Genomic DNA, 261009 nt, shown 5'->3' with positions numbered 1-261009 from the left:
CAGAAAATGCCTTCCGCAATGCATTTTTAATTTCACCATGGCCATTAATATATTTTCTAATCACTATAACTGTCCACATGGTGGAGCATGTTCTGAACTACAGTTGGGACATGCAAAATCCCAGCAGGCCCTAAGGTTTTGATTATCAGATTAACTTCTTACAGAAAAGCTCAGTTGTTCAGAAAGCATGGAAAGGAACTCGGTATGTTATTTCAAAAGCTTAGTTTGTCATGTTACTGCTAAATCCAGTCAGTATTTGAGAACTGAAGAGAACAGAATGCTCTAGGGGCCTAGATAAAGTCCTATGGAACTAATATAAAAATATGCACTTCACTTGAACTGAACAGGAGTGGGTTGTGACTATAGACAAAAACAACTTATCCAATGAAAAATTCAAACACAATCTCCTGTAGCATAGCTCTTTTCTTCAGGTTACAGTCTCAGGGGATGAAAATGTAGAAAGATCAGGCAAGAACTGGTTCAGGACAGGGCTTTTAAAAATCAGCCTTTAGTCTGATGGAAGGTCCACTACACTTCATATTTATACACTATATATCTTTATGTGCATGCTGCTAAGCACAGCTGGGAAGTGGTATGAGGGTGCAAGAGGCTGCCTTACAATTATACAGCATGGCATACGACACTTCAAAACTGGTCAATATTTTGGTAATAGAGAAGCTAATGACTGTGAAGGTCTGTCACTTGTTTTCTTGAGGCTTTGAAAGCAGTGTGCTAAATGTGGTGTGCCATTGATTGATCTCTGCATGAGCGGGCAACACTTCCGCAAGGGTGTTTTCTCCTCCAGCTCTCATCACTTGCACTCAATCAGACATAGTCCCAGAGCAGGGACTACATAAGAGCCAAGTGCCAACGTGCAGTGCCCCTTTCCTTTTACTCAACACTTGTGAGCTTTTTCTGTCTTGCTTGAGTTTGGTCTTGAATAAGAATTTTATTTCTGCAATATTCTGAGAGCTTGCTTGCATGATTAAAAATTATATGATTAAATAGTAATAAATTAGTAGAGAAAGCTAAAAGTGAGGTGGACAATCCTCCATCTTGGTATAATCAGTGCTAATATGTTGTTACGTTATTTCCTTCAGGGAGGATGTCAGTGCACAGCCTTTCAGTGCACATCTTTTTTTTTTTTTAAAAGGATGTGACAACAGTCCACAAGTTTTAGTTGGATGTGCTAGATTTTGATCATGTATAGATTAGAAAATTAGATCAGTGGAAACATACATTGCTAACCTTTAAAAAAGTGGCTAGACTGTTCTCAGATTCTTAAAGTAAGGGGTTAGAGGACTCTTATACATATGCAATGAATCACTATATTTTAAACCCAGTAACTCAGTGATGCTAAGGAATATCTGAAATTACTGAAGATTGTCTAAAGGGTTGTGAGTTTATATAGATCAAAGTTATTCCTGTTATTTGTACTTCTCCAGCAGCACTATGTGCAGAAGACATTACAGAGAAATGTAAGATTAGATCCCATTTCTCTGTTAGCTCAACAAGTTTATATACATAGATCTTTACTGGTTTTCACATCCATTATGCCATGATGTTTCCAATAGGTCTTGCATTCTCTGTGTGAGTCATGGAAGATCATTTTTCTCTGTCTGGGAATAAGAGCGCAGAGGAGTTCACAGCAGCCAACATACTCTTTCCTGGACTTGCTGACACAGGAAAGTCATCCATAACAACCAATGTATTCCAGTGACCAAATTGTTCAAGATCTCCAGATGAGAAAACTGAAAATATTGTTACCTTGACCCTAAACAGAGAGCACTTGTGTACTTAAGTACACTGTCATGAGAAAGGGCATGGTATTAAGTGGTGTTAGTGTACTCATTACATCTCTCCATGATTCTGGTTCTTATAAAATCCAGCAAATATATATTCTAGTGAAACCCACTATCCAAAGCAAGACCTCTAAACCAGACAACCCATTTATGCTGTGTATGTATGCTGCAAATGTGGAGGAAGCAATGATGCACTTTTTGGGATTTAGTATACCACAGCATATACACTCAAGAAAAAACACAATATCCAAAGCAGCACATGACAGGCATCTTTGCAGCCTGAAATCTGTTCACCCTTTTTAGAGCATTAAGACAATAAGAATCTCCAGACTGCTTTAAATGAGTGTTCTATCCTTATAGCATGGATCTGAAATATTGATGTGAGATGGTTCAAGTCCTGGCAAGGTGAAAGCAGGTTGACCGTGTGACAGTAGGCATTAACCAAGCGAGGTGGAAGACAGTGACAGTACCCTGCACTTCAGGTTGCCCCAGATGCCTCTCCAGGGAAAGAACACATCCTAGTGCACAGTATCTGACACAGAAAATACCAAGTAGTGCTTCCACCCTCTAGTAAGGTACAGAGTTGGAAAACAGCAGTAAAAAATAAGAACTCATCACTTATGGAATATACTTCTGTTTGACAGCAACTTTAGCCACATACAACACATGGAGAAGAGACATAGGACTATACATAAAGTATACTACCTTCTTTGACTGAATAAAATAACACTGATAATAATTTGCATAACATTTATACAGTAAAAATGTACTGCTGCAATCTAAAGCAGGTCCTGGTACATTGTTTAGACAACAAATTCTTTACTTGTCAAAACCTGATGCAAGATCTAACAGTTACTTGTAACATAGAATGCTTAATGCATCACTTCAGTAAGGAAAGCTTAAACAACTAGCCATTCTTACCAATCTACTTTAGAGCTTGTTGTTAAATGAAAATGACAAAGGCTGCCTCTAAGTATAAAACATTAATAAAAAATGAGAGATGCCCAAAAGCAATTATTATGTGTAAGTACAGAATGTCATCTCACATAATCTGACAATATTATCTGACATGAAGGAGGGTTGTGAGTCTTTCTTCTTCTATGATGCCTGGTCATAGTGCTGCAGTGGAGGCTTTGATGAGAGCCATTGTTCTTTCCTGGCTGATTTTAGATGCCCTTGTAAATTATTATAGTTTGCAGTTTGGAGCATGACCCTCACCAGTTTTTCCAAAGAAGTGAGGTGAGAGGAGTTGATAGATTACTGGCACAAAGGTCCTGATGTTGTCTTCAATCTATGTACAAAAAGATGTATGTACAAATCTCTCACCTTCACTTTTACCTGTCAATTTAGGCATTTGTGACCTTTGTTATGACTACATGTTATCTCTTGCACTGATCTTCACCTCACTCTTCTTTATGGATTAACATAAATCAGAAATGACATGAAAGATATACAAAAAGATATGATTCCTTCCATTGGACTTACAGAACTTTGGTTCTGTTGCATGCCTGACAATGTCATGGAATCTTGGACCCCAACATGATTTTTTTAATATAGGAGCATTCTAAAAGAATGCCACACTGCTGTAGTATTCAGAACTTAATATATGAAACATATAAAACTCTGTACAAGAGGCAAGGCAAATTTATTTATATAGCACATTATATACACAGTGGCAATTCAAAGTGTGTCACAAAAAAGCATTGTTACATAGAGAAATAAAGCTATTAATTTAAGTGAAAAATAATTGATTTAAACAGAATGCATTTCAAATAGATATCTAATTAAACTAGGAACTCAAAGAAATGTTAAATATTATGTTAAAGACTTCAAATTAAACATGTACAATGTTGAAATAAAAGATGAAAATGAAGACAGAAAAATTACCAATTAAAAGAAAAAAGTGGATTGTAGTGCAAAAAAAAAGTTGAAGTGCTAATCAAGCTAAGAGAACAGTGTTTAAAGTGACCTGAACGTCTGCTCAAAAAATAAAGTTTTTTTGAACATATTTAAATGCATGTAATGTTGGGACTCTTCTAATATTCTTTGACAACTGGTTCCATTTGAAAACATAATAACTAAATGTTTCCTCTCTATGCTTGTTTTATCTTGGGCAGGACTAACTGACTAGTTCTTACTGATCTTAGAGTTCTGCTCAGCTCATACTGTTGCAGCACAATCAGATAGATAAAGTCCACTTTGTAACATATTGGGAGCCAGTGTAAGAATTTAAGAATGGGATTAATAAATTACTTTCTTTTGCTACTAGTAAGATCTCTGGCAGCTGCAGTTTGGATCTCCCGAAGTTGTTTGATTATTTTTTTTTGGGGGGGGGAGTCCAGTTAGGATACCATTACATTAATCAATAAAAGCATGGATGAGTTTCTCTATATCTAGTTTAGACAGGAAACCTTTATTCTTGTTAATGTTCTTAAGTTGATAAAATGCTGAATTAGTATGTATAAGATATGACTACTAAAACTTAGATCAGAGTTGATATGCATGCCAAGGTTCCAAGCTTGCTCTGTAGATTTGAGGGCTATCTAGTCTGTTCCTAAATATAGTAATCTTTGTTTTATCTTTATTGAACTGCAGAACATTTTGGCCCATCTGGTTATTTATGTACTAAAGGTACTTACAAAGTGAGTCAAAGGGACCATAGTTGACTGGGGAGAGGGCCAAGTAAATCTGAGTGTCATCTGTGGTAGGATAGCCCAAAATCTTATAAGATATGGACAAGAGGAAGCATATATAAACTGAATAACAGCAACGCATGTATCAGAAAGAGCAATGGGGATACTATGGGTCAGCATCACTTTTTCTGATATGTTATTTTCTATTTGGACAAAGTTCTTGACCTGCAGGTATGAACTAAACCATTTCAGGACTGTTCCTAAGTGTCCAACCTATATCTCAAGTCTATCTATAAGAATTTTATGGTCAGTACTGAAATTGAGCAGTAGTGTGATTGATACCCTATTAGTCAAGTTGGTATTTAAACAAATGACATTCATTACCTTAATTAGACAAGTCTCAGTACTATGAGTAGAATCCTAATAGTATGGATGGCTAGACTGAAATTTGCCTAGACAACTATATATGGAAAGGCAGGAATTTGCTTGAAGATAATTTTCTCAATGTTTTTCCCAATGAATGGTAGATTAGAAATGGATCTGTAATTATTTAACAGAGTTGCTTCCAGATTTTTATTTTTTAGGAGACCTTTTTGGTTGGTTATGAAAAGCACCTGATGTGAGTGAGGTATTTACTATCTGAAGCATGACGGCTGCTGTGGAGTAAAACACATTCTTTAAAAATCTGGTTGGTAATTGATACTCACTGTATCAATTAAAATGTTATTGTTAATAGCACTACACTGGGTCATTTGAACCATGCTATCTAGGTGGTGATGGAGAGGACACAGGCTTATTAGTGGATATTAATGTACTAATGGCTTGTCCAATATAGATTGTAGTCTGAAAAAGGATGCCAACTCATTATATCACTTAGTTGTAACAAGTGCAAGTGAATTTGTTAGTTTTTTGCTTTGGCTATTGTTGATGCTGGAGAAAAAGGATTGTCTAGCTTTTCATTCTATCGTATTACATTGAATCAGAAGTTTGTTTTGCACAACCTGCATTCAGCCTTCCTACATTCCATTTTTAGGATTGTAACTGCATAATCTTTCTCCATTGTCCTTTCTGTTGGCATGACATGGTTTTAACTTTAATCAGTGCAATATAAACCATAATGTCACACTTCAGTCTGTACCCAGCAAACCTCTGACACCTGCACACACTGATCACTACTATGCATGCACCAATCACACTTTTCAGGTCCCAATCACCAGTTTATTAACAATCTTCACTATCAGCTATCCTTTTTTTTTATTCCTAATTTGCAGGGCTTTGGGCTAGCTGTCACTGGAGACTGTACCATACCATTCCAAGCACTTCTGGCTCTTTTCCGTAACTACATCCTGCTGCTTGTTTCTGAACTTGCCTGATTACCTGTTTGTGTGGTTGTCCTTTTCCCAGATTTATTTTGTTGCTTGCTTGGTGAGATGGTGTCTTTGTTTTCAAATAAACTTCTGCCTGAATAAACTCCATTGCCATGTTACAGAATTGCAAAATAACAGAATGGAGCGTAGAGAGTGAGACCTGCCTGCCTGAGGTACTTAGCCTGCAAAGCACTACCACTGGTTCCCAACAGCAAGAATTGGGGGAATAACTTGAAGAAATCCATCAGCCTGCCTGGATTGCTTGACCAACTATGTGGAGACTCTCTCGGTGGGTCCCAGTAGCCCTGTGTGTCCGGGTTCCACTCCTACTACCTATCTAAGATGGTGACTGTGAACGGTGTGAGGGCCTTGTGGTCCAACATGTTCATACAACCAGATTATCTGTTGGTTCCCTGTTCTGCCATGCACATTGTCTCAAGTCTGGTATTGCCCATCAGTCCACATCCATCGAGAGTCCAAATACAGACTCTGACATCCCCAACCCCACTTCCTGCCAGAACCTACCTGAGGTCTTCTCCTGCAGTAAGGATTCCCAGTTACCACCACACAGGACTCGTACTGTGCTATAAAGCTGGCAGAGAACACCTTTTTACCCCAGTCTATCCTCTCTCCCAAGAGGAGAATCAGGTCATGGAGCAGTACATTCAGGGTTAGGGTAGGGAAGCCTTAGTTCAGGGTTGCATTTGCCCCTCCACCTATTCTGCCACAGCCAGTGATGTCTTTGTTTAGAAGGAGGACTGTGGTCATGCATGGACTAGAGGGTCTTAAATGCTGTGCTGGTGAAGTACCCTCATCTCCTGCTCCTAGTGCCAGCTACTCTCGAACAGGCTTGAGGACACTGAGTACCTGGTGTTTCTGTATTGCCTAGCGATTGGCCCTTTCATGTTTCAGATGTTTTTTAACCAGGTCATTTGGGAGTTCCTGTGCAGATCTATCATTGTTTGCATCAATGACATCCTGATCTACGCACCCTTGCTGGAGTGACTTATTCATGATGTGCATCAGGTGCTCCACAGTCTCCTGTGCAAAAGCCTGTATCGCAAGCAGAAGAAGTGAGTTCCACCTGTGTCAGGACAATTTTCTGGGCCATGTCATCATGAGACCTCCATTAGCATGCAGTCCATCAAGGGTTGCTTTGCAATAACACAGTAGGCCTCACATCACAGGCACAGAGAACTTCAGTGCTTCCTGGGGTTCACATATATTTAAAAATGGTTCATTTACTATCTCAGCTATATGGCCAAGGCCAACAGGCCCACCTAGTGCAGTCATTGGTGACAAAGAACACATTTGCCACCCTTAAAAGGCTATTCACCTCTGCTCCTGTCCTTCCATCCTGATCTTTTCATGTCCTTTATAGTCGAGGTGGATGCCATGACATGGGAGTGGGTATGGTATTACTGCCGTGGTCTGGTGTGAGCCCCAAGATTAAGTCAATTGCTTACTATTCAAATAAGCATCCTGGCCAAGAGGACCCATTATGTCTGTGACAGAGCTTCTGGTCATAAAATTGGCATTTGAGGAGTGGAGGCATTGGCTAGAGGGCACCAAGCACTCCTTGCTCACATACAAGTCTGTATCCTTCGTCTCGCTTCCAAGTTTGCCTAGTTATCTTTTTGGTTGTTTGTATTTCACATGGGCTTTCTTTGTTTTGCTGCTCAGGTGGCAAGACAGTGTTTTTTGTTTTTTTAAATAAACTCTGTCTGTTGCTTCTCTGACACATCACTCCCTGACTCCAGTGCCATGTTACACAACATACACAATTTGAGTTGGACCTATCCAGCAGAGCATCAACAGACTTGAAAAGTAGTTGTGTTGTTTATAAACCTCTTAAAACTAATTAATCTTCTAGTGAGGCCCACATATCAAAGAACACAGTAATGATCTGAAAGCTACATCCTTAACTGAGGCCGATATGTTGAGACCATGTGAGAGTGTGTGAGAGATGAAAAGAGAATTTGGTGCAGATTTCCAAATTGTCCCTGAGATTTCATAATTGTCCCTGAGATTGACAGTGTGTATGCTAAAATCACCAGCAAACCAAAATGGTCAAAGTCAGTGGAAAATATAAAATATAATATATCTTATTGCTGTAATTCAGCAATAAAATCTGCATTATACTTTGAAGGCCTGTATACAGTCACTAGTAATATTCCTTGCACCACTTTCAGAACTCCACTGAGATACTCAACGGATGTAAAACCAACAAATGATAAATGCTTGCAATGGAAAGAACCACTAGAGCAACTCTACCTCCACTTTTATGGCTGGTATGGGAGACATTTATAAAGTTTATGTTTGGTGGAGCTGATTCAATTAATATTTATAACTATTAGCTAATACTTTTATCCAAAGCAACTTACAATTATGACTGAGTAAAACCTGAGGGTTTAGGACCTTATCTAGGGGCCCAACAGTGACAACTCGGCAGTAGGTGGGTTTGAACTTGTGGATTACTAGTCCACTTTCTTAACTACTGGGGTACCACTGCCCCAATTAACCACATAAAATCAAGCCAATGAGCTATAACAAAATTATTAATTATGAGAGCCTTTATTTTTGTCAGTGAGCTAATATTGAGAAGAGGTAACCCAAAAAGTCTCCAAAGTGACTCTCATTTTACATACTGCAGACTGGATACGTTTGAAGTATCTGACATGTACTCCTCATTCTTTCAGTTTCTGATAAGCCCTGGAATGGGAGAGATTACAGGCACACTGTGCCTGATCTTATTTGAAAATGTACTATTGACGTCATCACTGTAGCCGCAGGGACCTGAAGAATACCACACTACTTGAAATTGAGGCGTCTTCCTCCATTACAGGTGACAATGGTGGATGGAGCTCCTGCTGATAATGGTATAGAGAATGAAGCTTCCTTTCTGGTTATTGAGGTGCTTCTTTGAGATGCTACAGGTGGTGAAGGAGCTTGACGCTTCCTAGGGGAAGGTCTGGGGGATAGAAGAGGTGATGAAGCAGCCAGTGAGGGTGGAGGAGGAACTGGGCTGATTTAATGTTATACCTGAAGGCTAGCTGTCCTCCCAGCCAATACAAGCTTTTCAAGTGGAGATAAAGGACAGCGTAGAGCCCTCACAGGAATGTGGTGTCCCTGACAGCTGATAACTTGATCAGTATCATGGATTTCATTCAAGGTCTGCAGCTTCATCAGGATACCCACAGTAGGGGCTTTGGAGTGACCAGATCAGCTGAGGCAATGGAATCATTGGCTACATGTGCAATGTGTCTCCACCAATGGGGATGGAGAAGTAGCACACAAATAAAATTAAGTCAGAGTTTTGACACTCAGTCTCACCTAAAAAGAAAAAGATTTAATTCACTATTGATGAAAGCTTCTAAAGGCCATCCACTTTCAAGGAGCCACCAGGAGGGCTTACTAAACCAAGTAAAAAACATTTTTAGCCTCAGATCCTTTAATCCAAATCTTGAAAGGCTAGAATCATAAAATACATGGATTATGAGACTGTGGTGTCAGAGTGTGGTGTTATATGACCTCTTTGGCTTTTACAGCACATAATTTCATTCTAAAGGGCTCTCAGAGGAGCCTGATCCAAATGTGTCCCAACAGTGAAAATACTGTAAAATTTCAACTTCAAGAAGAAGGAGTGCTGAGGACACTTAAGGTTTTTTTTAGCGTTAATAATCCAATTTTGCCAGCTGTCCAGTTAAATGATCCCTGTGACATTATGAATTGTGTAGTATTTGTAAGTAACCTTTTTGATGCACCCAACAATCACCGTAAAACTGTCTTTAGGGTGACTTTGGGAGTGGGGAATATATTCCTCAAGAATATGTCACCAAAAAAATGTGCCTTTACAGTATAGAAAGAAGTTGCTGCCTTGAATATGTATATAGTGCAAATTAAGAATGTAATTTAGACACAATGATTCAGTGACCCATTACTTCTGAACTATAGCCTTAAGCCTGAAGTGTATGTAGTGGTTCATTTAAAAATAAAAATCAGGGGGATGGTCTGTTTCACCTGAGAGGGTTGGGGTGGGGGGATTAAATTGAGGTTCATTCCTCTTAATTATAGCTGGAGGGATATGGCACTATTAACAAATAACCATTTACACCATTGTCCAAACCAACATCTTTCTGCTTTTCATTCTGAATAACCATTTAACAAGCATTGCCACGTTTTTTTTTCAGTAGACAGTATGACTGGTGCTACTACACACAAGATCATTGCCAGGAGCATCTCATTAGTTCTAAGGTGTGAAGTGTATATGACTGCTTCTTTGTGGAGAAGCACAACTCTCCCTCATGCAGGTGAGCTTGGTGCAGCTGATTGTGAATGCATGGCGAGTCTTTTTAGTGAGTGTTCAGGGGCAACAGTGGGGGGCTGGGAAATGAGTTCTGATGGGGGGAAAAACAAGTCATCTCCTGGGCACCTCTACTCAGGTCATGCCCTGATCAACACCATTCCTCTGTATTCCCTCCAAACTTTTCACTGCCATCAGAATGCTGGTCTTGAAAAGAGAGTTTTACCATCCCGAGCATTACAGTTGTAATTATCACAATAATAATAAAAAAGAACAAGTAAGCTGATTGTTGCAACATAAAAACACACATATTCTATTACTATACTATTATTATATTTCTTTAAAAATTTTATGAGTAAATTAACACTGTTCTAGTTCAGTGTAACATGTTGCTCCAGTTCTGTCCCCTCATTTTTCTAATGTAGTGAATTCTTAGAAGGTCAGGATTCCAAATTGCAATATTGTTCTGCTTTAGAGATGTAGGCCACAGTAAACAAATGATATCCTTTTGGATAATGTGAATGGGCTGTAATTTGTAAAATGATATGACTTGCTGATATCATGTGTTGTTCATTGCATGTTTTGTGTGTACACACACACACACACACACACACACACACACACACACACACACACACACATTTGCACCATACATCCAAAAATATAATATTACCTGCCAGTGAAGTCTGGTTAATACATTGTGCATTTAGAGAACAGATTTCCCAGCAATTCTCTGTTCTTGTTTATTTTGTAGGCTAGTATTACATCTGCAAGTATAATTTCAGTACATTACAGGCCTCAGTTCCTTTAATCCCTTCAAAAACTGATTTAAGATCATGTCCTAGCTCTTAGGAAAGATCAGAATAATAGAATATCACAAACATTTTAGAAGCATATTAGCCTAAATTTGGGCTTAATTCGTTTTGCTCTGTGGAAATGCTACGTTAAGCCTTTTCCTAATATGATGTGGGACACTATGCTCCTTGAACTGTACAGGATTAAGGAAAACATGTCAATTACAGCATCTACAAAGTTATTTGTCATGCATTGTAGGTTTGCTGTGTAGATAAATCTCTGCTGTGGTACTAGTTTTCTTGATTTTCTGCTGCCTTGAGTTTATCTTAATTTTCATGATCCTTTATACATAAGTTTTGTATACATACTCAGATTGATGAATGAGGATACAAATGTAAGGTTAATTACAGTAGGGAAGAACAGAGGCAACAAACAATAGCTTCAACAAATCACTAAACATTGTAATTTAGTGTTGCATGTCCAAAACACACACACACACACACACAGTTGAATACTTGAACACAGAACCTATGTCACTGAAATGGAAAGATTCATATTTGGTCTATGAATATTTGGTCTTCTACATCTTCTACTTTCTGGAACTGAATGTCGGGGAAATATTCCCATGTCTGCACTGTACCTTGTGTTAAATGATTTCTCATTGTATATTGCACAAATGCTTTTGTGTATTTGTAATTGTCTGGTAACTAATAATCGGCTAACTAAAAATATTTTCACGTGTTGGATATTATGATTATTATCTTTCTTACCTCCCCTCTCTACATACTGTGCACTAAACCACTCATTTCCCCTCAAAGAGAATCATCTTTTTTTTGTGTTAGGTTAAGGGCCTGCAGTGGAAAAACGACAAGCTTCGCGCTGTCAGTTCCACTTCTAAAATGAACTTGTTTTGATGTCACTTTGTTGTGTCCTCTTTGCCTGAGCAGGGTTGGGGGAAATAGATCTGTCCATCATGGTTTCAAGCTGCACAGAGAGCTGCCAATCACATAGGAGAGAGAAATACATCCTCATTTCCCACAGCTCTGGCCAACAGATAAATGAAATATATTGTAGTATAATGAGCGATTGGGAAGAGTGTCTTCCCTGCATGAATGACAGAAGACCTAAAGAGCTGTGGCCACATTGAAGAGAGTGTGCTGGGGAACACGGCTATCATAGCCTTGGCACCACAGGTGCCTTGGGCGATAACTTGACACATACTTGAACTGCCTCATGAATCATCCAAACCATGAGCATTGCTGCATCATTTCAGGGACTGCTGTTGTGCTGTTTCTCCTTGACCTTATTGGGAAAGAAAATTATAGAAAGATGCAAGTAATTTCTCATAATCAAACCTATTACAGCCTGTCAACATGGGCAAGGTGTCTGAGGTGACACGCATGCTTATATAATGCCAATAGCTCAGTCATGGGGAGAATATTCAGCTTGCTGAACATAGGTGAGTGAGTTACAAGTAAAGTGCATGAGGAGCTTTGTATTGAAAAGAAACAATAACAAGAAACATTGAGTAGAATCAGCATTAGTTTTTTAGTAACATTTCACTCTATACAAAATGTCTGGTCCAGATTTAGCAGTTTAATTCTAATCCTTTTAAAAAGATGCCCAGACTCACAGAGTAATTCCAAATTGACATATTTCATACATCAGGGGAGTAACATCAGGTTTATACCAAGAACACTGAAATACCACACTCATGCTCCATAAGAGTATGTTCAAGCTTCTTACAGTTAATGAAACATCATGGTCATACTTCATAAAAGTATGTTCAAGCTAATGACAGGTACTGAAATACCACACTCGAACATAAGAGCATGACAGCTGCCACTTTTCCCTCTGACACTTATCACAACTGAACTGAAACATTTATACATAAAAAAAAAAAAATCAACCAAGCTTTAATCATAATTATACTTCATCTGAATTGGTCTAAAAAACTTCATTATTACTTTGCATCATATCAGCGTTGAGACTAATGATATGTGCCACTATAAAGGCAGAGGGCAGAAAGCAGTGTTGTAGCGTATAAAAGCTTGTGGAGAAGTGCAGCCTCTCGCTTACCCCTCTGGCTTGGTTGGATTGTGTCAGGGGGATGCATGTGGGCTTCTGTCAACAGCAACGTCCTGCTGTGAACTGGCATTAGCACTCCTTCACCCTCTCTACAGGTACCCAAAACTGATCAATGACTTTGTGCTATGAAACTGCTTTCTAAAGTAATTTTGGCTGCTAGGGATAATATTAAGATTTATCTACTTAGAGCTGACAAAGAACAAATGTTGGGGCTTAATGATGCTGACATGCTATATAAAACTGGGCTGGCTGAGGAGGCTGAAATCAAACCCAACAAATCTGTGGTACATGCAGTCATTCACTGGTATGTTGGTAACACATCTCTCTAATCACTGAAAACATACACAGCTATGTAAATTAGCTAGTTTTTCTTCAAACAGTTATTCACTTATTATTTGGTGTAATTGTATTGTATATGTCTGAAACATCTATGTTCTTGCAAAATGCAGCATGGTCAGATTTGTGTTCAAGTCAAAAATGAGAGGTAAAGGTTTCCCCAAACCCATTCTCAAAATTATCCAAAGCTTTCAGTAGTTAAAAAAAAAAATCAACCCTACGAGCTAGCAAGATTGTTTAGCCTGTGTTTTGGAAGCTCTGGAAGTAATTAAATAAACAGTCAGCCTTGAATAAATTTGTAGTTGTTCTTTCCTTATTCACATGAAAGGTTGATTTGTTTAAATATCAAAGGGTTAGGCAAAACCAGGAAGGTCAGAGAAGTATCAATCACCAAGGGACCAAAAGGTATTTCTGGAGCACTGCCTCCCCTGGTGCATGTGCTCTGAGATCAATGAGCTCAGGTGCTTCATCTCATGCATTCATTGGTTGACATTCATATTATTGCCAAGCTAACCCCAGAGGTCATGCATGAAAGATTTGGTTTGCCTCAGTGGATCTGTGAAGCATGTATCTACTTGTAGCATTTTCAGAGCCATTTTTGGATTTTACAGACTAGATCTGATGACTATATGAGCATCATTTAGAATACTTTAAGATGCTCTGTTTTAAACAGTGTATTTACCTACACGATGCATGTCAAAACTCAAAAGAGAATGTTCAATACACTCACTCTAAGGGTAGTGTGAAATTAGTTTGACATTTGTAAGAGGTGTGGAAAGGGTAGTGTCTGCTCAGATTTATTAGCCATTGTTTATTGTGCATAAATATGCTGCGAGAAGCAGACATAGTCTCTTTATTTCTCACTTCCATTCCACAACATTTCTTTATTCTTTAGGGTGGACTCATCTTTAATCAATCACACATCCCAGCTGTGGAGATAGGCTCGGACTAACAACGGGGCCCAAAGTGGTCCGAAAAGACAGAAGGGGTTTGGTCCTAAAATATTAGGGATATTACCACTTAGTATTCACTTAATACCTTTTAGATGAACATCTGCAGTTTAATTTAGTTTTTTTGTTCATCTTTTTATGATGCCTTTATTAATCTGTGATGGAACCTCTATCTGACCCCAGAACAGTCTAAGCAGGCTTGGATCCTCCTGGGATCAGTGTTTGGAATAGCAGGAAGCAGGAGAGGCTTTTTTCAGCTCTCTACTTTACTGAAAGCAACAGAGCAGCTGTGTAACAGCTCAGGAGACAACTGTTTCACTCAGCTGGCATCAGCTGGTCGATATGAAACACGTTGTGGTGGAGGAAAAGTTCAGCACAGATGCAGGCTGATCGAAATAAAATCCCCGTATCAAATACAACCTCAGAACAAGGTCGTATACCAAAAGAGAAATAGATAAAGCAGTAGCCTTAGGTGAGATGAGCTGAAGTAAAATCCAAAGATAGAAGCTTTTATCAGAGACTTACAAGCACATACTCCTGCCTTATGCTCAACCTTGTGCATTTCGGTGGCCTTCCTCTGCCAGCGATTATGTTGGGATCTTTTAATAAGGCAGGGCCATAAGTCTGTCTGCCATTGCCATAAAGAAGGGTTGTGCAGCAATACATGGGTGGCTCCTGTGATTGATATCCTCTTGCGAGATTAATCTAGACTGAGTAATGATCTTCTGTCTGCATAGATGCTTATTGGCCACGATTCAGGGGCCAGTTCCATCAGTCTGTCGACTGGAAGCCAGGCCTCCAGTCCAGAGTCTGATAAGTTATTCTTTAAAGACAGATACTTTCCATCTCCACAGCTTGAATTCTAGAGTTCTGAGCAAAAGTTGCACTGGGTTGAACAAATGATGTAATGCATCAGAGCCACAGTGCACGCAGTTTATTTATGGCCTTAAATACAAATATAGACCAGATACAAATACAGACCAGATTTGTTACAAGTATAGTTAATTGTCCAGATTTACAAATATTTCCATTGTAAATGTAATGTTTATTTCTTTGAAGCCTGTATATATACACTGTATATACAGCATATATAAAAAATAAAGTTGTACTTTCATATTTCCTTTACTGTCACAAGAGAGTACAGCAGTCTTTGATTCACATGAAAATTTTCTAATTCATACGAGAACTGCCTCAATAATCATAATCCTCAGATGTACATCATAAGGCCTAAGCATATATACAGTGAATGTCTATGAACCAGTATGGAGGGATTGTTGTGCCAATATACAGAAAGCTCCATTCATTCTGCCACTATGTTCTCATGTCCTCACCCAAATATTGACCACCAACATTCAGTTGACTGTGGCAGCATTTGAGGCTGCAGGGTGTGAGAGGGAACCAGAGAGTCACCAAGATGGGGCTAGAGGGGACTTTTGTAGGTATGTAGGTGCTGATGAAAGTGCAGTCATCTGTAGGCCTTGGAGCATTTCTGCCCATTACCTACCACAGAGTGTTGCCCTAAAAACCTTGCAACACCATAGTCTAATGCTATTAATGAGAGTCTTGCATGCAGTGAATACATCACATTAGGCCATAATGGAGCTTTTTACATTCAGAAGAGATTTAGGGGAGGAGGACACACCCTATCCGAATATTTGTCTTCAAATTGCAAAAGTGAGTTTTACTGGGGAAAGGAGCATGCTGTTTGTCCAAATGCACCAATGTCATGTAGTACTGATGAGAGACAGACTTTGCAGCAAGGAGATTAAACAGACCTAAACAAACCATGAATTTTAGCTGAGTGCATGGACTCAGTAAATTTAGTGCAAACTGAAGGCTACAATTTGGTATAAGCGCATTCCATGAGTCAAAAATACTACAAACAATGTAAACACAAGCATACTGACTACCTGCACCTAGAATTCTATGAATTAACTGAATAACAAAGAGAATATCCTGTCCTTTTCTTCAGTTGTACAGTGAAAAGGTGCAACGTTACAGCATTTTTGATCTAAAAAGATTGTAGGTTTAACCAGTAGGCCCTTAAAGTCAATTTATGATGTCATGACTCAAGTGTGCTTTAGGAAACATTCAGCACTGCTTAAAGGTACATTCTGGCAGGTCTAATTAATTTGTTGTTTTACACCACATCAGAGAACAGGCTGACAAATGACTTAATGAGCTTCACTGGCACCTCTTATTACTCGTGCAATTAGAAATGTAATTATGCAGAGCTCCTACTACACGGTAGGTGATGGAATAGAGGGGTTTGAACATCAGGTGTAGCTAGTGTGCAATGTCTTACACCTACACGTACATCACTGAAATATTTTGTAATTCACAACTGTCTATGCTGTGTGCTTCTCAAGTTCATTTGGGTGAATTTTACAATCCAATCCATACCAAGCCATCTGCAAGCTTTGAGGACTAACTACAGTGCTACAGTAAAAACATAATATGGTTTCCATACGCCTGAGTAATGAAATACTGTATAGGCATACAGTTTTGAGGATTAGTGCAATATGAAATGCTTCAGTATAGCATTTCACCAAAAAAGTGTAAATATGACTCGTGATGATAAAGGAGCCAACTGACTGCCAGCCCAGAAGGTGCAGCAGTGAGCATGGCAAATCCTCAGAAACACTCCCTTTACAGCCAAGAGAGGCTGTCCTGATTGCAGTTTAGCTGTCTGGCACTGTGCAAGCAATGCTAAACCAGTGTTGCATCACACATCCTGCAACAACAGCTCCTACACCTGCTGTTTCTGCATTGGAATCTTTTGCCATATCTTCTGAGAGAGATTCCCCATGCTTTTACTGACACTGAATGTTTCAATTTGGAGCCTTCACAGCTGTGGGTGCGAAGCAATTAAAGGGCCTTGTGTCTCACTGAAGAGTAGACGGGGATTTTACATGCTCTCGCGTGTTGGCCGTGATAAGCACCATCATTGAGGAACACCATAATCAGTCACTGCTGTGACTGCACCAGTGCATGGTGAAAGAAAACAGTTCTGAATAGCTACTGAAAGAAATCGCATACCAACGGGTTTTAGAATTTAGCCACACTGGTATTTACTGTAGAATGAAGGAGAATTGAACACAAGCATAAATATGAATTATTAACAGTTTTTGAGTTCTTCTAATTAATAAGTTGCACTCTTTGGCCTTCTCCAGCTTTTACCAAATATCGTTAGTTTACAGAAACAATGTGCAGTGCAACAGGGGTTAAGTCCCCTAAATTCATTTCTACAGTTTAATATAGATTTGATATTGAATCCGATATGGATCTAGTGGTTCAATTTCTCCATCTAGCATGTCCCTGAGAGTTTTCCAACCCATCCTCTATTATCTTACTGTGAGACTTGACTTCAGGGGGTTCTGTTTCTGTGTTGCTGGAGTGGCCTATATGTTCCCTGTGTCCTGTGCCAAGCATGACAGCTGAGGAGCAGGGGAAATGTCCCTTCTCCTGTCTCTGGGCACTCCACACTTTGCCAAAGCAGCAGGCTCCTCTCTGGCCTCTCAGGGTCTGCAGTCTTGGGGGCACACATGCCTCGCATTACTAGCGTCCTCTTCCTGTGAAACAATCCGTGTGTAGGGAAAGTACCAATGCAAGGGCAGGGCAACAAAAGTGAACATCATTTCACAGCCGTTCAGGATAAGACTTTTAATTGGACTTCGGCTCACATAAATAACAATAATTCTCATATATATGAGAATATTAATATTAGACAGTTTTATATAATATATATTTCCCCCTATGATTTACATTCTTTTCTTTCTAAAATTAATAGATTTATTGAAACAGAAGCATTATGATGAATGCACTAGTGTCTGATCATCTAATAAAGACGGGTTGTAATAATTTTTTTCTTTACTTGAGATGTAAAAAATATTCACTGAACAATGGAAATGTAAATAATTCATTAGTCTGTTATATTAAGCGTAGAGAAATGCACAAAAAATTGTAAACCTGATGTGCAGTATCACAGATCTATCAGTGACATCAATGCTGGACATTCTCCATGAACATGTCTTGTATAAAACAGCACAGAGCACTGGAGGAAGTGGTCCCAGCTGGGTCCGAATGGAATTCTAGGTCCCTGTGAAGCGCACTTGACCAAACGGATTGAACCTGTTAAACTCAGAGGTCAACAACTGTCACCCAGAGGTCAACAACCCTCACCAAGACTGAGTCATTTTGAAAAAGCATTGCTTTTAATTCTCTCACACCTAATGGCTCTGGAAATGTTACTCTGTTGTGTTTACTGAGAAAGTCAAATACGTTCACACAGATTTTTCGGCCATGTTAAAGATCGTAATGTTCAAAATGGACTGGTCTGTTGCTTTCCAAAGTGTATAATCCACCATTCCATCTTTATTTTTCAGCTGGCATTATTATAATATGATATGTAGGTCAGCTGAAAGCTGGCTGAGCCCTTCAAAAAAAAAAAAAAAAAAAATTATATTATATGAGAGAGAGAGGGAGAGAGGGAGAGAGAGAGAGAGAGAGAGAGAGAGAGAGAGAACGTGAGAGACTAGGTTTGGAATACAGAAGTGGGCTCTAGGCATTCTTGTGACAATGGAGACTAACAACTTTCCATTTCCACAGGTTTCTACATCAGCATCCTCTGTGTCTTTCTGATATGAGTGACACCTCACAGAAACTGCTCTTCACAAGAAAGCAGCCCCCTGACATAACCTTGCTGAACCTTGATGGACTGAAAAGGTCTTTGTCATAGTTGTGCTGGTCCAATCATTCGGAAGCATGGTTTGGGGTTTCAGTACAAAAGAAAAAGCTTAAAAGAGCAGGGAAATGGCGCATATTTGGCCAAGGGGACACAGGATCAGAAAGTGAAGGGGAGAGACGCCAGTGACGGGTCTGGAGCTGCAGCAGGACAGTGCCCTCAGCAGCACGGCTGCTCTCCGGCCTGGACAGTGTTCAGAAGGATGCACACTTCTGCTCCACGAAGGACGTCAAGTGTAATGAACTATTGCAAATATACGTCGTCTTGCTACACAACCCTTTGTTTGTCTTCTTCTCGCCACTTTAGTACAAGTGATTGTCTACATCACGCCTGCTGATTCCTCCCTGAACATACTGAGGAAGAACATACATGAGGCATGAACTCAAGACAGGAATGAAATAAATAAATCAGGGCAGTTGAGGTTTTAGAGAAAATAACACTGCCACATTCGTTTTGTATGATTTTCAGAAAGTGAATCACAAAATGTTAAAAACCATGATGTGAAAACATAGCATTCTATTGATCTGCTGAGTTACGAGTATCGCAATAATCTGAACCTCCTTTCATCTGGTTCAAATGAATCCAAAACTGAAAAAGTGCACAATGTGTTCTAAAATAGTCCTTTAAAGATTTCCGCTCACCTACAATGCCCTTATGAATCGGCATGAGTGTGAATGGCAAGAAAACATCCATAGATGGGGTCTGTTTTCCAGTAAAAATACTACATGGATCAGTATAGATACAAGTCAAAAATCACCAGTGAGACCATCATGCTTTTCACAAAAACAAAACCTGAAACCAATAGAGTGGGAACAAATCACAGAGGAAATACATACCATGCTATAAATGCCTAGACAAAATGCAAAAAAAATAAAATAAAGGATCACCTTGTTCTCCCTGAATAGGAAAAAGTAGCTTCATCAGATAGTAAATGTTAACCTCAGTAGAAACACCATATCCTTTTTTCTATAGAAGATAAATCCACTATATTCTATCCAAAGGATGTCCCGCCCTGTTCTGAATCAAGTCTTTTTATACCCAAGGGCACTATGTTTAATCTAGAAAGTGCTTTTATGGATACAATAAAAAAAAATCATCATAAATAATTTACATGTTTAAATCCCCTCTCAACTGCTGTCAACAGGGATCTCATAACCCATGACTACTAGTCACCAAGCTCAAATGTCTGCAACTACAATCTTAAAGCCAACTAAGCACATTCTTCAAGCCAAGCTCCACCTATCGCATCCTATCGAACAAAAATGAGAGCCAGCAGTAGGTCTGAATAGAGGGAGAGGAGGTGGAGGGAGGAAGAAAGAGACTGCCAGCCCCCAGCTGCAGAGTGTTCCAGGGGAGTGTTTGTCTATGTTGATGTGTAGGAGGGGTTTTGTGGGGGTGACATTTTAGTTGCAGCCCTTCAAAGTGGAGCCATATGGAGATTCCTGCTGCCGGCACCCGACTTCCTGCTGCTCGGGGCAGTCCACGAAGTCGGGCACGGGCAGGCCGGAGAGGATCATCACCGACTTGTTCCAGATCATGAAGGTGGGGGCCACGGGCAGCAGGAAGGAGACGTCAAACGTGTGCAGGTGCTGTGAGCTCATGGCATCGTAGAAAGACAGTGCGTTGTTGTCGTAGTCCAGCAGCACACCCAGACGACGCAGCTGCAGCGACGCCTCCACCAGCACCTCCTTGCCATTGTGCCGCGCCAGGAAGTTGCTGTTGCAACGCGAGAACACCCACGACGACGAGTTCTTGCCGTTCCACTCGTTCTTTGGGGCAGACTTGTAAGCAACACCCACTGCATACCTGTGGGAGGGAAACAGTGCTCTGTGCAACACAAAAATAACCAGAAGACTTCTGTACTTGTCTAATAGTTGGGTAGTTGAATTATACTGTAAAAGCTATTCACAAGAAAGTACATCTCTGTGGCTACTTGCAAATACAATAGCACACACAACCGATGTGTGGGTTGAGACTCAGCTGTGGCTGAAATGTGGGTGTGTTATTTACCTGTTACAACCTTTGTATCAGGCTGGGAAAAAGCAAGTGAAGCACTTCCATGCAAATACTAATTCACAACAATATGTAACTTACACAGCTGTTACTAAATGTAACCAAGGCCAGTGTATGTTTAAGGAAGGGGCTGCATGAGCCACGGTCCTGCGCCACTGCTGTCAGCAGTTGGCTCACTACTCACCACGTGGAGGCTCCCAGCAGCACCTCCCAATAATGGCAGCCGCTGTCGATGAAGACGTTGCCAGCGGCGCCATAGGAGCCTGTGCCGCTGAAGCGTTCCGGAGTGTGGCTCTTCTTCAGAGAGCTCTCATCCTTCTCCATGGTCAGGCAGTCATTGGACAGGCGCAGCTTCTTATGGGCCGTCTTCGGGTCTAGCTTGAAAGGCTGGCCTGGGGAGGAGAATTGCGAGGTGAACTCCCCTCTACAGCACCAATGTGAACACCCCCTACAGCATTAATGTGGGAACAGAGACGAAGACTGGGGCAGCAGTTCTCAAAGCTGGTTTTGACCTATGCATCCATGCACACACAGACCAGCTCTGTATGAGTTCAAAATAGCTGCAGCAGAGCAGAAAACAATGAAATATGCAGGATAAGATATACCAGGACCAGGACTAGGAACCACAGGCCTCAAACATACATGTTAAATTTAGAACATGGATTTTCTGTTATTCATGCAAATTTGAAGAATAACAAAACATCACATTCCACACAACTGGAAAAACATTATGACCTGGTTATAATACAGTCATGACCAAAGCACATTAACACAAACTTTGGCATTTACAAACTTTGCTGCTTCAGTTTTTATGGTGGTAATTTGCATTAACTCTAGATTTTGAAGCGTGATCAGATGAATTGCAATTAATTACAAAGTCATTCCTTGCCATGAAAATTAACTTGAATCACAAAAATTACTGCACTCCAGTCACTGCATTTCAGCCCTGCCACAAAATGGCCTGCTAACATCATTTCAGTGATATTCTTGTTAGCTCGTTTCCTCATTAGTTAATGAGGAAAAGACAGCTGATATTACTCTCTGTCATGCTGATTAGATGAGCAGATTGGTTGCTTTAAAAGGGTGGTGGTGCTTCAAGTTTTCTGTTAACCATAGTTACCTCCAAGGAAACACGGGCAGTCATCATTGCATTGCATAAAAAGGGGCTTCACAGCCAAGTTCATTGCTGCTTGTAAGATAGCACCTAAATCAACCATTTATCGAATCATGAAGAACTTCAAGGAGGTTCAAGTGCAGTGAAGAAGGCTTCAGGATGCCCAAGAAAGTCAAGAAAGGGACAAGACCATCTCCTAAAGAGGATGCAGCTATGGGATTGGGTCACCACCAGTGCAGAGCTTGCTCAGGAATGGCAGAAGGCAGGTGAGAGTGCATCTGGAGGATGTTTGGTGTCAAGAAGGTCAGAAAGAAGCCACTTCTCTCCGAAAAAAACATCATGGACAGACCAACATTCTGCAGGAAGTAAAGGGATTAGACTGCACAGGACTGGGGTAAAGTTATGTTCTCTGATGAAGCCCCCTTCAGACTGTTTGGGACATCTGGACAAATGATTGTCCGGAGAAGAAAAGGGGAGCGCTACCATGAGTACTGTATCATACCAACAGTGAGGCATCCTGAGACCATTCATGTGTGGGGTTGCTTCCCACCCAAGGGAGTGGGTTTGCTCAAAATCCTGCCTAAGAACACATGAATAAGGAGTGGTATCAAAACATCCTCTAAAAAGAAGGGTCAACACTGTACATATTAAGTCTTTGCTTAAACTGGATGTATTTGTCAATAAAAAATTTTTAAAAAATGCTTATGACTGTAGCTCACAATACCATATAAACATCTGCCAAAATGATCTAAAAAAACTGAGGCAGTAAACTTTGTGAAAACCAAAATTTGTGTCAGTCTCAAAACTTTTGGCCACAACTGTGGACATTCCTTCATATAATTTTTATATATGAATTTATTTACAGGTGTTAGAGAAACACCTAGTCTTGTGACTGTCCTTGTGCTGTAGTGGTGCATTCCCTGCAGTGAAGAGGAGAAACATTGAAGAGGAGAAACAGTGAGCAAGAGGACGAGGACGAGGATATTCTTCTCTCTTGAGAAGTGTGAGGGGAGCTTAAGGCTGACCAAAAGCCAATTCTCCCATTCCTAAAGTAATGCAAAACAATTCAGCAAAACAATCAGCTGCCCCCACCCATTCCCAAAATGCAGATTCCTGCAGCCACCCGGCTACGTGCTGCTCAGTCAATTCTATTAGCGTGTCCTCATCTTTGAACTGCTTATCATTGAGAATGCAGCTTTGAGGAGTGCCTCTGAGAGGCAGCAGGAGAAAACACATGTGCACACACACACACACAAACACACACACACGCAGACACATATGATGTGCCACTGTATGTGTGAACACAGCGAAACAAGAATTATGGTGCCCATTATGGTGAGTCAACACCTTTAAGACAAAAGGAAGGTGAGAATACGAGTGTGCAGAGCAGCGCGCCCAGCCGCAGTGCACCATGCTGGACAACAGCAGACAATGTGGGCGTGCTCCACTGTAAACCGAGAAAGGGCATAGCGTTGCTATGTCTGGGGGCATACAGCGAGGAAATGCTCATGGCGAAAACATAAGCATTGCTTAAGTCAAAGAAGATTTTCCTTCGCCATTCTGCTCCTACACAAGCAAGACTCCGTGACATTAGAGTATTTTCTATTTTTGCTCCATCTAATCTGACTTCAGTAATTCTGGTGGGCTCTATTCCTGTGGAGGGAGCACTGTGAGTAGGTGGTGGCAAGCATTCAGGAAGCATGCCTGCTTTGTAAGTGAAATCCTGCGGTCACAGCCAGCCATGTAATGGGGACAAGGTTAGTTTTAGCACCTTGGCATTAAGTATTCGACTCACCTATGCATGTTTTCTCTAATTAAGAAACATTAAGTGAATGCTTTAATTGGATTGCAGCTGCCATCAGATGCAAAACCAAACATCTGCTGACAAAACATGATAATTACATTAAGTGGAATGAGATATGATTTTATACATTAAAAGGAAAATACCAACATTTTTTGTGCAGAAAAAGAACTTAGGAAAACCTGTTTTCTCAAAACATGTAACAGAAAGCTACATGCTGTTGTTGATCTCCTCAGCCCTTAGCTTTGTTTTTCAATTCTCTTCTAATTAGACTTAAACATATCAAAATGATCTCTTTTGGCAATCAACTATATAATTCAGATGTGGTAGATCTGAAGTGAAAATCACACTTGCTGACTAACAAAACGGCTTCAAGGTTTTTTACAACTGCTGTAAAATACTGAAACCTTAGAAATGTCACTGACGTGCTAAACATTTTGCTATTTTCAGTATGATCTGTAAAGTTGACTAGTTTATGGGATTGTGAGAATAATGGTGAGTGGGGACAGGGTGAGTATGGGTGTGGGGATGGGGCAAAATGGTGAGTGGTGTGGGGGTGGGGGACACACAAAAAGAATGGGGTTTGGGGGGGCAAGGATGAGTGCAAGTGGGAAAAGGGGTGGGGCAGGGGGGCTGCAGCCTATTCCAGGGACATCCGTGGCATGCTGGATAAGTAAATATTTTTCATGGACCTTTTAACAACAAGTAAACATGGCTACCCTACGGGTGAAGTGCCAAGTGATATTTCTCATATCAGTTTTATATTCAATCAGCAGCCTTGGTGTTGCTGATTAAACAGTGCAAGGGCCAACCTATAAAACACACACACACACACACACACACACACACACACACTATAGATTTTGTAATGTGGTAGTGATAAAGCAGGTGTTGCTACTCTTTGTGATTGTGTTTGGGTTTTGACACCTCATCCTGCTGAGTGGTTGAACACTGGTTGTTAAAAAAAAAAAAAGAAAAAAAAGAAAAAAAAAAAAAAAAAAAAAAAAAAAAAAAGAAAAAAAAAGAAAAAAAAAAAAAAAAAAAAGAAAAAAAAAAAACCTAAATCAGGCTCTATTGAATATAATATCAAGTTAACACTAATTATTTACGTAATGTCCACAATTGAACCACAAATAAACTGAAATTATTCTTTTGCAGTGCACATAGTTGAACAGAAAAACATACCCTGTATATTTTCAGAATGGACCAAAACTGGGACTCATCTGTGGCTTGCACTCTCAAACATAGAAAACATTTTCACAGCATATCTAAAGGCAGCTAGCAGATTTCCTGCCTTTGAGAGTCCCCAGAGCAGACCGCTCTTCATGAAAGAGAGCAGAATGGAGAAGGTAAGCAGATTTCTCCAGTGAGTTTGCTGGAAATGTGATGTGTACTGAGGGTGTACTGGACCTGCACAATGCACCTGTCCTTCTGGTCCTGCCTGCCTTACAGTCCATGGTTTGGCCTCTCTGTGTGACCCCATTACCACATTCGAGCTGCTTGTACCAACCTTTGATTCCAGTAGCACATGCTTGCAAAAAGACTTTCGCCATTTTCCTTTCACAGGCTCGCTGCTCTTAAGGCATGGTGTCATGTTAGCCCTAGCTCTGTCTGTAACGTGTGTGTGGGGTGGGTTTATGGCACTGTAAAGAGAAATGGAGTCAGTGCTGACAGGGAAGCGTGCCACATTTGCACGTGCTACACATGCATGGCTTACTCGGTGGAGGGTGCCACTTCAAAGCCGTAGTTGCCAGCAGCTCTGCTTCTGGCTAATTACAGGTGGGAGATCGTAGCCGCAACACAAGAGAGTAACAGGAAGAGAGTGAGAGAGTGTGTGTGTGTGTGTGTGTGTGTGTGTGTGTGTGTGTGTGAGTGAGTGAGTGAGTGAGTGAGTGAGTGAGTGAGTGAGAAAATGAAAGAGGCTGACTGGGAATAAGAGTTTGAGTGCAAGCTCGTTTTCAGACTCCACTCACTCTCAATCTCTCAATCAAACAGGAAGAGCTTATATAAATGGCTTTAAATAGCAGCCATTGGGGCTGTGTGTGTGTGTGTGTGTGTGTGTGTGAAGCAAGCAACCAAACAAATGAGAAATTTGCACATATTCACATGACACAGGAGGCACAGCTGGGGATAGGCAGGCATGACCAGACAATCGGTCATGCCTGCACCTACTAGGGGGCAGCATTTCTGGCACACACCCATTCTCATGCACCTTCTGAGCTGATGTCTGCTCTGATACCTACAGCAGGACTTTGTTGCTGCACCAATTAATGTATGCCCTTGCCATAAATGCTGCCAGCCAGGAAAACCAGTTGCAATTCAACACATTTTACCCCCTATGCCAATCCAACCTGTGCACTGCATCCAAAATCCCTGGCCAAACGGTGCCATGCTGACTGTCTTTCACCAGGCAGAAAATGAATGGCATGTGTGTGCAGAGGCTCTGGAGCTGATGAGGACTCCAGCACCTGAGTCTTATCTAGATTGCAGGGCTTTACTGCTTGAACAACATTCCAGGTACAACATGGTACCACTGGCTTCATCACAACGCAGCGTGGGTGACGATGCTGCGGTTCATTACAGCTCTCGGAGGGTGCACCCAACTCCCCTACTGATGTAGCGTGCTATGGCAACAGTTCTCACTGAAGCAGAGAATCAGAGGTGCTGACTGAACATGACACTTTTAGGGACAAAAAGGAAGCAAGGTAAAGAAAAAGAAGGATGAACACTGAATATCCTGAGAAGGCATGACAGGAAAGGGAGAGAGAGAATGTATCAGAGAGGGCCAGGACAGAGAAAGAGAAGAGTACCAGTCAGTAGGGGAGAGGGAGAGAGGGAGAGAGAGAGAGAGAGAGCGAGAGAGAGAGAGCGAGAGAGAGAGAGAGAGCGAGAGAGAGAGAGAGAGAGAGAGCGAGAGAGAGAGAGAGAGAGAGGGAGGGAGGGAGGTTCATAGCCACCGAGTTTCTTGGGAGTGATAACTCAGGCAGAGAGAAATGGAGAGGAAGATGGGAGGATGAAGCCTTAACTGCTGCTTCCAGATAGCCTGGATTTCACCCCCCTGAGGGTGGCGTAAAGTCTGTGATACAGTAATCCATTTGACTGGTGTTAGCCAGTGCGCTGCACACAAGTGGTTATAACATGATTGAGATCTGGGCTAGAGAAGCTAATGTGAAGTGTGACAATGTAAGTACCAAGTGTGACCATGCACATGCACACACACACACACACACGCGCACATGCACGCACGCACACGAACTATTAATGATGCCATTATTATTATGCACAGCTGCCATTGATGGCACAGTGATAAAGCAGGCAAAGCAGGCAAGCAAGTGGCTAGTGCATAACAAATTGATTGCATTTCCAGGACTCTTGGGGAGGGTGGGGTGGGGGCTCAATTCCCTATATAGACACGAGATTCAACAAACATTTACTCAAAATGGAGTCAATAGTAAAAGTCACTAGCCTAAAGTTAAAGCTCATGCTAATCTGCATGGGAGGCCAGGTTTAAATTAAGAAACAAATCATCATGAGGACGAGGGGGTGAAAGACAGCCAAGATTTTAATGACAATGCAGCAAATTCTCCTATGGCCACATTGGGTCATTTCTTTCATTGGGTCATTTCTTTCTTTGAACATGGAGCAGTTGCGATAAGCGTCTTCTAATTTTGTTTGTGCATCGATATCCTCCACCAAATGCTGTCCATCTTTCCTTCCTGGCTGCACAAAATTATGACGAATGACAAGCTGCATCAATGCAAGTCATGCGAATTCTGATCTGTCTGTTCAAACTGAGGTGCACTGCTGCGTATGGGATTTCAGTACCACATAATGAAAGTGTCCAAACATGAATTGTGCTTCAATGAAAACAACAAAACACATATGAAGTAAAAAATATTTATGAAGAAAAAGACCTTATTTGAGACACTTTTCCCTGCTGTGTGAATGTAGCCTAAGGCTTGTGTGGGTTAACACTACTGTATTACCTCTTAGCTGCTCATTGGCTAAGATGTTTTGTTCATTGGCTAAGACAGTTTTGCGCCCTGTGGCTGAGGGGTGACTCACTGTTGGTCTTGAGGCGTGCCGGCTCACTATTGCGACTGCCTGCCTGGTTGATGGCCTTGACAAAGAAGATGTAGCGGGTGCCACTCTGTAGGCCGTGCACCGTGTAATGGTTCTGCTTGATGTTGGGCACGATCATCCAACTATCCACTGAGTTATAGAGACCTACAAAAGGGAGGAAGGGAGCGAGACAAAGAGCAAGAGGGAGAGTGATGCAGCATGGGTTACAACAGTAAAATGCAGCATCTCAAACAGCATCTGATCATTCATTCCTAACTCTGAACATTACACTTAGATTCAGTATTTGTAGGTTATGTTCTGGCACATTTAGCAGACATAAAAGATGGACAATCCTGATATTTTGTAGTAGGTAGACACCTTACAATTGTAATCATTTAGCTGGTACACACACACACACACACACACACACACACACACACACACACACACACACAGTATTGCACTTGTAGTGAGTGATATATGCAGCAAGAATTGTGTGTTTCACAGGAAAAAAACAAAAAGATGCCCATCTTTTCTGACAGGGTTATTGCTGTTTAACCTGTGACTGTTTATCACAGATGTATTGTGGATATATGGATCGGTCCCGGTGGGTTTCTGGGATGAGTGCCTCAGGCGAACAGAGCTTTACACACACACACGTACACACACACACGTACACACACTTACTGAGAGGAGTTCTACAATGCATCTCCAGAAAACACACAAAATACAAATACACACCATGGGTGTTCTGGCACTGCGATTCATGTATGTGCTACATAAAAACTTGCCTTCCATTGAATAATCACAATATAGTAGCCAAGGAGACTAGCACGCTCACTTTCAAAGCCATTGAAATTAAATGTGTCAAATTTCTAAACTTAGACCACACAGCTAAGTTTACACAGACACAGCTTGTCATCTGTACAGATACAACAAAGGGGCACCTTGACTCAACCATCATCTCAGCCATCTATCTGAGCAGACTCTTCTGTACAATTTTCCAAAAGAAACAATTGTCAACAATAGTTAACAAATGGTAAACAGTGATACCCGCTGTAAACTTAGCAAAAAAATAACTGAAGAGAATCAGGACAACAGGATAATCAGAGCCAAATGTTCTTTAAGTAAATATATGAACTGATAAACTAAATAAATTAATGAACTGATTAGAAAAATTCACAATTGTTGCTAAAAGTTTATCAACTCTTTTCTTAATGAACACGGAGACACAAACCCAAAAAATTAGAAAATAAAAAATATCCTTCATTGCAAATAACAAATGTATTTGATTACTGGTATTATTGAGTACTATATGTAGTTTTTAATTAATGATAAAATAATATGGATAAAGCATGAGGTTTATATTATTGATATTTCTGTGTGTTGTTTTGAAAAGAGACTTCAAAGAGAAACACGAGAGCGCATGTAGCACTGTAAGGAAAGCCGACAGCACAAACAGTCCTCCCAGAGTCTTTGAGTGTGTGTGTGTGTGTGTGTTTGTGTCTGGGGACAGATAAAAGGGTGAAGTAAAATGAGGCAACATATGAGAACTGCTCCCACCCCTGTCGGTGACTCCAACACTGCCTTTGATGCTGCAACTGTGTGCTTGTATGTGTGTTGTAGTGTGTGTGTGTGTGTGTTCTTGAGTGTGGATATACTTTCATTCGAATCCACATGCACCTAGGCCAGTGTCTATACATGGAAGGGTCATCATGATGTGCTTGCATGCAAATACTTGCATTGTGTTTTTCCACACGCATAAGTGAACAGAGTCAGACCCTGTATCACAAAAAAAGCTTACATCATAGGTGGTGGCAATAGCCCCAATGCCTCCATTCTCTTCCCATTCTCAGCTGCATTCCTCCAAAACCCAGCTTAGCAATATCACTAATACAAAGCAGCAAGTGTTGACAGACTGTGGACAGTGGTGTTGCAGGTATGCCAGGAGAAGGCTCCCTGCAGGCTGCGCTGACTTCGAACAGGTATGATTACTTCATGAGCACAGCAATACACTGACGGTCATCCAGAGACCCTCCTGGAGCACTTCTACAGGGTTTTTCCTTCATCAAAATGAGGCGGAGGTGGTAAAATCCTGATCATGTGTACACACTTGCGTGTGTATCATGCTTTCAAATGACACAAGCAAAAACACAAGCAGCATATGTTAGGAGTTGTAATAATTGTATAATTTTAGAAAATTACAAGTATCAAATTAAAGCTTGTTTAATTTAAAAAGGTAAGTGACCCACTCACTAAATACAAGATAAAAGCAATGTATTAATTTACAGAGTTAAACATCAAAGTTGTTTGAAATGAAATCAAAGATAACATAAGGAGCTGTTTTCATTTATTGTTCACAGATGCCCTCTTGCAATATAGTTGAACGTATAACGCATCTCGTCAGTAAAATGAATTCTTACTTTCCATAGGCATAAGCTTATTTTGAAAAGTAATGGTGATAAGAATGAGGACTGGGTGTTGAATTTAAGATGTCCCTCAAATTCACTCAAAAAAACCCCGCATGTGCTGCGTTTATTATCCTGGTGATGTGTGGTCAAATATAAGAATGAAACATTTCTGATTCTGTTATTAGGAAGATTATACATTTCATTTTATTGACAAACATCTGGTACACGTTTGACATATTACACAAATTAATATTTAATGAAGAAAAGACATGGAGGAAACACACTGATGAATAGCTAATTAATACACTACACTACCCAAAGCTGTTTGAGGCCACAAGAATGAGTGCAATGCTTTTTAGAAAAAAATATCCATCTTGTGCAACACTTGTTAGTGTTTTCCATGAAAAAACCAGTCAGTTTTATTGAAAGCTGGAGGCACGAAATTTATTCTAGTGTAACTGGGCTCTGACAGACCTGCTGCACACAGAGAGATGAATAATTAGCATATGAGAGGAAATGATTTGTGAAGCAGGCTTCTGCTCTACTTCAGACACACAGCCCTGATACATGAAATGTGTCATGTGCCAGAGATTTTTGATGGCATTTCCTTCTACAAGCCTAAATACTGCACATGACTGGATGAAGAGATTAACATTGTAGTTAAATCTTTGGTAATGGTCGTGAATGCTACTCTTCTCAAACATCACTGCACAGTGAACAATTCATTCTCCCCCCCACAAATGTGTCAGCATTAACAAATAACATCTTTGTCTCTGAAAGGACTCCAAGAAGTGTACAATCAGGACTACCAAAACAGAGACACTGTCAGTATTTCCATTAATATTCCTATTGCTATGTCTTACTCATATTTATTATTAGACTAACACATGTTGCAAGGAATGACATCATGGATGTGATGTGCAACACCAGAAATCAGCAGGAAAAAAGGCAGGGAAATGGCACAGTTTATTAAACTTGTTCCAAGCCAATTCCCAGTGCTGATGCAACTCCTACAGTGTTCAGATCTGCAGGGGTTAATTCATCACTGTATATATTCTCTCGTTTTACCAAAGATAGCAGTACAATTGACTCCACTAAAGCACAGTGAAGAGTGGATGACAAGCCACATTCTAAGAGGTCAAAACAAGAAGCATGATTAAACCTAAGGCACGAGTCAGTGCCGAGCTACATGCTGATCTCACTGATTGCTCTAGTGCCGGTGTGATTTAACTGTACACTCCCACCTAAGAATATCTCCCATTTCAGTTCCTTATTTTACCCTGATAACAGACAAGCACACCAGGACTGCTCTTTCTATGTGACCCCTCCACGCATCAAAGTGCTGGTGGAGTCACCCTGCTGTAGCTGGTGCATGCGCTTGACCACACCTCATCCAGCCCTTTACACTCTGCACAGCCTTTCTGGGTGATGCACAAAGGTTTCCCTGGGTTAGGACAGATAAGTCAGGCCTGAGTGGTCCTGTAGACTTAGGCAGTGCCTTTAGGCTGGCTGCATGGGTTAGTGTTCCAGTACGGATCACTAAACAGTGCCAGACATCGCCTTCCCTTCAACGGAGGATGAACCCAAATCAGCAGCAGTACCTGGGTCTTCCCACACCGGGGCCAACCAGACAGCTGGAACGGTGCAGGCCCTTAACAAGGAGCAGGAGGATGCCGTTCCCCACTTACAACTTATTTGTTCGAGGTCTGGCGGAGATGGCTACCTTCAGAGCTCTTTTTAATTAGCCTCCAAGGGGCGTCTTTGTGACTGTGCCAAATGTGTAATTGCATATACAGGAGGTGAACACAAGGACAAGGCACATCTATAGCTATTTTGCATGGCATAAGCTGGGAGTATGACACAGAAGTATTGGAAAGCTTTGTTTTAGTTATATAAATTTTTAAGAGGTGAAGACAAAGAAGGTAATGAGCACAATAGAGCTCTAGTGGTATCAAATTTTTTTTACCAATACAATGTATGTGATTACAACCAATCGGCAAGACAAGCCAGCCTGCGCTGCTCAGTATTTTCGAATTACTTGGTAACTATTCCTCGGAAGCCAATTCAGAATATAATGTACTTGAGAGCATCAAATTAAGTGATACTGCAAAAGCATTCAGCTTAAGAGAATACAATATCTACAAGCATTAAATGCGAAGTGTGAGCTATGAACATGGATATCAGTTTTAACTTGCTTGATGATAAAACAGTCATGGCCTATCTGCAGCAAGGGGCTTCTAACTGGAAGGTATCAGCATAGAAACCAAGCAAAAGCTAAAGAAATGTGAAGGGCTTCTATTTTGGAGTAGGGGAAATGATAACCAGCCCATGACTCAACTTGAGCACTCGCGTTCGCAGAGCAATAGAAAAAGTTATCAGTCTATGAGGAAAGCCTTGCTCTCCATTTCTCCGGCTTTTCGTACATATTCTCTGTGGATGCTGTAGTAGCAGTGGTGGTGCTCCCCGGTTCACAGGCTATCAAAGGCTGTAAGATATCCCGTTTCTGTACCACTGTAACAAGATGACTAAGGCTCATTCCAGCAGAGAGAGAAGGAGGGAGAGGGAAGGAGAGAGAGAGAGAGAGAGAGAGAGAGAGAAAAACAAAAAAGGGGACAGGGGCACAATGTCAGACATAAGACAGAGAGGGAGGCAGTGTGTGTGTTGAGAGAGAGAGAGAAAAAGAGATAAAGAGCCCATGGTGCTGTTCGAGTGCCACTCCAGCACTCTCTTCCTGGTCTAACTGCAGTTATCACTTTCTTTAGCTCACACAGAGCAGCTCCTTCTGCCAAGATCCCAAGCAGATAAAGTGTGAAAATGTCACTGCTTTCATCCCCTCCAGCAGGACCTTGTCTCTTTGCACATTAATGAAAGGTACAGCAGAAGGTCCAGCACGTAGGCGGTTATAAATCTTTTATTGGGAGTCAAGTGCATTTCAGAAGCCGGTAAGGTGAATGTGTCAGCTATTATCCCTCTGGTAAGCAGGCCTTACTTGAAGCTCTGTTACATAATGGCATGCAGACAGAGAAAGTGCTCCACTGGACTCCAACTTACACAAAGCATAATCTTATCCTATACTGCACATTGCTGCCAGTAGTGCCTCACATTTCTAATTTTAGACAGTGACCGCAATACCTGTTCTACTGGTACAGTGCAGATAAAGACAGAGTAGGCGGAGAAAGTACACACAGAAAAGGGTGCGAGGTGCTGTGCGCTAAATGCAGCACTCACTGATGAAGTTGGTCTGGCCCGTGTAGATGGTGTACTGGAGCTCATACGACGTGACACTGAACTCATCCTCAGAGGTCCAGTGTACAGTAATGGTGTCGTGGGAGGCCGTGCACAGCTCTTCTCGTATGGATGGTGGGTTAGGAGCTACAAAGCATCGAGATCAACAGTGAAAATAACCCAAGTAATCATCTCAGTTCAACTAAAGCCACAAGAGACTGAACTTGTGAAGGATTTGTTCAATGGTAGCCCCTCCCTCTTGAGTAACTTGAGTAACTCATGTGCTCATCACTTACCTGTTAGGTAATCTAACCCCTCCAGGATCTTCTTCTCTCGGGAGAAATCGAGGGCAAAATTGTCAAAGGCCTCGTTCAGATTGACATCTGGGATGAGAACTTGCGAGGAGGCGGTGGCCATGGCAACCCTGGCGAGAGAGGGAGAGAGGTATGCAGCGTGGCCGAGAAGTACACACTCACAGGCTCCTCCAGTGTGCTTTATTTAGCATGTGCTTTCATTATGATAGCCATGTTGGGGGACTGTCTGAGAGCACAATTAGAACAACTTACACTACTGACCATAAATTAGTCATGATCAGTGGTGTGTGTGTGTGTGTGTGTGTGTGTGAAGATATGGACAAGTTAAAAAAACAAAAACAAAACAAAAGCAGACAATAGAATCCATGTAGAGCATCATATTTCAAAGTATGAATGCTCTTCTTTCAACAGGGATGACTATGATCCTTATCGAGAACAGGTTACCACGTTCGGACATGCACGTGAGCACTGGATCCCCATGGGGTTTTGAGGGGAGTGGAGCATGACGTTAGATGGCCAATGGTGGCTTCACGCAGGGAAGTGCTGGATGGGCGGGTGGGGGTGGGTGGGGTGGGTAGAGAGTGGCTAATGTTTGAGCATGACCGTGCGTTGGCCTCACCTCTCAGCCACATTCCTGGCTGTCTGGAGGAAGCGAGCGTGGTCGTTCTCCTTCAGACTCTGCTCAGCCTGGGTGATGAGGGCGCTGGAACGCTCCAGGCACTGTCTACAGTTAGCAATCTGTTGAGCTAGCTTACGGAGCTTCATCACCTGCACAGACAAACACATATGTGTACATATACACACACACACACACACACACACACACACACACACACACACACACACACACACACACACACACACACACACACACACAATTCCACTTTCACGTGACAACCCCATGATATTTCTGTCAGGAGCTTAGTGGTAATGTTTGTTCTGACACGTACTATCATATGGTGTTTAAATATTACAGATGACATTTCTTCCAGTGTGTGCACTCTCAGTGCACCAAAATGTCTTGGTGCAGCCTTCAATTAAAAACACACAGACAACCACATATACTGAGCCAGCCACTATTAGCAGTCAAAGGCATTCCAAGCTTCAGAGTAATAATTGGTCATTGTTTTGGTTTTTACCTTACTGATGGTAATGTGTTTTAAAAAGCTCCATACAATGCCAAGTTAATGATGTTTAAAATATCACTTCTTCAAATACCCACAAAAATATTCTTCTCATTACATAAATGGCACCTTTTTATTTATAAATGGTATTATTTGAGATCCATCACACTCCTGTTGAGGCTCTGAGCAGGCAGATAACGTCCTCCTGTTGCATCTCTCCACCTAGACAAACTGCGTCATACATGGTTCTCTTGATGAAACATGAGCCTCATCCAAGTCTGTACAAATGAAGCCTCTTGCTCATTCCCCCTCTCCCTCTAACTGCATCTTTCATAAAAATACACTATGGGAAAAGTGATCAAACAACCCAAGTGCATTCACTGTAAACATACCTCAGATGTGCTTAAATAGGCACTTCTTTATCAAATTTATTTATCTTCTTGCAAAAGAATTGCTGTGTAGGTTGACCAACTTTCCTTTACCCCAGGCAACAAGAAAAATGACAATTAAAGGAGATATGGCATACTGCACAGTGACATTTCAACTGATTTGACTGGTCTAGTGATAAGTCAAGCCTAAAAAGTAGCTTTCCACTACACTGGGCAACAAAAGACTTTCAGTCTAGCACTGTCTCTTTAAGCTCTGTTTTGGCTGGATATGTTCCTGCCAGATAGCTGGGCAATTTGAGTGCCAGCAATAAAACAAACTGGCAAGCATAAAAAGCCATCTTCATTTTCACGGAAAGCTGTGAACTACTCTAAATTCCTGCAAGAGTGGGGTAAATCTTACAGATGTTCGCAGGCTGAGGCGTCTGCGCTACTCTAAGCCCTAGTAAAGCGGCAGTGCTGAGGCCCTCTCACACTACTGTATAACCGAGATGGTGATGAACAGGCTGGGAACATAATCTCCTCAAGCAGACTTTTCATCCTTGCCGAGATCCGGCGTGCGAATGAGTCTCACTAGACGCCTGCACCGGCCAGTGTTGGGGATTAACACATCTGATGGGGCTTTCTGTACGCATCATGTCTCCAGAAACAGTGGCCACTAGCTCAGCCTGCTCTGCCGCTCCCAACTCAGAAAAAGCGGCTGTGTGTGCTGTCAGACTGTGGAAGAGAGCTCGAGTCATGTGCACTTGCAAATGGATTTAGCGAAATTGTATGTCTGGCTTTGTCCAGCTTTCTTATCAGGACAGGAGTTTGCTTTGACTCCCATAAAAGCTTTGTTGTGAGGTATTGCCCTATGGTGTCAACTAGACACATCTTAAATGGGACTGCTGTTAACGAAGAGGGAACGAGAACTCTGGCTTTCTTGTTTCCATTTGTATTGATGGAGATTAACCTTGCTTTTGCCTCCATCTCTTCCCTAATACGCCCCCCCCCCCTTCAAACCATGCCCTTCCACACTCCACCTCTATGTCCCCAGCTTGAGATCTGCTCCAAAGGCAGTGTATGATTACATATTCCAAACCAACATAAAAGTTGCCCATCTATCCTGGCTGTCCCAAAGCAGGCACAAAGGTGCTTTCCGCTCCCTCTAGAGGTACGTGTCACCCAACACCCCACCCACACCCCCAGCCCCAGCCATGGCCCACCCGTTTATTTTGTCATGTGGCTCATTGGCTCATTGGTTTCTGGTGTCAGACTGTAATCAAGCGGCAGGCACAGCGGCATCACCTGCGCTGTCACACAGCTGGTGATGAAGGGTTTGAGAGCGTGCTTGGAACTGTTGGCTCCATGCAGGCCCCACGGTCTGACAGGCTGCAGGGGAATGCGTTCAGCTGGGGCTTTGAAGTCAAAGATGAAACTGAACTCTTCTGACAAGCCTACTGTGCTCACCCCCACCCCTCCCACCTAGTTTTGTAACCATCCTTTTTTTGCAGGTGCTCAACGAGCCATTTTCAGTTTGGGAATACAAAGTATACCAAAGAAAGAAAGAAAGACAGAAAAAGACAGATAGACAGATAGATATGGCAAGTCATTTCAGATGTACGGTGATGTGCTGGAAAGGCATTCAGATGAAGCACCCGTGACCCGTGGCCAGGTCAACCATTCAGCTTGTATCCCTGGACTGCAAACTCAGGGACATGGTGTAGGCTGTGCTACCTTGGACTCCTTGATCTTGACGGCAATGATCTGCTTCCGCTGGCGGATAATCTCCACCAGTTCATCACACTCCTCCACCAGCTTGGCCTCGTGCATGGCCGTATTTACCTGCAGGGAAGACCACAGATAAGCTGCTGCTGGAGAAGTTCAGGTCTACGCGCTTTGCAAACCCAAACTCAATTTGATTTCAAGGAGAGTTGAGGTTTTTTTTTTTTTTATCACAACCACCATTGGCACAAAGCATTTTCACAGATGTCCAAGTCCAAGATCCCAGTGAGTAAGACAAAGACAACAGTACCAAGGAAAAGCTCACCAAGAGCACAAGGAAGAAACCTTAAGAAGAACCAAGACTTTAATGGGAGCCTATCCTCCTCTGGACATCACAACATGAAAAAACCACCACGCAAAATACGCAATAAAGAACACAATACGTTATAAGAAGTAACCACCCAATTGTGTCCACAAATACAAGTAGGTCTGTGGATCATTGTTAAGACACTAATACTGTATAATTATTGTCTGGTCATCACTGTGGGATTCTCCATTTAAGTGACATCCCCTGTAATTACAGGATGCTGTGACTCTCTATCAAAGACTCAAGTCATACCCTCGACCCTTTTCCCCCCTCATCTTTAGCCAAAGCTCATTACTCATGTTAGATCCACTTGAGCTGTGTTAATCACACTCTAACAAACACAAATGCGTGCACACGCACGCACACACATGCGCACGCACGCACACACATGCGCACACACACACACACACACACACACACATTAATTCCATCTAGCTTCAATCCTATTAAGAAAAGGTGACAGTTGAAAAAGATAACAGTCCAAAGGCACAGGCTTGCCTGAGCACAGCAGCTTTGAGGATTTGTCCTGAGTGACAAACTTTTCTACCGAGTCAGGCCTTCAAATGATGACGCAGCGATAAGGATGAAATAAACGGTGATATTTTCAGATGTCTTCCCACCGCTCATGCATTTGCATTCTCTGACAAAGCCCTCTTTCTCCCTGGAACCGAAGAAATCAGTGGGTCCTCAGGATACATTTTAAGGACTCTGTGGAGGCTGTGGCACAGTCAGGGCCAGGCATGGGTGTGCCTCCCCTGTCATGCAGATTCATGCTGACACCTCTAATTTGTGGCACTGCCATCTCCACACTCCTGCTACCAGGCACCTGATTAATGTTTTGGAAGGGACACTTTTGGAGAGATTTATCTCATGGCTGGGTCAGCATGCGTCCCAGATTAACACAGTCTCCTGTCTGAAAAATTCCTACTGCTCTCTCTGAGTATTAACTAAGGAATACATCAATGTCTTCAGGGCTTTAGGGTAATAATGTTGCTGTTTTGAATTATATTCCAACATCACTGTTACTGACATTACCCTAAAACCAGAATGAGCACGAGCCCCTGCTTGCATGCGTTCAGATACTGGCCTGAGAGAAGGGAAGCCCTTGCAGCCTGAGCTGATTGCAGCGTGCTCAGTTAATGGCCTGGCTCATCAAAGCCCGACTCCTCAACTCAGCGAGACTCTGCACCACACTTAATCTGCTGAGCTGCAGGTGCGGGGAGCCGAAGCCTGACGCCACTGCAGCCTAACGCAGGGCATGTGGTGTGCAGATGCCAGAGAGTGAGAGAGTGTGCACGCGTGCGCGTGTGTGTGTGTGTGTGACAAAGACGGACATGGCCCATTTTTTACACTGCTTAAAACAGGGCTTTCGTGCATGCTGACAGTTTGGTTAAGGCCTCCTCTGAGCCCTATGGACATGCTTTTGCTGGGGGGGGGGGGGGGACGATATCTGATTCCAGAGACTCCAAACCTCATGCTTTAGCATCCGTTGAGCTTATTTTCTTTATTCTAGTAAAGAGAAGTCATCGCACTGAGAATGTCATGAGGAGCCCTGCTGACAGACCATAAAGTGTACTTTGGTGTCATGATGTGGTGACATGATGTCACATGACATCATAAACCTTTCAATAGTTTCTCTCATGATTTAGAGATGCACAGCTTAAATCTCTCATTATGACTCATTATCTCATTATTTTGTGGTTGGGGCAAACCTCTAATGAATCTAATTTAAAAGCCTCTTCCATGACACAAACTACCACACACACGAAGACAAATTGTAAAAACTCAACACAATTAACTGGAATTGGAAAAACTTGCAATCACTTTTATTGGTTTTAATAGAACTAGGGATGGAAGAAGACTACACAGTCATAAAGTCTTCATATCTTCATGCCTCTTCATATCTGTCAGAGTGCAATCTTGGCTAAAGCTGTGAAATTCATATATCTCTCATGCATCCCTGACGTGTAGATCCCTGCTTTGCTCTGATGTGCAAAAGTCAGTTTCTCCCAGATGGCTCTGGAGGACAAACAAACAACTATACTTAGTCCCCGAAAACCTCCAGCATATATTATCCATAACCTCTATTAGTTTGGACTATGCCTCATTCAATCTTCAATAATTAACTACACCCTTGAAATAAGTAGGACAAACGTGGATGTGCCTGCAAAAGAAAAACTATTTTTCTAGGGTTTTCTGGCAAGTTGTTCTCACTGACACCCTGAATAGAGTACCTGATTAAAATTTGGAAAACAATTCACAGATTTTAATTTAGGAGCAGTGGTAGCTCAGTGGTAAAGGTACTCAACTAGTAATCAGAAGGTTGCCAGTTCAAGCCCCACCACTGCCAAGTTACCATTGTTGAGTCCTGAGCAATGCCTTTAACCCTCAATTGGTCAAGTTGTATTCAGTCATAAGTCACTTTGGACAAAAGTGTCAGCAAAATGCCTTAGATTTGTTTCCTATAACTACACAAGTCACCCAGTAGACATTAAACAGTATTGTATTAATGTGGTCTTGAGAGTGGCTGCCCTCCGGCACGTCCCCACGCTGCTGCTTTCGAAACACTCCTCCTGGATCATTTTAAGATGCACTGGCCTCTATGATGTTTTATGTGCTCCAAATAACCTCACGGGTTGTCAGGCCTCTAAAGCCTTTTGAATGAAAGGCAGAGGGAGTAGCATGACATTAAGGAAATCTAATGCGCTAGACTACATTCATCTGTATTCACTATTAGTGGGTCCATGATGATATTAGAAAGAAAGCACACCAATAAAATGTTTTTTTTCAACTGCACTTGTCCATGCAAAAACCAATAGGTTGTTTATGTGATGTGGAATAAATAGGCAACAAAACTTAAATCACAAAGAACAATCATATTTCATTGTCAGATGGGAATTAGCTGATAAGTTTTCAATGCATCAAATGCAATGCATCAATGAAGCAAATACATACACTGCACACAAAACTCTATTTGTACAATGGGAGACAAAAAAAAGAGACAAAACAACCTATTTAATACCTGTGAGTAATAACACTCATGTGACTGGCTATGAAACAGAGGCAAACTTCTGCACAATATTTTTACCATTCAGACCTTTTTTTAATATGGCTTTCACACTGCACAACAATATAGGGTTTCATATGTTCATAGTCTTTTGCAAGGTTTGCAAGGTTTTTTACCCCTCCAGTATGTGTAACAATTTTTCAAAACATAGAATAAACAGGCACAAAAAACCCCAAAACATTCAAACATGTTGACAATACCCAAGCAAAATGTGACTGTCTTACGTAAGGGACACACTGTAATCACTGTTCAGACAGCTAAAGACCTCTGGTGCAGCACACACCATCTGTGATGACCACATTCCTAACGGAGGGTCAAAGATCATCAATAAAAAGGCACAGAAATAGGGCCCTACTGTGATGATAATCATCTGAAAACACCATCATCTCCAGCTATCCTCTCTGGCATGCTACATCCTGATCCTATTACTCCAGTACTTTTCAATATATTTAAGGAGAATGAGAGAATAATCACACTACAAAAGAAGTCAAGCTCAGAAAATTAGTTTAAAATAAGCACACAAAATGAGGCTTAAATACAACAGCATATTTAATCACAAATGGAAATGCTGAACTGTCATTAAAGACGATAGAACCCACAGAGAAAGGTGTCTGTGATGTACTCAGACCCAGATGATGAGTAATGCTGGACTCTGCATTTGGGTGAACTCACCTCTACCTGCTGGCAGATCTGGATGAGTTTGGCCATCTGGTTCTCCAGCTCGCTGTTTCTCTTCACCAGATTGGTCAGGTTATTCTCTAGGGTTTGCTGTTGGAAGAAGAAAGACATGGCACTGATATTGGCAAGAGAATGCAGCCATCTCCCCAAAACTGCTTGACATCATGTTCTATTATTGTAAAGGGATTTTGAAATGGGTTTGTTAAACTTGGCTGATACCATGATTTTTGTAGTCTTTCTAGATTGTAGGTGAGACTAGAAATTTTGTTTTGACTTGCATGGAATAAAATATTTTCATCTACAACAGAAAATTGTACTTTGCGCCTTATGTTGAAGAGAACAGAAACAATTCTGCAACAACCTGAATGGATATAAATCACCATGTCTGTAGTCAGCTGCTTTAAGTTACAGCTAAGACTAAAAATAACACCTTGCTGAGTTATGTGTTATTGTATACTTGGTGTGGAGCAATGTTACTGTGAATTCCTGAGAGAGATACAAACAGTATGAGTTCAAAACAAGCAAAAACCAGCAAATTAGTTCCACCTGACAAACAGTAATCACAAGTTATGGGAAGCAGACAAAGACATTCCCACAGAGGAGGACAGGTAGGCGGGCCGACTTCAGCAGACCAAGCCTGCACTTAGAAGAGCGTGCTATTAGAAATCCTCACTAAAATAAAAGGTTTGCCAGAAGCTGTCCATTTGGAAATTTCTGAGCCAACTGGCAGACTGTAAAGCATTTGCAGGAAAGGCCCACACTCCGTCATCAATGACTAATTTCTATTGAAGAGAAAGAGAACTCAGCATGGGCTTATGGAACCTCAGTGACAGTGGGATGTCCTTGCCCTGGAAAGTGAGAATTGCTAGAGTTGTGCATGCTTAACCCCCCCCCCCGCCCCCCAACAAACAAACAAACAAAACAAAAAACCCCAACCCACAAGGGATTTGTCAGTCCAAATAAGAGAATTGTCTCTGCTTGGCTACGTGCACATCTAACTGGAGTCATATATGAGATATGAGAGAGAGAGAGAGAGGACACACACACACACACACACACACACACACACACACACACACACACACACACACACACACACACACACACACACACACACACACACACACACACACACACACACACACACACACACACACACTTTCCAGAGGAGGCAGCCAGCAACTTGGCATGGGTGGACAACACCAAATGAGCCGGAGTGCGACATAGTGGCAGCTGGTGCAACACACAAGGCAATCAGGACAGCCACAACCACAGAGTTAGCACACAAAAAGCACCACTGTACTCCTGTCTCATAGCTGTCAGCTGGTCATGCACACGGGATGAAGTGGGCCCTGTCCGCCTGCCCTCCCCCTCTGCAGGGTCCCGCCCACGGCCCGGGCACAGAGAAGGGCAATGGCAGGCCATGACTCACCGCGGCGCTCGTCTTTGACGCCTCCATTACAGCTTCAGATACTCTGCCAGGGCTCACTTGAAAAGCCTATGGACATACACGCACTCATGCACACACACACACACACACACACACACACACACACACAGACACACACATACAGACACACACATACAGACACACTCTTACTAGGGTAGGAGCTGCTTGGGGCTGGTCCACCCTGCTCTGCTGCCTCTCTGGCGCTTGCTGACTCTGCCTCTCTGCCTCCCTCGCCGGCCCAGCTGCGCGAGGCACCTGGGCGATGACGGCGATGGCGGCTCTGTGGCAGGCTGCCCACACAGGGCACACACACTGATGGTGGAGTGGTTGTGTCAGGCTAGCGAGCAGACACATTCATTTGACTTGACGGCATGTTTAAATGTGAAATAGTTCGTCGAGGACAGATGGAGGTCATTAATTAAAGAGGGAATGAGAAGGGGATGATTTATACATCAAACCCAGGCAGCACCTCCCCGGGGGTGGCGGACACAGGCTGCCAGAAAGGCAGGAGCTAGAAAGACAGGAGTCCAGTTGTAGTGGCACCATGCAGATAGGGCAGAAGGGGAGAGCCAGAGAAAGACACAGAGTAAGACTGTGGAAGAAAGAGTGAGTGAGAAAGTGATAGAGGGACAAAGATAAAAGGGCATACGTAAAGTGAGAATAAAGGTAGAAAATGGGAGAGAGAGAGAAAGAGTTCTCTGGAGCGAAGGGGCACTGCAGTGCCTTTGGTGTGCTAGGTCTGCAGTAGTGCAGGCAGAGCCTGTCAGAAATGCGCTCATTAAAGTAGTTACCAGACTTCAAAGTCTTGGCCTGCGACATGCAAGAGCAGAAAAGCTCACTGAGGGATGTGGAGACAGACGGGAGAGCTAGGACACAAGAAAGGGTGGAAGGGAGGGTGAAGGTGAGGGAAGATGATGATGATGTTTTGGGACTTCAGCATGTAAGGAACCTACACAGTGGCAGAAGTGAGAGAGGCAGAAAGAGGGGAGGAAAGGGAGTGTGAGGTTGAACAAAGGACAGGAGAGAGAGAGAGAGACACACAGACAGACAGACTGACACACACACACACACACACACACACACACACACACACACACACACAAGAGTGTGAGTGAATCAGGCCTTGTGTCGAGAGGCTGCAGCAAGTGAGCCCTCTGTGCAGAATAACGTTGTTGTCACAGTCCATCACCCCTCCCATTACCCTGCATTATGTCATTCCGATGTGACATCATTGTACACGCTCCCAGTCTCCTAGTTGTCGTGCCTTGGAGAGAAGTTTTGGCTGATCTCCAGACACAGACCTGCAAGTTCTTACTTTGGCATAGGCCTCTCCAGGAGACCTCACACCTGCCTTAATCACAACAGCCCTGTGAACTCTGAGTGTTAACTGTCTATAAAACCCAAAACACCCATTAGCACGATTGTAGGGAAAGAGGCAGGACTGCCCTGGATACAACAAAGCTCAGCTCTGACGGAGTCCAGCTCAGCTCTGACGGTTTGCTGCAGTGACACTCGTGGTTCTGGGGTCGGTGGTTTGTCTTTGCAGGTAGGAGCTTTGGCCCTACTGGTTCTGGCATCAGAGCAGCAACACAAATCATGGAATAGAGCCGGGTCCTGGAGCGAGGGAGTGTGCACTTCAAAGCGGCTGTGTTTAATTATTTCTGGACCACCTCTCTTGATTTGTGAAGGACAGCGTGAGAAAGAGGAAGAAGCAGCAAACAGCAGCACTTTCCGTGCTGTGTTAATGAAAGACCTTTTAGGGCATTGATGTGTAAGGAACCGGAGTCTGCTGGGAAAGGCTTCTCAGAGAACCATTTTATACTACACTGTCTCTTGGACATGGACACACTAATGCACTAATTTAATCTTTACATTAATTTACACACTTATGCACTGGCTCTTATGAGAAGCTGCTACTGTTTCGTGCCAGGCTTAGCTCCTAATTAAATAGAAAGATTAATTTAGTCCTGCCTGCATAAGCCTTATTTAAGTTTGGTCCAGGTAGCTGCATTAAGTTCTTAACATGGTTGGCTTTTTCCTCTGCCCTCTATATCATATCAATTTGACATTCTGGTTTCAGATTCCAAGTACATCATGATAAATCATCTATACTCTGCTGTGCCTCTTCAGTTTTTATGGAAAGATATGACCGAGAGGGAAGGCATTTTTCATCTACGCTAATACTCTCTAGGTAAGCGGCATAAAAACAAACATGCAAAGAACCATCTCACCATCCAGCATGAACAACTTCATGGTTAAAGAGACAAGTGTGAAGTAACCGGAGACAAAGACAACAGACAAGTCTCTCTTCCTTTCCATCCCTGTCTCTCTCTCTCACACACACACACACACACACACACACACACCCCACCACACACACACACACACACACCCACACCCACACCCACACCCACACACGTTTAGAGAGTGCATGTTTCCGGAGAAGCAACTCAAGGGAGAAAAATTCGCTCATGCTAATTACAGCCATAAAAGACATTAAGTGAAGAAGGAACTGCCCAACAAATTTTCCTAAGAATACTGCTCCATTATATACATGACCTCAATTCTGAGACCACAGTCATTATCCATCACAAAATGTTCCCAACATCTGCTGTAGAGTTGCTGTGCATTTATGTGTCTCTGCCAATCCTTCCATTAACCTATGCTGGTGATGCTTTTAAATGGAGACATCTCCAAAGGCTTCAGGTGGGTTGGAATGCCTTCTAATGAGGCTGTTATCTCCTGACTCATTCTGACTTAGCCTGCAGGGCTGGCATTTGTTTGGGGGAGAGGGGTGTAAGTGCCCTGCACATGTAGGTTTGCTAATGGCCATCACAAAGCATGAGCAAACAGTTGCAAAACACATGAGACACAGAGAAAGACAAAGGTTTTTATATGAACCAAAAGGACAACACTAAAGATGCAGTGGTGCAGGAGACTAAAAAAAGCAAATAAATAAAATAAATAACAATGCCCTGTTTATTTATGACTATCTTTGTCATTGTTGCTATTTTTGTTTGATTATATTTTTGTACCATTGTGGCTTTTAAACTGGCAAGTTCACCTTGAAACAAGTCCAGTTGTCTCTTTTGCAAGCTGTGAAAAAGGAATCCAACCCTGCTTTGTCACAAGACGATGAAGCCAGGATCATTTAGTTAAATAGCACAGAAAATAATTTATTCTGAAAATGAATTGGTGGAAATGAGCATCAGCTCATGTCAGGAAGTTCAATGGCACCAGTTGGGACAAGCACGGAATATCTAGAGTGACTTACATTGCTTGTCTGGGAAATGGCTTTACATATTATTTTGTGTAACACAATTAGCCGCTGCAGAATTTTCCCAGATTTGAATGACAAGGTGATTAGCTGCTCCCTAGTGAGGCAGGGTCACCAGTAACTCTGACAACTTATTCTCCCAGATGCCGGTTTGTTCTCAGATGTGCAGATGTTTGAGAAACATTGAGATGAATGACAGCGGGCCTGAAGCACAAACACAGAGATTCGGCCTGGGACTCAGCCTGTGGGCAGAACACAGATGCTTAGCTTATGTCACCGCCCAGGAATGCTGGGCCTGCTCTTGCCAAAATCTCAATAAGGCAGTAGTGCGAACTGAAGGTGAGAGAATGGGTGGAAGGAGAGGGTGAGACCAATGATTTTGTTCACATAGCTCTGCTGACAGCACAAGTTACGGCGTCTGTGTGCAAAAAAGTGGGCGCCATTCAGGAGAAAATGTGATTATAACTGGACTTTTTACAATTTGTTGTTTTAGTAGACGAGGCACTCCACTGAGTGAGAGACTGCAGTAAACCACTTGATCGAGCATAGTATGAAAACAGAATGAATTGCTGAAGTGATGGAATTTAGATCTCACTGAAGTCAATAGAAAGGGAGTCTGCTGTTTTAGTTCTTTTTTCTCTTCATAAATCACAACACCCCTTGGGTCCTCCGAATTGGATTACATGTCAGATATTACCTACAGCAGTTATACAAGCCATATAAAACTTGGCCTTTTGTGATGGCCCTATCCCCACATGAAATCAGAGATTAATGTCTTTTCTGCAGAACCTTCATAAATGTACTTCCCCCCCATCTCTCCCCCACTACAGATGAGGAAGGCAGGTTTGACATTATTAAAAGTTCTAAAAAAAAAAAAAAGGTTAAACAGGTCAGGCCAGGCAGGTCATAGTGTCTCAGCTGACTGCACATCTGCTCATGACCTAATCGACATTTCAGATAAAACATACAAAATGCCTTTTTAGTAATACGACTAATCAAGCCTTCTGCACTGAAACAAGAATATTTTCTGCAGAGTTCTAAAGTGTGTGGCAGGCACGGCACATGTACTCTTATTAATGCTGCACAGGCCTCCCAAAATGTTTCCTTCATAAGGTTACATTATTAACCCTCAAATCCAGCAATCCAGCATAAGCCAGGCTTAATTAATGGAACACTCAGCGTGAGACCTTCAGCCAATTGAGGAGCTCATGCCTGCAGAGAGAGACATGGCATGACATGCTCAGATTCACCACTGGATGTCTCAGCGAGGATGACGGGTGAGTCAGCCCGTCATCACGAGTCCTCGAAGCCCTGTTCATCCCTCCACTGTCTGAAAAGGTTCAAAGTGAAGATGAGGCCCCTCCAAGTGATGGCAGCATTACAGCAGCCTGTGACTACTGGAGCTGCTTCAGGGAGTTGGTAAAAAATGCCAGCGGATACGTTGGCATTTCCTTAGACTATAATTCACCGCAACGCTTTAACCTTGCTCTCCTTCAGAACTGAAGCCAGGCTATGTGTTTTTCCAGGCAAGCAGCTTCTGGTCTCTGGCCTTTAAGATAAGACTCATAACTAGCGTGTAGCCTCTTCACCGCCGACCGCCTTCCCAAGATACGCAATGTCTCGCTGGCACGCTATGCATAAATATGTTTTGAAGGAGGGGATAAAATAGCATGCTGGCAGCAAGGCTCTCTTTCTCTGGGAGTTCATAGTAGAGATGTGGCCTAGTTCTTGAACCACAGGAGACAGAGGCAGCCATTTGAGACGCACAACAAGGCCACGTGGAATCTGGCAGCGGCGGGCAAAGGAGCACCCTCCGCCCCGCCCCCAAGTCATTTTTAGTTGGCTACACTAAAAAAAAAAAATTAATTAATAATAATAATAATAATAATAATTTATTCTTCCTTCCACCAAACATTTGGATAAGAAACTAATACAGAGATATTTATGAAGTTCTATCAGAACTGTGGGATTTTTTTGAAAGAGAAATGAACGGTGTGCTGTTTCAAAAGCCAATGGGCCCAACATGGGTAGACGAGCTTGGTTTCACCAAACGTATATTGGCGAGAGAGAGGAATTGTTCATGTGTTTCAACTTTTGCCAGTGAAGCTAAACGCAGTGACTTCTGCAATGCACAACACTGGAGATCTTTTTTTTTGTGCGAGCACATTGTGATGCAGGATGTGTAATTATGTTGACAGTGCAAACTATGTATTTTTTAAAACCTCCTGCGGATCCTAATCTCCCACAGTAATTAGTGTGTATGGCAGAGGGCATAATGTTAGTGGAGGAGATAAGAAGTGCGGGCCTCAGTAGGGCTGGGCGTTCCTACTCACTGTCTGCACTGTGGCAGCCTGGCAGCTCCCAAGAGTCACAGGCGCTCTGTCTGTCACCAGGCTGCAGCACGGATCAGAGGCTACGTGCCGACAATTTTAGCTGCACGTGCACACATGCGCTCATTTAAAAGTAGGCCCTTAAAGAAGTGTGTGTGTGTGTGTGTGTGTGTGTGTGTGTGTGTGGGAGGGGGGTTAATTCGGGTCAATTAATGTGTTGGGGAGGAGAAGGACCTTCACTATGACACCGTGCTCATTCATATATAATACATCTCTGCTCAGTGTGATTTCTGGGTGCTCTTCAGCATGGAATGAATTATGGTTGACTGTGTAGGTCTAATTTACACTGGGGACATTGGGGACACTGGGGACATGTCCCCACCACTTTTCCAAAGTGTACTCTGGAAATTTTATGTAACAGTTTGCTCCAGATACCAGTCTAAACAGGCTGTGAAAATAGCACTAGGATCATGTGGAATAGTGTATTTGGTCAGTCCATGCCTCTAAACTATGACATGGCTGTTATTGCACATTGCACTGTGAAAAAGCCTAGAGAAATAATGAAATAACATTTTTATTTTTTAATCAAAATAAATAGAAAACAATCATTACAGATATATTTTAAACCGTAATGCCGATACTTCTTGTATAGTTCAATGCAAAAAAATGTCATAAACCTCCTCTTTTTAGTCCCTGCTGATTTTTTTAGTGAATGTGTGTGCCCGAGGACTTGATTTCTTAAATGGAACACAAATTTGAGGGGCAACAGAATTGAATGCAACACCTGTTCCGCATTCTTGTCCCCAGAACTTTTCAAAGCAAAAATGCCATGGAAGACTATGCATTAAATCAGGACCTTACTTATAGAGAATGTGTATACAAGGTTTTATAGTTAAAGTCAGCCTTTTTTGGTACAAATTAGATTTCTCTTCTTTTTTTTTTTTTTACTTGAAAGACACAAGCCGGTAGAAAAGTAGAAAATGCTTTAGAATGCAAGGAATGTTTACATGAGTTCATGCACGTGGGCCAAAGTGTTGCCTGTCAATTCGCTCATGAAGGAAAGGCTTATCCCTGATGCTGACCTCCGAGGTGGTGTGATAAGATCCTGGCCCTCTGTCTTCTTCCACAGCTCACAGGCAGGGGCAGAGATAAGGCCTGCAGGGTAGAAAGAGCCAAGGGCTTTGGCTTGGGCTGTGAGCACCCCACAAGGAAGAGTGGGAGGAAAGCTGGGATTACTGAAAAAGCCAAGAGGAGTGGCCAGAGGTCTCGGGCATGCCGCAGACATGTGGCCTGACTCATGGTCCCTGCCTCATCCAACCTGGCCAAGAGGAGAGTGAACTTGGACATCTGGACAGTGAGGTCCTGGATAACCAGTGTGTATATTGAGCTAAAAGTTCTCCACAAGTTTGGGACTGCCCTCTAACATTACAGCATTAAGTGGAGAAACTCAAGTATGCACTTGATATGTGAGTGAAGTGTGCGTCACCCAGGGCAGTGAGTCTTTGCACCAAAGGGTCAAAATATCTTGCAGACACCCAGATATACAATGATTTTGAATATTTGTTTGTAACATGTAGCACCATTACAGAAAAACTACAGGACAACTTCAGGTGAAAATGAGTGAACTAAACCCACCCCAATAATGAGACAATCTTAGAAGAACTGTCCAGCTAGGGATAATTTCAAAACAGACCAAAATAACAGAAGCCAACACACCTTCAGAATTAGGTAATGCAAACAACTTACAACTTTCTGAATTTCAGCATACGGTATTAGAAAATGGCCAGTGAAGAGATGGCAGAACATGAGTGCATGTGTGAGACTTTCCAAGAAGAACTAATACACAAATCCCATTTCAAAGAAGAGCAAGATTGAGTGAAATAATCTCTTAAAACCAGAGTCACTACATCTTATAATCCCCTTCCCTGGGCATTGCTGATATGGCCCCTTTCACTTTGCTGTTGAAGGGTGATATTTGCATTGCCTTACACTTCACACTTTAACACAAAGCACAGGAGCATCATGACATGCTAAAAAATGATGGCTGAGAAAGTTCTAGAACTGGAAAACTGGAGTAGGTTGCTCGGTATAACAACTGCTACGCTGTAGGGCTGATAACTGAACCCAGCGCCCGTTAAAAGCCTGCTGACACCTCACTGCATAAAGTGGGAAAGAGTTGGCTTTAGCAACAAGCCTTTATATTTGTCCCCAATAGTCTGTTACAATATTCCAACTCACAACAAGCACCAGATGTTATTCATGTGTGGGATCATATGCATGGATTCTGCAACTTTTACACACACACACACACACACACACACACACACACTTTTTAATTTTTTTTTTAATTCAAGGATTTTTGTGTATCAACTATTCCCCCAAAGTGAATTGTCAGAAGACCAGTAGTATTTGCACAAATCAAAACTGCACAATTCCACCATGCCTCCAGCGATAAGACAGACAGAAAGGATGTTTGCACCCAAAAAAGCCAAGGCAATTGCCAGATAAGCTATTAAAACTGTCCTTAAATCAACATTTAGCTCTACTATCTAGAGACAGCCTCTATTTCACGATTATTGCCGCAGATAGGAGGACCACTATGAACCACTTCCCTTCATCTTTCGTTACTTGCAAAGTCGAACACAATACACGCTATTGGCACACTGCCACCACCCCCAGGCACCTTTTGCTGGAGGATGGGTTAATCACAACTTGACAGCAAAAAAGAAAATCTGTGCCTGGTTCTCTGTGAGAGAGAGAACCCAGGCCCTGTCACCACACAACCCTACTGGTGTGAGCTTGCAGGCGATACAGGACGATAACAGCGCTGTTTAGAAAGTGACCCGGTTGGCCCAGTGATCGCTGAGGCTTGGGTGGCGATGGGAAGGTCTGTGTCTGCTGAGCCAGGCACAAACTGCCGGTAGAAGATTGAGGACTTGCTTAAGGAGCTTAAACTAAGAGGGCCGGCTGCCAAACACGCCGGAACTTTAATCAGCGCAGACTGATGCAACTTGCAACTCTTCCAAAATAGAAATTAAGCCTTTAATCGCCCCTTTTATTCAGATGTCATATTTGGACACACAGGCGGGAAAAAATCTAGCACACACAATGAGCTTCATTCCCTGGCTTGCACTAGAGCACTGCTGTCATGCTTTAATCTGTGTGCTCCTCCGTGTAAGTGACATCAGGATGCGGGAGCAGGAGGATGGTGAAAGTCCACCATGGGCCAGCTAGTGGAAACTGTTTGTCCAGTGCCATTTTGTGCTGGGGAGGGTGATAGAAGGGCTTGGTAAGACTTAAAAAGGACAGTGGCTCATTTGACCATTTGTAAACCTGGCATGAACCCTCTGTGAACCAGGCGTAAATCTGGCGTGAACCTGGAGTGCCTGCCCACTAGTTCCTTGCCAGCTACTGTGATAAGCTGCCTACAGGCTGCATTGCATGCCTCATGGCAAAAGCAACAATTGGCACTCACTCTTGAGCTCGGCTTTCATACAATTCGGCTTTTTGCAGGGCAGAATGAGACACAGCATGGACCATGCACTATGTTGCTAGGCACATCCGTAGAGCATATGCACAATCAAGAACTTTGCACTTTGCTTACGACTGAAGACAATTAAAAGTCTGCAGCACAGAGCTCGGATGCATCCCATCTCTCTCCCCCCCAGTTGGGGAGCGAGAGTTCAAAGTCAGGCAAAGTTCAAAGTTGCAGCAGTGGAACATTCAGATTAGCTGCCGCGGTGAGGGAAACCAGCCTCAGCACCAGGTTTCCTGCACAAGAAGTCTATACATTAAAGTGCATTTCAAAATGAGCTGCCGATGTTAGTGCAGGACCCTCTTGCAACTGATAATGAACAGAGCAGTGTTGGAACAGAAACTCCTCTGACTGCTGCTAAAACAATGCTGCTCAACATGCACCTTCAACACACAAGATAATTAAGAAAAAAATGTTGTTTCACTTAAACAGTACTAGCTGCCTCCTTTCTGGCTACAAAGAACTGCTTGCAGAAATAAAATCATGGCCATGTGAGTCATGCCAGCTTCTCTTTCCTTGTTAGCTGGGGACAAAAGAGGCAGAACTTTCTCAGGTATCCACTTTCCTATGTGTAACAAACAATGCTGCTCACTTCACATGGCATGAGTATTCTTAGTGTGAGTGCCTTTACATCCTCAATGACCAGAGGGGGAAGACACCAGCAGCTGGTGTGAATAGCAGATCACAGGGAGATCACATGTGCAGGCAACAGCCAACAACATAACGATGATGCATGCCCAGAATGGCAAGATATTGATGAGACTGGATTATGATGGGACTTCAATAGCCTGCCTCTCCAAAAGATCTCAAATTAACCAATCCATCCCATGGGAACTGGCACAGTGCATTCCACCAGCACCTCAACCTGCTCGGTCCTCGTAATTCGAGTCATGCAGAGATCACTGCTGTAACAGGAAGGCCACTTTTTGCCAAGAGTCGATGCTGAATCTTATTTCAGTGCCTCCCAAACATAAGGCACCTTAAAATCAGCAGTTGGTTATATTTTATTTTGTACCTGTATTCATGTGTGTGCACATGACAGCTTCAATTCAGCATGGGTCGAGAAAGGGCCATGAAAGGGTCTCTGTGTTTAGGTCCCAATTCAGCAGCAGGGCTCTTTGTGGTGAGAGAGTGCTGAATAGAGCCAGGCTTTTAGGAAGTGCACACTCATCTACTCTGATAATGGCTGTAGCTCAGCAGAGCAGGTGGGCAGGGGCCTGAGCCCATACACACTGGGCTTCATTTTCAGCATTTGAAACACACGGCAAAGTAAGATGTCACTGCAGGGAGGACACTGCTCAGTGTGGGGCTGGTGGGATGAAATGCAGGAGATAAAACCAAAGGAAAACTACAGTGCATGGAATAAACATGTATTTTGAGGGCTTTTGATCCTTCAGACTGAAACAGGCTTGGGAAGGCTAACAAAAAAAGACAAAACAGCTAATATGAGACAGCGCTTGGTGTACATCCACTGCTGAACCACTTAAAAGGCAGCAGTTAAAAAAAGGAAAAACAAAAAAAACGTAACCAAAAAACTTAAATGTAAACTAAAATTATGGAGATTTGGTCTCTCTAACTGCTGGCGATTTTTAGTTTTGCTACTTTTTTGAAAAATTGAAAGACCAAATCACCAAAAGCATCAAAAAGCCTAACTACAGCCCACAGAACCACAGCGCACAAAGACTCTGCAAGAAATGTAGTGAAGGCATCTCGCTCACCTTGAGCTTGTCGAAGCGCTCGCTGAGCGAGGTCACCTGGTGCTCGCGGTGACGGCCCACCAGTTTGCAAAGGGCGCAGATGAGCTGGTCGTCTACGGCGCAGTACATGCTCACCTTCTCGCTGTCGTGCTCAAGACAGGCCAGGCCGTGGAGGTGTGCATCGGCCACGGGCTCCAGCAAACGGTGGCTGGTGAACGGCTTCTTGTTGGGATGTGTGGCGCGCAGGCACCGCTCGCAGTATGACACCTCGCATGTCACACACGTTTTGATGGCTTCGCGTGGGGGCTCCTGCTCGCAGAACTGGCAGGCTACGCGGTGCTCGGCCGACATGACGCTGCCCCCGCTGGTGCTGACTGTGCCAGCGGTGCCGTTGGCGGCCGGGCTGGCGCGCGAGCTCCCGCCGCCAAGCGTGGCGCTGTAAGGCCGGGCCGGGCGCCGGCTCTCGCTGGGCGAATTGGGCCCGCTGACGGAGGCCTTCTGGAAGCGGTCGATGATGTTCTGCAGCGTCACATTGCGCTTGAGGCCTTCTAGGCCACGCTGACTCAGTGTGATGACGTGGCGGCACGTGGGGCACTGGAAGGCGGAGACGGACTCGAGAGGTTTGGAACCAGAGCAGTGGGAGACCAGGATGCGGTGGGCGCAGTTGAAGCACAGGCTGTGGGCGCAAGGCAGCAGCAGCGGGTCCTCAAACAGCTCCAGGCAGATCGGGCACGTCAGCTCGGACTCCAGGGTTTCCATCTTCAGTTGGACCGATCTAAAGGTGACATCAAATCCCACAGAAGCTGGTCAGTCACCTGCATGGCAGATAGCCGGGGGTTAGTGGCAAGCAGTCACCCCCAGCTGCCCTAGTAGCCCTAGGGAGCAGCAAAGGTGAAATTCCACTACAAATTTCTTCAAAGCCCAGATCACATTTGCTAGCACAATGAAGCTTAATAGCCAACATAGAAATTTGGAGTGGAATATCACTTTGATATAAAGCAGGCAGGTTAATGATGGAGAACAGGTCAGTGTATGCCCATGAACAACAAGGTGTTTGGATTAGTGATATCGAAATGAAAGATATGCTTGCAGAATAAATGTACTGTGAAGATGTGAAGATGTACTGTAATATGCGGTCAGTTAGAAGAGAGATTAAATTACATTTGGTATTATTTAGTGAGAAAAGGTCAAGCAAGTGATGGCAGAATAAAGAGACATTTGCATTGAGCCCAAACTAAAAACAGCCTTTTCAGCCGATTTATTTTTAAACAGCTGCCTTTGTCTCTGCATTGTCTCTTCGATAGACCAAGTAAGTAGTAGATTGCTGAATTCTGTTTTTTTACTGATCTGAAATGACCTGAAATAACAAATGCAACAAAGAATGCATGATACATACATGATGTTATGAATCTGTGATATCACAGCAAAACCTATAAGTAGATGCTTCTAAATGACATGACTGAGATTAAGGCTGCATGCTCTGGCAAAAGCGATTGTGCAGCAAATTTGTCAAACAGACTGAAATCTGGTGATTCACTGGAATGCCGCATGTCCAAAATTAGATGCCATGCAGAAAAAATGCAAGTGCTCATGCATTGAACAGTACTATAATAAGCAAATGCTACATTTTAATACATGTAGTCCTATACATATGCCTATGCCTCATACCGACCTGCGCAGGTCTATATCAAAATACTGCAGTATGAATTAACATACATTTTGCAACTTTTACTTTCTCAGTAAAAAGGGTAAAAAAGGAGAGAAAAATCCGTACCCACCCACGTTTACCCACTCCTCACTCTGCACCATGTTTCTTAGGTTACTGTATGATTTTACTATACTTCACACATTGCATAGCAACACATTGGGTATTTGAAAGAAAAAGAAAACCCTTAAACCGGTCATAGTTTTACAAGAAGCGTCACACAGAAGCACAGTTAAGTGTTTTATTATGGACTGTGAAATCAATTATAATGGGTGAGAAGTGTAAAACACACTAACTACGGCACAGTAACACTATCTCCCACAGACAACACATACATGCAGACACCTCTTAATCAGTCTTCCACACAGGGAAACAAAGTTAACAAGGGAATTAATGCTGATAAACCCTGTTAATGTGATTTCATTAATATTTCTCACTCTTGCAGGGAAATCGCACCTCTCCCTCTGTCTCTGTTCAGCCATGTGGCTGCTTCTTCATTTGGCCCTCAGCACACCACCATTTTTAACATTTCGCTTCTTTAGTGTCATACATGGAATGGTACATGACACATGAAGAACCAAAAAACCAAATGCAATCACAACACACCATCTTTGCATGCCTTTTAAATCTAAATCATTTTACTTCTTAACCTCAGGTTTGCAATTTTAGACATGCTTTTCTGTTTCTAAACTTCCACTGCCCAAGACTGAAACCAGCCTCATCTGGTCAGTTACTGCTACTAGAGACTGAACCACTGTCGGAAAGCACACATGCTCAGGCTTCTCTGAGAACTCTTAACTCTCTGGGGCTTCCTAATCTGCTCTCACCACCATGTCGCCCTAGAATAAAGCAACAACAGGCCGCTAGGTAAATTCATTATTGGAAAAAAATAAATAGCAGATAGCATGGTGATAAGACGCAGTGCCCTTGGGTAACCTTTACCTGGCTCCTTGTTCTGTTAGCTCTCTGGCTACCTTTGGTCCTTGCAAAAGGAAGCTTGTCAGCTGCCTGGGATCTCTGGCTAGTCAAAACCCCATTATCACAATCAGTTAAGGCAGACAAATACAGCATGGAGGGGTGCATGACCTGCATGAGCAGACATTAAATGAAAAGTGAAGGTCAGAGCACAGCTCTGACCTTAATATTTTAAGTAAATGTCACAATTTTACAGGAGGTACTTAATTAGACAAACATGTTTTGGATGAAAGGTGGCAACTATTAAAATTAGTAGGAGTATGATGGTGTCATGAGGAAATAAATAATTAAAAAAAAATGCCACTTTTTAAAGAATTTCAAGAAAAACAGGAGAAGGTTACAATGGAGAGCTCAATTAATGACAGTTGTGGCTTGCACACAGTTTTATTAGATGCTTCATTTAGCTGACAAACCCATGATCCTTCTTTAAAAATAAATAAATAAAGGAATCAATTTCTGTTGGAGGTGATTCATATATTAATCATTTCACTTTGAACTAAACTTCAGACAATATTTCACTCAGTACCTCACAGTAGCTATTAGGTTGGTGTTGCACTAAGACCAGACAAGAATGCCAAACCCATAGGCTGTAGCATGGTCCCTCTTTTGTATGAAGATATCACCTGGTTACTGATTTTGGCCCTCTCAGAGGAACCACAGGGGGAAGTGGTGGAGAAGTAGAGTGTTCTGTTAGGCTGGGCTGCTTTGGTTCGTAACTGTCTGTCTGTGGGCCTTTATATAAGGGTACAGTAGACCCCACGAGAACTCTCTTAGCCACTGCTGTTCTCAATCCCACTGCAAAAACAAAATGCATGAGTCACCGAGAAACATGTCATTTCTAAAACAATGACAATTAGCCTTGTCCAAACAACTGGGACAATTCATTTGTAAAATGACTTGCAGAACAACTCTTCCTTGAATTCTATTTGTACAATGATTATAAAACAATGATCACTAATTCAAACTCAAAGGTTATAGAGTTACTAGACACCATGCCTATAAGAATCATGTATTTCAAATGAAAGGCATAACTCTAGAAGATACTAAACTAATGTAAAAATAAATGCACAATTAATGAAAACTGGTGCATTTCATGAGTAACCAGTAAACGCATTGGTTTACTAATATTTTCAGCAAAAACAGAGAGGAAAATAAGATTGGGTGTATGATAGGAGATATTAGTATTGACCTACTTCAGCAGCAGACATCCAATTTCATCAAATCGGTTACGTACATCATCCTTGCCCTCGATAAACCAGCCCACTAGAAGAACATCTAACACGAAAACATTAATTGATAATATCATCACCAACATAACAATGGTATCCAGTATCAGTGGTGTACTTTATGCTGATTTTTCATCATCTTCCAGTCTTTTCCCTAATACCAACAGTAATGTGCACAGTTAGAATATGTATTACTGGCAGAAATTTCAATAATAGTAACACTAACAAATTCAGTGAATACATTTCATACTGTTCATGGAATGATGTTCAAATTCAAAGTAAATGTGCCAAGCACCTATTCTGCATTTAGATAGATGATTACTCAAGGCGTTTATCAATAATTTCCATTTGAACAGAAGCATCTTAAAGGTTTTAAGCCCCAGATCAACAATGCTCAGAAGAGAGCAATTAGCAAAAAGCATGAGCTTCATATAGATTATTTAACAAATCCCACCTGTTAATGTACAGAAAATATTGTTCATTTCTAAATAAAAAATACAGCACACACTCAGAAAAGAGAAAACAGTATTATGGTAAGAAATTCCAAAGAGCCAAGAATAATATGAAAACCACATGGCAAGTCATCAGTGAACTCAATTAGATGTACTCAGACTATATATGCTAAAGAATTTCAATCTCAGATGCACAATCTTGTCATTTCTTTTCAAAGTGAAAGTGCTAATGAATTCAATGATTCAGGCTGGACCCTTTGCAGTTAGCAAAAAAGCTGTGGCTCTTTAGCTACCTATAACTCTGTTACTAACACTGTTACTACCAGACCCTTCACCGGCACTTAATGCTTTCAAGTTACAGCTTGTAACTTATTTATAACTTTGTTCAGTTCTATTAAGGAACACTGCTGCTCATCTGGATGATTTTCTGCCAGTGTTATTAAAGACATGCCTCTCATCATTCTCAAAACCATTACTTCATCTTAATCAACCAAGCCTTACGTTTTGGCATATTTCATGATGAACTGAAACGGGCAAAAGTCATACCCTTATATAAATCAGATGACCCAACAATACTCTCACATTATAGGCTTATATCTAGTCTTCCATGCATTTCTAAAGTTTAAGAAAAAACCATCTACAACTAGTTCTTCTGTCACCTTAATAAATACAACCATATCATCAACAGCATGGCTTTCAGGAAAAACACAGTCTACATCTATGGCCCATGTTCAGCTAAATGCAAAAAAAATGAAATGAAACAACAATGAAATAACTATAGGAGTCTTTATTGATTTATCCAAAGCATTTGATACAGTTAATCATAATCACAGTATCCTGCTACAGAAGTTACAATATTATGGCATTCAAAATGTGGAGACTGCTTTGGAAACATTTTTCAAATATAGTTGACCTTAATACCCAATGACAATTTATGCTGTGTGAGCCAGGACAGGACACCTTGAGCACAGATATCAAAAAAGTGTACAAAAATCGGTGTGTGCGCAATTTAAATGTATGGTATGGTTGTTGGGTGTGGCTGGCTGCGGCACTGGCTGGACATGTGGGTGAGACCCCGACTGGCAGCCTAGAAGCTCTAATAGAGCAATTAATCTCCTGTCATCCTACAGCTGGTCACTGGCTCCCTGTATCTCCTGCGGTGGCATCAGGGAGGCCAGGCAGCCCGTTGGGCTCCGCGCCGGACACGCAGCTGATGGAGCATCACTACAGCCCTCACCACCCCCGTGTTGGAGGAACCAGTGACTGAGAAGCATGCTGTGACAGCTTTGGGGTTATCCTAGCCATGTTACTTGGCTGGGTGCCAGACAGGCCCGTTTACAGCTTATCACCTTTGAGTGGTAAGGGGCCTACAGGCCAACAGCTCAGCAAACACCAAGAGAGAGTCCAGCACAGGGGACAGGTGACAAAAATACCACACCAGACTGGACATATGGCCCTGCATCACTTAATTCAAGCACAATAAGGCTAACAAATTGCTGAAAATTAAGCTTTTAAAAGGACCCTAAAGTTCAATAATCATTGTCTCTCATTGCCTCACAAATCATCTCTAATTCCATGTGGCAGACTCTCTTCCTATATTACCATAACATGCTTCGGGTGTGGATTGTATTTACAGGCAGAGCCTGGTCCCAGGGGAGACTGGGGAAATAAAGCAAGAAGGTGTGTTTGAAGCAAGCAGTAATCCTCCGGGGTATGTAGCTTATTCCAGCCTTGCAGACAGGCACTGTGCACTTCCCCTGATGAGCTCACCTCAGATAAACTCTGCTGCTGTGCCAAACAGGCTGTGCATATCTCTGGACCCGAGCACTAAGTATCCAAATCCTACTGTAGTAGATTTCCCCACTACAGATATACTTCATGTGATTCTGATATGGACTGGATTAAGCAATATGTTTTTGGCAGGTGTGGACATGCAGATAATGTGTTCAAACATCTGAGGAGAACGAAAGACTGTGGGCATTGATTTCAAATTAAAGGATTCATCCACTGGCTACTTCTTGTGGAAGGGAAACAAGTCACTAATTTAATAAGCAGGCTGAAGCAAATAGGTGCATCAGGGAGGTGCCTGCACAGTTAAATGGTGCTAATAGATGAAAACATTGTTTAAATAGGCTGCTTATTTGCTTGCTCTCTCTCAGGCTCACTCTCTGACCATGCATGCTGGGATAGCATGCCACTGAGTGGCCAATCTCCCAAACCAGAGGCTGCTTTTAGCATCTTTTCATTTTTAAAGATGATGCTTTAAACTGAGAAGCTGAGAACATGGATGATTATAGCTGGCATTTTAATGTGAGTATGTGGAAGTCCAGGCACTGCACTAAGACCAGCCAAACTGCAACAGCTGAGCTGATCTTGGTTGGGTCTGAGCAAAAAGTCCAAACTGGCAAGAAAAAAAAATCCAAAGGCACAAATAGTCAAAACATGCTTATACTACTACAAAAGGTCACCTAGCACAAGTGCAAATTTCCATACAAAATGTCCAAATGTCTATTTTAATGCCATCACCTAAAAAAAGTAATTAAGCCGATGTTTTCCACATCCTTTCTTTAGACCGCTGACCTGGTCTAATACAACAAGCATTTTCTATTCTTGGAACATAAACAGTAATGTGTCCCAGTGGTTGTGATTTACTTTGCTTAGGGTCAGATGGGAGGCAGCGCACCAGGCTCCCCTGCCTGAGCCCTTTGGCATGTGCCCATCCGTCCCAAACAGGGCTGGGTAACCTCATGGTCCAACGTAGCAGGATCCAGGTCAAAGCCCATCTGCTGCTCCACCACACGTGAACAATAGGGCTGTAAAGTGATGGGCGCATGATCACTGAGGACACATTTAGCTCTGGCAAGGCAGACAACAGGACAAAGAGATGTTGGGACACCTCAACATTGAGGTTCTCCTTGCATATTGAGGAGTGTGATAAATGTGTATAAAGACTCATATGGAAGAACACTGAAGAAAAAAAGCATATCAGATGTTTATCATACATGCAAGCAAATACAAAATCTTGAATCTCTATAATGGAAGTCATGTACTAAAAGGAGATCAGTTAACACTACCGATTAATTAGATAGTCGTATGTAGAATTTCAATGATGTGTAAATGGAAATTTATGAAACAATGAATATGAAATAAGGCCTACAACTGTCCGAAACTGTCAAAAACGACATGCTATCCTCTTGAAAGCCTTCTTCCTAAGCTCTCAGCACATCTTCATAGGTATCGCACAAGTATCACATTGCAGCATGGTTTCACCATGGTAACACAACAAAAAGAGGTTCTGTTTCATCATTTTGATTGTCCACCTATTGTTGATGTCTTTGCCCACCACACCTATTCCCAATACAATGAAGTTAAGACCTTCAAACGTCCTGTCACTTCCCTAATGCTCTTAGCCAAAGCACTGTCTTATCGCGCATGAGCACAGCACAGCTCTCTCTTGTTCACCCCAAAGCACTTCCATTATTGATGTGCTTTTGCTCTGGTGAGAACAAAACCAGGATATAAAACACAACACAAAAGCTCAGGAGATATTCAACACAACTTATAGAGGAGCAAGCTAAAGGAAAAAGGCTGAGTTGCTAAGTGTAACCTCATTAGCTCATTGCCCTGATGCGCACCATCAACCAGCATCAACTTACAAAATAGGAGACGAGAAATTTGAAGAGGAAACAGTAGCCTACCGATACTCCCTCACTATCTTCATGCCATCTGTCGTGTTCTGGTATCGCTTCACAAGAAGGACTGGAGGAATGCCGGTACGGGGGAATGGATGGCATCTCGGAGGAGTGTCAAAATGATGAGAGTATCAAACTCCCTTCTTGGTTTTGGTAGCATAGCCATAGTATTCAGAGAACATAAATAGACTTTGATTTTGTCAACTCTTTTCAAGCTGGGAATTCAATTCTCAACCACAGCAGAGAATTGTTCAGATGGTTTCAGGTAATTTCTACACCACATCTTGCTTTGAAATTAAGGCGATTTCATTTATTGGAAAGCTCAGCCACCAATTTATAGGTAAATGATTTCATTTACCTGCCCCCCCCCCCCCTTAATTAATTTTTTTAAAGAAAGTGAGGCTGACTGAAAGGGAACAAGTTTTAAGATCTACTTTAGCGCTTCTGGAACAGTACTTTATTAATAAGCAGTAAAGAGCTGATCAGTGAGGGACAAAATGTATGAATGAGACCCTATTAGTATGCCATGCCGAAAAACTTCTAGACCCAAATTTTTTTCAGCCTGGTACAAGTTCAAGACACCACAAGTTCAAGTTGCACACAAAACAAAATGCTTTGATACAAAATAAGTGTATGATACGAAAAAGTGGATACAAATGACATTCAAACTAAAAGTTCAATTTTATGCTGAGTGTCATAATTGCAGTGGATAACAATTATGGAGCTCAGTAATTAGTGTGAAACTGTAAAAGAAAAAAAAACAAAAAACAAAACCTTATGCCCCTTTTTGACCACAATCCAAAGCTCAACACCAACACAGACACATTATTTAAGTGATGCTGAAATTATATCAGTCAACTTGGTAAATAAATGACCTGCTATGGTTTGCTGCTGTTTGGATGTCCCTGATTTTGGAGTTCTAAGAGCTGGCCTATGAGCTATAGCAACACAATACCTTAATGAGCTTTTAAAGTGTATTGCACCAGAAAAACAGCCTATTCTATTGCAAATAACAAAGTCATGATAATAATGACAATGCTCTACAGAAACCACTTTATACAAGTATTACGTTCATTGTGTCTTATGTCTATAGTGTAATATGCTTTTCTTTGCATTGTTCATTCAATAAATTCCTTTCTTCCAAAAAAATACAAGAAGAGTTCCATGACTAAAAAGTCCTACATTTCTACTTTCTCTCCCGTGTCTAAAAGACCTTTCACAGAGGCCTTTGTCAGAGGTGCTGCCAAACTGATGCAGATAATCTTTTACATACTGGATCACAGCCAATCAAGTCTAGCATGGTGCAAAGAGTTGTCACAATGATGGTAGACATTTCTTCCAGCCTCTCTTAAAATAGCAAGCTTGAACGTAACCCCCCCCCCCAATTCCTGGCATGGGAAAACAAGCAGTATTCAGTATTTAAAAGGGTATCCAAATTCAGATCCTGCCACTAATGGCCTATCTTGTAGCTCATATCACCTCCAAGAACACGAGGGTTGACTTGACCAGTGGGACTACACATTCACACAAGTGCTTTGCGCGCACCACTTTATGACTGCAGGGGTATTGCAGAATAATCTAGGAAGGTCTGCTACTTTATGGGGTGATTGAAAAGGGCTCATCACTGAAGCTTCATCATAAACACTCTCACCAAAGCAAGGCTTATTAATAAATATTAGTGAGGTGTTAGAAGCCTCTGTACCCATGTAAAAAAGGGTCAGTGGGTGAAAAAGAAAAGCACAGAATGAGAAGGGGGTGGGGTGGGTTGGCAGGTTTCCAAAGACCTCTTCAGACATAGTTCCCATCCTGCATTGGGCTGCAGAAAGGTTTCTATTTATATGAGGCTGTAATGTTTGGAATTTCCTTTGGGGGTGAGGGTGGGGAAAATGCATTGTTGTTTTTGGAAGCCTCTGATTGCTTTGCTGAATGTGTACACTGAAATGTCAAGCTCATATTGTTCCATTTATGCCATTCCATTTGTATATGGAGCAGGCCTTTGATACTTATTCTGTTTTTCACCAAAGTTTATATCTGTAGTACAAAGGTTTCAGAGACTACAAGCTTTTCTATGCCTCTCTACATACATACTGTAGGCAGTTGGAAATCCTGTAATGGGCCAATTATATGGGAAAGTGCAGTACTGATTAAACAGGGCTAGAATTAATGTAATATTATTAGTCCACTAAAATAATCACAATGGGATCAACCAGAACACTACAATTCTCCTTAAATTACATACATACTCAAAAAACAAAGTAATTTATAATTTCTTTTGATAAATAATACAATATGGAGACTTTTATAGGAGAATATTTAATTTGTTCACACTCATATTGCCCCCACTCCATTCTATTTGCATTCAAAACTTGACATCACATGGTTTGTGTCACTCAAATACAACTGTATGTAATGGATCTTGAAAAGTGAAGCAAGTGTTAGGGTGTGCATGTGTGTGTGTGTGTGTGAAAGAGAGATGAGCTTACATTTGTCTGTGTTAAGCAACTAGAGGAACATGCTCAGGTGTCACTGCTTAAGATGAAATGCTCCTCTAGGAGCACTGATTGGGGAGGGTTATCATCAAGTTGTCCAAGGCAGACTGGTTCAGCTGCTACTCCACATCCATCTCAATGCTTCTCCAAAAATCACATCAAATGAGCAAATAGAGAAATAAATATTTGCAACTCCCTCTCATGCTTAATGAGTGCTCTCATGCTTAATCGAGACTAAATGGGCTGATCTTGTTTTACACCAACAGCTGGATCACAAAGAGTTTTTAACACTATAAACTATAGATAAATACATACCACTTGCTCCAGTTGCATGGATTATGCAGCATGGAGAGTGAGATTTTCAGTTGTGAGTTAATCCAGCTAGGTCTGAGCTACCGGAGTGAGTGGGTGCACACTCGCTCCACTCGGCCAACAAGAAAGGCAGAGGCAGCGAGTGTTAGCCAAGCGTAGGGTGCACTTCAGTGAAGCAGCCCTTCACCCTTCTCCTCACCCTCCTCCTCCCTCTACCAGCTCCCTCTGCCCCTGCACAGAGATTTGCACACAGGGCCCAGCAGGAATCTAATAGGCTGTTGCTGGATCTGACATTCCTCTACAGGGAGCTTCAAAAACAAATGCAACGCAGGTACAGCAGGGTCAGCCACGCGTGTTTATTTAAAAACGTGCTGCTGCTTGGTCTGCTGCGATTGGCGTGATTATCATAAGTGAGTCATGAGAAGAGAATGCACAAGTTAAACTGTAGAATAACAGATGGCTCCATTGTGCATGCCAGAGACTCCTGAGCATTTAGGAATCATAGGTTATAAAAGTTTGACAAAAGATTTGTCGTCATGTTGCAGAATCCTAGATGTTTTCTCAAGAGTTGGGAAATTCAACAGAAATGTCTACATATATGCTATTCTCTGTTAAGATCATTACATTAATACACTAATGCTCCATAGAAAGAATAATAAAACCTAGATATTGCATGCCATTTCTAGACGTGCGTGTTCCCCAGTGCATCACAATCAGTGGTGCCTGCAATCCTGTGCTTTTCATCAGTCCCACAGGAGAGAGGCCCATGAATCAGGGTGGATGACGGTGCTGATGGACCCAATGCCAGGTGAGAACACCCACACCCTCAAACAACTGACTCTTAACTGCCACAGCAGGAGCCTCCCTGACCTGCTGCTGGAAACTTCTGACCTCTCGTCAGCATCCACCTCTACAGCAGCACAGCCAATTAAACACATACTCTCCCCTACACCACCTTCAGTCATTTTGGAGCCAACAGCAGCTGCAGTGTTGGCTGGATGGGTGATAAATAAACTGGGTCTTTGGGTTATTACATATGCTGAACAAGAGCTCTTGGATGCATAGACTGTAGCTGAATTTGAGCTTGTGTGTGAAAGCACTGTTTTGAGCCTTTTTGAAGTACTCCACAATGTAGGAACAGATGCTGTATTGAGCACATCTGCAGGCCTGAACGTAAAGTTTCCTGTGAGGCCCTCGGAGACAATCAGTAATTTGTGTCTCCATTAGATAAAAGGCTTTGAAGCAGACCAGGGTTGTTTTCTTGTCGGGGTGGTGTGTGCAGTGGGCAACCAGGGCTAGAGAGGTCCCAGCCAAGTCTAAGTGTTCTTATGGTGTCTAGAGTCAGTAGTGAACTGCCTCTGAGCCTCATCACACCTTACTTACCACCTCTTTGCCCTCAACCTGGACAAGCACTAACAAATACCAGCATTAGTCAACAAAATTTGGCTCATCTCTGCCACTGAATCCTTTGTCTGGCATTGGTTATGGAGATGCTGTTATGCCCACTCCATCACTGGAAGCGATAGCACCCATATCAACACTCGCAGAAAATCCAATTAAGCCTCTCTTTTTTTTTTTTTCCAGGAAATGCTAAGTGATATGACATGTATTCTCTACTGGAGAAAGACCCAATATGGGAGACCCAGGATGGAAAATGGTGTGAAAACGTGGGTGTGAAAACAGGGAAACATTATGCTGCTTGGTTATCTTCCTGATCATGAGTGCCATGGTATGGATAGAAATGACAGCACACCATCATCACCACTTATGGTTGAACTCAACTTCATTAGCTGAGGCCTGCTACAACAATAAACATGTCAAAAACCAGCAGTGAGCCTCTGTCCCAGGATTGCACCAAAACTGGAGTTCTTACAGCACCACTAGAGGCCCACTGGACAAGCATGGTGACAAACAGGCAGAGCATGTGAACTGGGCTCAGCAAGACCTATTGCTGAGCTCTATTGTGTTTGTGTTCCTGAAATTAATTATCAGCTTGTAGAAAGGAAGCCCATTCATAATGCATGACACTTCCCCACTGTTTAACCCACAGACTGGGACTGGCTAACACATTCTGACAGAGAGGCATATGATCCCAGCAATCCTCATGTCTAAAGATTAATCTGTATTACAACAACTGAAAGTAATTGTAATACACACATTGTGCTAAAATGACCTGTCAGCTATCACTATAAAACTCATTATCAGGGATTTGTAAATAATCAATTAGATAAACAGGAGGTTGCCTTATTGATTTGGAGCATTTGAATGAACATGCCCATGAGCCGAAGAAGCTAACCAATTCGTTATAGCTTCATTAAGGATACTGTGACCGTAAATTGTCAATGTCCAAACCTCTTTAATAACTGATTTTGCTAGCATGGGGCAGTTTTAATCAATGCCATGTCTATTACTATCTGAGCTAAATGTGCTGTTCACATTCACAAGTTCTACCTGGATGCATATAACTATATTGACCATACTGAAATCACTTTTGTTTCTGGCTGCAAGAAATAGCGCAATAACACTAAAGAACACCAAACAGGAGTTTGCAATCTACAAACACAAGCTACATTCAATGAAAGTATAGCTTATTTATCCCAGCTATCTGAAAAGCTGTCAGACATCATGAGACCTTTATTGTGACTAACCCATTGTGTATTATGCCGGTCTACAAATCTGACACATGATGTAGACGAACTGGACATCTTACAGTGCTGGTTTCTAAGCAAATTATCACACCTTTCTGGGGTGATGGATAGCATGACATTAAAACTCCAGTTCTTTTGTAATTGGTTTTAGGCAGCCTGCAATGCAAGATCTTCTAATTAAAAATATAGTATATTAAAATGAGTAATTGATCATAATGAATACGATATCATAGACCTTATTGTTCATATTTTAGTGCAAGTAACCCTGTCCTAAAATTTCTAATTTGGCACTTGTAATTTTGGACAAGAATGGCCTCAAGCACAGCACGTTTTATTAAATGTCCACATTTATAGCAACAATGGCTACAGCTTCTGTAAATAATGCAAATGCTACATACTGGGTCACAGGATGCACTTTGCTACACTTGAGCTCTGTTCCAATACACACACTCAACCACCCAAATTAATCAATTAAAACAACATTCTCTCCTTCTGGCTGCTCTCAAATTCCCCCCACCCCTCCAAGAGCAAATGGCCATTACAGAAACAAAATGATCAGATTCCCTTTGCTCACATTGCACCGCTATGCCTCTGCCCATGTTACAGAGACAACTATGGCAGACACAGCCATAAAGCAGAACAGGCCAATACGATGCAGACGTCTGGACTGCTGGGCCTAATCATCCAATTTTCTGGAACACAGCAACAGTTTTTGCTTAAGTATCAGACGGCAGAGAGAACTTGCCATCTAGTAACTAACAAAAAGAGTGAAAAGGGAGGGTCTCTTGAATGTTGCCTAAACAGAGTCCTTCTCATTATAAGGGATGCATGGAAGGATTATAAAACTAAGTGCAAAACACTTAAGTAAACTTAGGTAGCAACATATAATCAGGAGTGACTGCACAGCTGGACTGAAGACAAGCAGTGACTGAAGCAGACTGCCACAGCAGGGAAAACTGCAGGCCCACTATATTTGTGACTCTGTAAACAGCCTTCCAGTGTTTCAGTCATAAATATTAATAGGATAACAGCTGTTGCTTATGTTAGCAAACTAGCCTTATGGATTTGAACAAAAATCATGTCAGATCAATCTGAGTTATGCTCCTCTGAAAATGACATAAGCTAAATGTCATTTTTGTAACCTTCAGTGTAGTACTGATTGGGTGGATTCTCGATGTGCGACTAAAGTAACCAAAATTACCAAAAAACAAATACTAGCTTCTTATAAAAGGATTACCTTTATTCTGTCTCTTAATAGACAGAATGGTAAATAAGATTCTCTAAATCACAGTGTCAATAATTGTGAGATAAACATTAAACACCACAGGGAAAATAACTTCAGCAAAGTCAAAATTTGACAGATCGTGGCAAAACGCAAAGCATGACCAAATTGGATCAGGTGATATCTGAAATTAAGACTTGGGTTGCTACACGCAGATGTCTTTGTTAGCTTCTGAAGGCCGGAAATACTGGCTGGGAGAAAAGTGTCCAGAGCTTATGCTGAGTTCAAAATATCAAACTTTTATTGTAGGCACACAACTTCAGTATAAGATTTAACCAGAACATCAGCAGACCTTTATTAGTCTTAGGACACCAACTGGCTAAAACGTAGGAGCATTCCTTTTTAGCTATGTCATGCGTTTTCCTTTTCTAAAACGAGTCTGAAACAAATGCTACGGTGACTAACACAGCATGGTCATAAGCACGGGGCTTACGGCGGAATGACAAAGAAAATATTGTAATAAAAAATGGCTCTGTTTAGACGTAATGCTCGACTCGCGTGTTACGCCGTCTTCTGTAATGCTAACGTAAAACAACAGCGTTTATATACAACATCAAAAGCAACTGACTGACACCCAGAAATAAAACGTTCACTCATCACAGACACCGTTTGAAAACAGTGAAATGATTTCGTATTATCGTTGTTTTCCCCTCGCGAGTTTCGAGAGGCTAGACGTTTTATCAATTGCGTCAAAATAGTTAAATAGAGCTTCATTTCTTTGAGATAAAATAAACTGACATTAACAGAATTGTTGTATTAGAGCTAGTTTCTAACAGTCGACACCTAAAAGTTAGAAGCTTTCAAATCGCGCCTAATAATATCATACTGCTTATTATGTTACAGTATGTTTACCCAGCAATAACGACGGCCCATGAAAGAGGACGTTAAACAGCCATCAACAAAATGACATGAATGCTTCAAATTAAATCCCGAACTAGTGAGAACCGAGCAATTCATTTCAAGAAAGGCAGAGACTCACATACCAGCTTTATACGTCGAACATTCTTTTCCTCGGTCATCTTGAAAGAAGCCAACAAACCAAATGAAGGAATATCAAATAACACGACTGAGTACGAGCCAGCGGGGAGCTTGTCAGCTGTAGTCAGCTCTCAGGAAGCACGATCCTCAGCGAGCACCAAGACTCAGTAATGCAACTTTGGAGACGCGAGCGAGCAAGAGTGGAGCCAGACAATCACAGGAAACCGGCTCCTCCTCCCCGTACAATGCGAAAAGCTGGGGCGAGCAACACCTATGCGCAGATAGATTGCTACAGCCTGCCCATGACGCTAGAGATGAAAAGGGACATAACCAACTATAGCTGCCTTCCTATCACTATAAATAACGAGATCAGCGAGGTGATAGGATCATTACTGACCACGGCAGAGCTCGGTAGGAGCCATAATATTTGGGAAGACAGAAGCGGAATTTATAGCGGTGACTGGAAATGAGTACCCCTGCTATGCCCATTTGTTATTCGACCTAGGTTTAGTTTATTTTTCACATTAATCCAATTCCTAACGACAATTAAACAATTTGTACAGGAGCGTCATTACAGATCACTATATCTAAAAGACAAATGCGAGGTTTAAAAAAAGCATCTACACAAAGTCAATGTAGCAAAAAAAAGAAATAAAATAAAAAAAGAAATAATGATAAATACACTACTACTAAATTAAGCCATTTTTCTACATGTTATGTCACTTGATGTCTTGTTACTCCTTCTTCCTAGCAGCTGTTAAATAGCTAGATCAACAATATTTAGCTATAGCCACACTAGCTAATGTTGTCGCTCTCATATCATCAAACTATTGTTTGGATTTAAAATCAGTTTCCTACTTCCGTTCCCATACCAAGCTGAAGGCTGAAATACAGTTAAGAATAGCACGTTATATGTTGTTAAATACCTTTATGTTCCCAAATAGCCTCCTGCTGAGAAGCTTTTTCAGAAACAGGTTCTGCTTGGGATAATTGCATTGTGTGTGTATGTGTGTGTGCATGTGTGTTTAAAGCAAAAAAGGGACTCGATCTCTGTGGCTTAAGAGCAAAATATGTTGCTTAATCTTACACACGTTGAAGTTACAACACAGCTTTCACTGCAACTAATGCTGTTTTAATACACAGGGCATTAGTGCTTATAAAAGGAAGCTGTACAGCACTCCAAAGACTGCCATTGTACATATTCACAACCAGTCTAACACCACTGTTCTGAGCTCAAGGGCCTTCACCCTCTCAGATTTACAACTGACCCCTCTGGCAGGGACATTTATCAAAGTCAAATTGTATTTCTTCAGATGTCAGTATATAGTGAGAAGGAAGTTTGCCCTTCCCATCAGATGCAGATCCTTTAGGGCTGACTTATATGAGAATAGGAGGCACCAAGTGGTTGAACCAGCTGTACTGTACTTAATGTGTATAGTCTTATAGATGTGTAATTTAAAGATCCGTTTCATGTGCCACACCCATCACTGGAAGGAAAGTTGTCCAACCTGCCAGACCCACTTTCCATGGAGTGGATGTGACACATTCACTTACATCACACGACAGACATGATAGCCAGTGACAATCAATTGGTGACACAATTGCTCAGAGCCACATTGCAGGGCCTTTAGAGCTGAAAGATCATTAGTTTGGCACAAGAATATGTATTTGAAATATGAAATTGATGTGTTTGTTTTGAGCTGGACATTAATGTCTGAGGCTACACAAGCTGTTGCTTTCTTGCTTTGTGAGGAATTCACCGATGCACATAGTTATGTGCAAAATATGTTTAAAACAACTGAAAAAAGCTCAACCCTCATAATAGCATTTATTTCCATATACACAAAGGCACTGGGAGCACTGCACATTCAATTCCAAATGAAAACATTAACGGAATATCAATTTTTAAACTGAAAGTGAAGAAAAAAAAAGAATAATGGGTTGTTCAAAAAATAGCACTGTCTTCATTTTCATTTACAAACTCGAATATTTGAAGTATAAGATGAATGTTGTTTACAGATTGAACTTTTCTGTTGATCGCTGAACTAATATTTAGTTGTATTATTTCTGATAACTGCTGTACAACTGTGTGGCATGGAGTCAACTAACATCTGACACATGTGAACAGATATTCCAGCCCAAACTGACTGGACTACATTCCACAGTTCTTCTGCATTCTTGGGTTTTGCATCAAAAACAGCATTTTTGATGTCACTCCACAAATTCTCAATCGGATTGAGGTCTGGGGATTGGGCTGGTCACTTTATAACATCAATTTCGTTGGTACGGAACCAGGATGTTGCCAGCTTGCTGGTGTGTTTGGGGTCATTGTCCTGCTGAAACACCCATTTCAAGGGCATTTCTTATTCAGCATAAGGCAACATGACCTCTTCCAGTATTCTGAAATATTCAAACTGGTCCATAGTGCCTGGAATGCGATAAATGGGTCCGACTCCAAAGTATGAGAAACACCCCCAAGCCATTATGCTTGCGCCTCCATGTTTTACAGTCTCTACAGTGTACTGTGGCTTGAATTCAGTGTTTATGGGTTGTCTCACAAACTGTCTGTGGCCTTTAGACCCAATAAGAACAATCTTGCTCTCATCTGTCCATAGAATGTTGCGCCACTTTTCCTTAGGCCAGTCAATGTGTTCTTTGGCAAACTAACCTTTTCAACACACATTTTTTTCAGCAATGGTACTTTACGAAGATTTCTTGCAAATAGTTTGGCTTCACGTAGGCGTCTTCTGATTGTTGCAGTAGTCACAGGTAACTGAAGATCTTCTTTGATTTCCCTGGAGCTGATCATTGGATGCTTCTTTGCCATACTTGTTATTTAATGATCATCGCGGATGGTAGCATTCCTACAACGTGTTTTGGGTTTTGTTTGCCATTTTAAAACATTTGAGATCATTTTAGCTGAGCAGCCAATTATTTTCTGCACTTCTTTGTATGTTTTCCTCTCTCCAATTAACTTCTTGATCAAAGTTCTTTCTCCTTCGGTATAACGTCTGGAACAACCCATTTTACTCACTGAGCAAGGGCTAAAACCAGCAGGTACAACATTTGCTGCCCTCCTTCTTTAAATAAGGGCCATAATTGACACCTGTTTCTTCATAGAATGAATGACCTCACTAATTGAACTCCACACTTCTATTAATTTGAATATGCCCCTTTCATTAAATGAGTCAATTACACCTAATTAGCAGTGTGCATGTCATGACTGTTGATTCTGTTGGTTGCCCATTACTCAGCTACACCTAGTCATGAATTTTTCCCCCGCATGTTGTATTATCTTTTCTGCCAAAATCAGTAATTAAATACATTAGTGATGTTAGACTGCTATTATTTTGCACATAACTGTAGATAGGCCCATCCTGTGTGCCCTAGGAATGTGAAGAATGTACAGTATTTTAGTGTGTTTCATTTTTTCGATGGCTAACATAATTTGTGTCTCTGATTGAGAGTCTGAGGCACAAATGATTGAGTAACCGATTGAAGGTAAAACTTCCTGTCAGCTGTAAGCAATGGAGATGTAACGTTCCTTCTTGGAGCGGGACTGAGGAAGTGTGGTGCCTACAGTGCTTACATACCCAATCAGCAACAACACATCAATGCAAGGATCTTAGAGATAGGTGCATCACTCTGCTGAGTTGGGGTGATGAGTCCACTTTTTGGAGGCATGCTGTAGATGGGAGCCTGCTTCATCGCACATGGGCGTGGCTGAAGCACAAAGCCTGTGTGTTGCATTGGCTTTCCACTTATGGGCATTAGTGCAAACGACTCCATAAATACACGTGATACCAGACAGTTTGACATGGAGGACACATGTGAACTGAGAACACAGCTGGATCAGAATCCAGATGACTCTACTCAGATAGCCTTAGCAGAACATAGAACTCGGCTCATCTTTTTTTCCCCCATAGGATTAGAGAAGAGCTAATGGACACAGATGAGGAGCTGAAGAAAGATGGACTGCAGGGTTCTGTCTGCTCCACAAATCTCCACTCACCTTCAAATAGAGAACGTAGGCCATGGCCAGGGATTTATCACCCCCACTCCCTGCAATAGTGTCTGCTCTCATTTCAAAACAGGATCAATAGCTCTGCATTTAACTGTGGTGCTAGCCACAAATTCAGCTTTAAACAATGAATCATCTTGGAGGTGAGGGAGCACTGATTTAATTTTTTCTGCTCACAGCACGTCACTGGGTTTATCAAACAGTTGGCAAATATTTTATATATATATATATATATATATATATATATATATATATATATATATATATATATATATATATATATATAAATAAAATATTTGTCAACTGTTTGATAGCATGTGGGTATATATATATATATATATTTTTAATACTAGATTTAAAACAAATTTTCTAGGGTGACTTTTCATAGCTGTAGCTATCAGCATCATTAACTCAATTGATAGATCCAGAAATGCACATTGAAAAGAATGCAAAAATATATGCACCGAGCATGTTATTCACAGTAACAATATTACCAGTATCACAAAACCCTGTTGTGTCCTACACAGTGGCCTAGGAAATAGAAACTAAAGCATTCCAGTAAGCATCATCTAATTGAATTTCTGATCGTACCTCTGTTGGCGAGATGGATAATGAATTACTCATCCTGGTGAGCAGAGAGCATGTAATGATCTGTACTGTGCTCATATTAGGTAATTCATTCAGTGCACTGCATCGGCCTTCACAGAGGGACCCAAATCTGACACTGATGAGCAGGGAGCCTTAATTAAAACAGTTAATAGCACCATTGCTTTTATTTTAAAAGCAATTTACCCAACAACACAAATAGACCGAAGCGAGGCTAACGAGTCAAGCAAATAATGACTACTAAATAAAATCATTAAGAAATCGAGGTCAGTGCTTAAAAATACCCAAGGTCATTAACACTGTGTGACAAACTGAAGTCTCTTTGGGTCTCTGCTATGTTCACAAAACATTCTTCACAGGTTTATAAAAATTACTTTACAAACCTTAACAACATGCAAGAGAACAAAGGCTTTCTTTCTGCATGCGAAGGCAGGGGTTGCTACTCCACCTTGCTGTGTACAGGTTGAATGGCTATGGGAAGCATGTGGGCATGGGCCAGGAGAACGTTGTGAGTGGTCAGAAGGGACAAGACCACGAGCACTCCTATTGGAGGAACATGTCCAGCTAAGAGCAGCCAACAGCTGGTGGGTGTTGGGCAGATGTTTGGGGCTTGGTGGCCATTGAAAAGCCCATGTGAATGATTACATGTGCCTCACAGCCCCTGCAGCTGTCCGCTGAAATTAAATTGTGATGGCGTTAGTTAAAAATATAAAGGCCTGACTGCTGGACTGCACATACTGGATTTCTTGAGGTGAGCTCAGAGGTTGTTAAAACCTCCTGCCCACTCCTAGGTTATTCTGTAGTCTTCTTGCTGAAACGGGTCTATATGTGACTGAATTTACATTAATATTCAAATATTTTCTCAAAAGTGTTTTTAAAGGTGTTAATAGCAAATGCTTGTGTAACTGAGTCTTAAAACTGTTATTGATTGTACCTGATGCCATCTTGTTTTACAAATCCCCCTCTATTAGTGTGAGAAGGATAACTGATAATGTATGTCATTGCAGTACACTGAAAGTGCATTAAAGCAACAAATAGTAGTGGGGCCTCTGTCACTTCGGATAAGGTTACACATTTTGTTCATAGGGAATCAGGCACAGTACTTTAGGAAACCCACAAGCTTCTTGCCATGATGCCAGTAAAAGGCCCAGTGCAGATCCAGAGGGAGTGAATGCAGATGAAGCAGTTCTGATTAATTCTCTTGAGTTAAAAGATGGGTGATTAGCAGTGAAACTCCAAGGGCTTAGGCAGACACATATGTGCAGTAGCTATTTATACAGCAAACCTCACAAGCAGAGGAAGCTCACATGTTAATAAATTAGGCGTAGCATATCAGTGTAGTTGGATCATTATAGTCTAAGCCTGGTTATTCATAAATGAGCCATATGTCCCAAGAGCATTTTAATCCTGCATTTAGGCTAGGGGGTGAATGTGAATGGAGAGTGAAAAGAAAAGTAAAAAGAGGAACTTTTTTTCCAAGACAAACACACGAGGGGCAACTTCCATGTGGTGTAGCTGAGAGAGAATTTAATCGCAGTTCAACACCATTCACATTACTAACCAGACAGTCACATTATAACTGCACACAGACTATGAGCTACAACTGTGTGCATGCGTAGTACACAGCTTGTAAGAAATCTTTACAGATGGAAGAATGCTGAGGGTAGATATAAATCAGAGACTACAACACATGCTCCAGACTAATCATGTTACCTTTTTCTCTCTCAGGATTGGGAGAAGATCAGTGATAAACACACACGTGATAAGTGCTAACATGAATATGAGTACACGGCAAATGAATATTAGCTACATGATGTTAAAAAGTGGAATGCAGGGATTATCAGAACAAATCTCTGTCTGCATGTCTATGCAGCTAAACAGAAAATACCCACAGTCGCTAAACAATTGAGAAGGGTCATGTGACACACGAACAAAATGGCTTTAGAAAAAAACAAAACAAAACAAAAAACACAACAACAACAAAAAAACCCAAAACAAACAAACAAACAAACAAAAAATACCAAGCAGTGGCATTTTCCTATGACTCCAAGCAAAACTGGCAGGGTTTTAAGTCTTGCTGGGTTGATACAAACATGTTTATGTTCACAGATGAGATCCTGCTACTAAGTGCTTTTAATGCAATCAAATGTAATTCTCATTTTAATGCAGTGAAAATGCAATCAAATGAGTAGCACTAATGGTCAGTTTATTAAGAAGTCAGAATCAATGATGCTTTATAAAATTACATAAAGAAGCTCTATGACAGTACATACAGCAAACCGACTTTTCATTGCACTCTGAGAACAAATGTGGTTTCATATGAGGTACATCCGTATTAATTCATGTTTATTTACAAGGCTGGTAATCGGCACTCATTACGGCACAGAGCACACTGCGGGCCTCTCTCAATTCCCTCCAGTTACATAACTGTCATGCACCACAGAATCAGCCTTAGGGGACTTTCAGCCAGTGTACTTTTTTTTGTGTGTGTGTGTGTGTGTGTGTGTGTGTGTGCGAGCGCGTGTGTGCATGCATATTAAGGAGGCCTTGGTAATCTACCATTTCTTGACCTAACATGAGAGGACAACAAAATGACTGGTGTGTTTATCAATTCTCTTTGTTACAGAGTTGGAAGCGTTTGATTTTTCAGGGAGGCGAGAAATGGGTATTATAATAAAATAGGGAACAATCCCAATTTACACTGCCTTTATCTAATCTAAAGTGTTAGAGAAAGGCAATGTGCTGACCATACACCATGTAGATTCACATAAACATACAGACAATGGTAATAATCCACAAAATTAATATTGTGGTGTCAGACACAGACTAGGGCTTTGGGCCTATGAGTGGGTGGAGAGGAGAAAATTCCCAAGATGTTGTGCACCTCTCTGCTAGTCTTTATTAGTTCAAAAATGTAAATGTTCAATGTGGTGTTGATTTTGTCTGCATGTGTTCTATTCTGAGAGTCACGTTCCTTTCTTGCTAAGTTGTTGTTTAGAAATTTGTTACTCTCTTTGTGTGTCCTCCCTTTTGGTTAGCTTTCCCCCGTATCCACACCAGGTTAGTCCTTCTTTATTTATTGGTTATTCTGTTAAAATAAAAGCGCATTTTATTTGAAGAACAGAAGATGGCATTTCCTGATTCTTCACTGATACTACCATATAATTTAAACAAGGCTTATGGCCCCTCTGTCACCAGTAACAATGCTTGTCTGACATTTGTATGCCTATTTTTAAAAACAGTATCATACAGAAAATTATTGTCTGCGTCAGGCCCTAGTGTAACAGCAGTACTGCAGCAGTTAGCAGTCGGGGCTGTTTGGGAGCTTACTCAGTGCTTGCTGTTCTGCCCTTGTGTAATGCCAGCCAGAGGGTGCTGGTTTTGGGCAGGGCGAGGCATGACTGTTTGACTCTGTCAGGCTCTGTCACACCAAACAGTCTGGTAGCACAGGAAGGTGCATGCTGGGGCTTGTCATACTAGCAGCTTTTCCAACAGAGCCACAAGAAGCACTACACTTCATTACACATACATAAGACTTATTTAATGACTGGCGTAATGATGAAATAATAAACCGCACAAGAGCAATAATTGGTAGGAAGCAAAATATAATTACAGTCAGTAGTGATCAGTGACTCAGTGATGCCGCTCCTGCTCCATTGTCTGCAAGTAAAGGAATTAATGTAGGCCACTGGGCATAATCAGCTTTAATGAATCAGGGGAAGATTAAAGAGTAGATCCAACACAATTCTTGCATAGGAACAGCTATGGATCACTACTGCTACTTATTTGAAAGATCTGGTCCCCTCACAACAAAGCTCTTTTCAAGTATAATTTAATAAACAAAACACAGTGGCTTCCTATGGGGAGCACCATTAAAACATGTGGTTCATATGGAGCTAAGCAGTACAATGGACATATGAAGTCACTCAGAAAAAAAGCAAAAAAAAGAAACAAAAACTGCCATTTCAAAATCAAGTAAGCAAACAATAAAAAAAACTGCTTGAATTCCTCACACCCAGACACACTATGCAATGCCAAACTAACAGTGATCATAATGCATGGGTTCCGGCCTCTCCTTACTAAATCTTACCAGCTTTAAATATATCAACAACCACATTCTTTCACTAAATAATCCAATTCAAATTGGGACAGCTGTTGTAAGAACAAAAAGTTAATGTCACACTGGAGTTGTGATGCTTCCTGTGCTTATGAGCCAGATGATGTCTTTTATATAAAAAAAAAATTAGCATGGGTGGACACTGTGTGACTGAAAGGAACTAGACTGGGCACTTTGGACAGCAGCCACTGCTAGCAGAGAGGTCCTGTATTTCTGCCATAACCTCCCCCACCACAAAAAAAACCCTCCGTTTGCACTTGTATACAGGCCTGGCTGTTGGAACCTGGTAGCAGAACAGCATGAAAATAACCCTTTTTTTTCCCGTGATACGGCGTTATTAGTGTCCTTAATGATGTTTATGTTATCAAAGAAAACTGAAGGCCAAAATCCATTCTGAAGGAAGAGATTCTGAAAAAAAGATGACACTGCCCTATTTTACTGAATGGGCAAACGGAGCTGAAACATGAATTAAGCTAAGCAACGAAACAAGGAAAAAAACAAGTGCCCCTATACACAGCATACTTCTCAACATAATTCCACAGAAAACAGGGCTGGAGCCAGGAGGTCGAAAACAACTCATGACCAGCATGCAAGGTTAGACAGTAGAAGCATGGACATGCAACATGTTGAGATAAATTAATATCCTGTGGGACCCCTGTACCTAAACCCTTGCTCTAACTGCATGTATGGATTCCCTTGTCTGAAAACATCTTTGGACCATGGAAATTGTAGCTCACCTACATATGGTGCATGTGAACCAGCAGAATCTCTTGTGCCGGAGTGAGCAGTGATGAACCTTAACGTCAGTGAAAATGCCACATCACAACAGTGTACTCCATCCCCATATTCATATCAGAGCAAGCACCACTTCATGCCTAGCAACCAGGGATGGCTCATCTCCAGAGAGATGGATGTCACTCCAGTACCTCTAAATGCATGTGCCAGCTAGCTGTGGCTTATGTTTCATGGCAAATCGAATCCAAATTCCACACAGCCTTTTCATATGTTCATGTTGCTCTTTCAGATGTGACATAAGAGTGGTGGATGCAGCAGGGACTGGAACCTAGTGTCTGGCCAGCGAGGCACACCCACAAAGAGCTCTTGAATTAATGATAATAATCACCCAGTGCTGACATGAGATCCAATACAACAACCGCTGAGAGCAGTCAAGTGGCCACTAACAACAACCTGAAATTGCAGCAGCGAGTTATATTATATCTTTTGGGCAGTAAGTATACAATTCATGTGGCAGTGCTTCAATAAGAGGAAGTAAGGGGACTGCATTAATGTCAAGCAGAAAACATACTTCCAGAAATGGAGGCATTTTTGGATACACCACTGGAAAGAATTTCAAATATGGTTTTGTGTCGATATTTTTTCTTCTAATGGAAATTTTAGCATTGGACCCAGTACTTGAATAATGCACAGCATGAATGTTATTGAATCACTTTGATACATTCAGAAGAAAGGTTAGAGCTTGAACTTACTGGATGCTTTCATATTTCTGACATCAGCTGTTGTTCTGAATGTGAAACTATTATGCCCTAAAGTTAGAAGTCTACTGAAGTATGCAGATATGACAAGATAATAGCACTTGATGTCCAAAGTTCCAGAAATTCATCCAAAACTCATCCAAATCAATTTAGTCAGCTTTCTTTTCTCCTCTACCCTCCAGCTTCCTGCACAGACAAATGACAAAAGCATGAGCAGCACTGGACTGCACCCACCCTGGGTCTTACAAGCCTCTCAGCCCGAGTGCTTTGATCGAAGGTGGTGTTCTCCTCCTGGAGCTTCCTTTTGGAGAAGTCGGGGGATTTTGGCGCTTCCTCTCCCAGGCACTGCTTCTTGCAGTGGAGTACAGGCACATGCCCTTTGAAGGTGCTCTTGCTCCTGATAGCTTTTATCTACCTCGGGCCGAGCTGCCTGCCGTGGTCTAACGGCGCACATCACAGACAAAGAGGAAGAGCTCTGCTCATACCTGCAGTGGGGAGGAAGGGGAGGGGCATCCGTCACAGTTTTTGTTCATAGGCCTCTGCCAAATATGTCGAGGGACCGAGTGCTGCTTTTATGTGAATGTAAAGTTTCAGATCATAATGGAGAAATGGCTTTGGGGCATCAGAGTCATTGGTGCAAATATCCAATGAATCGTATTTTTATCAAGATGTTTGTGTGGAAAGTAATAAACACACACATTTACTTAAATGTGTTTTATTTAAACACTTAATTTAAAATGTGTTTCATTGGACACAAACATAATTGATTTGTGTGGATCAAAAAACTCCAGTTCAAGGTGTCATTTGTAGTCATATGCTGCTAGTTTGGCAGATTTTCCCATGACTATACAGCATGATGTTTGCTCTGCTTAAATTGGCATATGGCATCTGGTTACTGCATTCACAACCTCAGTAATATGAAAACAGAACCCATTTCCATTTCCAATTCAGAATCCAATTCTTCACCCTGCTTAACAGCCCTGCTTATTTTACACAGCAGTCTGTAAACTATGCATCTGCCAATCAGAGCTCACGACAGGCTCTGGTGCACTGAAATGACCTTGCACAAATTTCAACTTGTTGACATGGCTATCGACCTATGCTTGGGAGAGCAAACTAAACTGTTTCTTTAAGCAGCAGACAAGCAACAGTGTGAGAAAAAAAAAACAAGCAGCAGTGTGGGAGAAAGCCACTTTCCCATGTCCTCTTGTGAGGAGGCCTGAGTGAGTTCTCATATGTGTCCTGACAAGAAAGTAGCACAGCTGTGGAGTTGGCACGGTAACCCTGAAAAAGTGCCTTGCAGCTGCCCTTGCCAATGAGCCACAGCTCCCACTCCCATCCACAGCATGGGCACCACTGCCACTGTCAAAGTTGCTCCCACCTTGTCATCTTGCTCATTTCGATCTGCTGGTGGGAGCTGTGGGTAGGCTATACTAGTTGTGGAGCATCTAGGAGAGAAAAGCAGCACTGGTGTGCAGGCTCATTAGCCAGGCTTGGTGGGTGCCCTCAGAGCACGATGCTTGCAATGGCAAGAGGGGAGCTAGCCGTGTGGGATTTATCAGCTTTTATTTATCGGGATTTATCAGCCAAGAATCCTTAATGCAACTGTAAATCACAGTTGCTTAACTGCAGTTTGCTGTGTGGAGGGCATCATTTCTTTCTGAGGCAACATAGGATGTGCTATGGAAGATGCTGCTTTCAGCCTCTCTTAAATGCTAATGAGAAGTGATGAGAGTAACACAGATTATCAAATAAACACCTGAGGCATCTGACCTACGTTCGCCTAAGAATATAATGGGAACATTACATGATAAAACATCATATCACATGATTTGGTCTGGAAATAAAGAGACTTTGAAAACCCACTACGGTTCATACCATGGGCAATGGTAGCAGGGCAACGCATTTATATTCAATAACCAGACCAGGAAAAATGGGACACACAGATATAAACAAACTACCAGCTGGGGACAGCACTCTCTCTCCAAGCATCAAAGCCAGCAGCATGTCCTCATGCTTACTTCAACAAAGGTGGGAAATGTTTCTTCTCTCCTGGGGTTTCATTTGCATTTTTATTTCACAGGATTATGAGTTTGTGTCATGTGGCAGCCATGTTTCTCAAGTGTCTCTTGTGGATGTGCAGCTAGAGACCCACAGAGCTCCTGGCCAAAATAACAGCTTGAACATGTCAGAGCTGTGATATAATTAAGTAAGGTTGCAGAGATGCAGTCATGCAACCCCCAACTCCCCCCCCCCCCCCAACACACACAGACACATACAGAGTATTAGCTGACTGCATTATCTAGGGCAGGGAGTTGAGCTGAGTGTACTACGTTTCTGTCAGAGGGCTAGGATTATGCAGGCAAAAAAGCCTTGTCATAACAGCCTAAAAGTGCATGTGCTATCTCAGACTCGATGGGAGGTCTACGAAACTGCCAAACTCCAGAGCTCAGCTACAAGCCCTGCTAGGGCATGGCTGAACCTGCACAAAGCTAAAACAAAAGGTCAGAATCTTGTTGAGGGGAGGATACATGCAGGGGTGTGTGTGTGGGGGTGAGGGGGGGGGGGGGTGGCAGTTGGCCTGTTGTGTGTGTGAAGAGATGGTGAACAGAGAATGATCTATGCCTTTGCTCTCAAATTAAAATATACTGCAGTGAGTGAATGAGTGAAGGAGAAGCAATGAACCTCAGTCTATGTATTACTGACAGAGTGGGACAGAGGTGTAGAAAGAGAAATAGAGAGATAGAAATAGATTGCCAAGAAATCAGAGAAGGAGATAAAGTGAGAATGAGAGAGAGAGAAAAGGAAAGAGAGACATGGAAAGAGAATAAGAGAATGAGCGTGAGCAGGGAAAGAGCAAGACTAGCTGTGAGGCCACACTGAGCCCCAGACAGCTATTTAGAGAGGAGGCGGCCAGCAATCAGCTGGGTTTCCTGCATTCTGCAGAGAACCATCCAGCATCGCCACCTGATTCCTTGCCACTCAGCATGTCTAATGAACAGTTAGTGTAATGCCCCTCTAGCAGCAGCAGCCATATTATCCCCCAAGACCGAACAAACAGATGGGTCTGGTCAGCCTCATCACCCCTCACAGCTCAGAGCTTGTAGAAAATGGGGGATTTAATATATAAAATGTCCATTTAACCTTCACAGGGTTTACTGTGCCCGTAGAGAGAAAATAAACAAACGTCCATGTTAAATATGCCTTAGCGCCTTTTTAATATACTGCAAAACATTTACTATGGGTATATTTTGCAAATATTTCAAGGTCATGAAACTCAAGCAAGGTAAAATGAGATACACAAGAAGATAACATGTGAGATTGTCATTAATTATCTGCAGAAAAGCATTAGACCTGTGCATTCTCTTAAAACCAGTTAGCAAATCATCCTCAGGCTCTTTCCATGTTAAAGTCAAATGATGTACACAGCTGTGTTTTCACATATAATCACATACAATATACTGTTCCTTTGCAGCTACGTTTTTGCACTCTGTAGCGGAAGAAACGGAACACTGTGGACTGTTAAACAGCTTTAATCGCACAACCTACAGCCATCTCAATAACCAAGCAGCAAAGTAGGAAAGAGCCAACACTGACAGTAGAATGTCACAAAAGCTTTTCACCAAAGAAAAGCTGAGATCATTTCCCCCTTTTACATCAAGTGCACAGTAAAGACAACAAAACGCTTACATGTACATTATTTTATGACTATACAGCAATCTCCAGGATTAGGTGCTTCTACAAGGTTTTTTGACACGTAATGAGAAAAGCATGGTGCGACGACCAATAGTGAGTTGCCACTGCCAATGTGCATTGCCGACAGAGCATGTCCTAAATGAAAGCTTTGAGAAAAAGAACATAAAACAGAAAATGTATTATTCACAAAGTAAACACCTGTTTTGAAGGGGCTTTGAAACACTTAACAGCCATATTATTGCACTTTGATAACCACCTCTTTATTTTCTACTTTGATGCTGAGATGAATTGCAGAGAGGACTTGATATTGAGAGAGCTGGACAAAAAGTATATTGTTTCAAGCTGATAGGAAGGACATTTTCATTTCTGAGCCGCTGCTGAATAGAAACATCTCACCTTCATGTTTATTCATCTCCACTAGACTGTTAAATGGCATTTGGTAATGAAGGCAGTCTATTTGGGCTAAAGTGCATAATGTTCTCCAGGATTTATGTTCTCCTCCTAGTCGACCTGTTCACCTATGTGGGCCAGAGCTCTAGAGGTAATGCTTATGCAATGAGGGACAGTAGGATAAGACACGGTGGGGACGGGGTTGGTCCTCCCAGCATGTAGGATGGTCCAGGCTTTGTTTATCCCTTAAGGTTGGAGGGCAGCTTCGCTAGGTTTTGTTTTCACCAAGCTTTCAATTGGACTTTTATTGCTGTGGACTTCTTTGGGAGCGTGTCTTGACTGCCCAACAGGCGGGTGGTAGGCCTTCTGCAGATGGGAAGTGCTCGAATTGACTCACGAGCCCAAAACTACAGGGAACAGCATAGAGGACCTCTAAGGGAGGGCTGGAGGGAGAGACTGAACAGCTGTCTCAGACTAGTAAACCAGGAGAATGCCACCAATGTGATGACACCCTGCTATCATAAACACACAATGAGACTGTTATCTGTTTGCATCTCCGCTTACTTCCCCTCGGGCTGAGGAAATATGAAGACAGATAAGGCAGGTAGTTAGCCTGAGCCCCGTAATGACTCCATCCAGACAGAGCCGTCTGAAAACTAGCTCCCTGACGCCTCATCTCCCTCGCCACTGCAAGAAAAATGACACCGCTTCACTGCAGAGCAAACACAGTAAGGGCATTTTTTAAAAAACATTGGCTCTTGTTGCAGTAACTGCATCTACATGGTCAAACAAACAAATTACCGACTGAAACATGCTTGGAGGGCAGAGACAGGCAAATTTATCACATAAATTAGGACCCTTCAGCCCTGCTGGAATGCAAGACAATTTGTTACATAGTGAGGTAATTATGAAGATGAACTTCAGTCTCTGGATATTGCGACAAAGTTGAATTAACTACCATTCAGCATAGTGGATGTGGTTTTCAAATGCACATTGCCCAAGGCGCAAAATAACTAAAAATGCCTTAAATCTAAAGTTCAAGCAATACTGCAGAGGTTTTAAGGCAAATCCTTACAAAGACACTGTCAGTATCAAACACATCACTTACAGGGCACCCTAAGAGAAGCTCAAACATCACTTCAAAAAATAATGGATGGTTGGTTTGAGTATCAAATGTCTCTAAGCAGGCATTTGGGTCTGAATGAAATGACAATAAAACAACTATAAAAATGTCAAAACAAGGTGCTGGCTCAACAAAGGATTTATGGCAATAAACCCCTTCATTATTTGATGTATTAGATTCTTCTAAATGGCAGCAGTAGCATCCTCCAGAAGAAATAGTAGTTTAAAACGTAGCATTAATAATAGTCGCCATGATAGTGGTTACCCTTTCGTTACTATTTAGTCTTTATGGCCATCTTAATTTGCCCCCTTTTTCTCGTTTCCCTTCCCTAGCCATCACAGAAAGTAAAAGCAATGTTTGTTGTCAGGCATCTAATCTGAATAACGGCTTACGCTCACACTGGACAGCTCTTTACATTTTAATGGACACAGAAAGCTATGAATAGAGGCAGGTGTGGTGAAGTGAAGGGTCAGCCCTGCTGGGAAGCAGTGACACAAGGCAAAATAGTAAGTAATACTGTTAGCAGCTTCGACATCCAGACCGCAAGAAGCACTTGAATTCAGGAAAATGGTCAGAGTAAAATGTCCAGAATTCATAAACTGGTAGTTCATTCAGTTAATTTCTTGAGGATAATGAGCTTTTTTACTGCCCTTTTGGTTCTGTGATTGAATGCTGACCTACAGCATAAAAAAAAACAGAGAGAAGAGAGAGAGGAGGGCATTGGGCCATGGTCCTGTTCGATTAGCATGTCTGGCCCTCAGACTTCTCGCTTTTCTTCCCACAGAGCTACTTTCTCAGACAAGTGCAGCCACATTCCAGGAGCTTTATGGAGAGAAAAGAACAAGTTGAGTCATTCTCCCTAACTCAATAGGCCTGTGTACAGCAATACAGCAAACTGAAAAACAGCAAACGGCATTTACTTTATATACCATGTGTCAGTGAAAACTACCACTATTACTATGGCCAACATGACAGCGTACTACTGAAATTTGTCATAAGAAGTAGTCAGTATTAAGTCAATGGTGGCAAATTTGCTGATGACACTCCATTTCATGACAGTCCATTTGACCTTCTGAGAAAGTTCTCAAAAGATGCCAGACTGCATTAGCGTCTCTCCCTAAGGGAATGGCATTCTCTGCTGCATTTGCCATGCAAATTCAGCTTACTGCAAACGAGCGGCTGCTGTTGTATTAACCGAAGAGCAGCACTCCAGCCTAACTGCAGTCACACTCTGATAAATGCTAAGTGTAAAGTAATGAATTTAGAATGCCACTGATGCTGGCTTGCTTGCAGGAGATGCAAAGGCATGATAAATTGCTAGTAGGAGATGCCAAGGTTGATGAATACCTGCTATATGTGATTAAAGTGACCGCTTTGATTTTATCGCTGGCCCTTCCTCCAGCACCATCCTGTAGACTGGGCTCCTCTATTGCTCTTACGCGGCATGAAAATTAAATGTCAGGATATTCCAGCGGTAAATAAATTAAATGCTGCCTCCAATAATCTTCAGAACCAACTTGGCAGAAAATTTTGCTTTCATATTTATGATTCAGTCAAAATTACATATGTGAGTGCAGAGTGATTTAGTAAGTCAAACAAATGATTTATTTCAAAATTTTACATTTGGTACCATTTTAATTCTGGTCTTGCATTCATGATAGTGTAACGTAAGCCCGAGTGCCGCAGGGCGTGGAGCAGGACTCACAGATTCCCTCGACATTGTGAAACATTTAAAAACACAACAGACACAACAGACAATGGTGGCACTCACACATGACATTAACAGAGAACATAAAACACACTTAATCCTAACAACAATGATTGTAACATGAACACAATCTAGACAAACATGGATACTAACATAAGCTTTGACTGACAAACAAACAATGACCAACAGTGAGGGACGCACTGACAGGGGTTTAAATAGACTAACAAACACTAACAGTTAACCCCATACAGGTGCGTGCCCTCACGAGGGTGTGGCCACAAACAAACGTGAACCCCCCTGCACGCGCCAGGCCGTACCACGTGACTGGTGGTGGGGGGAGCGTCCCATGACAGATAGCAAATATTAAATATGCAACAATGCTTTTCACATATTTAGGTTAGTGACAATAATGCCATTACCATGACTAAACTGTTAGTCATATACTGTTCCCTACACTAATTGTTTTTTAATGTCCTTTATATAAAGATAATAAAATAGCAATACATTTAGATATTCTGCAAGCTCATTCATTGTGGAGACATTACTCAAAACTACAAAACAGTTCATGGATCTGCAAATCCATGAATTGGTCTCTGAATGTCTCCAAGTCCAGTGCACGTCTCTTGCTATGACCTCATCGGCACATGGTGAGGGACATGCCTCATGCTCTGCATATGCTCTACACATCTGCCTGTGAAAGAAAGCAAGTATGTATTTATACCCTGCCCAAGGAGCCCTTAGAGTTTTACAGTTTTAAAGTTTTATATATGGCATTATTATGCCAAGACCAAGCTTTGCAAGAGTATTGTAGACAATGTGAATTAAATGGTCTTCAAAGGTGATCCCTGCATGACTCAGCTTTATGATATGATGGTCTGGGAACCTTACTTGGTTGGGCGATTCAGAGGACATCTGCATAAAGGTCTTCTCTATAGCCAGATATTATAATTTTTTTTTCTTTTTTATGATCACATAATCAGGTGTATTCATAGTGATAAGTATGTACTGACTATTCTAAGTGTTTTTGAGTCCTTGAAAAGCACTATATAAATACAATATATTATTATTATTATTATTATTATTATTATTATTATTATTATATGTAGGGTGCCTACTCTGTAGCCCCATTAAGAAACTATAGGTTCACCAGGGAAGGCTAGAGAAACTAATAATATATTTCCTGTTACAAACTTAATACAATTTTTGCCAATAAGATTCACTAGGAGAGATAAGCTTAAATAGATGTTCACTGTGCACAGACTCCATGTCATTTCTGGACTGAGCTGTTTACAAGATTGGAGGGAAAAATGTGACTCTGGCATGTCATAAGATTAAGTGGTCTCTGTATTCTCATTTTTGCAGAGAAGAGCACACCGTCGTGCTCTGAACAAGGCCTTGCAGTGCCCATAAGTAAAGGTGAAAACAGGTGGCATTGTACATGAAAAAAAACTTTTGAAAAAGAAAAAAAATTTAAACCTGAAAAGATAAAAATATACTTCAGAGCCATAACAATCATCAAGGGTTATCATCATGTCAGCTGCTCACATGAGGTGGACATTACATCTGGATAATTGTATTTGAAGAGCTGGCTAGCTGTTGTTCAAAATGCTGCACTATAACTCTGGAACCCCCCCCCCCCCCCCCCCCCCACACACACACACACTTGAGTATAAAACCTAATGAGGTTCCCCCCTTGCTTGAGTTCACTTATAATTACCTTTTACAGTTTATTTTATATTATTATTATAATTTTATTATTACAATTATAATGACCTCCATCTCTCTGAAAGACTTGTTGCACACACAGCTAATTTAACTCTGTATAATAAGATTTCAACAAAGTACAGACTACTTATTGCACCTTAAAAGTTAAAGCTTAGCTTAGCTTAGCTGCTGAAATATTCAGAAATGAAAAATCACTGAATTGTTAAGTATTGCTAAATCTATCCTTCAGCAGAACAGTTTGACTAACAATCCTAATTATGAGGAATAATGCCACATGTTGTCTTTGTAAAAGCTGTGCTTTGACATTTCAAAGCCATACATATGAGTGAATTTTTAATCATTTTCCCTGCACCAACCTGTATTTTCTATTAGCATTTGTAAGGACAATTGCCGTAACATCATTGTTCAGGAAAAGGTTCCTGTAGTTTCATATTGTATTGTGGGAATATATTCAAGTAAGATAAAAGGCTAGTCTGACTGGAATATGCCACACAGAGTGGTACATTATTAATGCATTTATTCTTTGTCAAGAACGCTAGAAAAGATAAACACTATTACTATACAAAACAAAGCAAAAAGAACCCTCACCTTGCCTGACCCCTTCTGATATGCTACAGCGATCACCGTTTAATTTGATCCCCTCATCAAATTTCTCAAAGCAGGCTCTTTCAGCAAAAAGAAGACAAACTGTAATGAAGCAAAAATAATCTTTATACTACCTTAGGTAATACAACTATAGTTGTTCTAAAAATAGAATGAATAATGGTGGGCCCAATTTTGTGTAACACAGACCTTCTAACACTGCCAATTACAGTACATAACACAATACTACCTGCCCACAGCTCCACAGTATGTTGGACTGAAGCAGCAAACAATGACAGGCTTGCAGAGATGTCTTCCAGGCTCATGCTATGCACTCCCCTACAACACCTTGGAGGTGTTCTTGTTATTGCATCAGTCAGACTTCAAGAGCTCAATTACTCAGCAGAGTCCTTGGAGAGTTTTGGAGTCCCTCTGACATAGTCCCTCTGATTCGTTAGGACCAGTAACAGATCAGAGAGCTCTTTCATTAAGATGATCTACTGATATCAATCTACTAATATCTATTGATATTAATATCTCCCCAACCCAAGGAAGTCTGTAGCAAGTGAAAGAACCAGGAGCTAGGGTACTTTACATAAGAGAACTATGCTTGTTTTGTTCTAAGATTTGTATTTTATATGGCAGTGGAATTACTCTACACAATTATTTTAATGATTGCGCCTATTAATTAGTTGTTGAAGAGTCTCCGGTGACAATTCATGAGTATTTTGTCCACGGGCACTGACTTAAATTTCAAATTATATATATATATATATATATATATATATTATATATATATATATATATATATATATATATATATATATATATATATAATACGCACACACATATATACGCTTAAGCAGAATTATTACACATACAATCACAAGCCTGCTTAAACATCAAATCCAAATGTGAGCACATGTATTGTTACTGATACTTCATTAGTAGAAACATCCAGGTAATTGTTACCTTGCACATCTTAATGTATGGAATTTTATTCTGCATAGCTCTAACAACAACCTTCCCCAAGCAGTTGCTTTTAGAACTCCTTAGTGCAAAACACTACTGTCCTCTATTCTTGAAGTTGAACTGGAATGTCAAATAGTCCAGAGCAGAGCTATAAAGGAAAGGTTTGGGTCTAAATCTGTAGAACAGACATTTACATACATAGAGCATGCCAGAATCACAAACTGTGTCCTTGATTCTCTTAAGCCACTTCATCATCATCCACAGGAACAAGTAACATGACTCACAGCAGCACTTAAGCTAATATGCTAATGCTCAACCTAACAGCAGCAAACCATAATTACTTCAGCAGTGCTGAAAAATCCTCATTCATCACAAGAAAAGGCTACAATGTCCAATATGGAGGAAACTATTCCAGCAGACTTCTTTTATGTTATATGTGCTATACATGTGTCTGACTCAGTACAATCCTTCTTTCTTTATCCATGGGCAGAAACACTGTGCTGCTCTGATGAGGACACAATGCTGCTGCTTCTGGGAGTGTGCCAAACCAAGAGTAATAGCCACACCCCGCCTCCTTCAGGCCTGCTTTATTTATTTCCCAGTACTAATAATACTACTAATGACATAACACAGAGACACATGAGTACAAACACACTCAGACAGTCAAATCCCCCCTTTTCTTCTCTATTGAAACAATTTTCATCACGTTTGTCTTGTGACAGATATCAAACCTTTCCACCTTACTCATTTTAGCTGGCTTTTTAAAGGAAGTCAGTCATCATCAGTCCAACACTCCTGACACACACAGAATGAGAGAGAGAGGGAGAGAGAGCGAGAGAGAGAGAGAGAGAGAGAGAGAGAGAGAGCGCTTTTTCTATGGGCCAGTCCTTCCAAATACATGGTCCAGAACAGCTGTGAATAATTCCAGTGGCTAGGTAAGTGGATTCAAAATGGAGCTGGGATGTCATTTCACCTCATAAATGGGATGGAATTGAGGAACATCTATTTATAACCTCTGTCCCATTTCTTCAAGTGTGCCAACACCAGTAAACTGAAGACAGCCCTGCAAATGGCCAGTGGATTTTATAATCTTAATGAAACCTCTTTCCTGCCATTGCATTTTTTTCATTGCATTGTATATTACATGACCAATGAAAATCAGAGAAAAAAAACCCCAACAACAGTGAGCAAGTTGCTCAAAAAGCTGAAATTAAGTTTCCCCTTAGTAATGTGTTAGCCCTTAGCATTCTGAAATACTAAACACAACAAATCAAAAACAGGAAACCCACTAACAATGACAGTGTCTTAAATGTTGTGGCATTTATAACATGAAAGAGAGGCATAGAAAGAGAATGAGCAACTGTGTGAATGCACCAAAAAATGTCTGAAACTACAGCAATTTCTGTTCATGGTGGCATTTTATTGCAAGTAGCATACAGTAGCACCAAGCCTGCTGTTACTTTTTCTTTTCCATATAGCATAATGCAATTCTGAGTAACAAAAAAAAAAAAAAAAATCACTCCATAACCTGTCAACATAATTTATATGGTTTGAACAATGCTGGTCTCTGTGTGAACCATGCAGAGCGTCATTCAGCATATATTGTGACTCTGGATACTGAAATGCACAAATACCACCTACTCAGATTACCGCATGCTGCAGATCTGTAGAACTTTCAAATGCCTCAGATACTATGACTGGACTTTGTAACAAGGAAAAGACCTAATGCAATTTGACAGTAGAAATAAAACAAAGATCTGGGTCCACCATCATGCTCAACTCCATGCTGAACCCATTGGAGCCTCATAATCAGCTCTACGTGGTGTGAACCATGCATATATTCCAAACATGCAGGGTACTTCCCGAGCTCATCAAAGAACAGCAATTCATAAGACATTTTTGTCAGAGTCCATAACAGGGAGGTGTCTTGGCTGGAATGAATGGCTCTCACTGTATGACAGGAAATTAGTACAGTAGTGATTCTCTCAAGGATCACAGAGAAGGCATTTCTCACCCAGTGAAATGTTATGCCTGTTTAATTATGCTGTTACCACTGTCATAGAAGACTTTGGGCTAATTGTTTGTGTCCTTATCTTTTAGGCTCTTTGTAATTTTTCACTACAGACCCCTCTATCTTTTAAATTACCTCCTACCAAATACTTACAACTTTTACCTCACTTTTTCCTCCAGAAACCATGAAAAGCAAAGGAGCACTTTTAAGACTTTTTCTCCCCTTGATACAGAGACTTATTGCCTCAATAAAATGAGAAAGGTCAGTGAAAATGGAGGTTGGTATATTTAATTCAGATTCGATTGCTTTGGAAAATGCAGCGAGGTTTAAGGCTGTCTTGACATTTGAAATGAACCAAATATTGGAACATATGAAATTCGGCCTGCTCTTCACATAAATGGTAGCTGCTTAAAGTGTCTATTAAGCAACTCTTCTCCTGCATAATTTAGAGCCCTCTTGCTAATACATGAACTGTTCATCCTTTTTGATGTAATCTGAATGTATGATTTTAAGCGTCACATGAAATGTCATGAGTCTGTGTTAACCTTAACCCAAATTCCAGCTTGACCTTGCAGGCTAAGCACTCTTCTGGTGGCAATATTGTAAGAATCCCAGGCAATGGTTTTGCAGAATTTGTTTTGACTATAAACGTCCACGTGGGGTTGCTAAAGGGTTTTATTTATTATTTATTTATATATTGACAAGTTCTAACAATTTATTTCCTGAACTCATGATAATCAAAGCACAAATGGGCAATGGAGAATAAGAGAATAACAAGAGAATAACAAAGTGACATTCAGCTACAGAAAACATTAGCATTCCTTTCCAACATCAACACTGAGAGTGTCTGAACAGAAGTAATCAAATTTGGCCTACCGCAGATGGTTTAGCTGGATCAATAATTTTTCACATACATTCAGCTCTGTTTGCTGCATTTCTGAACCAAATGCTTATGAAACACCATCAAAGTTTTGATCTTGCCTAACTGAATTTATGAGACATTTACCCAGAAACTTATCTGATTGTAAATGGGACAAGTCTTTTTTCTAAAAGAGCATATGCTCTTTACAGCTGAAGCCAATATGCTTTAAAAATCCATTTGGAGTCATTCATTCATAACAGATTACTTATTACTACATAATCAGTTATTACATGATTATGAATCTGTGAGATTCCATGAAATGGGCATATAACACTTGTACATTAATATCCATCTTTTAAAAAAATGGCCAGATAGAAATGTACTGGATGCACATGATCCACTAATTTAAACCAGGACAGATGTGTATGAGCTTTGGCTTGATGATATATTGCATCATGATGTGCCTTTCTGAGAACACTAGATGTGCATACAAAATTTATTTACAGCAGACATGGATAAAGATAGCAAGGTTATCCATTATGGGTAAGAAGATTAAAGCTTAGTTAATGATGGATGAGGAGATGGCTAATGATGGACCCAATAATAGAATGTGGGTCAAAAAGCAAGAGTGCATCCAAGGCCAAGAAAAAGCTATTAAATGACATTATAATGATCTTGCCATTTCAATTGCCAACTAGACTTTATATGGGATTATATGGGATTCATGCTGTCATATTCACCACCCCTAATGCTTACATAGCTGGCATTTTAGAAGAGGGTGTGAACAAACATGGAATCAGAGTGTGTTTCTTGAGGTATTAATAAATGGCATTTCTACTGTACAGCACATAGTATTCACAATATTCACAATATATAAAACGTGAGGCTGTTCAGGAGGCTGAGTAATGAAAAAAACATTGACTAGACAGGCTAGTTTCTTTGCAGTCAATATTTCCACTAGCCCAGTTCATGCTACTATTTGGGGTGAGAGAGTCCATCCTTCTAAGGTATTACAACCCCCTCCAGAGCTGAGATTAGCTGCACTGTGTAAAGAGCATGTTTCTCAGTCATCACATCTGGGATCAGGAGTACATATTTCAATACAAACAGCCAGCCATTCTGCTGCAGCTACTAGAGTATCATAAATATAAATGTATGATGTTAACACAATCGCCATGGCCCCACTGGATCGGTAAAGTGCAGGAATATTACATATGTTTCCGAGTTTATTATTCGATTTATTTCTTATTCTATTTCCTAGAATATGTTTTACATAATTTGTTACGCATGCATACGGCTCAAACGAATAAGTAAAGCTTGGACCAGCCCTAATGGTGCTTTTAGACTTGGTGATTAGATTTTTTATTTATTTTTTTTCCAAAATGTTACAAACCACCCCCAAAAATATTTCCGCTAGTCTTACTCAGGAACTCCTAATAATAATGTAGCATCCTCCTCCAAATCAATAACATATTTTTTTGTCATACTTCCAATTCAGTTAATATACTATACATGTATTCACATGTCGTGTCAGCGATTTGTATGAATATGCATTTGTACTGCCATCTAGTGACATGGGGGGGATGATATCAAGGCAGTACACACAATAAGTATGCTTGCTAACTCATCTTATATAACAAATTAGGGTATACTTTTTACAAGATTGACAACATAGATTCCTATTCTTGTCACTTACTAACTACCTAAACATTGTCCACTTGTATTACTATATATCTACATATAAATACATATGACATGGTACTAGACCGCAATGCTCTCAGCCCTGCTCTTAGAAAAACAAGCAGAAACAATGTAGTTATATTTCTGGTTAAGCATGTTGCCATCACATGTTAAACGTTTGCCACACAGGTTAAGAGTGGAGTCTAATTTGTGTTTAGTTTGACTCCATATGTACCTGCTGAGAGTTCTCCTGTCAAAGCAATGCCCACAGAGCATCAGCCCACAGCATGGAGACAAGAGCAGAGCTTCAGCATGAACATATACACTTTTCAATCCAATTCATCAATGACAGATTAAAGAACCTTCATTGTTTGGGAATGACTGGAAATGCATTAGCTATATAAAGACCACACCTTCCATTTTAGCAGCGCTTGGTCTATATCTTACTAGATATAACATCTTAAAAATGTAGAAACATATTTCCAACTAACCTGTCACCCGTCCAATTGCTCTGAAGTCATTTGGTGCCAAATGAAATGCTCCAAGGCTTGATTATTTTCCCATTCGGGGTAAGAGTGAGACCTCCAACTAAATATTAGGATAATGTAAATCTGGATGAGAAGAAAATAGAGGCAGTGTGTGATATTTCCACTGTCATATTAGAGAAGCTTGAAAGATAAACTGCCATTAAGCCCATTATTTCTCCATTTTCTGGCAGTGGAATACTAATGGCAAGTGCTCAGGTGCTGCTTGGTATCTCAGAGGAAATTTGATTCCCTGTGCACCGGGGGAATTTGGCCCGGGGAAACTGACTGTGGCTCAGATTCTGGCAGGGGAGCCACCAGTGCAAGTGGAAACTGAGCTTTGGGGAGGAAGAGGGGCATAGGAAGGGGCACTTAGCCTACATGGTTCAGCTGAAGGCCAGCCACCTGTCACAAGGCTATCCCCTTACCGCCGAAAGCCTGAGCCTCACCGGATGGGGCCCTGCTCTCTGGACAGTTTCGCTGCCACACTAGCCTTCTGGCTCACACACACAGGCACACAGACACACACACACACACACACACACACACACACACACAAACTCTGTGTGTGTGGTCTGGCTGTCCTTCCACATGACTGATGCTCTTCCTCACCCATGGTGAGTGGTTGTGGGGGGATGGTGTGAGCTCAAGCAGAACATTTATGCACTGTTCTGCGGGTGCTGTGCTTCATAATGTTTGACCTTCATGCAACCGTTATGGCCCACATGGTGTGAATATGAGTCAAGAATTATTGTCATAACAAATGCCAACATGACATGGTATAGGGATAAGTGGAAAGGGTAGTGTAACGTTGGTTTATCATGAGATTACATAACACACAGTGTAGTGATATGTTACTTCATAGTTTCATGTAGGTTAGGAGTTAGTATGGCATTCCACAGCCATTAGACCAGATCCCAGATCAATATTATATAACACACACACACACAAACACACACACACACACACACACACACACACACATACACACACACACACACACACACACACAGTCTACTTTTGTACCTTTACCCTCAAGTAAACCCACTATTGTTCTTTGCCATTATTTTACTAACAAGATCTCCTTTGTCACTTCAAAGAAAATAACTGGCTTCTGGGTCAAAGTCTTTACCTAGGAGACAGAAAGAATCTTTCGGATGAAATGAACTAAAACATTGTCTTCAAAGTTACTCCAGCACAAAGATTATTTTAATTCTCAAAGACCCTGACAGTCTTAAGATTTAAAGAGAAAAAAGACAAAAGGACCAGAGCAGAGACCTGTCAGTTAAATATAAACGAAATGTTAAAATGGATGCCAAGAACAGTGGAAGCCATGAACAGATGCTGTATCTAATATCACACACACACACACACACACACACACACACACACACACACACACACACACACACACACACACACACACACACACAGAGAGAGAGAGAAATGTGGCAGAGGGAGGAGAGACATAAAAGCTGTCATCACTACCCACACTGCTTACACTGATTATAGCATAAGCATGTCCCATGATGCCACCCAAATAATGATCTCAACCTAAATCAAGTCTTAGTGACTCAATGCCTTATTCTGTGATTCTAAAGTAACACACATTTATTAGAAGATAGAGCCACAAAGAGCTCTTCCTCATTGCTAATTACTGGCTTGTAGGCTTTCCAAAGGAGCTGCCCTGCCAACTAATCTGTGTGGAGGTGCTGAACATTGGGTATAACTGGAGGAGCCATGTTCTGCCCACACAGGCCCAAATAATACAGGACATGGCTGCCTAGTTTAGAGTAGGTAATTTCACAGTAATTGGTGACTCATTGCAGAAAGACTATGTATAATATTATCTTTCACATTTGTGAAAGACAGATGCTAAATACGTTGGGAGCATCTTGTGTTAACATCCGTGGGTGTTTCTCAGTGGTCCTCTGGTGTCAGGGTAAAACTCTTTTCTCTCATCTCAGCTTTCTCTGTGGTGCTGCCATTAGGGTCTCGGTGGGAATGTTACATATTTAATGGTCACTATGTTTGCGACATTAATTCTCACACATGAAGGCATAACGCTGCTGATGAATACAATGCTATCTGGCATCATATTCCATTTGAAATAAAAAAAGGAATAAGAAAGAAATCCCGAGATGGGTACAGACTTTCCCAGGATCCCTGGCTAATTTGTTCAGAGGCATGCAGCTTTGCTTTTGTTAGCACTGTGGATACATTTCCTCTCCCGAGCCCTGGAATCCCGCAGCCAGAGCTGGAGGCAACAATACTGCCCATTATTTGTTCCTCAAGGCACAGCGAGGCACTTCTGCACATGGGGAGCAAAACACTGTGGTGACCCAAGAACCATGACCTGGCGGAGTTTGAAAGCAGCCATTCCAAAACCACAGGGGATGGGGGTGGGGGGTAGGGTGAAGGGTGCCAAAACAGAAGCACCTCAGAGGTGATACTTCACACACTGGGCACAAGCTACCAGACCTGGAAATGGACTTCATTGTAGCTAAATGTATATCGCTGGAGGATCGGTGGTACCATGCACATGAAATCCCTTAATTAGACAGCTTTCTCTTGAGTCACTAAAGGCACTAATATGATAGGAAGGGTAGAGAGCAGGACATACACATCACTAGGAGAAAATTAAGACAATTTAGACAATGTGAAAGTCAGCGAATTAATGACTAACTTGTTGGGGTTTAATAGCTGTGTTAACATATGCTAACTGTATGAGTCAACATGCCTTGTAGCCTTTTCAGTCAAATGCAAATAATCCATCTCCTATTAATGAGCTGTAAGAAGGGCTACAAATTAGAAGCTGGATATTAATGACATTGGACAGTTAATTTTATTTCATGAAATATGTGCTTTTCTTATGATTGAGTTTGTACAACTTCAGAAAAATTGCTACTTATAGATTCTGTATTGGACTTAAAATAGAGGCAATGACCAAAAGTTTGCTGTAGTCCACATTTGACAAACTGTGAAACTCTTCATGAGTAAAAGGCTGACAGATGGAATATGAACTGCACAATGAAATATGAAAATATGCTTGAGATATGTATGAAGCATTACTCGTTAGAGCAAGAACTCTAGCATCATTGTGCCACCTTCACAAACACCTGTTTGAAAATCTAGGTCATTTTTTCATTGTGAGTAGAAAATAAACCAGCAATTTGGTACAAGAGTGAAAAATAATTTCACGGAGCACACAGCAGTTGACACTGACTGACTCAAAAAATTCCCTTGAAACTCTACCAAGCTGGCACAACAAAGACAACTGCATTTGTAAGAGAAGACTCCACTAACGAATGGTACGATGGCCTTCAAATCAAATATGAGAAATGTGTCTAAGAACAAACAGGTGGCCTGAGACAGGCACTGGAATTATGAATGTGTAACAATGACTGAATCATCACCTCTAATCTTGTGCTGGGTGCATTCTGAATCAAGTGGCTGTGGTTAAATAAACATTAGGAGGTCATCTCCTCACTATGTCCTCATAACTCTAAAACACACTGTCATCTAAATGCATGGCCATTTGTAGCTTGGTCACTACCCACCCTGCTGCAAGCCATTCAAGTCTCTCAGCAGACAAAACAAAGAATTACAGCACCATGTGTATTTAAGCTCTCCCTGTTGGACAAGTACAACTATTTTTATCTTCTGAGCCAAAGCATGGTTGCCTCTCTGCTGTAAATAAAGTGCTTGATAGGCTGTCTCTCTTATTGGGTCTGATGATGAGCTTTTCGTGAAATGTATACAAAGCAGGAATGACCAGGGGCTTCAATATGGATCATGAGAAGAGGTAAGTAACATGCTGGCATGTTCGTGTGGCTTCTATCCGGCTGTGTATAAAAAAGCAGTTGAGTTTGCTCATCTCCCTGATGCCCTGTATTCCTTAGTATAAACTAGATTAGGAGCAAGGAAGCAAGTGGTCAGTGACTAATTTTGCCACATCAGTGGACAAAAAGACAAAAGCAGAGGATAGAACTTCTTTTAAATAACAGTCAGTCTTAGGGCTACCACATGCCCCTTCCTGAGCCTGTTCCCCAATTCTCTCTTTCCCATCCAAATTTTAGCCATTAGCAGAGGGTCTTGGCAGCAAAGAATCTGAGATTTTTTTGAGATGCTAACATCAATGCTATTCATCTCAGATTAGAATGTCACACAACTAAGTGACACTTATGCGAATTATGCTGAATGAGTTTACAGTTGCTGTAATCATTTCAGCCAAAAAAAAAAACCCTGACCACTTACATTTTCAGCTTTTTGCACAAGAAACAACTCAGTGAAATCACAGTAAGAACTACAGTAAAAACTACAGTGCTTTCATACAATAAAAACTGGCAAATCTCACTAAGAATAAGATTAATATGCACAAGTGTTGAAACATCATTGTGCCATCAGCCAATCAGTGTTCTTATATGTAATTTTCAGTGTTTCTAGTGTGGTCAAATCCCATGGAATTTGTGGCCCCAGTTTACAATGGTGTGGAAATACTTACACATATTTACTGCTGCTGCATTCCAAACCAAATGTCATACATCATTTAATAAGGCAAAATTCCAGGCAATGTCATATTCAGTTTGGCCCTATAACAATTGGGTGTAAACAAATGAATTTTATCTTCCCACATTAACCTCAAAACATGCAGAAAGGGATAACTGATATTTATTTATGACAGATGTACTTTGAGGCAGGCCTCTTAGGTTAATACCCATAGCAGTCCTTTCAGCAGGGAACATTTCAGCTATAAGATATTCAGTGCCTCCATGTTACATGTAAAGTGACATGCCAGTAGAGCTCTGTACAAATGACCCTGGTCAGCTGCTCAGCAACAGGAGGTGAATGTTATGCTAGAATGAATTTGCCTGTCTATGCCAAATTGTTATCAGCACTCTCTTCTGACATGGGCTCGGGGAAACGTCGGACATTTAGGCTGAACCCTCATAAACCCACAAAAACCTCACTGTTTGGACTCATACTAAGAGAAATCAACACTAAGTATCTACTTTCAGCACAGCTGTATTCTTAGAAAGTTCACTGTTAAAAAACAAAACTAAACAGTAGTCACAGAGCTTTGCAATTACCTACCACAGTTACAGCAGAATATGTTCCACCGAGTCATCATTCAGTGACTGCTGAATGAGTAAGGTAAAAACAATAAAAGGGTTTAAATCATCACACCAAATATAAATAAGGCACTAGTTCACTGGCATGAAAGAAAATGGAATGCTTCAACTGCCCCTAAAGTTACTGGAAAGATCCACTTCTATAATAATTCTTGCATTCTCTGTTTAGCTAAGTGAGTTTTTGAATAACATGACAGCTTTTCCATGGCAACAGTCACAAAAAATGGGTCTTTATTTCAGCCTTCCACTATACAATCACAAGCTGTAAGAAAATTGAAAAGATTTCTGCACCACAACCATTTCTTCTTGGAATCTTGGCATAATAAATGAATTACAGCAATGCCAATTACAAAGACTTTTAATCAATCAGGCCTGGAGTTGCATTTACATAAAACATTGAGCTCTATGTGAACTCAGACCTTCTAATTGAATACAAAACCCCTGATGAGACACTAACTACATTAATGGACTCCTTGTGGATTCTTGGCATTGTGATTATGGATAGAATCTTCATGTTCTCTGCAGACACAACCTACAGCCCTTCAGCCTGTGTGAGACAGCTATCCATGGGAATAAGAATAGCAATTGCAAAGCCCTGAGAAATACATCTGACACACTAGGTTAGCCGTTGAAAATTACTTTCTGCACTTTCCAATATCAGGAAACTTTTTTTCTGACCTGGTGTCATAAGGACACCAGGAGAGAGTTAAGCAGACATCCATGGCAAAAAAGCATCAAAGTGACAATTTTTTTCCCCAGTAAAAATGCATGAAAATGGAAGGTATGGGAGAGTATCTATATTCAGCAATTATTCTTGGTTTAAACATCATCCAAAACTATGGGGAGGAAGTGGAGGAAATTTAGCATAAACAGGAGCAAAGCTGAAACAACACAGAGACGCCCATATGAGGTTTTAAGAGGTTCCCTTTCCCAGCCTGAATGTAATCTTAAATGCATCATTTGAGCCAGGCAGGGCTTGGAGGGGACTGCCGACAGATACCTGCCATTCTAATGCCAGGCACTTCCCCATGGACACAGCGCGTCATCTTAGCTGTAACACCCTGTAAATATCAAACAGTACCTCCTTTGGCAAACAAAGGATATTCCAGATGGCCACGGAGATAGCCACCAAGGAGAAACACCAAATCATGCAGTACTGTAACAGACAGAGGGTAGTCAGGATAGAATGTTGGGTTTTCCTTGCTGATGTTGACTCTTATGATGTACATTATCTGAATATGTGAACAATGTGAAATGTATTCATACAACAAAGTGAAATAGATTCACACCAATTATGTCACTTGTCTAAATTCACACCCATTATGTCTCTCAGCCACGTTCTTGAAGAAACGTAAGACACCCCCAAATTCTTAAGTATAAAATCCTAAAGGAAACTGACACTGCCAGAAAGTCATATTCTAAACCAGTGGTTGAAATACAGGTAAGTGTATGATTAGGAAAGTTTAACTCTGCTGTTTTTTTTTTTTTTGTTTTTTTTGTTTTTTTGATGTGGCAGCAGGGGTGGTAATGTAGGTATGGTCCCTTCTTAATACAGCATGAAAGGAGAAGAGACATTGCTCTAAGAATGACTATATGGTCAGAACACATTGCAGGAATGCACATAATAACCGTGCAAATTTCAAAAAACACCTACGATGTTTACAAATAACTAAGAACACCTAAGGTGAACTTTACTTGTTCAAAATATTTCACATCAAGCCCCAATTATTTTAAATTGGTGAGCTGAAAGAGAAAAGGATGGTGACATTTATATAGTTAGTCCATTTCTGAAATCCTCTGGGATTCACAATGCATGTCAGGCATGAGCTCAGAATGTGGCTAACAGGTTGTCACCTCAACGACATGCTTTAGACAGCCCTTTCTCCATTCATTTATAAGGCCATACGAAACCAAAAGTAGCACAACATTCAAGAACGAAGAATTTAAATGAAATACAATGTTAAACAGATAGAATGAGTCTTTAATGTACATTTAAAGTAATTCGGATGAATTTCAAAATGAAATCATTAAAGTTTTTCTTTCTAACTTTTCAGGTCTAGTTTTGACGCAGGACCGTTGCAGAATAGCAAACAGTCAACGTTAAAACAAGTAAGTATAGATAATGAAATACTATTACTAGACGATGCCCTGTGTAGTGTAGCCAGTTGTAGACGACGTCACATGTAAACTCATGTATTTTGGTTCTAGCGCAACAACAAACATACTGTAGCACACGAGGTAGAACAACCGGTCAGGCTAGCCAGCAATCAAATGTACACCACATAACATCACAGGTGTACAGAGATGTAGAAAGGTTTGTCATTCTCATATATCGCATGAACAGTACTAATGAAAAAGCATAAGTCTCTCGATATTACAAAGTGGCTTACCTTGACTCGCAGAGACGCTTACAGTAGACTTTACACTGGTGGTTACTGTTGCGATGGAGCGTTTATACCACTTAGAAGTTTACCGAAATTGTCTGCGTGATGTTGCCCATTTTTAGGTTGCTTTGGTCACGGACTTGACGATGTTGTAAAACACACTGGAAATAGTGTAATCGCACGGCGACTGAAGTCCCCTAAGGGAATGTACAAGTCACAGTCACGCAGTTGACGATATTCCCATTCGATACGTTCCCCAAGTAAGCGCTACCCAAGGACACGTGACCACCCCAAGGAAGTAGCCGTCATCTAACCACGTTTTGACTCCTCAGAAATACGAGGACGGTTATATCGTTGCTAGGCTGACTTTCACAATTCGCCGATGTCTAATTACAGTCTTTCTCGGTGTCACTCCTTTGCACATGGCCATGTCTATTATTGCAGCTACGTCCTCTTTAATAAGACGTACAGCGAGCGTTAGGCCGTTAGCCTGTTTGTGTAGAAATATATCTGCCAGACGTAAGACTGCACCAGGTGAGATTTTGACTATTCCACTAACTTAGCTGATAATCACTGCCCATGAGTTTTTTTCCCTCTTAGGCGTGTAATTACTGGTAGGCACTGTAAACATGTTTCTGGGCTATTTAACATTTACCTATTTAATATTTAATTTGCTTTGTTTAGAAAACTTAATAAAAATTTGATTGTGGTGGACAATCAATACTCAATGCTCTATGGATAATTAGAAAATGTATGACTAAAATTTATATTTGCTCCACAATACTCTAGAAGTCACATGGTCCAGGAAGGAGGCTCACATTCCTGCAGTAAACCACATTGGGCCCCTTCCACTGCAGGCAGATTTCAAAGTGGAAAATTGCTCTTTGGAACGTATCTACACTCAAAAGTGCATTCAAAAGCACACTCAATGTTTCCTATTATGTAAGCATTCAACGAGGACAAATGTTGCACAAATTAGCATTTAGCACAACTTAAACAAATTTTTAAAGTTTACAAAAAATGCTTTTGTCCCTTGGAATTCAAGATAGTGGCATGAAAAACCTTTCAAAGTAATTAGTTTCAGAGTGTAAAATGCAGTAGGAAATTACTCACTGACAGAAATGGCTGTTTATGGAACTCTAGTGCAGCAGTGGGTGTTCGGGTTCTCCCCATTTTAACACGATGCAGAATTCATGCAAAATTTGGAATGGCAATTACTATAGACTGGACATTCCACCTGAAAAGTCAGTAACGTCAGTAACTTCATGCACTGCACTGTGCATGAAACACAATACCCTCCATTATGGCACACACAATATTATTTTGCTCTGCATTATGCTTCACCACAGCTCCAGCATTTACTAAAGTTCTCCATACCATACCATTTGTCCTCAATAGCTGAAATAATTCCCATCAGATTCCATTGATATGTATTTGCAGGGTACAACTATGATATTAAATTAATAAGGTTAAATGAAAGGCTAAAAAGGGCTTAAACAGCAAACAAACTACAATCCCTTGACTGATGTTGCAAATTCTCAGTGCAGCCAGTCACTGGGTTCTCTTAAGGACTGAGCTATGGCAGTTTTTTCTTACCTCCATGTTGTCAAGATTTTATGAAATGGATTTTATCCAGTATTCCCTTCTCTTACAAATCTGCAAACCCAGTTAAGGATTGGAAAAAAACTGCATAGAGTACTGATAATCTAATGTGGCAACATAAGTGCAGTTATGTTCTGTAGTTTGTTTGTTTGTTTTTTGGTTTGTAGCCCCTCTAGTGCAAACATAATTCTTTTGGCAAATGTCGCCTAAGAATACAGGAGCTCGCTTCAACATCTGCCTTTAATCAGCCTGGCATTCATCAGATATGCTGAGTAAAGGCTGGGGAAAGGAGAGATTATGCCAACATGTGACTAAATCAAAGCAGAGGCTGAGTGGAACATGCCTGACTAAAAGATATTCAACACATCAGGAACATTGCATAGATTAGGAAAATACTCTCCTCACATGATGCAGAAAAGCTAGTTCATGCATTTATCACTTCAAGATTGGAGTACTGTAATGCCTTACCATTGCCTTACCATGCCTTACCATGGCTGTACCATTAAGTGCATAAACAAGCTCCAGGTAGTTCAAATTGCAGCAGCCATAGCAGCCAACTAGAAACTGAAAGCACTGACTGGTCTTTCCCCACAGTACCTTAGAGAACTCCTAGTGCATTACTACCCACCACTACGTCTTCTTAGATCAAAAGGTGCAGGCTCTTTACCAGTACCAAGAATAACAAAATATACCATAGGGGTCAGAGCATTTTCCTATAAAGCTCCCACACTATGGAATAACCTTCCTGTAAATGTTCGAGACTCAAGACACAGTCTCAATATTTAAGGCTAGGCTGAAAATCTATCTGTACAGTCAGACATTTTATTAACTACTTCCCATCTTAGGTAAAGTTGTAGATCTGGGGATCCATGGGCATTGAGATTTATGGTATACTGGAATGTTATGATGCCATCATTTCATCTCTCTTTTGTCACTCAAGTTTTTTGGTTAAGAGCGGTGGAGTGTTGATGTTCCAGAGTACCCTTTTGCCTGTGGTTCCTTCTAGCGCTATCCTTTTAGCTATGCGGTCATAGCTAGATCTGCCAGAGTTCATCTTTGCACATTATAGTTCCCTAATTTACACACCCCCATACCTGTACATGTCTAATAATCTATTCTCTCTTTCTGCTGAGGTCCACCTACCCCTGATGTCATGATGTTCCTGAGCCTCAACCCGGCTTAGCTGCCATGGCTACTCTCACCACCCCCTGAGGTCCCCTCCTGTAGCCCACCACACCTCCACCCAAGCCATCTACTTCTCCATTGCCCTTGATGGATGTTCTCATGCAGCATCGGTTTTGGACATGCGCACACCATCGAGACCAGACTATGACTTCTAAAAAACTGGAATAGAAATTAATTGCTTATTTTTTTCATTTTATTACCATTTATTTCTTTTTCTCTTATAATTATTACTATAGTGGTGATCGCTGTCAGCCAGAGAAGGATGGGCCCCCCCTTTGAGTCTTTGAGAAATCTTCAAGGTTTCGTCCTCATGCTCTAGGGAGTTTTTCCTTGCCACTGTCACCCTTGGCTTGCTCACTGGGGGACTGGGCTTGGACATTTGTAAAGCTGCTTTGTCAGAACATCTGTGGTAAAAAGTGTTATATAAATAAATTAGTTTTGATTTTAATTTGATGTAAACAAGAGTTGCATTAGAAGGCAAAGATACATAGTGGGGATGCCACCACATCCACCCCCAGTCTGTTTTCGTGCTGGAGGCTGAAAGTCCTACTCATGCAGGCAGAAGGAAAGGCAAGGGCTAGATATTGGAGGTGGCAGGTGCAGCTCTTAGCTTTATTGTACAGAATATTAAACAGGTAACCTTGAAGAGTGTCAGGCACAGCCAACTTCAGAAAACAAAGCAAAAACATCATCAACACCACCACCACCATCAACCTTTAATCCATGTGGAAATCTCATTCTCTAGCTTGTGAATGCGTGCATTGTGAACAGCAGGACTCAGTCCTATGCTCTTTTACTCTCTTTAGAAATATTTTGTGTATGCATTTGTGTATAACTGTAGGAAGCAGCCTTCTGACAGGTGCATTGGTTCCAGATGAGCCAAAGGCAGCATATTCCCAGGATGCTCATTAGTGCTGAGCATGTTGACAGAAAGCATGTAAACATGGAAACCTAACAAAAATCCAGCAGGTTAGAGTCATTCCTCCATGGAGTTTATGCAAAGACAAAGCCAGAGTATACCATCAGGCTTTCAGATTGAAGCAGCTTCTATGTTAGATAACAGGATATAATTATATATTTTATATAATTTATATTTTATATTTTATTATAATTTATATTTTTATATAATTTTATATTTTATAAGCTTTTTCTTAGCATATGTGCTATCCTTTTGTTTATTCACATTAAAAATACATAGATGCAACTGAATGCAAACTTAGAATGAGCCCGTGTGACCATTCAATTAGAAGTAGTGTGAAAAATAGTCTGCTTTATGAATGTATAAAGAATTTGTAGAACTTTGGATACCAGTAGGAAGCTTGTGCCTTAAGGTATATTTCAGTCCTCTAGAGGCACAAAGTTCTATGGTGAATGTTTCCACTAAAATAGATATACCTTAGGAGAGGATAAATCTAATCTTAGATTAGACTAAAGGGTAATTAAACCAAGATAAAACATTTTGTTGGCACTCTGGCCATATGCTTTATAGATTTAACAAAGCAATCCCATAAAGCTCTCTTTCTTTGTATTCTTAACACTAAAGTAAATGATCTGATCTGATCTGAGCAGGCCATAGTCTTAATTTTATAGTACCACAAACTCATGGTCAAGGCTTTTATTTAGGGACTGTCTGTTAAATTACAAGCCAGGCAGTAATAATAAAAATAAATAAATAAATAAATAAATAATAAAAAAGGAAACTAGGGATGTAAATCAACAGAGCAAATGCACTAAATCAACTCTGATTTTATGTCTCTAGTGTCTTCCTATTTGCACTGGAAAATTGTCCATTCAGAGTTTGGATAGCAGGAGGAAAACAGGTCCCTATGATCTCATCACGTTTGATGTGACTATATAGTAAATGTAACAGTGCCCCAAGATACGATGATATTTAATTTATTACACCAATTTACATGATTAGTCCTCTGCCTATTGTGAATCATTAAAGGTTTATAAATAATTAATCAGGAATGGGAGGATCCGGCAGAATCTTAGGAATAATTCATAAGGTAGACTACAGATGGGACACAATGTCTAATTATTTGATAAACCATTCTCTTTAGTTATGGGTCAAAAAAAATTCCCAAGCATAGGTTAGACATTAAAATCACTTTCATGGACTAATGTATCATGTGTACTTACATTACATGAGGGATGACTTGTGTTCTGACCATTAATGAAAAGAGATCACTCAGGTGTCACTGTAAAGGATCAGAGGACAACCCCCTTGCTTGTTGCCTTGGTAATTCTTATTGCATTTTTTGTCTTTCAGCAGATTCAATGATTTGTTTGGAAGTAGTTTAAGAATGCCAGCTGCTGTCCCTCTGCTTCCATATCTAATAAGGATTTCACCACAAGCTGATCCTTCTACTTCTCACATAATGGTCTCTGGTCAAGGAACAGGTGTCTGGGCACCTTTTAGAGAGACAGTACAGCCCATTGTGAGGAAAATGACATGCTTCTTAAAGAGGAATTCCACTCCAAATTTTCTGTCAATGATATTATGAGAGGAGGAAAAAAGATTTGACCTCTCCTATACTTAGCAACAAATCCAACATGTGGACTAGACTGCAGCATACTGTATGCAAAGCTGGCAAAGTATAAACAGAAATTAATGTATGAACATATACGGAGGAAAACTTGAATCCTTTTGAATGTGTTGAATTAAAAAAGAAGTTAAATATTTGAAATTTATCTCATTTTTCTGTTTTTAATAGTTTAGACACCCAAATCCCCTGGTTTAGAAAATCGGATCCCAGAATCGTAAATCCCCCCTTTTTACCTTCTTAAATTTGGTTCAAACTACATTCTTGCTGGCACCATGGGAAGATTTGCACCTGGGCTTTTTTTGCTCACTCTAAAGTAATTAAAAATGTTGTAGTATTATCAGTCTTGCCTCTGTCCCACCATCATCATAGAGCCTGTCACACAGAATGCAAGACTGAGTTTCAGCACCACCTCAGGAGTGTGGTTTGAGAGGATAATTACATCCCCAGGTTTACTTATTCAACCCACAAAGCAGAGGAGGGACACGCTTTCCACAAGGGAAAGACAAACCGTCATTTAAATGAAGTGTTGAACCAAAAAATTGTCTCAGAGGATGGCAAGATTTAAATGGAGTTTCAAAAAGAATAATCTAAAAAATACATCTTGAACTTCCATGTTATGAAGGATATTTTTCTGTTGTTTGATTTTCTGTCTGGGGTAAAAGGAGAATATGAGGAATAAGCAGTCAGTACATATGAGGAAGTCATGCTCAGCTAGATATAGATGGCAGGAAACCAGGAACTAATAAATGAAGATCAGGGGTTACTGGTGCCTGAAGCTACAAAAGAAATGCATCTTCCTTACAATGACCTTGAGTCTGGGCAGGCTCTTGCAAATGTCAGAAAAACTAAACAGTGCTGTTTCTGTGAATTTCAGATGTCACGATAGTTCCGATTTCATCCACCCACAAAAAAAATCTATATAATATATAAAAATCTTTTTAAAATATCAAGCCTCTGGTTATGATTCATCAGTGTAATATACTGACGATGTTGACCGCATAACACGTTATTAACACGTGTTATAGTCTCATTTTCCTATAATTTTGGGATTTTGAGTTTGTTGACTTTCATATACACAATGATATCATGTTCTGATCCTTAAACAAACAGAATTGCATAGTGTGGGTTCACAGTGTTTACATACTGTAATATAGTGTTTTTATTATGTAATGGCCCCAACAAAGGACAAGGAGTGCAGAAGAATAGCGTGACTCTGTCATGTAATACACTGAGGCAGGGTTGAATAAGCAAACTACTGCCTGTTCTAATCACAGGGGTCACTAATTAAGGTAACTAATTATTTAGAAAAGGTCACTAATTATCTAGGAAAGGTCACTAATTATCTAGGTAGGTTTGAAATGTTGGTCCTAGTAGCATGCAAGATGCAAGGTAGTGTTGCAGTTTGGAAATTAAATCAGATTGCGTCATAATGGTTCACAGGTTCCAAGCACAGTGACAGAATCAGGCCGATAGGCTGGGCACCCAGTCAGGGCACAGCTAAAGCAGACAGATGGTGCACGGCCACTTTGCTTATCGGCTGTGGCTGTTTAAGGTCACTTCCCAAATGGCTGTTCATGATTGTGCATGATGTGACATAGCAATTAAAAGGTGATCATTGCTATGCTATCTCTTGGAGATACCTGTATTGTGTAGTGATGGAGCCAATGAAAATAACACTTTACTGATTTGTGAAAAGTGGAGTTGATATGAATGTGCTGGAAACTTCAGGCTGATCATCTGAGAAGGTTAATTATTTGATCAAACTGTAGCTAGGGAACATGTGGACTTGGGAAGCAATTTTCTATAGTCATGTGATAAAAGTATAACTCTTCACAGATCAGTAAAATCTGCTGAACATACTGTGATGATTCCTCATAGCCAAGCACCATATGCTTTGGTATGATGTCCCACATGTCTAGTAATTACTAACTCCATTCAAAAAATATTACGGTATGTCAGAACTATTGAGTGCATGAAATAAAAGCAGTTTAATGGTTTAAATGAAGACCACTATCTTGTTAGAAACAATAAGGTTCTGAAGATTTTGGCAGGCAAATTCTAACAAACTAATACATTGCATCACACTTTTAACCTTTTATTGTTTCCCAAACTAAAACAAGTGAAGATTACTTTTTACGCTGAATTCGAATCTGTTTTTAGAATTTTTCTATCAGGTATGGTTTTTAATTGACAGAGAAATTAATATAGAATAACAATATAGACTAACAATATAGGCCTGATGGAAAAATTCTAAAAACAGATTCAAATTCAGCACAGAAAGTACCTGCCATGGAACGCAAACCTTCCCACTGATGAGGTGGTACGGCCTGCCGTGTTATTACACTTAATATGTACAAGCTTACTAGACTATTGTTTATATTTGGCTTCAGGAACACCTCACTTTAGTGTCCAGCAGTGTCTACACTATACTTAATGAAATACAAAAAGCACTATGGGTAATGGAGAAATTCTGAAAACAGATTAGGATTCGGCATGCATGGGACAAAATCTTTGTTAACAAGGCATTTGATGTATCAATATGGTGTAATTCAACCACTGATCAAATGCAAAGAGATGATTCACACTGTGCACTCATGCCTAAGACCATCCAGAGTGTATGGGAGCTAAACCTAATTAGTTCATGATTAATCACTGCTCTTTTAAAGAACTACTTTTCTTTTTCAGTAAATAAGAGCTGATGTTGTGAGACATAAATTGCTGATCCAGAAGAAAAAATGTACTAATCTGTGTAGATGTTGTAAATGATGGCTTGTTAAATAATGATGCAATACCAATATAGCACACAAACCAGATACTGGAGCTTTGTTAGTGGCTAGGAAGAGAGCAGAACAAATCTCTTAGATGTATCACACAAGTCTGAATAGGAAATCGTGGATGATTGGATAACTTCCGTGGTTTGTAATAAGGGGCAATTATGGGATAGCATCCCTCTGATGTGTAAAATGCATCTTCAAGGGAGGACTTTAGGTCAAGATAAAAAGGGTTCAAAACATGCAGGGACTTTTGAAAATTACTGCAGTATAAACATCAAATGGGTTTTGATCTCAAGTATTTGATGACCTTAAATGAGTCATAATGAAGACACTCGATTCATCAGTACAGACTAAAAGCAAAGCTAACATATCCAAGGCATGTTCCAATATGACAAATCTTCATCAAAATGAGCTAGTCTGTTGGGAATGGGGTTGATTGTTGGGGGTGGTTTCCTCAAATGAAGGTTTTATATTGAAACTCTTTTGTGTTCCATTTGAAACTGTCTGCATCTTTATGGCTACTCTGTATTTAAGTGAGTCCTTTGTCAAAAGAACAAAGGCTGTTTAAGCAGAAAACTTCTCTTCCATGTTGGCTCTGGGCTCATAGATGGACCGTCATCACTGGGGGGCTAATACCTCCCAAATGGCAGATACACCAGGCCTATTAATAGACCGAGGGAAGCAATCAGTGAGCCAAATATAATCAATTGTTTTCTATGGTCCTTTCCCACAAGGACCCGAGTCTGGGGGAAAATGTTAGGACTTAATTTATTTTAAAGGACATAAATACAGCAAAGTGTTCATAGACAATGACCAGAGAAACAGGAAAGATTATATAAAAGTAAAAAATCATAAGGAAAAATTCACAAGAATATAAAATCATAAGAAATGTAGTCTACTGCTTAGGGTCCCAGGCAAGAAGTCTAGAATTCATGAATTTGGATATCTCAATCTGAAGTTTAGCCAGAATATAAATTAAATTTACTACTAGCATTTACATTTCTATAACAAATGCAATGGTGTAATTTTGGGTTAAGCATTGGGTTGAAAAAGTATTTTGAGGGGGATCCAAGGTCATGCCAATCCTTGCCCTTGATGAAGCAAAAAGCACTTTATCCTCCTATCAAAGGATATTTTTCTGTATATGCTTCTAATGTGAACTAGACATTTGGCAGGTTCATCTTATATAATATGAGGATTCAGCCATTTCCTTCCAGAGAAGCCAATCAGTTACTTGTTCAGTCCCCCAGTCATCTCCAGACTGGTCTACTGAAGCTCACTTTTGGCAGGCCTTCCTGCACATGCCACTACATCCTTGCAGCTGATCAAGAATGTAGTTGTACGACTGCTACTCAAGCTTCCCAAGTTCACACATATCACTTCACTACTCTGTTCCCTCCACTGGTTTCCCGTAGTCAACTGCATCATATTTAAAACCCTGAAAATTGCCCACAAAGCTAAAACTGGACCCACCCCCTCCTATCTGAAAGCACATTTCATGCAGCACCATATCTCACACCCTTTGTGCCTCAAGTACAGCACATCTTGAAACACTGCCCCTCAAGAGACAGGGAAGACATGCCTTTAAGACTCTTTTCTATACTAGCACTCAAATAGTAAAATTAACTTCTACTAACTGTCCCTACTGCAGAGTCCATTGCTATTTTTAAACATAGACTAAAGACCCGTCTCTTCAAGAAGCTCTTGAACGATCCCTAGACAGTTCAAGGCACTTGATTAATCAACAACCCTTCACTTCTTTCTGTTACACAGTATATTGTTTTATTTACTGACCTTGTGTGAATTCTTTCTAGACAGGGTTAGGCTTTTGGCAGGCCTTTATATATATATATATATATATATATATATATATATATATATATATATATATATATATATATATATATCTCCATAGAAAATTCCAGGTGAGGAGTAACCTATATATATATATATATATATATATATATATATATATATATATATATATATATATATATATATATATATATATATATTTTTTTTTTTTTTTTTTTTTTTTTTTTTTTTTTTTTCTATGTCCAGGGTTGCACAAATATCAGATTTTTCAGATGCTCTTTGGTGGACAGGTGGTGTTGCTTTACCTTTCATTTTAAAATACCCCAAAGGTGTTCTATTATATTCAGTTATAGCTTTAATTTTTTCTTCTTTAGAAACTCTTGGGTGATTTTTGCCCTTTTTGGGCTTTGGATTATTATGCTGGAATATTTCTCTTCAGTCAAGCTTCTGGTGACTGGGAGTCATATGTCAGGCAGTATTTTGAGCATATCTGAATATGAATTAATGGCGGGAGGGGATTGGGTAATATTATCTCTGCCAATATGCACTGTGACTATGGCCTTGCTTCAGAGAAAGGGTAACAAAAAAATATATGAAAAAGTGTCATGGGTTTATATTTCATTTCATAAACCAATTCAGAACACTACTTTGTGTTTTCTTTGGTGCAATATGCCTTGTATCTGTAGAGCGGTACTGACCAATAAAAACTGCTTATTAGAATGGTTTCAAGGCCTATTGCTGTCTAACCCTTTACCCACGTTCTGAAAAAAGGGCTACACATATTTGTAAAAAAATGTCACTTTCTATGAACGTGCAACTTTAGGTAGCTAACTCTGACAACTGCAAATGAGACAGATATTGTAGCATACCTAATTGAATAGCAGTAGTTGTAGGATTCGCGGATTTTCTCTCAAAGCGTTACCTAGAAACTTAAGCTATGGAAAATAGGAAAACATTGTGGGGCAGAAGGGGTACTCTTTCTATGCACTGCATGCCACAGTTAAATAGAATGTCAGTTAGTATGCCAGTCAGATTTTCTTAAGCATTTCACCTCACAAAGGTGGCATATCAGTAGGGTGCCCAAGCTATTTGTTTATAAACAGGTAGGTTGCATAGTCATAAAATGGCAATAACTTGGTTTTCCTCATTAACAGACATCATAATAGAGTAAACATCTTTATGTTCTAACACAATAAGGATCTATAATAATATATTGAATTTATTTAAATAAATTAATTGGGGAGGAGGTTATGGGCCTGTTATAATTACAATTTATGTTTGTATGTATGTGTGTGTGTGTGTGTGTTTGGGGTGGGGAGATGGGGTCATTAGCCTCAATTCCCAATGGAAATGACTCCTAGTGTCATTGTATTTGTAATGTTGGACTTTAGATCCTGTCTATACTCAGGTCTTTAAGAGTCCTGTCCAGACTTTTTGCAATAACACTGCCTCCTCTGCTCTTAATCAGAATAAAATACCTTTCATCTACAGCATTTCCAAACCATACACTGTACACACTGTGGCGTGTACACAAACAAGATCGTCCTACCTTCCTATCTGTTCTCTATCAAACAGCACTTGAATTTGTGCAGGAAATGTAAGGCCATGATATTGCAAAGGGGAAACAAAGCAATTCTGTGAACACACATACTCAACAAGGAAGCACAGCTATATATTTTGATGCAATCCCATGTGAGCAAACTGAAAGATTTCATGAAGAGGTGCAGAGAGGCAGATAGGGACTGTGTTGGAAACTGACATGACCCAACATTTAAAGACAACTGTTTCCGCAAGTGCTGAGTGATTCAGAAGAGCACTGTTTCATGCTTGCAATGATGAAAGCAAAGCCAGAGATCTCCCAGTCTCTGAGCTATATTATTCTTGATACTTCAAAACGTTATGCCAGGGGAAAAGCATATAAAAGAGAATGCAAGAGAAAAAGAGAGCAAGAAAGGGAGAAGGAGAAAGAGAGAGAGAGAGAGAGAGAGAGAGAGAGAGAGAGAGATCAGACACAAGAGAGATGGGATTCCGCAAACAGGAACCAGATATTCTAAAACAATCCTCTTTAAAGTTGAAAGGTAAACTTACAAGTAAAAGCTGAATAAACAGTGCCTTAGTGCATAGGTGGTGAGGGAACAGATGTGGTATAAAGTGCTTTATCAATTATTATATTATTATATTATATTATTATCAGTATAATGTCACTGTATATATATATATATATATATATATATATATATATATATATATATAAAGACTTGCTACATTTCCACCCATAATCATCACCTAGCAGCATATAAACACTCTTCAGTTATATGTAAATTATCCAGGTTCAGACAGCTATTTATTTAAACAGAGCCACCTGAGGGAAAATTATTAGGAAGGATAGACTGCTGAACCAGATGGAGCCAGGAGAGGAGACTGATTTATGTATCAAACCTAAAAAGTTATCATGCACTTTTATGAGGATGGCCATTTTGGAGATTAAAGGGAACCTTTGACCTACAATTAGAATCCACACACACCTATACATGAACTTGATGTTTGAAGGTATGCCTGATTTAATTCTAGTATGATTAGTATGAGACTTTAAGCTAATGTCATACTAATCATAGTAATAAATGTCATTTGCAGCCTGGCAGCTCAGGAGTAGTGGCCCTGCTTCCAGGCCTGGCAGGAGATATAGCCATAGCTTGGGGTCCAATAGAGTGCCACTCGCTGCTCTCTCATTGCCTGTGAGGGAAGGCAGGATTGACAACCTCATTACAGCATCTGTTTGTGCACACACACGGTCTCTTGCAAACAAGCTGAGGTTTCCGATGATGCCTTTTGGCTTATAGCTCACAAATGATGCAGTGGCATGTTTTATGTGCTGGCCTCATTTCATTGTAGAGTGTTGTCATGCTAAATGGGAAAGACCTATATAACAATGTAAATGAACTCAAAAAAAAACAAAAAAAACATCTGAATTAAAAATCTGTCTAAGCAATATGCCTAAGTGACATACTAAGAAATATTCGATCCTCTCTTTCAGTTTTAGGGACAGTTCAGTGGCATCATTTTTGCCTGTGGTTTAATAATTGCTTCCACTCATACGTGACAGATGCAACCATGCACCCGTGTTTCCGACCCTAAATCTATCTGTCTCCCTTCAACCAAAAGCCCCAGAATTTGAGGAATGCTGAATATGGAGCCATCCCTCAACAGGAGTTGCAGAAACTGGCTAAGACTGACCTTAATTCAAGCTCACAGCAGCACAATCTAGCATAGCAGCCCAGAGCCAGTTTTCCCAAAGAGCTGCCTTCTGTGTCTGCTGTTTCAGTTAGTTGCTTTGGCCTCACAGTGACCTACCTCTAAACCATCTCACTTCAGTTGCCTAAAGAACGTTCAAATGGCAGAAACACACGTGTTACTTACATTGTTCACAACCAAAAATGACAGAAATGTTTATGTTCACCACATGGTTATATACCCACTGACCAGCAATGTGTGTTGTTTTTTATAAATTAAAGTGCATATACTGTAGAAACGTGGTTGCTTGAGCTCTGAATATCCAGAGGTGTAGCCATTGGTCTCTTGCAGATGCTGATGGAAGAAGGGTGTTTTTTTTGTGTCATTCTAATTAGGTCAACCACTGATTTTAGCCAGCCCACTGTGTACAGTGCCAGTGAGGCTGGTGGACGTTAATCCGTGTGATCAAATGCCCATGAGGAGTCTTTAAGCATGTTCAGCTACTAAACACCGCATGTGATCGGTAAGTGCTTTGACATGCAGACCAGAAGGCTTTTTACTGTATAGGAGGGCTGTGGTCCATGCTGAATTAACCACAGCACAGTGCACTGAGATAGCGTCAGCAGCACAATACAGCCAGTTCAGTGGTGTTCAGTCCCCATGGAACCACAATTGTTATGGGAAAGAAGAGTATACACTAAAAGAAAACAACCTGTTACTGGTTGGGGTGCATAGAAGTGACCCATATATCAATAGGCCTAAAAGGAATGTGATGGCATTGTGTGATGCCTATGCATGTTAAATATACCTATGGATAATACACTGATTTATGTCTGTATGTAGAGTGGGTCTACTGCTCTGCTAAAGTCACAAAGACTGACTGTGTCTGTAATGACCTCTGGAGTATGAACCTAAGTGCATTCAGTTCATATATTGACTTCAGCTCTATTCAATTGTGCTTTATAGCTACTGTGCAAGTAAAGCATAACAAAAAATTAATCGCTTATTTGCTGGCCTCAATGGTGTATAGAATGTAGTACGTCATCTTATCTCATTTAACTCCTGTTTCAGTAAAACATGATGTGGTTAATAAAAAAACAACAACACAACAAAACCATCTTATACTCTGTATAAAAATAAAGACCAAACAAAGACAAACTCAGTAAATAAATACTTTTAGGATCTTGTCAAAGCCTGGCTTTTAATGGCTACCAGGCCTAAAGGCAAACAAGTAATTCATTGCCATTGCCCACAAGAAAAATAGCAAAGAATTTCTCCTAACTGAGTGGTATCTTGGGATATTGCCAATAAAGGAAGTTCTTTGGGCATCTTTTTCATTCCTCATAGAGCATGAAGAGAAAGCTTGAGGAGGAAACAAGGATGTGCAAGGGTATGTCAGCATGGATGTTTCCTCCATGATATCAAACTGAAATGAGTATAACTTGTTTACTTACTGTTACAGCATTATACTTAAAATACAAAAAAAACAAACCCAAAAAACAAACAAACAAATGAGGCACAGTTCTGAGCAGGAGAATGGGAATGTATAATTTAGAAAATTATGCAAAAGACAAATGGCATCAGACATATTGAGATTGAACTCTCTATAAAGTAGCTAATTTATTTTGAATTGGAACAGAGAAATTCAGACTGCAACTATTATACCATCTATAATGGCTGACTATAATTACAAAACTCTAGACTGCACTAGAACAGCTACTGTGCAGTCTGTTAGTAATGTGACAATGGCACAGCTTTTATGTTTTTTTAGTATTCTAGTCCACTAGTTTTACAATGAAACAATGTTTCGAAAAGGGGTCTCTGGTAGAGAGGTCTTCAAAGAGTAATTTGTTCACTGATCTTCTAATCCGAAACTAATTTAATACTTGTTATACCAGGTTAATGAACTGCAGTTTCTGATGTGCTCTATGCTCTCCACAGCAACATGAAGTTATCATTATGGTATCTGAATATTAAGAATCACTCTGTTCATCTTATCCATGTGCTGTCTCATTAGACATGGTTCCACCACTCACTTTCCTCTGCGAGATTGAGCCTTGCAGAATATCTGTAAAATACAGTGAGACATGAAGAATACTAAGCATATTTCCTATGATAACAAACACAGATCACTCCCAAAGCCTGGGAGTAGATGAAAGAAACAGCAAGAAAAATGGCCTTATCAAAATGCAACCCTGACTGCATGATCCTGTAAGCCATCCTGCACAGAGACCACTACATTAAACTCCATGCAGATGCGATCAGGCATTTGATTAATGTTAGCAGGATAAATAAAGAAGCCCATGGAGAATTTTTCCCACGCTGCAAACAAGACAAGAGTGCATACGTCAAAGAATATCAGCTACCAAAAGAATTCTCAATTAACTTCCCTTGAGCACCACTTCCCCTTACACAGCCAAAAGTCTAAAACATTGCCATAGAGGGGTTTTAAATTTAAATGAGAAAAAAGAATAAACAGTGGCCTGTTTATCAAGAGGAATGAACTATTGACCACCTCCATGGATGACAGATGCAATGATATATTCTTTTAAATCAGAAAAGGACATACTTGTTACAAACTGTGCTTTACATGCTAAATATACAAGTTTTCACAAACATCTACTAGCTGTAACTTCTTTCAAATGAAATATTCAGTGGCAGTTATAAAAATGAAGTATGAAATGATTTCTTGAAAACGTCTGCTCCCACAAAGATGTGTAGGTTTGCTGCAAAAGTTCTGCAAAATAGCTTTTGAGGCTGTTGTGCCTGACAGGCAGATACAGCCTGTGCTCTAGATTTAGAGCTGTCAGTAGGCATCATGAGCATCACAATCTCCTGGACCCTGTTCAAATAGCCCAGTTCAGTTATAGCACCTCGGGCTTCCAGGACGAGCTCTGATTAGGCAGAACCTCCATATGACATTGACTTTGACAGCTAAATGCTGCTGTGGTAAAATAGCTTTTTAAAAAGGAAGGGTTCATATTTGGTAATGTCACAGACTATTTAACTACTTTCCAAATTAGCATCTATGGCCAAGAGCCCTGTTGTAATGTGAGTGAGGCTTTGATTGTCATAATGTGTTTTGACAGAATGTCTGGCGATCAGTCAGGCCAAATTAAATGCTTAGATTCTTGACTTTAAAGTAATGAAAAACTGGCAACTTTACATTAAGGCCATTTGATACTCCAAAGGTTGCTGTCCTGGTTCTAGATAAGACTAAGAAGATTAATCAAAGCAAAGTTATGAAGGTTAATAATAAGTCTGTTTCAATTGCATCATTTATTTCAGCAATGTGTTTCATGTGTATCACAGAAAAGAGTGTATAGGAATACCGATATTATTTTCCACCAAAGCAAAAGACCAAAACACAATAACACTACCATAGAAGCTGTACCACCTAGGTACAACAAAAGATTCTTCCAGATTTTAGAAATTTAATTTGTGCTATTTTTGAGCACTTTATAACTGAGTAATTCATTTTTGTCAACAGGAATGTTGTGTAGCACAGTATTTTAAGTTGATCTAACTCCTGCAGTCTTTGCTAGTTTAAGGTTACCTGTACATGGCAGAAGTACCCTGTGTCTTACATGTTCTAATGCATGGGAGCCTCCAAACTACATTCCAGGATATGGCTATTATCTGTCAGCATGATCTGTCAGTTTTTAAAAAAACAAAAACAAAAACCAAAGAAATAGAACAGTAATTTATGAGTTTGAAGTTTCTGTTGACTGTGACAGTTTCTGAAACACAATAGTGTGTGCACTTTATGGGAGAACAGTGACCTCTAGTGTTCATTCCAGGTTCAAGAAGAACTGTGTTAAAACGAAAATTGTTTCTTGGCATCATATTATTCACACACTGTAAAACAGAACATTTTTGGAGGTTTTTCTGAGCATTTTTAACTGTGAAAAATCTGCAGTCTCGGAGTGTGTGTGGTGACAAAAGCATTTCAGAACAGAAGCACTGATTCATTCATTATAGATGTGTTTTTGAAAGTGTGTAAGTGTGTTTGCATGCATGTGTGTGTGTGTGTGTGTGTGTGTGTGTGTGGATAAACAAAAATAGATGAAAAACACATTTTGATGGATTACATCTTAATTCACTTTGATCTAAGATGGATGCACCTTTTTTAATCTTCATGTCATCTAAGAGTGGGCCCGGTCCTAGCAGACACCCAGTTAAAGGGAAATACGACTGGAACTGAGCAGGGATCCTGAAGTCATTCTTGCTCAGTTCTTATTTAGGATTTTTTTTTCTAGCAGTCTGCACAGTGTTCAAGAAAGGCCAAACCATTTATGGACAAAGTTTAGATCTTTATAGACAAAGTCTATAAAGAGCTTCTAAGAGCTGCGTTTGAGCAGTGAGAGGTGTAACCATCAAACGTTGCCTCTTCTTCAGCTTGGAACACAAGATAAGGGTCTCAGCAGTGACCGTTGTATACCACAGACAGAAAGAAAACGAGAGTAAAGTTACACAATAAAAGCCTCAGATACTAGTCTCAGAGACTGTCAAAGATATAGTGTTTCTGCTTTGAGCCATAACATAAAAAGAGGAACATTTATCTCAGAAAGAACGATCATTGTATTATTCATTTGCCTTCTAGAATATTGCTTTTGTTTTTGCTCTGTTCTTCCATTATCTGGCAGTTATTGTAGTCTGATAAAAGTTCCAGTCCACATGCCTGAACCAGGCCTTTTATGTGTTTGACTATTTGCTTAAAACAATGTCTTATAGAAACATGTTAAACAAATGTCTCGTATTTAAATGTGCTAACACAGAAGGAGTAATTATGAATTAGTTTAAAAATAATAGTACAATATTATACAGCTGCTGACAATATCGCACCTTGTTTTCAGATTCATTCCTGTCCTAAAGGGGGCATCAAAACTTCAATTTTTGCATTAAACTCAGAGTACATGCAATTGCAATTTTGGTCATTGATGCTTCTTTAATCGATTTAAAGTTTTTCATAACATCTGACAGATCTAGCCACTAAAGTAGTCCACCCTCGCCCTTTAAAGCCTCACTCAGCCCTTAGCCTCTATGTTCTATTTATACACACAACATAACTGACTGCCAGGTAGGACTAGCAAAGTTTTCAGATTGGTTAATACAGCTGGACCCTTTAAATTACATAAATATTAGCTATCAAAATGTAAAAACAGTTTAGCCTTCAAGTGTTCTGAAAACAAATCATCTACATGTGGCTGATAATATGTAATTACTTACTCTGTGATGAAAAAGCTTTTTTGTTGGTATGGTAATGGTCATCCAACAATAGACTGTTTGAAAACTAAAAAGATGAGCTTTGATGCATGCTAATGGACTGCATCAAAATGATCGATCCATCCAATCAATGACTCCTGGATCCTGTTGTTGGTACCTGGTAATTGATAAACACTACAAAACATGCAAATCTCTCAGCTCATTTTGTAAATGTTTATGGTGCATCCTCATATAAAATCACTCATTGTTTAGGGCCTGTGCTTGTTTCACACAGAAAAATATCATGTAACTGAGATGCAACGCTGGTTATATATAGCAATTAATACATTGTTTGAAAGCTGCCGATAATGATCCTGACAGTTATAGCACTGCACAGAGAAAATGGACAACACAGCATGGGGACTGAGGGGTTGTGCTGACATTATATTGTAAAAATATTTGGTTATTTTATCTTAACAAAGTAAGTGACCTAGCTACCTGCAAATTTTGAATTCAGTAACTTTGCTTAGTATAGTAGAATATTATACACTGCATTATACATTATACATCATAAATCTAATGACAAATGGATGTCTATTTTACTGTCACAAAAAATCCAGTTCACCAAGCAGTTCATTGCTGATCTTAAATGTGAAATCATCTCACTAAGAGATTTGGTAAACAAGATTACAGGTAAAATGATGACACTGATGCCCTGGATCTGCATCCCAGTGGAGTTTTCCATGTTGGAAATCTTTAAAAATAAGACTCAGGTGTGATGACACTGTTCATCTAAATAACTGTGATTTTAAAAAATCCATGATCGGTTTTGGATTCAAAGTCCAGATTTGAGTACCAGTTCTGTATTGCATCATCGAGTTGTTATTCTTTTCACACATCTGTCATCTTTAAGGACTCCTTACCATTCCAGTGTAAAATCAGTAGGGTGCAGTGAAATGAACACTACATCTTACTTATCCTATCAGAGTCCACTTCTTTTCATTTTCTGGCTCCAAAGACAGGTTATCCCTGTATCAAGCCTGATGTATCTCAGTAAAGTACAGACAATTCGGTATGTTCTCCATTGGACTGTTGCAGAGATTAAATTGTTTATAGACACGGGAATGGTACATTTGATGTGAACTTTATATAACTTTACATGCATAAATGTTCTTTGGACAAACAGTTACATTCTACTGTTATAACAAGTGACAGGTGGCACAAGAACTGTGAAGATACTAATATTGATATTCAGTATAACTACGAATCAGAATTATGCCTGATGATATGTCACATATCATACAATCCTCTGCAACCACTTGCAGAAACTGTTCCCGTGAAATGTCATCATCGTTTTTTTCTGATGTTTCACCACTTTTGGCACATTTTTGAGATATCTATAACTATAACTAACTGATATCTATAACTGACCAGTTTGTGTTTTGTTCAGCTTTTCAGTTTTTCTAGACTTTTGCATCCAATATCATGGTGAAACCACAGCATTTTTCTATCTTGTGAAAGCACAAACAACAGGAACCTGTTTTCGTAATCAGTTTGCTGAGATGCGGTGCCTAGTATGTCCTCTTCACAGAACGCATTGAGCTTACCAGTATGGTCTCAAAATGATGCAGAAATAAATGACTGGATGCATAGGAAAACACTTTTGTAAATCGCTCTGGATAAGGTCGTCTGTCAAATGCCTTAAAAGTAAATATAAAAAACAACAGACAGAACACATGTTTAAGGTTACATAATACAAGACTTTAGACAGGCTTATCTATTTGTTGAGCTGGCAGAAACACACACATGCATATATACACACACACACAACCACAGAAAATACTAAATCTATATTTACTACCAGGTCTAGACAATACACTTGGACTGAATCAGTACTCATGGAATATTGCATAGAAATACTGTACAAATGTATACTTTCAGAATTATTTAAAAACAATTTAGACCACAGAGAGAGAGAGCGAGAGAGAGAGAGAGAGAGAGAGAGAGAGAGAGAGAGAGAGAGAGAGAAAGAGAGAGAGAGAGAGATATGACTGAAATAAACTGAAAGGAAGCTGTTTGCTTCCCTGTCTGGATATGTGCACGTGTAAGAATGTGTGGGTGGGTTTGTTCTCTCACTGTTCCTCTCCAGTCAAAACAGCACATGTATTTGAGCATGCTTCAGCCTTAATATTTTTCTGAGTTTCTTGTTGAACTGAGGTATGGAGCTCAGAAGTTAGAGTATGAGAGGGGAGGGCCCTGTCTGTGCACCAAGCAGTCTCTTACCAATCACAAGGGTTTCCCTTCCTTCCTTCTCCCTCTGCCTCGCCCTCTCTCTCTCTCTCTCTCTCTCTCTCTCTCTCTCTCTCTCTCCCTCTGTCTCGTCTCTTCCTGTATTCACGCACAGGGGCAGGGAAAAGTGAAGGGCTTGGTTGGGGGGGGGGGGGAGGGCTTGGGAAAGAAAAGCTAAGCAGCTTCTGGTTTTGCTTTTAAATGCATTCCTGCTGAATCGCGTCGTCTCCCCTCCGCACACAGAACTGGTGTGGCACTCACGAACTCGAACACTCTCACTTGCACACACCCGTCACATTCGCAGAGCGATTGCACATGCACACACGCACAGCCTCAGTACCTGGTGCACTAGAAACTCCAAGACAGGAGCACCTGCAGGGCAGCCAGCTGAGGAGGTGACAAAGGAAGGAACTCCACACACAAGCTCGCGCGCCTGAACCACACACATAGACACACACTTTGGTGGAGAGTGGCACACGAGTGTGGGACAGAGGGTAGCTCTCAGTGGTAGCGTCTCTGTCATCCTGGTGCACGTGCTTGAGGTGTCTCGATGTCGGACGAGGGGTGCCGCTCCCCCATCGGTCTGGACTGTTGTAACTGCTGCCTGGATCTGGCCAACGGCTGCGAGCCGGATCCGGGGCCAGGCCGAGCGCATCACGCCAGCCTGGGCAGCCCCACTTCTCTCAACAACTTCAGGCAGCTTCGGGATCAGCTGCTCTACCAGAACCTCAACACAGACAAGCTGAACAATATCATGAGGCAGGATTCCCTGGAGTTGGTAGTGCGGGACCCCTGCTACCTGCTCAACGAGGGCATCTGCAACAGCAACATTGACCAGACCATGCTGTCCATCCTCCTCTTTTTCCACAGGTACACACACACACACACACAGCTAAACACAGATAATGGTTCAGGACAGAAAGCCATTTACATGTACTCTATTTTACTCTCTTTTTAAAAGTTTTTTAAAATCTATAACTGACTTAAGGCATTATATATAATAAAAGCATTATACTCTTTATAAAAAGTGTAATGACACTCATGTAATGACATTTTATCATAATAGCTAAAATTTTTCAATAATTCATAGGAACTCAAAGAAAGTTTTTTTTTGATGTGTGCAACAATACAGGTAGTAGCAAAGTGAAATAACAAAATAATGAGAAACAGTGTGTCTTTGCAGATAATTCATGCTGACAGAGGTGTTAATTCTGATACTGAAATGTAGTATGCATTTCACCATCACCTAATAATCAAACATTTAATAATTATAATGGTAAAACTAACCAATCTGGATTATTCCAGAGTCTCAGTATGAGGTATGTTACTCAATCCATGGAGCAGAATCCTAAGGGAGTTTAATTACTTCTCATTTACTGACATGAAGTGTGTTATACTCCATTATTAATAGTGAAAGTATTAATGCTCAGAAAGCAAGGTTGCACTACAATGGTATGCTTACATACTTTTCTATGTAATTTGGGTGGAGAGAAGTAACCAAATGTGCCAAATTGTAAACCATGAGCTGATTAAATGCCATACTGACATCCGCTGCTCCTGCACAAAGTAGAAAACAAATTCCAGTACCTGACTTTTGTATGTTTTTAAGACCTCATGGGGTTCATTAAGAATCCCATAATCCTGCAATGCTTGACTGAAATGAAACTGACAGATAGCACAGGGTCTACATAAGGCTGACGGGTACACTGAAACACTGCAACAGATAAAATGGTCAACAGATTGCATGTAAACATATTCGATGATTTGACAATTAAGTATAAGGCATGTGTTTTTCCATGGAACCACCCAGGTTGACACAGTTGACTGAAATGTTTAGTCTGCTTCTGAATTAAGATGCAGTGGCTTGTGGGAAAAGGTAGTTAGATGTAATCAGGTGAGGAGGCGTAATGTATCTTTTTAAAATCTAGAAATATCTGGAAAACTGTCTTTATATTTCTGCCTGGTAAATGCATAGGTGCAGTCTTTAGAACACACTTCGCTAACAGATTGACATTGACATGACAGGTTGGTAATAATAAAAAAAGTAGATTATTTTCCCCACTGACTGTGAGTTGACATTGCTGTGCATCTTTTTCCCCACTGAGTTTCTTTGAGCTCTGAGCTGCAGGCAAATCAGTGACCTGATAACTAGATATAAGCATTGAAACGTCAAAGTCAATAATTTTAATTGAATTTAATTGAAGAATTTTATGGAGGCTAAATTACTAAATTATAGTGAAGTACTGAAAAATTGGCTGATGCCAAATTGTGCCAATAATTCTGAACACATGGAGAGAAATAGTACACCAAGGAATATAGCTGACAGAAAAAACAAAAATAAATCTCCTGATAACAATAACAGTGAGTTATTCCACTAATTTTGCTTGCACCTGTGGTGTAAATGCACAATGACAGTAATATAAACTAGCTCTATCTAACAAACTATACCACAACATGTATAAGCAATGTTATCTACACATCATTAGTACCCTGACCTACGTCATTTACTAAAAGATGGGTATTTTTATAGTTGGAAGTACTGTGGTAATAAAATGATGGCACAGCTATCTTACTTTCATTAGTGAAATTTGTTGCTCATCTCAGCGGCTCTCATAGATCTATGGCATTAAAATACCTCTTTCCTTCAAAACTAATCTAAGACCCTTTCTGCCAGGTCTAGCTAATATTTAACCTACTTTATCATGAGGTCCCTCCATTTGGTCCTGAAAGGTCCCCGTCAAGGTCACTTATTGATATTGGTTGGTAGGACAGTGCACAATAGTGGTTCCCAACATTGTGTACCATTTCCACTCTTTCAATTTGCAGACATTAGTCTGCTTCAACAGCCTTTCCTTAGTTCCCAACAGTCACAGGTAATAATAGTCACAGCCCTTTTGGTCAGTCGGTAAACGTAAAGGCAGCCATGCTGTGTGTACTCTGCTTTCTACAGCTACAACTACAACATGCAGGTTCTCTTCTTTATGATGAGTTTGTTTTTTCCACTCCACATTCCTTACATACAGTTTCATATTTCTGTGCAGCTCAGAGAATAGCTGAAATAACTCTTTCTAATAGTCCCGAGCCCATATTTTTCACAGAACAGAAGCCCCTGATAGTCTGTTAATGGAGCATAGTCTTATTGATATGTTGGAGATAAAAAGATGTGTGTCTGTTTAATAAGGCTTAGGACAGGGAGGGATTTTGAAAGTAGGAATTCTCTTCTGCAAGGACTACACAGAATGAACTCACTGACCTCGTGCTAAAAAACAAAACAAAACACTGATGAGTTGATTCAGTTTGTTAAAATGTGCTCAAAAGATCTTAGCCAAGCAGAGATTGAGAAGATTTACTTTGAATGTTCAGCAGTGTGCAATGAAACACCATGCAAAAACATAGTCTTTCAATTGCCTTCATGTTTTATGAAATTCTTTGAGGAAAAAAGGAAAAATGTGCATATATATGTAAAGTCATCCGAATGAGAAATACATGCATACTGTTAGTTCACGTTTGCCTTGGTTGGTGCAGGGTAGCACTAAATCCAACACTCACTCTACTGTTTGCCTGACAAAGCACAACACCCATATCTGGGCAGAACACTTTGTTCACAGCCGTCCATCTCAAGTGTGGATTTCTTGGGTGTTATTTTCACAGCAGCACTCTTGGTTGAGGGAATCTGTTACAGTAGTTAAGGGCGCAGTGAGCATCCAGCCTCACACAGCGGCAGCAACAGAAGGAACATGCTGCCAACTCGCATGCAAACATAAATCACTTTGGCAGGGTCCTGCCTGCAACATAAACCTAACAAAAACAAGACATGCACAGTTGTGTCTATAGCCTGCGAGAAGCACTAACAATGATGACACAGTGGCCCGGTCGGGGACATAAACTCTTGAGTGTGAGGGAGAGAGTGTAATGACAGACAGTCTAGACATCCCATGGGAGGGAACAGCGTGGATAAGGGTGTGATAAACTAACATCTACAACATGTGAGTGCTGAATGTTTTCTTCTCAGGACTTCCAGAACCAGGGGCTGGAGCACTGCACTGTGTAAGCCAGTTCAGCCAGTGTTGTTTTGCTGTTGATTCTATTCAGCCCAAATCAGTTTTTATTTAAAATAAGTACACTGCCTGTACCTGAGCAACCATATCTCATCTGAAAGATAGAAATTATGGAAGAATGAAATGCATTTCCATAAAAGGGCCAGACATTTACATAAATGCTTCTGGGGTCATATAAGGCTGTTGAGCATTGGCTGAGGAGCTTCTCTTTGAACATTGTTTTGAGAAAGCAAGCCTGATCCTACAAGATAGGGGGCAGGATACAGGCCTTTGAGGGTGCCAGATCTGGATCCCTTGAGAATGAACTTCCTCCTACACCAGACCCTTTATGTATTCTGTGGCCTATTGGTTTGACATGGAAGAAGATCAGATGAAGGCGTTTCACACCCATTTCTCTCAGCTGTGTGAGTGGAAAGGAGGTCTGGGTAAGATTGATAAAAGAAAAACAGGTCTGAGTCTCACTGCAAACAGATATACTGACTTAGGGAGGTCTCGCTGTGGAAATGTAATGGCCTGAGACAAGCTTCTTTTGTTCTTCACTTGAAGACATTCAATTTTTATTTGTAAGAATTTGATAAAGGGAAAGCCAGTTCCTTTTTAAGAAGAAAAAAAGGAGAAATAACTATGACTATTAAACCTGGCCCTACTACTAACATTAGTAAGCAACTTTAAAATTATCCAAATTCTATGAAGTAGCTTAGCAATCATCCTAATGGAACTCATAACATCCCAGTTTTTGAGTTCTTCATAAAGGATCTTTATAAATGTATTATCAATAAAAAAGTCTGAATTTCACTTTAAATTCTAATATATAGATAACATTCTCTATCCAAGGCTTATAATATTAACACAGCAATTAATGATGCAAAACCCTTGCTGACGATTGTCTTGGGCCATACACTGATATACTCAACTGTTAATATCTTAGTCATAATATTATAATAGTGTCTATAATGTGACTCTATTGGCAAAACCTTTATTATCAAATAACGAGGTTAAAGTGTTTAGATGTAAAAAAAAAAAAGTTTCCCTGTCATAAATTAAACAGTCACAGACAGAGGTGTGTGATGTCTTCTTAAATGAGTAGATGAATAGCAGCATTGTCATGACTAGGTCAGTGGAGGACGGAGACGGTGCCGGGGCAGAGGGCCAGCCGTGGCTTTGTTGCCTGGTATAAGGTATTCCATTCACAGAGGCAGGACTGGGCACTAAAGCCACTGTCTACAGGACACACCCAGTACTGGTATTCAGAGAAACACCCCAAATATCTGAGGAATAAATGAAGATTAAGTGAAGCTACACTGATGGAGCCACATTGATAACATGTGAATCATACATTGTCAGCGCTCTAAAACATGTTGCTTATGGGCTTGCATGGGCAAACATTACAGAGTAATTACAGGAGCAGAAAAAGATTTTTCACAGGATAAAATGTCATCTGAGAAAAATGTTGCTTTAGGAATGAGCCCATAAAGATTGTCCAAATATGAATAATTGGTGTGGCAGCAGAACCATGCAGGGCAGTGTTTAGTGCACTGGGGTTGTGCATGAAACAGATGGCTTCAGTGATGTTTATCACAGGGACAATGGAAGCCTAACTGTGCTCATGTGACAGCCAAGGAAGACACAGTGGCATTTGATCCAAGACACACTGGAATCTGCCTCCTGAAGATCATTCCATAACAAGGAATTAGGAATGAAAGACAAAGGGCTGAGAGAGGAGAAGCTGTGTGGCCCAATTTTGATGTTTGCCTGTAACTCTGGTGTTCCAGCTTCAGCATTTGTGCAAGTTGTGAAGTTACGGTAAGACAGACAGCAAGGTTACAGGGAGATGAGCCTTACTAAGGACATTCTGTTTCATAACCTCAGAGTATCCTGGCAGGAGTAGCCATTGATGGAAATCAGTCATCTATGCTTTCAGACCTGGAACAGTGTCCTAAAAAAGCCAAAATATTCCAGCCTAAACTTAACAGCAACAACAAAAAAATTATTCAGCATCCAGAGTTTCCACTGTCACTTCTAATTTGAGTCACTATGGTGAATCAGACCTCTGACAAAGTCACATCAATTAGACAGACATTATGTGTTTAACATCAATTTTAATGATCTATGCCCATGTTTCTAAGTAATGATTCACACCCCTCTGTGTGCTTAAAAATGCGTTCAACCTATTCACACTCAGTGTATTGTTTGCTGAACGTTGTGCACATAACCAACACATCACGCAATTTGGAGTGGCTGGCAACTGCATGGGTTATGTAAGAGGCAATGAGCTGGGCTGAGAGCAGAGTGCTGGACTGTGGAGAGGTGCTGGCCCATATTAGCCTTATCTGCTCCCACTCAGGCAATGGCATCTGTTAAGATAAGGAGAGGTCCTGTCAGTAACAGCCATTCCCCAACAGTGCCATATCAGAGTTGTGCTGTCTGCAAGAATCGGCTGACTCATTCAGTCTGTGTACCAAGACCTGGGCACTTACTGCCATTATAAACACGGCTAATGCACAATACACATAACAAATTTCACAATCAGAAGTAAATTAATTGAAATCCCCATCCTTTTAATGTGCCAGAGGTACCTTCAGACCATGCCTGGGGAAGCCTAGTTGTCTTGTTGGTGCCATGTTCACAGGGCATTGAGATTAACCCTGACAAGCCCTGGCTGTTCTTGGGCTTGGTCCAATCAATCCAGAATGCTGAGTTCTGCCTGGTTATCCCATGGGAAAAATGAATCACCCAGCCACCACAGCTCATCCTTTGTTCCACTAGAGAGCTACAAATAATGCTTTTCCACAGCCTTCTCCTTTAGTAGGCGGGAGCTCGTGGCCCTACACATGCACTAAGTATTCCTGCTGCATGCCAGTAAGACAGTAGGCTCTTACTGGGTTTACCTTTACATCATGTATGGGTTATTGCGCATTCACTGGTCCTTTTAGAATGAGCATGGTATGCAATTGTGTAATGGAGCCTTTCTTCCAAAACAGCCTTTCAGTGGTAAACAATTCTAAACTGTTTTGGTTTCTTGGACTTGGATAGTTAATTATAGGAGCTCTGTTTCTAAAAAATGCCACTCTCACACAATAGGTCAGGCAACCACATGACAACCTGCAAACAAACAAAACAGATTTTCCTCTGGTTCATAGGTTAGTCCAGACCCACTCTCAGTGTAGCACACTGAGTTCATTTAAGCTTGTATAATAATGTAGTTTGTTTAAAACACCAAGGTCAGAGGGAACAAACTTATTTATATGTACAAACAGTATATGGAGCAATGTTTGAACATAGTCTTAAACTTTATGTTTTGATTTTAATCACACACAGAGTTGAGAAACTGCATAGGCAGCACCCACCTTATCTTGCACAAGATGCTGATATCATGCAGAAATGGACTGTGTGGCAGCTAATCACCTTTAACATGAGAAAAGAATGGCAGAGGAGAAATGTTTCCCAAGGGGTCACATGCGGAGATGGAGAAAGAAGTACTAGGTCTTTAGCTTAGCTCGGAAGACAGTTTATGTTGAGTAACTGTTATATAGCACTGCTGTGAGACAGACCTTTCTTATGTAAGTTCTTGCTGGATACAAGAAAGCACATCAAAGTCAGAGGAACAACAAAATGGAAGTCGACTCATTTACCTATTGAGTCTTGTTGGTGAAACGGATACAAAAAGCTCATCACATAATGTGCAAGGCTGTTGATTGAAACAGAAATTTTCAGAGGGTGAGGGTGTAATTGAAGAGTAAAAACAGGACACAACTAAACTTCTAGTGATTTGTACTGATGAGGAATTGGCTGATTTTGCCCTTTTTAATAATACATGCTTCACCACCCCGATATTTAGCACAGCTGTGGGAAACTGAATCTGATGATGGTGAGAAACTGAGTTTAGCAGTTAGGCAACCTTTCCTAGGTTCCTTATGCAACCTAAGCCTTTAGAGGAAACTATCAGCCTTTCTGGGAAACACCCTGTTTATGTTTATGATGTGTATATATATGTGATGAACACACACATACGCGCGGGCGTGCTCACACACACACACACACACACACACACACACACACACACACACACACACACACACACACACACACACACGAGGAGACGTTCGGGGGAGGGGCTGTACCGTGACAATTGCTAGATGTTCAGCCTTGAATCTCTCTCTTAAAAATACTGTATGGGGTTATTTGTCCAGTAAGTGAATGGATTTATGTGCACCTTCAGGATCTTTTATTTGGGATCTTTTCTTGCACAGAAACACTCTCTGCCATGTTCTGTGATGCTGTCATTGTTTTTTTTCTTGGCCCTGGTACAATGTGGGCTGAATAAGCCAAAATTACAAGCAAGATGTATTTTGTCTGAGTCTCTTGTCTCTGAGTCACATCTGCTCATTCTTTACCTGGATGCCCAGATGTGTATGGCACCATTAAAGCTAACACTAGGTCTTCTATCATATATATGAAATAAGTGGTGATTCCATAGTTCATGACAGCATTATTACCAGTGAGACACCATAAAGAATTATAAGTAAGAGAGTGCATGGCCAACAGCAAAGACTAATAGCCAAATGAATTAACAGAGAAGTAATGGCTAAATGCAGAGGAGAGAATACTGCTTGAGGCTACAGCCAAAATTTCACCAAAGAAACCCAAGAGAATGGGAACTGGAATGTGAAAAGTGCTCCCTGCCTCAGCTGAATGACCAAACACCTCTCTGTCAGGCTTTTTGCCAGAGCAAATTTCTATTCTGTTCAGGGCTCTCTCAGGACCCACTACACATAACATTTTATTATTCAGAAAAATGAGCAATATAAGTGCACAGTTATGATGTTTTAGTCCTGGTAGGGTGCAGTGAATGTTCATATGAGTTTGTAGCCAGGAACCTGAGACAGACATTGCCTGCTCTTTGACACAGGGTGAATACTGGGTTTGGGAGTTAGTAAGTTCATGGAAATTCTAACTGAGGAAGTATTTGTTCCTGAAAAAAATTATTGCTGTTGTCCATAATGCTTGGGGAGTTCCTGCTTTAACACTCCTTAAGAAAACAGTGATCTTTGTTATCCAACGTTAACCAGAATTACCTTTAAACACATGTATGCCAGACCAGAAATACATTCTGATATTTTAAATGTACTGTATGCTCCCATAATGGCATGTAAAGAAACACTGTATAAAAAATTCTGAGCATGAGGTGAACATAGTGGCATCTGTTCCTAGTTTATAATCATGTTTAGATTAGTGGAATGTTTGTCCACTGAGAATATTTAATCAGAACTAACATTTACTTTACACAAAACAGTGAGCCAACTCACCATTATGCAGATTTACACAATGCACTCTAGCTTTGTTGCAAAAGAATTGATTGCAGTTTAGTTAAAATGAAAGATTGGAGTTGTGTTTGCTTCACCTTCCTTAGCTGTAGTGTACTCATACAACCTTAAAAATCATATTTGAAACTGACCAAAGGGCACATTTTGGAGAAATGCCTGAGTTTGTAAATAATTGTAACATAATCCAAAGGTGGTTGCTGTTTTTTTGTATTGCCACCTATTGTGGACTAAGGAATATGGGTTCAAATTACACAGCAAGCAGCTAATAGTGATAAGAGATATTGTATGTTAAATGTTAAGAAGAGATATAGTATGTTAAGGGCACAGCTGTAACCATGTCATTCACTTAGATAGCACATGGTTGATGAGAAAATCGATTTCGCAGTTTGTACTTTTAAAGCTTGGCTTAATAGTAATGCTTAACATGCATTGTGTTGCTTTGTTAAAGAGCTTCAAGCTTGTGTTTACTAGCTCAATTATTGATCTCCTCCAATCCCCAGTATTCATCTTAATCAAGCCCTGAAGTGGAGTATTTGTTTCAGGACAGTGCTTGTCTTAAGTGTTTTGTATACAGACATTAATCAGAGTCTGGCAATGAATTTTATGTTTAGGCCATCAGAGAACAAACATGTTTAACTCTTTATAAATCTGTGCAAATTTCTTTTGAGGTATCATTGATAGTGAATTGAAATTCAAGAAGGCAATATTTTTACCATTTACATCTGTTGCCATGGCTACAAAAAGAACAATGGGTGATGGCTGTCATGGGCCAGAACAAGTTTCTCCATTCCATGTCTTACTCAAGAATGTGCCTTGCAAAGGGTAACACACAAAACAGATTAAAGGTTTAAAGTGTGGTCCATAAGCCAATCAAGTGGTAAGAAGCTAACAATTTTCCATATGTCAGCATATTCATACATGTGATGAGTGATAAAGTGTAACGGTGAGTGGTAAGGAGGTGAACACGTGTGGAGAAGAACGAAATTTATTTGGGGCAAATCCAGATTCAGAGTCATCAGAGCAGTCCGGGGTCATTGAGGCAATATGTAGAGTACAGGGATACATGATAAACAGAAAAACACATTAAGGCAAACAAGGGAAGCAGGCTATAATAAAGAAGCTAGGGGAAAAAAAACACACTTAGGTAAGGAAAAACAAATGGCTAGGATCACAAAACAGGCTAACAAACAAAGGTTTCAAAACACAGATGGGCTTTCAAAAACTTTCAGCCATACATCCAAACATTCATCCAATGAACAGCCAAGACACAGGTAACAAGACAGGGTTTAAATACATGAACTTAACAAGACTAGAAATGAGGAACAGGTGTGGAAAATCAAACTACGGAATGGAACCAAAACACACGAGACAGGAAAACCATTGAACATGGAAGCTGGAAGGGCCTAACTGCAACAAAGTTAATAGAAGATCTGCACTGATTTAATGTGTTAAAATTAGGCCTTCTTTGTTAATGGGAGTCTACCACTGAAAACCAGGGAAAATGTTTCAGTTAAGGAGATTGAATTGTGTCACTGTTAAAATGGCCATAGAAAAATCTAGAAGCATCCTATGTGCCACCCAAGGCTCTGTTAGTGTCTACCTTGTCTTGCACACTGGCACCTTTTTTTAATCTAAAATACTTCCAAGATGTTTGTGTTTCTACAATTTACCTAAAGAACTGGGAGTACAGCCAAGCTCACTATCAGAGGAAGCTCAGCAGAACAACAGCTGTGTGAGCCCTTGCTCCCCGCCTCTTTCTCTTCCTCATTTTTTTTATTTCCCTGTTTCAGTGTTCTCTCACTCACAGCGCACACATACAAGCATGTACACAACCACTCCCACAAACTTGTCATCTGTGCCAGACAGTACAGACAGTAACAGGACACCCTTCACACAAACATTAGACAGGCTCATATCACGCAAGTGTCTGGTGCTGGTTTGGATAAAACTATAAAAAAATTGTCTGTGGTATTTCTGCATACAACCCCAACAAAAGTCATTCAACCCAAACTTTTACCATTTTGATTCTTTTAAAGAAAAAAACAAGCATAAGCAAAACTGCACCCTACATGTTGAAAGGCGTAGGAAAACATTTTCTAAACAAAATTAGTATCAAAAAATAAGTATCAAAAAATGTCCACAAAATGTCCACATGCTCTATACTGTATGCTTTGGATGTTGTTCACTCATGTAGCTAGCGCTTCCTCAGGAAGCGCCTCTGTCGAATTCTCTGTCCTGAAAGCCCAGAGCTATAAACCCCACTTCCATGGGGCGCTGTATAATAATAGAGCCTTTCTATTGTCGCTTTCCTCTCCATCCTCATGTGAGGGTCATGCAAAGGCTCAACATGGCCTCTATTTATTTACCATGCTGCTAGGAAACTCTTGGTGATCAAGTTCATATGCAGTACAATGTAAAGTTATCGCCCCAGACCTAGGGCTGTGTTTTGATCGATGTTTTGATGATACAGAATGCAATCATGGTTGCTGTACAGAGCAATATATTACAATGCAGTATAAAGTATACAGCACACCTATTTATTTATTTATTTATTTATTTATTCATTTATTAAATAAATAAATACAATTAAAATTATTATATTGTTATTATATAATCTTGTAAAATATATAAGATTCTAGAAGAAATAAATTCTGCCATGAAAAAAAAAGTCTACACGAAAGTCACATTAAATAAATATGTACTAATATGTTTCATGTTCATTTTGATTCAATGGTGGATTGCTGTTTTGAGCACACAGATTTTATACAGAAGCCTGACTGATGTACTCCAACAGGTTGATTGGAAGACAGTCTACACCCTTTATCAGCAGAGCATGTAGGAACACAAAGAGCATGGAAGGGGCCTGGAGACAGTGCAAACAAGCTTAACATCGAGAAAACATGTGGATCAGGGCAGGTTCACAGGATTGCCTTACCTCTCAGCAAGCTTGCAGGCATTCTGTACAACAACGCCTTTGCTCTGAGCCAGACAACAGGCGAGCAGTCGCAGACGTGTCAAACACACACTAATTATTGGAGGCTGGGGGTTGGGGGGGCTGGCTGCTGGCACACTTGCACGTTTCAGTAGGGCGAAGCTGAGTTTGTTGACACAGTACAAAGATCATGGCAAGCTGTAAGTGTGGAGGAATCACTGAACCCCTGCTGGTTTCAGAACTCTAGCAAAAGGGCAGCTTAAAGAGAGGTCTTGGAGATGTCGGAGTGTGTTTGCTACTCGACAGTGTGGTCTCAACACAGTAACATTGCAGTCCCACCAGTCAGCTGTGCTAGTTGGGTTTGCACATTGTGGTGGAATTGATTGTATGCTCCTAACAAAAACCCCCCAAAACAAACAAACAAAAAAATCTATGTCAGGTATTTTGGTAATTTGTGTAATGACGGAAAATTGTTCTGCATTGTACTGCTTTAGAATAGGCCATAGGTTGTCATTTGTTTTTGCTTGAGCTGCTTTTGGAAAACTTGTCACACCCTTTGCAGGGGTGTGGCAGCTTGCCTTTTAACTTTGCTTTCAGTTCTGTAAAAGCTTGCTCTTACGAGTGGCCAGATGACATTAAAAAACTGGGGCAAAGTGTAAGTGCTATCCATATAAAGGTCTATTTTTCACCTTGAGGTTAGAGGACATACTGTGCCATATTTTTTTCCATTTACCATATAATGGAGTTGATGGCTTCTATCCTGTTTGGACTGGGAGCAGGCTTTTCATATGGGCTGAAAAAAGTTTCAAATGAGTCAGAGCTCATTATATAACAGCTGCGGGCAAAGCGTGAGTGTGGGCGAAGAAATCCACTGTGTGTAAACACACCATAAGAGCATGTCTCAGACGATGTCTGTGTTAGCATTTGACATGGGATTTGCTAGTCTCAGAGTTAGAAAGAAGTGCCATCAATAGCTTGGAATTTGCAAATCAAAAATTCTACATGATTTGCTCTGTTACAAACATAGCAACATTTACATATATTAATAAACATTTGCCTGGGGTGTATCAGAGGTCAATGGATTGGCAGCATTTCAGGGGAAAATCATAAATTCCATTTCAGAGTGCTGTAGGACTTTTGACCTGCTGCTTGTAGTGTGCACCTAATGCTCTGGCGGCATGCCAGCATCTTGCCATCTTTGTGTGAACCACCTCCAGTATGTCAGTGCTTCCAGATTGTACTGGAGATAATATGACAGCTAGTTGGCTCTGAACTCCAGCTACATGAGTCAGTCCTCTACATTATCTACCTCCATCTCTGTTCTGTTCTTTTGTGGCTGCAAACATCTCTCTGCCCGGTTAACTCCGAGAGATTTTACGTCACTGACTTTTCTACCTGTACTGGTATTATTTTTTTGTTCATGCTTTTAAAGCCTTAAACTACCTTTAACGGTATGTAGTTTGATACAATACATATATACATAAAGGACATGCCCATTTACGTACATGCAAACACATGCAAAGAAACATGCACACATGCATGCACTTGCTTTCTAACATGCTTATGCGTGATTCTTACAAAAGCAAGCACACACACTGGGAGACATGTTTGAGTTTTAATAGGTCTCTGAGCTGCAGGGAGCGGACTACTTTCTCTGGAATATTTCTCAAGCAGTGAACCATTCAGGGCTGCGAGTGGGGATGGGAATATGTCTGTGGGGCAGTGGGGTGGAAAGGGAGAGAGAGGTAAGGGTAGGTAGTATGGGCCAGTTGCTGTAAATCTGCCCTGTCTGAGTCTGCCAGCCGCACCCTGAGCTGAAACGCACCAACATTCTCCCTCACCATTCCCATTGAAACTTGAAGCTAGACTAGTATGGACAGATTACAGGTTTGTGTCCTTTAGTATGTATGTCTGCCTGCAGGTCTGTGAGTGTGTGGTGCAATGTGTGTATGCACATTATTACAATTTTTCACACTCTTTTGACCTTTTGTGTGATAAAGACTGAGTGAAAGATTACTATTTAGCTTGTGGTTTATTAGGTGACTGATACAAATGTCATTCTCACAGAACACCAAATAATTTGCTAACTTAAACCCCTTTATGATGATTCACTGTATACATAGGAGTAATGAAAGCTTTGTGGTAACCATTTAGCAATTTGACTGATCATAAAGGTTTCAATGAATGAAACACAATTTTGCCCACAGAGCAATCTATCAACACCAGCTGTATTCAGTGATACTCCAGATATCATCCTTCTCTTTATCAGCCTTTTCTTTTTTTTCACCTTCTGCTCTCCAGTTAATTAGACTTGATGAGCTTGAGGACATGAGGTAATGAATTCATTGCCTCATTGTGAGACACCACAGTATGAACTATTGAATAGCAATATATTTGCATTCATTTTCAAGCCAAACTGCCTACAACAGACAAATAAACTCTCCACTCTCCCTGAGAGACTGAACTGTGTCTTTGAAAATTAATTAGACATGACGTGTGCGCAAACTGGGTACTGCTCTGGGATGAATGCATTTGGGTAGAGGTTCTGCTGCACTCTGCACCCCATAAGGTCCCTCTCTGCCTTTTGTGCACATGCCAGCTGATTCGCATGCGGACAGTCCTTCATCGAGAGCTCTGACATCAAAACAGTGCCACCCTGCCTCCCTCCTGGTGAGCTTATATGCTCTGCTCGACACCCAGAGTGCTTGGCAGACCTTTGAATGCAGGGACTCTATGACCACCCAAACTTTTATGGTTTCACCAAATCTGGGAGCCACTCACTCTCAGTTTCCTCCAATGAGACGCTGATCCAGACACTGGCAAATATGCTTTCTTGGGCCCTCCATGCATGAATGTTTTATTACTGTGGAGAAACGTGCTGCATTGGCAGCACCTGGGCCTTTGGGTTCTGCATGCGGCGCAGCAGCCAGAGCTACAAGGCAGCACTGAGAACAGGAGCCACTTTCTTCAGAAGCAGCTGAATATATATATATATATATATATATATATATATATATATATATATATATATATATATATATATATATATATATGAGCAGGAGTTCAGTAGCCCTGGGAGCGGTCACTTGCGACTAACCTGCTTGGACATTTCTGGGCCATTGTGGATAACGATGCATTAGTAATTGGGCCCATTTGTAGGAGCTTGGATTCTGCTGCATGGCTGCCATCACATTTGGAGTGGTCCATGTTCATGCCTGACCAGAGGCTAGTCTGCATGCAGCCCATGAGCCTGGGTGAGCAGTAGTTTCCTCAGAGACATGCTGCACCAAGTCCCTCTGACAAATGTTCTCCTCTTCCAGGCAAAAAACATTAAATTCAGTTAAAGTAGCAGTCAAAAATAAAGCACAATATTATAGCTGGCTTTGGGCTCCCTGTTCTCAATCATGTCAATTTAAGAAGTCAGTTCTTTTTTAATCACATCATAGGGTGACCTGATGAAAGGGGTCTTTCTAGAGAGAGATTCTGCATTTATCAGAACAAAGTCCCTTGGGATTGTGAAAGCATAACTCATTCTGGGACACTGGTGAGATTATGGTAGGCCAGAAAGATGCTAAATCAGTTATTCAAAGATAATGCAGTAATTTGTGGTTGGGCTCTAGTAAGAGTTTCTTGGTATGCTGTTGCTTACGGCCTTCATTCTTGGGGAAAATCACATGACATCTATGACAATGAAATAAATCTATAAAAGCTTTTAGCACTTGGTATTGCAAAGACAGGTGTGGAAGGCAGGACATACACTGAAGGTGACCTGGAGTAAAAAATATACATTACATGTTTTGAAAGAGGTGTACATTTGTGCTCTGAAATACATTTGTCTGTAGAAGGGAGCTGAGCACAGCTGAACGTACAAAATGTGACCTTTTTTTCTGATGTAAAAAGCAACATTTTCTTGCTCCATAGGCACTCTTTATAAGATACACAAAGGTGCCTCCTTTTGGGAGAGCCTGTCATGGCTCATGCTTATTGCATGCCAGCACATGAGGCCTACCCACTATAGGCAAGTTCATGCGCAGAGAGACTTCTGCTGTACTTCGCTGCATGTCAGTGGTGACACAATAATGGATACATTCACACCTAGCAAACTGCTACAATAAACCTAGCATGCATGGATCATTGGGACCACATTCGGCACACTTAACTGAGCTGAGCATGGAGCTTTGTGGAGATCAAACATCAAGTGTAAATGGAATTTCTCAGTTGGTTAACTCTGAAGGTTTAGGTAGTGTTATTCCGATCTTCAATAAATCAAGGCAGAGCCGTGACTGGGCACCCAGTTTCCCACCATTTAAACTTCAAGCCTCTGTAGTAAACTCCATGAACAGCCAGACCAGGAGTCTTGCTTGAGGCGACACACAGATGGCTGCCCTTGCTCCACTTGTAAAAATCTAGTGCTGGATGGGCTTGGATTGGCCAAAAGCCTTCCAATAGCCTTAAGTGCCTACAGTAAGCACCCCTCGGTGACTGTCAGTATGAATGCGGGCATTCACCGCCTATCTCAATCCCATGTAATCTTCATTGGCTGTGTGGAATATCCTTTGACAGCTACTGTACAATAATGACTGGACATTCATGAAGATCATTGAATAACCCACAGGCTGGTCTGCAGCCTCTTGTTTACTCTGCTACAGCTGGGTGCTGATAAGACAGATGTCAGAGCAAAAGGATCAGGGTCAGGCTCTCACCTGGCTCATAAATCCATATAAACCTTCTTATACACATGGAGACTGGCTGTTCAGTAAGTATTCAAACAAAGGCTTACATAAGTGACCCTGTATCATTAGGTAACTGCACCCTAGTATGTCACATGATCAACACACAGAATGCATTTGTGGTTATAGAGGTGATAACAGCTTAAGTAGCACCTCATTTGTGCATGTTGATAGAAAAATATATTCATAAGCTTTGTGTGCAAGCACACATCTCAGCTCAAGGACATAAGTAATTCTCCAAACAATTCAAAGCCTTTTTTTTTTTATAATGCACACATAACATACTACTTAGCACAAATCCTAGTAAAGAAACTAGTAAAGAGTAGTAAAGAAACACTTCTGTTTATCTTATATTTTACTTAATTTTGTCACAAGTTTCAATGCAAACCATTACAGGTGAGCCTGTACCTGGCACACAAATTCCAGGTTTTGCTGAGGCAAATAGTTTTCAAGCAGGTGGTTGCCCAGCATAAACAGTTTTTAAAACTTTAAACCTTGACATAAATGTGTCTTGTTGCATGGTGGGAGGTCATTTTTATCATGCTACCACTGTGAGGATGATGAGTCTCTTTGTAGCATAGAATACCATTTATATTACAACACAAACATATATTGGAATATTGGGCCTGTAGGGTACACAAGCTCAGTTTGGATTTTGTTATTCAATGTGATGTGCTCACATTCTTTGGCAAAGAAAAGGAACAACTAAATCAATTGTATAAATTGATTCTGGACTGAATAGGAGTTAAAGCTTATTCAGACAAAGCCCAGTTCTCTCAGCCTTTAATCAAACCATTAATTGTTTTTAAAAATGTGAACACAACCTTGTAACTTGAGTAGCTCCTGCCTCAATGCGTTTTGTACAAACACATGAGTAATTCCTCAAAATAAAAGTATGTTGCACTTTGTAATAGTTCACCTTTGGAACTTTGTTGCACTTTGTAATAGTTCACCTTTACTGGTTTCTTAACATTCACTTATAACAATGGTGTCTGACAGATGAAACATGTTGTCTGAATCTTTTGAACAAAAAACAAAAACATTTCGTGAGAGGACATCATTATTTTAATGGGCTACAAGACAGAACAGAAGACACATATGCTGCACACACACACATATACCTGTACTTTGTGACCCTTTATGACCCTATCATCATGCCATTCACATATACTACTATTTCTGTTCACATTTTTAGTATTAGCTTGATGCCCTGCCACATGTAAGTCACTATTTGCCAAGGACTCATCTCCAGTGGTATTTTAGGTATTTGTATCTGGGTACAGAAAAAAAAGTACTGAGCAGAGGAAGCAGCCCTGTCTGTACACTCTCCTCCCATTCAGCTGGGAGAATGGGACACTTTCATCCACGACCCTACTACACCAAAGAGCTTGCACAACACTCATCTACTGTCCAGGGCCAAGCCTACCTCCTGCAGCCTGCAGTTCTCATATAACGGGAGCCATGAGCTACCAGCCTCCCTACTCACCTAGTCTACTGAAGAGGAGAGACAGGCGGTAAGTGCCAACATGGCTCAGCTGAATGGTTATCATTCACATTGACAGCTGATTGATTGGTTGTGTGGGGTTGCGTAGGTGTGCAAAAATGAGTGCTTGTCTAACTGCTGTGACAGTGCCAGGTTAGTGTTGTAGGGCTTGTTCTACAAGATGTGAAAAAAGTTCTTCTGTCACTGAACAGGCTCATTACTTGCCTAACCTCATTACTGTAATCACTCACAGAGGGACTGTTCAGATTGTATAATGTTATTCGGAGCTGTATAGTTAAAATCAAGTTAAACTTTTCAGTAAAGACATAAAAAAGTACAGTATACTCACATTAATATTACATATTGTTTTAACAATTAGCCAAATTTAATAATTGTAAAGGTAATAAATAACACAACATTCTTGCAAAAAACGCTGTGCTGTTGTCATAACATGCAGTGTCATTTCACCCCAAAGTGTCATGACACATCTTAATGCCACCACAAATCGATATAAATTTACATAGCTATATCAACTTTACATCAAAATTGACAAAATAAGGTCTTATGACAGCTGACACTTGTTTCACTAGGCATTTATAAAATGTTATGTATGTTTGTCAGTTTGTATATTATGTATATTTGAAATGATAGGGGTGTGTGTATATATATATATATATATATATATATATATATATATATATATATATATATATAGATAGATAGATAGATAGATAGATAGATAGACAGATAGATAGATAGATATAGATATATATGTATATAGATGCCATGTAGCCTTCTAAACAGTGCCCTTCAGTAAAGTGCTATCAAAAATGTTCATGGAACAATACATATGCTGTAACATCATTATCAATACTGAGAAGGGGGCTCCCACATTGTTTCTAGGAAACAGAAGTGCCCTTGTAACATAAAGGATTGCAGTGTAACTTACTACTGACTTTAACTACTGCACTCTTTGTATTCAGCACTGTATCAGCATTTCATATCAGTCTTTAAAAGCATATTGATTAAGAGTGGGCCCTAGCAGCTTGGGGATTGCTTGTTCATTGGAGGGAGCTGGAGACATCTCCACCCTTGCATGGCGACAGTGCTGGCAGGCACACCGCACCACGTCCCAGCTCCATTCACTCTGTGTGATGCCCAGAGCTTTTGTTCATCCTCGTAGCCATGTTCCCTCAGTGTCAGTCATGGCTTTGAGACTGCTGACATAATTGAGAGTGGAAGACATTTTATATTGTGGCACACACAGGACGCCTGTTGTCATTAGATGCCTAATCAGGGGCTGTCAGGATCCTGGTCCATCATGTGCAGAGCAGAAGGAGCTCAGTAATTATGGAACTATGTTACACTGGTGCATGTGTGCTCTCATTTGTCACATTCACAATGGGCTCTCAAAAAGAAAACAGCTCCCTTAATGACGATTACATAATGGGGAGCTTGCCACTAACTGAGATGATCTGTACCTCACCACCTGCAGGGCTTTCATCATGATACAAAACCCTTCTGACTATGAAAGGGCTCTTTGTCGGCTCTCTATAACCTCCATACTATTGTCATTGTTTCATATGGTTCAAAATAATCAGCATCCACCAATTAGCCTGACTGTAGAACAGTGGGAGTCTGTAGCCTGGGAGATAAGAAGTAAGGGTTCACCTGCCTCAGCACCACTGCTATGAAATCCATCTTGGCAGCATCACAAACTCTGCATGAAACTAAATGTGACAGGCACTGCTGATACTAATGTGAGTTCACTTCTCCCATATTCAGTCTCTTTAAATAGAATCAGTGGAGAGTACCATTCTTACTGTTCCATGTGGATTGGGATAATTAATTCTTCATCCCCTCAGAATACATATTAAACCTCTGGAATGAAACTATAAGAAGTTATGCCTTTAATTTAGTTCAATGTGGTAAACATTACATAATTTTTAAGGCATTATTGAGATATCAATTCCAAAAAAAAAAAAACCTTTTGCAGCCACTGCAACAATTCTATTTTTAACCCTCCGAAGTCAAAGGGAATTTTCTCTGTTTCTACATATTTTCTTAAAACATCTGTTAACCTAAGCAGATGATTCACTGCCCAAATTCACCTCCCACAAATACTAAAGCCATTCCAAATCCTAACTAAAAAGCACTCCATTCGTATGAAACATCCCACTAATAAAACAATATTGCTGTCAGTGGGTTTTAGCTATTCCCTACCACTTATGCCATGTATCAATCATTAATCTCATGCAATTCCCAGGGAAATGCTCTCACCTTGTACTGAGAATCATCAACACAAAATGGACCAGTCATTTCTGGCCAGTAAAATATCTTGATCTTGAAATAAAGTTTTCTGGTATCTCATGAAACTCTGTTTACCTAATAGAGGCAGAAAATGCACTGATCACTCAAATCAATAAGCCACTCCCAGTTATCTCTGTTGAGTCATTGTCTAAATGTGCAGGACATTGCTGTGCTTTAATAAGTGAAGGCCTATTTAGGCTTACAGCTACAGATATATATATATATATATATATATATATATATATATATATATATATATATATATATATATATATATATATATATATAATTTATTTTTTTTAATAACAACAGCTTCTGTAACAAGTTACATTTTCCTGAGGGAATCAATAAACTATTATCTTATCTTACCATTACAGAATAACATTAACTATAAATTACAAATATTACTGTACAGTTTCCCATAAATTGAGCTATTTCTGGTTTATAACGTTTGAAACATTTTACCTGGAGTTTCCTTCTCCCTTAAACCAGATACTTTTGCAACAAGATGTGTAATGAATAACCACTCTAGACCTGCTCAGCTTTCTATTTCATTGATTTTCTTTATGTGATAATGCCACTCTCAATGCAGGATATCTGTTAGGAAAAACAAAACCCTGCTCTTATAGCTTTCTGCTGAATAGTTACATGAAGAGCATGGGTCTGGATTGACAGTTTATGTGAATTTCTTTCTCAGCATACTGTCTTATGTCTGAATATGTCCTGGTTACTTACTACAAAGTACAGTTTATTGACATCATTCCTGTAAATGTATAACATGATTTACACAATTATTGAAATTTAAACCAAGGGCTACTCACAAAAAATACCTTCACAAAGTTTACAGTATGATGTCTCTGAGATAATTTTTCTTCCTTAAATACAGTCAATTTGTGAGATATGTTAGGTTACCATTTTGCTTTATGAATATTATCATTAATGTATCAATATTTCAGTCATAGATACAAAGCCTTAGACATCATATGCAGCATAATACTCTCGTAGCATTGTTTGCCTGAACATGCTGGACACGTGAGGCAATGCATCTGTAATATACTGTGTAACCACTAGAGGTCCCAGATGATCCGACAAAGGTGCTGCAAAGAACACTATAAGGCTTGGAAAATACCTTTGCAGGAAAATTCTTAAATATTGTAGTCTCTTTCTTTCTTTCTTTCTTTCTTTCTTTCTTTCTTTCTTTCTTTCTTTCTTTCTTTCTTTCTTTCAGTTCTGCAGCAGATTGGTGTTATAAATATAACTTAACTATAACTTATACTCTGGAACTTTTACATGCATTAGCTTCGTTTATTGAAAAGCTAAACTAGGCTGCATGCAAACATTTAGATATCTTTGCACTTTCCAGTTGTAAAGCATATTTTATTGTTTTTGTTTTGATCTTGTTTTTGACTTGTGTATTACTGTTCTTTGAACGAGTTCAGGGAGGGGTCAATTTGAAAATCTATGACAACAGATTTATTTGAATAATTTATGCTTGCCTCACACCACGTCACTTTACAGTACATATAAATACGGCACTGCATCAGAAATAGTATCACTTGCCGACAGTGTTTCTTTGAAACCACAGTAGACTCCTAGAACCCGGTCTTTCGGACACATTGCAATAGAGCAACGTGAAAACACCAGGAACCTAACCTAGTATACTAACAAGACGCAAACGTGGCGAGAAACATTATACAAACGAGTTTAATCCTGAACATGAGTACGGAAATGTTCAAAACTCCAATGGAGCTGGCCGTCTATCAACTGCACAACTTCTCAATCTCCTTCTTTTCTTCGTTCTTGGGAGGGGATGTTGTATCTGTTAAACTTGACAACAGGTAAATATTAGATATCTTTTTTTTATTTATTAGATGTATATTAGAAGTCGAGTACTACAACTTGGGCGATGTCTTGGACTAGCGGATTTAACTCCGGCTATCAGACTAACTCGTTTGCCAATGGGGAAAGTATTGTTTTGGTGTATGTAATGTGATAATTATCTAGTGGCGACGACTGCATAAGCTTTGCCCACGCTAAAGACTAGCCTATATTAGCTTGGAAATAGGTATTGCTTTGCGGGCTTTTTATAGCCACGCTGTCATTTTAATCCAACACCTCAGAACGGACTGCTCTCTTTTTCGGATTTTTCATGTGAGCTTTCCATTGCCCCATATACTTTTTACACTTGTGTAGTGATTTGCTTCTAAGTAATATTTATTTTTCTTTCATTTGCAGTGCCTCTGGTGCAAGCGTTGTGGCAATTGACAACAAGATCGAACAAGCAATGGTAAAAATATATTTTTTAGAAGACCCTGAATGCTAAATATACTTTTTGTTCCTTTCACAGTTTTCTAATTATTTTTTCATAATATCCCTGTTATGACATACAAGACTACCACTGTGATGTCTTCTCATACTCCAGTGGTGCATGTTTATTGTTCCTCTGCATGCTAGAACCACTTATGGCTGTCTATTGAAAGCAATTGAAACTTTGGTTATTTATAATTATTTCATAGCTAGACTGAAGAGAGTTTTAAAGTGAAAGACTGTAAAATAAACCCCTCTCCCTTTCTTCTCATTCCAGGATCTTGTAAAGAACCACCTTATGTATGCAGTCAGGGAGGAAGTGGAAATCCTGAAGGAGCAGATCAAGGAACTGGCGGAGAAGAACAACCAGCTGGAACGTGAGAACAGCCTGCTGAAGAACCTGGCCAGCCCCGAACAGCTGGAGAAGTTCCAGTCGCGCCTTCCCTCAGAGGCCGTGCTCTCGCTGGAGCATCCGGACCTGGGCACATCCGAGCAGCGAGGCTCTGGATCGGCCGTGTAAGTGGCTCTGCCAAGGGGCGGGCAGAGCCACAGCCCTCACCTGAAATGGACCTCCTGAGTCGCCGCCATTGTTGTTGTTGCATGGCTTCTGAGTGAAGCTGGCTGTACAGACACAAAAACCTGACCAAGCGACTGCATCCGACGCTCCGGAGGCCTTCGACTGTTGTGTAATATCCGACAATCTCTTCGGACTGATGCGGCAAAGAGAGAGCGCTGTAGATGTCCGAGGTTACTGTACAACAGGACCGGCAGCTGTGCGCCATGGGGCCTGGCCTGGTCTTTCTCTTGCTCACTTGTCACGGGAAGAGAGGGGCTCGTCTGACGGGGCTGGCCCGCTGGCCCAAGCTGTGAAATGTTGTGGTCGCATGTCCTTGACCTGTCCGTGTGGAGCCAAGGACACATTCCCTTTAAAAAACTCCAGTCTCACAAGAGCCTCATGTGGAGCTTTTACTGCTACAATCCGTCTGGTGTCTCTGGCCTTGGCTGACTGTACCACATACATATGGTCTCATGTTAGTGGTCTCTCGTATACAAGACCACAAGGGCTCATGTAGTTGAAAACTGTTGAGCTGGACTTGTGCAGAGTACTGGTCCTCTCTGTCACATTGGTAATTTATTACCATACGATTCATATGTCTTGCTTTTAATCTCTGCAGATGGGGCTTGCTGCTTAGAGGGGAATTGCTGTTTTTTTGAAACTGCATAAAATCAACTTGTTTATATTCTTTGTGTATAAACTGATGATTATTGTGGGGATAGACGTATGCAGACATTTGCTTAGTTCTGTAAACTAGCACCTGATATAAAGTGCTTTGGAATGATGGAGAGGAGGAGCTTCTACTCTCTTGCTGCATTTGCACTCTTGACACACCTCTGGTGATCTCACATGCTAGCCTGCCTGTTGGCAGGACTTGTGTGAGTGCATGTTGAGGAGCATCCCATGCTCCTGAATTAACGTAGTGCTCTTTAACTACCAAAGACTTGCCTCATACTCACATGTCAGCTAGTACCACATGTTACTACACAGGGCTGAGGTGTCCCTTTCTGCTGTCAGCAGACTTTTCAAATCTGAGGTATTGTTGCTTCACTGTGTCCATAGAGCGGAGTTTTTCAGTGATGTAAGGATACAAAATGCACACTGCAATAAACCTTATGTTTACACAAAATTATCATTGCTTCCATTCCATTTGCCTTTTGGTTTTGCATTCTGAAATGCAGAACATTTACTGCATTTAATATATTATGGCTAGCTTAGGCTACCATCATAACTAACCTAAAGCATCTATGAGTTTGCATTTATGAAATGTGAATTTGATATTAACTTGTAAGACATTAGGGAATCTTTTGAGTTTTCATTAGAAATAAAAAAAATTAAAGCTATATTTCATAACAATTTCTCAATCTCCCACATTCCAGTTGTACAACCCTCCACCAGATTCTAGGAAATCTTAGAAACAGATCTAGAACAGGCACCATGACACTCATGATCACACAGTTTCATGGAATATGTCTGTTCAAATGATCTGCTTACACTGGAAACAGTGACCCTCTCAAATAGTTATACTTATTATAGTTGGGATATGGTTGTGTATATTATTACCTTATTATATTTGGTTAATGGGCTTTCCTGTGTTCTTTGTACACTATTATTACACAAAGGGGTTCAAGTAAATATTAGGGGTTTAACTACCTGCTCTTGAGGTAATATTGAGGGCCTTATGCATGCTACCTTGAAATGTCCCACTTCTGTGGGCTTTATATATGTTCAGCTAAATGTTCTAGTCATGTGTGGGCCTAGTAGTGTGGCTTTAGGTTGACACAAGTACATCTATATGTTGTAAAAGCTACTACTCCAATGCAGTAACCCAGAAGGCTTTAAGGCCTGCCCTGATGTGAGTCTATGTGTGAGCTGTTCAAGGCAGAGTAGATTATACTCCAGTATGAAACTGGACCTGGCTAGGGTTCCCTAGTGGCAGGTATCTGTGTAAGTACAGATCTCCTTGCAAGGTTCCGCATGCAAATAGATTATTCTGCAAAGGTTATGAAGTTCAACTATCTATTGTGGAATGCCCACTGGGTCAAATTTCACACTAACGTCACACCAGCTTTAAAGGAAGTGTCCTCTGTCAGCTTCAGGACCCAAATGTTCACTCTGTGTCCATGTACAATGAACTCTATTTACTTCTTTCTATGGATTGGTGACAAATATAAAAGTGTTATAAAACTGCTCAGCATTATAGAACATTTAAAGAACATCAACATAAAACGGTCTTGGTGGCCTTTTAGCTCAAACCTCAATATGATGTTCTTGAACACTAGGTCCAGGCACAGGTGTAATTCACATGATAGGCATGTCCCCACCATTTCTAAATTTAGAAGAAAGGAAATTAGTTTGATTGGAATGCATATTCTGACTGGAGTGGATGATGGTTTGCAAGCTTGGATCTGCAGTTCAACCAGAAATGAAAAACAACCAAACAAACAAACAAAAACAGGTGTTAGAGCCATGCTGTTAGGTAACTCCCCAACATCTAGTTAAGAGCAGCCTTGTGGTCAGGTTGAAATTCAGTCAGGTTTGCATGCAAGTACATACTTACATTTCATTCGGTCTTTTAAATACCCATAGTGCATGTTTACCCCTTTGAATAAATATAGCCTCACAAAAGATTGTTTGTGCAATGCCCCTCTGCAACACATGTCTGATATAACTCCAAAACCCTCCTCTAAAGCACTGTGGAAAATCATGGGTGTTATATGATATGTTCTTACTTAGATCTTTCATGCTTGGTATAAACAGACTCTCTCCTGCTTCCAGGTGCATCCTGTTGTGGCAACATGAAATGCAAAAGGTGTTTACATCAGGAAAGACTTAATGTCATAGACACACTTGGTGTAATAATTTGCAGGGGTATCTCAAGCTTCCATGTTTATGAAATGCTTATTAAGGTGTTAAATGTAACATTTGGTGAACAGAGACCGATAAAGGCAATCCAAGACGTAGTCAAAAACAGGCAGTAGTAAATAATCAAAATCAATCCAGTAAGGCAAACAAATCCGAAGGGGAACAGGCAAAGAGGGTAATCCAACAATACAGGCAAGGATCAGAGTAACCAGAGAAATCATGAGATAATAATCCAAAATGCTCAAAAATGTTAAACAGGCAAACAAGACTTCACAAAGACTGAGTGAACATAGAGGGTTTATATACAGAGACACAATAGGATAATGAGATGCAGATGAGACTAATAATCTGGTGATTGGGCACGAACAGGGGGTTTGTGGGTAATGTAATCCTTGGAAGTCTGCCCTTGTGGCAGACGTGAAATTAAAGATTTGATTGAACATTTGATTGAAAATTAACTTGATCTCTCCTGCTGAAAATCAAATTAAAAATATTTAAAAATCAAAGCAAAAATGTTCATTTTATTCCTTATTTCATAGGTTTTTAAAGCATAATTTTACATATCTGATTTACGGCCATGCACTTGAGGAATTCTGGAGGTACATCATAGCCATTTCCAGCCCAGCAGGGTAGAATAATGAATTTGCAAGGTTACAAGTGCCATGCTGGGCAGACACACAACAAGCTAAGTTATTCTATATTTAGTTCTTAGGAGTTTAACAAGAATGTCCTAATCCTAAATAAGGTGACACACAAGTCATAACTATAAATATTGAGCCTTATATAAACCATGAACCCTCATTTCTGGTTTTCCATGACTTTCACACACCTTCACACCTTTATGCAGTCTATAATGTGACTGATTTATATAAGCAGACAATTAGACGATGGCTTTACAGTTAGATTTTTTGCATATGTTCCATGTTTATGCATTCTCAAAGCATGATGTCCTTTGCCATTTGTCTGATATCATTTTACAAAGTATTGTTATATTTCTTGTCAGTTTTTTCTTCTATTACAGGTCTCTGTAAATCCATTTTCTGCCACACATCTATAACCTCTAAGAAGGCTTTTCTAGCAATGGATATCCACTAGCAGAGTGAGTTCTCTTCTCAACTCATCTATAAAAAGTTGTATTGGGTGGAACAACAAAGCCCTATATCCACCACTATTCAGATGGATGACTTTGGAGAGCCAGCTTATCAGGTCAGCCACTGATTGAGCTTGGAACCAGCTCTGTGATTTTCTCTCACCAGGACAACAGGGGTGTGGAACTGTACTTGTGGCTTATTGCACTGCAAATGCAAAGAGGATTTTGAAAGCAACATTTCTTAAGTCCGCCACCCTAAAGGAATGTTGCCACACTTTATATTTTGAGTCCGCCCTCCACCCCTAACGAAGTCAATTTTGCCTTCTTTTTTTTGGCATAACCTTCCTAATTTAGCCTATCATATCTGTTTGAATGTGTAGAGACTTGAGAAGGATTATTAATAGCTTGAAATAACTTGAAGAGTGGATTTCACTGATATTTGAAGGTGGAGACTAGATAGCTTCCATTAAGCCCCCCCCCCCCCTCTCTCTCTCTCTCTCTCTCTCTCTCTCTCTCTCTCTCTCTCTCTCTCTCTCTCACTTTGTGTATGTCTCTCTCTCGCACACTCTTTCTCTGGCATTCCTGTTGTGGTACCAGTCATGCCGAAAATGTGGCTGCTTCAGAATTTCATGCTAAAGGAGTGGGGCAGAACAAAAGTCAGCTGGATAAGCCTGAGGATATAGCACAAAGCCCCAAGCTTCATGGTTCCACCATACAAGCTGAGATTTCACCATGGGACATGCACAAGCTGAGATCTCACCACGGGACATGCACAAGCTGAGATTTCACCCTGGCGTGTGCATTGGATGCATGTTGTTATGGGGCAGGGAGAGGCTGTCCCATTACATAATGTTTTACACTGCTATAGCTCTCAGAAGGCCAATATATCTTCTTAAGATTGCCAGGACTTTTCTGTACCATGTAGAGCAGGAGCATACTGTTTTCCATTCTCTACAACACTTGGTTTACTTAGGCTTAGGGCAGAGAAACACACTACATGCTACTGCTCAAGCAAACACTTAATTTGATTAATCGGTGAATTACTGGTTTTATCAGTAGCTGAGGAGGATGCTTGTTTGAGTAATGCCATGGCTATCCAAATCTGCAGTTGGGTTAGATATTTCACCTGGATAGGCATTACACAATTGCTTTCCCTTCAGTTTTTAGCTCATATGACTTCTTTTGGACTGGGTTAAATGGTTCGCTACTGATAGTGTGTTTGCAAAGTAAAGAGATCGGAAATGAGGGAGTAATATGTGTAGAAGAAATGCCTGGACACTAGTTTTCTTTGTAGAAGTCATGTAATGAGGCTGAAACAGTGAAACCCTCACAAGCCAAAGTGCATCTGTGTCCATAGTAATTGGAGCTGAAGAGTGTAGAGATCCTCACACATCAGTCTCTACAGGATTCCTGGTCAACACAACCCTCCTGCCCTTGAGAGGAACAGCAGTCATGCAGAGAAGTTAAATTCCAGATCCACAAAGTGCCATGTGACATATCTAGACTGTGAATATAAGCATTGTGTCATCTTGAGATTAGCAATAAGATTGAGGGTCAATGCCAGTAAAACACCCCTTTGTAATACTAAGAATCAATACACTTGGTTTGGCCAACAGTTTGATGTTGTAACGGCCCAAGTGCTGTACGACAAGGAGAAGGACATATAGACTCCCTTATTGGAGACAGACATTTATTAACGCATGTTCCCCTCCTCCGCCGGTGTAGCTGCAAACACCGGTCGTGGTCCTCTCCCCAGCATCCAAGGATCCAGGCAGCAGCTTGGGATGTCTCTGAACACATCCCCATAGGAAGTCTGTTTGATGTAGAGGGAGTATGCGTCCTGTGGTGGTCGGTTATTCTGTAACGGCCCCAGTGCCACAGCACTAGGTTACAAATGAGACAAACTGAATTCCCACTGTACGCAGCGGGGCATACCACGTGACCAGTGGCAAGGGGAGCGTTCCGTGACAGATGCGAAGAAGCTAGCAAATAGCAAATAACCTGGCAGATCAAGAAATACCATCACAGTGGACAGCTGAGGAATCATTTAATTAAAAAAGGATTTTAAACAGATCACGAACATTATAGAAGATATAGATATATACATTTGTGACATTTTTAGCATTTGGCATACACTCTTCTACCGAGTTACTTACATGCTTATTACTATGAGTGCTTCCTCACAAAGACTTGACTAGTTTCATAATGTTGCGTGATAATAGCAGCATGAACTATTTTTGTGGGAACTATCTGAAACCTATTTTTAAAAGTCTCTGACGCTAGCAGAGATGATGATGGGAACTCTAATAACAACCCTAGGAGCTCCGGTTTGTCTTGGGTGGTATGCAGGCTTAAAACATCAGTTTGTAAAGTCTTCTCAGCATCTCTTTCAGAACATTCACATCACATGGCACTGTATCTTTCTAGAATACTTAGACGATTCAATGGATTCAGTAGTTTCAGTAGTAAATCTTATTTTAAAGTTTTTTAAAAGTCATTCATTTTTTAAACTTCCTTCTCTGTTTGTATCTTTTTATGCATTATTAAGCAATTGTTTTTATTAATGTTTCTGTTAATGTTGTGTGATTATTTTGTTGTTGTTGTCATTGTTTTTGTTTGTGTTATATGAGTTTTTTCTTTTTTTTTTTTTGGAATGTGGCATAAACATTTCCCTTGGTTATCTAGGTCTGGTGGAGCTGTCACTTTCCCAGTGTAGCAAAGGTACCTCAGGAAACGTATGGTCGTAAACAGACCAGGAAATGACCTCGAAGGCAGGCAATGTTAACAGTGCATGTTTTTCAAAACACCAGCCGGATAGTCACTTCTCCCATTAGGTACTTGTTTTACTCCATATATTATTAGCAGTCTTATGTACCATTTAGCAATTTATGCAGCACAATTGCACTAGGTATATCTGGTTAAAACTAGTTTAGATGTCAGTAAATGTACTGTTACAGTACAAAAGGGACACAATGCATCTGTGATAACTGGGCTAGTTGATAAATGTCTGGTCTAAGCAAAGAGGTAATCTTGTCTAGTTTATGTTACTCTTTCATGCTAAACATTGACACTAATCCCCTGTCATAACTGCATTTTGTTAGGGATCAGTTGTGGGGGCAGTGATAGCCTGTGAGCACTGTCAAGTATGGCTGTCTCAATCATTATTTTCTAGCCACCTCTGGAATAAAAACTTAGGGGCTTGTTTAATCACTCCGTGGCTATTTATAATCGACCAGACTACTGAGTTCCTTTTCCTGAATCAAAGCAGGAACTCAGCTCTGGACAGCCTGGCCCAAAGCCATTTAAGGGAAATCTGCTCTGTTGGCCTGGGGTGGGATGAAGGCAACAGCAGCTTCTGAACAATATGCTTCACACAGCATAAGAAGGTTATAAGTTTCTGTGTCTTGTCTGTTAAGTATCCCTCCAATCATCTAGTTTTTAAAATCAATCTCAAAGCAGGTAGTATGCATATTCCTTACAAATGCCCTAAATCTGTGGCAATTTATCATAAATAAAAATTAAATGCGGTAAACACTGCATGTTATTTATTGATTATCGTGTGTGTGTAAGTGTGTGTGTGTGTGTGTGTGTGAGTGATGTAACAGTTTGCAGTGGGTTTTAGCTTGCTATGGATCAGATGCATTACAACAGATCATGTTATGTACCATGAGTTTCTTGTGAAATGTGCTGAAATAAATGCGAGCTGTGGTTACAGTTGAGACATCTATGAATCTTCCCCTCTGGAGATGCGATTGTATTGTTCTGCATTATTTCACACATCCAGTACTGAGGAGCACCTACACTACTGTAATGTGTAAATGTTAGTAGAGATAATGTAGAAAGCTTACAATGTCACATTTCTTTGGCTCAGAACAACCTTTGCAATGCATGGTTAAATTGTGGAGATCCTGGTACCACAAAGTGTAAAATCAGGCATTTAGAAGCTATATGACAGCTATGTAACACCATGTTGACTATGGCAATAATGCTGTTATCCCCATGCTGTTATTTCAAGTGAACATACCCTGACCAAGAGAGCTTGTGTTGCATCAATAGCAGTAAACTACACCTGGTGGACAAAAGGCATTCATGTTTAATCATTGTTTAACCATGTTTAACATAGGTTATCAAACCTATGGTAGCACATTTCTAAGTGAAAGAAAGGTCATTCATGCAAAAAATCAAATTATACTGAATTTTTGAAATAAATATGACATGAATTTGACTCCACGTCCAAGCAACGGACAGTATGTCAGTTTTTTTTTTTTTTTTGCCATAATAACATAGTAATATCCTCCTAAAGATTCAGCAAAAAATCTGCCCAAAAACTGTTCTTTCCTCAGTTGGTACATGAGGTACACTTTAAGAAGAATTACAGCCTGTCACTGACATAACATCATACTGTAATCAAACCTGTAAAAAGGCTAATTGCATGGTGCTAACAGCACTAGAAGTGGAGAAACCACCAGGTATGACTGCCGGTATCACTGCATATAGCATCCTATAATTTAGCATTGTGATTATCACCTCCACTCTGAGGTGCAGTGCTTCTTAGCTGTCTGTGGGAAGTGAGCACTATGTGCTCATTGTTGGTTTTTCAACCTTCCTGGTTTAGAAACAGCTGTACGTTGGATCACTGTGCTATGCATTAATAGCCACACATGCGTTAGATAAAGTCTAAGCTCCTGCAAGGACTTCTCATGATTTTATGCATAAAATTGCATCTCACCTCTGTTTGTTTATCCTTTGTTATGCTACACCTACAGTAGATTCCTTTCCTCTGGGGAAATGTTTAAACACACTGCTTCTTGATTTTATTTACAGGCTGACATGCATGCAATACATGAAAACAAACAAACAAAAAAAGAAATGCTAAAAATTGTTAGATTTTATAGCCATTATACAGGTTGCATTTGTTAATGCTTTAAAACAAAGTAAATAATGTAATAATTCATATGTTTAAAGCCCATAGAGAATAGGTCATAAGGCTGCAACTGTTTATTTCAGTTAAACACAATTTTCAAAATTCAGAATACATCTTCTGTATGTATAATGTTTCAGTGTTGTTGAATTAGTTTGTTACCACAGAATAACAAAAACAAACAAAAAATCCCTAAGGTGGTAAATGTCAGCAACTAAAAAGGTCAGAGAGACAGAATGTTTTAGATGTTCCAAGTACTCCTGAATTTAATGACAAAATTTTACACAGAACACAACAAATAAACAAGCATGCAAACACACAACAACAACAAAAAGCTAAAAAGTGTTTGGTGAACACTTGAAAAATTTTGGTAGTGATACCCAATTCACAGATCTTTTACTGGATTTGTACAGGTAAATAAAGTCTAAACATTGAAGTCACACTTTCACTTGTTTAATAACTTTAGTGTTTTGATTTCAAGTTTCAGAGAATTCAGGAAATAACTGATAATACACCAGCCCATGAAAAAGTGATTCTGACACCTCACCTCAATGTTGAGAAAGATTGGAGCAGTCTGGAGCCTAGCAGGATCAAGGCCAACACATTTTCATTGTGGGCATGTTGACAAGTTTAAATGGATAAATAATAATAACCTTGTAAAAGATATATATACATATATATATACAAATGTATATACAAAGATATATAAACAAATGTTAAAAACAGCTTTATTGTAACCAGTGAAATTCAAATTTCAAGTAAAATTGAAACTGCTATACTAGAAAATGAATTAAGACTGAGCTTAGATAAAATAGGACAAGCAACTTTTGTTCAATGTTTTATTATCATTGTGGTGTCTAAATAAGTGTGGGATATATCCTACTATAGAGTTGGCACCAGTGCTTGAGGGTTTTTTAACTTGATTTTAACTCAAGAGTTTGGCAGAAAACAGCCTCTTGTGGTTGATTTGTGGAGAATGTAGGCATGGGATACCCTTGTTTGGAATGAAAGTGTAGAATTCCTGGCTGCTGCTCCATCCCAGGGTAATAGGCAAGAGACAAACATCTTGACCCCAGGGTTTCTTATGTAAAGACAGGAAAACATAGTAGACATATGACACATGCAAAAATACACAAACACACACACACACAGGCACACGCACGCGCACGCACACACACACACACACACACACACACACACACACACACACACACACACAAACACACACACACATACACACACACACACACACACACAGATACACAACATGTGTGCCTTCCAGCCTTTCAGTTCAATCGTGGACTCATGCTTTTCCTATGCATACTTGCATCCAAGGGTCAGCACTGAGTTAAAACAAATATACTGAACCAGGGTTTCAGTAAATACACTGGAAAAGCAATGCTGACCCTGCATGTCCCAACATGAAGCTTGTTGGACTTGTCTGACACCATCTCCACAAGTGCAGTTAGATGCTTGTCCTAACCTTCAGCAAAGCATGTTTGATTACACAATCAAAGTTAATATGCGAACGTCCTCAAAAGAAACTGACACCACGACAAGGCCCAATGATTAACTGGGTCTATTTCTGCTGTGATGTACTCACTTTAACAGCAGAGGACAAACTGTATTCAGTCGTGGTTCAGCATACTGGCAGGCAACAATGCAGCAATATAGACTGTTGAGATTAGCATGTATAAGCATAGTGCGGTTTAGCATTGCTATATAGTAACTGTTATAATTATTGGACACAGGAGAACACAACAGGCAAGCACTAAGATATATGCAGGAGAGAGCTTGGGAGAACCTTATATAACAGAAAAATTAGGGCAGACAGAGAATCTCTGAGTCAGCTTGCATGTATATGCGCCTGCATACAAGTGTTTCAAGTTTCAAGTTTGGTTTATTTGTCACATACAAGTGTATATATGTCTATGACCATTCCACATGACCAATCAGCCAAACAAAGAAAGTTGCCATGGATATTGTGATCAGAAGCTTGTGCCTTAGGAAGCCTAGAAGCAGGCATGATTTAATGTGATGTTAAAGGCACTGTGTCATTAAGCCCTCATCACAACTTTCATGCTGCTTCCCAAGACTCCCGAAAATGAGTTGCTTGCCCTGAGCAAATTTGAGAAGATTTACTGAGCTCCTGAAAACCAGCTTCTCACCTCACTGTAACTCTTGGATCTAAAAGCTTCAATGAATAGACATGTGTGAAATATGTTTCAACTAATATATTCATACTGGAGACATGCTGTAGGGCTAGAACTGACAGGTGGTTATACATTTTCAAATGACACCTCATTTACTAACTCCTCATGTTTTATCACCTCTTCAGTGCCTTAACTGTTGTCTAAATGGCCTGAAATGCTGGTGGAGGTCAGGCCAAATTATGCGAAAAATATTGTTACCGTTTCACTAATGCACAGGTCCATGATTTGTTTATAGGTTTGTCGTAAAGTCCATGTTTTCATTCTAACCTTTTCATTCAAAGTTGTTTTTCTTTTTTGAAAACACATTTATGAAGCACAGGATCAGGGACCTTTTTTGGTATATGCACACACTGAACAGTTTAATGCTGACCACAGTCACACTGCATATTTGTTTAGGCCTAAGTCATTTTCGACCCTTTTTCACCTAGTTGCTTTTTTCCAAAATGAATACAGGGCTACCAGTGGAAAACTGCTGGTGCACTATTTTCAGGGTTTTTTCAAATTCACTTTGTTTTGTTGTGCCTACTCTGGTTCCCATGGCTCAGACTCAAGTCTAAAATGGATTTTCCTTAACTTAGCTTAAAATGTTGTCCTGTTTCTTAGAACATTTTGTGGATGGGCATTATTTATGTTAACTGACTTTAGTGTAAATAGGCTACTTCACTGAACTACTAGCAAAATACAACAAACTAAATTATTTTATTCACAACCCATAAGAACATACTTCTCACTTGGGCTACTAAATGTGAATCAGCCTGTTAAGACATCATTATGCAAAGAAGATTATGTAGATATGTAGATAGAAAGATCTCAATAAAACAAAACAAAACAAAAAATACCAGACTCACCATACTGCCATCATGGACCCAATTAATTAGCTGATATAAATGCTCTGTGTACTTATAAGTGATTACCCACAAATAGAACAACACATGAGCACATGAGAAGACAAAGGGCCCACTTGTTTTACCATCCAGTTGTTTCTACTGAAATTTTACTTTTAAACTTGTGATGATCAGTTTTTATAGCAGTAATGGAACTCTATGTGGCTATATACTGATTTTGCTGCCATCGTTTCCCCCATAGACCCTTGCCCAAATATATTTGGCCCTCTCTGGACTTACAAACACAAACATGTGCAGTACAGTGAAAGTCCACATGGCTGTAGGGCTGTGTCATTTGGATGTTTTTTTAACATTCTAGAATCTGCTTGGGATGCAGATTTCAGATAAATTTACTTGGAGTATTACTGTGCATTCATAGCAAAATGAATGTGATGACAGAAATGGGAGCAGTTTGAAAAAGCAAAGAAAATGACAGAGAAACACAGAAGTGAAGTGTCAGTGTCAGCAATACACTATCCTGCATTAAGACTGTATACTTATTTACAGACATTGATTGATCATAGTCCATTAGTGCAGATTCCAGAGATTTAGACTGGACACTGATAAAGCAAGACAAGTGCTTATTTAATTGGATGGCAGTAGCACACCTAACCATGTTTATTATGTATTCATTCTAACCCAACCCCTCTCATGACAGCGCTGGTATTTGCTAGGTTACTTGCCAATGGTCACAAAACTACCAAGACCTGTATCTACCACACCAACATTCACAATTGCTGTGGTTTTGCACCTAAATATTTAGTTTGCACAATGACCATGAAAATAGGACCCTGATCTCCTGAATACCAAAACTGATCAAACATTCAAACTTGGAGCTAAACAGGCAGCCAGGATGCCCTTATCACAACAAATCAAATCAGAATAAAACTTTACGCTCAGCACTGATCAGCCACCAGCTTTGACTGACATCTGCATGCACATCTGCACATGCGAGAAGTTGAGCCATTTAGCCTGTGTAGCACATTCTATCATAGCTGCACAGATGCATCTATATTCTCCGGCTTGATGTTCTTGGTCTCCACAAGCCTTCTTCATGCCTGTCACCCAAAAAAGAGTCAAGCTCCCCTCCAAGTGCACTGACCAGTTATGACTAGGCTATGTAGCTTTAAAATGATCAGCAATTTATGCAAATTCATCCTGGGGAACACTACTGAGACGGAACCATATCAGGCCCGCTCTATCTAGAAACACAGCCTCATGGGCTGTCAGCAGTGGCAGCCCTAGGCTATTTAACCCATGTGTATTTATTTGTGAGAAGGCCAACACTTCAGGGCAGAGAGTGTGCAACATGTGCACGATTATGTTTACTGGGGCTGTTTGGATCTTCTGGTAAAAGGTGTATCTCTATTACATAAAAAAAAAAACAGTGGACAATAGAAAAGACTGCAGGTGATTCATAAAGAATGTGAAACACCAGTTATGTCACATGTCCTACTGGGCTGTGTCTTTTGACTTTCCTGAAGTTTCTAACTGAGATACAAGAATTTCTGATCTATGCAAGATTAGGCAGGACAAGATGAGCAGTCTAACCTTCTCAGGAATTTCTCAGTATGGAACAAGCCACAGTCAGGGGCAGTACCACTAACTGCTTCTGTTATCCCTAGCTAAAGACAAAAAACAATGGTTATTAAGAGTCTGAAGAGATGAATTATTTACTGGTGGTAATCCATGGTTTGGCCACTAAATCTATTGATTTATTCCTTGCTAGAATTATTATGATCAAGTGGTTAGAATTATGAAAATCAAGTAACATTACATTAATCTGACTTTACTGGACTGGATTACATCAGAATGAACAGGGCATCTTACTATCCTTGGCTGACAGGATCACAAAATGGCATTCAATTAATAAAGTTCACTAATATTTACAAACACACACATGCAAAATTAATCCTGAAACTGGCTAATATATGTGATATGGTTTTGTTTATTTTTCTGTATCTAAAGCATCTAATAAAGCACTTGATTGAATCCATATAATGAGAGGGATATACAGCTGATATTCAGTGAGCTATTTTTAAAGTAGGTTTGAGTTTTTAAGACTAAAAAAATGACCCATAATCTACTAATGAAACAACTGCATAAATGGAGTTAATCAAATGTTGATACTTTATTCATTTTGATATCTTACCCACAGACAGTCAACATTTGTGCTTTTGAATGTCTGACCGACAGAGCAAGACAGAGTCTGTGCTGAGTATGTACTTGTGACGTTTAACGGGTTAAGGAGGATGCGGGGACGAAGCACGTTAAACAGAACATACGTTTTAATCATAAGGAAAACTCAGCACACACACAAACACTACATGGGTCAAACACCGACAACCTTGACGATACGACATTAGACTTATATACACTCATGACAATTACACACAACAAGGATCAGGTGCACAACACAAGAGGGTGTAGTAATATGGACACACACACACACGCAGGCATGCATTTGAGGGGGTAGGGGCCGTACCGTGACAGAGCCCCCCCCCAAGGTCGCAACTCCCGGCGCACCAGCCTACCGGGCTGCGGCCCCGAGACCAACGCCAAAAGGCGACGTCGGAGGACCAGACAAGCCGCCACGGGCCAGCGCGAGCAGGGTAGCGGGGGCAAAGACAGGGACCAAGACGATGACAGACAGGGACGCACACACTAATGGGCACGGGCACAGACACAAAGGGGAACAAAGCGACCGGTACATTTATTGTAATTGGGACAGACACGGTGACAGGGACAGGCAGATGAACACTGCACATTCAATAGTCCGGGGAAGGAAGTCCAGCCAGTCCCCCAGTCGTCGGCTGGGTCAAAGACTGACCAGCCTGGCGGGAAGTGTCCCTCGCCAGCCTAGGTAGCGGTGACTGTCCGGTTCTGGAACCGCTGCCTTTTTGCCTGTACAAGGCTTCGGCGTAGGCGCATACGCTCTAGAGCTCCTCGCCTCAGGCAGGGGAGTGTCCATATTTGACAACAGTGCCTCCCTGCTAGCCGCCCGTGTTAGCCAGCTCACACCTGGATGGCGTGCCCTGGGCGATGCCTTGGGTGCTGGAGGCTCCTTGCTCTCTGAGCTTTTGGCGTCGCCGTGCGAGAGAAGATCCCTATGAGGGTACTCTTCTACCTCCATAGGAGCTTCCTCCTTACAAATGGAACCCCTTTCCGACTGCAGACAGAAGTCGCTGCACTCACCATACTCTGTGTCTCCCATATGATCCTCCAGGTAGGGATTGTAGGACCCAGCAGAGTCCATCTCCGAGTACCGGTCCTCCTGGTCCGGCTGTTCTCTGCAGGACTCTGCACCGTCCGATCCCGGGCCATACACAGGGCCCCCCCCCCCCCAAATCGATCAGCGGGTTCCTCCCCTCTGGTATCTCCATGAAGCGAGGCCAGGATGAGGGAAGGTCTGACCGCTGGAACGTAGGGGTCCACAGTGTCTGACTCCGAGGACTGGAAATCGTTATACCAGTCTCTGTCGTCCGCTGGGGTTCCGTTTGACTTCCCTGCTTCCGCACCTGGAGTCAGGAGGGTGCCCAAGAACACAGGAGACTTCGCTGCACGTGCTGTGGGAGGGCGTTGACTTCCTTTCCTCCCCTTCTTCTTCTTGCCTTTCCCAGGTATCATTGGTCGGTCGGTGTTTCTGTGATGTTTAACGGGTTAAGGAGGATGCGGGGACGAGGCACGTTAAACAGAACATACGTTTTAATCATAAGCACAACTCAACACACACACAAACACTACATGGGTCAAACAACCTTGACTTATATACACTCATGACAATTACACACAACAAGGATCAGGTGCACAACACAAGAGGGCGTGGCAATACGGACACAAACAGACATGCACGCATACGCACGCACAGGCATGCATTTGAGAGGGGCTGTACTGTGACGGTACTCCCCCAGATACCTGCATGGAAATGTATAATGTGCTCTGAGTTCAGCATGACATATCAACACTTAGAGGAAACACAATGCAGGCAGTTTGGAAGCTAGAAAGAACAAGGAAAGAGTAGCACTAAGATTGTCCTCTGTAACATTTCAGGCAGTTCATCAAAATAAATTAATGCTGTTTGGCAATAACAAATTGATGTTAACAGATTGCTTAGAAACATTATTTTTAAACATGATAAATGAGTAAAATTAAGTAAACAACAACTCCATAAATATAGTGTGAATATGTGCTAAGTCTTTGTGAAAGCCATTTTACAACTAGAAACCTATATTAGGGTTATACAGACGTGGATATATTCTACTTCCAATTTGTATTTAAAGCATATTAATCTTACAAAAGTAAATACAAAACATTCTCCAGTCATCTTTATTGACATAGACTTTACAGAATTGTGTTTAAGATTAAATTATCCAGGCTACAAAATGCACTGCAGTGCTTGGCTTAAAGTGTTGTATATTGGGCTTTTAAAAACAGAGAAATACCTTTCCCATGGACTGATTACACGCATTGGGAACTTACATAACATTGCAATACTGAAATAACCGAGAATGAAAACATTCAGTGCACTTGACTTGTGCTTCTTTTCATAAAATTATTCTTTAAAGAGAAGTGGCTAAGTAATATGTTTTATACTACGTAAGTCTGGAATTGGAAAGAAATGGTTGGAGCAGAGTGCATTTGCATCTCCACCAAATTTCTGCTTGAGCTAGTCAGTGACTGAATTTTTGGACAGCCAATCATAGAGAAGGATGCTGCATGGAAGTTACATAACAGCTGGGGCTGATATGAGAAAGTGTTTTGCCTGAGGCTAAAGACATTTGCATCAAAGGCTTTGGCTCCCATGGACAATCACCTAACAATAGTGCTGCATTACCCATCTGTCACACATTAAACCAGTTAAGCACGCACATTAACCACAGTTAAGACTTACTAAAGAGAAAAGGCTCTTAGAGACGAAATAATAGGAATGAACATGCTTTCTTTATTTAGTAAAGCATTCATATATATTCATATATAGTAAGGCATTTATACAACATACTGTACACATAAACACATACTGTACGCATATACTTATTGTCTTATCATGAATAATACTAATGTCAGTATTATTAAACTGCTATCTAAGATGAATAACAGCTAGCATGTGGGAGGACAAAAAGAATCGCTGTTAGCATGACTCCTCCATGTGCTATTTCTCTTCTATGTGTGGTTGTGGTGTTCCACACAAGGTCAGGCTCTGCTCTGTGTGGATAAAAATTTGTGAAGATGCTTTCTCTGTATGACGCACAACCAGAAAGAACATTTTATAAAGTCACACTGATAACTCACGACTAGGTTTTTCTTCATTAAAGCTGTGAGGTTTTTACACTTGGATCGGATAGCGGATTGTGTATCAGTTTAAAAACTCCTACTATTTACCAGACATGTTACAATCTAAAGTCAGCAGTCTTTTGTTTATTTTTATCTTTTTGTTAGACTCTCCTGGTAGTTCAGCCTAAAGGGGTGTTTACAGGAAATGTAGTTTCCAGGTTATATGAAGGCTCTCATGGTTTAGTACAACAGGCTATTTTTAGAATAACAAAAAAATTTCTTTTGTGTAACCCAAGTGTTTAGTTTATAATGACTCCCTTGTTGCAAAATGAGCTGTCACACCTTCACAACCTTTAATGACAAATTCATTAAAAGCAGTGGTCATAATTTGTTAACAATTTGCACTGTCTACTCAAATTTCCAAAAAAGGATGTGAAGTTAAGGTCATAAACACCCTGTTTTGGCCCACAGCTCACTACTTACTGGACATGAAACAGTACACCCACCCTTCCCAGCTCCCGGCGGGAGGAGCACAGCAGATATCTTCCTTCCACACAGTTGTGTGCTGGTTCGTCTCAGGGCAGGTAAACTCCACGCTTCAGAGTTCCAGTAAAGCAAAAGAACAACTGGCAGGCACGAAGACTGTAGAGGAGAAGTTCAAAGCATATCCATCCTGACTGTCACATGCTTTAATGCATTTACTCCATGACTGACTGACCAAACTGAATAACCTAGTTCAGTGCTGGTCTACTAAAACTGGTAGAACTGGTCTGAAGGACCAACCAAATCCCTTTGGTGATCAATGTACTACATTTACCCTTACCTGACACATTTATCTAAAGCAACTTACAATAGTTACTGAAGACAACTTGAGCAACTGAGGATTAAGGGTCTTGCTCAGGGGCTCAACAGATGTAACTTGGCAGTGGTGGGACTTGAACTGGCATCCTTCTGATTACTAGTTAACTACCTTAACCACCGTACTGCTAATGTACTGCATATCTTTTCTGTAATGCATTACAAGAAAAATTATTGCTCACGTGTGGGCCTTAATGTATTTGTGAACGCATGATGCATATTAATAGATGTGGTTTCTGTGTGCTGTGTCCTTTAGTACTTACCTCTGCTAATGCAGCTTTGCACAGCTCAGACAGAGAATTCAAGCAACAAGACTTCTGTCTTTTTATCCAAAAATCACTACAGAATAGAAAGATGAGATCATAATTTCCCAGCTGATGCTATGTTACACATCAATAAACCTGTGTCAGGAATACTTAGTCATTCATATGTAGGATATATCATACAAAAAAACAAAAAAAACAAAACACAATAAGTCAGAACTCTGCAAACTGAATAATCTAATGTTACAGTATATTATTCATGTTTTGTAATCTTGCATGCTGCAACATTAATAACAGATGATGATACTTTCCTTTGTCTTCTGTGGTAGCTAATGTTTTTAAGACACCATTTGTTATCACTTGTTACATCTCAAAATGCAAAATAACATGTCTGTTGCGTTTCAGCCAACTGGCTTGCCAGTGTTTGCTTTAATGTTGTCCAGGAAGTAAAAATTTGTAGGTTACTTACAGGTATAACCTATGACATAGGCAGACTCAGCCCAGACCGTTTGATTTACAAAAAAACAACAACAAAAAAAAGGTTTCACAATGTCTAGCATACCAAGGTTTCTTGTGCATTTTATTATTAGCACAGGCTTTGTTTTACTTGCTATTAGTTCTGGTTGCTGTTTTGCTTTTAGCTTTTGTTATCTTAGACTTTCTTTCCTTTGTTTTGTTACCCTTGTATGGTTGCTGTTTTTGTTGTTTCTTCTCATTTGTTGTTCTGTTAATAAATGCTTGTGCTGTAATGTCCATAACTCTCCTAGTTTGGTTTCTGGTTACAATAATGATTATAATCACTCATGTTTTATTGGATAGGGCAATCATTTGCTTTAAAAAAAGCAAAAAAAGGCAAAAAAGTTATTAAAAACTTGCAGCCTATATTTGGAACATATAGGGTTGGTGGACTCTGACATGTGCAGAATGAGCTAATATGTGTGTGTCTGTGTGTGTGTGTGACCCTGCCAAGCCCGGAAAAGGACAAACTTCGTTCAGAATTTGCTGTCTATATCAATTGGTTTTCTGCCATGCCCCCCTGTTTATACTGGCAGTAGCTGATATGCTCTCTAGATGCAATGATAGCATCCCTGTGATGGCTTCTTTGCATAAAGCCTAGGAATTCATATCATGTTTATCAAAAGTGAACAAGATTTTCATTTATTAATCAACAGTGGGATGGCTCGGACTCATGCCATAGTGCCCTGCGGCATGGAAACGTGGTTATCAAAGCTACACCTATCCACTGACCATGTGTACACCCACAGCCTCCCACATGGAGTGCTCATAAAGCACACGCTCTGGCTCAGTGAATGTGGAGTAAATGCTTAATTTCTGAGCAGGAAAAACAGGATGAGAGAGCTTAGTGGAGGGTGACCGTGTGAGGCACTGCTGAGCTCTGTCCGGCAATGGCCAGTGCAGAGGGTTAGCCAGCATAATCACTGCTCTTTTACACACAGGCCTTTATGTAGTGGCCTCTGCCCTCTATGACTGTGCATGTAAAGGTGTGCTTTTGACCCTGCAAGGTAGTACTGATGGAACTTTCCCATTTCAAAGTCAGACAGGTATAGTTTTTTAGGGACTGACACATATCTGAGACTTTGCTCAAGAAGATGCAAGACAAGACAAAACAGTTTCTCATACTTTTGAGCACAGATGTGCACCTGTTTGCAGGGGGATGCCTAGATTTGTTTTCATGAACAGTTTGAGATTGCTGGGAGTTCATGGGAGAGGTGAATCGCCCTGCTCCACTTTACACCACAAGCAAAGTATACAGGGAGCTGCCACAGAGCATGTTTGTGTGTTTGCCTGAGCATGCAGTCATCATCACAGCAGCTGTTTGATGCAACAACTGAACTCTGGGATGGTTGTAGACACTGTATTTGTCTTTCAGCCACTAAGCATCTGACATAACATCTGGCCTTAAAGCTCATGTGCCAAAAAATCACTTAAGACTGTCAGAGAAAGACTTGGAACAAGTTGGAATATAGCAGAAAGCTGTGCTACATTTGTAATGAAAGCATGCAGATTTTAAGGAAAATTCACATTGAGCAGTACATAGATTATCTCCAACTGCTCCAAGGTTCATTGTCTATCTTTTTCATCTAGGTGCTAGGTGCCTCTTTATGAACCTTAGTTATACTTATTAATAAATAAACCTCATTACATAAGACACATTAGGTTGACCTTTTTTATTTGGTTCTTAGTGAATAAGTGATTTTTGGTTATGAAAGTATGTCCTAATAATGTTAGTCTCTGATTGTCATTGCTGTCTTTTCCCAAGACTCAGGGAAGCCGCCTGTGGTTTGGTGTTAAACCAAAGGTCTAATTCCTCTTGTGACACACATCTGTGCTTAGCTGGACTGGACCCTGTGCACAGGGGTCTGACCCACATCACCATGGGAGTGAGGCTGGGAAAAGCTCACTCATTCCGGCTGGGGTTAGCAGCCCTATGACCTCACCCACCATAGCATGCCTGGTACGTTCTCCCTTATCAATCTGCGCTTTCATGAGCTTCCTCTTGCCTCTCTACTCAATGGCTTCCTCTTCAGTTTATTTTCCTGTGACCACTGTCGCCATGGTGACAGCGATGTGAAAACATTATGTAAACAGAGTGGCAGGGAGAAGAGGGGGGAAAATTAGAGTCAGCACTAACTGAATCATTTTATCCTGCTCTCATCTTCATCGCTATAGATGGCCCTGTCTGATGTTTTTTAGTGTGTAGAGGTGGGAAGAATAACACATGTCTGTGAGTGTATAATAACTACACATTTATACAAAAAAAAACCCCATCTTGGGTTTTGAGTGAATTCTTACAAGTCTTGTGTTAGCTGGTGAAAAATTAATATATGTAAATCACAGATAATAACATTAAGACTCACTAATGATTGAATATGGAATTTTATCTATCTATATGAGTGGGATATTTCTAGCCTCTCTGGCTGAGAGCATATTAATTTCCTTGTGTGACTACTGGCTCCCAGGCAGAGGCTAAATGCAGCCACTTGCTCTTTATGTAGCTGGTCCAGGACACTGTGAGTCCCTGTGCCAGGGACTGAGGGGAAATACTGCATAGGGGAAGGCTGCTGATAGATGATCCTAATCCCATTTGGGCAGCAAAGCCCCACAGGTCTTTATCCAGAGTGTAAACATACAATTCCCTCTGGAGTCTTGAAGAACAGAGAGTACTTTCATGGTGCAGCACTAATGGGGTGATCCAAGGACTGTGCAGAGATCTATTTGTAAGCGATGCCAGCAGTATACGAGCATTTGATTATTACATTGGTGGTGGGGAGGTGGGGGTTCTAATGTCGTTTCCTCTCGTGTGCACAGCTATTAATATGGCTGACTGTACCAATGGCTCCTTGCTGAAAGTGCATTGTGGGCCATTGTCTTCGATGAAGAATAGCAGGAATTATCTCAATGGAAAAATATGCATGCTGTTTGTTTTGTTTTGCCTTGCACTCTCCATGTGGTAAATGCAACAGCTGGACATAATTGGAAAGAAGAAACAAATACATTATTCCCTAAACAGTGGAAAATATGTCCTATTTATTAGAGTATGTATTATGTCTGCTGCATTCATTGCATGTGTTAGGAAAGATGTATTTGTTTACTGAATAAACATTTGTCTGCACAGACTCTACCTTTGCACTGTGATGGAAGTTCTTTGGGTTGCCAACATACCGTTCACCTTTTGAAACCCTGTAATATTACACCCATGTTTCCAGTCAACATTCCAGACAACCAAAAACTTAAAAAGTACAGTTTGTGTTGTCATTTGTGCTGATTAGGAACCACCTCTGAAAATCTCAGATGAAAGACAAACCATGAATGTAAACAACAAAGAAACATTTGATCACTGGAAAAACATAATTATAGATTTATAACTAATAAACAAACAACCCCCCAAAACAAACAAACAAACAAACAAAAACATTGCCGTGACCTTATAACTGTCTTCACATGAGTATTATAACAATTTTTGTGGGGTTTCATTATTGCTGCATCAGGTACTAGAGAACAGATAAAGTTTTTATATAAACAAATGAATTGTTGAGATTTTGCATCTAACATAATTTGGGCCACAGCAGACTGGGGCATTTATCCACTTCCTGCATCTAGGATTACAGACGGTACTAGACCAAACAAGAAGCATAATGTCATAATGTGTTTAACCCATTAATGTTGAGACTGGTACAATGGGATCTGCAGTTACACAAAACAATGTAGCACTGGCAAAGAAGAAGAATCATGAAATAGCATTTCTGCTCACAAAAATGTTCTACTGTTACAAAAGTATAGACACACAGCAAATAAACAGAATAGGAAATCGGAGGTAACTAACAGATATACACTATTTGAGGACAGTAACAACTTTTTTTACACTAATAAACTCAAACATAACTAAGATGAACCAACACACAGGCATAAATCAACATTTTAAACTGTGCGTTAAAACATCAAGTATAATTAAATAAATTATGGTATGGTGTATGGTATGGTGGCGCTGTCATGGGACTATGGTGCAGCTGTATTCTCTTGACAGGAGATAGCAGGGACATCGTAGTAAGGCACCTTGAGGGAGATGGTCTGGAAACTCATCAGATGACTGAAGGGGTAATGTTTCTGAATCAGGCCTGAATATTTACTTGAATGCAGACAATATGACTTTCACCTAATCCAAATGTGTTCCTTTCCTGGAGCCAGTTCACACTCTTCATCAGTAGACATACCACCTAATTTTTGCTTTGGAGCTCTGATTCTGTGCGAATGGGTATATTTATGCAAATGCACGCTTCCTCTACTATCCAGACCAAATTTACCTGCTACATCCTTTAATGGTCGAGTATTCTGTCATGCAAAGAGTGATGCAAGAGGCAGGATATAGTTGCAGGTAAATGATTTATTGAAAAGAACAAACTTTGGATAAAAAACAAAAGTAAACAGAAAACAAAACATAAGGAATGAAATACAACCAATACAGTGAGAAAAAAACAAGATACAACCCGGATCAATAAAGGGTGGGAATTCACAGTACAAAAGACAGGGGCGGAGACAGGAATCAAAACAAAACAGAACTACATGGTGAACAAGGCTTAGGAGATGAAATGAAAACAGAAACAAAAGAACATGTCACTCAGCACCATAGAAACGGTGATGCCAGAGGGGGAACCTTGACATATACACACACAGCACTAGAGTAGGTACAGAGTACCAAAGTACAAATACCACGTGTATTTTAACTGGTTAGATAAACTTGTGGAAACTTTTTCTCCACCACAATTAGAGAACTATTCTTTAACTTCTGACTTAAAAGTGGTCAGACTGATATTGGTCTCACAAGTGTATATATTCTAATGTTGAAAAACAAGGATTTATTTTTTACATTTTAATTTTAATTAGCAAAATTAAGTGCAATTTGTTTGTACAAACACTGATTCCACTGTTTTAGGTGACATGTTACATATACACTGTATGTAATACATGTACAGTTTAATTTAAACATGTTAGGGGAAGTATTTTAATACTATATATTGAGTGTACTTTGAATGTAAGACTAATTAGATTTTGATGTTATTTCTTTTAGTCAAATTAAATGTGTGCACTTTTTCTACTTATATATTGAATTCATAGTTAGACTGATTTGAATTCATAGATAAACTTGTTTATCATATTGTAGATACTTTGGGGCTAAGATTAGCTGTTGCCTTAAGAAAGCATGATAGGTGGGATGGAAGAGGTTAACGCCTTAAACCTCAATGAAATTACCTCTGGGATAAGACTGGGATTATACTTTCACCAAGCATCTGTTTTCACTATGACTTAGACAATAGCCATCAAGGTTTTACCTACATAACCACAGACTAGGGTGTGTCCTAGTTCATGCATGCATCCCCCTGCAGAAGTGGACGTGGGAGGATCCTTAAATTATGGGAATTGCCAGAGGGTGTTGAATGTTCTTCCTCCCCAGCTAAAACAACCTTTCATGCTAGGGTGTACTCCACCATAGATTTGAACCTATATATATAATCACTTATAGCAAACATTTTCCTGCAAACTGAACTTTAGTAGCCATTGTAAAGTAGTTAAATTCCTTTGGCACAATCTTATAAAGTCCAAATTATTTAAAAAGGAAATGAATGTAATTGATCTCCTGAAATGTGTGATGAATTGCTGGTGAGCCACAGTGTAGCTCCAGACGGTGCCATATGGCCCAGCCTTCCCAGGTGAGAGTTTTAAATTACTGTTACCCATTATGTGTCAGTAGCACCTAGTCTGGTTGAGTGGACAACTCACAGATGTATAAACACATGTGCAGCCTTTGTGGAGCTAATAGCACATGGCGTGTTCACTCACCTGTGTAAGATGCCCTTTAAACAGCTTGTCTCGTTCTTCTTTATGCTTTAATGCTATTGGGACAGATGGCTGTAATCTATATAGACTGAAGAAGAGGCTACAACTGGCTCCATGTACTTTACCACTCACTGTTTGGGCCAATAACCCAAGGAATTTCATCAGTAGTCGAAAATGTGCTTTCAAATGTGCTTTGTTTAATGAGCAAACTTAGTGAGAGTGGGTGATATGTTCAGTCAAGGCCTTACAAAACACAGGACACCTAATTTGACTAATATGAAAGAAAATTCTTAGGCATCCATCATTATGCAAGTTGGGCTCTTAATACCATCCATGAAACCTAGCAACAGCAGTGCCCGGGGCAAAAGTTACACACAGCAGTAGTAGACAAACAAGTCATGTGATTAGGCAACATCATGTATTGGTCATGACTGTACTGGTCCAAAACAGTTCCTGTTTCTTATAAATACAAGACTTTGAGAAATTGGGAATGTCCTTTGTGCACAGTGTATTACTGTTTGAATTTGAGGCTGCTTTGATAGCTTGGAAACTACCTGAAAGATATGTGAAACATAGTCCGAAAACATTTTTAAACCAACTTAAATCAAGCTACTATATATGGCTGGATCCACACAATAAAATCAAGGTTCAGCTTGATATGCATGTTTATGTCACAGGAAAAAAAAACACCATGAATAGGAAGAATAGAATACATCTAGAATAGGGGACCAAATTCTAACATACACTGGTATAGTATTAATCCCATTTCTCCATTAGCAATTTGGACAATCCCAGCATGGAGGTCAGCTGGATTGGCTGTTGTCTTGTTTGATATGGGCCCAATTGTATAGGTTTTTTCTAACACCAATAGGGGTTGAATCCAGCATCAGCATTTTTAATGTCATCTTATAAGTGATTACTTATAAGGTACTTGACTAGTAATCAGAAGGTTGCCAGTTTAGTCCCCACCACTGGCAAGTTGCCACTGTTGGGCCCATGAGCAAAACCCTTAACCCTCAATTGCCCCAATTGTACTCAGTCATAATTGTAAGTTGCTTTGGATAAAAGAATCAGGTAATTGTACAGTGTAGCTTTGATGCTCCGTACGCGTCATATCAAAGGACATGACCTTGATAAAAGTCAACTCTAATTACATTCAAACATTTTTTTCTTTTTATTTTAAAATGAACATTATATGTGTATGTTTCAGGCAAACCTTTCAAATATAGAGGCTATGATCTCAGTAGGACTAGGAAAAACAAACCTTGCATGTCAATAAACAGATCACCTGTTCCAAAACCAGACATGGGACATGATGGCCACAGAAGCTCATGTAAAGGCAGCGTGATTGGCTAAGAGTAGTAAACCAGTTCTTATTTCACATACACTCAGGTGAGGAATTGAAAGGCAGACAGATTGTAACAAACTTTGGCATAGGACCTAACTCTCTGCACATGACAATCACACATCATCACTTTTTATATGACAAACCACTAACATGACACTTGTGCAAACCTAGAAAATAGAGACAGGATCTCAGAAATACACGATTGCTGCTAAAGCAAGGCTGTTATTTAAGAAGGTAATAAAGGGAAAGACTTTATTCATATTTAATTTGCTTGCATATGCAAATCAATAGATGGGAAACAGGCAGTTCTGCAGCAATATGTGAATGTATTGCTGACATAATGGAATTGAGTAAGACAGACAGATAGACCAACCTAACTCTTACTTAAAGTTTGACCCAACTTGTTCCTATTAATTATTTAGGTGTCCACCAATCAATCTGGTGGAGCATGATGTGCTTTTGATATTGGGGGAAAGGTTTCTATAGTTATGCCCTTCTGGGCTGGTAAGTTTTCAGCATGTGTAAAAGTCTTGACTGCTTGCCAAGACTTAACCAATGCCAGCACTTGTCCTGATGTACAGTGAAGGGCAGTGTGGCTACTGACCCTTAGCACATGTTCAGTGAGATGTAAGATATCCGTTTCAGGTCAAGAGGACAGTGCTGTAATAGTAAATCCTCATTCAAATGGATGAAGGGAATCAACATGACTCTTTAGAGATTATATTACAAAAGGACCTGGTGGTTATGGTGGTTGAGATCCAGCTCACTGTAAACAAGAAGGCCTAAGTGACACAGAGTAATGAGTTTGGATTATATCAGACTACATGTGGATAACAACTAATGTTCTGTTTTTGGCACCAGAAGCCTTTACATTTTTGAAAAGCATGTGAAAAACAGGATTTTCTAACACAGCAGTGAAAGTGAGAAATTGTGACAAAATTAATTTATGGTTTCAATTTTGTAGTAGGCTATACACAGTATAGTATTATTTAAAGATGCAGTTAAGAACAAATCTCTTCAACCACACATGATATTTTAATGTTTATAATTATGTCCTTTGTCTTTCTTTTTCATTTTTTTTTTTTTTTGACTGTCAATAGCATACTGAAATATTATCTCATCATTGTGGTACATACATTAACAGCTTTGGTATGAAAGGTGTATTCTGATGGATTAATTCATTTTAGTGTGGTGGGTTAATTGCAAAGTCTGTATATAATATACAAAGCAATGAGACAGACAGAATAACACAGCTGTCAGACTCTCAGAGTAGGATGTACAGTAAGTCACTACAACATACAGTGTATTCTTTAGGAGGACATTTCACTGACATACCACTCTAAACTGTCACTTGTATGAGAGGCATATGGCATCACTGTATACACAAAACTTATTATGTGGGGTATGTGGGATTATGTGGGATACACTTTAGTGTTTCTTGAGTGCTACTATATAATCTCCTACCATGCATACTGAGGAGGCCATTTCAGTAGACATAGAGGGTTTTGGGATAGTTTTAGAGTCTGGGCAAGGGTGTACTGTGGGGAACTCCCTGAGTCACTCCAGGAAGAGTGCCAAATGCTTCAATCCACCATAAATTGATGACACAGGATACATCATCTGTTTTAGGTAAGGAACATTTACCGTGTTTATTTGTGTGCAGTTAGATAAAAATGGACACTGTCCCTTAATTCAAAACAAGAAATTTTGCTGTGTATTAACTGAGAAGCCTGAATGTTTTTGAGTTTTTAATCTTCCTTTTAAGAGAGCTCTTGTTTCACATCAGTAACCCAGCTGGGCTATGTGTGAACTGGGTATGAGTTTGATCACAACTGGGTATGAGTTGTCATGTCATAACAAAGATTTATCTCGATTCACTAGGAGACGGTTTCCATGGTTGTAGGGTTTGTCTCTAAACAGAGACAAGAGGAAGTGAATAAGGAAATGGCTCAGCAGTGATGACGCAGTTAGTGGGAGCTCTCACTCTGCCTGTATTCACACTTTGCAACCACATCTGAAATTTGTCAGATGAAAGTTTATTTTCTGCATAAAAAAAGGAAGTTTGTAGGAGAACATTTGCTTAAAAAGGAAAGTAGGAAAAGACTTGCTAGTGATATAATTTTCCAAAATGCAGCATGCACACAAGGAAATCCTTCATAACAAACATGTTCCTTGACACATGAATATGGGTTTCCTCTCTCAGCCCAATATCCACTGTCAAACCCATTGCACTACGCCCTGAACTGTTCAGGATTGGTAAATGTTTGCTCTAGGCTCCCCTTATAAAACCACTAGTTGCTTTAGCAGAGCCAGCCATATGTCAGACTGCTGATTGCTGATTGGCTGTACAAAATGTCATACCATTGCTCCCCACACCCACTTTTGCAGTCAGAACCAAACATAAAGCTATTATGTCATGCCTCTGGGATATTTTGGGTAGCATCACAGTTACCACATTGTGGGTGATGTTGTTCATAGCAAAATCATTCATTTTTACACCTACTTACAATGGTTCATTTCATATCTTCCCTGGGCAGGCCCTCAAATGTTAAAATAACCAGACAAAATAAACAGCTAAGGTTGTAATGGCTCTAAATTTAACCTCTTACAAAGCCCATTTTCCATGTTTAGTAATGAGTCACTAATCCAACTTTATTTAATCAATTTCATATATATATATATATATATATATATATATATATATATATATATATATATAAATGAAAATAAATTGACATAAAATCATCACCTGAAAAAATGTTGGACAAGTAGATTTTAAAAATTGCTAGTTGAGCATTTACTCCTTGATTAACAGTCACTTTTGTGTTAATCTTGTAGTTCCCTATAATAGCCAAACAATCTAGAACTAGCTAAATCTGGTTTTTCCTCGTTCTCTCCTGCTTCTGCTGAGTGAAACTGAAATCAGTTAGCTGTCTTTCGATGAGTCAGAGCTCTCTTACCAAGGCCTTTTGTACCTCAATGAGGAAAACAGACATGGTCACGATCTGAATGTGTCTGTGTGTATCTGAGGGCTCACACAGAGGGAACACCTCATCACAGAACGCTTCACGTCATGTCTTCAGTCCAAACTCAGCCCTTTTCCTACTAGTTCTAAACTGTCCAAAGAACTCCACCCATGCTTAAAATGTAAGACTGCTTCATTTTTACTATATGAAAGCTGAGTCTGAGATTTTTGTGTTAGAGTAAAAAAACTGTCTCTGGAATAAAAATAGGATTCTTTCAGAAAGAACTGGATAATTACTGTATCAAATTAGTGTTGAGCTAAGTTAATGTATAACTGTATCTTTTGGACTGACATGCAAAGTGAAATTCATTTAAATTTAGGAGCCTTTAGAACAAAGCTAAAGTTATAACATTGGACACAAATGGTTTGGCATGTGTCTGGGGCTCTGAGATAAAAGATTGCAGCTCCAGGAAGTCCCAGGAAAGTTTGTTATGCAGAGATGGCCTCATATGAAGATAAGGGAGCAAAGCTTCTAAATTATCCAGACGAACTGGAATGACATTAACTGTGAGACATTGACTCTGGGTTAACTGCCAAAACCTGTTGACGTGCACATCAAAGGCAAACCCCTAGAGGCTAGGCATCAGATTCCAGAAAATGCTATTCAAACCCCTCTGCTCAGGTCAATTCTGTTACCTTGTATTCAGTTAATGTGTGACTTTAACAACACTGGTTCAACAAGCAAGTGTGACAGTGTGCAACTAATAAAACCATTAAGAATAAATATCACATTTGTGATACTGACTTTACAGTATATATAATCTTTATAAATCTCTTGCTGCTGGCACTGGTCTTCATACAGAATTTTATTTTTTTTTTCCGTATGAATATAATGTAAAGGATACGTGAAGGGACACTTTAACTTCATAATAATAATAATAATAATAATAATAATAATACTAATAATAATAATAATAAGAAGAAGAAGATGAAGAAGAATTGTTATATATAATAAGAATATTATGTTTCTTATAATAAGAAACATCATCATCATCATCATCTTTATTTATACAGTACTTTTCATCTTAGGTCGAAAATCTTAAAGAGCTTATTATTAAAAGACCCCCCCCCAAAAAAATTTTTTTTCTTAATAATCAATGCAAATTCATTCCAAATTACTGGTTGCATCGGTTTGATTAGTTTTACAATTAGACAAACATGCAAATGCGTCCAGCAGAAAAACAGAATAACCACTGAATGCAATTTAAAAACAACAAAAAAGATCTGTCCAGAACATCTAGGCAACTTGATTGCTGACATGGGAAACATATGAATTTGTTGATTTGCCAATTTGTTATAATTCATGGTTTCCCAAACAGTAAGTGTTGACAAGTTTGTGATTCTGCAAGACAGTTTTGTCTAACACAACTGAAAAGAAACACAAGTAGGGAAGGTAAGTTAAGTATCATGATAATGGAAACATTAACCCAGTGACTTCCTGAGTGTACAGTGCCACACTGATGAACCACAAATAAATTCAGGAAGATGTTTACACTCCAATTTATACTGAGATCTTAAGAGAGGGAGTGGGAAAGAGAAGGAAAGAGAGAGTACATGAGGTGTGCAGTAAAGTGCATAAGGCTTCCAGAGAAACAGGACGTTCAGGACATTTAGGATAGAAATGTCCCATTTTGTTTGAAATGTCCCATTTTGAATATCTCTACATCTCTTAGTACAGTATACTGCAGTTACGCATCAGAAATTTTGTTTTATATATATATAATCTTACACATTACCTTTAAGATTAAATAATAAATACAGCACTAAAAAGGTTCTGCTGATGCATTAGTGTTTTTCCCAAGTAACAAACCACAAGGCAGTTTCTTATGGTCGCTGTCTTTTCCCTTCTGCTTGCCAAATGATGACGTTAGGCACTCGCAATGCAAGGGTTTCAAGATGTGGAAAAAGCCAATCTGTGTCCTATTTGCAGTTCTCTCCCCATGGGGAACTGAAGCTCTATATTTAGCACTAAAATACTTACCAATAACATTTACCAACTGCGCAACCAAATTAACTCCACATACAGGGGATAAAAATGCTTATAAATAGAGATGTATATAATTAATTCAGGATTTTGCATGAGCCACAATCCAGTTACATTTTCTTTAAAGAGTGAGCAATTTTTTTTACTTAAAAAATAGCAAAAACAGCATTTTATACATGTAGTCCAATACAGATAATATCAGATTGAAAGTCTTAGTATTAAGATTGCACAGATTATATATATATATATATATATATATATATATATATATATATATATATATATATATATAAATAATATATGCTGTGTATTAACTCATGTTTTTGAGTTTTTAATCTTCCTTTGAAGAGAGCTCTTCATATATATATATATATATATATATATATATATATATATATATATATATCATCACCAGCTTCATCACTTCATCACTAGCTGTAGTGATGAAGAGTGACAAAACTTGGTTGACATGGAGTAGTTTAGAGATTTCATAAGTAAAAAAGTAAAAAAAACCATTTCAGCTATCTTTGGCTTGTCTTTTGCTCCAGATGCAAGTTCAGAGAACGGTCACTGGCCAAAACCCAAGCACAGGGCTGTGAAAAAAAACCTAGCTCTCTATCTGCTGGAAAAGGAAGCAGGGGCTCTTAAAAGCTCACATATTAAAACAATTGTTATTTTACTGTAGAGGTAGAAGGAAATAAATAACCTACATTTTAGTCAATGCACTCCTATCCTGTCAACCTTTTATTGTGAGCAGTTTCCATTATGCCAAAGCAAAGCAAAAAATATGCAATTTTGGTTTGTTAAATCCTACAAAACATCAGTTCTCAGTTGTACTGAGTCACAAGAGAAAGGATTTTGTCTGGTGGCAGTACCAGAAATAGTCTTTTACATGCTTATTAAAAGATTAAGACACTTACAAACTGTAATTGGTACAGCTGTGTAGGATAAAATAATCTGGCCATTCTTTGATACGATTTAGTCATGTCAAGGATGCAGCTGTCAACCTTTTGCGATGAAAAACAGCTGTCGTCCAACAAGCTCATTTGTTGCTATATCAGCTTTATAAAGTATATGGATGTGCTTAGTTTCAATTTAGTCAAACTGAAAACAAAATCCCCTTTCCATATACAGGTCTCAGAGAAATACTAGTAGAATCTTTCATTGGTACTGAAAATAAATAGCTGTGGTAAAAGTACCAAGGCAATCACAGAAACTAATAATAGAAAGCTGTGTTGCAATGTAACTTATAAAACAAATAACTAAACAACTGCAATGTAATTCAATTGTTTATATTTTCAAGCAACATTGTGTGTGTCTATATATATATATATATATATATATATATATATATATATATATATATATATATAAACACACACACACACACACACACACACACACACACACACACACACATATATATATATAAAATGTATTTATTTATTTATTTTTCTTTCTCTCACCTCCATTTTGAACTGCATGTTTTATGGTGTGTGAAAGGGAACAAAAGTGAAAGGAAAACGTCTACTGTTTCTATCTCTCTTGCTTTCCTGTATCTGAGGGATGAGTGGATGCTGGTATCCTTATAGATCATTTCTCACCCTCCTTTTAGTCTGGGCCAGTTCTCCCACTTTCCCTCCACACAGATCACTGCGCCACAATCCCCTGGCTCTAGGCCAATCTGAAAAACAGTTACCAGATGTAGATCATTTCAATAAATGATTGTCGTGCAGGAGTCTGTCTATATCCAGTTATAACACATAAAATGAGACTCGCTGTACTCACTTGTTTCTCAAGATTAAATTAAGTCAACGGTTAAAGAGTCTGCATTATTTGACACAACGACCAAGACTCTACACAAGAATCCATAAAATATTCCTGTTCGAGTTTATTTTTAGAATGTTATATTTTAGTTGTCTGATGATTTTTCTTGAACAGATTATAACGTTTGGCTTTGATAACATTAGTTGATTGCTTTATGATGGAGAATAGACACTCCAAACGTGCACTCGCGTCTCAGTCGCTCCCTGCACCCGTCGCAGTAACAAACACCTGGCTAAAAAGCGACAAAAGGCAATGCACTTGCAGTATCGCTCGAGGCGTTGGGCCGCAGTGGAGCACCGGTAACACTCGGGGTATCAAGTACAGCAGCGAAGAAACTACGCGCAACACTGGACGAGCGTTCCCGCAGGCTTAATAGAGGAAGAAACAAAATGCAAACGAGGAACACGTGAATATAATCAATAATTACAGGGAACAGTGAAGGTGCTGTGCGCGCGCGTGTGTGTGGCAGTGGGAGTGGGCGTGTCCCTCGGGCTGGGTGCCTGGCGTACCGTAACAGTTACTTAATTCATGTCATCTAGTACTATCTTTCTACACGCCCGGTGTCTATCTATTGTGCAGACATGGATCATTTAAGTGTTTGCTTTTCAACACAGTGCTTATCACGTAAAAATATAGTTATTTTATGGCCAACACAACATATTTATGTTAAAGCAACTAAACAGATTGGGATCAGTTCTTTAACAAAGCTGTTGATATGAAACAATCAATCCAGACTGTGAGTCTGATGGTTAGAATTTTGTCCTGGACAGAAAGTAATGAGGACTGTAAAACAATTGGCAGTTGGGGACTTTCATGCATTTAATTAAACAGCCTTAATGCATCTGAGATACCATGACCTACAGCTCAAACATCAAAGAATAAAACGTTTAGTCCTAAAATCTATAAGGGAATTTTTCAATTAAATGCTGTATCTTATACTTAGCAATATGGCTTTCATATGTAGGGAAGACATGCTGAGGATCACTGTTGGCTTAACATTCATCTTGTGCAGAGTAGCTAATAACTATTAATCAGACATCCAATTTGACCTGGCATTGAATCTATGAACACAGACCTGCAGTCAGCAGTTGGGTGGCGTTACGTTGTCTGGCAACCTTGCTAATGAGAACCTGATGTCTTTTATTATTCACCACTTTGTGAACCTATTTGTAATCAAGGTGCCTGCCAATAATCAATCTAATCTGGCACAATGTCCTCTACTTGGCATGTAAGGGCTGTTTGCAATGAACCCAGCAACAGGAAAAAGTGCATGGCAAAACTGAAATCATACAGACTAAGGTGAAACTGTAGTAGACATATACAAGTTCCATTTGCTTTATTGACAGTCTTGTTTTGACATGGAACAGATTGAGCAAACCTAACCCCATGTTTTCTTACACTGCAGAATAATTGTGACTGGGTACACTGGTAGCTCTGGATGCAAAAATGACTATTTGGTCAATGATTTTTAATACAGTGGATAACTAAGCCTTTTAATTTGTTTCAAGGGGATTCAGGCCCTAGGCATACACTGGTGTGGCATTTGGGCTTTCTACCCCCCCCCCCCCATTAAAAAGCAAATAACAACCACATTAATAACAACAAAACCAACCTGGCTGTGTGGTTTAAGTGTCACACAATGTTGCTGCAGGTGAAGCACCAGTCAAATGCACCCACAGTAGCCAAACAAGACTTGCAACCAGTGTCATATAAGCACAAGTAAGAGATGAAAAAAAGAAAGCACAGCTATATCTTAGTACATAGGGAATCCCTAATGTCAGAATTCAGCAAAAAAGAAGCCAGAGATGTTCACAGCTAAGGGGATGATGTCACCAGAGCGATAGCTTACATGGCAAATGCATACTGACCCAGCATGCTTAGGTGGGACCGATGAAAAAAGGTACAGTTCTTTCCGTTATCTGAATATGATATCTAGTTTTGGAATTGGCTGAAAATACTGAGCTTTTGAACAACTCTCAATGCATGGATCATAAGGCAAAAGCAAATGTGAAAGTGTAGAAGAGTGAGTAAATGATGGCTAGACACCATGGACTTGCATTGGTCCTAGTTCACTGGCAACAAATTCTTTAAAAGTGAAAATCTGGCTATAGTCTAAAATTTGGACAGGAAGAGAGCTGGTTTTAGAAGCTGTACTTTTGCTTTCTTTTTCAAGCTCATCTTTTACAATTTTTGCTTTCATAAAAAACAGCAGTTTCCTTTCGGGTGTCCTATAAAGGGCTTTGAGTATAGCTGTGTCTTTTTTTTTTTTTTTTTTTGAATGGGAGCATTATTAAATCAACCCTGTCTGTGCCTGCCTATCTGAAACTGGGCAAAGGCCTGCTGGCATTTTGGGAGTTAGAATGGAAAAGGGAGATTTTAATTTCCTTCCTTTGAAAAATTTTATGCAGTGCAACTGAGTCATATTTCAAGTTGCGATCAAATTTCTTAAAAATAGATACAGGATTATTAAGCAAAACACTTGGAACATAACATTAAAAGAGAAGGTTAAAAAACATGGAGTATAGAATTTACTTGCCCTGAAGACAGTTACACCCATGTTGATGGGTTATTTTTTGAGCTGAAGATGGTCAGTGTTTTTAATCTCAAGTCACAAAATGAACATATATCTCAGGGCTGGGTCATTCATAAGGTAACATGGGCTCTAGTCTACTTGCTCAGCAGGAATAGAATGACTATTGTGTCTTTGAAAACTCAAGTTATCTGTCAAGGCATTTTGCTCTCTATGAAAAATGTCCTGTCTCCATCAAGCCTGGGTTTGTAGTCCTACTAACCTGATGAGAGTATAGAAAATGTTATGGGCACCACAAGTTTTTTTCCCCCATTTGTTTTCTGCAACTATGTGAACATTTAATGTTAGCTTGAACTCCAAAACCTACAGGTTCTGCCAGTGTTTGGCAGAGAGAGACCTCTTCAGTAAGACAGAGGAACAGGCCAGAATTGCCTACTGATATTTGAAAGTCAAGTTCTAATATATTATATTACAAGTTATAATATATGCAGGTTATAGTGAAGTACACTGGAAGGGTGTTGACATGTTACCCCGCTGAAACATTAGAAAGAGTTACAGTTCAGTTGTGTTCTTCTTAGCAGGTTAGTGTGAAAGTAGGATAAATTAAACAGATTTACTGTAGTCAATGCCATATTTAATAGATTTCTTCAAGTGGAAACAGTTTTTAAAAATCAGTTCAATTTGCACATTTGCGTTGTATCAGCAACTCTAAGAAAAAAAACAAAACAGTGTTAATATGCTGTTTATATTCAGCAGTGCCACTCCCTTTTTAATGCATGTGCACAGCCTTTTTATACATGTACACCAGGCTTGATAAAAGTGTTTTTACTCTAATAACTGTTAACATCTCATTTCATTTCATATGATTTTTTACTCTGAAAACGAAATGAGTTCGATGTTGTAGTGTTCTCCGATCTTGGCATTTCAGTCGCAGAGGTTTCATCACCAGACAAGGTGACATCTTCAGTGTGAGCATCATACTGTGTTTGGTCTGTGAGTTTTTGCCATAATATCTGTTTGTTCATGGAACCTTGTTTGATCCGTGAATGCCATTGGTTGTTTTTCTGGACATTGATTGGCTGATCAACTGGGCTTAAAGCTGGGTCTGGTTCATAGGTTGTAGGCTGGTCTTGTTATAATGTTATTTACCAAATTCAATGTAACAACTGTGACAGACACTACATTGGACAAACTGGCAGAAAGCTCTCCACCCGCTTACAGGAACACCAGTCAGCTATTAAATGACACGATCCCCGCTCAGTGATGTCTATTTGTGAAGACAAAAAAGGCTACAAATTCAATTTAGATACAGTCAAAGTCATATCTCAAGCAAGCATAAGACACGCATGAGAATTCTTGGAAGCATGGTATTCTACGAATAAGTTGGTGAACAAGCACAATGAACTAGAACGTGCATATTTCCCAATATGGAAGAGGGACATGAGTGGCCAAAAGAGGGCCAACCAAGAAACCAAGGACCAGAAATCAGAATGGCAACCCAACCAATTAATCAAGGTTGGACAAAAGAACCAGAACAAACATTGACACGTAGGTCAGAGCGGAATGCTCAATCAATCAACCAACCAATACTCAGCCCAATGAGAGAAATGCATCCGTTGCACTACACGACAACCAACATTTAGCCAACCCACCAACCAGTACGCGGCCTGAAGATGATGGACCAGATCAGGGCACTACATCAAATCAAGTAACCAATCACAGACCAGCCTACAACCTATGACCCAGACCTGCCTTTACGCCCAGTTGATCAGCCAATCAACATCCAGAAAAACAACCAATGGCATTCACGGATTTAACAAGTTTCCATGAACAAACAGATATTACGACAAAAACTCATGGACCAAACACAGTATAATGCTCGCACTGAAGATGTCACACCGTCTGGTGATGAAACGTCTGCAACCGAAATGCCAAGATTGGAGAACACCTTGATGCTTGCCTACAAAACCAAAAATGGACCAGCCCCTTCATACATGAGATCAATGGTCAAAGCCTGATCCATACCTCGAGTACTTCGAACCTCAAGTACGGCTCAGCTTGAAATACCTTGCTTCAGGTCTCATGGACGACAAGCATCGAGACTATTTTGTGTCCTGGCTCCAAGATGGTGGAATGAACTCCCACTTGCTGTCCAGACAGCAGAGTCGCTTGCCATCTTCAAACGCAGACTGAAGACTCATCTATTTGCAGAATATTTAAAGGACAGACACTGACACTGACACTGCTGCCTTATTGACTGACTAATTTAGTACTTATTGTAGGGCATTGTTTATGTTGTTTAACAAACTCTAGCACTTATTGTTTATAGCACTTATCATTGTTTAAGATAGAAGTATAAAATACGTATGGTCTAGGTATCAGCATTCATCCCCGTATTCTACAGTATTCTAGTTCATTGGGATGTTTAATTCTAACCTACTGTACTGTACTTAGATATATTCTATGAGTAAATGACAAAGCACTTTTGTCGCTCTGGATAAGAGCGTCTGCTAAATGCCGTAAATGTAAATGTAAATGTAACACTACAACATCAAACTAATCAACCCGAACTACCAATGTTTACCTTGATTTCCAAACCAAACGAGAATTTGGAAAGCCATTTCAAAATCTGAAAAAGTCAAGGGGGAAAAAGGGCAGTGTACTTTTGAAAAGGAAGCACTATCTGACACCCAGCCCTTCCACTTCCTGGAACAGAGCACAACCCTTACAGATGGTCAAACTGAATTGGTTGACTTACTACCTGTGAGTCCTATTCACATTCAAGCTTTTGAAGTTGTTGGTTTAGGTTCTAAAACTGTTCATAGTAAATTTGGGACCATACATTATGTGCACACAAGAACCTTTTCCCATTAGAAATCACTCTGTCTATAAAGCTGGATGAATATTTTCATTTCAGAGTAGTGTAAACGCATATCATTGTACAAGGTTTGTGGGGAGGGTATAACCTTCTGAAGCATGTCTTTGCCTTAAAAGCTGTGTTGAACAGCAGGAGAACCTGTGTTGGTCAGCAGTATTTGCCGTGCCCAGTAGAGGTGGGCAGGTGCCCCTGTACATGAAGCAGCTCAACTGGCAGGACACATTAATCCCATGGCAGTGTGTTTGGCTGGCAACATTAGTCACATAATGCTGGCACAGCAGACCGTTGCAGGGACACGAAGGCACTTTCCAGTGCTGATGACGAGCGATGATGGCAGCTTCTTGCTGACAGTGGTGTTGCCATCCCTGCACATCCCTGCATGGGAAACGCTGGGCACAACTGGGAAACACCTGTGTGGAAAAGCTCTCTGCAGGCATACCTGGGAGGTGTGTCACTTGCTTCTGTTTACACTATTCCAATGTGTCGGCTACTCTCCTGCCATGACCAGTGCGTCATTCTAGCCAAATCCTAACAGTGTCATGGAGCATGCCAGGCCTGAGCCTCAATTATTTCCAAACATGGGATTAAGTGGCCAGCCACCAAGAACAACATTTCTGGAACAAACTGGTCAACCATCCATAATGGCTGCTATCTAGAGGTTACTCATGTTCCTGAGTCTCCCCCAGTGAGAACATTAATAACACAAGTGCTTAGCTGGAGAAAGCAGCATGTGGGCAGAACTGGCAAAATGAACTCACTCTCATGTGTGCAAAGGCAGGAACGAACATATGAGAGAATCATGCAACCTAAATATGTGGTTAATGAGAAATAATTATTATAATGCTACTCCATGCTTATGCCTCAGAGAAACTATACACTTAATTTTAAAGAAAACCTTTTTTGTCATTACATTAAAGATCACGAGCAAATGCCATCTTGGTACATTGCACTTTATGTCTGCATGTGTCATTTGTACATACACATAGCCTGTTATGATTTGGAGTTTTAAATAGTATCATGGAACAAAGATAAATCAAAAGAGCTATTTTAAAATAGTTTCAAAAGTATATTGAATAATATAAAAATCAACCTTATTTTTACTGATTTGTTTTATTGGCATTTATGACCTTATATAGGTCATAAGGTATGTGTTAGAATTACAAGGTAAAGAAAATATTCAGCCCATTTATATCACTAACAAATTATATATGGGTTACCAGCTTTCAGTGCAATGACTGTCCTGCCTACAGGTAGTGCTACCAAGGTAAAGCTAATATGAAACCAAAGCACACTGTGTCATTGTGTCATAATGATTTTAGCCTGTTATTGTCCTGCAGGCAAAAAGGAGACAAACAATTACTAAATCACTCATTTGTACCATGATTAAGAGGCAGTGTTATCTATTTGATGGTGCATTAAATCTTACTCCCCTCTTTATAGGATTACACTGAAATAACCACTCACATGGTACAAATCCATATGCAGTGGTTATTAGAAATATCAAGACTATGCAACCTTGCTCTTTCAAATGTCCACGTGTTCTTTCAGGGTGTCTTGTATGCCTTTTGAGTAACCCCAGTCACTGGGATTAATCAGACACATCATGTCTTCGTTGTGTGAAAACTCCAGAATAGAATCATGGCACATAATCTTAAATAGCATTTCAGACACTATTAACAGATGAACAGATGTCACCCACTGTTAGCTGGTAAATGCTTGTCATTTATATTTCCTATGGCTGCTATCCTAAAATACCCATTTTAAAAAATACTTTAGATGCAGGTAAAGTTTATTGCTGTGCATTCTGTCTCCAGTTTGGGCAAGCATATCTTATAATTAGTGTCAGAATTCAATGCTTGTTTTGCTCTATGACTTCAAGGAATATTGTGTTCCCCAAAAAAATGTAATGATATGAGAGACATATCATTTTCTTTCCTCTTTGCTGGTATATCTTGTTTGGCTTGCACAACAGGGTAGATGCCCAAACCCAATAAACTGAAATTAAATACAGTAGAATTAACAAGCCTAACAACACACTCTGGCTATTATAACATCAACCTTGTACACTTTTGATTACATGGGACCACCATAGCTATCTATTAATAAGTGAAATGGCATAGTGTACAATAATACTGTACAAACAAATCGTACAATGAAACGATAAAAGAGTTAAAAGAGTAAAAGAGATAAAAGTCAATCTTGATGTCATTTCACCTGAAGCTATTCATGTATATGTAGTTCTTCTGTTATATAGTAAGCAGAATTGAGCACAAGGTAGAAAAACCTGCTATACAGACAGCTGAGACAGATAACATTGGTTGCTGCGTTGTCTAGGACTAGTCAGGTTAATAATAACTCACTTGCTTTTATACTGCAGCAAAATGAAGAAGTGCATCACATGACTGTATTCGTATGGTTTTCCCGTCCCACCCAAGTTGTGGTTGACTAGCTGAGAGCGTTGAAATCACCTTTCATAACCACAGCTTCCCTCATCTCTTTTGAAATGTTCACGACACTGTTGGGTGACAGCATTTCCTGACTGAATATATTTTTGCCTGCAAACTGGGCCTACTGTTTTAATTTACTACACACAGTAAAAATATCTCATGTACTTTCAGAGCAAAACATCTCTTCTCTTTGATGAATGAATGCTAATATGACTATATGACCCGTGATAAAAACGTGATATGACCCGTCACATACAGTGGGAGTTTAATGTTGACTACGGGCAATGGTAGCTCAGGGGTTAGAGTCCCTGGGGCACTTTAGCCATTACAATATTAAAAAGGGATTTCAGTAAACCCTTAGTTTGATGAACACTGTAATACCTACCCATCCACTTCATGTGTCATTTTTCTCCTCTAAAGCCATCTCACCATAAGATGTTCACCTGATTTAATGCAGAAAAACAATACTTACAGATAAATTCCTCTATGAGCTATGAACAGCTGCACTGACATGGTCTGTAGTATAGATGTAGTGGAGATGCTACTGCGATAGTAAATTAGGTTTTAAAGTTATTCTTTTTATTACTTTGTTTCATTAAGATATCACTGACATATCAGTAGCTAATGGAATATATTAAAATGTCGCTATGATGTGGTGAATTATAGGGCAGAAGCTTTGTACATGTCTTAGTGGGCACTGTAAAAAACAAAACAACAACACAACTGTTCTAATTCATCTATTATAATTCATACACATTTTGTATATATACTCTTTATATACTGTTATTACATCTGTTATAATTTTGCCAATTTTGGCTATAAGTAAATACAATATATTTGAACTGCCAGTAGGTTTGTTGATAAACCCTGAAAGAAAGCCCATAAAAAAGACTAGAAGGCAAAAATTCACAGCATAGTTGACTGAGCTCTTTCACTTGGCCTGTTAAGCATCACCCACTCTGCAGCTTGCGCTGACCTGAGTCACTGGATGCTTCTTCAGCTCAGCATTCTTAAGAACATTTGTAGGTCATACTCAATGGACTGTTTTTTTCTTGCATTAAATTAAAAACCTATAACTGGGCACTAGGTGGTGAGGCACCTAACGTGTGATGAGGACTTCTGGGAGCAGACCAGACCTGCATTTCAATGAATCTGCAGGAAAAAATATTTGCCCATGATAGCAGAACTTTGCCAATGAGCCATCTGTGGGTCACCCTTGGCATTGCAATGCATGCATCATGCTTTATATAACCCACAGCAGCAGATAGACAGTGTTCAGGCTGCAGTTTTGGGATTTCTAACTCATATTTTCTTCAGTTATGCTTCTAGTTATGCTGGTCTGAGTAAACACTTTTGGTGTTATTGAGTATTTTCAGTGATTCAACAATTGAGGAACATAGTGTACTTGAACTGTTTGGGTGGTGCATTTTTGACCTTTGTACTGGCAAGTTGCCTGGTCTGTTTGCGTGCCCCTGCTTCTGAGAAGATTTGCATCTGTACCAGCAGAGTAGTAGCTGGAACATACAGCCACACCACAGACCTCAGATGTGATAATAAGGGATCTCAACTTTCTCTCTCTCTTTCACACGCTATCTGTATATGTATCTGGATGAGCTTTAGTTATTGTCAGAATGTTAGTACAGTTATGTAAGACCATGCATTTTGGAGTCATGAACAAAAGAGGTTAGAAAAAGAGAAGAACTAAATACATGTCTCCAGGTTTCATTTAGCTATTTACATGTCTTCCACAATGAATGTATTACCATTAACATCACATTTTAATTTAGTGTATTCTGCAGGACTTAGGAATAATAAAGGAATACTGAATAGTATTGCACAGATTTTGTTTTTTAGGTAATGCATCTCAGTTGCAACCAGTGATTATAATATGTGTTCTTTTGCACATACATAATCATGCACTATTACCATTACTTGTCACCTGCACAGACCAGCCATATGAAAGAGGTAACATGACGTTTCTCTGCAAAAAATAAATATTGATATAATTTATGAGAAGAGAACAGAATTAAAAGCATCATGGACCTCTTTATGAGGTGTACTGTGAATTTTTTGGCAAGACTTGGAGAGCTTCTTACACAAGTGCACAATTCTTTTATGTTATTCTGATCACATGACCCTGTGTTCAAGGCCATATTGTTCTTTGCAGCTCAAGTCTGCAGTATATCAAGATCACACTCTGAAGGCATGTCTGTCCACAAAAACAGTGCAGGCACCAGTGTCTCTACTTCACTCTAACACACAAAGTTGAGGACATTCCAGTCAAATGTAGTCAACACAGTTACTTTCCAGTACCCTTAATTTTAGTTTGTGATGCATGTATTTCTGCTACCCATAAGACACATAAAGCATATGACTTGCATTAAAAAGTACGTCCTGTACTACTTTGAAAATTGTACATCAAAAGCTAGCTGAATGACCAAGTGCTTATTTTTCCACATGAGTTGTGTAACTATATGACAACATTTTAACTTGGGGCTCACAGCCCTCTACAGGTTTTTGACTAACAGAAAATAAGTAATCATAATTTTTAAAGGCATTTCAAATTATAGCACTAACTACCCTAGCTATCATGAGAGTATTCATAGGACACTTTTGTAGTCACTTTTACATATGAGTTATATAACACTCTTTCAGGGTCTGGGGGAAACCTGCAACATTGCTTAAACAAAAAGCTTAATTTTTTTCCAGGAACGTTCATTTAGCACACTCTGGGTTAAGAGTAAATATTGGTTTGATAAGGGAGGGCTTCAGTTTAAGTGCAGTTCCTATATCTATTCATAGTCAAACTTATCTGCAGAAGAACTTGGAGGAGTCAAATAAAGGAGTGAGGCAAATTAATTTCTATCTCATAATATCCCCTCGGGTAGTCGTCAGTTCAGATTAACTTGGCTCAGGGACTGTGTTTTCATTTCCTACATCTAGTTTTATCTATGATATTAAACACCTTGATGCAAGGCTACCCACCAGATTTTGGACACTATGCTGCAGACAGTCATGTGAGCAGGCCAGAATATTGTCATGGTCATGTTTGTCTGGGCTCAAAATGAAACATAAATAGTGGGAGAGGATTAGCATGACATCTCTGTGTTGATGAACTCTAATCAGACCAGACATAGTTTGAGTAAACAGAACTATTATTGGAAGATGAAATTACATTGTCTTTTGTGCAGAATAAAATATACAGAAAATGTGTTTTCCATTTGACCTTGACTTCACTCCTGAGAGAGATACACAATGCATACCTTTGAGAATTCCAAATCTTGCACGCTATTTAATATAGTGGGTAAGACATAGAAATGTTTTCTAACAATTGCTCTGTGTAAATCATTATGGCTTTGACACACTATCAGTTACTAAGATATGTGTGCTGCTGTTTGAGTTTATGACTTTACTTCATAAGTTACTGAGTACAGCCAAAAGCACACAGACCAAACCTTTAGGCAAACATGGGGCCATTAGTGTCAGTATATACAACAGACTAAACAATATTCAGTAAACAAGTGATAAAGAAAACAATTTGACACTGTACCTATGAAAGGATTTTTCCCTTACTGATAGTTCTGATGAGAAAGGCTGTGGTAAGGTTTTCTTTTCTGAATTTTTGTTAAGGTTTTTGTTCTGAATTCAAATTATTGACATATGTACTGAGATTTCAAAGAGTTCAGAACATCTAAATGTCTCTGTACATCTAGGAATTAAATTCCTGATGTCATATTCTCTCAAAAGGGACCAGCAATGCTGTAGTTCTTAAAACAGTAGATGGTGTGTTGAGTGGCCATATAGTGGTGTGACCACAACAGTTTCTAGGACTGTTTTGAAATTAAAATGCCACTGTCCATATATGAATTTTCCTCTGCCTTTCTCTTTACATCTTTTATCAGTGTTTGCTATGTCTTTATGTCTAAGGAATTTCAACTTTTGGAATTAACACCAACTCAATATACAAACACATCAAGTTACAAATCATGTAAAAAGCAATAAACATTAAATGTTACAGGTAAAATAAAGACTTGTAACACAAAATATCCATTTCACCAACAGTGCAACCAACACTTAAATATCTTATTTTATTAGTTTGTTGTACAATAACTTTATTAGATCATAAATGTCTGTGGAGTCAACATCATAGATTAGCAGGTGTATGCAAATAGCATATAGAACTGGCACCATAAGACCAATTCAATCTGAGTTTACTCCATTTCACAATGTTCTCTTGACTCCATAAAAAAAAAAAAAAAAAAAAAAGAACTAGCCAGCTGTGACTCATGCTCAGAAAACTATGTAGTTATTTACCCAGTAATGTTACATGGTGTTTTTAAATGATGGCTCTCTAAACTCCTTTTCGCATCACAAATTAATGAGGTCATAGGTCCACACTGACTTGCTAAATATTTTGTATGCTAATTCATAAATTCACTCCAAGCAAGTTTAAAAGAGGTTTATTTTGAAGGCAGTGGTGAGCTGCTTCCCTCAGTCTGGTGACAGTGCTGAACCTTCATGCTTTCACTTCTGCGACATACGCAAATTCGTGAGCACAGCCACTTCCTGACGAGCAGGGCACGTTAAGGATACTATGGCCTATAGTCAACACGAGCTCACTTAGCATTTGGCATGCTTTTACTAATTTCCCGCTATCGGTAACATCAGTATCACGCGCGGAAGCTAAATTACTCATCCCGAAAAGCTAATTTCCTTAACCTTTTGAAGCTTTTGTCTGCAAACTAGACTGCTTGTTAGGAACATCACATGCTCCCTCTGGACCAAGGTCGAGGTGAAAGACTCGACGTTCAATCCAGTGAATGGCTACGAAGTATTCAGTCCTATATGTGGTAGGCTATAAAACAAGTTGGCCACAGCTCTTATTGATTACTTACAGTTAAAAGTCTGATGGAAGTGGTGCAGAACATTCACACAGCTCTATTCGTAGTACACTGCTTTTCTGCACGTTCAAAAACAACAACAGCAAACCTCCAGTGTTCTACGGAGGGTTCGTGTGTGCGAAGAGAAACCATACTTCTTGTCACATCTCACTTGATATGCAGGACATCTTCAATACAACTAGTTAAAGAAATGCACCACAGAAAGATATCTGGAGGTTATTCTTGAAAAAGTCCCAAGTTTGCAGTGTTCCCTATCCAATAAAATCTAAGATACCATGTCCGCGAACTGTCCATGAAATACTTAAGTAGCACAAAACATAATATATGATAACTGAATACTAACGCATCCAGAAAACAGAAGACTGTACACATTCTAATGACACATTTATCTTATGTTTGCAGAGGAATTAGCTTTGTCATGTCCAAGCACTTTTTTTTGCTTAACAAACTGGGATTTAATAAAATTTAAAATGTTATCAAACGCGTGTCAGTAATTTGCTTTGGACCTTGCTTTATACCGTGCCCTCGTGTATGCGAAGAATAGAACAGAACAAAATGTTCTAGACAGTGAAAGTAGGTCACGTTACTTCTTGAGAAGTCTTCTGCTGCCACTACTCGGCCTTATGTGGTAGTGCAGCGACGGTGCAACTCGGTGGTGGTGTTTTTGTTGGGCTCGGGATAAATGTAATGTGCAATACTGGTTCAGTTATCGTATTGAACTTCGTATTCGTATAGTCACTTATGCAATCTGTATTTTTCTAGAAGTAGTTTACATCACCATTTTACAATGGGGAAAGTGGGGGGGGGATGTTGTATTCTTTCAGGTCATTTATTATTTTAGTAATATTTTTGATTCACTGACCTCATTAGGGTGAAAATGTAATCATTTTTTCTTTATTTAGTACAAAAAAAAAATCTGTTAAGTACAGTCAGATCAAGTAAGAGCAAATGCATGTCACTTATCCTATAACCTGACCAGGATAAAGCCCGTTAGGTTATGCCATTCTTAGTAAAGCCACACGATGGGGTTAAAGCACAACTTTTTTCAACGAAGTATCATTTGTCCTTTAAAGTCTAAATTATAAACTTACAATATATGTTTGAATGCACGTTTGCACTTTTCCATCAGTGAATGCAGATATGGTGAACTATAAATACAAAAATTAGGTACACTTGGCAACAACCTCATCAGAAACAACTACTGTTCTGCTTTCATTCAAAAGTGTTTGTTTACATAAGAAAGCAGCATAAACATTAAAAGGAGAAGAACCAGTGTCAAGAGGGCTTAGAAATCTTTTTATTTTCATGCCATTCTTTTTGGTCCATTGAAAGTAACACCTATGTAATTTACATTTTAAATAATTTTAGTTAATTAACTGAATTTTGATTAACTGTTTTGTAACAGTTGAAATTGCTGACAGAATTGAGCTGATCCTCTTAACTCCCTACCATGCTGCTTGCTTTGGGGATATTGCACACCTCTCCTGGTATCATATGATGCCTTATTTATTTATATTGCAAACTCATTCATTGTTATTAACTTGTTTCCAGTTTTGCTCAATATTCAGGTACTTAAAAAAACTGGAGCAATTAGTTGCATCCACACAATGAGCCTTTGTGGATCCAGTTTGACTTCTGTTTAGTCTCATTCTAACACTAGACATTATGGTGCTGGTGAACATTATTTGACAGATGGAGATGGACCTGCTTGAGAGTGGTCTCGCACCCAACAGCTGTATTGTAGTCAGAAACTGATAGCTGAAACTGGGCTAGAGTAATTGAGTATTGCAATAGATTTTAACTTTACACCAACAGATAGACTAGACATTAACGTTTCATCAACAGATGGGCAAGACTTTAACTTTGCATCAACACATGGGTTAGAAAAAATGAGATCACTACAATGAAAAAAAAAAAGATCACTACAAAATGATCAGTTTCTCTAGTTTTACAGTTGATGAGTATGTGTTTGTGACCAGGCTGAGCAGTTTTGCTTTATTCTATAAAGTGCTGGCAACATTTCTTCTAAATTCCAGAGAAACATATAGTATTTTAGAGCATCTGTTTTTTTTAAATTTAATTTAATTATATTTTTTTAATGAAAATAACAAAACAGTTACAGAAATTTCAGACCACAAATAATGCAAAGAAAACAAGCTCATATTCATTTATAAACAACATGGTACTAATATTTCAACTTAGGATGAGTCCAGAAATCAATATTTGGTGGGATAACCCTGATTTATAATTACAGCTTTCATATGTCATGGCACGCTTTCCACCAGTCTTTCACATTGATGTTGGGTAACTTTATGCCACTCCTGGCACAGAAATTCCAGGAGCTCAGCTTTGATGGCTTTGATGGCTTTTGACCATCCATCTTCCTCTTGATCACATTCCAGAGGTTTTCAATGGGGTTCAGGTCTGGAGATTGGGCTGGCCATGATAGGGTCTTGATCTGGTGGTCCCTCATCCACACTTTGATTGACCTGGCTGTGTGACATGGAGTGTTGTCCTGTTGAAAAAAACAATTATCAGAGTTGGGGAACATTGTCAGAGCAGAAGGAAACAAGTTTTCTTCCGGCACAGTTTTGTAAATGGCTTGATTCATGTGTTCTCCACAAAGAGAAATCTGCCCGATTCCAGCTTTGCTGAAACACCCCCAGATCATCACAGATCCTGTGCCAAATTTCACAGTGGGTGCGAGACACTCTGGCTTGTAGGCCTCTCCAGATCTCTGTCTAACCATTACATGACCAGGTGTTGGACAAAGCTGAAAATTGCACTCATCAGAGAAGATGATCTTACTCTAGTCCTCTATGGTCCAATCCTTATGGTCTTTTGCAAACTTCAGTCTGGCTCTGCTTTGCTTCTCATTGATGAAGGACTTTTTTCTAGCTTTGCATAGCTTCAGCCCTATCTCCAGAAGCCTGTTTCGAACCGTCCTCGCTGTGCAATTAACCCAAGATGCTGTATGCCATTCTTTTTGTAGGTCACTTGATGTCATCTTACGGTTAAGTGACATTCGAATGAGGTGGTGATCATCACAGTCATTAGAGAGTCGTTTTCAACCTCCGCCAGTCTGTTGCTTTGTTGTCCCATATGTTTACTGCTTGACCTTGTTCTTAGGAACTGCAGTTTTTGAAATTTTCAAGATGGAAGCAACCTGACTCTCAATGTATCCCTCTGCCAGTAAAGCTACAATTGAACCCTTGTTTTCCTCATTAAGAGCTTTTCTTTTCAACTCTTTTGGCATGGTCCATAGATGTATTTTTGCTACACTTACTTTTTGGGTAGTCCTAGCACTGCTTTTCCCATCCAGCTGGTTCTACAACAAGAGAATAGTGATGACAGCAGCAGTGGTTTTTACACTATTGCTCGTTAGAATAGGATTTTGTTCAGGTGATCACCTAATCAGCATCTCATTAAGTAGAATGAGGTGTGTCTGTGAAGGAATCCAACAAATACTTAAATGGAATGTGTCATGAACTGCTCCTCCCCCATAAGTCACGTGGTAAGGCCCGTTGTGTGCAGGGGGATCCACATATGTACTCTGAATATCTGTTTTGTAACCACGTCCCTTCGGGATTGCATACACGTGCACAGGGTTTATTGTTAAGTCTTAATGTGTCTATTTAAACCCCTGTCTGTGTGTGCTCCTTTTGTTGGTCATTGTTGCTACATGTGTGTTAACTCCTAGCTCTGTAGCAGTAACGTTGGTTTGTGTAGTTGCCGTTAATTTGTATACATCTTCGTTTAATGTTAAATGTATAGTCATATTTACTCTAAGTGTTATGTGTGAGTGCCATATATGTTTCTTGTTAATAAACGTGTTTCACCGCCGCGGAAGTCTGTGCGTCCTGCCCCGCGGCCTGTGGCACTCGGGCCAGCTTCGTTACAGAATGGCTGCTGTACATGTAGAGATGCTGATTTAAGAAAAAACTAGAGTGGTCTCTTATTTTTTTCCAGAGCTGTATATATATAAAATATATCTAATACTGTTTTACTGCAATTAATACTACAGAATTGGGCCACCAAGTGTACAGATGTATTTAAATACAGGAAGTTGGGATTTAATTACTAAATTGTTAAGCTGCTTTTATATTGTGGGTGGCTGGCCTCTCTAACCCATATATATCTGAATATGTCTGTTCACTGCAAACAGCAATGCAGCTGTCATTTTGGATTGCTACAATGGGAGTTTGTAATGTCTCGAGGTAAACAGGATGCAGGGAAGGGGCACAATTGAACATACGTTTATTACACACATGAATGATACATAAAACATAACACTCACGCTCTGTACACCTTAAACACCAACACACACACTACGACACAGGAGACATATATACACTAAAGACGATTACACATAACGCAAAACAGGTGGATGACATGAGAGGGCGTGGCAAAACGGAAGAACACACACACACAAATCACCAAGACGTTTGAGGAAGGGGCGGGGCCGTAATATGACAGAACCCCCCCCCATCAAGGGTGCGACTCCCGGCGCGCCAGCCTAACGGGCTGTGGACCCAAGACCAACGGCAAATGGTGAGGCCAGAAAACTGGACAGTCCACCATGGACTAGCGTGAGCAGGAGCATGGGGGGGAACACTGGGACTAACACGACGACAGACACAGGAACGCACACACTGATGGGGATTGACATACAAACAGAGGGGAACAAAGTGACAGGCACATTTAACGTAATGGGGACAGACACGGTGATGGAAACAGGCACTACCTCACACAAATTAAATAGTGGGGGGACCCCAGCTGTCGGCTGGGTCAGAGGCCAATCAGCCTGGGGGGGAGTGTTCGTCGCTGGCTCCATTGGCGGCGGCTTTCCTGACCCTTGGGCATGCGTGAAGGGAAGTGCACCGGCTGTGTTGCCTGTTTGCGGGGCAATACCCGGTGCTGCTGCTGTTTTGCCTCCCCGAGGCTTAGGCGTAGGCGCCTGCGCTCTGGAGGTCGTCCTCTGCCACTGACGCTGCCTCTCCGGCAGTCACCCGAGGCTGCTTACTTGCACTAGAGCGGCGTGCCCTGGGCAGAGCCTTAGGTGGAGCCTTGGGTGCTGGGGGCTCGTCCTGCTTGGAGCCTGTGATGTCACTCTGAGAGGAAGGATCCCCCTGAGGTACCTCCTCCACCTCCATCGATGGGTCCTCCTCACGATCGGACCCTCTGTCCGACTCCAGAATGATGTCACTGCACTCCCCTCTCTCTCCATACTTTGCGTATCCCTCTGTCAGGTCCATGCAGGACCCAGCAAATTCCGCCTCTGAGTATCGGTCCTCATAGCTATGCAGCTATTCGTAAAACCCTCCAGCAGGTCCCTCCCCTGCTGCAGACCCATGGAGCGAGGCCAGGATCACTGATGGTCTCATCACGGTACGAGAGAAGTCTGCGGTGTCCGACTCTGAGGATTGGAAATCATTATACCAGTCATGGTAGTCGGATGTAGTCCCTTGTGACTCCTCCACCAGGACCACGCTCCCTTATTGCGGGAGTCAGGAGGGTACCCAAGAACACAGCGGAATTGCATGCATGAACTGGGGAAGTGTGTCTTCTCCCCTTCTTCCACTTCTTCTTACCCTTCCCAGGCATCCTTCTTCGGCTGATGTTTCTGTAGCGTCTTGAAGTAAACAGGATGCGGGGAAGAGGCACGATAGAACATATGTTTATTACACACACACACACACACACACACATATATACATACATACATACATACATACATACATACATACATACATACATACATACATACATACATACATACATACATAAAACACAACTCTCATGCTCTGTAAACCTTAAACACCAACACACACACTACGACACAGGAGACATATATACACTAAAGACGATTACACATAATGCAAAACAGGTGGACGACACGAGAGGGCGTGGCAACACGGACGAACACACACACACCAAGATGTTTGAGGAGGGGGTGGGGCCGTAACGTGACAGATTTATGGTAGACCTACTTGCTCTATTTTTACTTTATCAACCCAGTTCTCCACACAACAGAAAATTAATGAGATCCAGTTTCTTCTATTAGGAAGTCTTCAACTGTTCTGTGTCCTACACAATGGTGGTGCAATTGATTGCTAATTAAAGCTCTGACCGACATTAGTCCTTTCACAAATCGAGAACCCAGGGGCGCTAATTCAACACAAAGGCAGTGGTCATTTGCATCTCCAAACAGAGCCTGCAGTGATCTATGGAGGCTACATGAATTCCAAGAGCATGATTAATTCCCCCACCAGAAGATAGAGCAAGCGAACTAAAGCTCAGACATCAATAGTGCTTTTATTGATAGGATTTGCTAAATAAACCTGACATTTAACTGCTTAACAGACCTTTTGATACATCACTGTAAAGAAAATGTATTCCAGTAAGGTCGAGGGAAAAAGCCGAGAATATTACAGAAGAAGTTTAGAGAGCTCTGTCAAAATACAGAGTGCTGAGCTTTTTGCGATGCTCTATTTGCCAAGAGAAAGGGAATCAGGTTTGTGCAACAGAAAGGGCCAGTCTTCCTTTTGAGGCAGTAATGTCTTCTGGGGAACATTAAGCCATCACGTCTGCAGCTGCCTCATGCCGCTTTGTTGAGAAAACACACTGCGGGGGCTGGTGATTTGGCCTTGGCTTAACAAGGGAGAAAAGTGGACCGCCTGCTCTCGGCTTTTAGCTGCTAACAGCAGCCTTGTGCAAATAAAGGCTCTCTTGTCCGGTTTGCAAACTGTGCAGTGTTCATAGGGTAGATAATGCCTCCTTCCCCCCATGGTCCACTCCCTGGGCTCTCTCACCCTGCACCCCATCAGTCGATCTGCCCTGTAGCCTGGAGCGGATCCTTAATGACGGCTCACTGTGATTCAGCTGGAGAGCTACGCAGGACTACGTGGTGCTGAGGAGGATCAATAGGTGGGGCTCCATGCATAAAGCTGAGGTGACAGGCAAGCATGCCAGAAAAGGGAGCTTGACCTTTGAGAATACAATTTGAAAAGTCTCCCAGTTAATACCACTGACACCCGTCCGCATCTGTGCTTGTGGAGCATTTATTTTCCCAGACAGTACCAATTGGGTATGGGAGTTGATACTAGTAAACAAAATAAGGTACATCGATTCCCGACACCCGCCACGTTATGCATTGCATTCATTGCTTTTTCTCATTTGCCTTGTTTCTCCACTATCAGCGTCTATCAGTGGTTCAACAAAGGTTATTCAAAGTACTGTTGGATTTCTTCTTGGATTCCTGTCAGATCTAAAATCACTCTTGCAGAGTGCATTTCAGCTTTTTTGCATTAGCTAGCTTTCAATTACGGCCAAGATGCTCATCTACATAGTGCACAGGGCAGGATCTGCTCTCCCAACCTTTGGTATTACACCAGTGTCCTGACAGGAAATCTATACACGTCTACTGCACCCATTTAGCTTCCACTCTTCTATTTGCTACATGAACTTTTGTGTCGTTTCTTTTGTGAAATCCTTGATAAATATTTTAAAGGCAAAAGCTTTGTCTTGAGGCAAGGTTACTGTCAAAACGTCCAAAATCATAACCATATAAGGTGCAGGATCGATTTCTGAACCTCCCATTGGGCAGCCTGCCTGACATTTTCATGCCGCAACCCCTGTGTTAGCCTTGTTTGTGGCTAAATGAATGTAGCTCTTTTGGCTTATTATGACTCACCTTCATATTTCTGAGGATTTGTGTGGCCTTTAGAAATGAGGTATGTCGTGAATAAGGCAGAGCCACTTTCTCACATGCTGCACATGCAGTTAGCAGCCAACAGGGGGCAGTGTGACCTGCTAAATGGGCTGTGGGGGTGTCTTTTTGTCCTCCAACTGGCACAGTCCTCCTTTTTGAAGGGAAAAACACTGCATTGCATTTAGGGCAATTGTGTACAACACCAGAATGAAACGCCTGTGGATTTACAGCAGTTTCTGGCAGTCTGGATTGTATGCCTCAATTTTGTTTGGACAACCCACACACCATGTATAATTAACACTGATACAATGACTATTCTTTATATCTGGATACATATATATATATATATATATATATATATATATATATATATATATATATATATATATATATATATATATAAACTGGGGCACCCTATTAATTTACGGTGTATTTGTGCAAAATATCTGTATTAATACTGGCCTGCAACAAATTGCTCTCATTACTCATTTCAAGGACAATCAGATTTATATTCATGCTTATTTTTATCCCCTTACACTGTATGCTTGATGCAGCAGATCATTAGCTCTGTGAAGACTTCTGACAGGCTGTTCTTCACTAACTCTTACACTAAATTATCAGCACAAGAAAATGGGGATAACAGATTATCTCTTAGGTGAGTAGTATGAACTACCACAATGCTAATTAATAGTATACTAATACTAATGCTGAATTGTTATATATTATCTAATGCATGTATACTATGTATACTAGTTTAACTTATCAGTTACAAAAATCAAAATCAGTTAAAATGTTTAAACACTTTTGATATAAAATGTGTATGTTTGTGTGGAGACAGGATAACATTTCATTTCCTCATCATGAGTCTTCATCATATGCCCATTGTGAAGTGGGGGACTTTAGACCTGCAATGGCTTTACCTGGCTGACCTGAATGGGTGGGTGCAAGCTGCAGGAGCTGTTCCCAGAGAGAGGCCAATTATGTATGGTAAAACCCATGAGCCTTGAGCTTCTGCCTGCAAAAGCTGCAGCACCGTGTTGACACTTGCACAAAGAGACACTTCCTGCCGAGATCTTACATTCTTTCCCACATTGCCTGCAGTACAAAGGCACTCTGTTTGATTCTCCATGAGGCAGGATGCAATTGTCACCCAGTTTTTGCATGCAAATTGAATTACTTGTTTCTATGGGACCTTAAGACCTGACAGACACAGGCTGCCTCCCTCCCCTTGTCCCTGAAGCAATGTGGGTCTGGCAGCATTAACATTTGATAAGAAGCGCGGTTTACAAGTCCCAGCTGCCTGCGAGACGCAGACAGTGACCTTTCAAACCACTGTAAATCTTAGACCTTTAAGATGTATGCTGCTCTTGTCTGGATCATCAGAGTTCCTTTATTCGACCACCAAAAGAATTCAGTCCATTTCTATAGATAAGTGCCTTAATATACACAATTTCTTCAACAAACCCAAGCCACAACAACTCTCACTGCAATAATTATTATTCCTATACCATTATTTCTTGGATGATATATTTGTTAGTGAGACACTATTAGGTTACAGTATTTATTTTCCTTTGTACACTTGCCAGGGAATCTGTTTCTTGTTGAGAAAATGCTCACCTGGAAGATCTTATGAAGGTGATTGATTTTCATGACTGGCCAGTTGTTAATCATCCTCCACAGAATCCTGATTAATCTAATTTGAGTACATTGTAAAATGCTCACACACACACGTGCATGCACTGACGCATACACACACACACACACACACACACACACACACACACACACACACACACAGACACACACAGACACACACACACACATACAGAGAGAGAGAGAGAGAGTACATGAGAGAGGACAAAAGGAAGCGGTCTGAGCCGTGGGCTGCAAAGAGTATCCTAGGAATTTAGTTTGCATATGAAAATAATATAAGCCAACCAAGAGGGTGATGTGAGCATCACAGTATCAACACACAAGCAAAAAATGTATGTGGGGGATGCACATTTGTTACATGCTCAGTTTCTGAGCTGGATTTATGAAAATGTTGTCGCAGATAGAGCATGATCCTGAGAATGTGCTAGACTCAATTTGAAGAACAGCACAACATGAAATCAACATGAAGTTAACCCTTGCTATGTGCTCTTGAGGTGTCACTGTTTTTATGTAAATCCTGCCGGTGTTAATTCAACACTAGTGATTTTCCTGTGTAATGTGTTTGTTGCCATGGGAAATTCTGTATGAATGGCAGCTGAAGATGCTACTGGTCCTTTACCTATAATGCATGTTCATAATAAAAATACACACTGAAAATACATTTCAAACAGGTTTTACCACAGGTGCACAACACTTACATGATGTGAACTGGTGAAATGTATTTGTGGGACTGTTATTTTAGTTTCACAGTCCAGCTCTTGCTGTACTGAGCTGAATCAGGCCGTGCTGAGAATTCTGGAGGCAAAAGTGTGAATTTCACACACACTGTGCGTCAGACAAATAACACCCAGGTTATGACATCAGCAGTCTCCCTCTCACTAAAACTGTCAAAGCTTTAAGGAGCACAGTCTCTGTCTTATCTTGCTATTTCCACAAGCCTTGATGATTAGAGATCTTTATATGACCATCCAAAATATGGAACACAAATTCTGTAATATACAACTTCTTATGCAATAACATTTACATTACATTTAGTACATTTGTCAAGATACCCTTAACCACAGCAACTTACAGGATAGGAAGATGAATACTTATCTGCTGTGCTCCCTGGGAATCAAACCTCAACCTTGCTATTGCTAGCTCCTTGCTTTACTGCAGGGAACCACAATTTTATCTTACACTTAAAGATGTAAGGGCTGCACTTTTTATATAGGATAAGAAGTGAGAAGTGAGTGAACTTTAAAAATAAATAACTGGCTGACACCAAAACCTGAAACTATTTTTCTGTTCCACTTGAGCTCATTGTATCCTACCTAGAAATTACATTTAAGCCAATCTGTTTTAAAAAAAATTGAATTTAATTATCTTCCAACATTCCCTCTTTGAAAGTATAGTCATTGTTTTGCCATGTCATCAGGTCCAAACCTAATTTACACTTTGAATTAGTTGCATCCACAAATGGATGGTTATATAAACTATTCAAATCTGGTCAGTGGGAAAAGACACAGCTGTTTCCTCCCATGTACCAATTTCCTGCTGCAAACTGTGGACTTTTTCAGGTTTTTTCTCCAATTACATTTTGCAGTATCTGAGCACACACAAAGGTGACAATTTTGCTGACTGTTTTACTACAGAGACCTGTGTGTGTGTGTGTGTGTGTGTGTGTGTGTGTGTGTGTGTGTGTGTGTATATGAATGTATTCACACCACACAAACAACATACTTTCGTACATCTTACACTTTTCACCCTTACCATCTTATTTGTTCTTGTGGTGTAGCTAGACTGGCTAGTCTATATGACTTTGCTTTATTTGTGTAGAGGGCTCTTTAGCTTCTGTGTTGCTTTTTTCCTCTCCACACTCATTTTTTGCCATGTTGGTTTTATCCTGTCTGATGCCAGACCCACTTATTGTACCAAGCTCCTTGAGGAGAGTTCTGGGTCTGCTGCCAAGCAGATGATTGTTACCATGACATATTTGCTGTTCCCCCTCTGTTGCCTGTGTTGGTGTTATTGGACTGGGCATTGCAAGGACAGAGTAAGGACCTAACGATTTGTCCAACGAGCTTCAAACACACAGTGTGCTGTAGTGCCAATGGAGTCCCACTGGTGAGTCAAAGCTGGAATTTGGTTTCCAAACACAGAATAAGACATGGAGAACTCTTAAAAGATTTGTCACAGCTATGAAGAGAGCATGGCGATGAATTCATAAACTGCAGTGACTATTTGTGGCTTAAAAAATATTTATAGAGGAAAATATGCAGATATATAAAGCATTAAAAAACAGACCATTAATTATCTTAATAAAAGTAGAAACAGCATTTTTAGAATTTCTAAATTGAAATGCTTTATGTAAAGCAGGCAGTTGCTTATTTGAGATGCTTTACTTACAGCAGATAGTGTAGTACATCCAAGAGAAAGCTTTCTCCAAGAGCAGGACAGATAAGACTAATGGAAATAGTATGATATATGAGACTCGATAGGTGTGATGAAGGGGGATTTGGAAGGGATATGGCTAGATAGTGACACAACATAATCTGTTCCCCTTCATATCGAGTCTTCAGTCCTCTAAGCCTGATCTGATGGGTGAGGTGCTCAGGGACTGGAGCATGCTGGATCAGAACCCCAGCTGTGCGAGCAGCGTCAGAGCCTGTCTGACACAGCGCAGAGGCGAACGTAATCACCTTGTCATAAAACAGCAATAAGGGGAATGTGAGCAGTCATCTGTACAGTGCTCTGCCCGCAGCTCTCTAAGAGGCTTTGTGCATGTTGTTTGCTGCATGGCAAATTCAATCTAAAAAAAGAAAGAAAAAAAAAGTTAAATGTTGCAACAGGGCTGGAGGTCTCTGAAGGCATTTCTTCTGTAATTTGTCCCATAAAGTTGGTAGATACACTGAGGGCACTGAGAGGGCTTTCCAGTGCTAGTAGAGACCTCCCCCTGCTTATTGACAGAGTGGTCACTTCTATGTTGGCTCCTTCAGCAAGTGGGCAAAGAGAGTGGATGAGCCAAGCAGAGACCAAGGCCCTCGAAATGGTATCTTTCTGGAGGAGGGGTTGCTTGCGCTCATCTGCAGTTCGGCAGGCAGCGCTGGCAGGGACCCGGCTGGGCTTGGTGTGGCACGTGTGCCAGCCCATCTCTGACTCGAAGTTCTGCCGACCATGGCGAGGCCAATTAGGAGTGTACTGTTGAAAGAGCAGCAATTATTCTTTCGCCCGACATGCATGGCTCCTGCGTTCCACCCATTATTATCTGCCAGCTTCCCCCTGTGTAGATCTGGTGAAGCGTTAACGTGTTCTCCGCTGAGTCTTACTGTCCAAAAGCTCCGGCGGTGAGCCGACAAGGCCCGAGGTGAGGCGAGCTAAAACTGGCGGTGGTTGAATAAAATGTGGGTGAGTGGGGTGATTAGGGGAGAGCCACAGTGAAGAAAATGCCGGTTTCAGTCACAGCCCCCCGCTTGCTCGCCGAAGATGTCTCATTCAAATGTGCGGTAATTGCTTGTCTAATGTCAAAACACAAAAGCATCAGTATGTTGCAGGGGTCGAGCAGCTAGGGCCTTAAATGAGGTGCTGCTGTTCTAATCTGAAGTTGGAGGTGTTTGGTGGTGCCCATTAGTGTGGCACACACTGAACACTATGTAAATCACCTCTAAAAGGGCCCTGGAGAAAAGCTATCATTAAAACAAGCCATGAATAGATATTGCATTGAGAGAAGCCATAATAAGCTTTGTCCAGGCCTGCACATTACTGTGGATGGATAATCACTGTGGCAATTATAAGCCACTGTAGGAGGTTCTCTAGCACTGCACTGGGAGCCCTCGCTGACACAGGCACCAGTTCCCCATAGCATCTTGGATTCTCTAAAGTCATATAAGCAGACAGATGTGGAGTTGCAGTTGAAAGCCTCCTGTGATGACAGAGCTTTGGGAAACGTAAAATACAAGATGATAATACAAGATGAACCCCTGCAAATCAATCAGATTATATTTCAATGGCAGAATCAAGTTATTAAATGAATAAAGCATCAGTGTGCAATTAGTTTGTAGCTTAACTTTTGGTTCCATTGAGTTTTTGCCTTACAGACAGTACTAAGACGATTCTGTGGCCTTTCACATATTCTCTATCTCTCTCTGTTTCAGAATTCACTCCCCTGTACTCCAGCAAGAGGTTCCAATAAAAAACCCTTAATAATTGCATATAAAATACTTGCCAGTTCTTGTGTCTAATCAGAAATCACTCTCTTGATGCTGACCTATGAGTTTTCTCAGGCAGTGAAGGAGCCACTTCATAATATTACCAGGAAGATGCAACAGTAATAAAAAAAAAAACTTTAATGGATATGCAAAGCCATTTTCCTTTCCTCCTGTGATATGGGGGAGGGGTGGGGGGATATATTTTCATGACAGAGCAAATCACTCCTTTCATATGGGGACCACACATCTTGCTGGCTTTTAGTTTGTGCTCGGCACACACACCCTCTGGCTGTGTGAGAGTCCCTGTGATGCAGCTCCTGGCTCTCCAGCTCGGTGGACACCCACGCCCATGCTCTCTCACCTCTCTGACCTGTCTGAGTCATTGCTCGATTGAGACGCCTCTCTTCAAGAAGAGAGGCTCTCCGTCCGCTAGCCCTGACCCCAAAACCCAATCATAGAAAACAGAGAACAACAAAACATTCCCAGTGCTGTCATTTACAATAGACACACAAGCGCTGGAGCTTGTTTTACAGCACTGTTGTGATAATCAATAAGTGGCTTGCTAGCTCTGAGGCCCCACCATGCCACAGGTCCCCTTCTCTTACGTTCTTTTCTTTTGTTTATTTCTTTTGTTTTTTTTCTTTCATTTTCTGTTTTCTCCCTCTTCATCTTCATCTCATCCTCGCCAGCTCCCACTGGCTCCAGAGAGAATTTTCTCGAATACATTGATTTGATGGTATTGCTGTTACTGGATAATATGAAAAAGCCTAGTGCAAGCTGTCAACGAGGACCCAATCAATCACTGTGCCACCACTGTATTTATACGCCCCCTCCCTGCCACAGCAGTGCCCTACTTAAATAATGGTTTATTAGGGAGACTAATCTAGCCCAGTGGGCCCGTAGAAACTTTCACAGCAGCTGTGTTGACTGGAGAAGATGGAAGACGGTCGTTGGCGATAGTAGCAGAAAACGAATAGCTTTAAACATGTAGATAAGAGAGTCACAATGAAATTAGTCACCACCACATTGCTGACATGAACGAGAGTGGCACCGGCCCACCCCTGTCAAACCACAGCTGAAATAAATAGATTCCCAGTCTGTCCATTGGGGCTGCTAATTTTATCTTCTTTTACCTTGGAGATTTTATTAGCATGCATCTGTCAGGTATGACATCCGTGAAATGACAGTCTTCCAAATGTGGAGAGAGGTGGGCAGTGGGTCAGGGACCGGCTGGCATGGTGACAAGGTATGTGTTCACACTCAGCCATCAGTACGTTAATCTCCAGGAAGAAGGCAAATACTACTAGCTGTTGGTTAAAGCCTGTATATTTTTTCTGCACTTTCTCCCCCAAACGTTGATCTTATGCCAAATCCTCTAAAAAAAAAATCTGAGCGGAAATTTGATTTAGATCGGGTGTTATTATTATTATTTTTTTTACCTCTGAGAGAATTGAGATAACTGAATCTACAAATGAATATTTGTTTATAAAGTTTTTTTAAAATAAAGAAACAATCCATCAAAAACAAACCAATGCATCAAGACTACATTGGGCTGCTGAATGAAGAAATTTCTAAAGAGGCTGGGAGAATATAGGAGAGTATGGGAGAGTCTGGTAGAGTATGTGAGAGTATGGGAGAGTATGGCTAGACCTCTGCTTTACCCATTATGCTTTTGTTTTTCACCATCAATAAGGGACATAAGCAGTTACTTATTTCAGTAAAACAGTACAATGCTGCTCTGCTCTATTTATTGCATTGCACGCTGTTTTCTGGCCAACCACATCCAATTCTCAGGGTGGCAGAATCACCAAAAATTAGTCCCACACAAAGCATTATGTCAGGTCCCCTGGGAAGACATCTCTCTTCAGAGCCGACACAGTGTTAAACGAACCTGCTGCAATGACAACTGATGACTAGATATGAACCAGAACAGACAAAGATTCACAGGGTCTCAGGCTCTGTGAATGATCCAACTGTAATTGCATTTAATGCATATTTCTTTGCATTTATGATATCAAGGCTACTATTACAACAGTGTAGAACTTATGCACATTTATGCAAAATATTATAACAAAGTTGCAGAAAAGTATATTTTTCCTCTGTAGCTTTCTCTTTATCTTTCATTTTGGAGCGTGGGTAATAAATTGTTAATGAATGGTAAGGTACAGTCAATAAAACTCACAATCCTGGGATCTGATATGAAATAGAAAGAACAACTTGTACTCTCACTTGTGATTTGTAGAACATTGGACACCACAGATACCTGCATAATTGCTGTTTGTTGGAATATGAATAAATGATTCTTTTAAAGAACATAAGCATCTTATCATCACTTTTTTATTTTTAAAGGTCAGTGCAATTCTTTGCAAATGTAAATGCTTAACATTTAGTAGCCAGTAATGGATTGCAGACAAGGCATTTGCTATAATGACATTTTAGATCAGTGCCTGTACAATTATCTTTAAATGTTTTTGAACACAATTTTGTAATTGTACATAATATGCAAGGACATAGTCGTTATAGCACATGAATTTGTGGATGGAGAGATAAAGAGAGTCAGGGGAAGGGGGGAAGGAGAGATGGAGAGGAGAGGTGAGAGAGAAGGAGTGAGGGAGAGAAGGAGAGTAGAGAGATTTATGCAGGAAGAAAAATAGCCATTGTCACGCACTGGGACGGTGGTAAATGGTGTTTCATTCTGAAGTAATTTACAAATCACAGAGTGGAAACAAAATTAGATTAAGAGGTGCGTTGAAATGAACCTACTAAACATCACTATTAATTATCCTGTTGTCAAGGGTGAAAATCATTTATTTTCATGGTAGAAGGAAACAATAATTGTTTTGCTGGTTCCGATGGGTTTACCATAATTTTTACATGAGAAATGTTCACATATAACCATGAGAAAAATAGGGATTTTCAATCAAAGAACACGAATGTCTACATTACAAGTGAAGCAGTAATCTCCCTGATTTGCAGTGAGAAGTAAGTCTGGAGAATACAGCAAAGCTTTCCAAGTCACTGCTGACATTAATGTGCAAGGAATTGTAGAGTTTTTGTGCTTTGAAAGATCAGCCATATTTGATCTATTGCTACCCATTCAATTAGACCAAATATATATACTGCTATCATAAGAAAAAGGCTACTCTTTACAGTCAAAGAAATAAGTTGTCTTTTGTTTTCCAGTGCTAAGAGTCACCAAGAAACTCTCTGCAGCTGTCAGGGGGATGAAGAGCTAATGCTGACAGGACAGCGAACTTCTCAGCTGGAGGTGGAGGGTTGGATTGTCCAATACCAATTTGAGTTCTGCTCATTAGGGTCCATCTATGCAATGAGCCGGGGGGTTGGGGAGACATCGGGGCAGCTCATGTTCCCCATGAGCATCCGGAGAGGCATCTGGCAGGGGTGTACCCCGGGTCAGCCTATCTGAGGAGAGAGCACACCAGCAGTGGCTTCATGGATGGGACACTGTCTGCCGCTGACAGCTTGTCATTTATCACAGCTGAGCAGCAGCGTCAGGTGTGCGCGTGATTAATTTCACTTTACTACTTTCAGAAATAAGCCCTATAAATCATCTTAAGCTTCTCACGCACGTTCGGTTGTGGCCACATGACAAATGTACCACATCACCGTACCACCACGGCAACCCATAGTGGTTCCTGCCACACGGCTGGGGGGGGGGGGGGGGGGGCATGTGGTTGAGTAGCAGTGACAAACAGCCCACAGAGATTAATAAAGCATGATGGCTCAAGTTAGTGCAAATGGCAACGTAAAAAAGGAATCGTGTAGGAGGCATTTGTAAACATAAGTACATGCTTCTCTACTCTCATTGATGATGTGTCCTTCCCATCTGTTTCCAGGGGTACGGAGGTAGGGCCAAGTGCTTGCGATGTGCATGGGTCAGTTAGATGTAAAACAGAGTTTATTAGCTGTGGGAGGAAAAGCATCACTCTTCATGTGTCAAGATGTAATACTGATTATTTGGCAATGGGTGGCAAGCTGCCAAACTGTCAGCTATGTTATTAACAGTTTTTGTAGCACTCTAATCAGACATGCTGGGTTGTAAGTCACATTTGTGCTCTCCTTTCATAGAGTGAATGCCATGAGGGGAATACCATTTTTTTTTCTTGCCTTAACTGATGCACATTTTTTTTATTCATTCTCTCCTGAGACCATTTTTGATGCCAATCTATTTAATTAAGTAATGACTTTCAAATCAAACTTAGTTCACTTTAAAGTGAAGACACATGTCCCTTAAAGGGCTTTTTTCAAAAGCTAATAGATTTATTGGACATAATTTTTCTATCCTTTGATGTATCTCTTAATCTCTGTCTGCATTATCTCATGCTTTCCTATTTGTCTGCAAACAGTAGATACCAAATATGGTGGATTGATGTGAATTCTAAATAAATTCCCCATAAGGCTCTAAAGTAAAATAATTTGTGTGTGTGTGTGTCTGTGTGTGTGTGTGTCTGTGTGTGTGTGTATAGCTACTATGTATGTGTATGTGCATAGCTACTATACCTACTCATTTCCTTCACTTTCCTTGTATTCTTTTCTGTGCTGGTGCTTTCCACCAATTTATTCCTATCTCAGAGATATGGCTCTTTTCTGACTGTGCCTAAACACATATTTCCAAACAATACAGTATGTCATTCCCTCCTGAACTCGACAAATGCCACATACTCCAGTCTCAGCAGGCACTAAGCCATCCCCACAACACCCTGCTCAAGCACAGTAGCTAGTGAAGCTAATCGATTGTGAGAGTGTGCTTCAGTGTGGCCGACAACCAAACGCAGTCCTGTTTCAGAGACATAGTTCTGAAAAGAAACTTAAAATCACATTTATTGCTTGGAGAGAAGAAAGGGAAAAGTCTAAGATGAGAAGGTTTTTTCCTCTTTTCCCCCCATAATGCTAGGAGGGTTGAAAATATTCAGCAGATGACAAGGGTGTGCGTCTTTCCCTTTTTATTCACAGTAGACTTGTGAATGCCTTGTATGATTTAAGGTGAGCATACTTGCATGACTAAACAGTTTTACTGTATAGCATTCCTATTTAATATTCATATTCTCACTGAAATATTCTTGTTCCTAAAGTTTTAATTGGGTTTAATAAATAAATAAATCATTTTTACTCCTCCTCAACAGATGTGCTCTGAACATTTGATGCATGAAGTCTATGGTGCCAGTCTGCTTGATGTCAGTTATGATACCTATTATGATGTAACTTTTTAGAACCCCCCTTAAGGATCCAGGAAAGTATTTTCTTCAAAGAATTTCAACATTTTTGGAAGTGCATTATCATGGTTTATAGTATGTCATAAAAACTCCTTTCTTCATCTACCATTCATAACAATAGTTATGTTGCTTGGACACCAGGTTTCTTCTGTATGTTTTAATAAAGTACCTAACAATGACCATAGATACAGATTTGACATCTTGTGCATATTAATCCATAAATGTAGAGAAAAGTTCCTAAAAACAAATTTAACATGTTACCATTTTTATAGCTCCTGAAAGCACAAAAGTAATTTGTGCTGTATGTGCATGTAAGAGACTCTGGTCTTATGGTGGTACTGGCAAGGCAGGGCAAGAATTGTCATTGCCAAAAGCAATAGGCCAAGTGCAGTATCAAGGCACGATGAGGGCATCCCATAAAAATGCATGGCCACATGCTGCTTCCAGAGGCTTTTCATCTTTCCTCTGTCTGCCTACCCCCAAACACCTGGAGCATGGTGGCGTCCAGAACCTCTGTGCACAGAGGGAGGGAGGGAAAGAACACACACACACACACACACGCAAACACATACACACACACAAACACACACATGCAGGCTCACATTGTCTGTCCTCCGCCATGTCTTGGACAGCTTTCTGACTGCTTATTAATTTAGAAACATTTGCAACCTCTTGGGAGAGGGCGAGATAAATGCCAGCAGCGTGGGCAGGCTAGCGGTGAACTCACAAAAGCTATTAGAGGAAGCTGTTCATCACCTGCATCAGCAGGCCTGATTATGGCCACGGCCAACCGTAAAGCTCCACGTACTCCTGTGCACTCACTCAGAAGACTCGCTCCACTCTGAGCTCAGCTATGGCCTCCCGCCCCCATTACTGTGAGGGATAGTCATGGCACACCCAGCTCCATATAGTATTTATGGACCGACAGAGACTCAGAGACACAGCTTTGACAAGCATCTCGCTACCAACAGTGATTTTCCTCAGATCTTCACAAGGCTTGAGTCCATGTGTTAATGGACTGGAAGAGATGCCATTCAGGGTGCCATTTTTGATCCTGGTAGAGCACAAGTAGCTGTGAAGTCAGCTACATTTAAAGGACATTGAGTATATTTACAGCCTCTCACTTTTGCCAGTAGAGACAGGAGAACGTATGTCCATATTCAGATTCGCCTGTTGGATGTGTCTGTCTCAGCAGCTGAGTAGGGTGGATGCACTATTGACGTCCCTGCCACATGTTTTTGCTTTATTAGAATATAGTGGGGAATGTGTCTCCTCCCCTTTTGTGATATGTTACGGTTTAGTTTGTCTTCTTCACGCTTCAAGACCACTGTTTAAAAGCTCTTCCCCACAGAGGTTGGGGGGAAGAAGGCATGTGTAAGCCTCACTCAAAGCCACAACCTACTTCACAATCAAAGACAATATGAATTACTATTGGAATTAGGACAGCTTCTGGGGAACTAGAGGACACAAAATTTTCCAAATCCCATTAATCTTTTGTAAGAGAGATGCTGACATTTTGTGTTCTAATTAAAAATGCCACATAATGAATTGCAGAATGATTACAAGAATTAACAATTATCTAGGGAGCGAGAGAAACAGAACTAACTGCTGTAGCTACATGGTGGACACATTTGACTTGAGTGAAATAGTAAAATGGGTATAAAAAGACCTTTTGATGTATTGTAATTCTGCATATCATTACAGTCACCCCCCCCCCCAAACTTGAATTATTTAAATTCTGCAAAATGCCTTTCCATCCTGTGATTAAATTAAATTAATATATCCATTAAATTGTCTGTTGCTACCACAATCATCCATTAAATGGCTCTCCTCTATGAGATTATTATAGGTGCTATGTATGTGTAATTGATTACATTTGAACTGGTCATGTCAGCTGTATTTCACTGCACCTCATAATTTATATGGCCACCGGTCACTCTGCATTTCACCTCCTGTGCCTTGAAGTCGCAATGTCTGAACAGTGACCCTGACATCTTGAGTTCAGGTGTTTTATTCCACTGCCACATGAGCTCATTGTGTGAATTCATCCTTCAGTGCCTGGCTGGGTCCCTGCTCCACAAGTCATCTTCCTCTGGAAGTGCAAGCAGCTCAGATATAGTTTCACGTGCCTTTTAATCATTACTCCTCGCTCAGAATATCGGGGGCTGTCCCAGCTTCCTCTGTCGTTCCTGGTCATCATAACCGGCAATTACCTGCCTCCCTAGACAGCCATAAAGCTCAGTTCTCCCAGCAGTACCATCTCCCAGCAAACCTGCTGCACTTCTCAAAGGATGCATGTGTGAGTAACGAGTTCAGAGTGGCAGTGAGTCCAGAGTGGAACTGATTCTGTCTCTCATGTCTCTCTCTCTGTCTCACACACAAACACACACACACACACACACACACACACACACACAGACACACACACACACACACACACACACACACACACACACACACACACTCCTGTAAAGGCATCCAAAGACATGTCAGACTTCACTGGTGAAAGAAGTTCAAACTTTTTTTTATTTCAGCCAAAAAACATATTAATAAATAAAAAAGAATGACCACTTAAAAAAAGAAAAGGCTTTACAGTTGCAATTCTTTAGTAGCTATAAAGACATGGGTCTCACAGTAGATATGACCAATAGAGGGCACTGTTGCTGTTTTGAATGTAAGACCTTACAGTCTGCTGCAGTGGTTGACTAATCAGGCAAAGGAAAAAAATGTTACTTAGTGAGTGACAGGGGAAAGCTACAGTGATCGGCACTGATCCGTTAGTGCTGTCCCATAGCCTGACCACTGCCCTTGTGCCCACGCAAGGCTAGCAGAGCTTTATCAAACTTGCACCATTGCATTAGAGTCAGTACAGAAGCTCTTGCATAGCATCACCCTTTCTCTGTGCTAGAAGCCCAATGAGTATAGTAACAAAGCTATTCTAGCAAACCAGAGAGAGAGAGAGAGAGAGAGAGAGAGAGAAAGAGAGAGAGAGAGAGAGAGAAAGAGAGAGAGAGAGAGAGAAACCTCTGTTGTCTTGGGAACGAAATTCAAGGCCTTCCATAAGATGGCCTCACTCAAAAGCATTGAAATAAGGTCCAATGATTGAGAAAGCCACTCTTTTGTTGTGTTAAGATTAATGTACGAGTGCATTCAAGTGAATCACCTGGTTTTAATGTCTGTTGATTCAAATGTCCAAATTGCTATTTGACAATTGCAGTATTGTGAAAAAAGGTCTGGTTTTTCTGTTGAGTAAACTTAATAATGGTAAAAAAGATGTATTCACATAAAGTTTTACACTATTTATTTATTTATTTATTTATTTATTTAGTATAGCTACAAATAAATAACCTTATAGACAAACTGAACTATATCATCACATTCAGTTGCAGGAATAATTCTAATAAATGTAATGGGACAGAATTGGACTGAAATATTGAGCCAATGTATGTATTTTTTAGATGCCTGCCTGGTGGTGACAACTTCACATACCACACATGACTTTTTTATAGCTGTTGTCTGAGCAGGCATGCAGAAACACACACAATCTCTCTCAATCGCTCTCTCAATCTCTCTCTCTCTCTCTCTCTCTCTCACACACACACACACACACACACACACATTTCATACAAAATCTATAATCAAGATCCTGTGCTCCACCCCCTCCAGCGAGGCCAATTGGTATTCCAGAAGATCCTCTGCCCCCTGTTGCGTTGCTGATCTCCAACCAGGAAAGAGAGAAAAGAGACCACTAAGCTCTAGGATGGAAGATGGCTAGCTGTGGATTAATGGCTGCAAGAACAAATGAAGTCTAGGAGAGAGTTTATATCTATCGATACAAAGTAGCAAGGACAATGGCTACCTGCATTTCTGCTTTGACAAAGAGTGGAGTTTGCTTGGGTTTGCTCACTGCTGGATCAGTGCTGACCTTCAGTGGGGGCAGGTAGGGACAGCATGCTAGCCACCTCTTTTTACATTAGAATGAGGCCATGATGAAAGTCTCATCATCACAAATCTATAGGCCCTGTTCACATGTGCTACTGTGGATAATTGTTCTCAGCTATGCCGGTTGGGGTGTGCTGGTTACGGTTGTGTTAAATTAGAGTGAATCCTATGACTTAGAGTAAGTAACCTTACATTACCATCCACAGGAATGACAAAAGCCTGCCTGCATTTTATGATCTGCTTGCAATTTAACATCTAAATCCATACACATGCATACTGGGTCTTCCTATTTTGGCATTTTTACAAGTCATCCATGAGGCCTGTAGGCTGATTTGGGTATATAATTAATTACAACAATAAATAACAATAGTAAAACACAAAAATCAATTGTAATAAACAATTGTGAAACAATACAGAAAAAGATTTACACAAGGAGCAACTGTAGCATACATTCAAGGTCCTCTCTTTTTGTTATTTTAATGACAATTTCCTCAGTGTAATGGCTGAAACAAATTTCTATATGATATTGAAGTATATTTACGGTCTCCACATAATCTTACCTTTGGGCTGTACTAATTGCATACTTAAGGAGTTGTCAATGGATATCCAAACACTCATTTATGGATCCAGAAAAGTGTTGTCTAAAGTTATGGAAAAATCCACTGTAATTACTTGGCTTATTCCACATTTCAGTAAAAAAAAAACAAAAAAACATTACAAGTCTATTCATAATGTTTTCCATTTTGTTGAAGACACATTTAAGTTTCTAAATTTGGTTTGCCATGTCTACTATCAGGTGTCATAAATTTCACTCAAACTGCTAACCTGATAAATAAAAAAACAATCATTCTTTGCTTAGTGTTTCAGTAGGTTGATTTAGAAAAAAATACAATAAATATACCAAATGATGAACTCTAAATCAATAGTGTTCAAGAGCATGAAATTCAAAACACAGGATTCTAGAGGCTTCTTTTATTAACTGTACTAGGAAACTTGAATTTTCACAGGCCAAGTAGACCCAGATATGAGCACAATAGCTGCTCTGCTGTCAGCCAAGGTCATACTCCAGTGGGTTGATTTCTCCCAGTATCTATAACTCCTAAACAAAACTCTCCCCCCTCCACCATCACTAACCCTCTATGTTAGTGCTCTGAAGTTCTGTCAAAGATCTTTCTTAAACCCAGTTACTCTTAAACTCAGAAACTTTTTTTCCTTAACAGGCACACATGCTGTGCGTCCAGTGGCACTCTATCCTCATGGTCCAGTTTCTTATCCTGCACTAGCTGATGAGGTCTGTAGTTGATAGGGAAAGAGCGAGAGAGAGAGAGAGAGAGAGAGAGAGAGAGAGAGAGAGAGAGAGAGAGAGAGTGAGAGAGAGGCTTGAGCTGCACCCATGGATACCCACGCAGAAAGCCATGCAGAGAAAGCCGCAGGACTAAGACAGTAAATCCAGCCTGATCTCTGTGACCTATCCAAGCTTCACAGATCTCTCTCATCTGACCGCAGAGAGAAAGGGAGGCCTCGGGCACCAGGTTGCGTGTGGCACACTTGTGCTCGCTAGTTTAATTGCCTGTGTGTCTCTTCCACATGGTCTGCAGGGCCCTTGCCAGTGCTTTCACTTCCACCCACTGCGCTGAGAATCAAGTGCGCTAATATCATTATCTGCAGGACTTTTTAACAACTGTCAAAGTCCCCAAAAAAAGCCCAGCCCTGGCGACTGCTCCTGGCACCGGGCTGATTATTTGTTCTGCTAGTCGGCTCATGTGGGCTTCAGCCCCAGGATCCGTGAAAGAACAGCAAACCGAGCACAGCCATAATTTATGTGCCTTCACTGAGCTACATAGCAAAGTGACGCTGTTGCCATCTTTTGGGCCAGCATACCTTCTCGTTTCACCTTACTTTAGAGACTGGCAGCTGAGAAGATCAAAAAGAGGAGCTGAGTTGAGGGATAATCCTGTGTGGGCACTTAGGCTCATGACGTCACTTGAGTGGTCCTGACTGAGCCAGTGCTTGCTCTTGGCTGGCAACAGAGTGGCAACAGATGGCTCCAATGCCTCCTGCTCCCAGTGGACTGAGCACTCCATCTCATCCTTATCCCCAGCCCAGCCATGAGGTCATTCAGGTGAACTGAGAAGTAATTGGCAACGTGCTGGTGAACGGGGCCAGCGAGCTTGCAGGCAGATATTCATCTGCAATGGTAAATAACAAATGAAAGCCATGAGTGGAATTACCTGTCTGGAGGCCTCTCCTCATTAAATGCCATCTGAAACGGAACCCGCTAACAAATGGACATGGTGGCCAATGCTTGTGGTTATTGTAGAGGGGCATACATCAGGGAGAAGATTGTTAATATCAAGCGTCTCATCTGGCCGATTGTGAAATAAACGGCAATGGAGCTTGCAGTAACATGGCACGGTGCGGTGCGGTGCGGCATCTAATGACGCAGACGGTCTGCACTGCGGGGATGTAATGGACTGAGACATCATTTTTCAGTGGGGATGCGTGACTGTGTCAAGGTGTCGCAACACGCCATTTGTAAACGGGCACGGTGGGATGTCACCTGCTTAGCCAAGGGTAGGGGGTAGGCCAGGACAAATCAGGCCAACGCCTTCGGCAGTGTCTCTCCAGCCTCCTGCAGAAGTCCTGACCTGCAACAAAAATGGTGTGGGGGAGCTCCTGGACTCTCCTCACCCTCTTTGCCTGTGTAATGCTATGCTTTCTCTATGCAGCATCACAAGGGTTTTGCTGCACACACTAACTGTGCAATCGATTGTGGCATCTGAGCCGTGCTTTGGACGCACATCCTCGCTGCTCAAATGCAATGTGTTGGTTGGTGGGGTAGGCAGTGTGGTTTTATAGGTCAGAGCGTATGAACGCATACTAACCGAGATATTCTGAGTGATGATGGGTGAAGGGTGCTGGTGTAGAGAGCTGTGATTTACTGGCTCATCTGGCTCTGTAATGAGGATTAATTCTACGTTGATGCCTCTGCCCCCCCACTGCTCCCTACATCCTCTTGGGTTAGGCAGTGATGGGGAAATAGCATCACAGTCAGTGCTTCTTCACCATGTCTCCTGCAGGAAGGGGAGACCTGACACTCATCTTATTAACCGCAGGATCCTGCATGTGTCTTCATTAATAGCCTATTAAAACCGACATGCAGAATATGAGAATCTGACCTCACTTCCCCAATATCCGGGGAGAAGATTAGGGGAACATGGAAGATTTATATTTCTGGTATATAAAAGAAAAAAATGTTATTTAACGTTAGTTCAAAGGCTAAATAAATCATCATTAGATGAGAAAAAACAGCAGTGTTATGTTCAACAAAGGAGTGTTGAGCCTGAAAGGCATAGCACAGCCAGAGCTGCTTTCTGAACAGATCAGAGAATGAGAAAGAGAGAGAGAAAATCACTTATTCATGCCCTCAGTTGAACCTCAAGAGCCCCAAGGTCAGATGCCAAGCTGAAGACCATGCTCTTTTCACTGTGGTCCACAAACCATTCCATGTATCCACAGGAAAGAATATTGAAGTGGCTGGGCTCTGACTAACAGGTGGTGAATCGAGCCATTTCAAAAGACATTTTCAAGTTCACTTCATCAACTTCTGACTGACTATATTCAAATTGTTCCCTTTAATTCATCATTACAGTGGAACCTTGACTCAGGTTCTTTCAGAAAGCATAAAGATTAATCAAAAACATGGAAAAAATAAATGTTAAACTTTTTATAAAATACCTCTTGTATAGACACTATAAGGGAAGAATAAATTAATCTCCATTAGTCTATGTGGTTTATATACATAAAAAACACAAAAATGCAGATGCTAAGAGAATAACAGATGCAGCGAATCAAAGTTCTGTTGTTTTATGCAGTCCAATGGGAAAACAAGTCAAATGCATTCTCACTCTTTCTGAGAACAACCTGGAATCGAAGACGACAGCCTCTTTTTCTTTTTAAGTCTTAATTAGCAACAGCCGAGCCCAATGCACTCTCATCTTTTGAATGCCTCCACTCCAGAAAGACCAAAAAGCATCAAAGAGCTCATTTCCCTGAGTCCATTCGAAGAAAAAAAAGCTAAGCTTCTAAGCTTCATTCAGCATGCACACACCCACCTATTATCTCTGTAACACCACTCCATCCAATTCAAGAAACCCCCAAACCACATTGATGTTACATATTAAATTTTTATTGGTCAATTTCTGATTGAACATAAAATCATTGTGTGCTTAAATCCATATGTTCTTAAGTCCTTAAGTCCTTAAGTCCTTATGTCCTGTGATATTTTTTTCTTTTGGAATTTGTTGTTCATTTGGGATTAATGCATCTTTTGAGTCTCAGAAACAGACCACACAATATTGTTATAAACATAAATAAATTAGATTATAAATTATAGTCTATTATATAGTCTATAGTTATTATTATAACTATAAATTAGAAATAATAGGACAAATATCTGAAGTGAGTTGCAATTCTAAAGAGACTATATCAAGGATTAATGCCTGAGCAATCACAGGCCCAGTGATTTTGCTTTAGAGGTAAGCAAAAGGCTTAAAAACTTAGTAGGTAGTTCTCTCCAGCAGTGGTCTTCCACCTGAATTCATTGGTGGGGTTAGTGAACTTCAAAGGATCCTGTTGTTGGATACTAGCATTAAATTGGCTCTGCTGGCTGATATTATCACAGTGGCATACTTCTCTAGTACCACATCTTAACACTTTCTGGAGTTACTAAAGGATTATACAAAGTGAATTGTGTATACCACTGTGTAGTTTCTTCCTCTTGGTTGTCCATCAGGCCCTCACCAAGGACTACACATTATAACACTGAAGCACCAATTTTTTTTTTAGCTCAGATTGTTGAGAAGGTTATATGTGAGAGGTGGACTTCTTTTACAGTTTGAGTGTGTCCTTCTATGTGCAGTAGTCTGTGTTATTGTGTGTGTGTGTGTGTGTGTGTGTGTGTGTGTGTTAATCCCCTGGGAGCTCTTTGCTATATAGACTAGAATTGTTTTATTACTGTTAGTAGAGTGTGAGGCGAAGGACTGCTTAGGGAAGGGTTCGCCCACATTATGTCTCGGTTCTTGGGTTCATCCAGTGCAGTGGAAGGTCATTGTCATCCAGTGAGAGAATATCACAGGCCCTATCTCCATGTCTTCATGTGACCTGGAGTCTCTGAATCTCTTCTCTATGTCTCTCTCAAATCAGCCCTCTTCACCTTGGCCCAGCAAAGGTGTTGCCTACAGTTTTCACATCCAGTAGTAGCTTTAGGCCAGCAAATAAAAACAGGTTTCTGCACTCCACAGCTCTCTGACATCTAAGAAGGGTAAAAAAAATCTAGTAGATGGTGTGTACAATAGAGAACATCTAATTTACGCAGAGCTCAGAGAAAAAGCAAATGTCATACAAAAGTAAGGACCCACCAGCATTAGAAAAAGAGTGATACAGAGTTCTGCAGCTATTTACTCCATGAATGGGAAAATGATCACATTCAACTAAGCATGAAAGACAAGCATTCATAAACTGGCACAGACATAACTCTATCATTCATTCATTCAATACAGTGAAAAAGCACAGACTTTCCTAAACTAACCAACCCAAATTCATATTCTCTTTTGATCAAGTTGATTGGTAGCTACTAATAAGTATTCTGGTTCTTATTAACCAGTGCTGAATGGGCTGTGGAATCTATTCCCTCTACTTGATTGCTTAACCAAAATAAACTGAGGGATAATTGTGATAGAAGTGTGTGTGGCAAATTGAGGTTCTTCAGTGCCCTACAGTCTATTTATAGAAAGCACACCAAGTGAGGTGAATGTGTGTTTGCTTGCCCACCCATGAGAATGTGAACATTTACATGTGTAATAATGTGTGAGCCTATGTGTTTGTGCATATGCAGTAAAATTAGGTGCAAAGCCCCCACTTTCAAAAACACATTTAAAATTTCCTTCCCTTTAATTTGTTGGATGTGGTTTAATGGACACCCACAGGGGCACAAAAGATCAATATGAATACAATCCCCAGCTGTCCTGTTGTCTCAGAAGTAATCAGCTAATTAAATTTAGTTGCTGAATGAAAAATTGATCTCTTGGACACCATTGTATGTGTTCTACATTTGTCAATGATCGCCAGTCTTTAGCAGTTTATAAAGTGCAGTATTTCTCCACACTCCATTGTTGAGTTTTCATTCAGTTACTCTTAACTCAGTGATACTTGCTCATTGTTTGTACTTGGTGTTAAGGGGAACCGGTTACACTGAGCTTCGCTTCTCTATTTACTTGATGATATTTATGTGTAATGGATTCAAACAACAGTTCACAAAAAATATTTTACAGATTAGTATGTAGCTGATGGACATAATTGAGAAAATAAAATGAGACTTCTCTTGTCATACTTCATAGAATGCCAGCATTATTTTAAACAGAGCAGGTCTCCCCCTCTGGCAGAAGGGTGTCCGATTTGATGCACAGTGACATAAGAATCCTGAAGCATGTTCATAAATTACACCTTAGCGGAGGAGATACATCAAATGTGGGCTGACTGCACAAACATCCATTTTTCAACTGCCAAGGTGACAGCAGATAAAGCAATACATTAAATAGTTTTCAGCTCAAAAGTCTTGCAGTGGTGTTTAAACCACTGATTGCCAATAGTGTGGATTGAGGAGGATATGCAAAAATGCAGACAGAGGTTGAAATGACTGACCTGAGATGAAGTGATTAATCTGAGCGTTTAATTTCCTCATTATGCAAATTGAGCAGAAACCTCAAGCTTCTTTAAATGCTCTCTCTCTTAACCATGAAGAACGTTAATTAACCATAATAAAAAGTATTTTGTCTTTTATTCCTAGCAATCAAATAACAGTCAATCTCTACCAACCATCAACCATTCAATAAAATAATAAAGCAATCAAAATATTACCTTCAAACCTCCCTCTGACTGGAACAGCATTATCCTTGAAGGGGTGTGTGTGACTCTAGAATTTACATCCTGTGTGGGTGTTACTGACAATAATAAAATTTTTCCATACACCTTTATGTAAAATCTATATATTTTTTAATATCTCTTTTCTGGTTTTTTTTGTATCTATTTTCTGCATTGTACCAGCAAATTAACAAGCCATTATAATGTTTTAGCAACATAGTAATTATGATGGAGGCCACAAAGGAATGGCATAACATCCAGCTGTTTCATTTAAAATGTAACCTAAGACTGATTTAATTTCATTGATTCTTCCTTTCAGGTATACATCGAATGAAATTGAATGAAAGCTACTATTCATGTATTGTTAATACTTAATTTTCCCTTTGGGTGCAATTAGAAAGTGAACAAAAGAAACAATTGCAATATTCAATGACTTGAAAAGTTGAAACAATTAGTAAGACATTAGGCCCTGTGGTCACAGTCATACAAAAGTAAAGGCAAGGTCTGACTCTTTGACTTCTGCACAGATATGGAAGTCTATTGTCTATAAGGATTGAACCAAGGCCTTAGATAAGATTGCTCCAAGCCACCAAAATATTACAGTCTTTTTAGTTTTTAACTGACTGATAGGAACTACTGAGTGTTATACAGTTCAGCATGAGCCACAGATATTAAACATTTCTCTTGTCTCAGTAATAATGTGAATATGAGCCTATTTGTGCATTGGTCTCTTCAGTAATCAAAGCCTGCCCTATCCAAGAATTCCATTAAGCACTTAAATTTGTACTCATGGTGATTTCATTCAATCAGTGACCCTTCTGTCGCAGATGTTCACCCAAAATTTCAGCCTGACTCTCAATCTGTGTCTGTTTGCAGTGTGATTTTTATAAATACAGCTCAAGCATGTCTGCCCCACATTTTTTGTCTGTTGTATGCAGTTCTTTATGTAAAGCAGGCTAAGGGTGTGTGTCTGTGTGGAGATAAACAGCAATCTCGGACGACACATTGACTAGAGTGCATAACTGTGTAGGAGGCAGTCAAGATCATCCATTTTTCATTAGGAAAGCTTCATGAGTGACATTTTCAAGTTAAGAATTTGAGACATTCTGTGGAGTGACATTTCATTCCTAGTTCTTCAGTTCATTCATGAGTCCCAAGCCTCTGAAAAATATACCCAGAATGCATTGTTTCAGGCTAACATCCCTTGGAGGCCTTGCCAATCTTACTGGGGAATAGTATTATTTGACATTGCCTTGGGCACTGCATATTCAGGCAAACCACTATTGGACTCGATCTTAATTTCAGAGAAGTAACACATATGGATAGTATGGATAACATTTTTAATTCAGTGGACAAATGTTCAGGTGTAACTGTGAATTGGAAGGAATTTCTTAATATTTACCATATATATAATTGTTATACTTTATCCATTATGGACTCTTTAATATCAATATACAATATTTATTGTAATATTTAGGACTTTACCCACAGTTGCATGTATGGCAGCATTGCACTAGGGAAAGAAAATGAAGTAATCAACACACACAAATAAGAAGAATTTTCAGCAGAGTGGTGTGTCATTCTTTGTATTAGCTTGGCTCAGCTGTTAAGCATGCCCTGGATTGACATGCTTAACCTTCAGGTATTGGCTCTGATCTATGGATTTAAGAGAGAAACAAGTGTTCTCTGTCTGTTTTAGCTTTGGTGCTTTCTAGAAGAGGCCAGTATTAAGACTTGCGTTTTCCCTAGAGCCACAACAATCAATTCCACACACATATATATAGTAGCTATCTTGCATTATGAGGCTATAGAACTCACAGTATTTGGTTTTACCTTCATTCAGCACATTATATATATATATATATATATATATATATATATATATATATATATATATATATATATATATATATATATATATATATATATATATAGGTGTGTGTGTGTGTGTGTATGTGTATTTTAACACACTAATATGTTTATTTTTAAAAAGAAAGAAATGTAGGCACAGAAATGTTACTGTCCGATATATTGATCAACTAAGCATTAATGTTTAAGTATTAAAGATTGATAACATTAGGATTTCTCTGTCCATCATAATGTAAGCAAGAAGAGGTCATATTAATAATCAGGAGCGAGAAATTCACCATAATAAAGATCATAGTGTGGAAGTGTGAAATTGCTTTAGGGTATGTCAGAGGAAAATGAAAATTTACAGTGATAAGCTAGACACTTACAGTTGCTACATATAATATGCATTTTACCTGGGCTCTGAATGTGTGAAGGGGTCACTTGAATGAAGACTGAAATCTCCTCTTTTACCAGTGTGTGAGCTAACTGTAACCATATGATATGCACACTCTTCAACATCTCCATCCACTAGCATCGCTCCATGGAGTCTCTGCTTGCAGGTCCAATGCATCAACCACTGTAAGCTGAAGAATATTTTTAAAAAAAAGAAAAAAAAATACCATACCGCAACGAAGGCCTTGTCACCTTGTGCAAGGTACAGAGACTAGAATTGGGCAAGTAGAAATGAGAAGTGACAGGATATTGATTTGCTTATCGCCACACTGCAGACATTCCGGAGTGGAGGCAGAGTGCGAGCCTGGTTATCAGGCATCCACGTCTGATAGAGAGGGCAAAAGTGAGAGAGAAGGAAAGAGAGTAGGGAAAACAGATTTTTCAAACTGATTGGTTTGCTTCATTTTGGGCTTCACTTGTTTGCCATGTGTAGTCCTGACAACCATGTACTTTACAGTAAATGAAAAGAAGCTTTCTGGTGTGATAGGATTATTCACCAATATCTATACAGTAGATGGAAAATAAAAAGCTGCTGTCTCTAAATAGGATTTGTCTCTATTGTCTGCAATTAGGTAGCTTTTAAAAATTTAATGCACTATTTTCAAGGACAAAAGGTTGTGAGTATAGAAAAAAAAATGTGTCAGAAATAAGGCTGGGGCATAATTTTAGCACTGGTGTGTGGGGACGGTGTTTTGTGTGAGATCAGTTATAGTTCATTTAGGTCAGATCCCATGAAAAGCAGTCTGACAAGCTTCATTTGCAAAGTTTAAAATGGATTCAGTCTTGCTTTACTTTGATCAAAAAGAAAAAAAACTGGTATAACTTTGAGACTATGAAAATAGACCCGGTTAAAGATTTAGGAGTCTTCTGTAATGGAAGATGTGAAATGGAAAATGTATTAGATCAATATACAAACTGTCTGTGGGCTACTCTGGCTATTCAGATGTGTGTGCCTTTCTCAAATTCACCCAAACAATGTTAAGACCACACTGCTGCATGGTTTGGAGTCTCCACAGGTGTTTTGGAGTGGGGATGACTCCAAAATTCTTTATGAAATTATACGCTTTTTCATGCAGTCCGAGGAGCACCAACATGTGACTGGTAGACAACAGAAGCTCATTACCGAGCCTTTTCACTTACAGGCACCTTGGTCTCCTACCATTCATTTTCACTTCTCATTTATTTTGATAACAAATAGTGGTTCAAAGCCCAAAAGAGGAAATGTGCCAGTAATAAATCCCCTCCCCCATAACATATCTCCTGTTGGAAGGGTTAGGTCATGATGGAGCTTGGCATTGGTATGCTGCAGGAGGAACTCTCTTTCCTGCACTTGTCAAAATAAAGCAAATTTTTTTTTTAAAGGAAAAGGAGCTCCCCTCCTCTCATGCTGTCAGGTGATTAACTGACAGAGGTTACCGCTTCCATTAGGATCATTATGATGAAAGTGCATACATTACCAACCCTTTCCAGCCAACTGTTCACTGGGAAGGAAAGAACAAGCCTGTGATAAAACAAGTAACATCAATATATCCTGTAATTTTACTCTAAATATGTAATGTGTACAAAAACAGGGGTTAGGAATATTATTATACATGAAAATGCATTGCACATTGCCATCACAAATCCAGACGAATTGTATTTACCAAGCCTGGTAACAGTAATTTTCTTTTTCTAATTATTACTGTATTAAAACTTTCTTTTAAGTCTACTAAAATAAAGGAATTTATCGACAGGCACCACACTTCATCATGCAATTGATTTTTTTCTAATATAAATCAAATTTAAACATGAGAAAATTATTATGAATCAGAATTTTGATCTCTAATGAAGATTATACATTTGTATGGTCTTTTGCCCTCATTTAGAGTTTTAAATCATTCAACCTGAGTTATGATTGTTCTTGCAATGGCTGTACCTTTCCTCACAGCTGAGCATTTGAAATGACCCTCACCTTGAAAATTCATTATAGAAAACTCCAAACTAGGCAGCTCTCAGCTCTCCTGCCTGTCATTACAAACTGGGCGGCTACGTTAAATTCAAACAGAAAACCCAATTCATGACAAAAAAGATTATGCAACAATTCATCAAATGACAAAAGATACATGATATTATATGCCAGAATGTTAAAAAGTGCTTTGTACATGGGCAAGATATGTCTGAATAGCTATATTGCCCATATAGCAAGTTATTGGCAGTCCAATACACTTAATTGTTCAATTTTTACAGGTAAAGGTGTTGAGATTTATTATTTTATATTTATTATTTTGTAGTGCTCAGCCCAAAGTCGAAAAGCTCATGGTCTTACATCTTTAATATATGTGTAACTGAGACAATAGAGTTGTCAGCCTATTTAAAAAAACACTAATTTGATCCCTTAACAATTCTGTTAATAGAAAGATCCCAGGGACTCTGGGGAGAAAGAAGGAGGGGAAAAGGAGGGCTGATTAAAATGTCTTCGTTTACTTAACTTGCAGCCAATTTTTCAGTAAGAACATCTCCAGGCAGAGGAAAAGTAGTGTGGGATTAAAAATTGAATTGGGGAGGAAATTGAGCCTCTAAAATTAATTTCTACCTACAGTGGTGTCATTCAGTTTCATACAGATAGCTTTTATCTCTGCCCTATTTGTGCTGATCCATGGCACTCTGTGCCACTTGCAGCCACCACAAAGCTCTGTGCCTGGCAACTTCAGCATATAGCTTCATTCTAAAGATTACAGCTGAGCTGCATATGTGGCAGTCCTTCCAATATACATTGCACCTTTTGGCATTTTGACCAGTTATCATGTTCTGCAAATAAAATGTTCTAAATAACAATACTGTTATTTAGAATTTGGGATAAAAGCTGTCAGTAATTTATGGATTAAAAAATGTTTGTTTGTTTTACTCAAACACATTTATAACAGTAATGCCAAAGTTACCATCCTTGGCTTGATCATTTTGCGGTGGTCTCTTTTCTCCATATGTAGAGCCCCCTCCCATTGCCTGTCCCCAACACTATAAAACCCACTTATTCATGAGAACCATTAATGCAGTGTCTTATTAAAAACCTATCAATACACACGCTGCCATTGTGCTAATGGGAGGGAATTTCTCTCCCTTAAGTTCGGACTTGTGTCTCCACTCCAGGCTAATGAGAGCCATCCCTCAGCATCTCTTTGGGCTAAATCACCTTTATTTGTATCTGCCTGCTCATGCTGTTAGTAATTTATGGAACCATGTGCTCTGGGAGACACATTAGTACTGGCCTGGAGGGCTGTGCTCACAGGGTGATTCAGTTCTGCGCTAGCCTCATGGCGAGCTGTTAATTGTTCTTCTTTGGAGCCCTGGTGATAAAATGGGGGTGGGGGGAGTGTTATGCAGCTGCTGATGAGCCAATGTTTTGCTAAAGTTTATTTTTAATGCAGAGTCAAAGGGAGGACAGTATCTGGTCGTGCATCCTAGGGGTTTGCCCTCCGGCTCAGGGGAGGAATTGGATATTGCTCTATCAATCTGAACGTTTTACTGCTCTGGCTCGCCAGCAATGAGAAATGTGGGGGAGTATTTACACTGGCATTCACAGTATGAGGCAGAAGCAAAGCCTGAGCCTCTATAAACTTTGCCACGAGTCAGCAAGGCTAAACAGGAAAGCCAAAGAGATGTTCCCAATATCACACTAATAACACACCCAGTCTGGTGGAAAGGCAAGATTTAAAGACTGCAATTTGCAGCAGATTAATGCCTTTGTTAATATGGTTCAGAAACTGGACTATGCCTTGTTTCTACAGTTCAAAGGACTAGAGAACACTGTAATGCCCAACTAGTCACAAATTACAGAACATACATATATATATACATACATATATATATATATATATATATATATATATATATATATATATATATATAAATATCTGGACTTTCTACTTTTAATGCCTGTTCGGGATAAAATGACACTCACAATTATAATGTATTTTAGCCATGGTTGTGGGTAGGGGAATTGCATTTACATTTCATTTACTTTTACATTCATGGCATTTAGCAGACACACTTATCCAGAGCGACTTACAAAAGTGCTTTGTCATTTGCTTATAGAATACATCCTAGCCAGTACAGTAGGTTAGAGTCCAATAAACCAATGTTAAAATACAAGGATCAGTGCTGATGCCTAGAAGTGCAAAATATATAAGATCTATCTCATAGTGCAATAAACAAGGAGCAGTCAACATCAGTGTAGTAAACAATACCCTACCATAAATACTAGTTTCAGTTAGTCAACAAAGGAAAAGGGTCAGTGGTCATTTAAATATTCCGCAAATAGGTGAGTCTTCAGTCTGCATTGGAAGACTGCAAGGTCTCTGCTGTCTGGACAGCAAGCAGAAGTTTGTTCCACCATCTTGGAGCTAGGTCAGAGAATTGATGCTGGTCTTCCATGAGATTTGAAGCATGGTATTTCAAGCCGAGCCATACTTGAGATTAGAAGTACTCGAGGTATGGATCGTGATTTGAGCATAGACATCATGTATGGAGGGGCTGGTCCATTTTTGGCTTTGTAGGCAAGCATCAAGGATTTAAATCTGATGGGTGCAGCTACTGGAAACCAAAGAAGGGAGTGCAGCAGTAGAATGACGTGTGAACTTCGGAAGATTGAAGACCAGTCGTGCTGCTGCATTCTGGACAAGTTCCTGTGAGAGGAAGGACTGAATCCTTCGTATGTTACAAAGGAGAAATGTGCAAGACCAGGTCAGATTTGAAGCATAAATTGAGAATGACAACTGGTTGTCCAAAGTTATGCCCAGGCTATAAGCAGCTTCAGATGGTGATACCAGTGAGTTCGTGGAGGACACTGTGAGGTCATGGTAAGAGTTCAGAGTTCCTGGAATATACAGAAGCTCAGTTTTACTGGGATTGAGTTTCAAGTTGTGCATTGTCATCCATGACACAATGTCAGTCAAGCATGCTGAGATACATCTGGAGACCTGCATGTTGGAGGATGGAAAAGAAAGAAATAATTGGCTGTCATCAGCATAGCAGTAGTAGGAGAAGATTACATCACAAAAAGTATACAAAGAGAAGAGAAGAAGGCCTATACTGAGCCCTGTGAAACACTGGTGGTGAGTCTGCATGGTTTGGATGTAGATTCTCTCCATGTTATCTGATAGGACCATCCCTCCAGAGACGACTGAAACCATTTCCATGCAGAGCCAGTCACACCAAGGTTGGAGAGAATAGGGGAGAATGTTCTGGTGTACTGTGTCAAATGCTGCCGAAAGGTCCAGAAGAATCAAGACAGGTGACAATTTGTCAGCTTTTGCAGCATGAATTTTCTCCATCACTGCTATGAGGGCTGTTTGGGATTGCAGACTGATTGGGATCATGAAGCTGGTTTTAATTGATTGTTAATTTAATTGAGATAATTGATTGTAAACTGCTTATTCAAGGGTTTTTGAAAAGAAAGAGAGAAGTGATATTGGTCTGTAATTGGTTATGTTGGAGCCGTCGATTGTGGCTTTCTTGAGGATTGGTACCAGCCCGGCAGTTTTGAACGCAGTTGGTACATTTCCAGAGGATAAGGAGTTGTTGATGATGACAGAGATAAAAGGAAGCAGATCTCTTGAGATCATCTGGAACAGAATGGGAAGAATGGGATTCAGCAGACAGGTAGTCAGATTGCTGGAAGACAGGAGTTGATGAATTTCATCTGAGGAGAGAGGAGAAAAAGAAGCCAGAGAGTTGGATGTAGGTAAATGAACATTGGTTGGAAGAGTGGGAACAGAGGAAAAGGACTGGCAGATCACTGCAACATTCTCCTCAAAGTAGGTGGTGAAATCCTCAGGAGTAAGAGATGAGGAAGGAGGGGAAGGGTTAAGGAGAGAAGAAAAAAATAGTGAAGAGCTTGTGTAGATCAGATGCTGATGATTCAAATTTTCCTCTGTAGTAGGATGACTTTGCATGGCTCCTCTGACCAGGGTCCCTAGAAGCAGGGAAAAGATCCACATATCTCTGGAAACTGTCATAGGGATGATGAACATTGAGGTTAGCACACATGCTAAGCTCAGTCTCCATATAAGTCGATGTCAGGAGATTGGCACTAATCAGGAGGATTGGGAACCTGAGCCATAAAACATTTTCTATATTTCCAGGGAGTGCTATGCAAGAATCCACCTGGTCTTTTGAAACCTATCCGCAGCACCTCTGTTGACCAAATGGCCAGAGCCAGAAAGGGCGATCAACCCTTGACAGTAACATCAAACTGGTCATGTTTGGGGGCTGCTGAATAGCTGCAGCCATTGAGCAGCCAGCCAGATGCTATGTAGTCACGGGCTGTTCAGCCCTTACTTGGGAATACTAGCTACAGCCCGGAGCAGCAGCCCCAGCATGCTACTAATGGTTGGTTCTCAGAGTCACTGAGCAGAGCAGCACAATTCCAACTCTATTTTGAACCTAGTGCCACCAAGCATAGCCAGCCACTGCCGTGAGTTCATGCGCATACTGTGTGTGGACAGGCAAATGGGGGAATGTATCTTAAACTGTGAACAACAGCCAAGTAAATATTCCAAAGAGGAGCTCCTTAAAAAATTGTTTATCTGAAAATAAAAGATTGTTGCGACACATTCTACATTCCACATTCCAAGCCCGATCACTGCTTCAGGACTTTGTCCTCACCTACAGTGTGTTGCCCTCTATGGAGTCATGCCTCACAAAACCAAACCAATGATGGTGTTTGTTATATCTGTGGCATTCATGGTCCACCCTGAGACCGCTGTGGACTGCGAGAGGGAGGAAGAGCAATTTGGCATGCACCACACTTAGTGGCAGTGTGCTGTGAAGAGCAGGGGAGATGGCACAGTATTAGACTGTTGCCTGGTGCACAGCCAAGGAAACAAAAATCATTGGCATGCTGAGTCAGGTGCCAAAGCACATATATTATACATCCACTCAGCCTGTGATGCCTGGCAGTGCTCTAGTTTTTCTTCCCTTTCTCTTTTTTTTTCAATGCACACAAACACTCATAGAAAACATGGTGTGTCAAACGACCATAGGCCTTAAACGCTTGTGAGGGCAAACTTGAAAAGGCATGAATCAGAAGACTGCATATAGTGGAGGAGCTTCTGGTTTATGTCTGCTCTAGGAGCTCCGTACCGAGAGGGTGAGCGGGCTTGTGGGCACATACACTTGGGGGCAGCATTGCAACATGCAGGGTCTATGCTATTAACACTGACTAAGAGGTAGGTGGGCTATATATGAGGCCTAAATTAGCCATCTATCAGTCAGGAAACATTAGGTTTAGGGACTTGTAGATGTGGAAAAAACAAGTTAAGATGACTTTGTAGGGAAGATTATGGGGATGTATTTCCTAAGTAACTTCCCTGATTTGCCTCGACTGCAAGTCCCACTGACAGAGTGTTTTATTTATTACTGCATAATAAGCTGATGGAGGAGCAAGCGTGGCTAGCAGACTCCCATTAAGCAATGGACCTTTTATTTTTAGAATGGAGGGCACCAGGCAATGACAAAATGACATCTTGCTTTAATATAAAGATGACAGCTTGTGATAAAATGTAACAACATAACAGCAAGCAAGCAGACACTGGTTTTAATCTCTCTGTGGTAGCATGCATGTGTACATACTGATCTGTCTAAGGCAACTTTTTTTTTTTCCTTTTTCTTTTTCCTTCATTTAAGCAAGGTTATCCATGCCTAGAGTTACAAGGAGCATTAACTCAGTTTTTGGATTGTGGGGTAGTTCAGCTTACATCATATTGATGCATATAGTCTTCAACACCAGAATGCATTTGCTTGCTGTTCTTGCAAATGTATGTAATGCAGTTAGTGCTTACAGATGAGTGAAACCCTGGGTGATGGGCTGTAAAATCCCAAAAAGCATAAAACAAGCCCCAAATGGATATTTTGGGAGTGCAAGCTCACTAGGCACATCACAATGTCTCCTCCGAGCCTCACTGCCTCTAGTAAATGTCACACAAAACATGTAATATATTGCAACAGTAAACACATGCCACATATTAGCACAGGAGCTTCAATTTACTGGACATCAACAGCAAATTAACTTGCATATTATCACTGTCATTTAGCAATGTTGTGTCTATAAATTGCCTTCTTTCATTTGCATGGCACAGAGATGTTTGTCAGAGTGGATGGGGTGTATCGGGCATGAGGATGGGTGTTTATGGAGAAGCATGCAGTGGCTCGTGGCCACACTGAACCTTTGTTCTGTTCAGGTGGCCTCACTCAGTTTTTTCCACTTTGGTCCCCTGCAAATGACTAGATCACCCCTCCAAGCTCTCTAAAGCTTGGCATTTCCTACTAGTGGATTCACACCCCTTTGAAGTGGTCCCTGCACTGGGCTTCTCTCAGGATTGATCTGCCTCTGCTCAAAAGCCTAAAGGTCTCAATGCCTTCTTTGGTACTTTTTTGGAGAGTGACCCTTCCATGTCATCTATTATCCTGCAAGCTCATGCATTCTCGCCACACAGAAAGTGAAAAATGTTAGACGTTGGTAATAAGCCTTGTACTGCACATGCCTGCTTGTTGCTACAGATGTACATGCAGTCAGACTGACAAGACTTACTGCAGTGGTACTGATGTTTGTCATAAAGCAGTCAGTAGGCTTTAGTGAAGGGATCAGCCTTTCTTTCTAGGGCTAATTGAAAAAGGATACACAAGTTGGTTTACCAGTGCTATGGGAGAAGGGATGCTGACATCCGTGAGGTTAAATTGCAGTCCACTGAGTGATTGAGGTATCTAATCCCATCTAACACACCTGTAGATACCTTCATACTTAAGTTAAACTTGTCTTAAACACCATCTCCATACCCCTTAAAATGATCTAAGTAATAGAAGGCAATAAATTAAACCTCATGAGAAAATGCATGATGATTTAATGGGAGGCACACCACAATTATTGCCCTGCTCAGTTATTTCTTTTAGTCAGATAATTAGATTTAATTATTCAGATCCATTTCTAATCTGCTTTCCTCATTTCCCCATGAAATTAAAAATATGGGTGCTTTCTATTGCTTGTGTAATCTAAATATCTGTAGGCATTCCTGAGTGCTGTTTCTTTTGGTGTTAGATACCAGCCAAGTTAAATATGGCCACCAGACAGATGCAGTCAACTCTTTAGCACAAAAAATGGTCTAAAGGGAATGTGAGAATGTACACACACGCTACATGGACTTTAAGCAACAGTGATGAATATTGTATATTTATAAACCTAATGAGGATTCCTATACTTTTGCCTATGTTTCCACATGTATATATTTGGATATAAATGGGTAAATTACCCTAATTATCAGGAATGTAGAGGAGAAAATATTTCAGGAGTTGTTAGGAATATTTCTCTAAAAAAATCAGCTGACACTTAACTGCCCAGAGGTATCTATAACAAGCTGCATCCCATGGCCTTCAGCAAGGTAGCTCTGGGGATATCCTAGTATCTAAAAAATAATGTGGAATTACATAGCATACCTGTGGCATCAGTCATCTGATTCAGACTAATGCACCAGTGTTACAGTTTAATTCAGACGAGCTGCTATGTATAAAATGCTAATTTAAAATCCCCAATGGATACAGGGTAATTAGATCTCAACCAAGATATGGTGTAATCTGTGGGAAATACAAAACTGAAATTCAAGCACCCACACATCCCCTCTGTAAGATCTTACCATATTGAACCAAACAATCATCTGTTCCCATGTAGGCTTCTACCTGTACTCCACTTTCAGAGCATTTGAGGAAACCCTGAAACCTCTACATGAGCGAACAGGCTCAGGCCATCTTTAGTTTTAGCTCTTCTGAACTTCACCATACACCTTTCACCAAATCCCTTACTAATTGTTTCCGTCTCCTAGGTAGCATGCCTGGGCTTTGATGTTCAAAACCCTCCTTTCTTACAAAGGAGGCAGGCTGTGAGAGCAGGGGAGGAGGCAGATGGGCCGCGACAGGATGCAGCGAACCTGACGTCTCTCTCCCCCTTTCAAGTGCTCCAGTTCAATCAGCCCTCACCACACAAGCTGTTGTGGAGCACCTTTTAAATCAGAACGGCTGCACAATAGCCTCGACTGCTAATGACTTCTTGTAAAGTTCCAAAGCCGCTCTGATTGCGCACCCTAACAAGTGTGGATGAGGACACATATGCCGCCTAACATGCATGCACTGAACCACCCCACTGCCTCCCTGGCAACACTCATAAAAGCAACATGAGGATGCTAGTAAACAATTAATATGTTAATTCTGCAAGTCAATACCAGGCAAAGAAGCAGGTGCGGGCTGCCTTTAAACAGGAAAAAAGAGGCGGGGAGAGATCTTCTCCTTTTTCATGCTCTGTTGAAGACTGCTTTCACTATGGAGCTTGTATATACCTTCTGCCTGCCAACTCTGACATTGGGGTAGAGTCAATATATGTGCTAACCTCAAACTACTGACCCAGTGCGCAGTTCCACCAAATGAGCTTTGCACACGGCAAGCTACCACTACACTTGGGTATTGGAGCAGCAGAAACAATTCTGCCATAGTTTTATACTAGGTGTGACCTACTTGGCCATCCAGTTCAATATCCAACCTCGGCACATCAAATCCACATGATTTCTCATGTTCAATCACTGGACCATATGATGTGGACATTGTGATTCAAGGGAGGGAAGATGAGATTACTGGACTGTTCTTCAGTGGTCCATCGACATCTTATATCCTGTGGGATACTTCTTTTAAGGCCTCCTCAAAACTTTTATCATCACACAAATGGCTCCTGGCTAGATGTGAGCAGTCATCATCCCATCCTTTTAAATGTTCTGGTTTGATTTCTTTGATTTATTTACTGAGCAAACTAATTCTTTGAACAGCACTTCATTTAATATTTAATATTTAGACTTTAATATTTAGACATGGTGACTGAGTTCCACCAAAAGAAGGAAAGGTAGAGGCTAATCTCTGTTGAGAGTGAAAATATAGTAAAAAATATGCTAGTTTGTCAGCCAGGCAAGCAGGAATCAAATAAGAAGGTGTGAGGATAAAATGTGGCACCTTGAGGGGGCCTGCCTGCCTAGTGTAACAGACTGCCACTAAAATGGCAGAGTGCAGTCCCCTTCCCAGCTAGAGGTTTAAGGACTTTCCTACATTAGGAGGTACACAAAGACGTGTGTGTGTGTGTGTGTGTGTGTCAGAGAAATAGAGAGAGAGAGAGAGAGAGATACAGAGACAGAGAGATAATAATTGAGTGTGCGTTAACTCCTGTTTTCAGCACTTAAGAGCTTCAAAATTCCAGTCTTAAGCTGATAGCAGAGACAAGTGAAAGTGCTTGTCAAAAGGTCGAAAGTCCTGCATGTGAGAACTCCGGGAAGTGCAGAAGGAGATCTATTGCAAAAGTAAGGCAACATCTGCTGCCTCCATCAAAGCCTGCTCTCATCTGAGTGACCATCTACCATCTGAGGGGAACACTATAATTCCAACAGTGAGGGACCTCTTACACTGCACTGGAGGACTAGCATAAGCTTTTCAAACGAGTGGGTGTATTGAATCAGAAGGGCTCGAGAATTCAGCTAAAAAGACAGTTAAAAGGTCTTCACCATGCAGCTCTTGCCTCAAAGCCTATATATCTGAGGAAAGAGACGTGAAATAAAATATACATGCCTAACTTCAAGGACAAATGTCATTTTTATTCGGAAATACAGTGCCTTCACATCTTTTTCAGCAATCTGTCACTAAGATTTTGTGGTAGTGAATCATAAGTAGCATTGTTCATTTGATTCCCTTTCATTCATTAATTTTTTCTTAACATGATTTAAATGAAAAGCTTTTTGAATTTCAGTTGCATGGCTCTGAGAGTAAGTGATGATTGATGTAAGGAGTAAACAGATTGCTCTAATGTGTGCATGTCAAGCTCAGGTATCAGAGGTGATTAATGTAAGGATGTAAGGCATTTAATGTGCTGTTGGAGGGAGTTTTTGGTAAATCATAGCCTCAAGCTTGAGGTCACATATCTTCAACAAGATAGCTTTATATCTGAACGGGTGACTTGTACTCTAGTTTTTATGAGTTGTATTCTGTAATCTAGTTATTATGAAACTTGCAAAAGTGATAATTGATCTATGTAAATTTTTCCAAATTTTTACTGTAGGGTTTATATAGATAGATAGATAGATAGATAGATAGATAGATAGATAGATAGATAGATAGATAGATAGATAGCAATGACAGGTGGAGATACTAACCATGGGTGGAACCGATAGAAACCAAAACAAGGAAGCACGAGGAAACAAAATCAAGAAGTAAAAGAACATGGTAGCGTTGCTGGGAACTGCAACACTAGGAAGGGGTGAACATGGTAGAACCCTCCCCTTAATGTGCGGCTCCCGATGTGCAAAACAAAAACTAACAAAAAACCAAGAACCAAGACTAAACAGGTACAGACACTGGAAACATGAACACAAAAGAGCGCTGTAAAACCAAACAGATCAGTGACTGTACAAATGATACTGGGGCTGGAACACAGACAGGAAAAGATACAGTCAAGAGCACAGGTATGGAAACAGAGGAAGACAATGGAAAAGACACAGGCAAAAGCACAAGAACTGAGACTTGAATTACAGATTTGAATTACAGACATTAACATGATATCAGGAACGGGTGATGGGAGGAACATTGGGGTAGGCACAAGTCCTGACTTAGCAGCCAGAAGGGGTACAGGAGTGATTATGGAAACACAGGGCATAGTCTTAGGAGTAAATGCATGGTTGTGAGCTGTGGCCACAGGACTCCTGAGCATCATGGGACGCCCACAAAAAGTAGTGAGCCTCAAGGTACAGCCACTGGGATTGGTCTGATATGAGGCGTGGGGGCAGGCAAAGTGGATTCCTCCACACTGGAGACAGGAACTGGCAGGGTGTTGTCCACTACACTGGAGACATGAAATGGCAGGGTGTTGTCCTCTACACTGGAGACAGGAACTGTCTGGGCAGTGTCCTTCATGCCGGAAACAGGAGCAGACTGAACAGGTTTCTTCCATGCTGGGAACAGGAACAAGCTGGGCAGCTTCATTCTACGGTGGCTGGTCCGGAGGATGTCCTGCTCATTCCAAGTCAGGGTCTGGAGGCACATCTGTGGCAGGAAATGGATCTAGGGGTGCAGTGTCGTTCAGCAGCGGTCCAGGGATGTGGCTGCTGTTGCTGCTGGCATATCATGTGGCACTGCAGATGCAGCCTGTTCGTCCCCGAGCGTGCCGGATGCAACCTGAGTGTCCAAGAGCACACCAGAAGTGGCTTGTGCACCCCTGAGTGCACCTGGATGAGGACTGTGTGTCCCTGAGACATCACATTCCCCACCATGGTCTGGAGCCTGTAACACAGAGGAACACTGAGAAAATGAAGCCCCTGTGCAGTCGCTCAGGACCCTAGTCCTCCCCACATGATCAATGGGCAAGGCCTGCTGGGCCCTGTGGGCCTGAGGTGGGTACATAGAGCATAGAGCCCCCCCAAAATACATGGTTGTCTGCACTTAAGAGGTCAGAATGTTGAGTTGGGGACAGGATCAGGCTAGGACTCAGCTAGGGAAACAGAGGACACTGTCAACTTAGGAGTCGACTCAGGCTGGCTTATCAATTTCTTTCTCTTGTGCCTTTCACAGCTGGACATAGTCTGAACAATTTCAGTCTCTGTAGGAGGGAGCTCACCTAGACGCTGAGCAGAGATTGTCCACCACAGAACCTCACCGTATAACTCTAACAAGGCCTTAGTGTCTGCAGATATTACGTTCATAAAGCCAGCCCAGGGTATCTGCCAGTTGATGTGCTGCTAACTTTCTGAGTCGTTTCTCCTCTGTAGTCCCATTAGGAAGAGCAAGGAGGTTGGATGCTCCCTTATAATGTCCTCTAGATCTCTGTGCTGCAATCCAATTCAATTATAGATGAAGTCTTCTGTTACATTCCAAGCACAAGCAGAGATGCACACAGTATAGTGAATACAGTTTATTAGAGAACATGCGTAGTCCACAGATGTAATCCAAAGTACAAGCCAAGGTAGTATATCCAGAAAAGCAGTCCACAAAGCAACCAAAACAGGCAGGAAACAGGCAAAGAGGGTAATCTAAAGAACAGACGGAGAGCCAATAAACCAGAATAAACAGACAATAGCCAATGGCTCAGAAACAAAACAAGAGTTGATGAGACTTCAGAAAGACAAACTGAACACATGGGGCTTATATACAGAGACTAATGAGTACAAACAAGATACAGGTGATAGGAATAACAGGTCAAGATACTAACCAGGGGGCAGAACTGACAGAAACCACAACAAGGAAGCATGAGGAAACAAAATCATGAAGTGTTGCCATGGGAACGGCGATGCAAGGGAGGGGCAAATGTGACAATATGCTGTTGCTTTGTTTGGTTTTCAAAGGATTCCTTTTAAATTCAAAAGTGAGTTATCTATAAGTTTCATAAATGAACATCATGATTCTATCAGGATTAAATTGAAGGATTGTAAAAATACAGAAGGGAAGGCAAGGGAAAGTGCAAACTCCCACCAGTTGCAGGTGAAACCATTTAGAAGTTCTGGAAGATCCTTCTAGAACAATGTCATTGTCTCCCAGTTTTCAGTCCTTAAGAAAGCCAAGCCACACTCTGCACTTCACTGAATTTTGAGTAGTAAGCTGCAGAGAGATACAGATGCTGACTCAATACATCTCGATACATATAAGAGTTAGGACTTACAGGCACACTATCGATTTTAATCCTGAGCTTTTGACACCATATTCCATTTCTCCATGATAAATGACCATAGTATTGTGCTGAAAACAGTGTAATGCTGAATAAATGACATGCACACTTATGCCATTGGAGGTATTGCAGTTAAACAACAGCATACGCCACAGGTGACATAACTATTAGAAGCAGCAGATGTAGGCTATCAGAGATCTCCTTTTAGTTGAATAATAGTCACATTGGCCGAAAAAGAAACACTAGGGAAGCAAATGCAAGAAAAAAAAAAGACAAAGCCCATAGGCCCCCTGATTAAAATCTAATTATGCTCTGTTTTTATTTCATAGATGAAGTCAGAGAACATTGCAATTCCTCTTTGCCATTTGATATTTGCATAGGAGGGAGAATACAATTAGATCCATGGGAATTGATTATATTAGTTAAGTCCCTTGGAAATTAATTTATTACCTGCCAGCCACTTAATTGATTCTGTGAGACTGCATTCTCTTACTTGACTTGCTAGAGGGACCTAGACGTAAATATAAAAATCCCTAACCCCTTGACCTCTCCCCTACCCCAGCTTATGACAGCAGTGAGAAACAGACAAAATCTGTCTCTCTCGATACATCCATGTGCATTGACAGCCACTATGTGGTGACTATAAGTAGACTCTTAAAGGCTTTAAGTGGATCTGCCTAGTAACATCTCACATCTGTTCCAACTAGTGTTTACTGAGTGGGAGCAAACAGGAAAAACAGTAAGCTTCTAAGCAAAGAATCATCCTACAACCATATGTGTTGCAGAGAGCATCTCTCACTAACAGCAACATGAGGTTAACAGCAAATTTGGAAATAATGTGTCCTCTCTCTGTAGACTTCCTGTCCTCCATTCTCCTTCCCATTTTCTTTATGCTGGAGGAACAATACAGATGGTGAGAAGAGATTCTGCACTAAATCAACATGATGGAACCACAATGTTGCTTGTATCTGTGGAGAAGGACAGTCAGTGCTGCCCAGGGAAATTAAGCTTCTGCTTGGTGCTGTTCTGCTTTGCAAGAGATATTGCATGTGGTTGGAGTACAACAGGACAACTGGTTGTCCATTTCGGCTTCTTTGTTCCATATCCTTATAGTTCTTCATGAAAAATGAGCAAAATAAAACAAAATCGTTATACCTAATTGGTTTTGGTTATAAGCAATATCCAGAGGTAGTTTCCACTGCATTGTGTCAAACTGATAAAAATCAAATTCATCTGGTTTCCAAACACAGTTGTTCCTTTTAAATGTGAAGAAAAAAAAAAACACAAGAGATTTTGAATAATTATCATATGACTTGTCTGAATTAACACAATTAAGACCCATTTTCTTCAGAATTTCTAGATGAAATGTATGACTCCAAGACCAATTATGTTATTAGTACCAGATGTTCAGGCAGCTGTATTCATACCAAGAGTATTACAGAGGGTTACATTAACCACAGTAATTGAACAATAAAGCTAGGGCTGACAGGGATTTGAAATGACTCTGAATTAAAGTCAAGGCTTGAAAGGTTGACTACCATGGAAAGAACACCACAAAATTAATCAATACTCTGTCAGTAATTGAGAAAATATTGATATTTCTTTTGTGTTTTCTTATATATGCAGTAATCACCAAGTGATACATGAATGCAGTGATTATCACAAAATAAAGAGTTGGAAGGACAATAGTGATTGGATATAAAACTACATTATTGCATTTATGTACCACCCCTCCTCTTTCATTTGAACATTGACTAGTGCCTTACACTGATAATACATAACAAGATACAGTCAGTGGCACTGCAGCATGGACCAGCATTAAATCTTAAAACTGACTCTTAAAATACCACAGGAGCATATTGGTGCTCATTACTCACTGTCTAAAGTTACTTAAAAACTTTCAAACCTCTTCCTGTCCTAAAAAGTTAACAAACCTCTGGGGTTAATTGAGAAGAAGGCACAGCATAACAGTTGCCATCTCATGTCAATTGCAGTAAAGCAAATGACCCTAATCTTCTAACTAAGTTTACATCTTTCTCCAAGTCTCTTACCATCAATTAGCAAGAACAATCCCCTTGGAGTTCCAATCTGTAATAGATATCCATGTTTTTACACTCAGGGAAATGCAGTTCTTAAAATCTTTAATTGAGATGGAATGGGTCATCCTATTAACCTAAACACTCAGGGGGATGCATGTTCCTGCTTCAAGACATTGGCTCAGATCTTCACTATTTTAAATACAATGGTCCATTTTTCTCTGTGAACTGAGGGTAATAGTATGTTAATACATAAATATATAAATGTCTTAAATGTATATATCCAAGTGACTGCTTTTTAATTTCATCAGTTTAAATCAATAAGTAGTCCCTAGAAATATATTTTTTTGCATAGAAGATTTCTACAGAGATGCAATTTGCAAGCTTAGATTTACTGCCAGAAGTCATTGGAGACAATTATTTTAATTGACTTATCCATATCAGTTATGGACAGAACAGGGGATATAGCAGGTACAATGGTGATAGGATAAACAGAAGCTTGTGCTTCAGGGCAGTCTGCTCGTCTCTCATCCCTACTATTTGTCTCTTGCCAGAATGTATACCCCATGGACATATTTTAAAAAGAGTTTCACCCTTCATAGATTATTGTTTCATGCATAAAGAATTATTTATTTGCCTTGAGGCTAATTGATTGATGAATGCACTCAATATAGTTAAGGAACGGTAAGGAACTGCCCCTCTCACTGTCACGTGGTATGGCCCGCCGTGTGCAGTGGGAGTTAATTGTTTGTCTCATTTGTAACCACACCCATGATGTTTAGCACACGCCGGCACCTTGTTTAGTCTTATGTTGTCTGTATTTAAACCGCTGTAGGCATGTACTTGGTTGTTGGTCATTGCCCCTGTTCACGTTACCTTGTTTGTGCCATTTGTTCAGCGTCAGTATTAGTGTTCACTGTTTATGTTATGTGTGAGTGCCACCGCGCAGCACTTGGGCACTCGTCACAGGAACACTGAAAAGGGGGCTGCATCTATGTCACTACATCTATGTCACTACTAGGTCAGGTTAAAAAAAGGTTAGGTTTTTGCAATATGATAGGCTAATGGTCCTATGCAATTTTGTTTTCAAATCTTCTCTATTGTAGTTTTTATAAACCTGGTGGTCAATGCAAAAGTGAAAGTCACAACACAAAAATGAGCAATAAGTTTTTGCAGTAAACAGGTCTATTGCCAGGTTTACCATTAGCTCACTGTGTACTAATATTTTAAGTTCTCATAATCTACCTACATTTTACCATTGTACATAAATGTCTGTACCATGAAAATCACTGATCAGGTGGTGCCAAATGCCTTAAAAATGATGAGGCAGTTTAAGGGCATTTTGAAAATAGCAGAGGAAAGTCTTTGAAAACAACTGTGAATGATGGACTAAAATCAAACGATTTGTGATCTCTGTATCAAACATCAAGGAAAAATAGGAACTGACATTTTTCATTTTGACTGACCTTTCATCTTAGACTCCAGTGGAAATATTCATGTGGTGGCATTAGATGTGTATTTTGGGCCAAGAGATATATACACCTGTCCTTGATAAAGTAAATGCAACTCCATTATGCATCTAACCCTCTAGGCTTAACTTTTGAGCAGGTTATGTCAAATGCAATGCTTTTGACAACACAACCCAAGGACAAAAACTAGACTTTTAGTTTTGGGCTACTTTTCTTCCCCTAAATCTGTAGTACATGGAGGAGTTGTGACTATTACAAAATCTCATTTAAAATACTTCTGATATAATTTAAATTTTATAATTCTTTACTTACAAGTACCAGCTTTCAGTGAAAGAAATCCTGCCAGGCAAGAATACATTAGATATATGTTGAAATGTTTTAAGCTGTCAGGGTATGTTGACACAATCAACATTTTAAAATGTAATTAGTGCTCAACACTGAGTTGAATTTCCTAAATATAAAAATATATACATAATTAGAATTCATTGTGCAGCACTACAACTGTCATTATAAGACAGCATAAGTAGAAATGCTGAAATGGTGCTTTTCTTAGAGCTGAAAGCAAAATGTAAAACCTATTATTTACAACAGAATCTATTTGCTCATGTTGCCACAGTTTATCAATTACTGAGATTAGGTGTAGTTTTTGAAGACCAGTTCCTCTCTGTCCTTTTAGTCTGATGGTGACATCACTAGGATAGATCTGTATGTGTCACTTTTCAGGTCACACAAAACCCATGTCACATCTCCAACCTTTCAATTCTCTCTATTCAAAGATTGGCAAAGAGAGCCCTGTAACAGCAAGTCTAGAAAGGTCATAGGCATCAAGAAAATAGGAGGTATGAGGCAGAAGGTTTTAAAGCTGTATTAATGAACACCCCCCGCTGGCGCATGCCTCTTAGGTTAGACCATCTAAAATGATAAAGATTTATCATGGGGAGGCAAGCTGGTTAAAGCTTTCTCTTATCTCTTGCCATAGCTTCCTAAAAGCAACCACTGTCAAAATCCACAGTGGATGAAAGCTGATGCACCACTGTTGCAGACCAGAATAAGAGAGACTGGAGTAAATATTTTATGTAATATATTTTGTACTCTGAAAATTTTTTAAGGGTACTGAGCACATTATCCTCAACTTTGAAAATCTTCTCTGAAGAGGCAATATGAAACAGGAAAGGCCTTGCAATAAATGAATGTCCTTCCTTGCTGGAGTTTGGTTTTGGTTTTGAGACTTGTGGAAGAAGCCTTGCCAGGAGACAAAAATCCTGCTGTTATATATATAGGTTGAATTGATCAGTTCTTATATTCAGTTCTATAAGAAGATTCCTTCTTGATTAAAATAATGTAGTCTGCATATTAAATTTAAACAATACTTGATTTATAGTTCATACTAAGCTACAACCCAAACATACTGAACACTCTAGAATCAGCAGAGTGATTGATATTCTGTATTGCAGAGGATTTACAGTCTATATTATAAATGGGCATCTCAAGACACTGGAGCAGCACTACATAGCTTGGTACTCAAATCTGTTGTGCCGTCATATGGGCCCAACAGAAATGAGACAAGTGTGTCATAAAGATGTCACAAGCAGCGACAATAGCCTTTGTCATGGCACAGAAATCTGTCTCAAACCAAGATGACCTGTCAGGAAACTAGCATTAAATAACTGACAAATCACTGAAACATACCTGAAATGCTAATATAAGAATTCTTTATGTCAGATTTATGTATTTTTGCTAAAAAATAAATATTGTCAATTTTTCTTTTTGTTGTTCCTATTAATTGAAGACAAGGATAAATTAATCAACATAATAAGACAAGCTAATTAAGGGTTTGGGGCACTAGATGTTTAATTATTTCAGATGACATGCCCCTGCTCATTGGTGGGTTCTGTTGAAATTCAGCTTTATTAAAGTTTTTATGCCTCACATTTCCAGACAACAAACCAAAGTCACTTCCAAGGTCAATTATTTGTTGTCAAAGAGGTAACACTGAAGTGGTCTGATGTTTTTGCACTTCCAATTACCATACATGTTGGTTTTCCTCTGCTTTTGCACATCAATCAACTTTCCTGCTTAGTAACCTATTCATCCACAATAAGTGATCTTTATTTTGTTTGAGGTAGGCACCCCATGGGGCAGGGATAAAACCATAAATCCATTGTTGACATGGCAACCATTAAACCTGAATTGCTGGGTTTCAGCATGAGCCTGTCACAGTGTGATAAAACGTGTGAATGCAGTTTCACACATCAATTCAAGCAGCAACTGTTGTGTCTACAAGCTTAGCTTTCTAGGAGACAAAACAGAATCTTACTCGCAAACTATAGATCTCATGCTGGAAACAAGCTAGCATAAAGAAAATAGATATTATTGCGGTTTCTGTTTCCTAATTCAGAAGTGAATGAGAGATTTTGACTGCTCTGCAATGGTGGGTAACAATGGTTTCAGTTACTAACTGAAGGCCAAATCTTTGCAAAATACTATAATTTTAAAATGTGAATATTACTTCATGAACACAATCAGACATAAATGAATAAGCATATTGTTGTATTTATCTTTATGATAACCTGATGAGTACACTGTCCTGACAGTATTGTAATACAGTGCATAAACCTTGGACCAATGTGTGGTCCAGAGCTTTACAATCTTTAGATACCACCCAATATCCAATAATTATATTGACCAGACATCATGAGACAACAAATGCTGAATAACTAATCATGAGTGGGTAGTGATACTTAAATAGCAGCAAACTGTCTGTGCAGTAACATACTTCTAGGGAATATTTTAAATTTATCAATATAAAATAATTGTACTATCCATATTAGCATAACCTCCTCAGTGTACCAGAGCTTATCTATATACTAAAAAACAATCATCTAAAACATTCTTCCAAAACTGAGTTGGAGTATATCACAATATTAATTACCATTCAGCTCAAGCCTTACAAAATGACAAACATACGCTAAGTGAAGTCTGGACTCACAGGCAGCTGTTCAAATACACTGATTAGTGGTTCCCAATCCTATTCCTTGGGCCTCATGTTTGGTATTTTTCTTCTGGGTTAGATGTGTTTATCCTTGGCTAACACATCTAACCCATCTCATGAAGGACATGATAATTAGCTGGTAAGTTGAATCAGGTGTGTGAGATTAGAGAGGCATGGAAATGTAGTCCACTGGACTGTCATCACACAGACTCTATACAGCACACAAATGCACACATGTATAAATGATAATCCACAGACACACGCAAAACCAGGAAGTATTTATAGCCTACACATGATAATAACAATACAGTGGTAATTGAGAACAGGTGTCTCTACTCAAGGGAGGTGGAGTTCTGAATGCATATGTGACATAGAACTAGTTGATATTAACGTGAAAATTTGAAAAAAGCATATTTTCTTGATCATTTTGCCTTTTCATCCACATTCAAATAGCATTTCTGACCACCAAATCACATTTTTGACTCATCTGATAATGCTGTTTTCACATTTTGGTATGGTTAGGTGAAACAAACATGGTGACTAATAAATGCCATGTGACTGCCACAACTCAGAGTCTTTTGAAAAACACTCTGAAGACTTTAGACTTACCAAAACATAAAGATGGTGTTTTCAAATTTATTCACGTGTACTAGGCCATATGCAATATGTGGGAAATTATTATTATTATTATTATTATTAAAAAGAAGAAGAAGAACAACAACAATTCCATGCTAAAAGATAATCTTATAAAAAATGCCAGTATGCCCTACCCAGGGTTTAGTGAGAGTATACCTCTGTGATGCACTGTGCACTTCACAGAGCTTCAATCAGGTCTCAAGACAGGCTAATCACTGTGTAATGTATGCAGAATTGGCTAGGTTAATCATGAAGCAAACTGAACCGTGATGCCTTGAGCCTGCAGTCTCCGAGAGGTGAGTTTTGAGCAGAAAGTTGGGAGACACCTTGAAGATGATGCAGCCCTTGATGATTTATCCACAGAACACCGGCATAGCTATTTGCACTGTTTTTAGTCACCTCCCAATCTATAAAATCCTTGTTTGTCTTAGAAATGGGTTTTGGCTGTGGAAACGCAGCTGGTGTGGACAATCAGATGTCAAAAATGTTCTAAGTTTCCAACAGGAGTCATTTAAAAAACACAGGAACAGAAACTGCCTATTGGGAAATACATCCGGATTAAAGGGGCTGAAAGATTGAAAAAGTAATTTAAAAAATAATGGGCTTTTTAATGACTAAACCTAAGGGACACACAGATGTGCTCTTTCTTAATTTTCACTTGTATAATATAAAATTCCAACTGCTTAATTGCTCAAGTATACACAAAGCAACTGCTTTTAACAAAGCAATTATGGGAGACAATCTTTTCATTGCAGCTTTTTTACAAATGCTCTATACCTTTTAGAGATGTTTTCCCAAATAACATTAACTTATAATATTTTGGCAAAAGAAATCCTAAAAAACCACACACTGTGAAACTATTTAAAACAACTTTCAAATGACTGTACCTTGATTATGGATAATATTATTATGTGATACTTGGTGTAAAGAAGTTCAACTTTAAAGTTCCCAGAATTTATTTTCCCTGTTTTCTCAGTCTTGTACTTTAAAAGACTCATCATCATGGGTGTAATATAAAGGATGTAAAATCTTATTATTTGTTCTGTCACCACAGGCTTTTTACCAGCAGCTTTTAACAGGATTTTCACTAGCAGCAATGATTTCAGTTTCCTAAAGTTTCTCTGACCTTTATGAAACAGTTTTCAGTGTTTCAAATTTTAAAACACTGTAATATGAACATTTTTGTTAGTTTTCTGCTATAAAGATGTTGGCTAAACTTGTGTGTGAAGGCAAAATTTCTAGTTACTCTTTTTCAAAAGCATGTTGTTAAAGTTGTTAAAGTGATGCAGTGAATATGATACCTAACAAATCAGTTATCATTTTGGACATCATTGCTGTTAGTGAGCAGTTTTAGACATGCTGAGTGAAAGCTTAAGTGGACCCATATGTCTGCGAACGATTGGACATCTGAGGACTCTTTGTTGTCATTTTTGCAATAGAATACAATGGTATTTATTTATTTATTTGTGTTTGTTTGTTTATTTTGGTTTAATTTTGCTTAATGTCATCCTTTGTACCCTGGTAGACAAAAAAAATCTAAACACACCTTACAAGAGAGCAAAATGTGGAACTTGAAAAGTAAAGATAAACTTTTTGGTGTTGCTGTTTGGCTATTTTCCATGATCATCTGATTATAGCAGAAATGGATGCAATGTTGAAGCAAATGTTCCAGCCAAACTCTCCCCAAGGCAGAGGAATTAAAAGCAAGTGAGAAACACCCCTTCAGTGTGGAAAACTGAATGTATTGAAGGGGCACTGTTGGCATTGTTACTGCCCTTAAAGATCAGATATATCAAGAGAACTCTGCTGACATCTGTGCTGATATTCTCTTGTGAGTCTTCCCCAGAAGAATCAATAGAAGTCCAAGACCAGGCTACACAAAGCTTTGAGCCCAGAGGAACACAAGCAGAAGAGTTGCTGGTAAATATCATTACAATATTGCATACTTTATTGCTAGTTGAATAAGGACATATTTGATGTCTGTGCTCAGAGTACATTAACATTTAGAACAATCAATATGACTTCCGATTTGCAGATTTTATGAGGCACATTTCCACATGACAGAAGGATTTGTGAAAGGCCTGAAACCTGATGAAACTAGAATAATAAATATAACAAGTCTGGCAAAGCTTGAACAAGGGCCAAAAACACTGTGTCCATCATATTCTGTGTTCAGAAAGGTCAGCTGTTCACTGCAGAGATTTTCTGCTGGCTTCACTGAGGTACAATGAAATATATAAGTATATATACAACTATACACCCATTAACTGAAATACAAAGTAATCTGATCCAATATTTTCTAAACTTCTTTTTAAAATAACTCTTATTTATTACTATTTCATCTATTTATTATTTATTTATTACTTTTTAGTTCTTCCCAATTGATATGCTATAAAACTTTAATTTCAAAGCTAAACAAGCAAATAGAAAAGGCATTAAAGTAGTGATGAATAGTTGGGTAAATAAATGAATAAATAAATAAATAAAAATGATGAGATTCAAAATCCTGAATAATATCCTCTTTGTTGGATCTACATTGCTAATGCAGGCCATATGCTTGCGGGCTGAGTGTCCCTTTCAAAGATGGAAGTCTTCAAGACAAAAACCTGATGGCTGAGCGCTTGATCAAAGCATGGCCATGTCATTCTTTCTCCCACAGACCCACACAAAGAAGACAGATACATGCATATTCCAGTCCCCATTTTCAGGCTGTAAGAGGCTTATAGTACAATTGTTCAACTTCCCTCCCCCAGCAATCAAAGAAAATTACAAATAATTGAAACTAATTGAAACTTTCTATAGGTAAGTGAATAGGTAAGTGAATATAAGAAACAGGTAAGAACAGAAACATAACTGACAATCAAAAACAATGAACACAAACAGATGCAGTACATATTCAATATTGCATAAGGTACAATTAGAATTATTTTATTTTTAGGTAAGATTAATAGTATTTTATTAGCTGGCCTCTCCAATCTATACAAAGTATCTTTATTGAAGTGCTTTTCCATTGTACAGCCTGGAATTGGGACTAAACTGTTTAAAAAAGAATCAATTGTCTACTCTGCCAAAACACTTTGATAGAGGAACTATATGGATTAATGACACAAGTTACACTAAGACCCAAGGCTCCTCCATCTCTTTTAATAGAGTCTATCAATTCATGTGGCAGCAATTGTGAGCAGTGAAATTGCTTTGAGTAAATGTTGTGTATCCATACCTCATGACACTGCACTTCAGATATCATTTTGCTTGACAGAGTACTATTATTATACACATATTGTTCTGTAATTTGCAGAAATATGGAAGGAGTCAAGGGTGAATATTCAAACATTCTGATGAAATGCAAGTGTTTTTCATAATACATAGAATGTTAATATAATGCTTGTTGCTGTAGTTGTTAATTGTTTTTGTGGAGGTTTTCATTTGCTAAATCATTGCCACTTTAGAGTTTTTAATATTGCAACAGATATACAGTGACAAAATCTTTTTTTCCCTAATGATTGTGGTCTGCATAAGAGTAAAGAGACAGGATGGAAAGTATGACTAAGGTTTGGATAACATACTGAGCAATACCAGCTCCTCAACAATCTGCCTACAGTGGCTTGTTTTTAGATTCCCCATCTGCCAAAGCAATCCAAAACAACAGTACTGCAAAAAAAAAAAAAAAATCACACATTTTATTTGAAGTCTGTGCATGCCAACCCATGAGTTTCAGTGTGATTCACCACTCATCCTCTGCAAAGTGTGCAACGCACAAATGCATACATTCCAAACTCACACAGTGTTGAATAAACCTTCGTTTATAACTGAGTGCGTCACAGAGGATAGAATGAACAGGTGTCCTATCCTCAGTGATAGAGCCTGTGAATTAATGACTAAAACCACCATTACCTCACTTCCTGCACTCACATATGCATGCTGAACAACACAGGTCAGCAGGTTATTTATGAAAGCACCTCAACCAGGTCCTCCTTGGGTAAAAGGTAACTTATCCAATCAAAGTAAAATAAACAGCATTAACCTTATATACATTCACCTACAGTCACCATATGCTCACCAATAAACAAGAAATTACAAGATGTAAACTTGAATAACAACAACAATAATTATAAAAATACATGGATAAATAAATAAACAAACTCATGTTGAAATCACTTCAAATTAAATATGAGATTAATTGTTTCTTCAGATTCATGATGCATGTTGACCACCTCATATTTCTGACATCTCTTCATGAGCTATAAGTGGGAAAAAAGAGGTGTTTGAAAAAGAGAAGGCAGCACTAGTCAAAATGATTTTCCAGAGAGCCCACTGTTCTGCCTGGCCGTTCCTTCCACCGGGTCCTTTTAGCACCCCCCACACCCGCCCCAACTCCATGCAGCTATTTTACATGAAAACTTGAAAGGCTAATTGGCCCACAGAGATCAGCAGTATTGTTAGTTCTGCTTGGCTTCCAACATCCATGCCTGCACTATGAGTGGATAATCACCTCTGGCATGCACACCTGACTTAGTAGGCACTTTCATATCCAAAGAGTGCTTGTAACCAGTTAGGAATGTCTCAAGTCTCAGTGAGCTTCCTGTGAAAAACTTCTGTTGGACATTATGAAAGGAAAGACAGAGAGAGAGAAAGAGGAAGAGATAGACAAGCAGAGAATCGAGCTAGCAAGAGAAAGGGGATGAGTGAGAGTGCATGAAAGGGAGAGAGAGAAAGGTTGAGAGAGTGTGAGAAAGTAAGTGGGGTGTACAAGAGAAACATATTATTTGATATGTAAAATATCAATGACAGGTTGAGAGAGTGTGAGAAAGTAAGTGGGGTATACAAGAGGAACATATTATCTGATATATAAAATATCAATGACATGAAAATATCAGCAATGACATTTACTGTGTGATCCAACAGATCCTTATAAAATTGCATTCAAATATCATTTATGTGTCAGAAAATGTATATGCTAAACTCATACATTGTAATGATTATCCAATTGTTCTAACCCCATTTAAAGACCAGAAGGCTGAAATTGATAGGAATGTGTTATTTTATTTATTATTAAAAAAATTCCTTTATTGCTTTATTCCTTTATAATTGATTCATGGTGGATCCTATGTATTTCTCGATTCCTATTGTAACGTTGAGCGGTCAGGAGGTGGATGCATGTGCGGAGAGGAGCGAGATTTATTATGGGCAAATCAGAGTCATTATAACAGTCCAGGGTCATATTACCAACACGGAGAATACAGTGATACATGATTAACAAACAAAAACATACAAAGGCAAAGAGGAAGCAGGCTAAAACAAAAGACGCTAGGAAAAACTCGGGGCTAAGAAATACGAAAGCTAGGATAAACAAAGGGACAGAGTACAAAGGATCATAACCATATGAAATAAACATTCAGTGAACAGCCCAAAACTAAGGGAACAAGGCAGGGCTTAAATACAATCAACTAAACGAGGGACAGGTGTTGAAAATCAAACAAGGGGAGGAGAAAACGAAACTATGGAACAGAACTAAAAAACACAAGACAGGGAAAACATGGAACACGGAAGCTGGGAGGGACTGATCATGACACCTATATCTCTTAAATTCTTGCCCCCCAATCATGAACAGAGGTTATTGAATATGCCTGACCTAGGCAGGCCTTGTTTCTTCCAAAAGACAACTGTTGAGTCTGGTCTGAGGTGCAAACTGCAACTGAAATGGGGGGACAACCCCCCACAGAACTTCAGCGAAGACAAAGACTTTTTTTCCCTTCTTTTCGTTTCTTAAACAACCTCTCACTAAGTGGCTAGAAATACTTATTTTACTATATTTTAATTTGATGTCCTTGTTTCTTTTGTTATTATCTTTCTCATTTCCTTTCATTAGTGTGTATTCATCAGAAGTGACACATCAAGGCTCATATTGAACACCCCTGTCTGGTCGAGAATGGAATTCCAATACACTGCTGGTAAAGAACCCACTCTAATTTTGGAAAAGGTCTGCCCACAAAGGCCTATGTGACTCACTAGAGCCAGATGTGAAGGTCCAATTCCTTGGCCTAAGAACCCTGGTCTCTTTACCGTCACTGGATGCCAACAACTACAAGGAAGAGCGAACTTTTTTAAGAGTGATCGGACATTTTCACAGAAAGGATGCTATTCTCACTGTCATTCGGGCAGTTGGATGAAAGACATCTGGCATCTGGCACGCTGACCTGACACCTGAAGACAAATAGATGCTCCCTTGCACTCTTCGCGCTGTCCAGACGATCCAATGGAACACACTCATGTGGAGGAGATTTCTATTGCTATTATTGTATTTACTAATGAGGGGAGTAAATAATAACCTGAACAGGATTATCTCTAGGAAATGCAACTCGCTGTAGACACCTCAAGCATGTGAATGGAAAGACTATAGCTCTTACTTCAATTTTGAGGGACAATCATCAATTTAGCCAGGCCATTCATGTTCAAACTGATGTTTAGGTGTGGCAATGGTAGGCTGGAAATACTCCTGATCCTGAATATTCTAGTGCACTGCCAACGATCCCATGCCAAAGGTTGTCCCAAATTGGCGAGCCTGACTAACACATTAGATATAAAACGAACATAAAATAAGACAGCATGCTAAATACAAAATTTTTCTCATGAGTGGTTCTAACTTCTTTTCTGGATCTAACTTTCCTCCTGTTATCCACCTAAAAACTCCTTATTCTGAATCTTTGTTCCTGAGCATTGATGTTTATAACCTTTACTCAAGGAAGGGAATAAATAATTCTCAATTTCGCTCATGCCTTTTTGTCTTGTCTACAGCTTTGGTGGGTAAAAATAAAAAGAAAAAAAGAATTTTAACAAAAAAAAAAGAATCAAAAGTGGGGAATAAAATAAATAGTGATATTTGGTTACGAGACATATGTCTTTTAAACTATAAAATATAAAATAAGACACGATGCTAAGTACTTAATTCTTCATGTGAGAGGTTCTAACTTCTTTTCTGGATCCAACTTTCCTCATGTTTAACCACCTAAAAACTCCTTATTTATCTGTCTCTTTGTTCCTGAGCATTGATGTTTATAACCCTGACTAGGAAGAGGGAGAAACAGTTCTCAGGTTCTCTCATACATATTTATGCCTCTTTTTCTCATCTCTGGCTTTGGTGGATAAAAAAAATATGAAAAAGAAAAGAAAGAGGGGAATAAAACAAATAGGTAGTAATATTTGGTTATGAGACATACGTCTTTTAAACTATAACAGGTGGGGTCAGTTACCTTAAGTCACTTTAGCCATTTGGTCCACATATTTAGATATAGACTGCAGATGATTTAATAAGTTATATAAAGCAAACAGTTATATATAAGAAAGCAGTTACCTTTTTCTAGAAACACACCACCTATAAACAAAGGTGGTTATGGAGAGAGCTAGAGGAACACAGATGAGAGATATACAGAAAGTTAGAAAGCATGATTACTATACACAAATAATGTGTTAAACTGTGATGAGAAGGTAGTAATTAAATAATACATGTATAAATGTTAATGTGCAAACACTAGAATAATAGGGTTAAGGCATGAATATAATGGTTAAATGGCTGATTGAAATAACCAGACATAAGAAAGTTAACATAAATATAGAGAGAGTGGATTTCATAAGTTCAGTGATGATAGCTTAGTGAGACTTCATCCCAAATTGAGCGTATTGAGCCTGTTCTGTATATAACAATACATTGTTGGCCATATGTAGTTAACAAGTCCAGATGGGAAGTCTGTTATAGTCGCTGAGGGGCGCCATGGATCCATTGTCCCAACAATCTGTCGGAAATACACCCTTGTTAAAAAGGGTGGCAACAAAAAGAAAGCAATTGATTGTACTCTGTACATGATCATGGTCTTGTTGCGATGCTTGCGAGAAGACCTTTCAGAAGGTAGACATCAAATTACAGTATTCCTTCAGGAATATGGTCTTTATAAATTTTTCTTGATCTAAGTATTTCAGGTTGTGAAGTCATCCCTAAATTCCATGAGATGTTTTATGCCTTTGTAGACCTGAGTCCAGGGCTGGGGTCGTAAAATTTGGTTCATGTGTCTTGGCAGGGTAATAAACCTTCCTTACAGAGTGGTGTGAAGACCTGATAAGGCAAGGGAGTTCCCTTTTAGCAGAGCCAAAGGTGTTCTGGTATTCATAAAACAAGGCCTCTCAGTGTGGGTGTGATAAGCTGTCCCAGGGGTGAGAGTCTGGTCATTCCACAGGGCAGCAACTGATATTCATGAGCATCTTGATAAGGGGTGTTAGGGTACCTTAGACGTAATTGCAAGAGCGTGCTGCAGCTTCTACTACATTGGTTATGTCTGGGCTTTGTAGGCTTTAAGTGAAGTGATGTTATTTAAATATGAACAAGTGATAAATTTAACTGATGGACAGACAGACGGACAGGCAGGCGAGTGGGCGGACGGACGGCTGGCTTTACATTATGAATAAACACATGTATGGAAAACTTTTACACAACAGTTCTGTTCTTATTCTACTCTGCACTTATCATGAGTCTCATAAATATTTCCCCTGGGGTACCGTAAGAACACTTGCAAAGCGTTTCCATAAAAACAAAGGTTCCTAAATGTCACTAGGCTTTGAGATCCTTGTGTGTCATTTCAATTTGAATACATGTCTGATCCTTTCATGATGACATGACATACTTGATTGTTTACCCACTTATGTAAGATATTGCATTTGATCTATTTAGGAAAACTGTTCTCATTTCAAAATCTATATTACGCTCACCTTATTCTGCTTAAACCAAAATGCTGTTATCACCATACACTACATCTTCAAATCTGTGCTGTAGTCTGAACAGAGGAATTAGTGTCGCTTTTGTTTACTATGGGAACAGTAATCACATATGACACCCTAAGGCATTGCAGCATTGTTATGGTAAGACTGTGTGAGATATATTGATGCACCACACAATGTTTTTTTCTGCTCTCTTCTGTTCTGAGGACTCCCTATAACATGTATAAAAACAAGTTTTACAAAACAATTACTCTTGACCTTAGCACATATTATCTAATGAAGACTGGCTTTTCATGCATAAATGTAGTAAGAAACTGGAGTCTAATTTAGAATGTATCAGATATGTCCCATTATTAGCTGTTGTATCAGTGTTACAGACCTGACCTTTGTACTATTTTAAACAGTACAATAACATTTCTTTATCTACATTAAAATCAAAGCATTATCTTAGTCTTCAGAGGGAAGAAAGTGAGGCAGGAAGATATTCACAGACCTAGCAAGAGTCTTATTCACTGGAATTAATTACAAACATCCTTTGATTTGGTGGTTTTTAATGATCATGCTTCCACCATTTTCCTGTGCTTCCTTTCCTGTTTTTCATGTGCTGAGTAGAAAAGAAAAGGTAGACTAATCCATTATGTCTCCACTTATGTCTTGACACCCGTACCATGTGTTTGGACAAGGGATTAATGTTTTGAAAGCCCCAAGGATTTTAGCAAGAACATGGAGGTGGTCTCAGTTCATAAACCAGTCTGAACTAATATTTGCACCAACTACTGTCAGAAAGAATGGGATATTTAAAATTAAAAAAAAATATTTACCTGAATAATATTTTATAGCACCTTTTAAAGCAAAAGTTAAAGGGAGAACAATTTTAGGGTTCTTCAGCCTGTCTTTGTAAGGGATTTTTAAATCCATTCACTGTGACACTGAAGAATTGTAAATGCCCATCCATAGACAGAAACTAATGGTATATAATATTTTCTTCTCATCTTAGGAACATGGTTGCAATGGCAGAAGACAAAGAAAGGTCAGTACCATCTAAGCCTGCTGTTAGGCTTCTGACATTTAATTGTATACCTTCAGTGCATTAGGGAATTTGAACCTGTGTACTGTGGTTTTAGATTTGAAGCGCTTTACTATTACATTCGCTAGTCACACCACGTTTTCTAGAATTTTATTGTTATCATTGTTATTGAAATTATCCTTCAGATTACAGAGGAATATGTTTCATGGACAATTTTCATTTTCATTAATTCTGATAATATTGAAAGAATGGTGCTCTGAAAGTGAAGTGAACTACATATTATTTACTGTGAAAAGGCTCTTAGGGCTTAACCACAAGCTATACAGATCTTGTGATGAACTTAATTAGCATTCAAGGAATCATGCTCATTTCAGACGTAATTGGGAGTGGTTTTGAACATGTTGGACAAAGACAATTGCTTTTAGATGGTGCAAGATCACAAATTCAAGTCTCATAGGTGGAAAAATATTGCTATAATTATTTATTAGCAAAGATAAAATACAATGATGTGTCTTTAAATGTTTAAATTCTGACATAATACACAGTACATGCTGAATAGCATATTTTGAGAACACCTACCCTCAAATCAACACATACATTGTGTGCGTGAGACTACATGTACACATGCTCTCACTCTCACTTTCTCTCTCTCTCTCTCTCTCTCTCTCTCTCTCTCTCTCTCTCTCTCTCACTCTCTCTCTCACACACACACACACACACACACAGACAAACACACCTGCATTTCTCAGACAAAGAGTGATTTAATGAGATATCTTTCTGTCTGTGTGCAATTCCTACCAACATATAGAGAGCTGAGATGTTAAATAAATACTAATTTCTCAATTTCACATCTGCCTTGTCTTTCAAATATTTAGAGATGCCAATGCACACCAGAAGCTATCTTATGGATAATTCACAATGACTGACTGGAATGCAATATGTAGAAATGTCCTCAGATATTTGGAGAGTGGTAGCTTGGTTATCAAAAAGAAATTAATTCTTCAAATATCTACCGCAATCTGTTCAGTGATAATGTCAAATAACAAGCCAAATACACTGTATCTACTAATGTGTTTATTATACCTTCAAATACCAGAATATGTAAAAACATAATATTTAAAAATATTTTAAAGCATATTTAAAACTAACATTGATGACTAAGCTTCTAAAATAAAAACTATCAATAGACAAAAGAAGTCAGACCATCAGCCATCAACGGTCAAGAAAAGCGGGTTGGGGGGGTATGTTATATACCATAAAATATCAGCTGCAATGAGAAAAAGACTCCTAGACTCCCAGAATGCTGTGTGCCTCTCTGCATATTGTAAATTAGTTTAAAATGTAATGTTTAATGTTGCTCTAGCAACCTTTTTGTGGTATATGTGTTTATTTAATTTAGTCTTCCCTTTAGTTTGACTAGCATTTTTCAGAATGTTAACATCTTCATGTCTGAGTGCCATGTCTGAGTGTACACCCCTGTTTCCCCCTTTAGTCTGCAATATTTTCTGTTGCTCTGGTCCATCTTAAATAAACCTTGCGTTTGGCATTAAAATGGTATCGCTTGGTCCAATGCCACAATAATATAACCAGTAGCTTTACTTGAATACAGAAGTTTGTTTACATAGGCTCAATCAAGTTTTAATAAGAAGATTAGATATATTTAGAATGGAACTTATATCAGAAATGCTAACTGATATGAACACATATAAGCACAAAAACTGAGGGGAAAAAATAGACCTCTGTTTAGTCTTCTTGCCTTTTCCCACATCTGATCTGGTTTATCAGAGCTTAGAGAAGGCCTTAAGCAGTGGTCATGCAAAAGACCCAATTAATATCTTCCTTTTCTGTCTGATGTCTCTATCATTTGGTCTGTTCTCTGCTATTCAACTTTGTTTCTAGCAACTTTGGCAACTCAATGTTGGCCATATTTTCTATTTTGTTGTTAAGTATGTGTTTCTAAAGTTAGTATTGGATATTTGAGACATCATTTTCAATTTAAACTTTTATATGTACCTCAGATTTCGAGCAAGTGTATGCTTGTGTAATATTATTGTTCTTAGTATACTAAAGAACTGCACTTACAAATGTAGTGCAATTGTTGATAGTATGATGGTGGGTAAGTGGTCCCTCCTTTCCACCGTATACTTTGTTCTTGGGACTAAACGACTTGACTGTCAAGGGGAGCCTGGTTATTAAAAGATATTACTCCACTTCCCATTTCCTAGCAAATCAAAGGATTATGAATCTTATTTCCTTCCCACAAAGATTAAATGAAGAATCAGTGCTCTAATGGATAGGCCTATTTTAATCTATTACATTAATACTTTAGTGTGCAGGAAATTATTGTTCTATTACAATGACTATAATTCCTTTTATTTCATAATCTCTGTCAGTCTCACAATTGCTCACTTGTTTAATGCCGGAACTCTCCAGAAGGACCATTAATTCCTGATCTTAGCATCTCTATTTGGGCAAAGGATATGCTTGTCATAAATGCAGGTCAATATTAATAATATTTTTTTTCATTCTGTATGTAAAATGGTATGTGTCTTACTGTCCCAGGGTCTGATTTTTATGCTGTGGTTTATCATATGATGCCAAGCAAATTTCTCATTGCCCCCAGACCTGCTTCTCTCTACTGGTGGTCCTGTTCTGTAACTTTATATCTCACACACCACACAACCTCTGCACATCAAAGTCCTTACTTTGTGATATGGTTAGCGTCTGTATCAATTTTAGAGTTTCTGTTATTATTATAGAAGTTAAGAAGAGAACCTTCTTCCAGGAGCAATAACAGCAATATTAAGCTGATATCTACATTATATTGTTGTTTAATTTCAACTGTTAATGCAGCATGTGTGGAAGCATGTGTAGAAGTATTGTCAAAGGCAAAATATAATAAAATATAACATGGCAGTGTTAATGTGCTTACAAAGAGTTTGAAAAGAGTGTACATTATATACCTTTCAGTCAAAAAACTACTAGCTCAGGAAAGTAGTAAGTGAATGTACACCAAACTGACTGCTTAAGGACAAACATTGAGATTCTTCAAAATTCCAGTCAGCTAAGCCAGAACAAATACACTGAGGCATGATGTTATTCAGTTAACTCTCAATAACCAAAAGAAAATTATTATAATTATTATTACAGTTACATTTATTAATATGCATATGTGAAAAGTGGACACAATTACATATTACCTCTTTATTATTTCAATGGAATGATGAAAAATTCCTAGATAATTAAACTCTCCATAATGTCAAGAAACCTAAGGTCATATGATAGTCATTAACATCCAGAGGCAATAATTGGTGGGCTTTTTGCATGCTGCATTGTACAAAAGAAGGTGGTAACTTTGTTACTGAAGTCTGCAAGAAACACCCGTACTGCTCAGTATTTACTATGTGACTCCCACCATCCACTGAAATATAAGCTAGGGGTGATTAAAACAGTGCCACTGGACAGAGAGGGGACACACCAGCTCTGAGGCCAGGGACAAGGAGTACAAACATCTCAAAGCTTTGAAAGCTTGTGCTTACCCAGACAGGGTGTTTGTCAAAACAGCATCAGTGTCCAGAAATAACACCAGACTGACAAGATGGAGAAGAACAAAGTGATGGAATAGCATCAATTATCCCATGTATAGCTGGAGTGTATGTGGAACTTAACAAACATCAACAAAGATCACATTCTTCTGTATTTCTACAGCAGCTATACACCAACACACAAAATTGTAAAACTATAAACAACCATAACAACATACAAGTGAAGGAATATGATATATGCTGTGCTTTCCTCTAATGAGGAAAGTGTAGATGCTCGCCTCTCGCAACCATGTGGTTTGGTCCACCACGTGCAGTGGGAGGGTTGTTTGTAACCACACCTGCACACATCTGCACCTTGTTTGTCTAAATGTACATAAACCCGTGTCAAAGTGTGCAGAGTGTTGGTCATTGTTGACGTAATGTGTTAATGTGAATGGTGATGTTAAAAGTTATTCTCTTCATTGTTAGATGCATCCGTGTTTATCACGTTTGTTTAATGTTAACCGTTTCATGTTCATGTTCCTCATTTGTAATACATGTGAGTGCCGTTGTCTTTATGTGTTAATAAATGTTCGTCCACGTAGCTGGAGCTTGTGCATCCTGCCCCTCTCCCTTTGGCACTCGGGCCAGTGCGTTACTTTAGTGAGACAAAATAGCTACTCTATAAGCACATAGCCCAGCAATGGCTAACTGACTGCCAGTCACATTTATGTACTACTTCAAGAAAAGAAACAAAATTAAAATAAATAATATACAGGAATAATAGTAGTTGGTACCATGAGGTAATAAATTGGGCTCTCATAAATATATTTTAAGCCAAAATAATTGCTTATTTTAAAAACCGATATGAAGGCACTGAGAAAGAGGTGTAATCACAGTAAAAATATACATCAAAACATGCTTTTGAATGACTAGAGCACTTAAGCACACTGACCCTGGTATGCACAGCTCAAGAGTCTGATGAAGTGTATAGTAGATGTTTGTTTTTGCTTATTTAAAATACAGCAGTTACCAAGATATATAGCTTCAGTTATTGCTGCTCATACAGTTTGCACTATAGCAAAACTAATGTGAAGTGTTATGGTACTGGAGATTTGTACTGATGAATTGTACAGCTATGAGAGAACACACATCTCAGAGCATGATGCCTTTACAATAGCCTGACAAATGGAAGTAAATAAGGTTTATTAAATTGAATAAATAAATGCGTCAAAGTGCCCCAATCACATTGAGTTTCCCTGTTCTTTCTTAAGCACATGAAGTCAATAGCTGTACTTTCCTTTGAAATTATTTTTAAAATCCAGAAAATATTTAAATGCTAATATGATAAGCTCACAAGCATAATATGATAAGCTGACAAGCTTATTATAAGATAGGAAGTTTAAAGAGTTTTCCCCATTAGCTATCATAGGGAGCAATAAATTGCATCAGCTTCCTAGTAGGTAGGCAACAGTTAAATTCTCTTTTAACTTTGGGAAGGAGATTAGTCTGACTACCAGTGACAATGTCATA

General features: G+C 40.0%; 2 protein-coding genes across 8 annotated transcripts; one reads left to right on the top strand and one right to left on the bottom strand.

The window, feature by feature from the left end:
- Positions 1-17922: 17922 nt before the first annotated feature.
- mid2 (midline 2) lies at positions 17923-102599 on the bottom strand. 6 transcript variants are annotated; one of them, XM_035531943.1, is made up of 13 exons: positions 102365-102599; positions 57447-57528; positions 56877-57048; positions 53595-54348; positions 42717-42782; positions 41279-41374; positions 37185-37292; positions 34578-34726; positions 33941-34068; positions 33648-33791; positions 28012-28173; positions 21216-21423; positions 17923-20824 (listed from the first exon to the last, which is right to left on the bottom strand). In XM_035531943.1, coding segments are annotated over exons 2-13 (2391 nt in total). In that variant the 5' UTR covers positions 57448-57528; positions 102365-102599; the 3' UTR covers positions 17923-20421. The 6 variants fall into 6 exon arrangements, with proteins under 6 accessions (XP_035387836.1, XP_035387840.1, XP_035387841.1 ...); XM_035531947.1 differs by lacking the exons at positions 56877-57048; positions 57447-57528 and having other exon boundaries at positions 53595-54388; XM_035531948.1 differs by lacking the exons at positions 56877-57048; positions 57447-57528.
- A 20571-nt stretch (positions 102600-123170) lies between these two features.
- On the top strand, positions 123171-147840 carry tsc22d3 (TSC22 domain family, member 3). Of its 2 annotated transcripts, none has more exons than XM_027017004.2 (3): positions 123171-123878; positions 146081-146132; positions 146430-147840. In XM_027017004.2, the coding sequence occupies exons 1-3, from the start codon at positions 123559-123561 to the stop codon at positions 146670-146672; spliced, it is 615 nt and encodes a 204-aa protein (XP_026872805.2). In that variant the 5' UTR covers positions 123171-123558; the 3' UTR covers positions 146673-147840. The 2 variants fall into 2 exon arrangements, with proteins under 2 accessions (XP_026872805.2, XP_026872812.2); XM_027017011.2 differs by lacking the exon at positions 123171-123878 and adding an exon at positions 145386-145683.
- Positions 147841-261009: the final 113169 nt, after the last annotated feature.

The sequence above is a fragment of the Electrophorus electricus genome, chromosome 12, assembly GCF_013358815.1.
Source record: "Electrophorus electricus isolate fEleEle1 chromosome 12, fEleEle1.pri, whole genome shotgun sequence".
NCBI lineage: Eukaryota > Metazoa > Chordata > Actinopteri > Gymnotiformes > Gymnotidae > Electrophorus > Electrophorus electricus.
Note: the sequence above shows the minus strand (reverse complement) of the source record. Positions and strands in the feature narration are given on the sequence as shown.

Excerpts from the sequence above, each read along its gene's own strand:
- tsc22d3 (XM_027017004.2), top strand. The coding sequence starts at position 123,559 with ATGTCGGACGAGGGGTGCCGCTCCCCCATCGGTCTGGACTGTTGTAAC. Across the intron at positions 123,879-146,080 it reads ATCCTCCTCTTTTTCCACAG|TGCCTCTGGTGCAAGCGTTG; the intron begins GTACACACACAC and ends TTTCATTTGCAG. Across the intron at positions 146,133-146,429 it reads ACAAGATCGAACAAGCAATG|GATCTTGTAAAGAACCACCT; the intron begins GTAAAAATATAT and ends TTCTCATTCCAG.
- mid2 (XM_035531943.1), bottom strand. Across the intron at positions 34,069-34,577 it reads GCCAGGAATGTGGCTGAGAG|GGTTGCCATGGCCACCGCCT; the intron begins GTGAGGCCAACG and ends CTCTCTCGCCAG. Across the intron at positions 28,174-33,647 it reads GGGCCAGACCAACTTCATCA|GTCTCTATAACTCAGTGGAT; the intron begins GTGAGTGCTGCA and ends TCCCTTTTGTAG.